The sequence below is a fragment of the Strix aluco genome, chromosome 17, assembly GCF_031877795.1.
Source record: "Strix aluco isolate bStrAlu1 chromosome 17, bStrAlu1.hap1, whole genome shotgun sequence".
NCBI lineage: Eukaryota > Metazoa > Chordata > Aves > Strigiformes > Strigidae > Strix > Strix aluco.
Genome location: NC_133947.1, coordinates 17,126,227 through 17,393,500, shown reverse-complemented (window position 1 = coordinate 17,393,500; position 267,274 = coordinate 17,126,227). Strand labels below are relative to the sequence as shown.

At 45.6% G+C, this 267,274-nt stretch overlaps 5 protein-coding genes, 1 long non-coding RNA gene and 1 other non-coding gene across 34 annotated transcripts; 3 read left to right on the top strand and 4 right to left on the bottom strand.

The window, feature by feature from the left end:
* Positions 1 to 1,738: 1,738 nt before the first annotated feature.
* Positions 1,739 to 33,773, bottom strand: RBM39 (RNA binding motif protein 39). 11 transcript variants are annotated; one of them, XM_074842829.1, is made up of 17 exons: positions 33,473 to 33,773; positions 30,159 to 30,221; positions 28,257 to 28,310; positions 24,460 to 24,651; positions 18,997 to 19,062; positions 18,835 to 18,888; positions 17,298 to 17,415; positions 16,528 to 16,680; positions 15,835 to 15,972; positions 14,190 to 14,255; positions 13,160 to 13,364; positions 12,914 to 12,991; positions 7,197 to 7,229; positions 5,965 to 6,040; positions 5,696 to 5,801; positions 2,839 to 2,917; positions 1,739 to 2,739 (listed from the first exon to the last, which is right to left on the bottom strand). In XM_074842829.1, the coding sequence occupies exons 3-17, from the start codon at positions 28,283 to 28,285 to the stop codon at positions 2,639 to 2,641; spliced, it is 1,494 nt and encodes a 497-aa protein (XP_074698930.1). In that variant the 5' UTR covers positions 28,286 to 28,310; positions 30,159 to 30,221; positions 33,473 to 33,773; the 3' UTR covers positions 1,739 to 2,638. The 11 variants fall into 11 exon arrangements, 9 of the variants coding, with proteins under 9 accessions (XP_074698930.1, XP_074698923.1, XP_074698924.1 ...); XM_074842822.1 differs by having other exon boundaries at positions 24,460 to 24,654; positions 28,261 to 28,310; XM_074842823.1 differs by having other exon boundaries at positions 18,835 to 18,885; positions 24,460 to 24,654; positions 28,261 to 28,310.
* Positions 33,774 to 33,971: 198 nt separating this feature from the next.
* Positions 33,972 to 35,559, top strand: LOC141931192 (uncharacterized). The gene is made up of 2 exons (XR_012625522.1): positions 33,972 to 34,324; positions 35,093 to 35,559. It is a non-coding gene; the product is annotated as an uncharacterized LOC141931192 (long non-coding RNA).
* Positions 35,560 to 37,795: 2,236 nt separating this feature from the next.
* On the bottom strand, positions 37,796 to 37,867 carry TRNAE-UUC (transfer RNA glutamic acid (anticodon UUC)). The gene has a single exon. It is a non-coding gene; the product is annotated as a tRNA-Glu (tRNA).
* A 10,000-nt stretch (positions 37,868 to 47,867) lies between these two features.
* On the top strand, positions 47,868 to 104,372 carry LOC141931150 (rho GTPase-activating protein 39-like). 2 transcript variants are annotated; one of them, XM_074842962.1, is made up of 10 exons: positions 47,868 to 48,021; positions 74,787 to 75,182; positions 84,242 to 85,550; positions 89,458 to 90,004; positions 91,336 to 91,425; positions 97,756 to 97,829; positions 99,304 to 99,503; positions 100,339 to 100,430; positions 100,989 to 101,158; positions 101,588 to 104,372. In XM_074842962.1, the coding sequence occupies exons 1-10, from the start codon at positions 48,011 to 48,013 to the stop codon at positions 101,780 to 101,782; spliced, it is 3,084 nt and encodes a 1,027-aa protein (XP_074699063.1). In that variant the 5' UTR covers positions 47,868 to 48,010; the 3' UTR covers positions 101,783 to 104,372. The 2 variants fall into 2 exon arrangements, with proteins under 2 accessions (XP_074699063.1, XP_074699062.1); XM_074842961.1 differs by lacking the exon at positions 47,868 to 48,021 and adding an exon at positions 61,838 to 62,033.
* A 6,528-nt stretch (positions 104,373 to 110,900) lies between these two features.
* On the top strand, positions 110,901 to 185,660 carry PHF20 (PHD finger protein 20). Of its 14 annotated transcripts, XM_074843231.1 has the most exons (24): positions 110,901 to 111,019; positions 113,406 to 113,452; positions 114,849 to 114,893; positions 117,821 to 117,875; positions 119,497 to 119,625; positions 123,936 to 124,002; positions 125,192 to 125,306; positions 132,033 to 132,204; positions 132,419 to 132,503; positions 133,239 to 133,318; positions 137,135 to 137,522; positions 137,903 to 138,010; positions 138,989 to 139,165; positions 140,470 to 140,643; positions 150,136 to 150,414; positions 159,391 to 159,570; positions 162,869 to 162,967; positions 164,849 to 165,010; positions 167,199 to 167,395; positions 172,807 to 172,906; positions 176,190 to 176,385; positions 179,244 to 179,643; positions 181,053 to 181,236; positions 182,879 to 185,660. In XM_074843231.1, exons 7-24 carry the CDS (start codon positions 125,224 to 125,226, stop codon positions 183,019 to 183,021), a joined length of 3,207 nt encoding a protein of 1,068 aa, XP_074699332.1. In that variant the 5' UTR covers positions 110,901 to 111,019; positions 113,406 to 113,452; positions 114,849 to 114,893; positions 117,821 to 117,875; positions 119,497 to 119,625; positions 123,936 to 124,002; positions 125,192 to 125,223; the 3' UTR covers positions 183,022 to 185,660. The 14 variants fall into 14 exon arrangements, with proteins under 14 accessions (XP_074699332.1, XP_074699333.1, XP_074699339.1 ...); XM_074843232.1 differs by lacking the exon at positions 123,936 to 124,002 and having other exon boundaries at positions 119,497 to 119,616; XM_074843238.1 differs by lacking the exon at positions 123,936 to 124,002 and having other exon boundaries at positions 167,226 to 167,395.
* A 4,621-nt stretch (positions 185,661 to 190,281) lies between these two features.
* On the bottom strand, positions 190,282 to 193,979 carry SLA2 (Src like adaptor 2). The gene is made up of 7 exons (XM_074843245.1): positions 193,111 to 193,979; positions 192,504 to 192,623; positions 192,295 to 192,388; positions 192,054 to 192,140; positions 191,731 to 191,834; positions 190,674 to 191,109; positions 190,282 to 190,582 (listed from the first exon to the last, which is right to left on the bottom strand). Exons 2-7 carry the CDS (start codon positions 192,580 to 192,582, stop codon positions 190,435 to 190,437), a joined length of 948 nt encoding a protein of 315 aa, XP_074699346.1. The 5' UTR covers positions 192,583 to 192,623; positions 193,111 to 193,979; the 3' UTR covers positions 190,282 to 190,434.
* Positions 193,980 to 196,359: 2,380 nt separating this feature from the next.
* Positions 196,360 to 261,569, bottom strand: NDRG3 (NDRG family member 3). Of its 4 annotated transcripts, XM_074842887.1 has the most exons (17): positions 261,437 to 261,569; positions 231,603 to 231,708; positions 226,089 to 226,124; positions 210,207 to 210,312; positions 209,381 to 209,501; positions 208,793 to 208,855; positions 208,433 to 208,493; positions 206,583 to 206,669; positions 205,975 to 206,031; positions 204,690 to 204,793; positions 204,226 to 204,291; positions 202,542 to 202,593; positions 201,119 to 201,166; positions 200,404 to 200,439; positions 200,264 to 200,315; positions 198,405 to 198,443; positions 196,360 to 197,897 (listed from the first exon to the last, which is right to left on the bottom strand). In XM_074842887.1, the coding sequence occupies exons 2-17, from the start codon at positions 231,657 to 231,659 to the stop codon at positions 197,719 to 197,721; spliced, it is 1,164 nt and encodes a 387-aa protein (XP_074698988.1). In that variant the 5' UTR covers positions 231,660 to 231,708; positions 261,437 to 261,569; the 3' UTR covers positions 196,360 to 197,718. The 4 variants fall into 4 exon arrangements, with proteins under 4 accessions (XP_074698988.1, XP_074698990.1, XP_074698989.1 ...); XM_074842889.1 differs by lacking the exon at positions 198,405 to 198,443; XM_074842888.1 differs by lacking the exon at positions 226,089 to 226,124.
* Positions 261,570 to 267,274: the final 5,705 nt, after the last annotated feature.

Sequence of the window (267,274 nt, the reverse complement as noted above, 5' to 3'; positions counted from 1 at the left end):
CATTCCCAAGTCCAGGAGAGTTACTCTGTGGCCGCTTCAGATCACCTGTCAAATCTCTCTCCTCTTGCAAAAATGGGTGGGTTGAAGCTGGCCCCATTTCCCAGTTCCACTGAAACTGGAGATATGGGGAAACACCCTCACAGAGTTGGGGACACCAGAAGGACTTGGGTGAGTCCTTCAGCAACTGAGGGCAGACTGCAGCAGCTGAGGCACTTCCAGCCAGCCTGGCAGCACACGGGTGCAGGGAACAGCACAGCTACGGCCACGCTGCTAGAGCTGGGAATTGTTAAATTACTGGAAAAAGGAAAACCACTCCTGCCATATGACAGCTAAAGGTGTTTTGTGATGAGTCACAAGGATGACTGTGACACCAGACATGAGAAGCGTAACCTCCTCGTCAGGCCTTGAGCAATGCTGCTCCCAAAGCTCTCCCCTCAGGACTAGCTGTGCTGCAGGTTACAGCACAGAGCAGCCCAGTGTGACCGGGTCTGTCACAGCTCCCAGGGCGCAGCCCAGCACCTGGGGCATGCTGCTGTACAGCCCCGCCAGGGAAGGGAAGGGCAGGGCAGCAGCAGGGCTTGGGGCTGCAACAGGAACAGGCAGCGGCTTTTTCCATCCCCTTGGCAGGGGAAGGGGCCTCACCTGAGGAGCTGTGCTACCAGAAACTTCTAAATGGGGCTACAAGGTGCTGAACACTTCCCCGGGAGAACAGGGGATTTACTCCCTGACGTTCACCAGCCCACGGCACTGCCTACAGCTGAACTATGAAATGTTTAGTTTAGTGTTGCAAGCTCCTATTATTTGCCTTTTGAAACAAGGCTTACCTTTGCTTCTCCATTTCTGTTTAAAGATAGGACAGGTCAGCAGCAGCAGAACCTGAACCAGCACCTATACAACCTTTACCTAGTGCAAGTGCTGTTCCCGGGTTTTAAAGGAGAAACACAAATCTGCCACTCAAAGCCTGCTGTCTGCTCTCACAGAGCTTGGTAACCTCTGAGAAACTGCCAGCAACCACCTAGTCAAGCAACAGAGCTGCTCTGTAACAGCTCAGGTTTTACTCAGCACCAGTGGATTAGAACTGGCAACTAAACAAACACTTGGCTTTCTTCAGCTGTGTCACATACAGACACACACCTCTAGAACATTCCTGGCTCCTCCCCACAGCTGCCCAGCCCCTTTCCTCCCAGCTCCCCCCGGACTGCCAGCAGTCAGTCCTGCCCCTCCCTGAGCAGCAGCACTGCAGGGTCGGCCCTGGCAGCGTCCAGCGCCCGGCTGGCACACACCCTCTGCACCTCTGGCAAACAGCTTTTATTAGCCAGTGGCTACAAAGGACGGGCAGTGGGAAAGGGGTACCCAGAGAGGGCAGTCGGCTGGGGCAGGCTTCCCTACAGAAACCTACAAGCCAACATCCATCACTCCTACATCCCCACAGTTCACAGCCATTTGTGAAAGCTGGGGGTGGACACGGGCAGGGGGGAGTTCTCTCTGGAGGGAACCTGCAGCAGGCCCGAGACAGGGCAAGAGCCATCCCCTGCCTGGCCAGGGAGAGAACCCACAGGCTCCTCACCACCGCAGCTGCAGTGCAGAGGGTTCAAAACAGCAGGTACCAGCTCCTGCATTTTCTGCAGGAGGAGCAGTATTCCAAACATCTACCATTTCAAAGCAGCTATCACTCACCTCCAGTCTTCAGCACACACTGCTTAACTCAAATCGAGCAGAGAAATGAAGCTTCATGAAGGCCTTTTTAAGAGAATTTTATTTGAGTGGTTCTTACAAAGATTGTTGCAATATGAAAGTCTTTGTTTGATAGAAATATCAAGCTGTCTTGTCAAACACACTGAAGTAACCCAAAAATATATTTCAGAGCTCACAGAGCTTAAAAAGAGCAAAGATTATATGCAACCAGAACAAAACACGTTTCTGTATTTCCTACCAATTTTCAGACTTGGCTGAAATCCTTCAACTGTGCCACACTGCATACATAGAAACTTATGTGGAAATGCAGAGATCGTTTTGTTTGGAAACTTAGACACACCTCACACAGTATTTACAAAGAAACTTTTACAGATACATTAATCAAAAGTTACCATCAAGAAATAAAACCCTTCAATCCTTCTATTCTTACCAATTATTCAGCACAAAGCAAGCTGAGTGGCTGTCCAGAATCAGCTTTCAGTAGCCTTTGAATTTCCCATTTATACAAAACACTAAATATGTCCCTTCATAAAGTCTATCTCCGATATTAACCTTTAGCAGATCACCTACATTTAGTGAAATGTAAAATGTAATTGCTGCATTAAAAGAAAGGCTTGTGAAACATTAAAAATGTCATTATGTCCCATCTGCCTTTTACAGAGAACTTGTTTTCTATGAGCTACTTCTCAGTTCCTACAGATCACCTTAGTAAATGTACAAGAATTACAAGGCAGAACAAGAAGTCAACAGCTTTGTATACAGTGGAAATGCTAGTTAGGGAGAATGAACACACTGCATTTCTGCTTACTTCATTTTATTTTTAAAGGTAGCAGGAAGTGTACACAAAATGACATTAAATCCTTTCCTTTAGTTTTATCTAAATAAAAGATAACTCAATCTTCCTCCAAAAAATAACTATGTACAAAACTGACTAAATCCATCTTCATCGTCGAACAGGAACCAGTAGTTGGGTTGCAGTCATAGAATCTGGAAAAAGGCTATGGTACGTTGGAAGAGGTACATATGCTGCTGTAATCATTTTACCTAATCAGAAGATTAAAAAAACAATTTAAAAAAACCCCAGTATTTGGTCATTTCTGTAATTAACAACTAAATGTAGGTCTCTACATGAAATCCACTCACCTGCAAACCACCTCCCATGCAACGCATTTACAGCTGCAATGGCAGCAGCAATCGAAGGACATTTGACATACACATTGCCCTGTAATACACAAGTGTTACAGTCCATTAGAAGCTTGGAAAAAGTCCCACATCATCTATTTTCAAGACACTTCCTCAGTGTGGCTGTGACAGAGGCAAACCCGCCTCACTACGTTCCTACTGGTATCAACCAGTAATGCACAACAAGCATGAGAAAACAGAGTACTGACATGCATTACTGTAACTCTAACAGGTATCTTGGCATGAAACTTTTATAAATAGGATTTGAAAAACAGACCGAATGTGAGGTTGGTCTGCAATCAACTAGTAAGGGATTGCTCACTTGCTCATGACGACCCTTCAGAAAGAGTATGTAATGGCTCCTGATTACAAATCTCATGAAAAACAGAAAAGCACAAAGAGTTTGGCTAGCCATAAAGTTCTGTACATCACCACCTTTAACCAGAAATACTTAACTAGATAGGCAAGTTCAGTCTGATTTTCCAAGGGATCAAGCACTCCCCATTCCCCAGGGCAGGAAGGATGTCCAGCACTTCAAGGAAAACTGGTACTGTAAAAATTCTCCTACATGAACTTCAGCATCTGTCTGTCTTTACTCGAACAAAGACTGAGACTAAAGGAAAAAGCCCATCACAGCAGGGCAAGAGCAGCCTACGATGGTATCTGATGTGAACGACAGACTGATCTTTTAACTTTACCAGAGATAGCTGAAGTTTTCTATCTGCAGATTAAGCACTAAACCAGCCTAATCCAGAGTCCTGCAGTATCCACATTCAACAGCTGAAAGACATACAGGCGCCCACAGTAAGGTGCAATGCATTTTTCTGGCTGCCTGCTTAAAAATAGACTACTACCAGTAATTTCTGAACCAGATCAGATTCCAGCTGAAACAGATTTTACAGGAAAAGAATATATTAAGAAACAGAACCCAGCCTTCCCTCTAGCAGCCTTTGCCTGGCTGTACTAATTCTTCCCACTGTGATCTAACTCATTTCTCCTAGGGGGGGGAACTTGAGATCAGGGGCTGATGTTTAAGGCACTAAGCAATTAACAGGCACAGTTCTGTTCTCAGCCTCCCCCTGCCAGGCATCCCAGCTGCTTAAATGGTGAAACGAGATACAAGCAACATAAAGCTTTAGTTTTCCTTAACACACCACAGTGTAGACTGGTGTGGTACACGAGACCACACGTTTAGCTGGGACTGCAATCTTTTCACCCACAACAAATCACATCTTCATGGCTGATTACTGACAGCCCTTAGCGTGGGAAGTCTGGCTGTCTGGGAGAGCGCCCTAAAAAGATGGGAGATGAAAACACTTAAAAGATAACATGACCAGAATCTAAGCCTGGAAAACAGAATAGCACAGTGGAAACTTACATTCAAATACAGTTTTTTTAAATATCAGTGGGTATTTTACTTCTGAGTTATCACTGCTACTGTGACTAAATGGATTTCGCATAACAAAGCTAACTCATGTTTTTTCTTTTAAATCAACTTGCTAACGTGAAACAGATTTGCAGCTCCATGTGCTCAGAATTTATGTGAGGTACAGTTGAGGGCTGTTGCATTTTTGAGGGTGGTGTTTTTCTGGGGGTTTGTGTGTTGGGTTTTTTTTGTTGGTGGTGTTTGGGTTTTTTTTCCCCTATCTATCAAAGGACATCGTTTCCTCTAAGATAGTAATAGACTAGTGTACTGTGGGAAAGGTTTCTACCTCCCATCGGCCCAGTAGTCCAACATACCAGTGATTTCGAAGATTAAAAATATGCTAGGAAAGAGTACGTTGTTTTATGTACCAGACTGAAGCTCATCTCTAATTTAACATCTCAGTAATCCCCACAAAAGGGTTTCAGGTGGCAACAGTCTTCTGTAGAAGCAGCAAATGATAACAAAGGTTTCTGAGTGCCAAGTGCATTACCAGGGCACAACAATCCCATCTAAACAACAGTGACAGTAGTGTAGATTTCAGCCTCGCACAACAGAAGGGAACACATCAGGCCACTTCCAGGGTCTGACAGTCAGAAATAAACTTGACTGTGTGAGCATCTGAAAACTGTACTTCAGTTTGAGCTGTGAATTCTATATAAAACAGGTTCAAGAAGGCCAATCTCTTTACAGACCTTCCTCAGTTTATATTTTAAGAGCTGAAATGCAGGAGAAAAGATAAGCAGTCTGGGGATTGTGTAAACAAAGTGAACACAGAACAAAAAAATATTACTAGCCTTTTTAAGATGCAGGCTGAGAGTCCCTCAAAACAGGCATTAACCTGTAATTAAATCTGCATCAGTAGCCCTTTTTCTTCTCCTCTGTTATAAATCTAGGTGCTCCTACTGCCCACTGCAAGCCTTTAACATTACTAGTGGATGCAACTGTTTCCAAGCACGGGATTAGGCACACACTGAACTGCAAGTTCGAATCTGCCGGAGCAGGGTGTCCTTTGTGCTAAAGCCTGTACTCTCTAGAAACAGAGCAAAGTGGAAGACCCTGGCTTTTGGGATATGCACAGCCTAAGGGAAAAGCCAAATGCCAGAATTAAAGAGGTCACTACTCTTCAGCCTGTATTTCCACAGTAACTTCAGCCGTGTAAATCTAAGAGTGGACTGCAGCACCAGAAAACTCTCATACCTGCATTCAAGTTACAGACAATGACTCAAAACAGGAGGGGACCACCTACATCCTGCAAAAACTGCAAAATAACTTCAAGAAATTTAGATTCAGTTTAGGAAAAAGCCAATAGTATTTGTAATGCTCCCTCTATACACTACACAAAGCACCAAAACTCCTAAGATCTGCTCAGTCTCTCCTTGGAACCAGGCATACCTGAGCTGAGTTTTTGTCTACATAGATGTGGATAACTCCTCCATGTTTGTTACATTCCTCAATCACATCATCTTTAATTTCTGTGTCCCAGCCAGCTTCTTCTTCGCTGTAGGGGGTGGAAGAACAGGACAGAGATGGAACTGTTATCACTTGGACAGAATCCACCCCAAAACCCATCAGAAAAAAATCTGCAACATTCCAATTCCTTTCCCAGATGTTAAAGTCATCAACAAATGCTAAACAGAAACAGCCAATAATAAATCACTTACGTTTGAGGATTAAACATGTTGGAAAGCTGGAAGCACTGTGTTGCAAGTGGTTGTACAGAAGCAGCTGCAGCCAGAACTGTTGTAATGGAAAGAAACAGTAACAAGTCTAAGAACACACTCTGCATTGCTCCAATTTAAATTGAGTATCTTCTAGCTATTCTTTAAAATCCCAACCTTCAGCAATAATAGCAACAGCTCTAACTAAACAGAAAATCGAAGGCAAGAAAGCAACATTGTAACTAGACACTATCTATGATAGAGAAATTTTAAATCAACTGATACCAAAAATAACACAAAATGCACTACAGCTGAAACTGAAAAGATAACCCCATACATTGGTTTTGGCACTGGCAATTTAAACATTTAAATGCAGATACATGCATCCCCACATGCATCTAAAAATTCTGCCTGAGTTGGATGCCAGCAGCACCTTTAATTTTTTTCTCCTCAAGGAAGCCAAGCAGCAGCTCAGGATGGAGTGACACCACCCCATCTGACTTCACAGGAAGCGACAGACATCTCTGAGATTTCTCAAAATATATTTTAAGCACATTGAATTATCCTTCAAAAAAGTGTATCTGTACTTTTGTCCCTTGGAAATGCATAACGTAGGAAGTATTTGACATCTACAGTTATAAACATTTTAACTGTAGAATAGAGCTAGACTCTTTCCCAGTAACTATGAAATTACTACTTGTCATTTATTGTTGCTCATCACAGTACATCTTATTAAAAATAAGCACTGTCTTATAGGCTGTCCTTTCCATAGGCTGTAAACTGCTGTTAATTTAACTAACAGCCACCTTCTCTTTACATATGCAGACATTAAGGGCTGAGTAAGACTGTGACTAACCCAGGGACAGTAACCCCAAACTCCTGATTCTCAAATGGCCCCTCTAGTCCCTACGCCTAAGGTGGGAAAAAACCCCCACACCCAACCACACCTAAACCCACAAACAAAAACACAAGCCCACACATTTTCTAGGATTAACATATGGCTGGGGAATGTTACTAACACTGAGGAAACGCTACTAAGAAAAGGCAAAGTGTTTAAAATACACTGTGTTATTTTCAGTCAATAACCAACGGATAGTATGATTCCTACAGACATAAAAGACACTAATACAATATAATTTCTCAGGCTGTTGGCAAACTCTACACCAGAAGCATTTCACTTACAGGTATCTGCAACAAAACCTACTGGTGACAATTGATATCAAATGCTAGTTTACCTTCATTCTGCTGAGATAGTCTCGTTTGCAAATCTAAAGAAAAATATACAGAAGTTAATTAGTACGCTTGTTAGCATTATTGTACCATTACCTGCCAGCCAGGTTGTTTAGCTTGTATTTTTGTGGTTAAGAGCTTGTTCAAGTACCTCAACCCACTCTCACTGTTCCTCTCTAGTTGTGAGTAGTTTCACTAATTTCAGCTTCTCAGCTGGAATATTCCGTACCTGATAGAGATTCCACAAAGGTAAACATATTTCAAAAAGAAACAATACCTTAAAAGGAAAGACATGACCATGTCCTTTAATTCAACGTATTGTTTCCACCTTGCCTTCGCTGTGCTTCAACTCTTTGTAAGGCATTATTTTGTTCCATGAGAAAATAATTAGAGCAATTCTTACAGGAATTAGAAGTTTGGCATCTTTACTAACAGAAAGCATTTAAGCACACAGTTATCCAAATGCAACATTCTGAAAGCAGTTATCAAATTTAATTTCAAGTAGAACAACATGATATTTTACCTGTTCTCTTTTCATATAAGTGTCATAATGACACAAGTTTTTTCTTGTCTTTTCATAATGTCACTGCTATTTTTCAAATTCAAAACATTTTCAAACGTTCAGAACATTTAATTTGCCAAGAAAACACTAGTTACTTGTTTGACAACATATAGACGTCCCCATTTGAAGTAATGGGAACAGACAAATGCAGACTTTCTAAGCACTTCCAAGTATATGACTCCAATACTTGACATCTTTAAACCAACATCAGAGTGCAAGAAATGTAAACACAAGCCTCTTCACTTACGTTCAAATTTAATTCACACGAACACAAGGAGTTAGAAGACTAAAGTTAACCATCATCTTAAATCACTTGTTTAGAAAGCAGTGAAGTGATGGACCCCAAGTAAGCTTCCAAGCTTACTTGGAAATACCTGAAAGTATTAAATATCAACATACTTTTTCCCTTTCTAATAAATCTTCCTCCACAATACTGGGGGACTGACACAAGTGAATTTTTTTGCTCGAAGTATTAGGCAGTGAGAGCCCTGAAGCCAAGTCTCCCCAAGTGACTTCCATAATAGAACACATACTGGGAACTGTGTTGAAAAATAAGAGATGGAAGGAGCAAGCTCTGAAGGCTGAGCTGTAACAAGAACTGACTATGTTTAGCATGTTTTCCATCTAGATCTGGAACACAAGGAAATCCTCCACCCCATAGAGAATAACCATAATGGGGAAGGCCGATCTTAGCCTGTATTCTCTGCAGAAAATACATGGATTTGGCCAAATCTATAAATAAGTATTACCTAGTTATTTACTACACAATTTTTTTTCTAAACGAATGTGTTTAAAAAATAGTAAAACCCCAGATCTCCTAAATCTCTCTAGACAAGGACAGAGACTTCTCCCTCTGCAATTCTGACACAACTGTGCACATTCACCACGTGCGGCTGAACTCCCCAGGTGTCCGTCAGCCTGGGGCTCGAAAGCCGAATGGAATGCTCCAGGCCACCTGCACCAAATGTGGCAAATCGACACAGATCACCAGTTCAAATTCTGTCTAGGGACAAGAATCAAATCTGTTCTAAACACAGGAAGGTCAGCTAACAGTATCTTTTGGCAACAAGTTTCACAGGTTAATTATCTACCACCTCTGAAACATAATCCCCTGCCCACCAAATCTTTCATCAACTAACTGAATCTTCTTGTTGGTCATGACTGAAGAATCATCCTCTCCTCTCACTTCTAAATTCACTCAGAATTTAGAAATTGTCACTCTTCACTGTCAACTCTTATTCTTCCCTACATGCAGTTTTAAATAGTATGTGGAAACTAAAATCAATACATCTATCAAGTTATGATCAAAGTAACTTTTTCAGTATGTTCTGTACATATGATCTATGAAAGTAAAGTAGCAAGTTTAGCGTAACTAAGAAGTACATGCTTAGTACAGAGAAAGCAGAAATACAGAAATATCTATCAAAGCATTTTGTGAAACATAGCTATCTTTAAATAAACAAAAGCCTGCCAAGTATTCCCCAGTTTTCTAAGTAATGACTTACAACACAACAGCAGATCAAATCAAGGTCCTGGCTGAGAACACCTATTTGTTCCTCTACTGCAGCAGACTATCTCAATCTTTTTCATAAACAGATATTTCCTTCCCAAAAATAAAGGATGTTTTGTCCCACAAAGCATTAGAAGTATGCTCTATAGCCTCATGGTTATTTTTAGATGGAATTTACTGGAGAATAGAAAAGTACACAGCTACAACTGTTTAGCTTCTTTTTCCGGCTGGAATTTTCTCTGTGGGAATAGTGTCCAAGTTCTCAGGTCCCCCATGAAACAAATTCTTTAGCTTCCCTATTTCAGTTTGATTCAACCCATCTTGAACATGGGTGACCAGAAGTGTTCATGTGTACACGTTACATCTCTCATGCTCAAGTATGATATCTCTAGGCACACAGATGCCCTTTCAAAAAGGCATCACACTGACAGTTCATATTCACTCACTGATAAACCGGAGTTCTTAAGTATTTTCCTCCTCCTTGGCCATCTTTACTGCTGAGCTCCCAGGCTATACAACTAGAATTTGTTTCAATCATGAACAGGTGAACAATGTACAACACCCCAAGAATCCATTGACAGCACCTCTACACGTATTTGCTCACCTCACTCCTACTCTTGTTCACCACTGTTATTCATGTAAATATTAAGATCAGCCCAACACCTGAACTTTGGCTTCAACAACGGCCTCTAGCTTTCCCAGCTTTCACCAAAATAACCCCTCTTTCTTTGAGCCAGCTTCTTTACACACCTTGTACTTCCTGTACTACTCACTCCTCTAAACTTCCAACTGACACAACTCAGAAGTTCAGAGCGTTCTACTACTGCTTCTCTGTCTAGGAAGGTCAGTCTTAATCGAAGACTGTTAAGTCTTTAAATGTAGTTCCTCTGAAAGTATGTCACACTAATAATATTCTCCAGTTTACCCATCTTTAGTATGACTTTTGAAGGAGAGAAGTGAAGTCAGGGTAACATGACTGGAAACCAGCCAGATTATGTTCTTCAAGTGTAGGTAATTTAGAATTACATACTCCAGATATATATATATATATATATATATATATATATATATATATATGACAGACTTAAAATATTTATTGATAACACCAGATATCAGACATTGTATTTCATGTATCTACTCCCTTACTAATCTGATGTGTTTTCTTACTACTCTGAACTAAGTCCATTCAGCTCTTGGCTTTGCTTCTACCTTGTGAATAATTTTCTTTTTTAAATCCATATTCCTAGCTTATCCTCCTCAAATTCCAAACTTTATGATCAGTGTTCCCACTACAAACTGAGATAATGAGATTATTTTGAAACATCTTGGGAGTAATTTTTCATTCAACCTCAGCCCCGCTTCCTTTTTTTTTTCCTTCTTCAAGAGTTGGTAAATCTTCATGTGTGCTTTTACAAGGTCTAACTCAATCTGACTGTTAGCAGGTAATTCTCATTTTATCTATTTCCCAAACTAAAAATACTGGTTTATTATCAGTTCTTTTTCCTATTCTTCACAGGCTCTGTGCTTATTTGTTCTTTCTTTTGAGGTAATTAGTCACCCAGGCTGGTGTGGAGCCCATTTCTAACAGGACTGTTTCTTCTTTCTGTGGAATACAGATCCAATATAGCATTAGCAATTTGGAACTGAAGAAACTTTTTACATCCTGCCTGTGCAAACATCCAAGTTGTTTAGACCAGATGACTTTATTGCCTTGTTTCTTCAACCACTGCTTTTGAAATCAGAAGCCTTCGTTACAGACCTGCTTTGTTTATCCTTCCATTTAAACTTGAGCAACTAATGATCCCTCAAGTCAATGGTCATTTCTATTCTCACCCATAACATCTTCATTACTTACCAAATTGAGTTTAAAATAGCATCCCCTCTTCATGAGTCAGTGAGTGTTTGATGAAGAAATTTGTCGGATATCACATCCAGGAATATCTGGGCCCCACCATTATTACTAGCAATTCTTCTCCAATCTGTATCAGGGAAGTTAAAGTCTCCCATAATGACATAATTCCTGGTAGTAATTTTCTCTAACAAGAGTAAAGAGATCTTTAATCCATAACCAAATCTCACTTTGGGGATAGCTCATGACTCTACGGTAGTAAAAAGCTTTATCTTTTTCCAAAGTTACTTCTGCATTATTCCTTTTGTACAATACAAGTGGAATAAACAATGCTACTCCTACCACTTTTATTTCTACAGTTATTCAACATGCACATTGTTCAAAAACCTGTATTCAGCCTTATTATTTATTCCTCCACAGCCATGTTGTCTCATACCAATTCTATGCTTCCCAACAGTTCAGCTGTGTCAGGCATTTTCAGCCATGTTCCCCATTTGGGAAGTTTGGATTTCTTTGGTTGGTTTGTTTCAAATATGGGGGTGGGGAAAGACTTGGTATTTTTTAAAAAAATATTTCTCTCATTTCTCATTGACTACACCCATTTTCAAGCAAGACTGTCATACCACTTTATCACCTACATTAAAGGTGATCTAATTTCAGTGTTTAACTATCCTTCTCTTTCTGGACTAGATATGCTTTTTCCTTGCCACTGTGTCGTTGTCCTTCTCTTCTCAAATAGGAAAAGACCTAATTCCTCAACCCGCATTGTAATTTCACTAGCCAGTTCCTTTTCCTTCCAAGGGTATATCTATAGAAGGCCCTATTACACTCTTTTAGCAACTGTCCACAGTTTCACATGTATGCTCTTGAAACTAAGTTTCAGTAACATGATTCAGGTGTATCTTAAGTCTGAATCACTTCTGTCACAAAGTCTGCTGGAAGACAAACAAAACAATGCCACCTACTCTTTGTTGATTTCCTGACACTTCTCACACATTCCAGCATCTAGTCATTTGTGACATTCAAGCCTTTTCTACTGCCATGACAATTAAGTCCCTTGTTCTTGTATTAATAAAAAATAACAAGAAGAAATTCCACTCTGTAAATCGCTCATCTCCTGCAGGAGGTTACTCATTGCTCTAGTTCTGAAGCCCTCTTGGACAGTGTGTTATTTAGGCCAGCTATGAACTAGCAGCAGCAATCATATCCTCAGCCTCATTCCCTCTTGCAACAGAATAAAGTCTCAGTAACACTTCAACATACCCACTTGCAGAACACACAAGCTATAGACAATTCCAAGCAACACACACATTCCCTGACAGTGTCCTTCCTCATCAGGACATACACTGTGTAAAACCTAACACTACTGTAGTCTTAGCTGTCATATTCCCCATAAAGTCCTAATAATCTTCTTGGCCCTGGTACAGCTCTGTTTTTTCAGAAGGGTCAATCCCCTTCCAATTATAAGCCTGCCATTTTAAACAGTCAACATTTACACTGCATTAGAACATAAAAGTCCCCATTAGCACAGGGAATAGTAAAGATAAAGAGATGAAGACTTGGGATGAATTAAACAAACTACAACAGATTTGCCAAAAATAATGCAAAATTAATCACACCCAAAGCTGTTATATACTGTCACTGTGTATCTGCTCATGGATTTGCCATGTTTTACAGTTTGTAAAACATGCTGTAATACCTATGTTCTCATTTTAAGACCACAAAATGTAGTTAAGTACCTTGTCTCAAAATTATAAAGTATGAAGTATTTTGGAAGAATAAATAGGTCATCATTTCTTACCTGCCACAGCTCCAAATGCCAAAGACCCGCTCATCTGCAGAGCCTGCTGTGCAGCCGGGGGAATCTGCAAACCAGTACCTAGAGCAGAATATGAACATACCCTGTAGCAAGCACTTTTCACTCAGTTAGGGATGCAGTCTTACTGCTGTCAAAAGCTTAAAAATACCATTCCATACGTTTAGCATGATATTCTGTGAGGCGTATTAACTCAAATTCTGTATTTTCGCACATAATCATCACACATACCTTCTGCAAGTCTTGCCATCAACTGAAGGCGACCAGTTGTTCCCAAGTCAATTCCGGTCCGTTCCAACTCATCACTGTCCAAAAACGAACTAGCACTGGAAGCATCAGTGCGCTCAGTTACATGTCCAACTTTCATTGGCCTACCAGCCAGCTCAAATCCATTGAGTTGTTCCAAGGCCTTTTTGGCACACTCAGAATCTGAGAACTGTAGATTGGAAAAATATAAATTCAGTAATGCTGCCTACAGGATTCAATACCACTTCTATTGTTATGTAATATCCACAGTTTTAACTAGATTTAAACACTAGATTTAAGGTAACAGTAGCTACAAGCTAACCTGAATGTGCTCTGTATTTTCCATTTAAACTGAATGGAAAAAGATTGGATATTTACTTTCCCATAGTTAGAAAATAATGTATTTAAATATAAATTACTGACAAAGCTAGAGCATCTACATATTGCAATCAGCAGAAGTCATGGCCGCGGTTCTCTTTCAACACCTTCCAAGAACGACAGTCACCGCCTTTGTAACCTTGTAACTGCCATGCAGTTACTAGCTATTCCTAACAGATGTTCTGCTTTACATCAAATTAAATACACAAACACTCTGTCAGTGTTCAAACCATCAAACATTAAGCATATAGTTAGCTTGGTTACACTTGTCACCAAGTGCCAGAGGTCCCAGCTGAGACTTTTTTTCCCCCATGACAAATTGCCAGGTCAGTCAAGAAACCCAAGTTCACAAAACTGTGTGTCCACGGGTAATGAGGAAAGATGTTTTCAACTGAAAGTTGTAACCTCTGAAACTTTTATTTCCCCTAATTATTTCCCCTAAAAAGCTCAAATTCAATCATTTTCACAGGACCCACAATACCCACAGAGAACTGGCACAAAGAAAAAGGCCGCTGTTGCATGTCCTGCAACATGACATTTCTAAGACGAGACTTAACAGACTGCCGAGTAACCTATACTACTACATGGGAAGGTTACACTCAGAAATGTCTAACAAGTCTGGCAACTCCAGTCATACCGTAATAAATCCATATCCTTTTGAGCGTCCAGTTTCACTATCCATCATCAGCTGAATGCTTTCAATCTAAAAATAAGAATAAAGCTGTTTATTATTAGACATTTTGGAATAAACCACAAGATAGCACAACAAAACCTGAATACAACCCTGCCAAATATACATACAGGAATTTTTTTTAAAATCAGTTTCTCATTCCTTCAAGTCAAAATTAGTGTACAGGCAGCTAGGTAAGCATTTTGATACTAAACTAGAAGCAGGTAAACATAAAGGTGATGTATAATTTATCCTTTGAGTCCAGCTACAGGCAGAGGCTTGGTCCTGACAAAAATTCCAGCAGACAAAGAGCATGCAGACATCATCAAATCCTAACTGAAACACTGGAGTCACAGAATCTCATATACTGAGAATCTCCATTTTACAAGGTAAGAAAAGCAGTTTGCATGACTTTGACAAGGGACTTAAGAAAAAGGTGCATATTTTAAATAATTCTTGGCATATGGGAACTCCTAGAAGTTTAGTTACTTAATTTAAAGCATATCAGTAAGTCATCCATGAGCCATAAATATAGTGTTGGGAAGAGAGAGCAACACAGAAGAGGACGAACTGAGTTTAAGATGGGAGTATATGGAATCAGAAGGAAAAACCTTCACAGCGCTACATGTAAGCCTCCTAAACTACGTTAATCCTACTGCCAGACCTCAAGAGAAAACAAACCAAGAACAGCCATGTGCATTAAAATTTAATAAACTGATGCAATTTTCCAGGCTTTTGCACAACAGAATTAAAGGGATACACATATTGAATCTGAAAAAAGCCTCGCAAGAGCATTGTTACAGTATGTATGAGGCAGGATTAATAACCAAAGGTAGTATGAAAAAACAGCAACGGACTTGATAATTTTTACTTTTTTCTATTAACAGCGTATTAAGTATACTACTTTTTCCCCCTATCTAATAATGATATACCCAAGTTACCTTAATTAGGACAGTAGGGCTAGTATTTATTGTAACTTCACCATAAACTTCAGATTCAATCTGCTCACTTCTGTAACTCTCTCTACAAAACCACATCACCATGTTGCAAACCAGAGCCCAATGATCAGGAGGAAAAAGGGGCCTGTGTCAGACCTGTACAGGACATACCACTAGTTCAAGGTAGCAACATGAGCTAAAACTTAAAAAAAATCCTTAAAAACAGATGAAACTACTACAGTCACAGTGAACAGAACTCTGACCCAGTTCAGCGCTTTGTGCTTTAACCTATGAAATAGGGCTCACAATCACAGGGAGATGGGGAGAGATGTCTACAAGCTGCAGAAGTAGGATAGAACATACGGATTTTGGGGGTTTATTTGGTCTGTGTTTGTTTTGTAATTTTAGGTACTCATTGAATTCTCAGCTTTCCTTCATAAGACCTGCCATTTAAAATCACTGGGCCACATCCCAAGTCAAGGTTCTGGTTTGTTCTGAAATACTAACTATGGAACTGAAGCCTCGTGGATGTACAGGAACAGAAGAGTGAGAAAAAGAAACCAATGTTTTACAGGTGTGAAGCTGAATTATTTCCAGAAGCTGCAAGCGCTCTACAACCAATCTAAGTTTTTCAAATAAACTACTGCAACACAACAAGCCAAATTAAAATTTACCCTGCCAAACGGCTCAAAAATTCCTCGAAGCATATCTTCAGTTATGTTGAAGTGTAGTGATCCCACATAGAGCCTCATAGGACCAGCACTGCCCTTCTGCAAGTTATTTGCCATTGCTGCTGCTCTGTTTTTCTCTGCCTAAGGGAAAAAGAAAAACTCACCTTCTGTAAGAATTGAATAAAAATCCTAACACAAGCACTATAAATGTATCAGATTAAAATTAGCAGATTCAGTAAAAAATAGAAGCTGTTTTATAATCTGCACACTATCCATCAGATTTAACTTAAAATCTACAAAATCCAAGACCACAATCAAGTATACAAAGCTTCCAAAAGCCCTCAAATTAAACAACTTCATGCAGAATTGTGGCTTGTATCTAGTAAATGAACGCTTCATTTTTACATATGCTGGAAAGCATACATAATATATACTACAATTCTGTTACACTATTTCAGTGTCATTATTACTACTTTCTTAACATCTCTATTTTCAAAATGCATTTATATCACTTTGATTTGCTTTAATTTGCCTGTCAACTATGGGAAACAAAGGTCCCTTTATAATTAGCTTAAATTATCAGTCTTGTTAAGGTTTTCCAAATGTTCAATGGTAACCAAATTTTCAAACAGTCTTCCAGCAAGATAAAAGAGGCACTACTCAACATGAACAAAAATGAGATTTACAACTCCTTACCTGTGATGCTTGTACTATGATTGGTACACCCAAGACTCTCTGTCCAGTTAGTCCTATTGCCAGAGGCACTGAACTAACATCAACAAATTCTACATAAGCAATTCCCTTTGAGCGCCTGGAATTTCTATCCGAAATCATTCGAACGTCACGAACCTGAAAGGCAAGTATAGAAATGCTGTTAGAGATAACAGAAAAAACTAACGCAGTCCATATCTCAGAAAGGTATTAAGAGCCAGACAATTATTTGCCAAGCCAACGGCTTTGTAATTATGCTACAAAACTAGAGTAGCACAAAGCTATCTTAGCAAACATATCCCAGAGGCAAGCTCGCACTAAAAGCTGCCATTCAAAGTCAAATGTAGTATGCTACAGAACAGGGGCAACAATACTTGCAGCACTGTAATGCTTTAAGCCAGAACCTTACAGCTGATGGAACAAAAAGGTTTTCAAAATTAAAAGTTAAATGAATTTTTAAATTACACTACAACTGCAGACCTATCCGCAAAAGACAAACTTCTGAGAAATGAAGTTGTTTGAATCAGAACTGCATTGCTATGTTTTGCATCACATCACATGCTTACCAATGAATTCCTGACAAATTATGTTTTCATGCTCAGAGCCTTTAAGAATTAGCTGGTCATTCATTCCCCCCTTTCACCTGTACAGGAAGCTCCAGAAAGCCACTTGCTTACAATTCTACAGAGTATCAATCCTGTACTAGGACAGCTTGAGCAAGTATTCAAAATCATTTTAACCTCACTATTAATTACCTTCCCTACTGTAGAGAAAAATTCTTCCAGGTCTCTTGGTCGAATTCTTGCAGCCAGCTGCATGCAAAATACTGTTCGAGCATCCCTCTCTTCAGGGGTAAGATTATCAATAGGTTCTCTGAAAAGAGGAAAGTTCACTTAGAAAAATAATCCAAAATAAGGTAACTCACCTCTGAACCATGCATGGACTTAAAAATATCAGTACTTCAAAGTCTGGTGGGGAAAGAAAACCATCCACCATATTAAAAATGGCAGGGTTAAGAACTGAATACCTAGTATTATTATGATAATAATATAATTTACTACTTTAACATGACTAAACATCCTGTTTCAACTATAAGCATTAAATATGACTGAAAAATTGTATTTTAAGTACAGAAGCCCCAATCAAACAGGGATGCCATTTGCTACTGTCCAGAACAGGTAACAGTACCACTATGGAGCCTGGAGTCAAAAAGATGAAATGAAAGGACAGGAAAACAAAGGAAAATGGGATTAATTAGCAAAGGCTAGCTGTCTGAACTCTCAGACAAGTAATATAGATGTTTTTTTGTAAGATTTTAGTTTGCAAAGCAATATCTACCCAGTCACTTTGGAGTCACGACAGCCACTGCATAAACAATACTAACATCTACACAAACAGAATTCCCAGTCCTCATTTTAGATTCAGCTTGTTAAGCCATAAAAAAGTATGAATAGTGAATAATTACTCTCATCCTTGACACCAGAAGCACTGGATTAATTTTATTTCAATACCAATCATTAGCTGAAATTAGATGCACCACTTTTAAGGTGTTAAAGCTTCAAGTCAAAAAAAAAAATCTGACTTGTACTTAAGCACAGGACAGAATTAGCTTGCCTGAGCCTGGACTGAATTTCCAGTCATCTAATATGTATTTACACTTTTATAAGTATTTTTTAAATATCACTGAGAATACACAAAAAATTTAAACTAAATTGTCTCAGTGAGAGTTTTCTAATAATTAAAAAAACAAAGCAAGACTGGTTAAATTTAACTGCATTAATTTGGAGAATAAGCTCATTAGCAGCTATCTAAATCCAATTCTCTTAAATGAGAAGCCTAAGAATGGATAAGCACCTCCTGGATTTCAGTGGTACTTGGCTTCTCTACAAATAACATCAATACACACTGAATAGGAAAAAGAAGCACTCATGCAGTACTTTTCCATTCTGTATTTAACATTATTAAGATTCAGCAGAAAAGCTAGCCAACTTAAATCACAATTACCAGGAGAAAGATTTGAGAATCAGAAACACAAAAAGCAAAGCAAGACATGCTTTGCAAACTGACATTATTTAAAACTGTACACTACTGGAGGCGGTGGGGAAGAGACAGTTTATGACATGGAGAGAAAGCAACATGTTTTCAATGCTCTCCTCTTGTGGGCTTTCTGAATGAATTCCAGCTTTACTTGTGAGTATAAACTGGAGAGCCAGTAGTCATGCATTATTCCACCATTACTTTTCCAACTCCAACTGCACAAAAACCCACCCAAATGTGTGTGAAAATTCCTACCTAACAGGGCTCTTGTCTTTTCTGAAGGGACTTTTGCTTCTGGAGCGTCGTCTGCTATAAAGAGAGATTACAGAGATTGTAAGAAAACCTTCAAATACACCAGTCTCACTTTAATCAAAACCTATTAATGATGTAATAAAAAGTAGAAAAAAACTCAGAAACCTTAATTTGATGCTGTGAGGCAGACCAATCTTCCCTCTGATGGCACTGTTGAATTTTGGACCAGAACTACAGCAAAAGCAAAGACAGACATTACTCACCAGAGTACCTGAATTCAAGACTTCCTGTCTGTGCTCACATTACATTGCAAGTGCTCACCCACCCTTGTACCTGAACTTGTAAACACTTTCCATTAGCAGCACCCATAACATGCATAGTTACATGCAGCACCCCAAACCATAAGGCACAGAATATGCTCCCTGCTCAGTTTCATCAGCATCAAAAAATCCCAGAATATGCAGGACTCCAAGGAAGGACTGAATCATGAGCCAGCCAGACATGGCACATTTGTATGTGCAAAATATTGTGAGATAAAGTTACTGTTGTAATCTTCTTTACGTGTTTTTTTTGTCCACCTGCATATTCTACCTACTGATGACTGCAAAGCAGTACCCTAACGGCCTGGAACTCAGCCTCAGAGTTTTGGGCAAACTGGTGCTGGCAGGACTATTTGCTAAAGCGTAACATTTTAAAACTGAAAGTTTAGTGAAATTTAAGGTGCAACTGGAAACCACAGTAGCTTCCTGCAGACATCTGCAAGGGACATAGTCACTAATGCTGTCTCAGCTCTAGCCACTGAAGTGCTATGAATATGTAAATACAGCTTCCTTTAAGTAAAGTTCTTAATGGACATCAAAACACTGAACCATTTAAGCCAGCAGTTAGCCTTATATAAACGTGTCACCACAGAAGGAATCCAATCTCTTGGCTGAATCTAATTTTAGTTCTCCAGGCTTCACAGAGGCTGTTACAACAAATGGCAATTTGCCCATAGCTTCCATGTTAAAGAAAGTTCTCTTGCTAGTTATTGTGGCACAGGTAACAAGATTGTGACATGAACAGTAAGATTCATCCTATCATGTTCTCCCTGAACTTTATCTCCTTGTAGATACAAGGCAAAGAACAACACCTGTTAACATTCTTCCTGTATATCCACTGAATGGCAGAGGCACTGCTGCACAGACTGAATGCTAGGGGCTTTGTCGTTCCATCGGCACAGAATTAATTCTTTCTGCTGTGGCTATAAATTGATGTGAAAACACCCCGAAAGACACTGCAGTCTGAAGACATTAAGTAGTCTTTCACTAAATCCATTTAGCCAACCAATTGGTCTGATAAAAGTCTTCTGGCTACTCAGTGGAACAGTAATGCTTATAGTTAAACTCAGCATCCACAACAAGGAGGAGAATGCCTATTTTTAAAGATGTCATGACACAGGTGGAAGTAGTGGGCCAAGATCCAAAACCGTGCTGGCCAGGTTAAAGCAAGGGAAATATGGCCCTGTATGACACTGGAAAAAAATAAAGAAAAAAAGCCATTTAGAAACTACTTATTAAGAGAAAATAAGACATTAAAAATAGGCACATGTTGAGATGAGATCACTATTGATCAAAACCAGACTTTTTTTGCTTAAGATAAATTACTCCACTTCCTACTCAAGTTCAGAGAAATGACTGCTGGGAGCATCCATTCAGGTTCTCCAGTGCCTATGACACATACTGCCAAAAGCTGCACCTGGAGATGTTGGTACTAATTCCAGCAGCTGGCTTCTTATCAGAGATGGGATTGTCTTGCATCTTCACACACTTCCTGATGGAAAACACAGTGCTCTCCGCTTCAATTCAAATGCAGCAAGACAAACTAATTACAGTTACTCCAGAATACTAACATGCAGACCAACTAAATGATGGTTAATAATCAAGACCATGAGTTTTTAAGGAAACAGTGAAAGAAATGTTTTAAGTGTTTGTCTAAATCTAATGAAAAAAAACCTGAGAAGATACACAATAACAGTTTTCAAATAGACACAACTCCCGAGGAAAAAAAAATCATCCCCCCACAACTCCAAAAATCTCTTTTCCATTTTCACACGACAAATAAGGAGTATCTTATTTATATGGCTACATGGGAGAAACATTAAAAAACCCCAGCAAACTAAAGCTGTAACAGACCACTGGAATGGACTGAGCAAAAAGCTGCCTGGGGCAAGATGATGATGCAAGTTACCTTCTGAGGATCCTTTTTCAACAGTATTCTGCAGGATGTATTTCTTTGGGTTTTCCTAAGGAGATTTGCTTGTAAAGCTGTAGATCTCGGGAATTTTCTTCTTTCCTCCTACTGCCTAAGAACTCTCTGCAATTGTTGCCCAGTTCCTGCTATCATGTATGGAAGTACCAAGTCACAAGCAATTTATCTTTATGTCCAGGGGTTACCTTCCCCATCAGCCAAACGCACTGGAGTCCTGTGTACAGCCAAAGCACAGCTAGGTACATGTTCTCCTAAACCTATGTGATGCCACATGTCCAAGAACAACAGTCAGGTCAGAAGACAGACAGTAAAATATCAGCTTTCACCTGCTCAGTCATACAAGACTCCAACAGAAGTCTCAGACAAGGCAAGCTTTGGCTAACGAAGTCCAGGAGAATCATGATGCACTTTCAGTCCTCATGTAATAACCCTGTTTTCCCAGCAGCTTTGCCCAAATTCTTCATTCCAGAATAGCAACAGAACAGTCTAAGTGACTTCTACTGTATGTTAGCAATAGCTGGGATTTGTCAGACAGATGTCTAAGCAAGAAGTTCTTTCTCCTGACCTAATAATATATCTGCAGAACACTTAAGGGACAAGACAGATGAGAAGAATAACACTTTAAAACCCTGTGAACACTGAGCAATGCAACCCAGTCACCCAATTTTAGAAAATTAAAACATTTAATCGTTATCTCATGCTTAAAGTTGACAAATTCAAAGTCCTCAGTTTCTGTCACACTCTTCCTTCAGAATTACCTATACTAGACTTTCTCTTCTCACTACTGCAGAGATGCTTCCACATCACGCCTGGCAGCAAAAACATCTTGGTTTACAAATAGTAGCTTGAAAAGGGGCCTTTATAAAGCAAGTAAGAAAGATCACAAGGAGGAGGAAGAGTAAAAAATAAAACTTTAAAAAAAATACAGCCACAAAGCATTTTGAACTTGATGTTGCAGCCAGCTACAACACTGCCTGCAGTAACACCAACTCAGAACTGTCTGAACAGCCCCACAGGTGAGATTCCAGATTCAAATGCTCCAGTCAGTGAGAGCATTCTGGCAGTTACTTTTGAAACACTGAGCTGATGGAACTGCTACAGAGACAGTTTCTTCATATGGAAGCACCCTTTTTGGTAGATTCAAGGATATCTGATCCAAAGGAGTCTGATGGTGCGAGAGGCTTCATCTCCAGAACTTGTGTCTCCCTGAAAGTCAGCATCTGTTATACAGCTTTTAGAGGTGAGCGTCTGCCTCGAAGAGTCCTAAACAAGAAATGAAGAATTCTTCCCCCTCCTATCTTCTCAGGTCCTTCTCCTTCACAACTTCTAGGCAAAAACTACAATTCCGGAATCACTTTAGCATGTGAATCACTTCAACTGCATCATCCACGACCTGCAAGTGAACAACAACCAACTGCTGGCTACGCAACAGTCAGTACCAATGCCTCGGGGATGCACGTAGTTGCCCTACACCAGTGCTCCGCTAAACTATTTTAAATGCTAAAATTCTACTTGGTTAAATGAAAGCAACAATTCAACAACTGAAGCAAAGAACACAACACTGCCAAACCAATAAGCACAACCTCGTATTCTGAGGGGATACTTGATTATCTCACTTTTTTGTTCATTTTCTCTCAATACCAGACAAATTGCCCAGAACAGCTATGGAACAGTACCAGAACAATTGAAAAGACCTCTTGCAATCATGTACCTTCCTGGTGCAACCTATCAATGTGTTAGGACAGACATGGGTTACTGTAGTAACATCCATACTTTCAACCTCTACTTGAGGAAATTATTTTGGAGGACCAGAGCACTGAAACTCCCAAATTTCTCCAAGTGAAGAACCTTCTCACCCAGTGCCAATGGGAGAAACAAACAATAAAACCCTCCAATGCAGCAGCTCCCAACCAAGAGGTAAGATGGAGGACGTTCTCTGAACACGACATTACGTTGGAGGTGAGAAGACTGGCAGGCTCCACATACAGAAGGCTGAAGATCTTGATGAAGGTCCTCAGTTTGACTCAGCCTGGAGCCACAACGGTGGCACTGGCACAACCCAACTAGCTACTGTAGTCTTACAGGTGCCCAGAGCAGCTTTACAGAGGCTCTGAAAGGCTTGATACTTGAGACAAAGTAAAAATCAGGGCTCTTATGCTCTATGATCCCCAAGTACACAGGACTGATGAAAGCACAGGATGCCACTGCATCTCAGCAGATCCAGGAGCTGCAGCATGTTTTCAATATGAAGATGTCAACATCCAGGTGACTTAGTGCAAAATGAGATCCTGAGACCTCAGGCATTTTTCATCTGTATTCCAAGAGCACCAAAAGGAATGTGTTCCCTGGATTGGGACCCAGTCACCTAGAAAAACATTCATATGCAGAAAACTGTACAAGCCTGCAATTTATCAGAGGTAAATACTGTCTTCTCAAACATCTTGAGAGAGATTTCTCCATCACGGATGACATTACATGCCATGATTAAAAAAAAAATATATCCTTTTCAAATGCCTGCCCCGACATGATCTTGCATTCTGAGATTTGACAACAGTTGAGGTGAGACCCAGACAAAAGCAGACACAAACAGCAGCCTCAGGTAATCAATGAAAGCCAAGCATACAGCCCAGTTGCACTGTTTTTCTGCTTCTTTGAAGGCAAAAAGAGGTGATGGAGAGCAAAGGGGAGGGCAGAAATACAAAACAGCAGAAACACAGAATAAATAATGTTGGAAAAATGGTTATTGAGAAAGGATTTACAACTGTTGGGAACTAGCTATAGCAGAAGTTCTATCAAGCCAAAGGTCTGAGAAGAACTGAAGAATTAGCCTCTAAACAAGTCTGAGAAACAGCAAATATGCAACGCATGGGCATTACTAAGACAAAACACTTCCATCCAGTTTGGATGCCTAAACACAGGAAGTGTTTATGCATAACCGTTTAAGAGCAGCAACCCTGTAAAAACCTTTTACTTTTTTTTTTAATGAGTTACACGTTTTATGAGTCTGTAACAAAGTCACAGACTACTATTCATTTTTTGACAGATGAATCGCCAGGTTCATATACTGGATAGTTAGGACATGTAGAACACTTGCTCGTTATTTTAATTTTGTGATAAACTTTGTCTTCCAGTCAGTGGTACACATTCACTTGCTTTTACATCTTTCTGCATTTGGGTAAGAATGAAAACTAGCAGGAGAAACTGAGTATGTTACTGTCCTCCTCTTTTTTACTCCATATTTATTGACACTGTTCAACCTCAACCTCTCACCTTCTTTTTTTGAGATGATTAGTGACTGATTTAGAAAGAGAGTGAAACTTTAAGCTTTCACATCATACAATGAAGCAGCACACATGCAACTCTACATAAATAACCTACTAGGGACTTCTATAGCGGCCTCTGAATCTGCGATCTCTACTTCTAGAACGGCTGCGTCTGCGCTCTTTGCTTCTGCTCCGTTTCCTTTCCCGGCTTCTGCTCTTCTTCCTTTCCCGATCTCGGCTCCGTTTGCGTTCCTTACTTCTGCTCCTCTTCCTGTCATGGCTTCGACTTCGGCTCTTGCTCTTTTTTCTCCTGAGAGAGAAAAATACAGCTTTGGTTACACATGTAGCTCAGTGTTATTATTTACCTCACATTCCACAGTTCCTCTAACCTGATGTCACAGACATCGATAGGAAGAAGTTTCTAACTGTTGCTATTTATACAAGTTTCTTTTGTTAAATGGGCAGTTAAGCATGTCAGCAATCTTTTAAAATTTATCATGCTCCAAAGCACTTTAAGTTTTGTAATCACGTTTCCAAGAACAGTAGGACTGAAAAAATATTTCCTGCATTAAATCTAATACATACTAAATGCAGTTCTTCATGTGCCTTTCAAACATACTTTAAATACACCATCAAGATGCTAAGATGAAATTATATGATACAGAAAAATAAAACACAACAAAACTAGAAAGGAAGAGACAAGTCTGAGGGAAAGTTGTTTTCCCTTGATACTCCCTGCCATCAGTCTCAACACACCGCACTGCCTAAGAGTTTTACTTCCTACTTGCTACTCCCACTCATAACCCACTTGTTTTTCTAAGTCTGCTGCTCTTACAGGTTTGGGGCAAACTGCAGATCTTCATAATTTTAACTATTTACTAAGAAAATTTAAACTTTTATAATCCGTAAGTCAATTATACCTCATATTTGAAAACCAGTGAACCACTGTTCCATTCTTGGCAGACTAGTGCGTTATTTGCAAATTTTTTTTTCTATCTCGGTCTCAGACCATAAAAACTTGAGTCTCCTTAGTTTTTGAAATATATAGGTATGTATACATAAAACACACGTTGAACAGGTGCTCAAGCAATTATTTAAGACAGTAATTTACTTCAAAATACATTTTGGGAATAACCAACTTAGCTGCTAAACTTCTGAAATTCAAAACATCCTTCATTGCTGAATTCTTCCTCTCCTCCTTTTGGGTGCTTTGATTACATACACCATCTTTTTTCAAAGTGATCACTCACACGCTTAGATCTTTGTATGCTGCCACCCCCCCTAAAAAGTTCAGCCCTGTTAGTTTATACACGGCCATAGAAAGTAAGACTTCTAGTTAGTTTTAATTACTAAAGTAAAAATCTCTCGGCTACTACATCTAACTGAGCCTAACCATCACTAGCAGCTTTTTTTCTCCTATCTCCACCCCTGACAACCCATTAAAACTATCTTAGTATTTATCTCTCAAGAGAAACATTTTGTGATTTGGTTTTAAGAACTGGAATATTTCTTTTAATTGATTACTTATCTAAAATACCCCATCAGTTTCTCTAATTTTTTTTGTACGGAGGCAGAAGCTGCTGCATCAAAACCAGATATTCAGAAGCTTCATTATCTCTGATGAGGTGACACCACCCAGAAATCCAGAATGATCCGCATGAACGTCACTTAACCACACATCCTACTGTAATGCAGTTTGTCACAGTTAGGCAGGCACAGTCTCCCTCCAAGGATCCACCACTTACCAATATCTCCATAAATTAAAACCCTCATAATAGCTCTGAAAAATACTACCTGCAGCTCTGTATACTGGCCAGTACCAGTAACTAATAACTGCAGCTAGTCATCAGCAAAGATAGCAACCATTCACTATCCAACTGTGAGCTGAACCCTTTTTGCATGCAAAGACTCCTAACAGTCAAGATCCATGTTCTGCCTTTCAATCACATTATTAAACTGGACACACAGTATAAGCATGTGGTAAAATTGCAGATTCTTAACTTTCTAAAACAGAAATTTAGTATGATTGGACAATTTTTGAAAGCTGCACACTGAATCCAATGTTATTTTTCAGCTGTTGATATTTGCTGTGGATTATGGTTGTCCTGACAGTTTCAATCTTCTTTCAGTAATGTCCAACTGAAGTAGATCAAGAATATCCTCTAGATACTGACACCCCAACGCAATTTAACTGATAAGCAAAGCAGGAAGTCTTGTAAAGCCGATATACACCTTACTCTTCAGCAACAGGGTACACTATCGCAAGTCTCAGACAAAATGGTGTAGTTTGTTCTTTAAAGATTTCGGGGAACAACAGCTGTATCAAATCAAAATTCTGGGGCAAAAAGCTTCATACTATCACAGAACTGCAGTACAAGAATAACTAATCTTCTAGCAATTGCTGAGTTGAAAATTGAAATGGGAACATACCACAAGAGCAACATTTCTGAACAGACACAAGGGGTACAACTAGGAAAGCAGAAAAGAGGTGAAGCTCCACACAAGTAACACTGCCAGACTAACAGCAGCAAAACAACTTGACTTTCTCCTATTTTACAGTAGTTAAACTTGAATTTACTGTTTTTTCTGAGTATAAACACAAACTTAGAGGATACAAGTCCAACCTGAAAATGGGACCATGGGCAGAAAGATAAGAAGTGTCATTACTTTAGTCGTGAAGTTACAACAACTAAAGAAAATTAACTGAAGTATGTTCTAGTATTCTCATCATTATACCATGAACCAAGGTCAGAATCAATTCTAAAATTTAAAAGCCACTGCTTTTCTTTCAGATCCCAGTTTGTATTTTGAGACTAGCCATCCAAATAAAAGCAGTGTTTTACATGCCATGTGTATATACTTTAAAGCAACAGAAATTCAGAACTTGAAAATACTGGGAGAAGCTGCTTTTGATGGGGTTTTAGTGGTCTCGGTATTTAGCATGATAACGATGTTCACAGTATTGTTTAGAATGCAGATATAAGGTATAATCAATTTTAGATTATTCAATTCCAACATAAGTCTGATGTTGAAATTGGACTTTTCATGTCCCAAATATATATACACCTAGGAAGAAACATTCTTTGGATCCATACAGCATTTCAGCTGTACTACTTCAGAAGATGACAAGAGCATACATGCTTACTTAAGTTAGGTGTATATTACACAAATGCACTGGTTACTGTTTACTTGAATATCAAATCAATATTATTCTTCCTACAGCAACTAACAAGCATCATTTGGTGATGAGGAAGGTAAAGAATTTATTTAACAGACTTAAAAGCCTTCCATTTCAGAGACTCTTCTATGCAAGGCATTTTTCTTCAAATTTCTGATTTGATTCCAGGGTGTTTGGGTCATCAGCAGGTGTTCAGACCCTGGAATTATGCTTCCTGAAGAAGGTGGGCTTGTACTCTGGTTCTTTAAAGAGGTTACAGTATCATTTTATGAATTTTAGACTAGTAACAAAAAAACTTAGAAAATTTTCAAATTGGGGGGGGGGGGCAAGGGAGGAACAGAGGGAGGGGATCCAACACTCTAAACCTTTTCAGGAAGGCATTCCTATCTTTAAATGCTTTGAACTCTTCCAAATCACATAAAATCCTACACCAAACATTTTTTAAAATGAAAAATCCATTGTACTGCTAAAGCAACAAAAATAAATTAAATATGCTGCACCTACCAAGTCTGTACTTTTATCTAATGCTAATATTAAATGTTTTCACAACTTTGATGACAGTGACCAGGGTGTAACTACGTTTGTAACCAGAACAAAATTTCGTAATTGCTGACATTTGCAATTGCTGCAACTGCAATTTTTTCCATTTTATTTCCCTAAACACTACTGACACGCATTCCCAAGTTTACAAAAATCAGTAGCCTCCCCCCAAATGTAGAGAACTGAGAAAATACTTACTTCTTGCTGCGTTCTTCGTGGCCATTGGCACTGCTCAATTTGTTCTCATCCTAAGCAGGGTTGATAGAAGAACATCGTGAGGACGAAGCGGAAACATTTCAAGTGGTCAAAGGGTAATGGGAATAGGAATAAGAAAATACAAAACAAAAATTTTAATACTAAATTACTTGTTTACAGATTAATGTGGAAAGCTTTAGAAAATTTAGGTAGGCATGTTTAACCACTTTGCTGCTTAAATTTAAGTCATACAATTACAAAATATAAGACTTACATCATTTAAAAGTGTATATTAAATTGTAGATACTTCCTTACATGGTTTAGAGAGCAAGTTATCCTGTAGAATTCAGCACTCAAGTGGTTAAATGTTATTTCTATAAAACGTAAGAGGAAGTTTCAGGTTTGTGTTTGTGTGCCCCTCTGATCAGTACCAAGGCTATATCTCTGCCTAAGCCCCAGTGGCTATGCTAGCAGCCAGCCACTATGGATTTCCTGTGACCGATGTCATTCCCGAGATCTTCGCTCATTTTCGCTGAAGGGTTGTAAGAGCTTGATGTCACCTCTGTCACACATCTCGCCCTGAAGCAAACAGGGATTCACACTGCTTTAGTAACGTCGACTCCCAAGAAAGTCATCAATAATCCACCAGTCCAGCCTAAACATTCCCTATTTCCATACCTGTTTACATGGAAAATATCCATGTTAAACCAGGACACAAGAATTTTAACATAACAATTTACAAATTTCTCTTCAAGATTTTAACGTAACTGCTACATATTACATAAACTAAATATACCACTTAAAACTTACAAATGCTCATCCAAAATTCATGACATGGTTGTAATAAACACTGCAGAATAGACTAACAATAGCTGCTATATAATTTATATACTTGCTTTACAGTTTAATCACATCAGTTACATCCAAAGTACAATTCCTAAGCGACTTAAACTTAATATACATTTTTTGCGAAACCAGTGCTAAAGCATGCATAATGTTAACACTTCACCACCATTTGGTGAAAAACAAAAAAAGACAGTATTCATTTGCTGCTGGTTTAGGTAAAAGACATCACTACGGTAATTGATAAAAATTTTGCATAAAAATTGACATTTCCTAATTAAACAACTAGGATAGAAGAATACAAGAGTTTATTTTAGAATGTCACCGCAGATTGTGATACTGTCTTTTACTTGCTAAGAACATTCTATTCAGGGATCCAAGAATTTCCGTAAATTCGTTCACTCAGCAATAGATTTCCATCTGCCCTGTTAAAAGATTAACTGCCACCAGTCTTCTGCATTAAAAGCAAGTCTCACTCTTCTTGCACTGAGCAGACTGTTCAAATATTTACTTGCCATGGGACTGGTGAAAAGGTTATTCTTGGAACCCTGCTGTTTTCCCAAACCACTGCATTCACCTTGTTGCTATACCAAACTGGACCTGGCAATTTTAGGAGAGGTTTTCAGTTTCTTGGTTTTGGGGGGGGGGTTTTGTTTTGGTTTTTGTTTTTGGTTGATTTTGGGTGGGGTTTTTGTGTTTTGTTTTTTTTTTTTTTTTAAACCTAGGGGACCACGGTACAGCGATACGTCACTCAATTACTACCTTATGATTGACAGTTCACACTGGAATCAAAGGTGAATTCATGGGAGTAGAGGTGAGATATCGTTAGGCAAGTCTACAAAGAGAGATAGATGGGCATTTATTCATCACGCTGAAGTGAAACTACTGCACAATATAATTACATTAACAGTATATATTTACTTGTAAGTTACATGTAATGCATCTCCAATAAGATAAATCATGAGGGCTCCAGGGATGTTAGTTTACAGTTCAGCAGTAGTTTCATGAATAATGCTAAATTAAAGGTAAACAGGACCTCACTGCCACGTTTTTCTCACCTTCTTGTAAGGAGCTTCAAGCATTGCTTCAATATCAATATCATCAGCCATTTTTCAGGACACCTGAAAGAAGAAACAAAATCCACCTGAGACAGAAAACACCCTTGTGGCTTTATATTCCAAAGGCTTTTGCTTAAGAGGCCATCACTGCATTGGCTCAAATTCACAGAGCAGTGTCTCAGAAGACATTTCCAACAAGAACTAGAATGAAGCTCTGCCCAGTGAGATGATAAAAGAATGTGACACAAAGCAATTATAGCTGTGAACAACAAAATGCTACTGAACACAATTAGCCAGTGGAAACCCCAGAGATATTCCACCTATTTCTTCCAAAACAAAGAGCACAGAACATATATGATAGAGAAACAGAGATCTGGTGGCCATCTTGAGAAGTACTAGAGCTTGACCCAAGAGAGACACGTAAAGAACAAAGAACAAACATTCAGGCAAACCTGTTTGCAGCTTCCTGGGATTTACTACCATCATATTTACTAAGCTGAAGACTTAAGGTGAACACTATGGTCCTTTAAGAAATGCAGCCTCCTGCATCATGGGGGCCACAGAAGAAACGGTTATGATTGAAGCAGCAACAGCTACTAAAGCATACACAGGAGTCACCCAGTCTGGAACTTCAGGTTTCAAACAAAAAAGATCCACCATGTCATGTAACACTAGTCACCACAAACTTTTTTTTTAAATTGTTCCTCTAATTTTTCAACTTCAATTCATTACACCCTGAATCCCTCTGACATTCGATTTTCTTTCCCTATACAGGTACACTATTAAGAACCTCTCCAGAGTCTCTGCATTAAAGTATGGAGACTCAACTTCCTCAAATCTCTTCAATATAACAGTTTCTCCATTTTCTTTCTTAAGCTCAAAAATGGCCAGGCCTCTAGATCCAAGTCAGACAGCCCAAGAGTAAAGATTTTCCTGCATGTGTGCCATAAAATGTATTTTTATTCATATAGGTTAATTCTTATGCCTTGGTTACAGGCATTGCTGCAGGAACTGCGCTGTCCAGAGACTTGGCCAGCATAATGAAATCGCTCCAACATTTCAAGATCCCTTAAACTCTTTGCTCATAACCTCATAACTGAGAATATTATACCAGAGCTGCACCACATATAAGAATTAAGTCACTTCCCCACCCACATCTGACCATCATCCATTAATACAATCAAGAATAAAACATAATCCTTTAGCAATATCTGAGCACTGGAAGTTCATACTCAATTACTTAACCAAGGCACGCTGACCTCATTTTCAAGTTATTACCTCTTGGGCTATAGTGCTATCACTTACAAATATGATCATCCTTAGTTTATATGTAACGGTTACTAGAGTATTTACATTCAGCTTTGAGTCATCTACATACATACATATGATTTAATTCACCCCGTGTTTGGTATGAACAAGTACATCAGTATGATTAAGGACCACGAAAAAGCACTGTGCCAAACCTGGGTTCTACATGAAAATTCCCACCCACAATTATATTTTCATGTATGTAATTTCACCAACACATCCAGCTACATCTGGGTTGGATTCTTCACCCTGAAGGGGGGGGGGGCGGAATGGAGGCGACAATAGGGACCATCAAATCATGAGCAGCATGGAGAAGTGAATAGGGAATGACATTCACCCAAATAATAAGAGTGAATGAACTATCATCCGGTGGGTTCAAAACAAAGGTCCTTATTCACACAGCATTTAGCCACGGAATGCACTGTTACAGAGCACTGTGGATGCTCCAACAAAGAAAAACACACATGCAGTGTTCAAAAAAACCCAAAACAAAAAAGCACAAAAGTTTACAGAAAAAGCTTTTCATTAAACAAAGCCATGCCTTGTGACCCTGAACCGCAACTAGCTGACGACTAAGAGCACAGCAAGAAGCATCGTTGTATGCTTGTCCTGTATTTCTGTTCTTTCTTAGTCATTTACTGTTGGCCAACACCACAGACAAGATCCCGAGTTACATGGACCTTCAGTCCCACCCCATCCTATCTGTGCCCTTTGTACTCTGTACAAAACACTTTCATTGGTATAACACCATGTTTTTATCAGAATACCTTCTGTTCAAGTAACACAGACATACTATCGACTTTGCAATTCATAGGTAATGCACGCACTCCTTATAAAGTTACTCTTTTTAAAAAATATCACAAGAGTCCTTATTAAAAGAGTAGAAAAATCATGACAGATTTTTAAGTATCTTTCATTAAACACTGAAGAAGCTCAAAATAATTTTCATAAAAGCCTTTCAGCTTGCTCAAAAAGCTGCATATGCCCAACATCTCTGTAGAAGAAAAAAAAACAAACAGAAAAACCAACAACACGAAAAACCCCAAAACATCAAAACAAACAAGAAATGAACGATACTTGAAACTTTGCAGATCTACAGAAAACCTAAACGGACATGAACTTTATTGCTACTAATCTAGCAAGTATTTTGAAAGCAGATTCCACCTATTTTGCTGTATTATATTACATAAAAGGAGGTTAAAAAGGTCCTCTCCTCAAAATTACTTGCTTTTTTGTTTTGAAATTCCAAGAATGACAATCCCACTCTCGCTTTGCAAGGAGCCTCCTGGAAAAACACCAGGAAAATCCAGGGAGAAAGAACGATACTTCGGAAGCTCAGCTGAGCTCTCAGCAGCACACGCACCTCTGCCCAGCAGCTTCCCACCCGCAATCCTCCGCACGCTCCCTGGGCGATCACAACTTATCGACTCTGGGATCTCCAACCCGTCCCGACCTGCTCCGAGCACCGCACCGCCCGCGGCCTCCGGTCCCTGCGCGCCACTGCCGAGAGCCGCCCGCCCGCGACGGCCCGGCGCTCCGCCGCCTCCCGTCACTCCCCGCCCCACCATGTAAACAGCTCCGCGGCCGCTCCCCGCCGCTCCGCCCGGGCGCTGTCAACTCCGGCTGCGAAAGCGGCAGCAGGGCCGGACCCCGCGGCCGAGGCCGGTCACTCCGCACAGCGCCATCGTGGGGGGGAGCCGGGGAGGGACAGCGCCGCGGCGGGGACAGCCGGATCCGCCCGCTACGTGGCCATAGGAACAACCCAAACTCACACGGCCGGGCCGCGGCCTCGAGGCGGGGGCAGCCCCGCCGGGCGCTTCGGCCTCACAAAGGGGCGCGACGGACACCGGCGGGGAGGCCGGCGGCGGCCTCTGAGGGCGAGGCGACCATGGCGGCGGGAGGGGCGCAGGCCTCCCGGGCCGCCCCGCAGGCCAGGGCCACAGCGCTCCGCGGGTCGAGCCCGCGGCTCGCCCAGCGGCGGGGCCCGGTCCCCCGCCCGGCAGTACCTGCGCCACGGGCGGGTGCTGTCCTCGTTCGGGCGCCCGCGGTCCGGCGGCGGCGGCAGCAGCGGCTCCCGGTTCCGGCGCTGGCTGCGCTGTCGGTGGGGGATGGGCCCAAGGGCTCCGGAGCCCCTCTCCAGGCGGCTAAACCTCAGCTGAACGGCGCCGCTCGGCCAGCCCCGGGGCGGCAGGCGGCGAGGGGCGGCGCGACCGTGGCGGGCGGTGCCCGGACCCGCGCTGGGCGCCGGCTCTGGCACAGACGGCTGCTCCCCGAAATGGCGCCCGGCGCGGCTCGCGGCTCGCAGGCTCGGCGCACGGCACGGGGGCGCCCAGCGCGCGGCGCAGGGGCTCTCGCGAGACGCAGGGGCCAGACAAGGCCCCGCGCGCCCGCACCCGTCGGCTCTCGCGAGACATCGCGCCCGGAAGCGGCGGCTCCAGCGCTCGCGAGGCCCGGGCGGGGCCGTCACGCGCCTTTGCGCTCTCGCGAGAGCGCTCGCGCCCGGTCGCGGCGCCGCCGAAGGTCAAAGGTGACCCGGGGCCGACCCCGCCCCGGCCGAGGGTCCGTCGCTGCTGCCCCCGGAGCTCTGCAGGGCCCCGGGCGCCGTCCCGCAGCCGGTGCATCCCGTGTCCGAGCGGCCCTGCGCGGCTGTCGAGCAGCGCGCTCGGGGTTCCCTTGGGGACAGCCGGGACCCCTCCGGGTGCCTGGGGGCTGGAGCCCGAGTGCCGAGCCCCACACCGGGGCAGCCCCGTCACGGCCTCTTGCCTTGCGGCAAGCCTGCTGCCACTCCTCCTCTCCCCGGGTTTTGTTCTGGTGTGTGCCGCAGCCTCTGCCCTGGTGTACACGGGGGTCTTGTCCAGGTCAGGTGTATTTGCTAAGGAAAGTGTTATTTTTTCCCCTTTCATGCGCACCGTGTAACCGTAAGTGGGTTTAGTCTCTTAGCTCCAAAAGCTGTGTTAGCTCTTTAAATGCTTATTGCACTATCACAGAATCATTCAGGTTGGAAAAGACCTTCGGGATCATCGAGTCCAACCATCAGCCCGACTCTACAAAGTTCTCCCCTACCCCACATCCCCCCACAGCTCATCCAAACGACCCTTAAACACCCCCAGGGATGGGGACTCCACCCCCTCCCTGGGCAGCCTATTCCACTCTCTGACCACTCTTGCTGGGAAACATTTTTTCCTCATGTCCAGTCTGAACCTCCCCTGTTGCAGTCTAAATGTTTAGAGGGTCTGTAAGATCTTTGAGCACTCAGAAATATGTTTTAGGAGTTGAGACTAAATTTGAGAAGACGATGAGATTAAAAAAGCTGGAAAGTTATCCTAAATTTTTGGGAAAGTAAATGTTAAAACTTGTTTCATGAAGACCCAAACTTGTAAGCCTTCCATATTTAGTGTCCTGTTTTCTCTCAATACAACATTTTCAAGTATAATTCAGACAAGCCAATTTATAAAATTGCCCCCAAAAGAACAAAGAGCACTGCTGGAATAACAAGAGTGTATCCTGTGTAGACAGGCCATTTAATGTCGGTGTCTAAATTTCTACTGAAAGGGCTCAAACCAATGAATTTCTGATTAAGTCTAAACTGTGATGTGTGAAAGTTTTGCTTGTGTTTGCTTCCCAAGGAATCCTCAACTGTTTTCCCTCGGCCTCTTCGTCTGTCTAGGCAAAAGTAAAACGCTCCCTGTATGACTCACTGATAACCAGACTCAAAGCCCTCAGTGGGCACCTGGGCAAACTAAGATAAGGGGGAACTTGTACAGAAGGACCCAGAGATACCATCCAGGGAGGATGATCTCGCCGATTTAGGAAGAAGACACCTGGACTTTACCTCACAGCGCAAGCGGACACTGCGAAGAAGACCACGTACTTCCCCCGACCACCAAAGACCCTCAGCCTGTTTTTACTATGCATGCCCGGACTATGTAAATGAATTCCGGGAACTCATTACCACAAGACACCCCTTTCCAGGAAATCTAACAAATATATATGATTTGTGTGTGTGTAAACTGATGTCCCTTGCTAGTGGAGAATCCCCAGGGCAACCCCAGCGCTGCCAATAAAAGAATACCTGCTGAGCAGTTATATTGGATTCTGACTGTTGAGAGAATTTCTTCGTTTCTCTACCCACTTCTGTTGCATCAAATAACTTTGTGCTTGCTGTAAAAGAAAACTAACACCCTTCCTGAGGTCCCAGTTGACCCTTACGTTAACATTTCCAGCGTAAGCATGACATCTTGGGTGGCAGCGCCAAGTGAGAGTTGTGTTGGGGATCTCATGCCCATTGCCTTTTTGACAGGCGGAAATAACTGAACGCGTGTGACAAATGCACCATGTCTGTAAGTCGTGTCTGGGCCAGGAAGTCCCGGAGCTCCTGATGCTGGTGCCTGAAAGCACAGGAGGAAACATCATACGTGCTTACCTTGCCGAAATACTTTTATCTTGTCTTGGGATGATGGTCTGGAGTAGTGTTAAAGATTTGCTGTTTCAAGATTGTTATTTATTGTAGGACAGAGGGATAGAGCAGATCAGGTCATAGATTGGGCAGGGAGGTAAAATTGTTTGTGTTCCTTCACAACTGGTTCTTCTGATGTGATTTAGCAGCGCCTGTGGTCTGACCTTCCTCCCTCTGGTTGAGGTCTCGACAGAATTCATTAAGTTTATTAAGAGTAACACCATCTGAAGGTGTTACAGCTGTACCCGTCTGTCAGAAACTACACCCCCCTTAATGGGCCACCACTGTCTGACAGCTTTTTAGCCACTTTAGTCCAAAGTGTAACTTAAATTGTCACTGACCTGGCATTCTAGTGCAGCTTTCAGCCCAAGCCCCTGCAGACTGTTGGAGCCTTGAAGCCGTATGATTTAACTCAGAAAGTAAGTAGTGTTGTGTGAAACAAACCCCACTTGCCTCATTAACAGTGCTTTCTTTCCCCTGGGAGCCCACAAAATTGCTCATTTGTATTTAAATTTAATAATACGCAGTAAGTTTTGGCCAATTGTTCAACATAGTGTAGATAACATTGAGTGGGTTTCCTGCTGAAGTCAGCACAAGATAAGAATAACGGCTGGGAGTTTTAGGTTATTTCCTTTTTGTCCTACAAATCTGAAACAATGTAAAGAGAAGTTCTAAACAAACTTTGCCTCCTGAAATGATAATTTTGCTATTGCATATAGAGATACTTAAACCAACTGAGGCACAAGAACTCAGGCCCAGAGATTTCCAAATGAAAACCTGTTTTCATGAAACTGCCAGGCTATTGTATCATTTAATGTCATTTCTAACAAAGTTCCTGAAATGTTAATAGCCTAAAAAGATCCTGAAGCTCTTGCACAGAGTGTCCAAATCTTTCTAAACTGAACTGGTCAACTTAATTGAGTTTGGGACATTTAGGAAAAATGAGCTGTTTAAAAATTAAAAAAACCCATTGGCTATAATAGGTCTATTCCAACCTAATAATTTGTGTACAGGTTGGTTGTAAACAAAATTAATAATTTTCTCACAGACAAGATGAGGTTTATTGTGGTTGTTCCCATAGCACCGTGCTGGCCGCATGTCCCTCACCCCACTGCCACCGCTTACCACTCGTTACTGCTGCTCCTAGTCAGCCACAGCCACCGAAAGGTCAGGTCAGGTCTAACCAGACCCGTGTTCTTTGTTCCCCCATCACTGCGACTTAAGTATGTGCTTGGGCTCGTGCTGAATTTCTCTGAGGGTTTTCTCTCCCACTGTCTCCCTACAGAGCCAGGCTCTGGAAGGAGGCTGGACATGTCTTTTTTTTTGCCCAGTTGGTGTGGGAGGAAGGATGAGCCCAACACACCTCGGGCTGGCTACTTACAGCCTGGGTGGGGGTAGCTAATGAGGGACCTTGACTGGCAAGCAGCCACACAAGCTCTGTGTCCAGCCGCGGTGCTGGCCCTGCTGTGCCGAGGTGCTGCCCTGGCTGGCAGTGGATCGGCCACGTGTGTCCAGGTCTGCAGGGCCGTGGCTGCCATTGCTACGTGCTTGGCTGAATTCACCGCTGGAGCTGACGGGAAGGCCGGGGGAAGCTCTCAGTAACACATTTCCTAAGAAGTTTTCCAAGTTGTGGGATGACTTGATCTGTAGGAGACACATGGGGGCAACGCCAACCATTGCTGGTGTTTCTTCATCGTCCCTGACTGCGACGAGCACCAGGGTGTTTGCTTAATGGGCGTCCCTGGGGAGACACAGAGGGTTTGGGGTGGGAGTCGTTCGTCTTACCCCGCGCTGCGGGTGGTGGAAGCGATCTCGCAGAATTAACACAAAAAAGAATTTAAAAAAATAGATGGGAAGTAAAAACACATGTGCTTTCCCACACCGGGAGTCGAACCCGGGCCGCCTGGGTGAAAACCAGGAATCCTAACCGCTAGACCATGTGGGACCGCATGCTTCTGCTTCCTGCCACGCCGCCTGCTGCCTGCACTGCCTGTACTGCCTGTACTGCCTGACCGCGCCGCCTGCTGCCTGCACTGCCTGCACTGCCTGTACTGCCTGACCGCGCCGCCTGCTGCCTGCACTGCCTGTACTGCCTGACCGCGCCGCCTGCTGCCTGCACTGCCTGCACTGCCTGACCGCGCCGCCTGCTGCCTCCACTGCCCGCTGCCTGCACTGCCTGCACTGCTTGACCAGGCCGCCTGCTACCTGCACTGCCCGCTGCCTGCACTGCCTGACCGCACCGCCTTGCCCGCTGCCTGCACTGCCTGAGCACGCCGCCTGCTGCCTGCACTGCCTGCGCCGCCGGCGGGGGGCGGAGGGGTGCGGGATGGGGGCGCGCACGGGGGGCGCCCGCACTCCCCCCCCCCCGCAAAGGCTCCGCAGCCGCGCCGGGAAGTGGCGCCCGGGGGCTGCATCGGGGCCGTTTGGCCGCGTTTCCCCGGGCAGACGTGCCCGAAAGAAGGAGGTAACCCTCGGGATCGGGGGGTGCCGGGATCGGGGGGTGCCGGCAGGGTCTCCCGGGTCGTGGGAGTGCGGGCACGGGCTGCGAGCGAAGGAGTCGGGCTGCCAACACTTCATCAAGTTACATTGCACTAAATGAAGAAGGCTGATGTGCAAAACCCCCCCAAATTTAGGGTCATCCTTCCCTAAGTCATTAAAATTCTCTCGATTAAAAGATGGGGATGGAGGTTGACAAAACTGCAGAAGGAAATGACAAGTGGGAGGATAAACAAATGAAGTCCAGCCTAAAACGGTACAGAAACTGTGTAACAGCCAGAAATGTGCTTCTGTACAAATTCTAGCAATAAAAAAATAAGGCGGAACAAGTGGACTACCCAGTTTTGACTGAGAACGACCTTACCAGAAATTGGTGCACGGCAGATGATCAGTCGGACACTGCAATAGCAGACTGCAGGTTATACAGGAAGAACCAACGAAATTGTGTTTGTGGAGGAGTGATGCTGGATGCCAAAGAAACTTCGGAGTCAATGTGCCTAAACAATTTTAATCTTCCACATGTAACACCGAACCCCTATAAATAGAAAATTCACACCTAAATAGGCAAAGGGGAATATTAGGACTACTGTAGTGAACAGTCTTCCAAACCAGTGGTGGTGACAGGGATATATTTAGGAGATCAGAGAGGCTGCCAAAAGCAGAAAACATCATCACAATGAAGAGTCTCCAATTACCCCCACATTGAGTGAGTAAATGTCACATCAGCATGCCACGTGGCTGCTACATTTCAGATACCACAAAGGCTTGATTTTTTGAGCAGTTGGTTGGAGAACATAAAAGAAGCAACTGGGTTTAGTGCTGAGATGTGTGAAGGGCTGCATTCAGAACCATGCTATTAAAAAAGCTACGCATAAGAGTCAGTATAATGTATTTGATCTGGTATCATCAAAAGAGCAACAGCAACAAAGAAACTCCTCCCAGAAGAGCTTATTAAAAAATGAATAAGCCAAAACGATAACATGCTTGTAAGAAACATGGAGATTGCTAAAATGGCTCAGAACAGTTTATATCACCAGGAGGAAAAAGACTGAAAATAGGCTGGTATGGCTGCAAAGCATGGTAAAGAAAGCTATTGAAATATTAAATTAAAAATAAAATACCCTTCAAATTGTGAAGCTGGTACAGACCATGTCCGTATGGCAGTGAGGAGATCCTGAATAGGTTCCAAGGCATCAAAGGGATCTCGTGGTAACTGCATAAGGTGGATCTGAGCAGGTCCCATTTCCTCGTGTAGATCCCAGCTGCAGCCCACTGGCTTGTGCAAAGTTGCTGTGGTTTGTGCTAAGGACACGGGGAGGAACTGGCTGCCAGTCAGAGGTCCCTGCTTTTTTTGGCAGGAGATGATTGTAATCCATCTCTGTGAGATGAGGGGCAATTTGCTCCCCAAGGACTGAGGATCTGAGTTTCTCCCATGCATCAGTCTTCCTGTCCTCAGCTTCTCTTCTAGTCTCAGTGCTTGATGCTGCTGCTTCTGCTCCCAGAAGCTCTGAGGAGGTGTCAAAAGAAGGAGCAGCAGTGCCAGCACCTACACCCCTCCACCTCTGCTTGCCCAGGAATTGTGTATGAGGGAAGGTCTCCCTTTACTGACCACTCCTGGAGATCAGGACACGGGGAGAGGCAGACCATTGGCTTCATTTAGACTGACCATGCTCATGCTGTTATTGTACCTGCCAGTGAAACTGTGAGCAGGGCCCCAAGGGCGCCAACGAGCCCTGACAGCTCTGACGAGCCTCACCTGGGGCTTGCACCCCAGGAGCCCCAATTCAGATCAGCCCTGGGCCCTCAGTCTCCACCTGAGCTGTGTTGGAGGTGTACTTGTCTCCAGTGCCCTCACCAACGTGGCTGTGCCCAGCCCTGGGTCTCTGTAACCCTGACCTCCAGACTGACTGCCTGGCCTGGGTCTGCCTTTCCTACAAACCTGCATGGCTGTCACTGGACTGTGTCTGACCCTGGTCACCATCACTGGCAGGATCCTGACCCCGACCTGCAGACGGGCTTCCCAGACCTGCCTCATCCCCACAAGCTGCCTGACAGCCTGGGCTCGGGGCTGCCCTGTGGGACCACTCCAGCACGGTGGGGCTGACCACGGCCTCCTACAGACACGCTGCCATGGGGGATTACTCAGGGTTTGCATCGGGTGGTCCCCTGAGACGCTGCTCAGGTGTGAGCTCAAGCGTTTCCTCTCAGCCACGGAGGTACTTGGACGGAGAGGTATGCGTTCGGATTGTCAGCACCCAGCCTGTGTGCAGCGCTCAAAATACAAGAACCTGTTCATTGAGTTGGTCTGCTTAGTAGATATTTAGTAGATACTTAGTAGATGTTTAAAAAACTAGCAAAGAACAGCTTTCAAAGTGGTTTCCCTAAAGCTGAATACCTGGATGCTGGGAGGAACTGAGCTTGCCTGACAGGGCAGGGATTTGGCATTTTGGCATTGCAACACTGGCAACCACAGGTTCAGAAACCTAACTTCTCCCTGCAGTTATGTGGTAGAGCAGAGAACTTGCTGCTGTTCCCACTGACTTCAGCAGGAGCACGGTCCTCAAAGCCTTGACTGTATGAGAAAGGATAAAAGATAAAGAATAATAATAATAAACCACTTCTTGCACTCATTATGGGACTTTTTGTTATCAATGTGTATTAGTAAGCACGTGGTGTGCAGGCAGAACTCAAGACACTATCTGAGGGCAAAAGGGATTAAGTTTAAGTTTTAAAAAATCAAATCTGTATTATTTCACTGAAAGGATATGGTGAGAAATAATAACCTGCAGATATTTCAGTTGGGGACATCTATAAACAACAAAATGGAGCAAATGGTTTTTGTGATAGTTAAGAAGAACAGGAATAATGGGATGAAGCTGAGAAAACTTAGAAAGATTATAATGCAAAACACCCTGATAGGATCACAGATAGATGTCTGAAATGATTGCCCCAGGAGACAAGACGACCAGCAAGAAATATCCCCAGACCTCTGCACTGGTGAGAAATGGTGTAGGTGACCTCGCGGATCCCCGTCTTTCTTTAACTCTGGAGTCCTGACTGTGGGACTTTCCTTCCAGGTTTCTCACAGAAATGGGGATTCAATTAATTTGTCAAGGCCTGTAGGAAAAAGCCATCAGACTGCAGGATTAGTTTGAGGAATTACAGGTTTCGTCTGTGGCTAAAAAGTAAACTCAGTTCTTGGCAAGTAGCTACAACATTACATTGTCCAGCACAAACATCAGCCACAGCAAAGCCAGACAGGTCAGGCAGCTCGTGCAGCCGGGCGGGAGAGGGAGCAGGGAGCTGCGGTGAGACTGGACAGCTGTGTCACCACCGCTCACGTTGCTGTGTGGCGGCACGTGGCAGTGCCAGCTCAGTCTTACGTCAGCGGCCTTGGCCACCTGCCTCTCAGCAAGTGTCCTCTGCTCTAGGCAGCTGTCCCCCGGCTCAAGGCAGCTGATGGTGGGACTCATGCAGCCAACCCCACACACAGTTTCATGTTTTCCAGTGTATAATGTCTCCTGCCGGGGAGAGAGCATCATTGCCGAGCTCACGCATTTGGACTGATGGGTAAATCCTTAGAGGACGTAGATTGAAAGCAGCAGAGCTCTTACCAGACACAAAGAGGTGTGAGAGGCTGTGACAGAGTAGAAGTCCCGTGGGAACCTGTGACTGATGTGGTAGCAGGGACATACGCACCTTATTTTGGGGAGGTTTTGTCTCACAGGAATTTTGAAGCAAGGTGGACAAACATCTGCTGTGGACATTTTCCTGACCGTCATTGCCAGCAGCCTCAGAGTTCGGCTCACAGAAAGTGACCTGGCAGCACAGACTTCCCTTCGCGTGTCTGCCGAGCTTTGGGACAAGGATTACCCAGGACAGCAGAGTCAGTCTCTGTTCACAAGGGACATTCCCACCTTCATCTTCCTGCCCCGTTCTTCTCTCCTCCCTGCCCATTCTGGTGGTGCAAAACACCACTCACTTCTGTTTTGTGCCAGTTTTATGAACTGAAGCGGTTCACCCAGGCTCAGATGAACACCAGAACCAAGACTCAGCGCAGCAGGAGGAGCAGCACTTGATGCATGGGGAGCCCTCAGCTCAGCTCAGCCATCTCACCCACGGCACCCTTCTTTCCCCTCTAAGGGCCTGTAAACATTGTGACTGATGACCTTCCCCTCTTTGCAGCTGCCCTCTAAAAAGGCAGAGCTCTCCTGTGGGGAGCGGCAACCCCTGCTACAGCTCATTCTGTAGCTTTGTCAGCAGCCAGGGAGCCACAGTAGCAGGGAAGATGGCAGAAACCTCTCATGTATGTTTTTAGTCACAATCTGTTTTAGAAAGCAGGAGAGGAAACAAAGAGCATTTGCTGCTCCATCTGTTTCCGCGTCCCATGCTGCTAAGGTTGGGTTACAGCCAGCTGCTGCCATTGCCAATTGGTAATGCGATAGCATGACTGCTTACTTTGCAAGGGAGCTAAAGATGGTAAGATGGAAAAAATTGGGACAGGATGATTTTAAAAAAGCCCCATTGCAGAACATCTGGCTTGTTATATAAATTTACATCATGCCCACCATAAAAAAACTGCTGATTGTTGCTTAAAACATGTATTTTTACAAATGGCCAAGTAGCTCTTTCCAAAGGACAGTCCTGGGCTATTCGATATCTTCAGTCAGCTTCAAAACACAGACAGGGTTAATTAACAACAGAGATGTTTTTTTCTTTGCCTCATATATGCCAAGACCATTTGTTAGAGAGGACTCTCACAGTGCACGATTCAGAGAGCCTCAGCCAGCACCTCCCACATGCAGGTCAGCTGAGTCCCATTCAATAAGGTATTTGAGACATTTAATACAAGATGTCTGTGCTCTGAAATTACGGACAATTCACCACAGCTGCCTGCCCAGCTCGAACCTCAAGCCCCCTGACACAGAATTAGTTGTGTTGGTCGGAAGGGACCTTTGGAGGGCGTTAGCCCAAACTCTTGCTTCAAGTGAGACCATCACCAACACTAGATCAGGTTGGCCATGGCTTTGCACAGCCAGACCTTGAAAATCTCCAAGGATGGAGATCCCATTACCCATGCGGGTGAACTGTACCTTCTGGTCAACCTAGCACTTAATCTTGTTTCCTGATGCAACAAAGAGCTGCTCATGGTGAGAAATCTTGCCCATGTGTAGGCACTCACAGTAGTAGCTTGGTAGTAGTTTGACCTATTTAACATACAGCTTTCACAGTACAGAATGTTTTCTGGTGTTATTGGCTCCTTCAGTACAAGAGTGCACAGAGCTGCTCCTGTTCCCATTCCCAGCCATGGGGGCTCGTGGTGCTGAGGGCAGTAGGAGGTGACAGGTGAGCTGGAGACGATGTGACAGCAGGGCTATGCCATACCCACCATGCAAGAGGAGCAGAGCAGGTTTGGTGATGGTAACCAGGATCAGTCACACTCGAGTGACTGCTGACCCAGCTGGTGGGTCAGGGTCAGCGAGCTGCCAGGCCTGGCAGAAGCCTCACTGGAACATAGCTCAGACCGGGCTGAGGGTGAGGACCCTGAGCTGAAATGCAGCTCCCGAGTGGAGCAGGGAGCCACTGATAAAGCATCTCCCAATTCACCCTCCCACCATCGCTGGTGCCCTGGAAGGCTGATCCAAGGTTGCAGCCGCACCAGGTCAGTGCTGGCCATAAGCCCAGACACCCAAACCCTGCCAAGCATTGTAGGCATCTACTCCCAGTATTACCACTCTCTCCTCAATACAGGGTTTGTTCACACCTGACTGGAGCTGTTAGTCATCCCTTACTGTATATGGAGGCACTTACTGTGGGACTGGCACTGGGCTGGGTTGGTTCCAGGCTGTGCAGTCCAGTTTGTTAACGGAGGCAGAACAAGGGCAGTGCCCACTGGCCCAAACCTCCAGGACAACATACTGGCTGCACTCACAGCTGTAGCACATCTGCCTGAGCACTGCCCCATCTCCCCAGCCCAGGGAGGGCAGCAGCAGTGCAGTATTGAGCTTTCCTTACCTTTAGCATCACCAGTTCTTCCATACCCACAGATGAAGAAGACCCCTCATGCAAGGTCCTCCACGTGCCATTTCCTGACGTGGAGTGTGTGCACAAGTACAAACGTCCACCAGCTGAGCAGCTTCATGAATGGGGGGTGGGTGTATGACTCCAGATATGGTTTCCTCCACCTGGGCTCAGCATCTGAAGAAACGATTCAAGCATGATCTCAGGGTGCTGGCTCCTTTTGCAGTTCTTTAGTGACAGTTGTAGGAAATATCCCTCAGCCAAGAACAGGCAGCAGGGGGATACCTTGGCCTGGAAACATTGATCATACATATCTTAATTCATCTCACAGTGATCTAGTGTTCACAGCCTCACAATTCATCAAGGCTGTTTCTTCTTGTAGGCAGTGTGGTTTTGTTATTAGCAAAAGAGCCAGGGTTTATAACCCTCTGTTCTCAGAGACGCTGTGATGTCTTTGCCATGTTCTCAAAGACTGTTCAGACACTTCCTGTTCACCTCCTGCTGCCATCTCTGGTGTACTGATGGCAGGCAATATGACTGGTGGACTTGATCTTCCATGTACGTGTCACAGAGTGACCCACCTGTATCTCCTTGTGTTATTGTACCAGGTACCACCAGTAGAAGTTTTCCTCAGCCCATGACTGCCTGAGCTATGAAAGCCTCTGAAAAAGTCACTGCAGAGGTCCCACAAAAGAAGCTTTTCCCTTGGCTGTTTAATTTTTCCTCTCTGGGAATTCTCTCCCTGTCCCTGAGTCACTGGTGTCGACACAGCTCATGTCCACCAGCACCCCCTGGCTCTCCCGAAGAGGTGGACCCTAGTCTGGCAGCTTTGCACCTGTGTGCCAGTCACAGCCTCACAACCATTTATTGTTCCTGGCAATTTAATCCCCTTTCACCCATCTTTCCTCTTCCAGCAGTGGGGATCTCTGCTCCCAAGAGTGTCCTTGGTGCCAGCGGGTATGTGACCATCCTCTGGTGGGAAGGTTCTGCCTTCATGGTGGTTTCCTTGCTCTTTATTTTGATGCCTTGCTGCTGCGTGACTTTCTGCAAGACAGCACAGGGCTGCTAGCTCATGAGTAGGACTGATCTGAGATGTCATCTCAGCACGTACTCTGCGTCCTTGAGTGCCTCCAGCTTGCTCGCTTTGGCCTCAAGAGAGAGGGGATATCTTGCATGCTATGTGCAGAATCACGTCCCAAGAATTTTAGCTGCAGCAGCTAAACAATGAAGTTCCAGGTTCTCCAGCAAGCCTGCCAGAGGTGTAAGCTGAAAACAGCCTACACATTATCATCAAACCCTGAAATAATCAAAATAAAACGAGAATGTTGCAGAAAAAATGAATTCTTGTCTGGTCCCTCCTGCAGCCAACTGCCCATGTACCGTGTCAGGTCACTCATTTTGGGGGGCCCCTGAAGCAACCTCCCATCTCCCGAGCTTCTATTTTCAGTCTGTCCAAAGGTTCTTGCTAGCACAGCAATGTCAGTCAGGTGGTTAAAGTTTTTATACACCAAGTCTGTATCTACAAGAGCCCTTGAACAGTGACTGCCAGGCTGCTATAAGCTTTTTCCCAGTATCGCTGTTTCCCTCCGAGGACAGGTATAGCCTTTCTTGGCAAAGGTGAGTAATATCTGCATCTCCACAATGAAAGCTGCCAATTTAACCACGTTAGAGCTACAACAGCAAACTTGTTTCCAGCGCAGACCTGGTTTAACTCTTCCTTTCTCCTTCCCTGCTAGCCTGTGCCTCAGTCCCTGAGCTTTGCAGCCCTACAAAACTCAGCCTCCCCTTTCTGCTCTCCTGCAGCCCCATGGGCATCTCCAGCAGCTTCGCAGCCCCTGCGGGGGCCCCGCTCTCCTCCAGCCCCCACTGCACGGAGCCCCCGGTAAGCACAATGCAGCTGCGCGTCCAGCCAGTGAGCAGAGCGGCCATGATCTCACTGTCTCTCTATTTGTTATTTAAAAGTGCAGTGGGACTTTCACGTGAATGTCTTCAGATTAAGTTACTCTTAAGTTCTTCAGTAGTGCCAAAACACCGTCTGCAAGAGAGCACCACCAGTGTGGTATTGCTCTGTGCAGGGACCCCATCCACTGGCTCGCCTGGGGTGATTAATAAGCTGAACAGACTCATTTCTGACCGTAGCAGAAATTTGCTGCATGGTGTGATAAGGCCAAAAAACACTCTGCTAGTGGCAAAATCCACTGAGTGTCTGGCCAAGTATTGCACCCCCAGTTAGAGGGGTCTGAGGCATTGAGGCACCTCAACCCCCAGCATCTGCCTGTGCATGGGGTTGTTCCTATTCTGGAATAACAGGACCCCGTACAAAATTTGTTGGGATCAGTGCCACACCGCAGCAGTCACTGAGATAACAGGGGCTCTGTCGTGCCACCATGCCAAGTGACATAATCCAAACCAGTGGCTGACAAAGCTGATGTAGCGGGGCTGACCTTTAGTGCACAGCTTGTTTATTCAGGCTGCTCACGGTGGTCGAGGAGCAGGGCTCTACCTTTTCCTAAGGCCTCTGAACTGCTGTCCACACACTGAGGGTTGTTCTGTGCACGCGTGGGGGACTCGCTCTTCCTGCACAGCCTTGACCATGGTACTATGTTCTCAGACGAACACAGAAAGTCCCCAAAATCTGCCCAAACAAAATTGCTGGGGAAAAAAAGAGGGCATGTCTGGGCAAACCCAGATGTGTGGCGGCGTTATGCGAAGGGCCGACCCAAGGCTTGCCATCCCGCCGTGTGACCTCTCAGGGACAGCCCAGCATCCAGCATAGACGAAGACATTTTCCTCTCTCGATGCTCCAGACTGGTTCAAGTCCCACCTAAGTCCCACTCTCCATCCCCACTCCTGGAGGATGTCAGGGTGACAGAGGGCGGAGCAGAGCCGTTAAAGCTCTGTGCACCGCGGGTGGCACCTGCCTCTTTGGACCCCCGCCAACCCCGGGCGCAAGTGTTGGGGACACCCATCACGGGGACAAACGATTTACCGGGGCAGCTGCGGTCCAGGAGCACACACAGGCCGCATCTGAGCCCCGCTCCAGCCCCGGCCTCCAGGCGGTCTGGAGCCCCCGAGGCGGGGCGGGTGTGTGACCCCCCGCGCCCGGAGAGCCCCACGCCGCCCCGGACGGCTCCTGCCGCTGGCCTCGATTTGCCTCCCAACCGTGGTGACACCGCTGACCGTCGCCATTGACCCGTAGCTCAAATAATGCTTCAGCTTCTCCAAAGCCGAGGGCCCGGCGCCGCTCCTCCCCTCCTCGTTCCCGCTCCTCGGGCCGGGCCGGGGCTCCGCGGCGCCAGGGTGCTCGGCGGGCTCGGGAGGGCCCCGGAGCGGCCGCCGCCGCCAGGGGCTGCCCTCGGCCCGCGGGCCCCGCCGCTGCCGCCGGCCCCGGGCGCCGCTGCCCGCCCCGCCCCGTCCCGGCACGGCGCGGCGCCCCCCAGCAGAGGGACCCGGGGAGCGGCCGGGGGTCCCGGCGCCCGGGCCGGGCCGCGCCGCCCCCCGGGCGGGGCCGGGATCGGGTTTCACATCCTGCCCCGCTCCGGGCAGAGCGGGCGGCGCGGCTGAGCGGGCCATGGCGGAGAGGTGAGTGCGGCCGCCGCGCACCTGTTGAGGCGGCGGGGGAGCCGCCGCCCGCTCGGGGCCTGCCGGGCCGGCGCGGGGAGCGGGCCGGGGCCGGGCGGCGGCCGGGGCAGGGCCGGGCGAGCCGCGGGCCCCGGCGGGCAGGTGAGCGGTGGCCGGCGCCGGGCCCTGTGGCGGCGGCAGGGCCGGGCCGAGCCGGGCGGCCAACTTGTGCGAGGAGCCGCTCTCCCGCGCCGCTCCCGGGCCGCCTCCCGCCGCCCTCCCGCCTGTGGGGGCCTGGCCGCGGGGGGAAGCTCCCGCACCCGCTCGGCTCCGCCACATCGGCTCGCGCCGGGCCCGGCCCCCCGGGGACCCGCCGGCCGCTGCCGGGACCGGGCTGTTCGCGGGTGGCCCCGGGTCTCGCTGAGCTGAGCTGGCCTGACCCTGCGCCGGAGCCCCCCGGCCTGCCTGGGCTGGGGGGGGGGCTGGCGGGGCGGCGGCATCACCCGCCCCGGGGCGGGTGGCGTGTGGAGGTTGCTTTCGGTCACTTAAAAAATCCAACCCAGTTACAAAATGACACTGTTTTCCTGGTCAAGCGTAGGAGCGGCTGTTGCGCTTGGCTCGCTGGGGAGCGGTGACCGGGGGGATTCGTTCTTCCCCTGGGAGCGGGTGGCAGCCAGGGTCACCTGTTGGCAGTGACAGCGGAGGGCCGGGGAGCCAGGCCACTTTCCCGGGCTGTGTCCTGCTTCCGACCAACGCGGGGGGGGTTTATGGCTCCTCCGAGTAACCTCGTTCCGGGAGAATTCCTTCTGGTCGCGCTGTGCTTCGCCCTGTCGGCCAGAAGTGGTTGAATTAAGTTTGGCTCTGCGGGGAGGAAGGTGCAGAGCCTGGCTAAAAGCACTGTCCTCCCCACGGCTGATGCCAGTTGCTGTTGTGCTGTTTTGCCAGCGGTTTTTTTCGTCCTAGATGAAAAGCTCGGAACAATTTAACATTCCTGCGAGCGTGGCTCTCCCCAGGGGCACCAGATTTCAGCTGGCTTCTCACGTTCTCTTTGTCTGGGGGAGAGGAGGGAGGGCTGTGCTGGCGTTTTGCCCAGTACCTGGGTGGTGGTGCAAGGTGTTTGGAATAATTTTTTATTTTTCTTGTGTTTGAAGTTGTTTGTTTTTTCTTTTTATTCTGTCTCTTCTGCATCTTCTCCAGCAGAACATGGTTTGAGTCAGTCTGTAAGAAGGAGCGTCTTGGGGATAGCAAATCCCCTTGAGTGCGGATGCAGAATACCAGAATTCACGCAGAGCAAAATGATTAGCACAGCAGCATGCTCTCCGGCTGCTAGCAGCAGCAACTCATAGCAGCTGCTTCTGCCTTCCTGCTTGTGACAGCCAAGGGCACTCGGTGCTCAGGGATAGAGATTGCATGTTGCTCACTTCAGGAGGTAAACTGGAAAACCTGCCAATGCTGCATAGATTGGGGGCTATCCTTCCATAGCCAGTGCAGCAGAGTACAGGGCTTCTTGTACTGGATTTCAGTATATTTTTTTCTAGCGTATCCCCAATGACTATTTCTTTGGTGCTTTTTGAGTTTGGTGTTTGCTGGGTTGATGAGACAGCTCTTTCCTATCAGCTGGATGGAGGCTATTTGGAGTGATGCTGAAATCACAGCGGATTATAGGAATGCAGATTTTGAAGCCAGGTTTTTGGTCGGATAGTTCACATGCCTTCTGTATTCACAACAGGTTTGCTTAGCTGAAACAGATGTCCTGGCCTTAGCGGGGAGCACATAAGCTACAGGGAAATCTGAGTATACCGGCCTGGTGCATTTTCTAACCAAGATCATTTTATGGTAGTCCTTGTGATGCAAAAGGCTGGTTTCGGTCTGAAGCTGAAAACCTCCTGAGAAACTTGCACGTTTAATGTGCGAACAAGACATGCAGAATCTGGTTCACTGAACGCTGCCCTGCTTTAGGGGCACAAAAGACAAATGTCTCCTATTCAACTGATTTACTTGATCTCTAGAAAAATGTAATGTGCTGTGGTGCAAAGATGAAAGGAGGAGAGACTGAGATTCCTGTAGTGAGCTGCCTAATGGGTAAGAAAATCTTGAAGATTCTGATGTATTCGGGTCTGAGCTTTGAGGCTTTTTTTTTTTTTTTTTTTTTTTTTTTTAAAATCAATCCTGCCATTCTTTTGGGGTTGTCTTCATAGGACTGGGGCAACTGCCAGCTGACAACCAGGTAGAGTTTTGTAAATGAGGGAACAGGTTTGTTTTTTTCACATTGAGCCATGGAGGAAGCACTGTTAGCTTCATTGAGGGACTGTGGGAAGGACTGTAAGATCCAAATCACCTTTAATGGAATTGTTTCTGTAATTAAAGGTAACAAAGCATAAACTGATATTGGGTTTTGGCTTTTTGGCCCATGAGGGTGGGTTGGTTTTTTTTTTTTTTTTCCCCTTGACAGTGAAGTTTAATAAATATTCATATTCATGAACCCTTTCTTTGAAGTAACAAAAGGATGTGTTATATCTATATTTATTGATAGGTAAATGCATTAGTAAGACTACTATTTGGTTGCCATTTTACCTATGGAGAAGAAAGTTTTTCAGTTTGGACTTGCTGTTTGAATTAAACAGCCTTGGGACGTGAGTGGAGGGAGATCTTCCAGCCTGAGCCAGAAGTACTGGGGATTGCTGAAGTCCTGTTAGCTGAGTGAGTAGGACTGGGGATGGTACTGAGTGTACTTGTTCACTGGGAAACCTGCTGATCTGGCTGGCCATTTTAATTTCATTAATACAAAATATAAAGGATTCACATGCTTTATGTTCTAATTGTGGTGAATACTTTTAACTTTGTTACTGAGTCTCAGTATCTTGAATATGAGTTATTTCAGATTAATTCAGTCCTTAATTTGTCTTTGCCTGAATACTAGTTTCTGTGTTTTTTCAGAAGCTTTAATTTAGGAACAAGTGAAAACTTCCACACTTCAGCCTGCCCTGGAGCTGCTAATGGACTCCTGGTGTCTGAACTCAGCCCTGGCTTTGCAGCAAAGGGGTCTTCTGATTTTGGCAGGGCATCTGAACCTCCCGCTGTTATTCATCGCAGAGCCCCCCACATCCTCTGGACTGGGTCCGTGTGCCCTGTTCTGGTTTACCTTCTTCTTAAGTGGCTTAAATAAAGCCACAAGTAGATGTCCTCTCTGTAGTTAGTTGCGACTGCCAGACATGCTTCTGTTCCCAGCAGGTTGTCCCACTCTCGTCTGCTGGGTGAGCCTATTCCTGGACGAGCATTGTGGTAACTCGCTTCACAGTAAATGAGCTGGGGTAGTGAAGGTCTGTGTTTGCTCTCTGACATCAGTGGAGATAAGTGCAGGTGGGCGAGGTTATCGGCAGCCCGACCTCTGTCATGCAGTCCTGGTGTCATCCCTGATCCTCTCAACGTGCTGCTGGAGCTATTGGTGAGCTTGCCAGGGCAGTTTCCTTGGGATGAAATGGTTTAGGGATGAACGACTGACTGGGTTTAAGTGGAATGAGGAGTGTGTTTTTGCTCCAGTAGCTCTGCTGGCAGAGGCAGAAGAGGGGTGACAAGCTGTGGAGGACGAGGTAGTTGTCTTGTCCAGCATCACTGCTGTATCCTTTTTTAAGCTGCTCCCATCAGCAGGCCCAGCATGGCCTGGAGCTAGCTCCTGAGGTGGAGTTGTGCCTTCAGTTACAGTGTTTGACTCTGTGCAGGCTAAGCCTGGTCCTTGGGAAACGCCTTCAGACACACAAGAGGCTTCAGATGGAAACTAATCAGAAGTTCAAAGGAAAGAAGCAGCGTTTCCTCCTTCCCTGTGATCTCCTTTCCCAGTGTTTCCATTCCTGTCCTACTACCCCAATGGCTTTCTCAGTGGATGATGCAATTAGGAGGAGATTCTTGCAAGCTTTCAGCAAGTAAATACGTCAGAATTTGAAATGCTCCATTTAGGCTCCATCAGTCCTTCCCAGGTTGAGCGCAATTATTTGTGCCTTGTTGTGACATGTATATGCTTGTGTTTCTTTAAAAAGCCCTCTGGGCAGATTCAGATAGTTAGTGAAGTGTCTCTTATTTGTTATAAATTCCAGAGCAGACACGTGGATTTGGTTTTAGCTGGGTTCATAGGGGGTTTCTCAGCTCTGCTGTTGTTACTTACGCATTTGATGTTAATTCTGCCTTTGTCAAGGTGCGCAGAAAGGCAGTTCTCTTGTAGGAAAGATGGCTTTAATGATCAAGCAATTTCTTGCATTTTTTAGTAGCTCAGTCATGAGTGTCCACTGAAGCAAGCTGTCTGTTTTTATACTTTTCATGGGGAAGAGAAGTCTTCTGCTCTAGGCAATTTCTTAAAGCAGTCAGTTTTTGAGTGGCAGAAAAGTATTAACTAAAGCAGCAGATGTGAGGTCCATCTGGCTCGTACATCTGGAATGAGATACTGCAGGTCAAGAGAAAATTTTTTTGCACTTGGTCTTTGTCTCGTGGGAGAATGGGAAAAAATACCATTATTTGGGATATATTCTCTCATCCTAATTAATGTTCCAAGCATTTGAGGTTACTGATGTAAGGAATAAGTGTTTTATATTTCCAGTTGACCAGTGAATTCCAGTGTAGCTGGTGTCAACCATCCTCTATCTACTCTCCCAAGCATTTTTGTTTGTGTGTTATCAGCTGCCATTTTTTGGTTATGCAATGCACAGAGTCAAAAGAGGTTTGGGAAGCTTATAATGAAGATGCTGAAGATCCAGATTGCTTGTTTGCAACAAAGCATGGGAGATTGGAAAGGCCTCCATGATCCCCAGGGGAGTGTTGGTATGGCTTGTGTAGCAGCTTGAGGAGTTGGGTTGTGTCTGGCCTCCTGCAGTTACATGCTTTAGGTGAAAAGAAGGGGCTTGGGTTGGACAATATCAACTTTAGAAAATTCCCCCTCAAAAAAACAAGCTGAAAGACCAAAGTACTGGAGATGCTAATTTTTTTTTTTTCAGACTCCTTTGTGTTTTTTGGACTTATGGACTTGTATGAAATTCCACTGAGGGTTGCAGAGCTCTGGGGAACTTCTGAAATAGAGAGGTCTGAATAAAATTATTCATTGGCATCTTTATCAGCCAGCAGAGGCAAACAGAAGGCTGGGTCTATATAGAGGATGTATTTTCTTATCCCTCGTGTATTCTGCTTGTGTCCAGCTCCCTGAGCCAAGCTCTCACTGCACTTTGCCTTTCTCGATGGAAATTGCTCTGACCTGGGATGAAATGAAGATGACAGCGAGTGCCCCGTGCTCCCTGGACTTGTTGTGGCGTTCCTGTTTCAGCTTGGAGCAGAGGACACCTGGGCCCCTCTAAACAGACCTTTTTCTTAGCCACAGGGTTTATGATCTACCAAAACCAAACAATCCAAGTGGGGCAGGGAAAAAAAACAACAAACCTGTGCTGGGCTCATTTGTATGTGTAACTTGGCAGATGTGGGACACTGCCATAAGGCACTTTGCTTTGGCAGATGGGGCTGTTTCCTACCTGGGCAAACAAGGTTGCTGCTTTCTGGCTGGAAACTTGTTACAGAGGCAGTAAAGACTCAGTGTAGTGTGATTTTTGTGTCATCTTGGACATCATGAACCGGTGGCCCAGGGCCAGGTGCACTGTAGCAGGAATAACTTCTTTGTCATTCTTCTGGGAAAAAAATAAACACAAGCAAAACCAAACAGAAAAAAACAGATCTACAGAACAAAGAGGCTTACTGTCTCCATCACCAGTGATACCAAGAAATGCCCTGCACAATGCTGCCTGACGAGTTGGGACTGAGCTCAGCAAATCTCCTTTAACCACATGGAGTTCAGCTGTCTTGGTTTTTTTGACTCTGAGGCAGTGCAGTGTCTTGCATGTGGATTTTCATGCGTAGCAGCAGCCAGAGCTCACTTTAGAAGGGAAAAATTGGTGTAAAATATTTTCAGTAGCAAAGTGACATGGTGCTTAGGGATACGGTGTAGTTGGGAGCTGTCAGTGTTAGGTTGATGGTTGGACTAGATGATCTTCAAGGTCTTTTCCAACCTTGATGACTCTGATTCTGTGAAGTCAGAGAAGTTATCATAGGAGGTTCTATTGCTGAATAATTAAATACAGACCCAGAGGATGCAGTGGGTGAGCAGTGCTGTGTAGTATTGCCTGGAAAGATGCCCCTCCAGAGGCTGTGGCCAGACCAGGCAGTGGATGTTGGCTGCAGTTTTTGGTGCATCTGCACTGGCAGCTGGGCTATCGGGGTGGCTGGCTTGGTTTTGCTGTCGGGACCCTGACGTGCTCCAGCCAAGTGGTCCTGGCCACCCCAGCTGTTCCAGTGCCTGGTCCTCACTCCCCAGCTGATCTGCTTGCACCCGCGTACTCCCGCATGCACCCTTATCTGCTCTGGGCTTGTCCCCCGTGTGCTTTTGGTGCTGCGTGGGAAATAGCAAGTGCGGGGTTGTTTCCAGACACAGGGTAAGCTGCAGGTGGTCACACTGTAATCCAGATCTGAGTCTCCCTTATATGTGTTTGAACAGTAACTGAAGGTCCAGCTGTTCGTTTCAACATGTTCAGTTTGTCATAAAACTGTAAATGCCATATTTGATCCTCTTTCGGTTTGGCGACTGTTTCCTCCTCATGTCTGTTGTAGTTCTTTGGTAGTCCTTTGATAGCTGCAGATAGCCAGCTGAGTATCAGCCACACTGGCTAGCTCTTCGTTGCTCCCTAGCTACAGTAATTAGGTTTGGGACTTTTTATTAGGCCTTCCAAGCACTGCTCTAAGCTGTGGTGAGAGGAGAGAAGCTCCAAGTGTTTTAGAAATTCTTGGTGATGAATCAACATCAAGTGAAGCAAAGAGAGATGGCGAGAGGGCTGTGAGCTGAGGCGCAGAGCCTGGTGTGTGGCCGGCATGAGGAGGGCTTAGTGTGTGCCTAAGGACGAATGCTAAGCACCTTGTGATATGGAGGTACATCTTCTTAGCAATTTGTACCGTTGTAATACAATGGATAGTCTGGCTGGGGTACAGCCGAGTTGCATTTAGTCAGTCTAGTAAATGAGTGTGAAGCAAGGGGCATTGGGGCTTGGAGGGCAGCCTTGTGCTTGGGTCGATGCTGCCCTTGGTTCTCCCCTGCAGTCCTGCATTAGAGCACAAATGGCAGAAGAGTTGCAGTTTTGACTTGGAAACTTGTTAGAAAGCTTGCCCTTGAAATAAGCTGCTTCAATTTTCATGAAATTAGTTTTAAAATCACTGAAAATGAGGGTGAAAAGCAAGTGCCATGGCCCTTTCTGTACTGTGGGTTTAGAAGCTGCTAAAGAAATGCCTGGTGAGTAGGTGGCAGTCTGACAGCTCAGCCTAAATTTGCTGAAGCTGTAACTTGAAATTAGTCTAAAACGCAGGTTTGAGGTTCTGGAGACTGAAGGCTTTTCCGAAGCAAAAGTCTGTTTTGGGGTGGCAATAAGCATAAAAGATAGGAAAGACAGTGATGATCTGGGGGTGAAGCTGTGCACTGCTGGGCCTGGGTCCCATCACCAGGGTGGTTGAGCTCACTAAAGCAAGAGAAAACTGGCTGCTGTTTAGTTAGCAAGCTGAGTTAGCTCTGTGTGGGATTTGAGGAGCTCCAGTGTCCTTGTGTGATGAGTGCTGGGGGTGCACCACGGGGAAGGAGCGTGGGGGGGACGCAGAGGGGCCCCACTCCTTCCAGCAGGAGCAAGTCATTGGATCTGCTCAGCGTACCATGATGTTATCACCCAGCCTGTCCATGGGTCGTCAGGCCAGCTTTGCACACTGTGCTGCGGGGGTGACTTTGGGTATGTTGTTGAGACTTTGGTCTTGAATGCTGAAACCCAGCTGTGACAGAGGGAGGCTGACAGCCGCTGTGGGGAAGAGTTCCCTTTGGTAGTGTACACTTTCTCAGGTTGCTCTTGTTCTTGAAACAAGGATGTCTGTATGAGCCTGGCAAAGGGGAAGATGTCGGTGAATTCAGCTTCTCTGGCTCCCCATAACTCTTGCTCAGCAAAGTGGCCTCTTGGGGTGCGGTGGCAGTCCCCCATCAGCCCCCCAGCACTGCCTCTAATAGCTGAGCACTTGTGTGCTTAAACTTTATTTGATTTTTGGAGGGGAAAAAATCACTTGCTTTTGTCTCTGTTTGGATAAGGAAAGCTGTTGCTGAGCTGCGAGAGCTGTATGTGCACGGGGGAGAAGTTTTTCAGTAACCCGGCATTTTTGGTGCAGGGTGTGCTTGCTGCCAGGCTAGAGGAAAACTTCATCTTGGGCTACTTGCTCTGTTGGCCTTGCTGTCTCTGGAGCATGAAGCAAAGACTGCAGGTGGAAAAGGGTGGACAGCATGGTGATCACCAAGTAGCTCAGTGAAACACCCCAGAGTTCGGCTCAAAATGTAACAATGGGCAACTTTCAGTGGTTGATGTGCTCATTCCTGCCTGGCCTGGATGACTCGGGCAGTGAGCTGTGCTTGGGGCATGTTGATTTTGGGCTGCGTCCTCCACCAGAGGCTCTTTGGGGAAGAGCACAGTTTCCTATTTGAGAGTGTCTCCTGATACCACCTACATGTTGTACTCTGGGTGCTGAAATAAAATAGCCCTTGCAGCTGGCTCTGGCAGCTCTGTTACTGCAGTCCTGGCAGTAAGTGCAGCGCCTGACCGAAGTGGAGTTTGGCCCCCAGGAACGGCACGCTGTGGGCCCTTGGCATGGGCAGGGGAGGGCATGTGTTTAATTCCTCTTACCCTGCTCAAATCTCTACTATTTGCAGCAGCAGCCATATCTTCAAGTGAATGTGTGGAGATGGTCAGAGAACAGGCAAGTTTCTTGTGGGGCTGCCTGCGGTGCTGCTTGCTTGCTCTCCACATCCCAGCCAGACCTGGGTTAAACCTGGAGTCTCTGTGGACTGCAGAGAGGATTTGAGGGGTTTTACATGAATTAACAGTATTCCCCTGAAATTACCATTTTGGGCCTGTTACTTGCGGTAGGAACTTGTGCTGCTTTGCCTATAGAACTGTAGCTGTAAACCCTCCTAATGGTGTGGCTGTTTCCCCTGGGAAAGGCAAATGACATCCATGAGCATAAACAGCTTTAATGGCGAGATGTGTCTGTACTAGAGCTTGGACTGCTCTGTTGGTCCTCAGGGAAGTGCAGCCTTTCATTAGGATAAGCAGTATGAGGGCTCATGGACAAAGAGCAATGTCAGTGTAGCTGGCTGTGAAAACTGGGTGCTGCTGGGGGGCATTCAGCCAGCCCCTTTCTGGGGTGCAGCCCTGTCATGGCAGAGCTTTCCGTGCTGCTCAAGATGCAGAAGAGTATCAGGCTTCATCTCTTTCAACTTTGCACATAAGCTGTGACAGAAGACATCAAGAAGGGTAATCAACAACTGGGAGATGCAAACCCTCTTTTTTTCTTGTGCTTCAGGTAAAAATTGATAGGTGAATTTTTTATTTTTTAAATTTAAACCTTTTGCTGATTTAAACAAACTGCAGAACAGGTTAGCAATTGGGCCCTGCCTCTTGTCTTGGCAGGAGCTGTGCAGGCCTTGACCACAGCTGTGTGCTCAGTGATGCTGAAAACAAGGGAGAAGGTCCAGGCTGTGGCTGCTCCCTAGAAGTGAGATGCTGCCACAGGCTGCTGCTCTCTGGGATCTTGGCTGCCCTTTGCTGTGGTCCTGTAGTCCCCCAGGAAGGAGGAGCCTTGACCCCTCTGCCTCTCATCTGGTGGGTGCCTTAGGAGGTACTTTGGTCACATAATGTGTTTCCAGCTGGGAACACATCTCAGTTTGGGCATCTGGAAGGTGGGAATATGCAGTTACCTGTGAAAACTTAGTGCGTGTGTGCCCAGGAACAGTCACGGTAGCTACGAGCCTGTGGTTATGATGGGCTCTTTGACTGGCAGCCTTGTACGGCTCTGTCCCTTTGCTAAAGAGTGGCTGATAGGACCAGAGGTGGTATGGAAGTTATTTGGTGATAACATTGATGGCTCAGGAGGAATGGATACCTCCACCAAGAAAAGATCAAAGACTTTTTTTTTTTTTCTTTTAAAGAAATACAGAAACAAAAGGAAATGTGCAGAGGAAAGAAGGCTGGTGGAGTGAGAAGGATGTTGGTCAAAAAGGGGAAGCTGTGTCCATAAGAAGACCAAAAAAAGTATCCATTTCAGCAGATCATCTGTTAAATCAAAATAAGGCAGGCCAGAATAAGACTTTGGACGAGTAAATTTGCCAAATACGATTAATTTTAAAATGCATCAGAAACCTTTTGGAGGCAGGTAGCAGAAGAGATCAAGGTGTGAGAGGTATGGAAGATAAAGCTATCACAGAAAAATCTAAACCATTTTTTAGCTGTCTTGACTCCCGTGGAGGAGCTTTGTAGCTTTGCAAACTACAAACTCGCTACAAAAGAGCTGTCTGAGAAGTTGTCTCGCATTGCATGTCAGTAGAAATAGCTTTAGAGCAAACAGAAGAACTGATAAGAAACTGTAAGAAATGGCGTTTACTCAAGAGCACTGTAGAATCTTAAATCTGAAATTGCTGAGATACTTTTGTGTGTATCCTGTTGCTTAAGTGCTCTTGGTATTGCAGAAATTGATGGTGGCAAATGCGATGGCTTTTCTGAAGAGGGGGGATCTTGGGGAAATGAGGGAGGTAACACATCAGGTGGCTCAATATCTGTGCCAGGTGCACTGCTGGAGAGGACCCACCAGACTGGTGGGTCTCATCTCTGTGTCTGGGCCTCTGCAGTGAAGAACAAGATCACTGAAGGCATGGCCAAGCACAGCTGCTTGGAAAACAGTTAACAGGGCTAACATAAAGGCAAGCCCTGCCTCATGGACCTGCTGGAGCTTGGTGTGCACGTGGGTAGCAGGATTTCATATGTCTGGGTTTTCAAGCAGCTTTTGATAAGCTTCTCCACCAGAGGATTTTAAGAAACTGAGTCATCGGGGGCATGGAGGAAAGGGCTTGTTATGGTCTGAGAGCTGGTGAAAGTATAAGATGCAAAGGGTAGGGCTTAACAGTTGTTTTTCAGCATGGGTAAGAATCAGAATCAGCAGTGAGGTCCTAGAGACTGGTCCTGGGACTGGTTTTCATCATAGAATGGTTTGAGTTGAAAGGGACCTTAAAGATCATCTAGTTCCACCCCCCCAGCCACAGCAGTGACACCTTCCACTAAGACCAGGTTGCTCAAAGCCCCGTCCAACCTGGCCTTGAACCCTTCCAGGGAGGGGGCAGCCACAGCTTCTCTGGGCAACCTGTGCCAGTGTCTCACCACTGTGAGGTCATCCTATGGGTGAGCAGAGACATGGAGGGGTGTAACGAAATCCCCAGGTTTGCAGAGGATACTCAATTCCTTCAGGTGATTGGATACCTCACTGAAGGTGAGGAAATCCAGAAGGACCTCACAGAACTGAGCAAGTGGACAAATAAGTGGCAGATGAACTTCAGTGTAGGAAAATGTGGGGTATCCATAGGGGGAAATTATCTATACCAAGCCTGCATGATGCTGAACCTGGAACTAGTGGTTACAGCACAGGAAGATGCTTGGGGTCATCATCGGCAGTTCTCTGAAATCGTCAGCTCGGTGTGCAATGTTAGCCAAAAAAGCCAATAAATTTTGGTCACCGTCAGCAAGGGAGATAATAACAAAGCAGAGGGCATAATTTTGACCCTCTATGACATCTTGGTGTATATCTTGGGGGCTGCGTGCAGTTCTGGTTTCTGCATCTTGAGGACATTGGTGTTGGAGAGGCTGTAGAGAGGACAATTAAAATGACTCAGGGACAGAGCTGAGGGCAGCTGCCTTATGAGAAGAGAGAAAAATTTGGGACTCTTTGGTTTGAAATAGAAGTCTGGTGTAGCATATGATCAAAGTATACAAAATCATAAAGGCACTGATTAAGTTGAATTTTGTCTACTAAGTCTTGTGGCACTAGAATCAGGGGCACTTGATGAAACATGTAGGAGATTGGTTTAAAGCAGGTAGAGGAAGTACTTTTACTTTATACAACATGTGATGAACTTCTGAATTCATTGTCCTGGGGGGTTGTGCTTACAAAAATCATTTGGGTAAACTTATAGACAGGCAGTCTGAAACAGATACTAGCAAGAATAGCCAGGGATGTGCCTTTAGCATCTGTAATACAAGTGTGGATTCTGGGGGAGTAAGGAAGAAGATGGAGAGAGGGTGTGATCAGGCTCATGTGCTCTGCCTAACAAACCTCTCCTGTTGTCCCGGCTGTGGACAGGGTGGAGGGACAGCTGGTTTCGTGTATCTTGTATTCTTGAAAGTTTCCAGAAACTAACATTAAGTAGGAACATAGATAGATATGACATGTTGTGGAAGAGCCAGCATGGCTTTTGTAGACTGAAATTGAGCCATTGGTGACTTCATTGGTACTTGGAAGGTGTTTGCCTGTGGTCTAGTGGACCTCTCTGAAAGGTTTCAGCACAGGGTATCCAAGAAAAGTCCATCACGGGATGCATGGGTGAATAAATGGTTAAAAGATAGGCTCTGAAGATGAGGAGTAGACTGTCAGACTGCACAGTGGAGGGCAGTCCCTCAGGGAGCCAGGCTGGGATCTCTGCCGCTCGCAGCATTCCTACGTGACCTAGGAAAAGGGATGAAAGCAATGGCTGGGGACGGGCATGCTGCGGTCCATGCGCACAGTGATGGGCTCTGAGGAAACAAGGCAAAAAATCTTGAGCACTGAAATTCAGAAATGAGGTTGGAGTAAGAGGTGTTTCTGCAAAAGTATCGGCTGGTGTTCACACCACCACTGTGGTCTGCTGTCACATTGAATATTGAGTGTCAGGTCATCCCATCTCACAAAAGACCTTGCTTCTAACTCGGGAAGTAGGATGAGTCCCTCTGTGGTTTTTTGCTGTTATTTTTTTTATGAGTGGCAAATACTATGTACTGGAAGCAGATGAGGACTATCTAGGTGGACATCAAATATAAGGGGAAGTTGAATGTGGTCCAGGTCTTTGCACCAATCCATCGGCAGTGCTGTAAAAGAAGGACAGAGAGCACTGCCCACTTGGACAGTTTTCTGAATTTGCCCCTTTTTGCTGCCTTCCTTGCCTCTTCTGAAAGTGAAAAGCTCAGTTTTGGGCTGAACACAAGCTAATAAATGCTTGGGTTTTTGGTGAGAGAAAGCAAAAGGAACTTGTTTTGGGCACCAAATCAAAAAGTAAATTGTTCTCACACCACTGTTCGCTGTTACCATGTATAGCAATTACTGCCATGGCAACAGATATTTTCAAGACCCAGCCAAGATCTTCCAGGGCTGCAACATAACTTCTGATACTTGCTCATTGTGGTGCTATTAATAACTGTGTTTTTCCCCCCCTCGTAGCCAGGAAGTTTCTTCTTCCTCATGTACCAAGTGCGAGGGATAAGCTCATTTTAAATCCATTGTGGGGAGAAGTGACACTGGGGATTTCCTGCATTTTTTATTTTTTTTTTTGTTCTGGAGATCCTGTCTAGTGCTGCCAGCTCTGCAGCCACCTCCTGAGCTGAGCTGTCTCTCTCTTGTGCTACTTGTAAGAAAGCCCAGTCTGAATCTTTTTATTTCTTTTCTTTTTTTTTTTTTTTTCTTTTCCCCCTTAAACCAGGACAAACAGATGACACATATTTACTGTTCCAGCTATGCTTCAGTGTTTATTTCAGGCTGACTTGGTCAAGGGGAGGAGCTGCTGCCAATTAAACATGATCTGGGCCAGGCTCTGGTCGGAACAACTCCTTCACTTATCTCCCAGTCATTAAACAAGATAAATCCTGTGTATTCAAATTTGTGTTTTGACTGTTCTTGGCAGTAGTTGAATTTAGCTGTGTTTAAAACCCCCAAGTGCACATTCACCTTTTCCCAGCCACACTAGCATGCTCATATGAATCTCCTTTGAGTTGGAAGCGTGTCAGAAATGCCATCGCCGGGTCTTTTGGCACCTGCTGAGGAGTTGTGGGAAAGGTGGGACTTGGGCCTTTGTTCATGCCGCAATCCTACCAACCTCTCTGGAGAAGTGGAAGAAATGAGCATGTGCCCTGCAAAAGGTTGGTCCAAGGCAGGAACTAATTCAGTCGTGTCCACAGGGAGTGACTGCGTCCGTCTTCTGTTGCTACTTTACCTGTTTCTGAGGAGGGTCCATTGTATGCAGTGTCACTGGAGGTGCTGCTAAGGGCTGTGGCTCCCTGGGGAGGCAGCGCATGTGATGCAGGAGTTGAGCAGAGTGAGCCTGGATGGGATGGTTCCAGCTCACAGAGCCCAGCTGGTTTTTCTCCTGGACATCTCCAAGAAACAACTGAGACCCTTTTTGAGAGCTTCTGGTGACGGACACAGTTATTCTCCAGTAACTGGCTTCTTGCAAAGCCAGGCAGATTCTGGGCTTTAACTAATTGCGCTTTGTTCTGACATGTGAGATTGCAGAGATGTTCAGTTTTAAAAAGGCTGTGACTGTTTTAAGGCAAGGTTGAGCGACTGTTGTTGTTTCTCATTAAATCAAGCCGGATCTTGTTAATGACAAAGCACCAGGACTGTACATAAGTAGTATTTTTGTTTATTTCGAGTTTGAAGGTGTTACTGTAGTCACTGATATCTTACAGATGCAAGTGTGTAGGACACAAAGCAGAGGTTAAAATCCATACGGGATGTGATTCCTACCCACGCCATAACATTTTGGAGACAATCGGGAAAAGAATGTCAGTTCAGGGCAACGGTTAAACACGCCTTTCCTTTTGGAGGAAGCTTTTTTCATGGTTTATTACATCAGAATCAAAAACAATGGGAAAAAATCAAGCACAGGCTGTGTTTTTCATCTCTGACTGGTAATTCACTCATCGATATGTGAGATTTTCAGAGATAGAGGTGTGCTTGGAGCTGGGAACAGTGTGCTGCTCGGTGGGGCAAGTGTGTGGGAGGGGGAACCTGCGGGAGGGGACTGGTGCTGTGAGGTCCAGTTCGTTGACTTCACAGCATCCTTACTGTCGTGTGCGATGTGCTTTTTGTTCAGTGATTCCTGTAGGCAAAACAAATGTAAGAAATTAATTTCTCATGGAAAAGAGGTTTTTTTGTTTATTGTTTTATGAAGGGTTTATGGACTCTGTGGCTTAGGTTTTTGGTTATTTATTTACTGCTTCTCTTCCCTTGCTAGAGGAAATTAGTGTGCTTTGGGCTGGGGAAAATGATGACTCTGAAGTAGCTCCTGTGCACAGAGTCCTGTCAGGATGAGTTTCCTGATGGCAGCACGGGGTTCAGGGGAGGGTTATTTGTTAGCTGTGTTTCCTATTGCCTTTGACTCGCTGCCAAATTCCTCTGCCACCCGGCATCGTAGCGGTTAACTTGAGTCACGCTTAACAAGCTTGGACAGCTAAGACTTTCAAGAGCTGCTGTGCATTTGTTCATGCTTAGTTTTTTCAACAGAGTCGACAGAGACAGCTGCAGCCAGAGAGCTTTGCCGAAGAATGAAATGGCCTAAAAAAGTTGTGATGAAACACTGTTATCTTTGTTTTATACTTTGAGCCACCAGTGTCTTGTGGGCTCTGCTAGCTGAGAAATAACCCGGGCCCTTGCAAACCGCGTCTGTGTTGTGCATGAGTTTTCAAGAGACTCTGTGTTTCAGCTAATAAATGACTGGCAGCCCTTTAAATGAAGAGAGACAGAGGGCCATTATTTTGCTAATGCCACGCATTTAGGAATGTCCTGCCTCAGATATGTAGCTTTGCAGATGGGTGGTTGAAAGCCTTATGCTCTGCCATCCTGCTGTTTGTAGGCTGTCAACAGCTGGCGCCCTCGGTGATGCTGGCATCTTCCATGACACGGGGCCGTTTGTGTATGGCCTGGCCTTGCAGGTGCTCCACCCTGTAATTACAACCTTGGTCTGCTCCTGCACCTCATTTAGAAAAGCTGAAGTTGTGGTGGGTTTTTTGGGGTATGGTGGAGTTATTTTAGACTTGAGGTGAGTGTCCCAAGGGATCCTTTCAGTCCCTGCCCCTGCATGCTCTTGCTAAGGTGGCTGCTGGGTCTTGAGGCACCAGCTGATGGGTTTCCCTTTTCTGGTTTTGTAGATTTTTTTTTTTTTTTTTTTTCTGCTTGTCTTCCCAGTCTTCACTCAGGGACGTAATTCAGAAAACGTTTTCTCCTTGTTGCTTAGTGTTCCCTTGTGTAGTAAGCAAACATCTCTGTGTCTGGTGTAAACGAGCCTCTGGCACTTGGCTGTTTGCTTGGCTCCATCGTGGCTGCTACAGGCTCTTTCTTCCTTTCAATTAAGATGGTAGAAAAATTGTTCTTCTTTTCCTCTCCTGTATGGGGAAACTATATGCCCAGTAGCACTGCAGCATGTTTGTGGCTGTGCAACACCTTGCATGGTTTCACTAACCCCAGGATGATCTGTCCGTGCACAGAAATTATGAAAATCAGTTGGGTGCAGAGTTAATGCTGCAGAATCATGTTCCTTGCAGTGTGAATGATGTGGGCTGCTGCCGGGGTGGTGAAACAGTTGCAGGGTTTATGTGGTGGGGCAGATTTTCTGGAACAGCTTCTGATTGTGGAGCCTCCTGTTCCTGGGCTGCTCTCCTTGAGATCAGCCAGCCGAGGCAGCAGCTGCAGGGTCCCCAGCTGCAAGGGCTTTGTGGCAATGCCGAAGAGGAATCCCTGAAATCGGTAGCAGTGATATAGAGGCTGTGAAGAGTGAATCTGTCCTGAGGCAGCTGGGCAGCAAGCTAGATAAATCAGGACGTTTGTCAGTAACTCCTGGAATGACAGAGGGGGCAGCGGGTGCTGCTGTGTCCTTGAAATAGCAGGGATGTCATCTGGGTGACATTACTTGCTTTGGCATAGGGAGAGCACTTGGCGTGTGCTGCTTCTCCAGGGCTCTGGGCTTTTGCCCTTCATCCTTTTGGCAGGTGCATCTTCTCCACCTCGTTCCTGCAGCCATATCAGCATGGCATTCTTTGCCCAGGGCACAGCCTTGTCAGCGCTGGGAAATGTTGCCCTGCTTAGGTCTGATTTACTTCTGTTTGGTGCTTGCGAGAGGTGCGGGGGACTTAGAGGTTTGTGGAAACAGGAACAAGCCATGTTCAGCTTTCTGCTCTCTGACCAGGGTTTCAGTCAGCGGATAGCCCTGTGGTGCTGGGGCTCCTTGGGTCCAGGAGGCTTGTGCATGGGTTCCAGCACTGTCCCTTCCTTTTGCTGTGTGTCCATCCCCCTGATAAAAACAGAAATGGCCCAGGCCTGATTTTAGGGTTACATTCATGCTGGGAGGCTGTTAGGTGCTTTGGGTCCCATCTTGGGCAGATCTTGTATGACTCAGTGCCAGCACATGCTCCCAGAGGTGGATAAAGCCCAACTCTGCTCTGGCTGGAAGCATCTGTCTTAGCTTGGCATGTACCAAGAAGACAGGAGGAGAAAGCCCATGTGTGACCTTGGGTACCTCACTGTGGAGATCTGCAGCCTGAAAGGGTCCAGCTGGTGCAGCCGGCGATGGCTTCACGTGGAGTACTGGCTGTCCGCTTTGGTGGGGCCGTGTACAGGTGGGATGACCACAGTGACACTCACTGAGCTGTGCTTACAGCATACGTGCCTGTACAAATCCTCCTTGAAACCGGGGTCATCAACTCTGGGGGCAAGGGGAAGGCATCAGGCTGCTGCCCTGGGCCTGAGCTCGGGATGCCTCGGTGGGGCAGCACCGGGGGATGGCGGGAGGGCAGGATACGCCCCAGCTGTCATGCTCGGTTGTTGCTGAACTCTCAGGTTGTCCTGTAATGTCTTCACCTAAGCAGCTGTGAAGTATTTCTTCTCTAGGATATTGCTAAAATTGGGGTTTTTCCATGCAAATCCTGTTTGTTGGGGACACAGTCTGGTTACAGGTGTGATGAGGCGGGTTGCAGTCACAACGGACCTGACCACGTGTCCTGGGATTGATGCGGCCCCTGGCTGGGTAGGTGGGAGGACAGCACTGAGCTGTGCCAGGCCTCAGCTCCCCTCCAGGGCACCCCGTGCCCTCTGGGCAGGGACTGGCTGGCTGGCACTGAGCCTCTCCCACAGCTGCCTCCCCTCCAGCAGCTAGGATTTGGATGGGGCTATGGATCCATGCAGTACATTTTGGAAGGAAAGAGAGGGGATGAAAACTGCCAATACTTTTTTTTTTCTTCCTTCTGAAACTTGTTCTCAAATGCTCAGCCCTTAAAAGGAAAAACGACTCTGCTTTTAAGCCTTCACTGAGCTTAGGAGGTGCCGCTGCGTCTGGGGCAAAGCAGAGCTTTAGGGAGGCTGTTTAAGGATTGGGAGTTTGGGCCTGGCTCTGACATACAAAATGAAAACTCCAGCCGTGGTGGCAGGAGAGATTCAGGGGATGCCCTGGCAGCAGCTCGAGGGCTGGATGGGTTGTGTGGGCAGATCCTGTACCCCAAGGAAACTGGCTTGCTGCTCCGTTGTGGCCTGGGGCTCATGCTCCACAAGAGATTTTGTTCCCCAGTCATGTAAAAAAAAAAAACCCTGGGTCAGCTGGGACAGACGCCCGGGAGAGGCTGTCCAGCTGGATCTGTGTCCCTGGCCAGCTTGGGCACCCTTACAAAGAGCAGAGGGAAGCTCCTGTAACCTTTTTGATGCTTTATGCTTTTTGACATCTTATGTCTTTCACCTTCTGCCCAGGCTGCAGCGGCCACAGCTGGTCTCTAGCCATACTGCAGTCAGAGGTGCTCGTCCTCGCTGACAATTTGGGGACAGAGAAGTGAGCGAGTCCCTTGGTCTTCAAGGGAGCAGGAGGTCCTTTCCTCGGGCACAGCAGCCAGCCCCATTCTGTGCCTCTGACAGAGGAGCTGCAGCAGGAGGCTGTGCTTACCCTGGCTTTGCAGGCACAGGCAGGGCTATGCCCAGTCCCATTTTTTTAATGGGAGTGCATTTTATTTCTCCTTCTGCCCTCAGGTGCCATTTCCTTTAGCACTGGTCTGTGCAGTCCCCTGGTGACTGTGACCACACCTCTGGTACCTGAACTCCTCCTGCTCTGTTAGTGCCCATGCAGCAGGTGCTTTGTGCTCTGTCCTGAAGCCATGAAAACAGGGATGTTTCCAGCCCGTTGCTCTTCCCTCTGTCACAGAACCCCTGTCCTGTGGAGGAGGGATGGAGGATGAGTTGGAGGAGAGCAGCAGCACTTCAGGTTCCTCTGCCTTCCTCTCCCCGTGGGGTGCTCTCTACGTGACTCTGGGGCTTGCCTGGGAGTGATTTCAGGCTCCAGATCAGTACACGGCTGGTGCTGCCAGTGGGGCTGTGCAAGTCCTGGTGGGTGGTGCTCAATGCAGAGTGGATGATGGTGAGCGCGAAGGTTGGTGTAGTGGAAGTTTCTGTGCTGCCCTCCCTTCTCCCTGCTGAGATACAGTGCTCCGAGGTGCCTGTGCATCCATCCCACCCAAGGTTCAGGTGCTGGGGCTGTTCTGGGCTTTATTTTGATTATCTTTTTAGGGCAACTCGGCATGTTGTCTGTCCTCCCTTGGGGAAGATTCCCCTCTACCCCCACAGGTCCATTTGTGCAGATCCCAGGAAATCTCAGCCGTGTCCTGAAAGTTCTTGTTTCTTACTTCTTTCTCTCCAAGACAGGATCTTGGAGGAATCTGCTGTTAATTTTGGTGCTGCCCTGACCCACTCCTGTGGGATGAGCAGCCCCGTTGCCATCAGTTCTGCTCTGTGAATCAGGACACTCACAGCAGCAAGACGGGAGCCACCAGTGCTGGCACGAAAGCTGGAGGAAAGTTTGGGAATGGTGGGGGGAGAAGCAAGAACTGGCAGAATCTGAGCAACCGAAAGGCCACCAAATTTCTCATGTGACGTCTGTATCTTTGAAAATACCACTTAGCAGAAGGCTTGGGGCTTTGGTTGTGTTTGTTTTAATTAAAAACACCAAAGTAATGAGATGTTTTGCATGATAGGACTTTTTCAGGCTCTCTTCTACCTCTAACCCACCCAAGTCATGGTGCTGTGCTGCGTTCTCCTGTCTGTAAGGTGTTGCCAGGCTGGGCTCTGCATTCCGAGGGCTGCCCCCGTTCTGCTCTTGCTGGAGCTGAGCATATGTGCTCAGGCTTTGAGTAATTGCAACAATTTGTTCTATATTTTCACAGTCTGGTCTGTCTCCTGCAAAGCAGAGGTTGGTTTGTTTGCATAATGCTTATTTTTGGAAGCAGGAGAGCTTTAGGAACAGGCTGACATATTTATTTTAGTTCCTCTATAATTTTTGTTAGGAGAATTCATGTGTATTCAAAAGAAGTTCATATATATATATATATATATATATATATATGGGGAGGGAGGAGAGAGGGTTGTTTTGCGTACCTTATTTTTTTCCCTAAGATCTAAATTACAGCTTTTCTGGACTTGGCTGAGAGAAGGCATGAATAAAGCCTAAACTGACTGAGTCAGCTGGTGGAGCATCACTGCAAGGAGCTGGGGCTAGAGACCTTGGAGACCCTCTGCAGCTCCAGCATAAAGATGAGTTTTACAGCCTTGTCCTGGCTTTGATGTGCAAATCTGAGCGACTTGGAGCCACCTGGGGATTGCACTTCATTGCTTAGTGTGTGCACTGAGGAAACTTTTTTCTAAGGGGAATCTGTTTGGGGTGCTCTACTGGAATGGCTTTGCCCGTCGTGCAGAAGGTGAAGGGGCAAGCATGATCCTCTTAAAATAAGCTCTTCTGATGTGTGCTTGAGCACAGTTCAGGCTGCTCTTCAGCCAGCTGGGAGCCTGGACCTGCAGAGGAACAGCGATGGCAGCAGCTTTGGTGCCTCTGGGATGGTACCTGCTCCCCATTCCTTAACTGGTTTGCCTTGGTCTGATGCTGGGGCCAGCCTTTGGAGCACTTGGGGTTGTAAACGTGGCTTCATTCTGTATAAGGCTGCTTCTGCTCCCTCATGGGCCCCTCATCGTATGCTCCATTAGCAGCAAACGAAGGAGGCGCTGAACTCCCTGTCTGTGTAAGACAGATAACTTCAGATACTGGTCCCTGTCACCCCAGCCACTTGCTGCCTCGAGGAGCCCTGGACTGCCCCCCACATGTCCATGCCTCCAGCCAGTGTCACAGCATGACTGGTCTCTGAGAGTTGTACTTCAGTCTCGGTGTGTCTGATGGCCAAACTCTTCACTCCTTGTCCTCAAGGAGGACCCTTAATAGGCACTTAGTCTTGGCATTGACAGATCCTCAGTTAGATGACCTCTGATGATGGGATCTGCGTGGTCCTGAAGCCCCACTATCCCCTGGAGCTTTGCAGATGCTTCAGCAGCCCTGGCTTGGAGCCATAGGTGAAGAACTGCAGCTCTTGGTGCAAGGACACGGGAAGGTGGCTGCTCTGCACAGGGTGTAGTAGCAACACCTTGTCTATACAGGGTGTGGAGATGATGTAAAGGGAAGCATTGGCATTCATGAAAGGTCATGTCAGCCTGTGGTGCCTCAAGTTCTTCAGTCTCCTGATGTCCAGGAGTGTCCCCTGTCCTCTTGAGTGCAGCCATCCTTCTGTGATACTAAATATGAAATCATACGCTGGCTGTGTTCAGACTCCTGTTTCCTGGAGGAAGAGCTTCATTTCCCAGTTGCTTTTCTCTGTGTTGGGGCCACCTTTGAGCATGCTGCAGGCTCCCTTTGAGGGCATTAGTCTTCAAAAATCCCACTTTGTATGGAGTCATGCTTGGCCAAGAAGGATTTGGTACTGCCCCAGCTCTCTGCAATGCTCATCCCAAAGAAGGGAGGTGGTGGAAGGAGATGGAGCACAGAAGTCAAAAAATTACACAACTTGGAAGTGAAGTGAGGGATCAAGCTGTAAGAGCTTTCCTTGTAGCCACACAGCGGGGGTTGCTCACAGCCTGGTGTGAAGCTTCCTGAGGCAGGGGTTTCCTGTGGCTTTCCTTGGGATGCTCTTGCCCTTGGCAGGTGAATGCCTCCTTGGGTTGGTGCTGAGCAGCGTGCGCAGGTGATGAGTGGAGAGAAGGCTTCGTGCAGAGGGCTGGGTGGTCACATTGCCCTGGTCTCAAGCTGACAGCTCCAGCTGAGAAAACATCTCTCCACTATTCTTATCTTTGGACAGCCTTGCGAAGAACTTGTGTCCAGGGACTGTGCCTGGCTGCCTGTGCTGTGGTGTCACTTGAGTGATGGTGACAAGAAAACCAGCTCTCCTGGAGTAGTGGCTCTTTGACTACTTGGGATTTCTGCAAGTGACTCTTCCTTTCTCCTGTACTGGTCCCTTCCATTTCTAGTCCTGCTCGCTTCTCTTTAGTTAAAACAATTTTATTCTTTGCTGGATCTTGTGCTAACATTTATAGTCTTTGTGAGAAGATTAATCGGGGGATGCTAGCAGGATGCTCTTTCAGGCAGAAATACCCTTTTTATTTTTAATTCCCAGGCTTTGCTAAGCAGGAGTGGCAGCCAGGAGGGACCCAGGCTGGTTTTGAAGGAGCAAAGTTTGCGAATGTCCATCACCTCTGTCCCAGAGGCTGGCAGGACAAGAGCACAGCAGCTTGGCCTCTTACCTGCTCTGTCTATACAACACTTCATAAAAAAGCAAGCTGCTTGCCTGTGAGGGCTGAGCCTTCAGGTGGGACCAAACCTGTCTGCCCATGTGAGATGCAGTTGTGGACAAAAAGCCCTATGCTTTCTCCTGCTTTTTGTGTGCCTGGTGTGCTGTCTGCCCACATGGCACCTCACTGCCTGGGGACGGAGCCACCCCTCAAAAAAATCAGCGTGCCCAAGGCAAGTGCCTTCACAGTCGGGTGGGGCTCAGGCTGCTCCAGGCAAGTGGTTGGAGCTGTGGCCTGTTTACAAGGTATGAGGCATGGAAGGTATTTGTGTATTTGCTCAGGATGCAGAGGAAACTCCTGAAATCTCTCTGACAATACAGGAGGATGCACACTGGGAATGTGGGTTTGTTTTTGGAAGCAAGTGTGGATTTTGTTGAAATTCCTCTGTGTTGTGGGCTCTGGTGACCGGGTTAGTTCCCCGGTGGTGCCGGTGGGCTGCATGTCCCCACACTCAGCCTGTGGTGAGGGTTCAGTCTCAATTTGCAAACTGGGCCTTCAGGGAAGCCCCGTGCCTGGGATCGCTGATCCCAAAAGATGAGGCAGACTGAAACCACTGCAGTGATTCTGCCAGTGTGACCGTGACCAGGCGCCACCATGCCGGCGGGAGCGGGCACATGTTCTGTGAGTGCTGCATCACCCAGTGCTGGGAGCTGAGAGGACGGGAAAAAGTGTTATTCAAACCATTCCCAGGAAACTTCTTCTTTAACCCCATGAAGGGGAGTTGGAATTAATTTTTTTTTATGTCCAAGTTATGGCCTTATCTCTCTGCAGTCCTGGGTTTATCACGTCTTTCCAGAGTTCCTGATGTTATGTTCGAGGCTTGTGTGGCAGCCCAGGGCTGGCCCTGTTCCAGGAATGTGCTCCTTGCTTTTCCTTTTCTTTCTTTATATATGAATGTGATTGTACCAAACTCTTTGGTATTTCAGTGTGTTCTGTGCAGATTTTTTCACTCTTTAAACTCTACCTTATCCCCTCAACCTCATCCTGGTTAAACTCATCCTCAGCCCCTCAGCTTTAAGGGGAGCAAAGAGGTCACCAACCCAAGTCATCCACTTATGTGTCTTTGCACACAAAGATAAATGTAAGCTTGTTAAAACGGAAGACTATAGTTAGCAACACATGCTCGGTCATGGCCAAGTGCCATGAGAAGAATTCGTTATTTTCAATAGCTTGCACTTAACAGAAAATAGCTGACCTCTCTCCTGAGGAGCAACAGTGCTGGTAGATTGGTTGGTGTTTCAGAGCTTTACTAATCCAGTTGCTAGTAAAACAGAGCAAGACCAGTGTACTCCTGAACCTTAAAAAGGTTGATCACTCAATGGCATCTTGATCACTCAGCTGGGTCTTGCAGGGTTTTTGTGAGTGTTTTTCTTCCTTGCCAAGTGAATACTCCATACCTACCTCCTGTTTCTCTCCCAAACTCATCCATGTGTGCATTTCTCTGTTGCTTTTTTTGTGGGGGGGGTGTGTGTCCTGCCATGCCTGCTTTCCTTTTCCAGCCCTTTCAGCGCCTGCTCTCTTTCTCCCCAGCCCTTCCTCTCCCGAGGGCAGCGTGCCATGCTTCCCACCTTTGGGTGAAGCTTCCTACGTTCCAGCACCAGTGGCAGACTTTCCCGCACCCCTGAAGCTGCCAGTGTGCCACCTGGGTCTAAGTCCCCTTTTCAGTCCACAGTGCCCCTTTTCCTATTGCCTGCCTGTCCTCCTTGTGAAGCGTTACAGTGCTGTTGGGAGTTCACTGCTGCTCTTGTGTCCCATCTGAGCTGTCCCTCTTTGTTTCCTTGTCCTACCTGCACTTCTTTGCTGCTGTCTCTGTGGACATGCTCATCTTGCTCTCCTCCAAGCACTGCTGGGCTCTGCTGCTGCCCTTGTTTTCCCCTTTTATGCCCTGTTTATGACACCTCTTTGTAGTTGACAATACCCTTGATAACGGCAGTAACTTGCTGATTTGTTCCTGTGTCTGATTCCCACCCTGGGATGCTGGTACGGCTGTTTGTGTTGCACCTTAAATCAAATAGGGAAACTGATGTAGTTTTGGCCAAAAAGTACCGATCAACAAACCAGATATTTTCTGGACACAGGGTTTTCCAAGGGGGATCCTCTTGCAAGCACACTCTTGGCAGAGCCCTGCCCTGCTCTGGCAATGGTGGGAGCCCAGCAGGAGTAGGTGCAATGGGGAAAGGTGGTGTGTTCTGCTCCCAGCTGCTTGTTGGGCCAGTGTGAGCAGTCGTGGTGGTGATAGCCTGGACTGGGTGAGCTGATGTGGCTGAAAATGAATCTATGCCGCAAAAAAAGTGGCTTTCACCCGGATCAGCTTCCCAGCCAGCCTGTCTGTGGTAGCCTGTGAGGCTGTGTGGAGGTCAGCATTGCACAGTAGATGTTGTGGTGGAGAGAATTGAACCTTTTCATAGGCAGTTCAGGCTTATTTTGTGTTGAACTGACATCGTGCCTATCAATTTTGCATCCACAAAGAGTTGAGGAGCAGCCTGCTTTTTAGCGATGCATGACAGACTGCTCACCATTAAATACACCCACAGTTTTCCTAGTGGGGAGGTGTGATGTGCAATTAAACCCCCTCCCAGACTTGCCTGGTGGGAGGGCACACACTGACCTTCCCCAGAAAGCTGGATCAGAGCCAAGGACTGCACTGCCCTGCCAGCAAACACCACCTCTCCCACAGCTGTGCCAGCAGGGCTGAGCACCAGGAGCCCAGGCTGCCATTTGGGACACTGCAGTGCTGCCACTGTCAACCCAGACCCCTCCAAGGAACCACAGGCTGGCAGTGGGGTGGGGGGGGGAGAGAGGGATGCAATGGGATCTCCCTTCTTCTGCCACCTGTCTGGGAACGGACGGCTCTTGCTGCTTCGCCTTGCTAGGGAGCAGCTGGAGGTTGTGCTGCGGCAAGCTCCCAAGGCACCAGGCAGGAGCAGGTTTCAAGGGTGGCCACGGACCCGTCCTCTTCATACGGCTTTTATTAATAACAAAAATAACTTGGGTTAAATAGTGGACACTGCAGGAAGGAGGCCCTGATGCAGGGTGAAGGAAGAGGGTGGAGGGCCAGGACTTGGTGAGTGCAAGGAGAAACTGGGGGGCACGTATAGGTTTTATCTCTGTTTCCAGCTGCAGGCTGGAGCCTGCTGCCGGGGACAGGATCACTTTAGTGGTAGCATCTCTCCCATGTGGGAAGAGACCTTGCTGGGGTTTGCACCCCCTTCTTCTGTTTACCTGGGCTTGCCAAAATGGCTTTGGTTACTGCACTGTGGAGGTGTTGGCTTTGCTGAGCATCTCTGCTCTCATTCAGGCCAGCTTTTTGGCGTGGGTGGGTCAGTGTTAAAGGCTGCCACGTATGAGAGCTGTGTAGCCCAACACCTCTGCTGCCACAAACCCATCACTCTCATCTGCCTGAAAACCAGCCCCACAGCACTGCCTGTATTGCTGTCTCACCAAGCCCTCGGCTGGGCCAACGTGGGTGCTGGTGAGGGAGCCAGGGGCTGGAGAGGCTCCTCGGGGCAGCAGAAGGGTTATGCATCAGTGGCAGGCCGAGCCTGTCCTTTGGGTCACCTCACACCCAAAGGGCTACTGAGGGCTTTGTCCCATCAGCTAAGGAAGGAGGGAAAGAACTTGCAATGGGGTTGGTCTCATCCATCAGTCACTCCCTGCATTTATCTTTCAATCAAGCAAATGTGGGCTTCAGCCAGGGCCCGGGTGACCCAGAGGTCCCCTCCAGCCCCACAGCATGTGAGCCCTGCATGGACAGGCTGCCCCCATTGTTGGGAGCCAGAGGTTTGGTCTCCCGAGGTGGCATTAACAACAGGGTGCAGCCTCCAAAAGGAGCAGATCCTGCTTTGCAGATCCTCCCCGCTCTCGAGGGCAAGTTCCGCTGCGGATCTCGCCAGGCGCCGGCGCTCCTGCAATCGCACCAGCCCTTGATCTGAGTTATCAGAGCATCAGCAGACGATGCTCGCCCGCCCCATGCTGCTTGTCCTGGGCTGGTGAGTGGTGTGAGCTGACGTCAGGGCTGGGCTGGGGGGGTGACCTCCCCTTCCCTGTGCTGGGGAGCTGCTGATTTGGCTCGACCCCATCTCAAACCCTGTCCCTCGTCTTCCCCTGAGCTCCTTAGACTGCTGAATGGCCCCAAGCAATGCTTTGATCTGCAGCGTGGCTGCCTGGCCCAGAGGCAGCAGCTCTGTAGGACTCCCAGACAACCCATTTGGCTTGAGCCTCTGGCCCAGACTGATGCAGCTCTCATGTCCCTGCAGCTCGGACTGGGTGGAGATCATTGAGCCTCGCTCCCAGGAGCGGATGTACGTCAACCTGACCACCGGTGAGTGCGGCTGGGAGCCCCCTCCCAACCTGAAGGTACGCCAGTCGGACCAGAAGCAGTGGTGGGAGCTCTTCGACCAGAACAACAACCGCTTCTATTACTACAATGCTATCACACGGCAGACGGTGTGGCACCGGCCCCAGGGCTGCGACATTGTGCCCTTGGCGCAGCTCCAGGCTATGAAGCGCAGCTCCCAGCCCGACTGCCAGGGCCGGCAGCACCGGGGCAGCGCCGGCAGCGATGGCAGAAGCACCCCCATCCAAATGACCCTTCTGCAGGAGATGAAGGGCAAGGGGGACTGCGCTGCAGAGAAGAGGAAAGACCCTGGCAGGTAGGGAGAGCTTTAGCCTTCTCTTTTTATATCTAATGGATGGCTTCAGTTGCCAGGCAGGCACTGGCTGTGTGGCTAACTGGCTGGGAAGCTGTGCTGCCCTGAGAGGGTGCAAGCACTGGGGCAAGGGTGCTGCTAGGCCAGTGATCACCTCTGCGTGCCCTCCTCTTGCCCCGGTACGGCTGTCTGCCTTCACCACTGCAGCTCTGCTTGCATGTCCCTGGTCTGGGCCAGGCCTCGTTTGTGTGAGGCACTGTAAAAACACATATCAAAAGACAATCATTGCTCTAGAGCCCTCTGTGCTGAACAGAAGGAGAGGGAACGGGCAGGAGTGTCACGCAGGGACGAGAGCTCTGTCGCACTCTCATGGTGGGGTTTGCAGGGATAGCTGAGCTCCTGTGCAGGGGCTTAGGCTACTGCAGGGTGCATGTTAGCCTGCCTGCTCTGGCTCTTTCCCTCCCCACTCGCTCGGCTGCTTGCATGTGCTTGCAGCTTCAGCCAGGGCGGGAGGTGGGGCTGCGGGGACAGAGCTCCCGGACACAGTTACTTGATCACATCAAGCCCAAAATGAAAGAATGATAACGGGATGCTATTTTGTTTGGATAAGAGATTTTCTTACACTCAAACCAGTCTGACAACAATCGGCGGGTTTTTTGTATTGAAACTTTGCCAGCTTCAGCTGCACAAAAGCATCCGCTCCTCAGTCTCTGCAGGGACAGCCCATCTGCCTGGGTCACTGCTTGGCACTGTCCTGCCTCCCTCCTGCCCTGTCTGGGCATCATCCTGCCCTGAAGAATGTGGTACCAACAGCGGGGGAGGCCGTGCAGTGAGCGGTGTTGAATCATGCTGACAAGTGACTCACCCAAGGGCTAGAGCAAAGCTCAAGTGAGCCTGGCACTCCTGCCATCCATGCCAGTGCTCCTTGTCCCCACTTCTGGGAAATGCAGCAAACCAGGATCCTTTAATAGCTTGGTTTCTGGTTTGAGGTTGCTTCTCTCTGTGCCTGGTGCTGGCAAGGAGAAAAGAAAAAAGCCAAGATAATGAAAACCATGTATGATGGCGATTCTGGAAAATATATGTCTGAAGCACCCTAAACTGTGGTTTATCACTTGTCTGCTGCCCCCTGTGAGATGCTCCTGTATTCACTTCAGATCTGCATGACTGGGAGACACTGGTGATGCACATAAAGAGCCCAGAGCTTTACTAGTGCCTCCTGCCCCATGAGCAGCCCCTCTGAGCTTCAGACCCATCCAGAGGATGATTCTTGCCCTGCCAGGAGAAACTCAAACAGTGAGAAATGCCTTAAGCTGAACCCCAGTAGCTCCCAGTTCCCTCTGGTCCCCCCCGCCAGTGACCACAGGTGTGCCACAGGCACGTGGGATTTGTCATGAGCTGACCAGCTTCCCCTCCTTGTCCCTCTGCAGCCTGGCACTGTGGGGGAGCTGGGACAGGTACTGACAAACTGTCTCCAGGGGAGCGAGTGCAAGAGCCTTGCACAGGGCATAAAATATCCTGAGCTCCATGGGACCAAAGTATTTCTGACTCGGGCTCTCAGGAGGGGAACGTGGCCTCCTCTGCCTCAGTCTGGGAAATGGCTGTGCCTCAAGGGATAAGCGACACCAGCCCTTGGCCCTCTCGACATGGGCCCCATGGAGGCCCCCTCGTATAGGAGGAAGGGGAGCGATGTGGCATGGGCAGGGGTTTGCTTTACCTTTCCTTGCCAGCCAGGCTGGTGCCAGGCAGCACCTCAGGCATCACCGCTGGTTCTCCTGCAAGGAAGGGGAGGGGGAAGGGGTCCTCGCTTGCTCCATCCCAAGCCCGTGTTTTTTGTAGCAACCCTGGGGCACTTTGAGCCTGCGACAAACTCCACTGAAGGGCAAGCACTGGGAAAGGTGTGAGTGGCAGCTTGTTTGGGAGCTAACAGGCTGCTTGGACCTGTGAGGCTCTTCCAGACCCTCACACCAGTAAGCTGACAGCATTTGCCTGTGGAAGCTGCGTTGTTGGAAGCAGGAGACTGAGCACTGTTTCCTTGCTCATCCAGTATGTGTTGTCGCTGCTATTTGTGAGCGGGGGTTGCATGTCCGGTTATGGTGTGGAGAACAATTTCCTTACCCAAATCTGACACCCAAGGAGAGATTTCTTGTCTCTTGCTAGCTCGTAAAATGTTGAGCAGAGAGCTGAGCCCAAAGCCAGTGTTCCCAGGTGGGACCTAATGCTCTTGCTGGGATGTCTGATCTAGTAACGGCAAAAGAACACAAAGCTTGCCAGCTCTGTTGTCTGTGGTGTTCTCCAAAGACAAATAGAAGCGTGTCCTCTTCCTTCCCTCGGCAGGGATACAGCTGCATAAACAAAGGGCAAATACGTTGAGTGCTGTTGGTAGCATTTGACATCTTTATAGGCACCTGTGCCCAAGACGGGTTTGCCTTTCTTTCTAATGGCAGCACAAAAGATTTGTTGTTCTTACCTTCATGTTTGTCATCCCATAATAGATGAAGAGGCCAGAAGAGACATGGTCCCCAAGAGGGGCCTCCTGCAAGCACATGCCACAGAGAGCTGGGGGAAGGGATTGCATCCTTTTTTTTCAGTAATACTTTGTGGTTGAGGTTGTTTTTTTTCTTTTAGCAGACTGTTTTTTCCCACCCTTCCTCTCTTGTGCCTTCTGTCAGCACTGCTAAACCTGCTGTGCTCACTGTCCTGTCTCGGTGCTGCTGCGCCAGCCTCAAGCAGAGTGGAAACTCTCCCTGGACAGGCGGGCACTGCACCGCCACTCCTTGCTGCCTGTTCCCTCCGTCTACGTGCCAATCCCACCCTCTCCCTCCCTGCCCCACTGCTCACTGCTGCTCTTCTAGCTCTCTAAAGTGCACCAGCTTGGAGCAGCCTTCTCTAGATACTGTCCTTGGCTTCCCTGGGTGACACAGGGAGGTCAGTTCCCCTGGGGAAATGGTAGCTGTTTGTGGAGGGGGGAGATGCTGCTGTGATCCCTGGAGCCTCCTGGGGATGCTCTTCTGCCTGAGCACGTGCTTTTGCTCCCGTGTTGGTTTTTGGCTGCACTTCCTGGGGCTGCCCAGCTCAGCGCCGGCTCTGCTGCTCCTTCACCCGAGCAAGGACAGCAGGTGACTCCTGCCTTACAGCTCCAGACCCCTCCTGAGCACTTGGGATCCTGGTAGGAAGGAAGACAGACTCTCTCTGGGGAAGATGGGGACCAAATGATCCTTTCACGTGCTGGAAGGCTCTGCAAAGGATGGATGTGTTCCCTTGGGGACCGTGAGACCAGCCTAGGGCTGAAAGCAGCCGGTAGCATTTTGGAAGTGTCTTGTGAGCTGCTGCAGCTGCACTGGAGTTTGCTGGAGCTCCTTGGGCCTCGTGGGTGAGAAAGGGCTGGGCACGGCAGAGGACTGAAGAGGACAGTAGAGCTGGGAGCGGAGCTTGTGTGCTGCATTCGGACACGCCATCAGTCAGGGCCAGGAGTGGGCTCTGCCATCCCCAGCCCCACTGTCCGTGCAGACTGGCTCTTTTCCTCTTCTTCCTGTGGTTCTCCCAGCATCAGGGACTTGTTTCAGGGTGGGGTTTCCAAGGTTCCCCTTGTGATAACAACGCATCTCAAATCCTCCATGTAGAAATCCACCATCCCTGGGAACATCCCATCCCCCAGAACAGGAGAGGTGTGGGTCCCTTCTGCATGGGCAGTAGGTTGTGCTGCCCGTCCCCTCCTTGCTCACCTTCCCTAGGGCTCAGCATCCTGGGCTGGGAGGGAGAAGTGGCTTGGTGTTACCGTGCTGGGAAGGTGTGCTGAAAGGGGAGTTAGGGGGGACCTGTGACGTGAAGCCTGTGAAGTTGGCTATGAGGGTACCTCTGCTCTTCCCAGTCTAGTTTGCCTCATTATGGGCTTACATTTCTCAAGGCCCAGCGTAAGTGATGCCAATGTTAAGTTCTTTACAATTAGGCCAGAGACACCATAAGGATTCCTAATACAGGCTTGTTTCCTTCTTGTGCTGCTGGCCTTGGGGCTGGGCGCTTAAACACCCCGTGCTTTGCACGTGTTCACAGAGCTCTCCTCGGGGCCGTGTGGACCTGGGTTCGGGTGGGTCACCTCCACGGGGTCTTCATCCCTGCCTCTGGTGTGGGCACTGGAGGCAGCAGTTGCCGCTGAAATACAAACATCCCTGTTCATTCACCTTTGTCAGAGCACCAGGAAAATGACTGCTGGAGAGGGCAGAGCTGAGGTGCAGGGCTTTTTCTCCAGGCATCGGGGAGGGAAGAGCAAACAATGGAGCTCTGGAGCCTGGGAAGAGCTGCCGGATATGCTGGGCCTGCTGGCGCTGGGTGCGGGCTGGGAAAGCCAGCGCTGGGTTGCAGTGTTTATATTGGAGCTACTTGAAAGCATTCCTCGAAGGAGCTGTCTCAGGGGACTCGGCAGGGTCTCTGCTGCTGGTGGCTGAGGAGCACGGCTGCAAGGCTCTGTTGGGATGTTTCTACACCACTGGCTTTGCTTTCTATCAGGGCTTTCACTGCTCAGAAGGACAAGGCTGAATCTTTTTCCATGCTGGGAAGTCAGGGAGACCCCATTCTCCTCTGCTTAGTCTTTTAGCAGCCTGGGGATGGGGTTGAGGGAAGCTGTATCCAGACATGGCCCCAGGAGATCATTCATGGCTCTGAAAATGGTTCTTTCAAAAAAACCTCTTTCCTCTGATCTCTGGTGGCTGTGGAGGCCAGAGGTGGCATTTTGTGTCCAACATGAGACTGACAGGCCAAGTGGGATATGGCACAGCTTTAGAGAACTTTTCCATCACATTCACTTACAAACTTCCTGGTCAGGGGGAGCATGGTGGCTGTGGTCAGGCTGGAGCTTGGCTCCCTCTGGCCTCAGTGACACCAGAGTGGCACAGCTCCCCTGTCTCCTCCAGCCCTGTGAGACCCCCCTGGATATCCTGGTGGAACCATGCAAATTCTTGGGTACCTGGACCAGTCCTTGCATCCCGAATTGCACCTGGGGAGGAGCGGTGGCACAGTGGCCTTGCTCGTCTCCTGCCTCTGCACCTTTGCAGCCCACCCTGCTTGGCCGCTCTGCGTGGCTGTCATGCCAAAGATCCCAGTGCCATCGTCCCCTGAGAGCTGCCTGAGCGCCACTGGGCTCTGCCACCCCCGGGGGTTCGCAGCACTTGGTCTGAAATGGGCTGGGCTGGATCCCAACGCCAGCTTTACCCCTCAGCCTGAAGGAGGGAATATGAGTCTGCAGAGGCAGTGGAGCCTGTTTCTCCAGCCGTGTTGCCTGTCGGGGCGCAGACCGCAAAGGCCAAAAACCTGCTGTGGGGAGGCTTGCTGCCTGTGGCAGAGCCCCTTGCCTCGTTGCCATGGCTGTCTGTCTAACCCGTCCTGCTGTCCTGCCAACTGGGCTCACGGCATCTGCGGAGCAGGCGCAGGGAGAGCCCCGCGCTGGCACGGAGCTCCTGCTGCTCCCCACCACATCCCGCCTGTGCCGAGGCCCCACCCTGTCGTCCCGTCCCAGGCAGGGGAAGGTGTGGGATGCCTTTCTCCCGCCCTGGTGAGGTGACTCGAGGCAGCAAGGAGCCATCATGCTTCAAGGTGCCTGCTGCCCTCCACCTGGTGCTGGGTTGCAGGTAGGCAGCTTGTCTTCTGGGGGAGGCTGTGAGCACAGCACCCTCCTCCTTTTCTGTATCAAATCCCTCATTGCTCATCTGAGGGCCAAAATCTGTGCTTTGCTCTTTTTCCAGGATGCAGGGCGGAAGGTCATCACCAGCTGAGGTCCCACAGGACCCTAAAATCATAATGTCACACTGGGGCAGGAGCCTGTCTCTGGAGGCTGGGCTGGTGGTGCTGTTCAGGTGCCCAGCCCCGCACCCGAGCAGTGACAGATCTGGATGTGCCCAGTGCTGCCGTGTGGGTGCAAATCGGGACAATCACTGATATGACTGATTGGGCAGGAGGTGGTGCCACTGCCCGCTGTGCAGGCGGGGAGAGGCTCCTCACTGCGGCCTGGAGCTGATCGAGGAGGCAGCAGAGCTTTGGGCTGAGTTCCTGCCCCTCTAGACGGGTGGGGGTTTAGTGAGCACCGGGCACTAGTGGGCCTGCTGATCCTGGGCAGTACCAGTGCGCGCTGAGCCTGCACGGGGGGACGAGTCTGGTCGTGCCATGCCTGACGGAGGTGGGTCTGCCAAGCCTTCGCTGAGCGGGTGGTTCCGCTGCGTGCGGAGCTGGCTGGAGGTGCAGTGTTGTAGGTCAGGGAGAGGAATCATCTCAGGAGGTGGCTCATGGGATGTGGGGTCCAGCACCTTCCCACAGGGTTATTTTCCAACCCCCCCTACAGCTGGGGGTCTGTCAAGGGAGGGGGACACACCCACAGTTCGGGGACTGTGGTGCTGCAGGGCTGTGGCTCTTCTCCCCTGGGCCCCAACAGTTGGATAGTGCTGGGCCAGATGCGATGCTGCTCCAGCCATAGTGTTTAAAATTAAAATCACGCCCATGTGATCACTCCTGGCCTGCCTGCCGAGTCAGGAGCCTGTGAGTGGCTCAGTTCTGCTTGTCGTTGACATGGCTCTTTGCCAGTCTCACTTCCCTTCCGCGGAACGACCTGCTGGTACAACCAAAGCGGAGAGGTAGGTGGTGGGGTGTCAGAAATGCTCATTTAAAAGCCTACCAAATGTTGCTGCTCTGGTTCTTCCTGTTAGTCCAGGAGCTCTTCGAGGAATAACCCGGGTGTTCAGCAGCACCTCCGCTTGGGATCAGGGCTTGGCTGCATGCAGAAGGGACACAGTGGTGCGAGGCGCAGTCCCTGCAGCCCCCAGGGAGGGATGCCTGGTGGGTTGCAGGGCGGTGTGTCCTCAGGAATGCCACCCCCATCCTGCCGTTACCACTGGCTGTTCCCTGCCTGCATCCTCGCTTGGTGCGGCTGGTGGTCACCCCTCGCTCCAAGCATTGCGCCGTCGGGAAGAGGCGTGCAGAGGACAAGCCACTGATGGCAGAACAGGAGTGGGAGAGTGGGGGCTGTGCTTGGTGGCAGCTTGGACAGGTGGAGGGAGCCCAGTCCCAAATCCCTCGGTGTTTCCTAAGCAGCTGCTCTTGGGCCGGGGCTCGGGTCAGTCCTGAGCTGCGATGCTGTGAGCGGCAGGTGGCGGCTGGGCAGGGGCCTTCCTCACAGCGGTGGCAGCTCCATCTTGAAGCAGTGTCAGGAGCCCCCTTAAAATAAAACTCTTTGTGCTTCAGCGGGAGACGCTGGGGGAGGTCCCCAGAGCACGGGGGACCCCAGCATGGGAAGCAGAGGATGGCAGGCCTTTCTCAAACCCTCTCTGGTCACCTGGATAGTTGCACGAGGCAGAGTCGCGTGTCTGTCATGGGGAAGGAGCAGAGGCAGTGGCGCAGCACGGTGCGGCGGGGGCCTTTGGACCCTGGCTGGGAGCCAGCTGCTGCGCCCGCGGTGGGGCAGCGCCGGCCTCACCCGTGCTTCTCCTGGTGCCGCTGTGCTGAGGTGGGATTCACAGAGACGCAGTGCTGTCGGAGAGGATGTTTTGCCAAAAATATGGTAAGTGGTGGATGGGAATGGAGCACACCACCTCCTTAGGAGTGGACTGATTGGGAGCAGACATGGGATATTGGGTGTCGGGTAGGTAACTGGGGAGGGAGCAGGTGAAATAGGGCACCCATGGTGACATGGGGCTGCTGCTGTGGGCAGACGTGTGCTGTTGGCGTGGTGTGTGGGGAGAGCAGGGTGTGAGCAGATGCACCCTTGCTGCTGGGAGAGCCATGGGGGGAGGACAGCCAGAGCACCCCCACAGAACCCGTGTGAAGGACACTGGGATCCAGAGGGTGAAGGGTCTCTGGAGAGCAGGAGCAGTGTGCAGGAGGGTTGGGGTGTCTGGATATCTTGGGGCTTGGCGGGGCAGCATCACTAAGAGGCAGCTCTGGGCATGTGGTGGAGATGAGTCCGTCTGGCAGTGCAGGGGCCGTGCAGGACGGGTCAGCAGCATGGGATGGGGAACAAGTGTAAAGGTTCAAATAGAGCAAAACAGCTGTGAAGGTGTTGTGGGAACATCTCCTGTTGCAGACGGGGCACTCGCAGCGTACCCTCAGGTCTTACCCAGTGACAGCTGCTAGTGGATACGGAGAGGGAGGGTGCAAAATGGGGCCAGGTTCAAGGGGGCCTTCCTGGGCACAGTGGTGCCTTTGAAGACCTGGAAACTCGGGCTGGTTTAACAGCCTTTCCATTCTCTTTTCTTCAGAGCTTACAAATACAGGCCAGCTACAGCCGCAGCCTTGACAGCAGGAGGTTATTACACTGCAGAGTACACCTTTGCACTGGGATGTTGCAGTGGGCATGTTGGGTTGTGATGGATCCTGAGTACCACCATGGGTCAGAGGCTACTCCCAGCAGAGAATTTCACAGCCTTGTAAGCTGGGCAGGGCCAGTAGGTTTGGCCAAAGGAGCCAGATCTGAGGGCCTAGACTGGGAGGATGCTCTATGCAGAGGCTTGGTGGGTTGTGTGGGAGTGTAACACGCATCCCGTGAGCCGAGGACGTCCGGCCCCGTACACCTCCCATAGACCTTATAGGTTTCCTGCAAAATAAACATGCATTTGGAAACTTAGATCAAAAAAAAAAGTCTGGAAGGACTGTCATCATAGTTTGACAATCCAAAGGCAGACGCTTGGCATTATTTTCCAACTCTCTGCTTGAGTGATCCAGTATAGCTTACTGGTCTTCAGCTGGTTGTTCTGGGTGCTGTGCTAGCTAATGAGCCTTGGAAAGCGTAGGTTGTTTCCTAACTCAGTGCTGCTGATACCAGACAGGTTATAGTATGATGAACTTGTTTCATCTCGTTGTTCTGCTGTTCATGTCTTAGAAATTTATCATGTGTGTAACAGTGATGCATTTCTGATTTGGGAAGGGTGATCTCCAAGAAAAAACAATGAGGAACGGATAAAACTGGTTGGGAAATCTCCAGGCACTTTGAGACTAACAGCCTGGTATTTGGGTAGAAATAAGAGGATACTTCAGTTAATACAGTTCTTAAATAATTCCCTGTGTTTGTATCTTTCTTCCTTCAGGGAGACTCCTACCCACTGGCAGCCTCTGCCAGGCACAAAAGCAGCCATGTTGGTCAAAGTGAACAGTCTGAGGCAGATACAGAGCTCTTCAAACAGTTCGCTTCAGCTGCAGAGTGCTCCAGAGGCCAACAGCCAGAGATCTCTTCCAAAACCAGCCATATATGCTCAGCCTCAATCCACGTCCCAGAGCCCTGGAGCAACAAAGCAAATGCCTACAGGAGAAACAAAGCAGTCTATGCAGATCAAGAAGACAGAGAATGGTGGGTTTTGCCTAGTGCTGATGAACGGTCCAACTTCTCAAACACCTCCAAGGAGCCAGACAGGAACCCCCCAGCCTGCATCTCCCAAGTATGCCTCCCCTGCACCTATATACGATGAGCCATCTTTGGAGTCTCCAATTTATGATGAGCCACCAGTAGATATGGACACTGAAAGTGTCAGTATGAGTGGGATGTCACCACCAAGGTCGCCAAGCAATAGCTTAAAAAAGCAGCTGCAGCCAACAAAATTATTACAGCATCCAGGTATGCAGCAGCAGCAAACTGGAAAGAAGCATGCAAGAAATCCCTCTTCCACTGAATACAGCCCAGCTGGCAGAGAATATATAAAACACATGGTCAATGTTGATCAGTCTTCCAAACTCTCCCACTCTTCTGCTGCAACAGCTGATGCCTCTACTAAACTGCCTGGTCAGCTTACTTCAAAGGACAGCTTCAAGCAGTCCTGGAGGATCTTGGAAGCCAACGTCCTCAAGAACATGGAAGCCCACCACAGTCGGCAGAACAGCCTGCAAACGCAAGAGTACCCAACTGGTATAAGCCATCAGGATTCTGGTTATTCAACTGGCCCTTCTCCAAGCTTGAGAAAAAGGAAAGGAAGGAGGCAAGGAACAGCTCAAGGAAGACCTGGCTCTGTGGGCAGCAGCAGCGAGCTCACGGCTTTGAATGATAAGCTGATCGCTGAGATGCGTGCTGTGGTGGGCAGGTCAGCAGCCTGCAGGGGAAGCAAAGCCAGCCTTGATGCTGAAAGTCTGGAGAGTGGCATCCCAGCAGAGAGCAGCAAAGTCAGGTTTCAGTCCGACCACTTGAAAAAATGCATCAGCCGGAGCTCAAGGGACGACGTCTCAGCTAGTAATAGGTCTCTGTATAGACAGGGCCTGGAGAGCAGGGGCAGCTTTCTCAATGATGTGGCTGCTCCACAGGACACAGTGAGGCAGAAGAGGACTTTTGAGAAAATAGATTCTCTAGAAAAGAATGTGACCAGCCAGACAAGTTTGGCTTTGTCAGATGCTGCGCGCCACTCCTCCCAGGTAACTCCCCATCTACACCAGGTTGAGTCGCACGCCTTTGCTGGACTGCTGTGGCGCAGAGCCGAGTACCTGGTCTGCTCCCGGGTGGGTTTAGTGGTTGTGCTGCAGGCGGAACACGTCTGTGCCTGCAGAACAGCAAATGGGGTCATAAAGCTTCACAACTTTGCAGCTGAAGATGCTATTTCAGGCCACTGATGTGAGGGGAGGGGGAATTGTGGAGGGGCTCGTGTCCAGCAAGGCCTCAGCACTGCTGGGAGCTCTGCTGTGTTGTTTGTGTAAATCTGCTGCCTGATCATTTTACTGGCACTCGTGTCTTCTTTGGCAGCCCTTGCCCCTCACATGTCTTTTCTGGGATAGCCAGAGTTGGTGGGGTACAGGATGCAGGTGTCAGGATTTGCATGGCCACATGGCAGTGTTTTCTCTTTCTTCCTCTCCTTTTTCTAACAGTTCCTCGTGTTCTGTTCTCTCTTCCGACTGTTCCTGAGCATTGAATGGAAATACTCAGAAAACCTGTGGCAGTGACTCTAGCATCTAACATTTGGAAATAGCTGTTTTAAAGCCTGTTAGTGTGCCTGCACAAGTGGAGTAGTTTTTCTCTATAACAGCACCTCTGCAGAAATTAGTTTGCTATCTTTTCTCCTGTTTGGATTTGAAGGAACCTCCTGCTTCATGGTTTTAGTTCAGATTTCAGTCCTACATAGGTGATTTTATATCCTGTGAAGGTTTTGTCCTTTTTCTCTTTGCTCACTCTTCCAGTTATTTCACTCCTGCTGAACAGCCTGAGTCTCTGCATCTCTTCTGTGAGGCACAGCTGATGACAATCCTCTAGCATAAAAACTGACTATTTTAACACTTAGCTCTGTCTTCTCTCCTGTTCGCTAGTCCACGACCTTTCATGGAGAAACTTGGCAAAGCTCCTTGACCATTTCAGATTATTCTAGTAGACCTGTGACATACAACTTTTCCCTAAAAACCAGGCTGACACCTCCCCACTGTATCAGATTTATGTGTGTGTGTGTTCTCCTCTTTTTTGTAATTTCTGATCGATAGAGCCTTGCTTTCACCTGAAACCCTTTTTAAAACTGAGGTCACGTTCCGGTGTTTTTCATTTTTCAGGCACAGGGCCAGTTTGAGTTTACATGACTTGTGTGTTACAGTTAATAGTTCAGCAGTTTCATTTCACAGCCTCTTTAGACTTGTCGGAAGGCCGCTATCCGGTCTGCAGAATGTGTTACACCTCATTGCATTGGCGGAGAGAGCTGAGACTTGATGTCTTGATTATGCACAAGAGATGGTGGATTGGCTGTGAATGGCCTTGAAAATTAAGAAAAATTCATGTAGGATGGAGAAGGAGAATACAGTAGAAGATACAAGGAGATGGATGTTGTGGTAAAGGCAATCAGTCAATAAGTAAATACTCTATTTACAGAAATACTGTGAGATGTAAGAGTCCAAGTAAGGAGGGGAGGAGGTTGCAGAGAGTACGGCAGCAAAACCGCTGCCTTGGCTGAAAATGGCACAGCTTGAGTCACCAGCAATGTCCTGTGCTGGACCTGTGCGATGGAGAGGAGAATTGGAAGACGAGGAGTTTCATTATCTGAAGAGGGTGGGCAGAAGTTCTGGGACAGGCTGAGCAGAGGTGGATGTGTACTGTCAGCACAGAGATAATAGCTGGGTAGTTGTGTGAACGAGACTTGAGAGATAAACTCTAGAGAGAGAAGAGGAAAGAACCAAGAGCTTGTTGAACCTCTAGAGAGTATGAAAAGGTGGATCCTCAGAAGTAACATGCTGAAAGAGCAATTAGGGTGGTAGGAGGGAAACCAGCCCCTGGTGTGGAAGGTGGATTGAAGGAGACTGAGGATGGAGATGGCAGAGAAGATCTGCAGGCAGGGATTTTAGGCAACATGTTGAGTGAATTCAGAGAGAGTGAAGAGGGATAAAAAACCAAAATGAAGTAGAAAAGCAGGAGAAATGATTGTGCCCCAGGCTGGCAATAAGAGATGGAGTGTGATATGTGCTAATCCCATCATGCGCATGTAGGTACATGTTGGGTGTATGATAGGGAGGGGTTGGACTGCACAAGCCTCTGCCGTCAGTTCAGTAGTTCCTCCTTGCTGAGAAGAAAACACTGACTTGCTCTAAATGTTTGAGAACTAATGTGATTTTGGGTTTGACTGTAGGCCAGGACCAGAATAGTGTGGCATGCAAGTTAAAGGTGATCTGCAAAGAAGGAAAATGCATGTCTTATTTCACTTTTTCCACTTCAGAACCAAAATTTACAGGATTTCTGTTTCTTTGTCCTCCTTTAAAAACCAAGAACCTCAAGATTATCTTGTTTGGCTTTTCCCTATTTGCTGGAGATCTCCTTGGAGAATGTAGACCAAAGCATGGGCTGTTTAGCTCTTAGTTGCTATACGTGGGAATTTCAAGTCCAACAAAAAAGTCTCTTTCCTAAAACAGCTTGTTGGGTGTTGGAGTTCAGTATGAGTCCCAGGCTGACATTTCTATCCAAAACAGAGAAGTCTGGATGGGCAAAATAAGTGTCTTATTTTCACAAGCAGTTATTACACATCATTTTCTTGGGATCAGTACTACCAAAGCTCTAATTATCTAGTTGTCTGTAGCGATCACTGGGGAGGAAGGATGGACAAGGCTCCATGTAAAAACTGCATACAAAGTCTGAAAGGAGGGAAGGTCTTTGTCTCTGCTGCTTATCTCTGTGAACTTGTGATCACTGGACTTGTCCCTGGAGCAAATGAGTTTGATCACTGCAGGCTGCAGGTGGGGCGTGGCTGTCCCTAGTTCACTGAGAAGAAAAACCAACCCAGTACCTGTGAACAATTCTGATTTCATTTGGGGAAGGTTATGCCTGTCTTGGGTAGGAAAACATGGTAGGGAGCCCATTGCAGAGGTGTCCCTGAGTCTTGTGCAGTGGTGCTCACTGAGGCGCTGGGTCTGTGGCCACAGCCTGTATCTCCCCTGCGGGTGCTGAGGACCAGGCCCTGTTTGGCAGGAGGTCGTGGTGTGTCCGTAGGGTGCTGGGAGAGCTGGCTCTGCTAGTGGTGGAAGTTGACTGATGCAAATATCAGGGTCTCATTCACTTCAACTCAAACATGATTTATCCTACTTGGGTGACAGCCTTGCCTATCAAAATAGCTGTGCCTGTGCTCCACTGTGCCTCTCTTAGCTTCTCTTGTCCTGTGTGTGTGTCTGGCCAGCATTTCCATTGGGAAGGTCAGAGTGGAATTGAGATACATGTTTTCAGTGCCTCAGTGCAGAGGCTGTTCAGGCACAGGCTGCCCAAAGCTCAGCAGCTCCTGCTAGTTGCTAGCCATGTTGATTTGGTTTTGTCTTTTTTTTAATTGCTAGAACTTGGAAAAATAGTAAAGGCAGGAACCAGCTGGGATTGTAGGAGCCACAAAGGGTAAAGGTAACAAAGGGAGAAGGAAACAGTGCTATTACTGCTGCGGCTGTCTAGTCTCTGCCACCTCCTCATGTTCTCCACCCACCTGCTGGGCTCCTGTGGCTCTGCAGGAACCAAGAGGTGAACAGTGGGGAGAAACTTGGCTCCTTGGCATGTGCTTGGTGCCACAGAGCTGTAGTGCTGCTCTGGGAGTCAGCCCAGCTCCTGCTTGGGCTGTCCCCTGGAGCTCTGGGACAACTTGGACAATCAGCCCTGGTGCTCCATGTCCCAATGCTTCCTTTGGGGACAGTATCAGTGTGCAGCTGTGCCAGCCAGGCTCTTGCAGAACTACAGATGTCAGCCACTGATTCTGCACAAAATCATGTTTTGTACAGATTCACCATTTTGCAGTTGCTGGTAGCTTCATGACTCACTGTTGATAATTTTCTTAGCAGGGTAGGGAGTCACCTAAGCTGCTCTTAACACATCTGTTCTCCATTGCAGCCCGGGACAATAGAGCTGGACCCCAAGCAGGAGAGCAGTGGCCAGTCTGGCGGCTGTGTAGGGTATCACTTCCCTTACAATACTCTACGGAAGCCCATCTCTCAGAGCAGCATGGCAGACTGGGCTTCTAAAAACCTGAACATGCACACGCAGGGCATCTTCCGCCGAAGGATCTCCATCTCCAACATGCTGTCCTGGAACGGCGGCTCTATCAAAAAGCCAATGCTCATCACTAGCAACCGCACCATCAAAAAAGAGGCGTGTGAGATGTTCAAACTGGTGCAGAGCTACATGGGAGATCGTCAGACTCGCATGGACCAGAACCACGTGGCGCTGGTCACGGTCACCAAGTGCTGGAGCATGCAAGGTTTACGGGATGAGCTCTATATACAGCTGATTCGGCAGACCACAGATAATACATGCTACAGAAGTCTGGCATGGGGCTGGGAACTGATGGCCATCAGTCTGGCCTTTTTCTCCCCATCACCCAAATTTCAGTCTTATCTGGAAGGTTACATTTATCGCCACCTTGACAGCGATGAAAACAGTAAGTGCCTCATGCATACCCCCTCTGTCCCCAGCAGCATTCTGGTGGGTTGTGACACTTATTCAGGGTTGTCTGGTTTTCAAAAACACAGGTAGTCACCAGCCAGCGCTGTGGTTTATGTCAGTGAACCCAGCACCATGTGCTGGGCAAGTTCATCCTTCCTTGGCAGGGTGAAGTTGCCACCAGCTCATCTCCCTGCAGTTCTCACTTGTGTCTGGCAAAGAAATGCCAGCCCTAGACTGTGCTCATCTCACCGATCAGCATGGCAAGGTCAGCACTGAAAAGAGCTGATTTGGACCTGCCAAGGGCAGAATTTCTTTGGGTTCTCTGAAGACATGATTTGCTTCAAAGCTCCTTCAAGCAGGCAAAAGAAAAGATGAATGTTAATACAGAATTTTTTGAGGGAGCCATTGTAAACATTATGAACTGGCCTTAGCTTGGGAGATCGTTGGGGCTCTTGAAGGCTGCTGGCTTTTGTTGTGAAGAGATGTGATTTATCTGTCTTTCAGAAGCCTTGAGGACCATCCCAGCATATATTCAGTTATTATCCCAATTTTAAATTGCTACAGCATCCTGTGCAAAAAATAAAAAACCAAAACACCAAAAAAACCAGGTGCCAGCCTGGAGAGTATTTATTGGCTGATTTGTCACTATTTCAGCAGTGCTGCTGTGTCTTCTCCAGTCTCAGGCAAGAAACCAGAGCACCTGTTTCCACTTGGGGCTTCAAATGCAGGTTAAAGCCCCCACAGATCTCCAGGGCAGGTGCAGAAGTTCTGCCCCTGCTAGCGAGTGCAGTGCTGGAGCTGGCTCCTAGGGGCAGCAGTGGTGCAGTGCCAACCTTTGCCTTCTGGCTTCGTGCTTGTAGCCTTAACGTGGGGTTCCTTCAGTGAACTACTGGATGTGCAGTGCTGGTTCGGGTTTTCATGAGCATCGTAAACCCTTGTCTTGTTGCTTCTCCCAAAAACCATTCCCTCCAGCTACGCTTGGCCCAGGAGTGAAAAATCACCCTGCCAGCACTGGTGTCCAGGCAGCAAGGAGGAGTAGTCTGAACTATTTGAGTGGGTTGTTCCTTCTGCTGGTATTTAGACAGTAAGTTTATTTAGGTATAAACTTGCTGCCTGGAACCCTTCTCAACTATTTGGCCATTTGGAGAAGCTGAGTGATGTTCTGGGTCCCTCGTTCAGACACGTTTGTAGCTGGCTGTGGTAGAGGACCTTTCCCCAGGCAGACCTCCTCAGCTGGAGTTAGGCTGGCTACTATGTCTAAGGGCATTTCTGGGCTTTGGTGTGTATCATTCCACAGTATTAATCCAGAGGCTTTTGAATTTTCAGTTGCCCAGCGCATCAAGGAGCTTGTGGATCTGAAAAACAAGAAGAACTCAAAATCCAGGAAAAAGAGGAAACAAAACACCGAGGATGAAGGTAAAGGGAGGCACAGCATGCAGGGAGGCAAGAGGGAGGACTGCACTGACCTCAGACAGGCAGGGATGCTGAGCTTTGCTGAAAATCAGACCATTTCTTTAAGTGCATCGACTGAGATTCAGGAAACTTTACTGCAGGTGGCCAGTGTGAGAGGTTTGACCAGAGCACGGTCAGCAGTGTGGGTGGCAGCTGGGCAGTATGTGGGACAGGTAGCATTGTGGCAGCAGTGGGGGACCCCTTTCACTTACAGTTGTGTGAGCAAAAATATTTCAATTTGGTTGCAGACCTGGGGCTGTAATTCAACTGGTCTGTGTATGCCACGGAGTCTCCTATAGCACATTCCAGTGCTAAAAGCCATACAAGCAAAGGAACCTGTCTCAGTTGTAGTAACGAATTTTGTAAACCACCACCCAACCTGAGGATCTTCAGGGAGGACACTGATATGTGGCAAAGAGCACTTCTCTTCAGTTTTGGCTTCCCCTTGTCCATGCTTCCTGGACTCTGCAGCCCAGGGCTTGCAGTAGCATCTGTACGGGATGAACAAGAGCTCGTGTATTCCTCCAGCCTCAGGTTTTAACTGCTGACTGCAGGAAAATACTTCATCTGGCTGAAGTCTTGTTACACAAAGTCCATTCAATTTTTTTTTCTATTGCTTTCAGGAAACTTGAGCCAGCCCTGTGAATTCATATCAGGCAGCAGTTTATATCATGTGGCCTCGGTGTTTTTAGTCCGGGAGAGCTGGAGTCCAGCTTCCTACACTGATGAGTCCTACCTGACGCCTGCAGGCGGGCGTGTGAAACGCCGACACCGCAGCTGCACTCTCCTGCTGTGGCGTTTCTGTGTCACTGCTCCCCCAAGGCACCTGCAAGCCTGGGGAGGTCGCTGAGGAGGCCTCTTGGTCACAGCCCCTGCAGTAAGAGTGTCTATGGCTTCTCTGTCTCCGGTGGGATTCAGAGCAGAGACCTGAAATTGCACAGAGGGATTATATTTCTTGTAGGGATATATGTCTTTTTTCTTTCCTGTTCAGGCTCAGGAGAATTCAGCTCATTCTGAATCTTAGAAAAGTCATTTTGCTTGTGCTCAGAGGGACTTTGATACCTTTATGGGGCAACTCCCCGGAGATTGCTCTGCGCAGGGCGTGCTCTGTCTGTGGGCTGAGCGGGCTCTTCTGTGCAATTGCTTGTCTCTATTGCCTGTGCTGGAGTTGTGCTTAGGGAGATAGAGGTAGTTTTTACCTAAAAATTTTTGAAAATTTCAAAAATGTATATTTTTTTTATATATATATATAAAATGTTATGAAAAAGGCATGCCAGGATAGCTTTATAAAGTTTCCAGAATGAAGCACTTGAAAGTCAGAAGTGCCTTTGTGGCCTCAGCTGGGGCTCTGGTGACAGGTCACACGCTGTTCCCTTCACTGGACCCTCTCTGCTTTCTGGCACACAGAAGACCTGCTCTGGCAGTGAACCGGGGCTTAAGAACAAATGAGCTGGTCTGCAGGCTCCTGGCAGCTTCTGCAAAGATGGCGAGGGGCACAGCAAAGGAGGCAGGAGGGCCAGCAGGTCACTTGAACCAGCTTTTTCACAAGTGATTGATAACACTGAGGATTTTTTCTGGGGCCTGACCTCAGAGCTGCACCTGAAGTAAAGGGAGATCCTGCAGGAACACACCAGGTTCTATCTGCTGCTGGGCTGGAAAGGTCAGGCTTTTCCTTGGAACGCCTACATCTGCTCCACCAGCCCTGCTTGCTGGACATGGGAGGGGTGGGTAGGATGCACCTCCCTGAAGTTGCAAGACTCTTGTGAGAAGTTTGTTAGAAGCTCTGAAATACTTAGATGCTTATGGATGCTGTAGCAGCAGTTTAGCAGAGAAATCTATAAGGAAATTAAATGCACTGTCTTCAGACAGAACTGAATAGTAGATATGTAGGCAGGTATATAAATCTTTCAGTGAAAAATGGAGTTAAAGCGGTGATTTCACACACACACACTTCCTTCAGTGCAGAGGCTTGTAAGTGAACACTTGGGTGAGTAAATGTTTATCATCTGACATGCACCCAAAGAAATTATTTTGAAGTTTCCCACGCTCACCTCTGCAATCTTCATTTTCTAGCATTATTCTCTGTGAGTAAATGAAATATAAAGGTGGTGCAAGATCTTCCCGTGTATCAATAACCCATTGAAAGGCAGAAGAATAACAGGTAGAAATAAATGATGTGTTTTCAGAAGGAGGATTGTCTGCTGATCCTGCAGGAATGTAAGCTGGGCTTTGGGTCTATACAAGGAGGCAAATAATGAGCTGGCAGCTCAATGTTGGTACAAAATTATTCAGGACTAAAAACTAAAGGTGCAGAGGGATCTAGGAAGGGTAACTGAGTGATCAGGCAGCAGAGAAAATTGTGTCAACAAAAGCAGAGCGTATGGGAGATGTCCCTACTTGCACGTGCAGCGGTAGGCTCTTATGTAGCTGTTTCAAGGAGGGAAAGACATTTTTCAGCCTGTATCTGAATTTCCAGAAATGTATACACGGTGCTGGGAAACAGACAGAAGCCAAGCAGAGGATTGGGAGCTTGTAGAAAAGGGACAGAGCGCAAACCAGCGCTTGGCTGTAGTCATGCTGTGCCTGCTCTGCGTGTCCTGCTTGTGGTCCCTCCTGGGCTGATGAGTGTGGCAGGGGAAGCCCCACAGGAGCTGAACCTGGAGGAGAGAAGAGAGGAGGAGGTCAGTGGGCTGAAGGAAACTGCAGGTTGCCTGGGAAGAGCGAGAGGAAGAATATTTCTCATTGTCTGTTGTAGCAGAAGAATTGGAAACCACCTGGTTTTGTCGTGGGGCAGCAGGCTGAAGAGCACGCTGTCTTGAAGCACAAAATTAAATCATTAAGAGTCGGCAAAGTAGAGTTTTGTGCAGGTTAGGAGCATAAAGGGGTTTAGTAAGAAGTGGGACAGATTCAAAGAAGGGAAGTCTGTCAGTTGATGGTTAATGATTCAGGTGCAGCACTACCTCAGGGTGTCTCCCACCTGCTGTTAGCCGGGAGATTTTTGTAGGGAAATACTAATTTTTCGGGCATCCTGTATCTGTTCCTTATCCTCCTGGTGGCAGATGCAGGTGCTGACTCATAGGGCCCTTTGGGCTGACAAAGCATGGCATTTGCCACGTAGGGAATGGTGATGGAGCAGCATTGCTGGGATACAGAGGGACACGCTGGGGCTGAAACACTGCCACAAAGTGGGGTGGCCTGGGCAGATCTAAGCTGGGAGAGTGGCACTGGTGCAAAGCCCAGGTGAGCTGTTCAGGAGGCACCTACCCCTGTGCTGAAGAGCACAGCAGGATGGGGCCCCGCTCTGAGACCCTGCTCTGACTGTGCCAGGCTGAGGTCCCCAAGAGCCCGCGGTTGATCGGAGAAATACCCAGACAACAGCTTCTGCTAAAATACGTGTCCCGTGGCCAGGTCCTGAATCCACATTGTTTGCTGCATTTTTTTTTAAGATGTTTTTTGGCAGGAGAGCATTCAGGTCTGTTCCAGAAGGTACGTTCCTGCATGTGCCTTGCCTGGATTTTAACTTGTTATAAAAGGATAGGTTCTTTAAGAAGCTCTTCACATGTGTTTCTAGGCCAGCACATGGAAAAATATTTTCCTTTGCAAACTATTTTTCACTGTGTGGGTTGTTAGTAGTTTTCTATTTCCGAGCTCCTGGGGCTACTGTGGTACCACAGGAAATAACAGATCAACTTGGATTTCACAGATTCATGATGTGCTCAGAGAAGTGGAATTGCCTCCAGTATTAGCCCTTTCCAGCCCGTCCCTGCGCCGAGGGGTGTGAGCTGGGGAGTGGGGGGAGCACCAGGCTGCTTGCTAGAGCTGACCGTGCGTGGTGAGCTGCTGCCAGCAGCCTGCCTCGAAGCTGAGCATTTTAAAAGCAGCCAGATGGTCAAGTCAAGCCACTGGTTTGGAAAAGCGAAGACTAAAGCTAAATTCTGCTCATCTCCCTCCTGTTTCCCTCTGCACTCACTGCTTGCCTCCCAGCCTCTCTGCATCTCTTTGCCGATCTGCCTCGCTCTGCACGTGCCCCGGGAGCGCTCATGTCGGGCCGGTGGCTGCAGCTGCGTAGCAGGGAGGCTGCGCGCTGAGGGGGTGAGGCTCTGCAGAGCCGGGTGTTCTCTGCCCGCTGCAGCAGAGTGCCAGTCACCCTGTTCCTCGGGCCTCCCTCTGCTTTTTTGGCAATTCAGGTCCATGGGCAGTAACGGGTCCAGTCCCTTGTGCGTGGGGCAAGTTTAGTTTTCAGTTTATTTGCTTGAAATTTGGTCAGCTCCATGCGTGACCCTGTCAGTCCCCTCTGGGTCAGAGGCTGCAGCTTGGTCTTGTTGGGAGCAGAATGTCTCACTGCAGAAAGTGCAGGATGTAGGTTTTAGGCCTTTCCCAGGATTGGGGAGCTTTCTGGGAAAGTACAAAACAGGCTTCAAGCAAATGTGTCTGGCTGCTGCCCACGCATCAGCCATGCAGGCTCTTCAAGGCAACCAGCTCCTTTGCAAACCTTGTTAAACTCTTAGGGTGATTATGGGTTTCATGGTCTAATTACAGTGTGAAAAAACATTTCCTATTATTAGTTTTGAATATGCTGCCTCCCGCGTAACTGTTGTGATGCAGAGACACGGTCCAGTTTTTTTCCCATTCCCTCCTTCGTGAAGCAGATGACACTTTGCATCGGGGTGTGTCTGCACATTTTAACAACAGAAGCCATAACCTGGAATAGTGAAGCATCACAAAGCAGCTCATTGGTTTTGTTTTCTTTAATCTTTAGACATTTCTAGTATAAATCATGCCTGGGATTAGCAGGATTTTTGCATATGGGAAATATTTTCCTTTAGATATTCCCGAGAGAGAAATTCCTAAAACTGACTTTTCTTCCCCTTGCCTGTGGGAGAGGGGAATGCTCTTGTACCTCCTTTGGCATTGCTCCAGTGTTACAGAGAGGCTCCGCTCCAGCTGTCAAGCAGATTGATTGAGGCAGGGGGTGCTTGTTTGATTGTGAGGAGCCAAGGACTGGGGTTTGTCTGCTGGCTGGGAGGAGAATGGGGGAAAGCGCATCTCTCACCTTTGTGAATTCTTGTTCTGCTTGGGAAGAGCTTGTCCTTCCTCTGCACTGAGAGGATTTGAGGTACTCCAGGCTCTTGACCAGCTTACCTAAGCCATAGGGTGTGTGAAAGGCTGATCTGAAATACGCAGCATCTGACCAGAATGTAGATTTTTAAAGCCACAAGTATTTTGAACTCTGCTGCAAGCTTTGAGCCTGGCAGGGAATCAAATAGGGCAGATCTATTCACTGCTTTCAGCAAGCAATTTGGGTTTGACTCGAAAAAGAACAAAAGGCCAACAGTTTTGGAAAAACTCTCCCAGCAATCAGTGCTCTGTCAGTGCAAACATTTCTCTTGGTGTCACGGGGGGATTAGCTTTGTGAATCCTGGCTCCACTCGCCCTCACAGTTCGCTGAACCAAGCGCAAGCAGAGCAGCTGTTCTTGCGGAGGGCTGCACTTCCCAAGCTCTGGCGTGTCCGATTTTCCTCGTATCACAGAGCACGCCTGGGCCTCATGGTACAAGGTTGGGTTGGAGGATGCTGCAGGCAGCAGAGTGAGGAACCCTTCTGCAGGGCTTTGGGAAGATGAGAGACCCTGCCACCTTCCTGCACCCCTCCTTGGATCCTGAGCTCACTCTCGGTGCTGGTGTTGCCTCTCCAGCCCCACACACCTTTCTCTGCTGCTGCCTCTCTCGCTAGCCCAGGACTGCAGTTCTTGAATTGTAAACAATTTGTTTAAAACACTTTGAAGTCTTTCCTTGCAGAAGGCTGGCTCTGCCTGCTCTTTGGCTGAGCTATGCCAATACGTAAATATTCAGCTCTGTGTCTGTGAGACACATAACTCCAGCCACGCCGCCGGGAGCGAGGACTCACACTTGCATGTGTGCCTGGGCTCTGAGTGCCAAACGGGCACCTTGTGTTGAGTCAGGACAGGGTCAGGCTGCCTGTGCAAGAGGTGGAGATCTGTAGGAGTGGGGCTGAGAGGTGCAGAGCTATGAGTCGACTCAGAAGATGAATCCTTCCAAGCCCAAGCACCGAATTGCACTGATGCTGCCTGCCACGGGGCTGCAGGGCCAGGAGGCTCTGGGGTGCTGGGTGTGAGGTTTCGGCAGCCTCTCTGCCCTGCCCGCACAACAGGCTGTGCGGAAGGAGGGCGGCTGTTTGTGCTGGTGTGAACTGCTGCACTGGTGCTCTCTGAAGGGCTCTGGTGTGGCGGGTGCACGGCGCTGTGGGCTGACAGCTTGTTTTTCCTTTCCGCCAGGTCTGCCCATCAGCACCTACGCCAAATACTGCTACCGGAAACTCCAGAAAGTAGCTGTCACCGGAGGCAAAAAGGTGAGTGGCTGCCCTGGCTCCAGGGCCTGTAGGCCTGCTTCCCAGGTCCCAGAGCAGCTGGTCCCGTGACTCTCGGAGGTCACCACTGACTCAGTGCTAGGAAATGGAGACAGAGCGAGCAGGTGAGGCTTGTGCAGGGCTTGTCTCCCCATGAACATGCAGGAGGATGCTGCCCAGGTCCCGCCATCCTCCTGGCAGACAGCAGTGCCTGCCGTGCTGGCAGCCGTGTGGCTGGTGCTCCCTGGCCTTAGGGGTGTGGAGGACAAACCTGATGTTTCCCTGTCTCTAGGGTAAGAGGAGCTGTGTGCAGGGGATGCCCAATATTTGGTTTCTTCAAGTGAGGGAAGAGTCTCCCTTTGCCACTGAGAGCTTGCATGGGCCAGGTCTTGCAGCTGGATTAGTGCAGGGTTGTTCATTCCCAGTTCAAAAAAATCACACAGTGGAGATGGCTGGCGCGGGGGGGAGCCTCTGTGCTCTGTGTTATCTGGAAATCCTCCCTCCTCCCTTTCCTCTGCATGGTTCTGTGTGAGGCTGTGAAAGCTGGCAGGGGGCCTTAGCCTGTCTGTCCTAGGTCTCCAAGCCAGATCCGGTCGTCTTTTATTTCTGCAAATCCCTCTGGGGCCTCCCTGCCATCTGGACTCCATGTACAGCGAGCAAATAGCTGAAATACCTCGGGAGGGGTGAAGGCTCCCGGCATCCCTGCGGAGGCAGGACAGGAAACGTCCTGACGCGCATCGCACGCAGCCCTGCTGGCTGCCACCCTCCGAGGGGCTGGTGGGAGCTTCCCCTCATTGTGCCTCTCGCTTGGCCGTGGGGTTGCTGGGCAGCCTGTCACCCCTGTGACACCCCTGTGACAGCACTCTGTGTTTCTGCAAATCGCTGCCGGGGGAGATTCAAAGCCCCTTTCAAGTGTCAGTGTCTTTCAGAAGCAACAGGTCCTGGTGCTTGCTTTTCAGAGGGCTTTAGCACCTCTGAGAGCAAAGCTTTCCCTGGCGTTGGACATATCTGGAATTCCCTCTCCAGAGGGCTGTTTGTCAGCTGTCCCGTGGCCAAGCACTCGCCTGGTGCTGGGCCAGTGTACGTGTGCCCTCCGCTGACCTCACCATGGCCAGGGACAGGCTGGGCTCCATCCTTCCTCCCACCACACCAGCAGGTAGAGCTACAGCTGGAGCAGAGCCCCTGACATGCAAAACACAGCAACAGAATCCCTGCAAAACCAGCCTGAACTCTCCAAACCAGACTCCTGCCAACAGGCAGCAGCTTCTCTGCTTCTGTTTGGCCTGATGACTTGAACCCCCCCTGATTCTAGGAGGTGGAGGCTGCGGAGTGAGAGCTGTGCTGCCAGGAGGCCAGCGAGGTGTCCGTGTGTGTGGGCAGCCCTCTCCATCCTGGCTGCTCACCACCACCGTCCCCAGATCGCTGTTTCTCTGGGCTGGCTGTGCCACAGCTGCTCTGAGCTCTTCTCTGTCCTCAGGGCCTCCGTAAACCAACAGTGGAAGAGATAACACATGCCAGGAATGCCATCGTGACGCCATCGCTCTTCGGCAGCTCTCTGGAAGAAATCATGCTGCGGCAGCAGGACATGTACCCAGGTAACAAGCTGCCCTGGGTGCAGACGCAGCTATCGCAGCAGGTCCTGGCTCTGGGAGGAGAACAGACCGAGGGGATTTTCAGGTGAGCTTTTGGGGTACTGTGTCACCTTCGAGCCACCCACGTGTCAGTCCTCAAAGCTGAGAAGTCAAGATTGACCTCCACGTGCTTCCCCTTCCCTGAGAATAGTATTCTGCCACATATCAGAGAAAACCCAACCTTTCCCAGGTTCAGGAATCACCTCTTAAAGTAGCATTAGTCCATTTGCATGCATTAGCACAGAGGGGACAGCATAGATGTGACTTGAACTATTTAGGACAGCACGTACCCAGGCAAGGCATTGAACTTCCATCAACAGTAGTAGCTGGCCAATGCGGGGAAGGGACAAACTCTTGGGTCCCTGTCAGAGCAGTTCATCAAATGCAGCACATCAGCACTGATGATGCACAAAACATGAGTCAAGAGAGACAAAAGAATCTGTATGGTGAACATCAGGGATTCTGGGTTGGGTTTGGGTTTTTTTGTTTTATTTAAGATTTATGCTAGTTTTTCAGTAGCTAAGCTTGATTTAAGGTACCTAGCAAAAGATTCAACTTTGCCTTGTAAAGGTTTCTAGTATCTTGGTGTATTTAGCCAGAGATGCTTCTGATCTTTGGACTGAACATGGTGCAGAGAGGCCTAGTTGATAGTTGATGTCTGAGCTGGTGGGAAGGAGACAAGTGTTTCTTCTACCCCCACTCTAAAGCTGTGTCTAAAAACAGGCAACCTGTCCTCTCTGAGGAACTGCTTCTGGTACATGCTACCTTCTCCCTGGGGCCCCAGAAGGAGCTTCAGAGCCGCAGTTTGCCAGCCAGCTGCCACAGCAGGCACATTGCCCTGCTCACTCTCTAAAGCAGCTTTGCTGTGTCTCTGTTTGCAGGATACCTGGTGACATTGATGAAGTCAATGCATTGAAGTTGCAGGTGGATCAGTGGAGAATCCCAAGCAGCCTCAGTGACCCCAACATCCCAGGTACGGGAACGCGGCAGACGTGTGCTGCAGCCTCAGCCGTGGTCAGTGCGGAGAGGAAGGTACAGGAGCAGCCCAGGAGATGTGCTGCTGCTTGGGGACGTGTACACAGGCTGTCTTCACCAACTGGGTTTTCATTCTGTGCCTTTCCACTGCCTTTCCAAATGCTGCCCATATTAAAAGCGCTGAGGACAGTAGGGGAAGCCCTGCCTCCAGCTGGCTCCGGTGCAGTGAGGCTGTGCACGCTGGGCAGCACACGGAGTGGCTGGGAGTCATTTGGGAGCAGTACTCTAGCTCCAAGGTCTCACTGTCCTCTCATTTAGGTGGCCCCAGAGCCACTTCTGGAGGAGCAGGTAGGTAAGAGTCAGTGTTTCCCTCTAACTGGCCAGTTTGGCTGCCTGAGAATTTCAGAGCCAAGACTGAAATAAGGTGAAAGAGCACAAGTGCAGAATCCCTTCTCTGCCCTCTGTTTCCTGAGGCATTGTCTCGCTGCCAAGTTTGCCTCTGAAGGTGGTGGGGAGGTAACCAGAGCTGTTCTCATGCACCCTGCTTTCTGCCCAGCCTCTCTTCTCAAGCTCTGGTATCGGGAGCTGGAGGAGCCTGTGATCCCCCAGCAGTTCTACAAGGAGTGTATCAGCAACTATGAGAACCCTGACGCTGCCGTGGCCGTGGTGCAGCTTTTGCCGGAGCTCAACAGACTGGTGCTGTGTTACCTCATACACTTCCTGCAGGTAGGCAGCCCTGCAGTCCTGCGCCCACGCTGCCAGCCAGGAGCTGGGAGCCCACGGGGCACGGAGAGTGGCACAGCAGTAGTGGCCATCGGCAGGGTTGTAGGACCTCTCACCTGTATTGAAGGTGGGATTGATGGAGCGGGGGTCGGCTGGCCTTGTCCCTTGTGGGAGCAATAAACCATGTTCCTGATCTTGTAGAGCGCAGGGCTGGTCCCAAAGGTTAAGATCTGCAAGATATTTCCTGTCTGCTGAGGCTCCCATGCTGTTAGCTGTTAGCACAGTGGTCTTCCCCCATGAATGTGTGGCTGTTGGGGCACTGTCCTTCAGGGAGGCCACAGCTCTGCTCTTCTCACACGTCTTCTTAGGCCACGTGTTTGGAGTCTCTTGCCCTTTTCCACTGCTCCAGCTGAATGTCTTTATTATCTGCAGATCTTTGCTCAGCCGTCAAATGTGGGCAGGACGAAGATGGATGTGAACAACTTGGCTATGGTGATGGCCCCCAACTGCCTGCGCTGCCAGTCTGATGACCCTCGCATTATCTTTGAGAACACGCGCAAAGAAATGTCCTTTCTTCGCATGCTGATAGTGCACTTGGACACAAGCTTCATCAAAGGGCTGGTTTGAGCCGCTGGGGTCCAAAACATTGCTCTGAGGAGTCGCTGGGTGCCTGAAGTCTTCTTCCCTCCACTTAGATTTCTTCCATTGTCCTTGCTGTTGTCACACCCTGGGTTAGCCCCGAGCATCTCCTGGCATATGACCTCGAGGACAAGAACACTTGACAAGACACTCCTGGAAGGCTCTGGCTGTTCAGCACCAGGAAGTCCTTGACATGCCAGGCCAGATTCCAGTGTGTCTCAGAGGTGGGCAGGCCTCCTCCTTGGAGCCGCAGGACTGGTTGCTCATTGAAAGGCCTGTGACATCTGTGAGAAATTGCTGCCTGGGGCAGTGAGACTCCGTCTCCCTTCTGGAGGCAGAGCTGGCTTCAGGTAGGATGACATCACTCCTGTGCTGTGGCACGAGCTGGTCCTGGGGGAGATGCTGCCTCATTGGGGATAATCCCACTGCTGTGGAGCCAGTCTGGTTCACCTCTGCAGGCTGTTGGCTGGGGGCGTGAGCATTGTTCTGACACCCCACGATGCTGTTGGTAGAGGATGTAAAGGTGCAGGGGGTTCACTGAGGCAGAGCGTTCCTTGGACTGCCTTGGTCAGTGGAAGCACATTGCAGCCCAGGGAGAGGAGGTGTTTGAGCCTCTGCTGCTGGTGGCTGGAGAGTCTGACAGCCCACAGCCGGGGGCCCTGGCAGGCCAGATCCACACAGCATCCACCTCACCTCCTTTAGGCAGCTGCAGAGCTGCACAGTAGCAAGTGGCCAGCATGTGGGACCAGCCCTGTGCTGAGCTAAACCAGCATCCACCCGTGGGGGCTGGGGACAGAGGAAGGCCACACACCTGACAACAAACAGATAAACAACCTCTTTGGCATCCTCCTAACGAGGGCCATATCCTCTGGAGGGGTAACCCCAGCGGCCTTGCCGCCCCTTTCTGCTACGGGCAGTGAGCCAACACCAGCTTTCATGAAGAGCATCTGAGACTGTGCTGAGCAGTCTCCACGGCTCCAGCCTGGTACCACATCCTTCCCAGACCACTCTGCTAAGGACCCAGTACCTGTTTTACCCACCCTCCTAGTTCAGCCCAGGTCTAAAGAAAGCTGGGAAGGCCCCCAACAGTAAGTGCTCCTGTGCTCAGATGTGCCCTTCCAGGCAGAGCAGCAGCATTGCTTTGTACTTGTGGAATGCTGATACTGTCTGGAGTCAACAGTGGCACCTATGCTCTGCCCACCAAATTGCCATGGGAGTTGCAGAGGGGAAGGGAAGAGAAGGGAAGAGGCAGGTCTGAGCGGCTGAGGTGTGGTGGAGCCCGTGCAGGGGTGGTGTCAGGCAGGCAGCTCAGCATTCTTGCTTCTGCTATTAAACCCCTGTGGTTTTCTGTGTGCCACTAGAAGTGAGGCACAGCAAGGACAGTGTCTTTCAGAGGCAGCACATGGATTTCCGCCCCCCCAGCTCCCCCGCAGCTTCCAGATGCTGTTGCATGTTCCTTAGTAAGTAGCAGTTTCTAATTCTGTGGCATCCTGGTGTTACTCTTCCCCTCCTTTGAAGTGTTTTCCCTGCTGGAGGCAGGTCTGCTGCAGAAAGCTGTGTGTTGGGATTACTCATGCAATGCTGTCTGCCAATAGCATCCAAGGTTGCATTTGCATTTCTGCATCCTCCTCCCTTTCAAGTGGGGACCTGGGATCATCCTCTCCTGATTGCAGTGGGGAGCTGAGCCCTGCCAGCAGTGAGGTTTAAAGCTGATGTCTGAATCTGTACCAAAAGTTGGGGCATAAGATGCCACATGCGGAGTGCCCCGAGCCTGCTGGCTGCTTGGATCTCTTGATGTGTGTGAATGGGGTTCCCAGGGCACTCGTCTGCTCGGATGAACTCCACAGCGGGAGTTCAGTTTGTGCCCAGCTGAACATGGGTTGTGGTTCCTCTCCTTGTACCAGATGGGCCAGTGGGCCAGGAAATCTTGCTCCCATGTCAGGATTAGCTCTGTCGAACATACCCCAAAAAATGTGCCAGGATCTGTTTCACACTCCCATCCCTGTCCCCATCCCTGTCCCCATCCCTGTCCCCATCCCTGTCCCCATCCCTGTCCCCATCCCATCCCATCCCATCCCATCCCATCCCATCCCATCCCATCCCAGTGCTTCGAAGCCATTCAGCTCAGTTTGGCCTTCTGAAGTGCTGAACAACTTGCACTTTAGATGTGGGGCCACTTTCCCAGAAGTGTAGAGACAGGTGGGGGGTTACTGGCTCTGCCATACTGTACTGAAATTTGAATGGTTGAACAGGCTCGGGGTGCCACATCCTGCCCCTGTTGTGGGCTGGAGCAGCCGTGTGATGCCTGCTCTTGGGGCTGCAGGTGCATGTGCCTGTGTCAGGCTTTGGCTGCAGCCGGCCACCACGTAGCTGATCCGTGTTATTCCTTGCACTTAGCTGTAGCAGTCAATCAAACCATAGGTGTCTGCTGCTATTACAGATGAATGCTTCTTGCCAGGGCTGTAAGATAGGCTAATCAATGACACTGGATATTATTTTCTTTGCCAACAAATTTGTAAATATGAATCAGTAAAGCAGCCTCTCCTCTGTTATAATAATAAATACAATCTCCATGGTTGTCTCTTGTCTTTTCTGTGAATTTCTGAAGCATGATCATGTCTGCCTGAAGCTGCAGGTTTCAGCCTTGACGTCAGTGCTCATGAATAACGTTTGGGAATCAGCATGCTGTGAGTACTTGGAAACCAAGCTGTGGGCTGGTTCTGTTGTTCTTAACTCTCAGGCAGCTACTAAGGGACACTCAATGAAACTTGGAAGAGAATGGGTTAAACCAGATAAAGGACAATACTTTACAGAGGAGCTTCTGCAGCCTTTCAGGGTCAAAAAAGGGTTAGAGAAGTTTATGGGCAATATCTCCACAAATGGGCAGTCAGAGGATAAGAGAGGGATGTACTGCAGGAGGTGGCCACCTCTGCTTCCCCTACATGGTCTCTGCTGTTGGAGATGTGGTTAGATCAGCTGTTGGGCTGACCCACCTGCAACAGTTTTATGTTCAGGGTGGAGGATTCTCTCATTTTTCCTCTGTCCCTGCTCCAAGGAGCAGCTGGGAGCTTTCTGCATCGGTGCTCCAGACTTCGGCATGTTGCACAGAGTGGTGGGGCTGCAGCCCCTTCAGCCACATGGTGACGAGTGACTGCCCTGGGACTTGCCAGTGCTGCTGGTGCTCTAGGGGTGGTCACTATGCTGGCAACGCTGGGGAAAGATGGTGCACTTCAGGCAAAGCGGGTAAGGGCTGCTTGGTTATCCAGCAGATCAACATCACCTGTGCTGGCCAAATCACTGGGGCTTCATGCCAGCCTTGCTGGCAGGAGGGTGGTAGGTGGCTTGTAGCCTTCAGGAGAGGGGCAATAACAAACGAGAGCAGAAAGAAGACCAATAACCTCCTGCAGCCCTTTCCCAGGTGGCTGGCTGCAGCCTGCTAAGTGTTCCCCAAGGCTTTGCTGTGAAATGAGCTGATTTTGGCCAAATCCAAAAAGCCCCCAAACCCCAAAGTGAGACTTGGGCTCACTACTGCAGTCACCTTGGCCTGATACCCAGATTGCTTAAAAAGTCAAGGTCATAACGAGCTTGTGGTTTGTTCTCTGCTTCACCAGCAGCGCGGTAAGACCCTGTGCCAGCGGGCTGCTTGGGACACAGCTCACTCGTCTTTGGCTTCTTGTAGAGAGGAGGCACCTGCAGCTTGTCCGAGACCTGCCACTGGTCGTGGAAGTGTAACGTGTCCCGATGGGGCCAGCGCCCTTGTGGTGCTGGGTGCTTTTGCTGGTGCTGTTGAATTTCTGGCCAGTTTAAGTCTCCTTTTCACAGAGCCTGGCGTGAGGTTTTTGCTGTCTGCAATCGTGTCCTGGGAATCTGCGAACAAAAATGGTAAAAGCAATTCTCCCAGATACAGATTGCAGCTGATAGACACCATGCCCTCAGGTCTGCTGTCCACGTTCCACCCCAGCTCCTGAAGAGGTTGGGCAGCTCTTGGGGGATCACTGGTGGGTTTTGGACTTCTCTGTTAGTTCAGCTTGAGATGGAGGAAGGTAGGGCTCAGCTTTGGCAACTGCCTGGTGTTTTATAGGATGTGGCAACCATGAGGCCACCCGTCCTGCTCATCTGCCACCCCCCGGTAGAGAAGCTTCCTGCAGTCTCCCCTCTCCTTGCAATTGTGAGGGGTCTCCCTCTTCCTGGCCCACCAGATACTCTATTCTCCTTCAAACCAGAGGTGCCCAAAGGTTGTACAACATCCCCAGAAATCCAGAGCAGTGGGAGGCCAGTTTTTAGCCTAAACCTCACGTCGAGCTTTGCACTGAATCAGCCTTGTGGAAAGAGGGAGACCAGAGGAAGAGGCGAGCCTGCGGCAGGAGGCCTGCAGCACTGGAGGGAGGCAGAGGTGGGAGGGTCCCTGTCCTGATGCTGCCCAAGTGCAGGTTTGATGTGGGTGCAGCAAAGTGCTGGCAGATTTGGCAGAACTGTCTCGTGGAGATGGCACTGAGCTGGGGCTCTGCAGAGCAGGGCTCAGGCTCGGGCACACCCATAGACTGTCAGTGGTACAACCACCAGCAGTAAGATGGTGAAAGCTGATTTAGCTGCTGAGCATTGCTGGCTTTTAGAGCCCCTGTTGTCCTATAGCATTTGTCAACCACGGTTAATGGTGGAGAGAACTGGGTGTGGGTGCAGGCAGCTGGGGAACCATCTCAGGCATCAAGAGGGGACGGGGAAAAGCTGAGGCCTTCAGAGTGCGGTGGACCACATATGAACCCTGCCGGGGTTGAGTGCTTCCAGGTGGCCACGCATGAAAATTTTTGGGACACACTGAGTCACTCATCAGCTGGACTTTTCCTGTTGAAGCACCAGCTGGGGGCACCAGCTGAAGACTCTGCTCAGCCTGCGAAGGTTTGAACCTGCATCTCCCAGGGGCTCCTCCTGGTCCGGCCTCCACCTGGAGCTTCCTCCATCTCACCATCAAAGCCACCCCGCTTTGTCTGAAGTGTTTAGTGTTTACTGGGACTGTAAAGGGAGCTCAGGACTGAGGACTTGATGACTGTGTGACCTCGGCTGTCAGGGATCGTCAGGGATGGCAGGGTTCAGGCCCCAAATCCGTGAAGGTATTCAGAAGCCCAAGACCAAGGCTGGTCTTAGAAGCTATTACTTCTCCCAAAGGAGAACCTAGTGGCTTATCTCAGCTTGTCTCCACTTGCAGCCCCATTTCCTCCATCCCGTCTGTGCCAGGTCTGGTGCTTCATTCAGATCACAAGCAACAGGGGACACCAGGTGGGTCATGGTGGAGGATGGAGGGGGAACAGGGCCATCTCTTTTGAGGGCAGTGAGCTATTGGATTGCTTCAGCTGTGAGGTACAGCTTCCCCTGAAGTGACCTGGCCTTGGTGCCTGCCGGGGAAGACAAAGGTGCTGCAGTTGCAAACGGTACCCAAATAGTGGGCTGGGGTGCCCCTGCGGTGTGAGCCACCTCCCCACTCGCAGGGCAGGATAACCATTCAGAAGAGCATGGGACAGCCAGGCCCTATAGCCCGAGGGCCACGGAAGGGCCTATAGAGCAGGGTCTCTATCGCCTGCAGGCAGACAGCTCTGAAGAGGATGAGAAGATGAAATGGGCTACAGCCTCCCCCATACTCCCAGTTGAATCAGTCCGGGTACCCTGATGCAGAAGTGCCCGCTTGTTTGCACATCCCTCCCACGCCACTCCACGATGGGGCTGTGCCTGCCCTGGCCAAGGGCGCAGGCTGAGGGTGGACATCCATCCCCGGAGATCTGCAGCCTGTTCCCAGCCTCTCTGGATGCTCCGGCCAACAAAGAAAGGGTGAGAGACTGTCCTGAGGTAGAAATTGCCCAGATGTGGACTGCTGTTGTGATGGAGGCACACTGGCTTGCTGAGTCCCTCATCTCCCATCCTTATGTGCACCTTGGGACCAGCCTGGAAGTCAGCCAGACCTGGGGGGACCTCCAGCAAAGCTCTGACAAGGTACAAGCAGGGTGAGGCATGGTGGGGAGAGCGGGACACAGAAGCTCATCCCTGGACTGCTGCACACACTTGGGTGTGGAGGGCAGGGACTATGTCCAGACGAGTCTGTAAACCCCCCTGAGCCATACTGGCCCCCACCTAATGCCCACCAGGGCCGATGACCTGCACCACACGGCATCTCCGGCAGCAGAGCCGGCAGCTGCTGCGGTGGCGTGGGCTGCAGTGACCCCGCGTGGGCTGTGCAGGGGCAGCCGGGGGCTCCTCGCCGCTGGCTGGCAGAGGCCCTTGTGCAGGTGAAGAGAAACCCCCGCGGGCACAGAGCCACCCCTCGCCAACTGCCACGTCGGCCACCTGGGTGGCCAGTCAGGGAGGAGGGGAGAGTCTCCTACAGGGGATTGCTCCAGCCAAGTGCAGCGCCTGGCCTCGCAGACTGCGCGCTAGAGCTGGTTTGGCCTCCTTTTATAGTCAATGCAAGAGGCATTTTCCGAGCGCAGTTCCTCTGGTGCCAGAGTAGAGGCAGAAGGCTGGCCGGGTGCATTGCCCTTGCCACGTGCCTGATTCTCCCGTTGAGATGCGGGGAGGCCAGCCAGCAAGCTCGGCCCTCCAGCAGGCAAGGGAAGTGCCTGCAGCGTGCCGGCCTGCGCTCAAGGCCAGCTCTTCGACAGCACAGCTGCAGAGCTGCCCTTGAAGGGAAAGAGCTGGGGGACGCTGCACTGGGAGCTTCCTCCCTCTTCTTCGGGATTGTCACCTAATCACGGGCTCCTGCCCCTGGGTCTCTGCCTGAGCCAGGTCAGCCATTCCTGTGCTGGTCTGGACTCTGCCCCCAACCCAAGGACTGACAACCTCAGCCCTGCCTCAGCGCTGTGGACTTGCACGCTCATCTGGTCACTCAGTCACTGGACCTGTTTTGCTCCCATTTACCGCTGGCCTGCACCGTGCTGGGTAAGGCAGTGCCTGCCTGTCCCGCTGCCAGCTCAGCTCTGGCTCGTCTGTCCCAGCACAACATCCCACTCCTGCCACCCCCCAACAACGAGCCATGTGGGGTTCATGACACTGCTCATGCTTTGCAGGTGAGACCACAAACTGCTTTCCAGAGAGGGCAGACAGACCCTTCCCAGGCTGCAAAGCTTAATTTGTTCACATTTATTGGTTTCCTTGATGTGTGGGGAAACACTGGATCCCAACTGATCCAGCTGAGCCGAGCAGAAACTCTTGGAGGGGCCGGGATCTGTCTGAGCCATGGCGGAGAACAGGCAGAGGCAGCACGGGAGAGCACCGCTCCCTGCGAAGGGCTGCCTGCCGCTCCGTGCCCCGCCAAAGCAGGCAGGTGTGCAAACCTCTGCGGGGCTCCAATAACGTGAACCAGGGGTGCTGACATCGGATACTGACCCGGAGTCCTGAACGGCACAGACATCCTGAACATCACAAATTGACATGGACACATCCCCGGACTGCCAAGTGCTCTCAGTGGGAACAGCAGCAAAAAGGATTATTTCCCACATCTCAAAACCGGTGGGATCTAGAAAGACCCATTTCTGTGGAGAAGGAAGTGGTTTCTGACATGGGTCTTCTCATGGCAGATGTGCTAAGATTCTGTGGGTTTTTTTAAATGATGAAAAAGCCTAAATGACATACAGTGCGCTCAAAATACACAAACACTATGCTGACATTTTGGTTCAAGAAAAAAAATCTATTTCCCTCAGAACTTTGGAGGGGTTTTTTTAGCTGCTTTCTATTTTAATTCTTTCTCCATTTTTTTCTCTTGCTTCTAGAAACCTGCAACATTAAAACCCCATGTGAGATTTCCAGGTCAAAAAATAAATCCAAACTGATAACTACATTTTCTGCCACATTTTTTTCCTGTTACGGTATTTTTAGCAAGCCACTCTGCTTCCACAAATTCCCAGCACACAGCTCACAGCCTCTGTCAGAGAAGCATTAACATGCACATTGCTGTAGAGCAATGGGGACCACTCTGCTTTAAACCATCCTTTGCGCTCTCTGGGTCCTGTGCTGCTCGTGGCACTGGGCTGAGTCTCACGTCGTGGGAGCAGCCAGATTTGTGCAGTGACAGCAGTTCCTGTGGCTGTTTGGGAGGAGGAAGACAGGAGGAGAGAAAAGCACTTGGACTCAGGGATGTGCTGTGCCCTCCTCTGGAGCCTGGTTGCACCTGCAGCCCTAGTCCTGCTTCTGCAGACACCTTGGTCACAGCAGTTACTCTTTTTATCCCAAAACCTGTCAGGCAACAACCATCCACTTGTCTGTGGCCTTTAAGCATAAAATGATGGATTATCCCAGGAAAACCATCTGAACCAGAAGTTTATTCACCCACAGTGACAAACACTGTAATATTTGACATAAGAACTTCAGCCTGCAAAGATTTTTACTCTTCTGTGTCAGTCTGGTTTTGGTTTTAACCTATAGCATAGAACTATTTTTTGTAGTAAACATTATTTCTCCCTGTCCAATTCTCAATTCCGTATTCACAGAACACCCAGTTCTCTGGCTGTACCGGGGGTGACCAGCCAGCTGAAGGATGTGAACCCCTCTCCAGTGGCACTGGTAAGGCCTCACCTGGGGTGCTCTGTGCAAGTCTGGGCTCCCCAGGAGAAGGGACATCAGAGGGGACAAAGTCCAGCAGACGGCTGCTGAGATGGTCCGAGGGCTGTGTGCGGGGGGACACCCCGGCCTGGCCACCCAGGTTCACGGAGGTCCCGAAGTGTCACCCTGCTTGGTTTTGGCCTGTACTTCCCGCTGCCGCCCTGGATCGCCTCACGCTCCTGCCCTCAGAGCGCTCCAGGCGGGTTTTTTGCAGACCTGTGGCCCAGCTCTGGGCAGCAGGACCCTTCCGGCCCCGGGGCTGCTCTCCCCGAGAGCTGCACTGCGGCACCGCGGTGCCGGTGGGGCCCGGCGGGAGAAGCTGCAGCCGCGGGAGGGGCGCGGGCCCTTCCCTGCGAGGCCGCAGGGGCCGGGCGGGCTGCGCGGGGCGCGGCGACCGCTCCAGGGGGTGCCGGGAGCGCCCCGCCCGCTACGGTGGGCCCCGCCCCCCCCGCGCGCCCGGCCGACAGGGGGCGGGGCTACACGGCCCCGCCCCTTCGCCGCGCCCCCGCCCCCTCCCTGGTGGCGCCGCATCGAGGCGGCCATTTTGTGTCGCTGCGCGGTCGGTGGCGCTGGGCTCGGCGCGGAGCGGGGCCCGCGGCGGTTCGGCTCCGTTCTAACCCTTTTTCCCGTACAGATCCCTCGGTAAGAGCGCGGCGGCGCCCGGGTGGGCCGGGCTGCCTGCCCTGCCCCGCGCTGCTGGCCCGAGGCGAGGGGAGGGAGGCCGGGCGCGGCGGGGCTGGCACGCGTCCCCGCGCACAAAGGGCCGGGCCGGGCCGGGCCGGGCCGGGCGGCGCCTCCTGCGCTGCGGGCCCGGGGCGCCGAGTGGGGGCCGCTCCCGCCTCGCCGCGGCCTGGCGCGCTGAGGCCGGGGGCCCCAGGCCGCGGGCCGGCGCTCGCTCGCCCGCTCCCTCCCTCCCTCCGGCCGCGCCTCCGCCCGTGCCCGGCGGCCCGCGGAGCTGCGCGGCCGGCGCGGGCAGGTGAGTATGTGCGGGCCGAGCGCAGGCGCCGAGGGCTCGGCCGGCGGGGGCGGCCGAGTGACCTTGCGGCGGCGCCGGGGCCGGAGCCTGAGGCGGGGCCGTGGCCGGAGCGCGGGGGCTCTGCCAGCGGCGGCCGGGGCTGGGCGGGCGGCCGGGAGCGGCTCCTGGCGGGCCCCGAGCTGCGGGGGAGCGGCGGTGCCGGCGGGAGGTGCGGGCGCGGCGGCGCGGTGTCGCCCTGTCGGCGCGGGAGGAGGCGGCTTGGGGCCGGTGCCGGCGGGGCTCGTCCCGGGGAGGCTCGGCGGGGCCCGGCGGCTGCTCCTTGCCCGGCCCCCGGGGGACGAAGCGGGGAGGAACCTCGCGTGGGGCAGGTACCTGCCCGGCATGGTGTTCCTCACGGCCGGGGTTGGTTTCCGTGGGCAGTACCGTCAGCTGGAAGCTTCTGGCCTTTTTGTGTCCCGGGCAGTCTTGACCCCATCTCCATCCTGCTGCATTTTGTCCCTTTGACGTGTCTTTATGGAACAGAAATAACGGTGGATCCTTACACCAACCTGAAAGCTGCTGTGTGTCACACCTGTTTAACGCACAGAATTGGGAGGCACCATATTCTTTTTCCTGACAGGCCTAGGTTCAAATATGGCTTATTGCCACCAAAATGGGTTACTGTACTCGTTGGCTTGGCATGGATGTGCACACTAGCCATAGCAGGGCTTGGTTAATTGGAGCAGGTTGTCAGTACAGTTTTGAGAAACAGTGAAAATCTTTGTGGTACCAGAGGTGTTTCTGTGATCCCAGACTCTTGTTTCTAGCCTAAATGCTTGAAAGTAGATCAGGAGGGATATTTGAATGTTGAGTCCAAGCTGAATAAAATAACTGTCTTCTTTCTGGGTGCAGAATTTGGTGTTGTATGCAGTAAGAAAATAAAACCAAATGTTAAAAATGATACTAATGACTTCAAGTAACCTTTTGTAGGTGTCTGTATAGAAGCTTGTAACTGAGCATCTCTATAGCAAATGCTTTTGACCTGGGTTCATGTAACTTTCTACAATTTCACATGACCAGTTTCCAAAAAAAGCCAAGTCAGAAGACCTGCAATGAAGATCACTCATAGTGTAATTCTTCATTTAATTTTTGTGTGACTTTTTTAATAGTTCTGGAGTTGAAGGTGGCTTAGATGAATACTCAACTGACCGAAGTCAGTTTGTGGAAGAGTTCAGTTTGCGTTCTTGCTGACAAGTTCGTTGTTGTCTCCTGAATGGAAATAAAATGTTTACTTGAGCAGTCTGAGAGTAAAATCTGCTTGCCTGTAATCCAGAGTAATTAATTAAGGTCACGTTGGGAATGAGGCTGGAATAGTAATTGCTCATAACAGTGCTGCCTTGACTGAAATGCAGGAAGCATGTCATTAATTCTTACCTTTAATTGGACAAGTTCTCTGAAGCGCTTTCTTTTGCTCTTGCTAAGGTTATCTTGCTGGATAACCTAGGCAATGATATTGACCTAAATTATCCCCTTTGGTCAGGAGAGGAAGGTGCAATTCCTAATTTAATTGTAGGGGATGACAAATTCTCCATAACTGCCTATTTTATTTTAACTGCGTCTCTAGAAGCTAGGTATTGTCTGTAGCTGTAATTTGTCAGACCTTGACAGGAGCTGACACTGCTGCTGTAGGAAAGCTGTCCTGCCACTTGTCTCCTCTTTTCTGCCCATATGGCACTGTCCTGTGCAGATGTGAGCACTTGTGCAACAGTGCTGTGAGCTGAGCTAAAGAATGTACACGGAGGGGGGGGGAGGATTTACTGTTCAGCCCTACAAGTGGTTGTCATCAGTATTTAAACTGCATTCTTGATGGTTGCTTAATGGCGTGGGTGCAGTGGTTTTTCTTAAAATTTAAGAAGAAAGAAAAGTTGCGTATACTTTGGATTTAATGGTGCATCATACTGAGAAGTCTTGTGAAGTGCTTGTTCATTCAACAGTTAAACAAGTTACTCATTTCTCTTTTGCTTCAATTTATTCTGTATCATTTTCATACTTCTGTTTCTTGCTTACCTACAGGTTTATTTTGACTACTTGTGCTTCCTGTAGGAAAAGACTTTTTTCAGGTAAGAAATAATGACTTGGAGCTCTTGGTTTATCTTTGCTGTCAAAATGCCAATAGCTACATGGACTATATATTTCAAAAAGCCTTTTGGAACTGGTGGCTTTTCAGTTTTTCTGTGGATAGAAGCACCAGACTTAAGTCCATGTATGTGGATGTTTAATGTGTCTGTGCTGACTGACTGCAGATGTGTGTGGCAGAAAATAATGCATGTTGGAATATAATTGCTTCTTTTTGAGGCTTGTTAGTTTGTTGACATGCTTTTGTGTGGTTTTGCTGGACTTGAGAACTTTCAGCTGGCCTTGTTTCAGTATAGCCAGCTGCAGTCTGCCTTATTTTTTTAAGAGCTCCGTTTCAGGTAGGTTCCTGAAATTGCTTAAAAATATATAACTGTCTCCATCTGTGTCTTTAGCTAGATAGCCTGTATTAAAAGAAAGAGGGGAAGCACTACTGCTTAGTGTGGGGTAGGGTATATTTTCAGTGTGAAGTTGGCACCTGATTTTGTTGCTGATGTTAAAATACTAGTCTCAAAATGGGCTGCTTCTTCTGCTGCTTATACTCATCACTTTTTTCCCAAGGAAATTGAGAATATCGTCTTGTTCGGGAAACTATCCTGAAGACCTCTAGTGCTCCAGATATAGACCTGAGCATCCTTAGCCTGTGCATCAGTGACACAAAGACAGTGTCATTGATAGGGTTTGATGTTAGGGTTTTTAGTTAGTCTTAAAAGTGAGGGCTTAAAGCCTAAAGGCTTCTGTTAGCTTAGCAGAGGTTGCAAGTATACCACTTACTGCTTCTTCAGTATAATGCAAGTTGCTAACTGCTTTTTTGTTGTGTGATCTCCTGTTTTTATATTAGCCCTTTGCCTAGATTGCAGCTCTGTCTTCCCAGTATTGCTGTCATCAGTCTTGCAAAAAGATGTGCTGATACTTCTTTGTTTGTCTTTGTTTTTCCTGCTCTCCTTTCATCTCTGAGCTGGAGGACAGGTCTACAAGCAGCAGTGCACCCCTTTCCTTCCTTCTTGTAATAACATGGGGGAGTCACATCTTTCTTGCAGTGTGGCACATGCACAGATGATTTGTCTGCTTAATGCCTTATCTTAAATGAAGACGTAGTTTTTCATCAAAGCTCATGGCAGTGTAACTTGCAAGATTTACCTTTATTTGACTGTCATGAAAATACTCTCCTCTTTATCAGCAAGTAGGGTAGATTTGGTCCTGTCCAGTCAGGAAGGAGTTGAATTGTGAAACTGAGAATGTGATGTCTAAGTGTCAGAACACTGCTGACTGGCTGGAAACCGTGCCCTGTGGGAAAATCATTTTAGTGAACAATACTGCAGGTGCTATAAATTATCTGTGGAAAATGTTTCTCAATTTTTGTTTTTACGGACGTTTTTACAGGTAGACTTCTAAAAGTCAGAAGTTCAAGTCCAGTTACTGCTGCAGGTACTGTTACCAGATCACTTTGTGTTTTCCTACTGGCTCCTTCTATTTTTGGTCATAATATTTTTCTCTGATAGCTAAAATATGTGTTGATGCTCACTGGTAAGAAAAACCTTAGGCTCAACAATCTGCTGTAAGTGTACAGTGTGCTGCTGGAACACCCAGAGCAACCTCAAAGCCGGGGGCAGGGTGTATGGTCAAAACTGAGCAATTAATTGGTCAGCTTAATGACCAACACATAGCCTTAAGTATTAAATTTCTATCTCAGATGTGGTCTTTGCTAGAATACCAAGGTATTGCTTTCAGCAGGAATGTAGGTGTTAATATTTCAGATCCACTTAATACTTCAGTGTTGTACTGACTTTAAAACATTGGCGTCAAGTGCAAAATGGCGTTAAGACTCTGCAATCTAGGTGATGTAGCCAAGCAGGCAATGTGTAGGCAAGTGGAAGTCATGTTCTTGGACCTTACCCATTTCTTAAAGGTATGTTGTTTTAAGAAGAAACATGTTGTCTTTGCAAAATCATGAAATTGTCATGAGTTTTTGAGCCCACGTGTTGTCCCTTTCCTCACCTGTTGTGCAAGGCCACTCTCTGACAGTTAATACCTTGTCCAGGGTGGTTTAGTATGTTCAACCGTAGGCTGCTGGAAGACCATCCTAAACCAAATGTTTAAATATAGTCCCGCTGTCAGTAAGTTTGTCGAAGGAGTTCTGTGGGATTTGGGGGATTTTTGCTTCTGGGGAAGTATAGAATGGCAATGAGAATCAGTCCACTTTTTTCCTTTTCCCTGTTTTGTTTTTATTTGACAAAGGCACCGTGAACCCATAGGTACCCACTGGGCAGGTTTTTGAGGACCGTTTCACTCGGTGCATTCAGCATTGTGAAGTGGTTTCATACAGCTTCAATTCAGGTAGAAAAACAGGAGAGATTGCATTGGGGTGCCCAATCTGCGGGCTAAATTAGGCTTCTCGGAACAATTCCAATGGCTGTAGCTTGTTTCTGCTACTCCTCCTGCAGTCTGGAGAAGCCTTGCATGTGTTGACATGAATTGGATTTGTGGATGAAGAAACTGTTCTCAAGAAACTCCTTTGGTTTATTTCTCGTATGACCAAAATGTATCCCTCTGTCATGTGATGAATGTTTATCCAACTGAGGATGTCTTTGTGGACAGGAGAGGACTGTGTTTGGTCATTTTGGCTCATGTTTGTTCACATGGCTAGACATACATGGGTTGATGTGGTGAATGCTTGTGATTTGGAGACTGTGCTTTCATAAGAAACAATGCAGCTTGCTTGAGCTGTCTGCAGGTCTTTTTAGTTGTTAAACATTTGAATTCTTATTATCCTTGAAAGAATTCTTGCTGAGATATTCATTTGCACCTTAAAATATCCTTCATGCTACATTTATTATTTCTTAACTAAGAAGATCTAAAACCTTAGAAATGTTTAGAGTCTTAAGTTGCTAGAAGCTTTTACAATGGAAGAAGTGTTTCTTACAAGTTCTTTCTCTGATTTGTTAGGCTGCTGCTTTTGTGGTAGTTAGAATTATTTCTAAATGCAGGAAGGGTTTTTTCTGTCTCTGGATATTTTTAAATATTCCAAAAGCACCAGTCTTAATCATGATACATCTTGAAAAGCCATGCTTGTTAAATAAGAGTATATCTGTAATTTGAGCTTGCTGAAGGCTTGTATCTGACCTAGGCTTTTGGTTGGTTTTTTAAAATAACCTGTACTGGAAGATGACTTACTAAATTTTGTTAACCACCATGGTATTGCAGCAGAAATCCACCAGTATGAGTAGGAATTGTATATTAGTTGCATCAGAACTGATGACTTCAGTTGTGTGAATCTCAGTCTGCTGTAATTGTTTTGCAAAAGAATTTTGATGTACTTCCAAATCTAGAACACTCAGGCATTTTGACCCTTTGACTCAGGTTTGGCAGTTTTGTTTATGGGTTGCTTTTTGTGCTTGATATTTCAGAAATGAAGCCTTCTCTTTTTTAGCTACTGTCTTCAGAGTTAAAGACTGTTTGGGTGATAGGAGTATAATTGATGCGGTGATATGTGTGGGGGTTTCTCACTAGTAGTTCTCATTAAACTCCTGGGAGGAAAGGAGGGTGTTAGATTTGGGGCAGATTGGTTGCATTTAAGTATCTTCAGATAAATTTGCTTCAAAGTCTTATCTGCCAGATAGCGGTTAGATAGAAAAGTGGGGAGAGCAGTTAAGAATTTCTGCAGCTTGGAATAACTGAGAAAGGGAAAGCAAAAAAAAAAAAAAAAAAGGAAAATGAGATAAAGGGGGGTGGGGACACTCAACAGTAGGAACTTTTTTCCTATTTAGCAATCCATTGGAAGAGATGGTGAACTCATGATAATCTGTGCTGGATCTTCAGCCTGTCATTTCACCTAAAATCATACATTCTTAATGTACAAGATAAAATTGACTGTAGGCTGTAATTTCCTGTAAGTGCAACTTGGTCCATATGGTGGATTTAACATGTCAGTGATACATTCTTTAAATGTCTGCAGGCAGTACCTTGAATTTGGAGTTACTTGCATATACAAGGTTTGATAGTTACACTGTCCACTTGTCTAGTTAATGGGTTTGTTCTGAAATACCTGGTACACCAAAGTAGGAGTAATGATAAAGTTACTAGTGGCTTCTGTTTGGCAAAGGATAAATAAACTATGGAGAAATTTGATGTAGATATGCAGAGGGAGTGTCAGCGTGTCTGTCAGGATCTCTAAGTTTCTCTCTATTTAGTAGCCTGCTGACCCTCTGTATGGAAATATTCTCAGATTAAATTGATGTTCTAGAGGTGCTGTTGTATGATCTGGATATTGTTGGCTGTAGAGGAAATATGTTTTTGAACCCTAAACTACTTTTAGTCTCAGAATTCACATGACTTATGTTTTTCCTTTCCTATAGTTATACAGCAGTGTTTGGAATGTTTGCAGCCATATAAGCAACGAGTTTCTTCTTGGTGAGTATAAGTACGGATCCTTGGTTTTGTTAATTGTAGCTTTTTTTAAGCTTTTGAAGTTTTGCTTTAAAACTTGGGGTTTTCTTAATTCTTACAGAAGCACTGTGTATAATATTTCTCTAAATTAAATCCTTATATTCTTAAAGACTGTACATTTTCAGTTGAAGGAAAAAATGGCAGTTTCATTGAAGTAGATTTTTTTGAATGTTATTTAGGAAAAACCTGCTTTATTTCATGTGGCTTAAATCCTTTTCCCAAATCTTTTTGCTTGTTCAGTGTCATAAGAGTGTCTTTCACCTTTAGTGTGTCTCAGGAAAAAAAGAGGGGAAACCAGAACAGGTAAATGAGAGATGATCAAATGATTGTAAAGAATTCTTTTCAGTAATGAGTATTTATTTCTTTAATTGCACTTGGTAATTCAAATAGGGTTTATTATAGAAAAAATTTTTTCTGTTCTGTTGAACTGCCCATGTTTATAACTACTGCTCCCATGTTGGTCTGTCCCAGTCTCACCACCAACTTGAATTGACAACACTGTTACATGGGATGAGGATGAAAATGACATTCTCTTGTGTCCTGTAATCTTAGGGAGAGTGTGAGGATCTTGATCTGGGGAGAGTAACTTACGTTTACTGACACCTTTACACTTTTGTCACTGGGTACTTTGAGTAGGTCTTGGTTTCCACCTGAAGAGGAGAGCAAATACAGATTTTTACTGGTGTCAGTTTTGTTAGTCTACTTGTATTAACTAGAGGAAAAATGGGAGTCTGAAATAAAATACGGAGTCTTATGCTTTGAGGGGATGTTTCAGTGTTGAGGAATTAGCTGTACAGTATCCTTGTGGAAATCATAAGTATCAGTTCAGGATCCAATTTCAGTGTTGTGGTGCTCAATCAGTTGGCCTGTGTAGTTGTTGATTGAATCTGGGAAACTTTTGAAGGAAGAAGTCAGTGCTGCTTAAGATCTAGTTGAGGATCCTACATGCAAATAAGAACTGCATGTAGTCCAGTGTCTTGTTTGAAATGTGTCTTTTGGCTAGCAAAAGGTATGTGATGCAGTATTCCTTGGAATTGTTGCAGTGTCTAATGGTCTTCATGTCCAGTTCAAATCTTTCCTGTTTCTGCTCCTGTTGCATTAAAAAAACTAGACTGAAGATCTGAGTCATTGTGTTTTGAAATACCAGTGCTAAGGACATCTTCTGAAACTTACGGTTATGTTCTAAAACTTACTCATCTTGCTATGAAGTGGTATGTATAAACAAAACATAGGGCAGGAGTGTAGGGATCCTGAGATAAATAGCTAGTACACAACCATTTCTGGGTTAATACTTTAATAGGTGTGGGGTTTTATTTCATTTACTTTATATGTAGGGTAAAATACAGTGAGACATACTTCATGGTAGCAATGCTGCTGAGGCAGAATTTTTTTTCTGCAGGCAGTAAAAGTCTGTTGTAATCAGCTGCCCAAGTCAGCACCAAAACAATTTTTAAAAGTGGTGTTTAAATGTTTGTGATAGTTGTACTTAGTCCTCATAAGATGCCATTAGGATTGTATAATATAAATGGTGTCTGTAAATACTGTTTTGCAGTCTGATACAGCCATTACCTTTTCTCATCTGCAGGTGTGTGGTTTCAGCACAGCATGGCTGTGGTCATCCACTTGCAAGGTCTTCTGATTGTGGTGGGGACCATGGACTTCTCTGGATTGACCATTCCTGATGGGGGCGTGCATATTGTAGGGGGTGAGCTGGGTGAGGCTTTCATTGTTTTACCACTGATGAAGGTGCAAGGCTTGGTATCATGTATGCAGATGGTATCAGTAAAAGGTCAAAGCTAACTACTGCAGAGCAGTAAAAACCTTATGTGCAAAATGTGCTTGGACTTCAAAATGGGCACATAGATACACTTAGCAGTTTTGGAACGCTGTGGTGCTGGGGTGAATGGCAGAGTGAGCTTAGGCTTTGTGGAATCAACTATAAACCTGTTTTGGCATAGAAACTGTTTATACTGCTATACACAGAGGAAACAAAACAAGTTTGTGTCTTGTTGCTTGTATAGGAACTGCAAGTCAAATCTTGGGGCTGCCTTCAGTGTCCCAGTTCAGTTACACCTGTGCTGCATGTCCACTGAACACAGGACAGTCTCTTGCTAGTTGCTTTTACTCCCTGGTTTTGCCAGTGCTTTTTATTAACTCCCCACCTGTCCCACCCTGTAGTCCTGCTGAATCACCAGTGATGTGGAATGACTCGTAGGAATCGGACGGCAAGCCTACCATCCAGAATAAAACCAGAATAAAACAGTACTTTACATTGAAAATTTGTATTTATGCAAACTGTCAGTTTGCTGTGCTCCTTTATCAAGGCAGAGATCTATGGTTTTTCATCGAGTTTCTCTTTTTTTCTCTATTGTGCTCTGATGGGGGTGGGGAATCCCTGGGTTTGTGACAGATACACTGAATGAAGGAGATAAGAGGTTGAATTGTGGGAGTGAATTGCCTTTCTTCTGAGCTGCTTACGAAGTACTGAATTGAGACAGCACTAAGTTTGGTAGTGTGACTGATTTAAAGGCAGAGGTTTTGATGTGATAGTACTTAAGGAATGGTTTAATCATACTTACTAGTGGTTTGGAAAAGTGTTTGCAAAGGTAGGTAAGGCTTTGAAAAAGGCTGCAGTGATTCTGCAGTTTCCAGAGAGAAAACAATAGAGGCTGTTATTAGTGAAAGAGAAAGTTTTCCATAACTGCTTGGTTTTGATCTGTATGGTAATATGAAAGATTTCTGCAGTTTGCAGAGGAACCTCTTCTGTTGGAACTTAGTGATGTTCCAGGTTTGGGGCTCAGAACTGACAGAGCTTAAAACTGAAGAGAATAAGAATGGCTACATGTGCGAGTATACAGGACCTGCACTGTTAGCAGAGCAGAAAAATCATGATCCCTGAAGTGATCAGTATTAATGTAAGTGTATTTTTCTCTGCATTGCCCTGATACAAAGTGCCTTCCTGACTGGTACCTGTAAGTATTTGATTAGTTGAGTAGTCTTTAAAAGCTAAGTTACTTCATGGTGACTTCTCAGGGGAAGAAGAGGCTCTCCCATTTAAACAGCAGAAATGTGTACTTTCAGTGATGTAGATTTAGAAATACTTTCTGTTGGAAGTAGTGATGTCTAAATCCTGCAGTATGTGTTCCTGAAACATGTCTAATCCTCATAGTAAAACAAGAAGTTTTGGACAAAAGCCTTACAGCTTTGGGGGTAGGCCTAGTAACTACTCCTTGTTTTAAACGTGGTCTTGTGCGCTTGAGAAAAATGGATTCTCAGAGTTACCAAAGTGAAAAGCCTGCTTGTGTCTTGGTTTAGTTACCAAGTTAGTACAAATTCATTTTCTGCTGAAGAAAATTTTAGGAGATGTGTTCTGGTGAAGTGTTCTTATTTCCAATTCGTAGCTCTGACTGTGTCTGGCTAGTCTGGAGTTGTTTGTTAACAGTCTTGTTTTGATGTAGTTCAAGGTTTTTAAGTAATCCTTGCAGGAAAGGACAGATGCTGAAACATAAAATCTCAAAGCAGAGGCAAGCCCCTGTGCTCAGTGTTTTCTGAGAAACTAAGTTCTCCATGTGGTCAAGGTCATGCTGGTGAAGTGTTGATGGGCTTTAGTGTTGCCTGTTGGCCTTGTTTGTGGAGTTTGTGATGGCTTCCAGTGAAGGTCGTATGGTATGGTTTCAGTCTTGCTCTAAGGCTCTGTTTCAGCTAAGATCCTCTACTGAGTAATTTATCTCATGTAACCTTCTACCAAGTATGTATCTGCTTGAGGAAGTTGATTCTGGAATTAGCTGCAAATGTAAAAGACAGCCTGCTTTGTGAGGCATGCTGAGCGTAGGGACTGCTGGATCAAGTTCAATCCAGTCGCAGGGTGTAAGAGAGAACCAACTCAAAGCAGCCCAGGTTTCATAATCTGGAAGGGGAGAGGAAGGCAGGTGTTGAGGGAGGGGACAGTGGTATGAGATTTTTGCCCATACAGTTTCTCCTCTTTCAACTTTCTGAGCAGCTGCCTTCTAACAAGCTTGGCCGAGTTAGTGAAGTGCAGTGCGTGTCTGCTGGTGTCTAGCTGACTCTGGCTGTAAAGTGGACGGAGTTCAGATTTTTCACAGAATCCACAGTCTCTGTAAACATGGTTAAATGGCTCCTGTTGTTTTTTCAGGCTTCCCTTTAGTTGTGATACTCATAGTTTATTTTTTTTAATATTTGACTGAAACTACAGTAAGACCTTCCTCAACAAAATTGATCTTTATTTATAGAAGCCCTATTGCATGAGATACTGTTACTGAAGTCAGGAGATGTGTTGTTCCTCTTCAGCCTTGTGTAGGTGAGCCGAAATGACTCTCATTCTTCAGGATTGCAGCTGTTACTGAAGGAGACCACTGCACAGAGCTTCAGTAATGTACTTCCAGTACTTTTAGGAGTACGTTGTCTTTGCGTGTCCCTACTTAGTGAAAAGTGTCGTGGTTTGAGCCCAGAGGGTAACTGAGCACCATGCAGCCGCTTGCTCACTGCTTCCTCCTCAGGAATGGGAAGGAGAAAATAAAGCAAAGGCTCTGGAATTGAGGTAAGGACAGAGAGGGATGACTCACCCGTTATGGTCATGAGCAAAAGACAGACTGCTTAGGGGAAGAAAAAGAACATCAGTTTAATTCAAACACTAACAACAACAACATTTAACAGAGTAGGACAGTGCAAAGCATTACCACATCTTAAAAAAACGTTCCCCCAACCTCTCCCTTCTTCCTGGGCTCAGCTTTGCTCCCGATTTCTCTACCTCCTCACCCAGTAGCACAGGGGACAGAGAATGCGAGGGCAGGTTCAGTCCCGGTGCTCCTCCCTCCTCAGGGGGAGTGCTTATCACACTTCCCCTGCTCCAGCGTAGTGTCCCTCTCATGGGAGACAGAACTCCATGAACTTTCTCCAACGTGAGTCCTTCCTGTGGTCTGCAAACTCTTGCTGAGTTGCTCTGGTGTGGGTCCATCCCACATGTTGCAGTCCTCCCAGCGCCAAACGACAGCAGCAAGGCCATCTTCCCACAGAGTCCCGGCCTTCTTTGGGCGCAGCCGCCTGCTCTGGCATGGGGTCCTCCACGGGCTGCAAGTTGGCCTCTGCTCCACTGGTGACCTCCATGGGCCACAGGGGCACAGCCTGCCTCTCACCACGGGCTGCAGGGGAGTCTCTGCACTGGCAAACCTGCCCCCTTTCCTCCTCCTTTCTACTGACCTTGGTGTTCGAGTAGGTGTCCTTCTCGCAACTCCTCCTCCCAGGTTCCCCTTCCTAAATATGTTATTGCAGAGGTGCAGCCACCATTGATATTTGGTTTGGCCTTGGCCAGAGGCAGGTCTGACTTGGAGCTGGGGCAGGGAACCTTCAGGAAGCTTCTCACAGGGGGCCACTGCTGTAGCCCCTCCCCTGCTGCCAGAAACCCCTGCCACACACACAGACCCAACACAAAAAAGAGAAGTAAATTTACTAGGACATCTTGGAGCTGTAATTTCTCCTACAAGTGTTAGGCAAAATGTGTGTCTGTTCCATAGTTGGAGGCATGAAATTCTATTGCTAGTATGAGAAAGTAGTATTTTAATGATGTAAATCTGCAGAGAAAATAGTGGATGTTTGAGGTGTGGGTGGATAAACTGTTTAAAAAAGAAATGTAGCTTTGCACTTGCTGCTTGGATTTCCAGATTATTTTTTCTTTTAATTCTTACTGTTTATTTTTAATCAGAATGTAAAACCTCAACCATCCGAACTTTTCCTTAAATTTCTTCCCCTTCTCCTTTCCCTATTAAAAGTCATGGAGGTGGTAGGTAAATCGTCCCCTGCCCCAACCTCTGGCCATATTAGAAGACATTCCTGGACCAATTAAGATCCATGCTGGGTGAACTCAGTTTGTTATCAGAAACTCTAGAAAAGGAACTTGCAATATTTCTCAGTTCCTAGGTGGCTAAAATATTTTTTCTTTTGGTGTGAACCACTGTGTTGTGAATTGAGCTTACAGACAATAGCATTTTTTTTCCTGTATCATTGCAGGCTGCTTTAACAGTAGTGAAGATGTCTAAAAGCAGTGCTTTAGAGGAAGACAGCAGATCATCTTCTGGTAGAGAAGTTTCTTTGCAATGTGCTTATGATACTTGAGGTGGTGGGAGTGCCTCCATGGCCAGCCCTTTGCAAGTGGCCTGGTTTAAAAAGTGTGTTGATGGAGTAGCTTTTCCCTGCAGTAGAAGCTTTATGACTTCTCTAAAGATCTTTGATTTCTGAACTACACTTGAACTTAGAGTAGTTCTTCATAAAATAACATTAATACTTTGAGATGCAGCTCAGTTGATATCATTGCTGTTTATGCATTGTGTGAGCCAAAATGCTGCTGTTTATTTCTCTTGCCAGTGCATATCTCCTTATTCTTGTAGTGTAAGACTAGAAGGTTTTTTAATTTCACTTGCATCAGTTTTATAGATCTTGAATTGAATAAGATACAGCCTTACTTTAAGGAAGACAGTCTTGAATAAAAGTTACTCGTATCTTTTGATCTTGTGAGCTTGAAGACTCACAGGAGTGAATCATAATTTGAATCTTGTGGGAAATGGCTGACAAAAATTTGGGAAAAATAGCTCCTGATCAGGCTTTCCACGAAACGTACCTTTAGAGAAACTACTTTGGCAAGATTTCTAAAACCTTTGTATTATCTGTTGGAAACATGTCTTAATGAAGACTATTTTTATTTTTTGGTTAAAATGGTGAAGTGGGAACAAAGCAATGCAAATATGCAAAGCAGTATAGACAGTCTTCTAAAATTGGTTAAAGAAACGACATATTTCTAACATCTTTGAACTCTACTGCATTTGTAGTGATGAGGTGACATAGTGTTCTTGAGTGTTTCACATGGTAGCTATTGAAAGATTGTTATTGTGTTTGTTTTTGCTGACTTCCTGTTTACTGGATTCCTTGTTTCATCAAAACCGGGAGGGGGGAGAGAATATTATGAAACTTCTATCTCAGTTGTGAATAAATTGGGTTGCAGAGTTCTTAATTGACCTGGAACTTGGACCGATGGACAAAGGTTGAGCTTCAATCTTTCATGGTCCAGTAGCTACCATTTTGAACACATTTTTGGAATGATTCTGCACACTGTCACTTGAGAAGCCTTGTTTAAGAGATAATTGTCCCCATTACTTTCTGCAAACCAAAAATACAGAGGTCCCTTAACATTTAGCTTTTGGGGATTATGGTGCATAAGCTTATTTTGTGTATGTCTTGATTAGTGATTGATATTTAATTGCATTTTTCAGGGGAATAAAATCAGCAGTGTTGATATTACAAAATGACAAAACATCCTCCGAATAGAAGAGGGATCAACTTTGAGGTGGGAGCCCAGTTGGAAGCCCGTGACAGATTAAAAAACTGGTATTTTTTTAAAACCATTCATATTATCTTAACTCTAAGTCTTTAATATCTTAAACATTTTGTATTGGTACAATATTTAGTGTCCTGGTCATTGGTTTGTAGGAAAGAAGTTAATTTATAAATTTATATACCAGTGGTTGAAATGGGCGATAGATGCTGATGTGTTGTGCTGGCCCTTAAAAAGAAGTGTACTGGTGCTATCTGTGTCTGGGAAATAGGACTACTCCTAAATCTAGTGGCACTTCAGACTTTGGTACTCCTGAATTCACACTTTAAGTTCTGTGCTATACATAGATTGCAGAGCAGGAATTATGGAGGGATAAATCCTTTGCAGTACAGAATACCCAAGGTAGTTCCTCACTACTTCCTTTCTCACTGCTGTTGTGAATTCATAGGCTTTAAAGTCTGATTGAAATTGTTATGGCCTGTGCTCATTTGAGGGTGGTCAGCTTTAGCATTAAAGAACTGGGTGGAGAAACATATTCCACACCAAGAAGTTTGCTCTGGAGCCTGGCTTGCAGACTTCAGTTGTGAGGAAGAACACTATTCTTGACTATCCACTGCAGTAGGAAGGGGAAAAAGGGGCTAGAAGTTACTTGGGTTAACTTTGAGCCTTCTAACTCTGTTCATTTTAGGAAGTCAGCTCAAAAATTAGCATTTAATAATGCTCAGTGGATGAGTCGTACAACAAAAAGTCAAAGACTTCTTAAATACAGGAATTAATTTGGGTTTTTTAGCTCCTTAAGATATTTTTTTTCTCTCCTGAAATCAGCTATAGTTGACTTTTATCTAAGAGTCTATGTGGGTTAGACATGATTGTACCTTAGGCTCTGAAACCTGCCAGCAGGTTAAGTGTGCGGAAGTCAGTGTGGAAAACCATCTGGACGTCCCAGAAGGATGGAGCACTGCCTTAGACACAGGGGACTTGTACCAAAACATCTTGGTTGCATGCAGAGTATTTCTCTGCTTTTCAGGTACAAGGGGATTGGAATTGTGAAAATGAGTAAACATAGCTCTTTACGGAAAGAACATGAAGTACGAACGTTAAATCATACTTGCATGTTATGTTGGCTTTCCTGTGTAACCAAGAGTTGCATAGGTAGGGCTTTGATCTGCATCTGCATGCATCTTTTTTGTATTCTTGAGCTTTGTTTATACAACAAAAGTCATGCCTACATGTCTGTAATGTAGGCTTATTAAAGATGCAGTTCAGCATAGATCGAGTTTGAGCAAGGCATGACTTACTCTTCTGACACGTTTGGACAACAACAGTATCTCAAAGTATGGGTGCACATAGCTCTTACATGGGAAAACTTTGGGGGGTGGAATTCAACACCTGCTATACTTGCCACATATCTCTTGGCTTAAATTTGAATTTTGGATATGCTGCATGTCCAAATCCAAGCCATGTTGTTTGGTTTTTAAAAACACTTGTTCTTAAATGACCTGTCCTGTGCACAGTGTTTTGCAACTCTTTGATCTCACACCGTTGTTATTAACTCTCCAGTTCTGAAAGTTTTCTTTTGCTTACTAAGCTTTTGAAACCTGGTTCAGAAAGTCCATGTTACCTTGACTGGTGATCTGTGTTATTTCTGTTTTCAGCGTTTGAACCAAAATTTGTGAGAGCTGGGGGCTTATTTTCTCTTAGTAAGGCTTATACACCTCTGTGGGTGTGGATTTGTGGAGGACAGCCAACTTCTCTTTTCCCCTGCTACTTTCACCTGCTGCTGTGTGAACAGGACCACTCCATGGTGTGGTTACAGTGCAGTCCTTTTATGTGTATGTAAAACTTTCCATTTGCTGATACTTGCTTTTCCCAGTACTAGACCTTCAGAGGTCCAAGCTTTTCTTGTATGTACTTTTGTTGCTGTGTTGGCACTTAAACACAGGCAGAAGTCTCTTGTTTGATCAGAGGGCTGGCTTTGATTTCTGTGCTCAGTACAAAACACACCAGTCAATTCATGGGCCTGCATTGCTTCTCAAATGGCAGTAGTGCTTTGGAAGGTATTTAATCTCGGAGCCCCATTTACCTGCCTTTCATGGCAATGGCGTGTGCGCTGAAATGCTACTTCAGGACTTTCAGGCTGTTGGGATGTGATGCCAATCCTATTGAAGAGGAAAAAAAAATTCTGCCAGCAGAGTAGTCAGTGCAGAGTCTGCTTCTTGCCAAAGTACAAAGTGAGTTTTGCTTCTTTAGAGCTCTTACCGAAGGTTGCTTTGTTGTATCTGGACATGTATTGGAAGTGCACTTCAATTCCTGGTGCAGTTGTCTGTCACCTCCTAGACTCAAACTCCGGGGAGTACAGTGAGTACTTTTGGTGCTTGACTTAGTTCTTAGGGCTTGGTTGTGTGTCAGAGCTGTCATGAAAGGCTTGTGACAGTGTCTGTGGACCTCAGAGCAGTAAAGGGGGAGAGCTCTGGCCATCAGGCAGTGCCTCTGTGCATACTGAAAGGTCTCTTGCTACATGGTGCTGGAGTTGAGGGGATGGAGTGGGACTGCTCCAGTAGTGCAGTCCTAAATGGAGAGATCCCAGAGAGGCTAGCTGTAGTGACATAGATGCACACACTGTCCCAGCTGAATTGAGGTCTTGAAACTTTCTGTATTGGAGCTTTTAAACTGTGCAGTGCTGGCTAGCTGCAGACATCATCTCTTACTGGGAAGAGGTCATATGACTCTGCACTGGACGCCTGTAGTGGGCAAATGATGACACCTCTTGTCTCATTATTATAATGACACCTCTTCAAGTTCTTCCATCTGTTGTGTGAGTAAAATGGGTATGAAGAGACTTTTGATTCTGGTTGAGGCTCTTGAGTATTGAAAACAAGTATCGTTACAGTATTGTGCTACCCTGTTAAGGTTTAGATTGTCAGTTCCATGAGCTTAATTGCTCGTGCTGTCAGGACTTTGTCTCAGTACTGAAAAGATGAAACCTCATAGCGGTTGTCCTACATAGTACTGGTTCTCCTAGATGCTTCCTTTCAGCATTGCTTTGACTGCAGTACGTTTGTCCCTTCCTATCTCCAAGAGAGAGGGGGTTTACAGCAATTCCATTTTGGTATCTAGGAAAGGAGAAGGGACACAAACTAGTCCAGGACTGAGAAATAGGAACTCCTTCAGTCAGCACTCTGATTCTGAATTTCCATATATTTACCTCTTCCCAGAAGAGGATGGTTTTACACTTGTGTCTACAAGAAACCCATTTTCATATTGTTAGCTGTGCTCTGACTGCAGTAGTCTGAAGTTGCCAGTCATTGCTAACCCCTGTCTGAGAGTTTTGCTGTTTGAGCTTTTGACTGTTACTTGGGTTCATATCAAAACTAATGCCAGCAGTCTGGGCATCCTGGAGGTTTTCCCTTACTGTTTAGACAGTGTGTTGTGGCCTTGAAAGGCACGAGGTCATTATTCCTTTTGAATTGAGCTGGAAAACTTGTTTTGGCCTCCCAAGGTGTTGCAAGAAGTTGTGTCTGATTTCAGCTTGTTTTTCACAGTGTGTTAGATAAATCAGTACCAGTTGGGGATTTCTTACCCAGGATCAGTTAGCTGTCTTGAAAACCCATGGAGTCGGTTAAATGCTTCCTCTGTGGTTTGGGGGAGGATGTGTTGGATCATCCTTGAACACTGGTGTTTGTATTCTTTCTCAGGCCTTACCCAGGCTTCAGCTGTTGGACTTTCACTTTGTATATCCTCCCATAGTATTTTTTCTTGATAATCAAGTCTGAATTTCTTTTAAGTTACCTCTACCTTTTGGCATGTTCATAGGCTTTTTGGTGCATGTGTATGGATATGCTGTATTACTCCTCTTACGTATAGATCTGTGAGGACTTGTGCCTCCTGATGTGGCATGGTTGCTCAGTGCGTTGAAGGCTAGGGTACTGTCCTGGTTTCAGCTGGGATAGAGTTAATTTGCTTCCTAGTAGCTGGTATAGTGTTGCATTTTGAATTTAGTATGAGAATAGTCTTGATAACACACAGATGGTTTTAGTTGTTGCTAAGTAGTGTTTATACTAAGTCAAGGATTTTTCAGCTTCTCATGCATGTCCTGCCAGCAAGGAAGGGCATGAGAAGTTGGGAGGGGACACAGCCAGGACAGCTGACCCAAACTGGCCAAAGGGATATTCCATACAATATGACATTATGTCCAGTATATAAACTGGGGAGGGGGGGCTGGCCAGGAGGAGTGGATTGCTGCTCAGGGACTGGCTGAGCATTGGTCAGTGGGTGGTGGGCAGGTGCACTGTGTGTCATTTGTCTGTCTTGGGTTTTATTTCACTCTTTATTATTTTTCTTTTCATCATCATTATTATTTTATTTCAATTATTAAACTGTTCTTATCTCAACCCATGAGTTCTACTTTTGTTTTCCTTTTCAATTCTCCTCCCCATCCCACTGGGGGTGGGGAGAGGAGTGAGCGATTGGCTTTGTGACGCTTAGTTGCCAGTTGGGTTTAAACCACAACAGGTACAAATGTCGGAGGAAGGAAGCTTCCACTGTCAATGTGTGCTACTCTGAACTGTTGAGAACCTATGAACCTTTCTTCTTTGTTTTGAAATGGCCGGTGCTGTGTTTTGTATCTGAAAGGAAGGTGGTATCAGGGAGGGGGCTGTCAGAGTTTGTGGGTAGATGTAGCACAGCTTCCAGTAGGTTTATTGTTACAGTTAAGAGCACTGAATATATATTTGCTGATGTTGGTTGCTTCAGAAAGAGATTTGTTCAGATTTTGCATCATGTTATCCAGGAGCTGGCTGAGGGCTCCAGTTCACCCACACTGGCTCTCAACCAGGCAGAAATTTGGTCTCATTGTCAGGTATGTTTTTCTTGATGATAAATCAGCATCTCTCACCATCAGTGAGCCTTTAGAAGGTGAGGTGGGATAGGTGCAGATGCTACTGGTGCATGGTTCTGGGATGATGGTTCTGGTGGAGAAGGTTCCTGCTTTTACTGGGTATGAAACAGGGAACAGTCTTGCATCACTGAGTTGGCTCTTGTCCCTTGGGCTGGTCTCCCCAGTGGGAGAAAGTGGATTGAGTATGTGTACCAGAGGTGGTTATCTGCATGGACTGGATTTTTAGTTTAATGTTGAGTCAGTACTCTGTCATTCTGTCAGCTTTCTTCCTGATCAGTGAGAATCTGGACAAGCCCTAGGCCCATTGCAGTCCTGATGGCAGAAGTGTCCTTCTGGCTAGTCTCTTGTTGAGAGGACCTGGGAATTCCTACCCCTGTTTTTTCTGTGCTCTGTAGGGAACTGGATACTGATTTTTGTCATCACCTGTACTTAGGGATAGCCAGTTGCTGAGATACCAAAGAAGAAACTACGTTGAATAGAACTATGTTGTTACATGTGGAAAGGCTCTGTACCTAAACTTGAAATATGTTGACTGTCACACAAAGGAAGTTACTTCCTTCCTAGGAAGCTGGTAACCAGATGTCTCTGCCATAAGTATCTCCCGTTTGTCTTCCTCTCTTCCACAGCCTTTGCTGTGTGTGCTTTGAGAATGTGTTGGGATGAACTAGCTTGAGGCGTGTGGCATTGAGTGTTAGGTAAGGCCTTAGTCTGTGGTTGCAGTGTAAGTCTCTAGCATGGCCTATTTGTAGCTCTTTTTGAACAAGTCATAATTGGTTGTGTCTCAGATCTGCTGGAGAATTTCAGTTGTAGGTAGCTTTTCTTCTTTGTAGGATTGTAGAATGATGGTGTTGCATTTAACTCTTAATTCTGACATGTCTGGTATTTATTTTTAGCATTAGGCTTGATTCTTTCGAGATACCATTTCTTTCTACCACTTTTTTTATCTTTTAAATTGTGATTTATCAGGTAAAGAATACTTGTGGATTTGGGTTTTTTCTTCAGCCCTTTGTTCAGGAATTCAGTGGGGCCTTGCCTTTCTTCTACAAATAACTGAAAACACCAACAAGTGAAGATTTTTCTCCTGGTGCTATTATTGTGGAGAGAAAAACAATAGTTGGGATAGTGGAAAATGCTGTGATTCTGAAATACTTACTGAGGTTACAGATTACCAATGCAATTAAAGAAATGCATAGTTCATATGGTCTTCCTGATTAGAAACAACTGAATTTGACTCATCTCAGATTCTTGTCCTTCTAATATACTGAGAGATTTTTATTTGAAAGTCCCAGGACTTTGCAGATGAAATTTAACTTAGAGAATCTAAAACTTAAATTAGGTTTAGTGTGCCTGCTAGGCTTTTGCTGTTACACTGGGAAGATGATTCATGATGCCTGTTGATGGATATCTCGGAGAGAAGTGAGTGTATTGACCTCCAGGTGTTACTCTTGATGAGAGAGAGCTGAAGCTATTAGTTTTGTGAATATGTAACATTTCTAGGTGTAGGGAAGGTTTCCCTGACTTCTTGATCTCTAGTTATATTTTTTCTACCCCAGACTAAGAACTCCTTAGTTGTCTCCTGTTCTGCAGCCAGTGTTTGCCTTTGCTGTTCAGTTTTGGGATTCATCCTGTGCTGAGCTCTTAGTAATTCTGTAGCATCTTTATTGCTTGTACAACTGATACATCAAATAAGATTGCAGAAACTAAAGGTTGTTAGGTGTAGTTACTTGGCTCCCCATCACACTTGATCAAGCAGATCTTCAGATATTTTGCTTTTTATCATGCAGAAGGTTCCATTTGTGTAATGTTTTGTACTGTAGTTAAGCATCTGAGACAGCTTACCTTATTCTCAATTGAAATATTTTAATCTACCTTTTGACCCCAGGTATCCAGCTCACATTGAAGAAATCGATTATGAAGAAGGAAAAGTACTTATCCATTTCAAACGCTGGAACCATAGATATGATGAATGGTTTTGTTGGGACAGTCCTTATTTGCGTCCCTTAGAGAAAATACAGTTAAGAAAAGAAGGATTACATGAGGACGAAGGTTGTGCAGTAAGTAGAAAACAGAGGACATTTGAGTATGTAACAATTTAATGTGCAGTTGTATAAATTATGACCATTAAAATGCTTCGCTGTTGCTGTGTTGCTCGCTGTATAAGTTTTATGATTTATTTTAAATACGGGAAAACTAGTCATTTTGATGTTATAATGAAGTTTATGTTTCAGTAATTCTCAGATGAAAACACTTTTAACTACTGTCTTGTAGGGATTTCATATAAACGATCAGGTATTGGCTTGCTGGTCTGATTGTCGCTTCTATCCAGCCAAAGTTACTTCTGTTAACAAAGATGGTAAGGAGTCACTTTTGGTTTTGTCATGTTAGTAATGCATTTCTAACTGTTTTCTAACCTTTTTGCTTAGGCAGAGAGATGGTATGACAGACAGAAGACAACTGTGGAAAGTTTTATTTTCGATCATATGTTTTAGTCTGCCATCAACTTTAATCTAACCTCTTACCCTTTTCGTGAGATAAAAGAACTTTCTGCAGGGATATTCAGTCAGTAATTGCTTTAAGTATATGTTTGGGAAAAGTTGTTTCTTCTTAGGTTTATTGTCAAGAGATGCATGTAACCGCAATAAAACTAGTGTCAGAACTGCAAAAACCCTTTATAAATAGGAGGAAAAAAAAAAAGCACAGCCATGCTTCTGCTTTTTGTATATTGGTAAGGAACCATGAAGGACTTATTCTTGTGCTGTGCTTTCTTTAGATGGGCTATATTGTAAGATCAATGAAAAAAAGTCTAATTATCTACTGGAGTATTCCACCAAAAATATTTTGGGGTTTTGTGACAGAAGTATATCTAAGGAGCTAAGCTTAGACATGCGCCTTTATGCTTACCATAATTAGTTACTTCACTGTTTCTCTCTTACCTGGCCTGTGATAATACCTCTGCTGTTGAAGTTTCGAACATAAGGCAGCTTTTATCCAGAGCTAAATATACAGCTAGAGTATTGGAGCTGTTAGCAAGCACTCTGTTAAATAACTTCTGATCTTTAAACTCTTACACTTTATTTTCAAATTTTAGGTACATACACTGTGAAATTTTATGATGGTGTAGTTCAGACTGTCAAAAACATTCATGTCAAAGCTTTTTCCAAAGATCACGTAAGTACTACGTTTGTGCTACTAGTGTATTCTAAAATTGACAGTTCACCTAGCTAGATTTGGTGAATTATAAAACGTGAAATGAATGAAACCTCTCTATTGCTAATGTACATCTGAAATAAAATCCATTAAAATGAAGAGGTTATGCAAATCTTCATGGTATGATTTGCAAAGCTTTTGGGCTCATGTTCTCACGAATGCACCTCTTGAACTAAAGAAGGCATAGGCTTATAAATAAAACAGTTTTCTAAAAGTCATTGGAAGATTCAGAATGTACATACTAAAGCTAGTGGTAGGTTATTGAAACACACTTCGGTTGTTTCACCTGTTTGAGATTAGTTTAAATACATGCAGCTTAAAAATTAAGGGGTGCGAACTGTGGTGTGGACATAAGTTTGATTGTCTCAAGACTTTTAAGGAAGCTGTCGAGTAATCTTTCACCTCACAACTTTGAAAACGTGGTTTGGCTGTTCTACCAACCCTTCACCTCCTCAGAGCTGTGGGTTCAACCCTGAGCTTGTGATGGAAAGTAGTAGTGAGCCATTCTGAGGAGAATTTTTGTCCTGCTCATGGTGAGGAGGAAGAAGTGCTGCTTTGTAGCAAAGGCTGACAAGTTCTAGTGTAGTAGGTACTTCTTAAGTATCTGCTTCAGAATAATTTTCATTACAGGAATGGTTTTAAGTTTGAGATCTTGCCACACGTTCCTGTTCAGTAGCTCTAAGCCTGTGTTTAGTCATGCCTTCTGCTTTTAGTTTTCTGGATAAAGTTTGAGCAAAGAAATTGAATCCCTCCCCCCAACACAACTGCAGGAATGGGTACAATTTAGATCTGTCACTGTTGTGAAGAGGCATGCCATTCCTTGGGGGTCTCCAGATTTGTATATCTGCCAGGCAGGGAGGGAAAACTATTTCGGATTTGTCACAAAGTGCTCTTAATAGCTTTCAAACGGTAATAATTACGCCTGGTTGAGGGTTGACTAATACTCACAAGGGAACTACACAAAGAATCTTCATTGCCATGAGAAATATTTCTATCATATTTAACCTTAAATACATGAAGTTGAACAATCTTAAGAAATATTCTGCATAAGAAAGGTAAAATATTTTGTCACTACTCTGTCCTTTAGGGAGTTTCATGTTTCTGCATAGCTTTGGGTGGGTTTTGAAAGGAGTTTAATCTTCTTCATTTAACCACTGGCCAGGAAGATTTCTTTCTCTTAAGAGATAAATTACACTAGAACATTTTGTTCTGTCCTTCAGCATAAAAAAGGGTAAAGGGAGAATTTCCTAGTGAGCTCTGTTTACACAATCAGAAATAAAATTAAAAAAAAAATACTTGAGCCACTGCAAGAGATCAGGATTCAGTTGTGAATGTAAAGTGTGGATTCAGGTACAGCACTAATGTAGCAGCATGCTGGCAGATGAGGCGGTGTCTTGTTCCTGTTCATCAGTAGGAGAGGCTGTAGCCACAAGGATATCATGGCTGATATCTTAGCTGTTCTTAAAAAAAAAAACCAACAACCAAAAACAAAAACAAAAAAACCCCAAGCCAAAACAACCCAAGCCAAAACAACACCTGATTTCTGAAGGGAGCAATGTAAGCTGGTCGGCTTTTCTTTAATGACAGTGTTACTCTGTGGAGGGCATAACATGCTATATTGAACAGTGATGGTAAAATGCTAATGACCTGCATAGTGTGAATGTGCTTATACAGGGACATAGCTTTCAAGAGTTCAGTAACATCAAGAGGAATTAATTTATACTGTATTTATGGTTCAGTTTCGTGAGAATAATTTGATTAAGATGATTCATGTGTGTTCTAGTACCACATACTTGATTCAAATCTGATGGTTGTATGAGCAGCACAACTGATGAAACCTAATGTCTGAGGGTTGCTTTTTGAGGTTCTTTTACTAATGTTTGAGTTTCCACTGAAGCTGCTCCCATAGCTGTCGCATTTTAGTAATTGATAGAAGACAGATTTTTGTGATGCCGGGTAAAAGTGGTGCTCAGACACCTAAGAAGGTGAAAGGCTTTCTTCCACTTTGCCTAGCTGTTTTCATGAAATATACAGCAATTTGATGTCAGTGAAGTGATTTATTTTTTTTGTCACCTCTGTGCCAAGTGTGGTTGAAATAATATCATAGAGGGTAGAGCAGACTGCATGTTCACCATTTTATTGCATCAAGATTATGTCTTAAGACTGGTGAAAATGGAATCTTAAAAGGTATCAGTTCATGTAAGTCACATGTAGATAGGAAGATTGGGGTGGGGAGAGGCACGAAGTAGTGTGGTACAAGGAGATAGTCTTAAGTGTATTCTCAGAATTTTGTATAACTCAAATCAGCTGTTCAGATTTCTTTCACTGAAGAGGTATCAAGAGGTATTTAGCCTTTCTTGTCCTCTGATCCTTGTTCAGAGTTTAAGCTTGTTGTGCCTTGCAGAACTATGGCTGGAAGGGAGTATGGTTGCTCTTCAGTGCTTCAAGTTATTAAGCAACAGGAAGAGGGAAGTTAGTTCAAGTAAAGGCAGTGTTGACGCATGACCAAATGTAAATTATTAATCCAGGTGCAAAGTTAGAAGGCTTTTGTTCATCAGAGCTGAGAAGTTCTGAGGCAGCCTGTAGCAGGATCGGTGGAAGGAGAAAAAAAATCAGAATACCCCCCAGGTGGTGTTAGTACAAACCTGATCACAAAATGGAAGGGATATTGAGTAGCAGTGACCTGCTGATATAGGAGTGTTCTTTGTGGCTTGGTGTTATCATATAAGAACTGTGGGGAAATGAGGTTACAGTTGAATATTGTATCAGAAGCTTGCTGGCCAGGGACTGTTAAGGATTTTCATGTCCTCTCATGCTGAACACAGATTACAGAAAGAGTTTTAAAAGTTTTGGTTTTAAATTTAAATGTGTAAATTTTAACATCATGTGGTTCCTGATGAAGTTGGTGATTGCAGTTGCTTTAATGACTCTTTCTTTACTTAGCAAATTTCAGTAGCAGTGATAATTGCAAGCTAAATACTGGTCTATTTTGAATGAGACACTTTTGTGAAAGGGAAACAGTTTTTTGCATCCAAGTGATTGAGCTGTTTGCCCTTTTCTGTGTTCTTGACTCCCACCCTTTCTTCAGTGTCCCAAGTAGGCTTTAAGTAGTACTGCACAAGCTAATATGGACCTAACCTGCACATGAGAATGAAGAAATAGCAAATCATAGAATGGTTTGGGATGGAAGGAACCCTAAAGACCATCTAGTTCCCACCCCCCTGCCACAGGCAGGGACACCTTCCACTAGCCCAGGTTGCCCAAAGCCCCGTCCAACCTGGCCTTGAACCCTTCCAGGGAGGGGGCAGCCACAGCTTCTCTGGGCAACCTGTGCCAGTGTCTCACCACCCTCACAGTGAAGAATGTCTTTCTTATGTCTAATCTAAATCTACTCTCTTTCAGTTTAAAACCATTACCCCTCATCCTATCACTACCCTCCATGGTAGAGTCCCTCCCCATCTTTCCTGTAGCCCCCTTTAAGAACTGAAAGGCCACTATAAGGTCTCTCTGGAGCTTTCTCTTCTCCAGGCTGAACAATCCCCATCTCTTATCCCACTGAGTTGTGGAAGGAGTGAACCTGTTGCACTGTCCTGTTGAACTGTTCAAGGACCCATGCAGCAAGTGCCTCTAAGTTTTTTAATCTGTGGGTTGCCATAGAGTATATGCTTTTATCCTTTGAAAAATTGGACAAGGATGCAAGTCTGCTAAATACAAAGCTGGGGGGAGGACTTTCAGATTGCAATAAATTAATTTTTTTATGTTATTCTCTTATTCTAGAATACTGTGGGTAATGCTAGTCCTAAGGAAAGAGGTAATGAAATTCCGTCATCTCCTGAAAAGCGGGAGAAATTTAAAGAACAGAGGAAAGCAACAGGTAATGCAAAGAAAGACAAGGATGAAAAGACATTAAAGACTGAAAAGAGAGTTAAGCAACCTGATAAAGAAGGAAAATTGATAGTCATCTCAGAAAAAGGCAAGGTTTCAGAAAAGAATATATCTAAGAATGGAAAAGAAGATAAAGAGAATATATCAGAGAATGATATGGAATATTCAGTAGATACACAAATTGAGAAGAAGCCTGAGAATGACAATGTAAAGAGTCCACAGGAAAACTCAAAAGAAACTAAACGAAAACGTGGAAGACCACCAATAACACCTCCAACAGGTATGTAGCTAAACTTAAATGTTTAGGCCATGTATCAGAACCCTTCTAAACTTCCCTACAGGAGTTAAAAGTACCTTGTTCTTTCACAGCCTAAGTCTCTAGGAGCTTTCTTCAGGCTTGGTTAGGACAGCTGGGAGCATACTTCTTGGTCAAGTTTGGAGCTTCAGTGGTTTGATCAAAGATTAGATTTAGACAAGTAATCTTTGCATATTACAAAACATGTCTGCAGTAGGATTAGATGCTAATATGTAGATTTTGGAAAGACAGGTAAAACTATCTATGCAGGTCCAGTATTTTAAGTTGTGAGGCTTGGGAATTTGTTTTAAATAGTTTTGCAGCTTCATATCCAGTCAATTTTTGTTCTCTATCTCAATATGTAGAGCCAGGTTCTCAGACGCTGCAGCCCATAACTTTGGAGTTAAGACGTCGGAAAATACCTAAAGGAGGTGAAATTCCATCAAAGCGTCCCAGGATTGAAAAAAACTTGTGTGAGTGTTTTTTGGTATTCAATTAACAGTGTTTGTACTTAAAAGTTCTTGAAGCTTAAGTGGAGGGGAAGACAAGTCTGTAATACTAACTTTGAACTGTGAAACATGAGATGGCTGAAATGCAGCACTTGGTGTTTTTTTTTTTAAATTGGCCATTAATACATGGCATCATCATGCTGAAATTCCCTCTGAAATCTTGGAAGCTGGGTTTGGATAAAGGAGCCACAAGCTGTGGGTCTTGATGCAGAAGTTCATAGACATAGGGGAGGCAATGATTATTGCCTCCAATACACAGAAGGTTATAAAAGCCTTTTTCTAGCTATAGAAACTCTTTAGTTACTACGTGGAGGATCTACCACACTGCTTAGCAAAGAAACTTTTTAATATTAGATAAATATTCATGTCACTGCAGTCTAGTAGCTTCTACTTTATCTCGATATACTGTGTAGCGATGTTGAACTTGAGTGTGTTGTTGAGGAAAGAAAATTCTCTTCTCTGTAGTAGTATGAATGAGGAGGTGAAGACCTGAAGAAGGCTATCTTTCCCTTCCTTAGGATCACAGAGTCTTAAAACTTCAGTGCGCATGTGTTATACAGCTTAGGGTCCAAGTTGTTTGTGTTTCTGAATTGTCTCATCTAACTTCTGGTATTACTTGTATCTGTGGAATGGTTGCTGATTAAAGCAATGTTTTACCAGTAAGATATTGATCTGTATTCCTAGTTCAAACCTGTTACTAAAAGAAAAAGCTGAGACATTTATAAGATACGCATTTGCTCTTTTTTTGTGCTTATTTGTAATTAAGACTGTAGCTTTTACAGAGAGGTCTAACCACCAGGATTGTTTAGCTTTTGTTATTAACCTCAGTCCTTAAAAACACACTTTCAGACTGTCACTGGGGAGGGGAGATCGTTCAAGTTTGCTTGTGAGCTATTTATTAATCCTGTAACTGCATGGTACCATTAAATTTGTCTATTCCAGCTCAGGAAAAATTGAAGAACTCTTCAGACAACCCTGAAAGAGACCAGATCAGGAGACGATCATCAAGGCTCTCATCTAGTATTAGTCATGAGATTTTAAATACAGATCATGTCACAACTTCAACGGAAATTCAGCCTTTGAAAGATGCAGTATCTAACCAAAAGGAATCTGAGAAGGGTAAGCAGCTTCCTGGTATACTCTGAATTTCTAGTGGCATGGCAGTCATCTAGTTGTTGCAAGCATTGTATTTTCACTTGCATAATGTGCAGGCTCTATATCTGCAATTAAAACCTCATTTCATCAGAAGTGCAGAGAAAACTCAGGGCAGCTGAGAAAGATAAAAACTTTCCTTGATTGCCTTTTGCTTTTGATCCCCTCTCCATCAGTAACATTGCCCTTGCATGGTGGGAGCTTTTCCAGTAGAGGGATAACTGGCTTGGGTAACTGGCCTTGCAAAAGGAGTGCTCCATAGGTTGTGAAGTAACTTAAAGAAAATGTTGTGGCTGGGTGGTTTTTGTTTTTTGGTTGTGGTGGTTTTTTTTTTAAGGAATGCAGGTTATGCTTGTGAAAATGAGTTTTAACACTTTCCAATTGAAGAAGTAACCCAAATGCTAAACTTACAGTTTAATTCTCTTGTTGAAAACTAAAAACATCAACCAGGATGCTTTTATACTTAGGCTGGGTGGAGATAATGCTCCCTTTTTCTGCCAGGTGTTTTAGTGACTTTCTCTTTCAGGGGGATCTCTGATAATGGTTTGAGGAGACCTGTCCCATTTTAGGCTTTTATAAAGAGTTATCAGCCTGTGTGTTTTCAAGCAGCTCTAGAGGGTTGCTACAGGTAGCTGTGTTTGCAAAAACTTAATTTTGTGTTAATACAACAGCAAGCAGTCTAAGCATAGATGGATATTTGTCTCCACTTTGTAACGTGATGAACACATGCTATACAAAAAAGATGTAGACAGGCCGGAGAGGGTCCAGAGAAGGGCCACAAAGATGATCGAGGGACTGGGCAACCTGCCATGTGAGGAAAGGCTGAAAGAACTGGATTTATTCAGCCTTGAGAAAAGAAGGCTTAGGGCAGACCTGATCACCGTGTTCCAGTATTTAAAGGGTGGCTATAAAGGTGATGGAGACTCCCCTTTTACAAGGAGTCACATGGAAAAGAGGAGAGGTGATGGATACAAGTTACTCCTGGGGAGATTCTGACTGGACACAAGAAGAAAATTTTTCACTATGACAGCAGTCAGTCATTGGAATAATCTCCCAGGGAACTGGTGAATTTCCCAACATTGGACACTTTTAAGATTCAGCTGGACAGGGTGCTGGGCCATCTTGTCTAGGTTGTGCTTTTGCCAAGAAAGGTTGGACCAGATGATCCTTGAGGTCCCTTCCAACCTGGTATCCAGTGATTCTGTGATCAGTGTTCTGGAATATGCTTTTGTGTTCATCTTACTCAGTGAAAATTTTTGCCTCCATTCTAGTCCAGTTAGAAATTCCTGTTGAATCTGACCAAAGTTTCACTGAACAAGGATCTCCTGGAAACACATCACACAGCACAGCACTTAATACGGATGCCAGTTTACAGGAAGAAAAAGTTGAAGAGACTGAGTCTTCCTCTGATACTGTCAGAACTCAAGAACCTTCTGCTGCTACAGGTTCAAATTTTGATTTCATATTTAATATTGATGCATTTCTTAAGGCAACTGATGCCAGGTGTTTTGTGCTTGTACAAGTGTCACTAGCAAAAATTGTGTGTTCTTGCATTGCTAACTACAGGGGAAAATGCATATTTTTTTATTCCTCACTGACTCAGTTTTGATCTTATGCTTTGGAGGTTGACAGCAATCTTCCAAAAAGTGGAAATCTTAATTTTTAAATGACTGGGTGTGATATCTTTAGGATGTGCATGGTGAAATTAACAAATGCTTGTTTTCAGGTTATAATTTAATGTTTGTAATTCTGGGTTAAGCAGGACTAACATCTTAAAAGATCAGGTTCTTTTGTCATTTCTGTGCTGCAGGTATGTGGTAGCATTGATGTTTGGGAATCCTGATTATGCATTTCTATATCCTTATGTTTTGGTTCCTGTTATACTTAAGGCCTAGACTATTTAGAAGTTTTAGTGCAAATCTATGAAATAGTTCAAACATTTCAGTGTCTTAATAATGCGTATGGTCTATTTTCTCTTAGCTGAGGACTGTACTTACCTTGCTTTTTCAAATTAAAATTTCCTATACAGATAGTAGACTATGCCAAAACAGTGCTGTCCTGTGATTATTTCGCATAACTTTAATAGTCCTATCTGCAGCTAAATGGGGAAACTTGAATTACAAATTCCCTAGTTCATACTCTATCAAAGAAGCTTAAAATTAAGTGGAACAGAACATTTAGAGGATTTGCAGTTGCTCGGCTTTGCTAGAGTAATATGTATGTGCTAGCTTTCATCTTGTTTGTTGGTTATTCCAAATCTGCCCTTCTGCTTGCACCCACTCTTGTGTAACTGTACAAATGTCCTCTCCCTTTTCCACTGATATGCCCCTTCAGTGCAGGAAGGCGTTTACCTCTTTTCCTTTGCTTAGGTTTGATCTGTAAATGGTCTTCTACTATTTAAAACATTAGATCTTGCTCTCCTTCCTAACCAGGCTGATGATATATACCCCTGTATTCTAAGCATGGCATATCCAGAGTCCTTTCAGTTGATGTGTGTTGGGGCCATGCTTTTCCTTCCCTACATCCCGGCAGTGAGTTCAGAAGATACGGAGTGGCTGCAGATTCTTTTTGCTCGTCAGGCTCCTGTGTCCTTTTCAGTCTGTAAAGTACTCCTGGGGGGTTTTTTTGTGGGTTTTTTTGTTTGTTTGTTTTTTGGTTTTGTTTTTTTTTAAACTGATGGGTTGTAGCTTGTTTTGGCTCATGAAGGCAAAACCAGTTTGGTTGTACCTCAACAGAACGTTAATCTCTCCAATACCAAGGAAGTGCCATTGCTCTCTGTATTAGCTCTGTATACATGAGCTATTGACAGCCTGCCTGCAAATCTCTGAAGCAAAGGAAGGATGTAAAAAGTGTTGCTCCTTCCACTGGCTATGAATTTGTTCCTCCCCCTCTTACAGCAGGTAAAACCACTTTAAAGTTTAAGTTGAATACTTCCTCTGAATAATTGCAGTGTAACATCACTAGTTGTCTTAAGTTCATGTGCTGACAGCTGGTGAAGTTCCTCAAAAGCGCTTGTCAGGTACAGCTGTAGTAGTCTGTTGTCTGGGTTAGCTGAACTGGTACCCTGTCTGTTACAAGTTTGTAGTGCTGGCAGTGTTAACAGCTAGTGCTGTGCTTTATAGTGCTTTCCTTTGGAATTTGAAGTTCCTCTGCTCCAAGGTGTCCTTGAAACTGAACAGGTATCCTTGAATGTACTTTTGTTAACATGAACAGCCACGACCTGTTTGCAAATTTTCACCCTGGAGTAGCTTTTGTGGATGGCAGGAGGGGCTGTCTGCTGGAGCAGCAAAGAAGCCTTTATTTTTTTTCCTCCTTCATTGGATCTCTGGAAGATGTCCCTAGAGTTCTTAACAGAAAGAGTGCAGACACTTGGGAGGAGGTGCACAGGTACACTGAACTGAATTGCTCCGAGGTGACGTGTGCAGGACTTGCACCTTGGAGACAGCTCGCTAAGAGATACAGCAGATCACAGCAGTTTTGAAAATGGAAATAATTTTGAGTATGTCTGAAAATACTTCTCAGCCTTTGGAAAACTATTCAATAGAAGAGAATGTATGGCAAATCTTTGTACTACAGTGGTCACAGTCACCTTTTGGACATGCTTTATGTAGGAAAACAGTATGTTAAAATGGTTCTTAACTTTAGTGATCTTGTTTTTCTCAAAGTGTGTATTCTAGCTGACAACTGTTTAGCCTTTTATTTTGTAAATTCCTGCAAATTTTCAGTTTGAAGGAAGGCTAGCATTTTTAAGATGACACTTATCTTTTGTATAATATTTTGGAGGTACTCAGTTGAACTACAGATTGACAAAACTACAACTTTGTTTTATAAGGTCTGAGAATTTGGGGAATGGTTAATCTTGGCTTTTTGAAAGAACACACTGTATTAACAGAATGGAAAAGCTGTGTTAATGGTTACATATGTTCTTCCAAACAGTTAATGCAGTATTAAGAAGACATCTGCTGCCATTGACTTTGTAAAATAATCCAGAAGCAGTCACAGAATATTCTCAAAAATAAAGAATATTTTACTTGATACCGTGACGTGTAATCACAACACTTTGGGGGTTAGTGGCCAAATACTAATAAAAAAATGCCTCCCGCAAGGGCATCTCTTTTCTTACTTAAGTACTCATTTAGAATGCAAAGTATTTCTGGGTGTTTCACAATGTCTTTGTTTCAAGTAACTGTGAAATCAAAGGTGTGTTAAAAATTCTTACTGATGTGTGTGAACGGGAGTGTTGTAGCTGTATTGTCTTCTTCAGAGAAGGCTTCTTTTAAAAAAAAAAAAAAAAGTTTGGGGGTCTGAGTTCAGGGCTATAATGTAATCAGAGCTAGTAGGTACTCAGCAGTATGTGTAGGTGTTACAGCAAACAAATCATTTCTGCTGACTATGAAAGAACAAATGGGCAAAACAGCCTTGGTTGTGTAAAAACATTACTTCTCTGTGTATTTGTTGCTGATGGGGAAATCTTTTCTTCCATGAAAAAACTTTAGAGAAATGATTGACAGATTTAAGGATTTAAGTTAAAACTAAAATACCAGCAGATTTTTTTTCCTCTACTTGCATATTTACATTCTGCTCGAGATTGCAGATGCAGTTTACAATTGCCTTGTTTTAACCCCTTGAACTTGTGTAATACCTGTTGGGGTGAGATGCTGTGTTTTGTAAGGGAGGAAGTAGGGAGAGGAATGCACTTGTACATTTGAAATTTATAAGGTAGTATTTCTCAGTTCTGTTTTTTTGGCATTTGGGGAGCATAACGGTGGTGGCAGGTAGATGGGGCAGGACACCAGTATAATGCTGGTGTGTGACTGAACCATCAGGAGTTCAAAAAGCCTGTGATCCCTTTGGATACCTTTTGCCATTGTTACTGCTTCCCTCTGACTTCCTAATGTATTTATTGCTGAGCACTTGCAAATTGGGTTTAAACTGGGGAGAACTCCAGCTGAATGTGTAATACCTGCGTGTGTGGTGTCAGTCAGCTGATGGGATGTGCGGGATGTGGCCTTCTCCTGAGTTTCCTTAATTGGATACAAGCAGTAAAGCTGTGGGAATGTGACTTGGTCACTTGCCTACCCAGAGCCTCTGGTGTAGCTTGTGCACTCCTGACACTGGCACTTCTGTCAGTACTCGAGTGAGCTGGATTAAAGTGAATTCAGGAATACACTTGGATTGAATTCTGACCTGAAGTTCAGCACTGTGGTGGTTTCTGAAAATCCACATCTCGTTTAACGTTAGAAGTGCACTTAACCAACATTAAAAATTCTATTAACGAGTGGTTTGTTGATACAAGAGTTTTAAAATCCATAGATCCTATCATGGATAAATCTTCTGTAGTTAAAGTTGGATCTGTGTTTTCCTGTATGTGCTTCTGTCTTGCTTGTGAGATTGTGCCTGTACACTGCGGAGCTGATGAGCCGCCTGATGGGGCAACAGTAGGGCTTGGGCTTCCCCCTGGGAGCAGCATGTGTGTGCAGCACCGTGGCAGGCCCTGCATTGTGGCATCTGAAAACATCTCAGAAAGCCACCAGTGGCTTCTAGCTCTTGGGGGGCTGTTGAAGAGTCTGAGCATGCTGTTCTAAAAATAACTGGTGTTGGAGGCTCAGAGGTGGCTTAACTTATTTTGTGGTTAATTATCAAGCGAACTGATAGACATCTCTCCAAATACTAATAACTGTATGTTGAGCAGTAAAGTTGTCAGACTACCATGTGTATTAAGGCATCTGGGGTTTGGAAAGGGGAGAGGTATATTGTCAGAGTAGGTGGTGTGTGTGGAAAAAAGGGGTATTTCTTCTGTATGAGATTCCCACAAAATAAATCATGGAAGCTAAGGTCAAAGTTAACTTCTCATACTTGGAATAAGTGCAACGTTGTAACCCAGTACTAACTTTTTTATTTGTCTGTAGGCTTTAATTCTGGTCACTTGATGCAGATTAATTACCTTCCCGTAGGAAAACACTACAAAACATAATAAAACTAATAACCTTCATTTTTTTCAGTGTGTGTTGTGTTAGTGTTGTTTTGGCATGGGTGAGTTTTAACTTGCATGATGTATAGGAAGAATGTGTTTTTTATAGCATTTGAACATCAGGAATTTTTAAGGACAAAACGGCTCTTTTTGAAGAGTGTTTTTCCAGTCACTGGTGGGTAGATGATTCAAGATTTATAGTAGTTGCAGACATTTGTAACAGCAAATACCATTTGGAGTGTTTATATGCTTGTTATGTTTTAAAATGTGTATGTCTGTAATGTGTTCTTAAAGGGCAATATAGCATTGTCCACACTTAAGTTCCTTTTTTAAAATTTTCAACAAAATTCTGATTAATTACATGTACTAGAGGGTAAAAGTCCTATTCTGCTGGTTTCTGGCTCCTCTAAGGTTTAGGGATCAGAATTGGTGATTAAGATTTATCTAAATCAAGTTGTCTTTCAAAAAAGCAGGTGACAGTCTGGCACATTTTTGTAGCCAGTTAAAGCTCTGTTTCATATATCTGAAAACAGACTTAGAAGCACTCTACAGCTGTTCATGTGGCTTTACTCTTACAAACTGATTTGCCTTTAAAGGTGAGGTGCCTTTGCACAGATCTGCTGTTGTGTTTGTAGTTTTAATTCCCAGAACTCTTAATACTACTCTTTTTATTTGCATATACATGCATCAGGGATTCCATTTGCCTTATACTTGCCATGTGTTTTTCTAATTTTGTCACTTAGCTTTGGGTTTCAGTTAAGGAGAAGTATAGTATCTTTGCATCCAGTTTGAGAGAACAGCTGTTTATGCTGCAACTTAGGTAGGTAGGCTTTGATTCCTTCAAGGTAGCGTAAAAGTTGTCATTTTAAGCCTAACAATACAGTTTGTTTAAAAAAAAAAAAAAAAATCCATCCTGCCATGCTCCCTTAGTTCTCCTTTACATCCACCCAGCTGCTAACCCCCTCTAAAGGTGTGTTGAGGCTTGCACAGAAATGCACTGCATGCTTACAAGCTTTTTGTGTAGTACAGACTTCCCTGTTTTTATTGTCACAACTTTAGTTTCAGCACACGGAGAAAATGGTGAGTGGAGGATCATATGAAATACTGTCTTGAGTAGTTCTTGCAATGTCAAGGAATGTTTCAGGCTCAAAAATCACAACTTTGTAAACATGTAATGATCTGTGATTATTGATGCCGTATGTATTTATTACAGCAGGCATCTACTGGAGTGAATTCTGGATGCACTGGAAATGCTTGGATGCTGTCCTTACCTAAAGTAGTTTGAGAAGAGCAATTAGGCAAAATATTCTTTGTTTCACAACTGAGATCTTGGAAGACATAGGTTTTTGAAAATAAAAGAAGAAACATAGTTTGAATGCTAAAATGATGAACAGGAACACTTTTGGTGAGCTCAAGAAAAACACCACAAGATTTCAGAAGAAGTAAGACCAAAGAAATAAGGAATTAATGAGGAAGCTAGCCCAACGGTGTGATCTAAAGTACAGTATAAAAAGCATCAGCTCAGGAAAGGTGATGGTAACAAACAAATAATCTTGAAAATAATACACACGTGGAAGCACCAGAGAACATAGGTTTTAGAGAGACTGTATTGAGTTTAACAGCAGGTGAAGGAATAATTTGATCTTCACTTAGTGTTTCTGTGGAGACCCGGAAATAGAGACTAGAAGTCTCATCAGTTTAACAGGCAATGGTGTGTGAAGATCTAATGGCTAGAAACTGCAGCAAGGCCAACTTTAATTGGGGGAAAATGCCAAGGGTTATGTGCACTGCTGGGTTTCTGGGATAGCTTACCGCTGCGTTGCGGAAGATGCCTCAGGATGGCAGACCTTCAGTCAAGATACTGTGCTGCTGCCAAGCATTCCTGTCCCAGCAGGAGTCAGTTCAAACACAGAATTGGTGGTGGGGGAAGAAATCTCTTGTGGATCCAAGCTTCACACGGTGACATTTTACTGTAAACTTACTGATGAATGTGGCCATAGCTTGAACCTTGGATAATGCAGCACAAGGAGAAGTGAGAGGGGTTGCTGACTTGAATGCTGAAGGTTATTTTTTTTTTCTCTGTAGTGAAAGTTAAAGGAGACACTGTTGTTTGCCCTTGAGTCCCTGTGCTTAATACTGTAATAGCTAATTGAATGTGGGGTGAGGAGTTTTAATTTTGTTTATAAACATGGAAGAAATGACAAGTAGTAGGTCTATCATTAACTTTCCTCTCTACTCAGAGAAAATACCCACCAAGCTCCTCTGAAAAGGCAAGTGTCTGAAAATCTGAAGCTAATACAACAAAACTTGCTTTCCATAGAAACCAGTTTTAGTACCATGCATTGTGGGTAAAAATTGTATATATGTGTAAGGATTGAAGTTTTCCCTTTAGATGTTGTTGTAATGAGTTGGCTTGGGAGCGTTTGGCTGGGAGCACAGGCTCTTCAGAGGCTCTCCTGGGTGGTGGAACTGGGCATCAGCTTCCTACTGTGCCCTGGCAGCAGGGTGTTCTATTGTGTTATTTGTAAAGAAAGAAAATGACCCCAATTTGGTGGTGGTGGTGATGGTAGTAATTTAAGCTTTGTTTCAAACTGTGGGATTGTCTGTGTGTTTATTGCTCTGAATAGATTTTTTCTGCATGTTGCAGTAAGTTTTTGTCTGCTTCCCTTCCCCTTCCGCTGTCTTTGTTACCTCTGTTTCTAAACTTCAGCTCACGTGATCCTGTGCTCCTCTGCTAATTTGCAGCTGATCAGTTAGAAGCTGTTCCCTGTATCTTTTCCAGAATTTGTCCATCTCAGTGGAGTGAAATTGCTCTGAGCTTGGATACAGGGCCTCATCATGACAGTTTTGTCATGGTATAATAGTTTCACTTGTCTTTGGACCCCATTACCCTCTTCTGCTGCAGTTAAGTTTTCCCATCTTCATGTTAATTATTAAATAGAAACAAGTTCTCTTTCATTCTCCTGAATGCCCATTTTTAGCTTTACAGTCGAGAGAACCTTTCTACACTTGCTTTCACTAAACCCCCAGGCCATTGCACTGATGGTTCCTGAAATAATTTTTCGTTCTTTATGAATGCAACTTTTGATGGTGTACAGTCTATTTTGATTTTGGCATTGGCAAACTATCATTCTGCAAGTGTGATCCAATTGTCTGGCTGTTGCAGTCTTATTACCATAATTGTTTGAAGCAGCATCCCCGTCGACATGTTCTTAGTATGGCTATGCCAAAATGTCTTTCACCTTGTTATCTTTGTGAAACACCCAAAAGCAGTCTTCGTTTTTACTATTTTCTTCTCAAAATTAACTGAATATTTTTTAACCAGTCCGTGTGTATGACTTCTTAAATCCTTCCCCGTACTGCAGCCTCCATAGTACCGTTACTTTTTTCCCCCTCTATGAATTGACCTCAAATTTTGTTTTTGTCATAACATGATACTTAAAAACTGAGTGTGCTTCAGATACAGTTACCTAGGATGCTTGTCTTCACTATGACATAACCTTTAAGCATGCAGCTCAGTAACACCACTTTTGTTGCCACATGCTAAAATTTTCTGAACAAATTGTCCTGCGTTCTTACACCAAGATCACATTGACGCTACCTCTAACGCTCCAATTCAGTGTGTTCCTGCATATGTGCACTTGTGGAAAGTCTTATTCTTTCTGTGCTTACTCTTGTTTGTGATGTTTCTGGGCCCTTTTGTGTTCCTTGTTTTCAACTACTTCTAATATAATGTCCTAATGTTCATTCATGTGCTGCATACCTTCAGTTTTGCATCACTGTTGCTAGGTCTGGGTCTTAGCTTTAAACACTTCTTTCTTAATCCTCCAAGTTTGAAAATACTTGTGAATATGGAAATAATATCTTAGTATTGGCAAAACAAATGGAAAAAATGTATTTGGAAGCTGTTTTGTAAAAATGACACCTCCTCTCCCTTGTCCTCTAGTTGGTGAGGGATTTTTTTGATGCTGTGTGCTGTGGTGGATAATTGCCTGGATCTCTTTATATCTGTGTGTTTCCAAATTTCTTTCTCTCCTTTGTTGTATTGGGTGCAGATACTGGTGACAGTAATCTGATTTACTCTTAGTTCCAAATGTTTCTTTTGTGTATATTTTAGCAAAAAACATGAACTAAAAGTCTCTGAAATGCTGGAAGAACTGGTAATTTACCAGGTTAAGTTAAGGTATAGCCCTAGGTTGCACAGCAGTGCTCTAAAACAGATGCCTTAAAACATTCTTCCATATGAGTCTGAAGACTTTCCTTGCTTTTTTTGAGAAACTAACTATAGCTCATACGGGACATTTTTTAACAGATGCAAGCAATTTTCCTTTTGCTTAGTTTCATTCTTTCATTGCTGCTTGAAAATTGAAATAAAATTCAATTTTACTTGAAAAAGGTATCTCGAAGGTACTGCTTCCATTGTTCTTGGAAATAACCAGTGTCTGGTGGTAAGACAAGGCATCAGAAAGCAGGTAGCAAAATAGTAGCTATAAGCAGAGTAGCAGAACTCTTTTCCTTGGAAGTGCCTTCACTGTGGACAGTTGTAAAAAAATTAAATAAAATGAAATAAATACTTGATAGGACATAATTTTCAGTGTTCTGACTAAAATACACAATCTCTGTAATTCAGTCTCATCTCTATGGTAGCACTATATACAGTGATATTAGCTGTTGGGCAAAGGGACTCATGGAAGCAAAATGTTGTTTTCTGACAATAATTCATTCATAAAAACACTGTTGTCATGACAACCAATTTTTAAGAGCTCAGTAGAGCAGAGTATTCCCTTAAAAGCTATTGATCTTAAAGGCAGATAACAGCATTAAAATTAATATATTTTTCTTTTTAGCATTTCATAGCTATTGTTTGCATGCATGCCCATTTCTTAACTTTTTTGTTTTAAGTTTAGGAAACCTTTTGATAAATATAGCAAATGCATGGGGGAATTTATCTGTTTTGTTCTTACAGTAACAAAACCTTGTAGGAGAGCAGATTTTCTTACATCAAAAAAAGATGCAACTGTTGATCAAGATCACAAGTTTAGATGCAAGTTCTTGGACTGTTCAAAATCCTTCCGCAAAGCCAAGTTATTGCATTATCACATGAAATACTTTCATGGAGTGGAGAAGGCTGCAGAATCACAGCAAAACCCTGTAAAAAGAAATATTCAAACCAGAGCTTCTTTGGCTTCTGAAAAAGCTAATCAAGAAAGGTCAAAAAGAGGACGGACCACAGCTGGTTCATTGTGTAAGTATGTTGCTGATCTCTTCCTTTTTTTTTTTTTTTAAACAGCAGCAGGCAGGACAAGCAGGAAAGAGCAGAAATAGATGTTCTGGGCTGAAAGAGTCTCTTTAGGACTCCATCTTAGCATATTTCTTTTTGGAGAAGAGGCATAATATGTGTGAACGTTATGTTTTAGCGAAGATAAAACTGAAGAAATTTCCTCATCTAGAAATACATATCATGTTCTGTAATGAACAGACTATGCAGCTTCTCTGAATTCTTTGTAACAACTCAGTTGAGTATTAAACCTCTGTGCTTTTTTCAAAACTACCATTCCCTGAGTTTCTGACTTTATTTTTCCTCTGGCTTGACAAATATCTAAACAGTATTATTCAAAGACTTTTGTCCTTTTCTGTATTAAGGAAACAGTCTGGGTAATTCCAGTTCTCTCCTGTTTCTTGCTTAGTCTTTGCATTTCATGATCTGACTTCAAGACTACTTGGCTAGAAATCCAGTACCCGTTTCTGCAGTATTTACTGTTCTCATTGCTGGACCTGTGGGGAAGAAAAGTCTTAGCAATTGCATTTGTTAAATACTACAGCTGTATGTGAAAAAGATCCTCACACAACTCATGGGTAGTAGAAAGGGATAAAAACTTAATGGTTAGGAAAAAAAACAGTGCTTAATTATAACTGCGTTGCAGTCTTCAGAATCACATTAACTTCTGCTTCACTGTCTCATTTTCTGAAGCGCTTTCTTCCTAGTGTCTTGCATAACATCAGCGTGGCAGTCTAGGTGTAGTTGTGAACTGCAGTGTTGTTAGTAACCTATCCAGACTTCATTCTTGTGGACTGACTTCTCTTTGTACTGCAGGTCCATAAAAATTGTCATCTCTCTTGTCTTCTGATGGAGCCTGTATTTTAAAATCCAGCCTTCTCTTTGCTGAATTCCCTGGTGTTTGCCTTTGCATTTGATCTTTCATTAATATTCTGTTTAGGAATTTCAAAGTCTTGCAAGTTGTTCACTGACCAACAGCAGAATATATCTAGCCTCACTTTGCTTTGTGTCTGCTTTTCCTCATGTGCCCAGCAAACTTTTTTTTTCATTTGATGTGCTACTGCCTGTTCCTAACAAGATAAGTGTAACTTAACATGCTGCTACTGCATGTAACCTTCTGTACCCCAAACACTTCTGTAACTTTATGCAAAGGCATAGAACTTGGTTAGGTAGAGGAAGATTTTTTTTCCTTAAATGCATTAGGAAGTGCCAGTTTGTGTGTATTATACGTTGCATGCAGCTTAAATGAAACTGCAGTATTGCCTTGACCTGCACAACTGAGACAAGTGCTTTATGAAGAGTGGCTGCCAACAACTGCACAGTGATCAGAATAGGCTTCTGGCATGTCACGTGCTTTTCCATAAACTGACTTTTGTTCTGCTTTTTGTAACTGGATAATTATTTCAGTTTGAAAAGTTGTTTTCCTGTAATTGCCTTGAATGAACTGACTACTGACTCAAGATCTTGATCCTTTCATTTATCCTTTCCCCCAAGTGCACACTGTTGGTTTGATGTCATCATCTTGGCTGCACCGGCAGGTAATTCATTATGGTGTTGAGTTGTAACCCTATTTGCTTATTTTAAGCCCGCCCCCCATTTCATTCCCCAGTTGTGGATGGATTGTATCAAAGATGTGCTTCATAGCATATCCCTGCACGTAGCCCCAGGTTGTGCTGAAAGCTGTTGAGCAGTGCATCAAGGTGGAAGGCAGACAGTCAAGTGTTTGGGTTTTTTTTGGTCAAAGTCTGCTATTGTGGAGCTACAGTAAGGTTTTTATTGATGAGGAAAAGTAATATCATTATATATCAGTTACATCATGTGCCTGATATTTAGTGCCATTTGGTTTTTAACTCAATGTGTTCTTAATTCTTCTCATTTTTGTTGTGAGCGTACCACACATTCTGAAGTAGAGTTAATGGGGTTTATGAGCTCATACTGTTGCATTTTGTGTTCTGTTCTTTTTGCAAGCATCTCTTCTGTTCTTAATGATGTATATGTAGGAAGACAGCCTGCTAAGCAAGACTTTCTCCATGTCTGCTGAACACTTTTACGCCAACTTTTAAAAAGGCTTTTCAGGATGTGCTGCTTAGTGAGAACAAAGGCTTTTGAATATATAATGAAGTATGGTACATGGTGGATTTGTTTCACATCTTTACAATCCTTTTGTGAGCAAAAATTCTCCTGTTCAGAGTGAATGTATTTAAATCATTTTACCTTTTGGTACAAATGTCATTTTCTTCATTATATCAGATAGGTTTTAGTGCTTAAGAAGAGGTGACAATTTCTAAGAGGTAAGACTTTAGAAATCATGAGTCCTGTTATTCCATAAGCTTGGAGATACTCTTGCTTCAGAAGCTTTATCACACCTAAGTCCTTATCTCACAAGTTTGATTTTGGGGTTCTGGGACTCCTTACTGTTTCTGCTACGCATTAAATGAAAATAAATAAATAAATGCTGGGGGTGGACTGCTGGCTAGATTTAAAGTGAAAATACTTTTTGTTCCTGAAGTTCTAGGAAACTATACAGTATTCAGAACAGTTACAAAACCTTGTCCTCGTAGTACTCAAAATTAGAATTTTGACACATAGGAAAGATGGACGTAAGTGGTTTTCAGTGACCATGTTGTGGGATGCAGGAAGGAATAGTTTAAGTAGAATTCCTTTGCACTGCAGTGGAGACTGAAATTTCAACATCTAAAATGTAAATTGTGGCGCTTGGCGTTGACTTCAAAACTTGAGTGAGCTGGAAAGGTTAACGTGGAACTGATTTGTCCTGTTGCTCCCTTTTCCCTAGCATTGCAGTGGCAAATTTGGCAGACATCTCTAAATTCTGTAGTGGCCCCTCACTGAACAGAGGGGAAGGAGTTACCATTGCCTACCTTGTATTTTAGCTATGCCTCACTAGTCTGAACGGAATGACAGACTTAAATAGCTACTGGATGCATTCAGGCAATACCTCTTTAATTTATTAGGAAATATTACAAGATCATTATGATGAAACAGCTCTTTCCCCAGTCCCATGTTATAATACTTATCTCCATGCTGCTAGTTGGCCTTTACTGAAAGGACTGTCCTTACAGAGAACAAAGCAGTTGATTTTCTGTCCCCTGGGATATAGGAGGTGCAGGCATTTCTGCCCTCAGCTCTTAGATTGTACTGCACCTTTGCAGGTGCGTTATAGAGCCACGTGCAGTTCTTCTGTTAAAGAGGAGAATCAAGACCTGCAGAAGTCTATGTGGATGCATAATCTTAAAACAAGCTTTTTGAGCATAGGTTGCAGATGGCTTCTCAAAGTCTGTCTTGCAGAAAAGAGTTGCTTAAGTTTTTGACAGTTCAAATCAAGATGTTCTATCAAATTTATCACTTGGAAATTGAATGTGGTGTAATAGCTGTTAAAATTTTTGGCAGTTAGTTACTTGCTGATTGCTGTAATAAAAAAGGAGTAGAACCACATGCCATGTTCATATGCATTAACCTTAAGATAGGCTTTTTTGTGGCCCCTTCTCTTTCTCTGCACAAGCACTTAGTTTACTGTTGAAGTATGTCATCACATACTGTGACTTGTGCCCTACAAACACTGCAAACAGCTTCCTCTGAAGGTGCCAGCAAAAGCTTGTTGTTTTCTGATGTAGACCACTCCAAGGCCGTGAGGCATGGAATAGCTTCATTTAATTCTTTATACCTGCAGCTCATAATTTCAGTATCTGATCATCTTGACTTTGAGTCTTTGTGAATTGCTGGCTTTCACTTTTTAGCAAAATCTTTTCATTTGGAGGTTCAACAAAATTTAGTTTATGCCCTTGTGTTGAACAGTTTTCCTGAAATCTGAAATTCAACTTGTGCCCGACTTTAGAGCTTGCACAGCTGATGCACCTCACATCAGACCTTGGGGAGGCTCTATAATTGATAGGTACTGAAGATTTGTCAGGAAATTCTAATGTTGGTAGATATGAACATGTAGGAGAGTTGATGGCATTTCCTTGCACACACATATCAAAACATTTACGAAGGTGGTTGGTGTACTCTTAATGCTATTAATAACCACTTAGTAGTGCTGACAGACTTGATACTGCCCTCAGCACAACTGTTGTACGGGCAGGGACTTCATCAGTTGATACCCTTACACTGCTAGGACATACTTCAGTTCCCCTGAGGAGTTTTGCTCTAATGGAAGTTAAACCTGGTTTTGAGACTAAAAATTCTGTGCAGTGTTAGGCTGCAGTTTTGGTATGTGGATATATAATGGCAGCCTCAGTCTGACAAGTTGCTGCCAGTCTTGGCTCTGCTGTTCTCCCTGCCATGAGGAAAAAAAAGCAACAGACCTGCAATCTGTAGTTCAGAGACTGTAGAAAATCTGTCCCTACTGAGGAGTCCATACTTAAAAGTCATTATTCAAAGAAAAAACGTGCATTTTGTCAGTATGTTTAAATTTTTCTACATGACCTTGCTGTTAGAAAATTCTGCCTACTTATAGTTATAGTACGTCATGTTAATGCATAAGTGTCTTAATGCCAGGAGTACATGTAAAGAAAAAAGGGGTCTTGTCTTTACTCATGTTACTGATGTGATCCTAGCTGTGCATGTGTAGGAGACAGATTGGCAGACTTGCTTGGACATCGAAGGCATCCAGTTGTCAAGTGATAGCTGCTAACACGTGAACCTTTGGCATGTGGCTTAGTGGTTCTCAGGGTGATCCTTTGGGGGGTTTCCTGTTTCCTCTGAGTATTGGCTGATGGATGCCTCTTTGCTAGGCAGTAGGTGACCTACAAACACAGGGTTTCTCATTGGAGTAGGTGAAGATTGCATTGACACCCTCCGTGTTTTGCAGAATTGCTGATTGTCTTTGTGGCTTATCTTGAGAATACTGCAGTTAGTTTGTGGAGGATGGCTGTGTGAAATACTTCAGCTGTAAGTCAAGATGATACGTGGTCTTTCAGTTCTTGAAAATAGCAGTGGATATTCTCAGCAAATGATCTCACAGCTGTGGATGGTGAATATTGTCTAATTCACAACACTTGGGAAATCAGTCTCTTTGCTTCCTCTGAGGGCTGAATTATCTTAACTGGGGTCTGACATCTTTTGTGTTCCATTGGACAGAAAACTGTCTCCTTGTCTGTCACTGAGTCTTGCCATGCTTAGGTATAAATTCTCTTAAGGCTCTGTCCTTGTGGTTTCTGCATAGTTGAGGTGGTTTTGTATCTCAGGTTTGTATCTGTTAGTTTCTAAGATCCTTCACTGCTTCTGGATCAGCTCTTTATGTGGCAGAGGATACTTCTCCCAGGTTTAGAGGAGAGGCCTGAAAGAACTCTATGGAAGAAGGCTGGGGACAGTTAATCAGCAAGCTTCTTTAAGTTTTTTATGAACATATCTCCTGCTTCTATTAGTGCTATTTAGCGTCATCTGACCTAGAAATTAATCTGTTGTTGTTTAATTACATCATCACTGTTCAAGAACAGTGAAACTGTTCACTGCTCTGGATGTCAGGAGGGCTTTTGTGGTCAAGAATTTATCAAGAATCATGTAATTCTAATGATGATTAACAGTACTCTGGATCATAGAGGTATTAAAGGGTATTATCTGTTTTGATTTTTGAGTTGGTCACCATCAGGAATGTGTGGAAGTTGTAGCTGAGATGCCACCTCAGGATATCTCTTAAGTCAAGTGCAGGTGTCTTCATGGGACCTGCATAGCCAGATTAAGGAACTGCACAGCGGTCTCCTGTGCACTTCCTAATAGGAGTCTCCATCAGCATAGTCCTGCTGTTCGCTACAGGCTCATGGTACAGTCATCCTGTTGTCTGGTAGCCTCAGTAGAGTGCTTATACGGACAAGTGACTTGCAGGAAAAGTTAGTTATAGCACTAACAACAGTTGAAGGTGTAGTCCATGTAAATATGGTGTATTGTGCACTCTGTGTTGGCCTTTCTTGAAACTGCAAGTCAGGAGTTCCTGTGATTGGGAGGAGGCAGAGGAGTAGGAAGCCTTCTGGAGAGTGAATGTTGGCTCAGGGAGTCGTGAGGATGAAAGCACATGGCACACTCTGCAGCTGGTGCTAAGTCTGAACCTGGGAAACATGCAAGTTTTAAAAGTATATACCTAAATACAGGTTCTTGGTTGTGGTTGTTATGGTAAGTAATTGCTCTTTGTTCTTTTGGGGGAATTTTATAAATTGGCTTGTCTGAATTATACTTGAAAATGTTCTATTGAGAGAAAACAGGACACTAAATATGGAAGGCTTACAAGTTTGGGTCTTCATGAAACAAGTTTTAACATTTACTTTCCCCCAAATTTAAGATAACTTTCCAGCTTTTTTAATCTCATCATCTTCTCAAATTTAGTCTCAACTCCTAAAACATATTTCTGAGTGCTCAGAGATCTTACAGACCCTCTAAATATTTAGACTGCAACAGGGGAGGTTCAGACTGGACATGAGGAAAAAATGTTTCCCAGAAAGAGTGGTCAGAGAGTGGAATAGGCTGCCCAGGGAGGGGGTGGAGTCCCCATCCCTGGGTGTGTTTAAGGGTCGTTTGGATGAGCTGTGGGGGGATGTGGGGTAGGGGAGAACTTTGTAGAGTCGGGCTGAGGGTTGGACTCGATGATCCCGAGGGTCTTGTCCAACATGAAGGATTCTGTGATTTCTATCAGTTGAACAAAAGGTGCTTCAAAACTTATTTGTTGACAACTATTTTTTTTTTGTCAGTTACTGAAGAAAAATACATCTGATGAGCTCCCCCAGGATAGTGTTTACTGGTGGCTAAAAAGTCTTACAGAAATATATTAACGTTTATGTGTCTTCAAGCAAAACTCCTTAAACTTAAGTCTTGCAAAGCTAAAAACACCAACAGACACAAAATATGGTTTTCTTCCACCGAGAGTCTGTGTGAGCACATCTCATTCCACATGAAGCTCAGATGCCCTGTGCTCTCTGAAAGACTGGTGGGATTAAAGTGACCATGGGGTTCTTCAAATGTTAATTCATGAAATTGAATTTAGAATGTTGTGAGAGGGGAAGGTTAGGAGGCCTAAATGAAGGTTGTCTGGTTTCTATAGATTTTTATATTGTGATTTTGGGGTTCCCTGAGGTGGTGTTCTGTAAAGGTTTTTGAAATTTAATGCAGATAGGTAGAGAATCAGGAAAGCTCAAGAAAGGCTTGTTGACATGACTTCTCACCCTGTACTGCTACAAACAGTTTGCATTTCAGAAAGTTTGTTAGGACACTGGTGTTCCCAGACAGGCTATGAAGTACCTTAATCTTATTTCTCAGCTACCATGGGCCATGGGAGAAAGTTTGTCTCTCTGAACTGATGAGGTCTTGTTCAACCCAGTAATCATGAAAGTCCATATGAACAAATTCTGTTAGTAGTAAGTCCTACAAAAATAGATCTGTATTCAAAAAACAAAACCAAAACACCCCCTCTGTGTACTTCTTCCTGCAAGAGAAGTTAGTCCTGTTGAAAATGATAGGCCATACACATACTGCAGTATCCTGTCAAGGAATATCTTCTGGTTTTGATAATTCTTCATGGACAAAACTTGCTCCTTTCTAGTGTCTTGCAGCTCTTGAGGTAAATAAGCACCCAGGGAAGGGCAACAGTGAGTTGCCTGACTGGACAAAAGGTACCTTTATGAGACAGTCTTGTGTGGAAATTTGGGGTTGGGTCTAATTTCTGTCTTCTGTTGTGGCTGCTGTAAAGCACTATGGCAGGTGACTAGAAGATAACAATTTGGTTACACAAATCATTATGCACTAATTCTTTTTTTTTCTTTAAGTTCTAATGCAACTTCAGAGTGAGAGGACCAGGGGAAAAGTCATCTGATGGCCTTCAGATTTCTGGATCTTGGAGTTTCTTTTACGTGAAGAGATCCACTTGGTTCTGAAGCTCCGTAATAACATGGCTTAATGTGCCTTGTTACAGCTTCAACTTGAAATGTTGGTCAGAGCAGAGTATTTGATACCATTTTTTCTCCTAAGTATGCGCTCTTGGACTCTTTCTTCTGTTTTCAGTCATTTTCAGGTACTGCTCACAATTACTTACTTAGAGGTGTCCAAGTGAAAATCTGGCTGGTATGTAAGTCTTGAGACAAGAAGGAAGTTGCCTTTTATATCCACTGAACTTTTGAGATGCTTATGATGATAGAATTGGACGGTCCTGATGGAAGTCAGCAAGGTGTCACATACTGGGTCTCATTAACCAAGTTACTTGATGTTGTACTCCAAAATGGCAATGTACTTGTCTCGTTTAGTTACATGTCATGCAGTTGTAGCTTTTATCAGCTTCACTTCCTTGTTCCATGTCCAGGAGTCTTCCAGTAGGATTTGCTAGCAGTAGTTAGGAAGATGGGAACTATTTGTCTTGACCTAATTAGTAAATAGAATCTCAGATGAAGCTGTGTCTGTATCTCATGATTTTCATGAGTTTTAGGTAGTGATCTTGAATTCTTGCATCTCACTCAAAACACTGTGGTATGTATTCAAAAACTGCCCTTCCTTAGATGTACAGAGCTTCTCTATGCTGCTTCTGTTTGCCTCATTACAAAGCACGCTTTTGAGAACAGGCTGTGGTTTCTCTAAATCAACAGGGCTTCTTTTCTTTTAAACAAATAATAAAAATTACCTGACCCATATCTCTGCCAAACTGAACTGTTTCTCTTTCCATCTCTCTTCAAAGCCCCAGTGTTTCTGGAAGTGTAGAGCTTTGGGCAATGCATTTGCATCCACTGTTCTTTTTGAAGAAAAAAAAATCCAAATCAACCAACAAAAGCATTACAGGTTTTATCCTTTAATTCAGCTTCTGTTCAAAAGCTTTTCTGTGGTCAGGTTGCTAGGACTGAGTTGAGCAGTGTGTCTGACCAGAAACGTGGACTACCAGAACTGCTGCTAGTGAAGTAGACTTACATTTTGAAAGTATTTAAAGCTTGGACTTCATCTTTATTCTCTTTGTAGATGCTCCTCTACACATAGCCCTAAGGAGTACCCCATATAGAGATGAAAAAATAGAAAAGAGAAGAACTTCATCTCCTGTAAGTGCATTAAATAGTCACCGACATTCTGTTAGAGCACAAACCAAGAACCACATAGCGAGATCACTGCGGAAACCTCAAGAAAAAGAAAGAGTTGAAAATGGTACGCCTTTTTAGTTTGACATGAAAAAGTTAAACTTGGAAAACTTGGAAATGTTTTAAGCATTGTAAGGAACTGATAATATTGATAGAAAGTATTCTGTATACCTTTTAGAGAGTTTAATTTTTCATGAATGCACAGTGTAAAATGTAAGTGGTGTTTTTTCACTTGTTCTTTGTGATAGTTTCAAATGAAGAATCAATATAGGGTATTTTGTAAGTTTTCTTGCTATATGCATTGGGGTTTATTCTTCCCAGTCAGTGTGTAATGTTTTTAAGACATAGAAAGTAGTGAAGTATTTAAGGGCATTAAAAGATTCTTGCTTATTTTTGCTTGTTTGACACGTGTCTTAATTCTGTTAAACTCTTGGTTGTCCAAAGCATTAAGTATTTTAAGTAACCCAGAACTTGTTGAGATACCTAAACTTAATAAAGCAAAAAAAAAAAAGGGGGGGGGGGAAAGGGCAACCTAGTTTTTTCTTTTGTTGTTTTTTTAATAGCCTTTCACTACTTCTGGTAGTCAACACTTCTTGCTACTAAACATCTCTGAGTAACTTTACTTCATGACTTTGTTCAGTGGTATAGTGTAAACCCTGTTTATTCTGGAATCTACTATAGTATGGGTGGGTAGCAGCCATGCAGGGGGTGGAGTGTCTGTATCTATACATACACATATATATAAAAATAATACATATATTTAAATATTTTAATATACATATAAAAATATATATAAATAATTCCCAGCATACTTCCATATTTACTACATCACCACTTTCCTTCAGATAATGTGGTGAGAATTTTGAGTCATGGTGATGAGGAAACCAACAAAATCTGTGCTTAGACTATTCTACTTGCAACAGGTGGTCTTTGTTCTGGAGATAGCCTTGAGAAGATCACCTTACTTGCTTGTCACTGTATTGTTCTGTAGGTCATATTACTTACCACCTCTGTTTATTCTTGGGTATCCTTTGCTGCCTTCCCTTGCAGGAAGATCTGAATGAGATCTCTTCATTGGGCTGACTCAGTGGGACGTTTCGTATTTGAGAGTATGGCATATGGAGATTAGATGAATTTTCAGTGGTGGTGGAAGATGTGACTGGGTACTCATCCTGGTCCTCACTAGTGTCTCTGCCATTCAGGGAAATTGAGAGGGCTTAGGTCATTTTATGTTTTGCCAGAAAACCCTTTTTAAGTATGCAGTTGTGTTGTAATGAATTTTTAGGATTATATAAGGCAGTTTACCTTTCTTTTTGATCATGTGAATCTGAGGATGCTCCTAATCTAGGTAACCTCCGTGTCTGGTCTATTTTCAGTGAGAATTCATTAGACTTCAGAGTGCTTACAAGGAACAACTTGAGACAAAAGGATTCTTCAGTACAGTATTTTTGGAAGGTTCCTTTTATAATACTCATTCTTTGCAGATTTTTTTCTTAGGAAAACTTGCGTTAACTGTGTTGTGCAGTTAAGATAGCTATACACAGAAATTCGCAAGTACTTGGATTTTTTTAAGATTTTTAAAGGACATACAGGCAAGCTCAAGGGGAAAAAGTGTAGAACAAAGTGACAATTTTTTGTCATATTTATCACAGTTGACAGTGACTGAAGTAGCATACTCTGTGCTCTCAGAGATCTTACAACAAATTGGATGATCTGACCATGCAAATTTCAATTCTCAAATGAAAAGATGTGAAATTTTCTTACCTATGTTGACCTCAGTTATTCTCTTTGCTCTTCTGGAAGAATAAAATGGCAGAATTTACTTGCATCCGTATGAGCAGGAGAAGGAAATGATACCTAGAGGATCCTGACCACTGGATGAGGCCAAAGGAAAGTAAGAAGGAAGCTGGAAGCTCTGTGCTGAGGCTTCAGTATCAACCTCCTTTTCCTTTCTGTTTTTTTTTTTTTATCCCCCTCAACAAATGGTAACGGAGGGGGGATGTGCTGCCAGTCATGCTGCCTTTGAAGAGGACATGTAATTGGTATGGCAGGCTGCCATTAGTGTCAGCAGTTAATGTGGCTGCTGGCAACGCACAATTTTAGCAGCCATCACTAATGGCATGCGAGAGAGGAACGTAAGTGGCAAAGTAGCAGGAGATGCTCAAGGACTAAGAGGATGTGGAGATACAGTGCTGAAGACTCATGAGGAGGAGCCAATAAGCATGTCTCATGCGTGCTCATCACAGCTGGTAAAATGTGACTGAGATTTCCAGTTTCTCAGTGAGCTGTGTACTGTAAATATGTAGCCTTAGCTTGTGAATTGGGGAGTTTACTATTAGCATGTACGAAAGAGGTTAACATAATGCACTGGTATTGCTGGTTTGCTTCATGAGTGATTACAGACCAGCTAGGGTTCTTAAATGTTTTGTGCAGGAGAAGATTTCTTATGGTAGAGAGTGTCTTTAGGTGCTTATTCTGATATTGATAATCAGAAATTGAAAGAGGTTTCTAAATGGGATGGTGAGTGGCTCAGTCAGCTAAGGACTCTGAGAGCAGAGTCCTTTTCAGCTGCAAGGCATCCTTCCATAATAGATTTTATGATTGTACCTGTAGTCTCGGCTGAGTCAGAATAATTTATTTAAGGAGCTGTGTAAGTATCTAGAAATTCTGCTGCGGGGACCTAAATCTGGAAGACAGGCGATGTAAACAAACACTAGGATATGGAAGGCAAGGGTTTGTGCACACTACCTTGCAGTGGGACTATACTTCATGGCAAGTGCTCTGGAAACATGCTTTGTGGTGGACTTGATTGAAGGATATCACCCAATCATTCAAAAATTACGGTGTTTTTTATTTCCCATGAAAATACGATGGAGAACAGATGGTGAGACAATAGCAATTAAAGCCAACTGAACCAGTTGTTACTCCAGTTTCAATAAAAACAAAATATTTGACTGAGGAACTGTACTAGAGTTGGGGGGGGCTGCAGTTTTGTTCCTGTCAGGCTTCTGTCGCAATGCTACTGAAATGTTCAGCTACGGTAATTCAGAAAATGGATATAACAAATCCCCCAGTATTTTCTTTTTTAGTAATCTCTGAAACATGTAAGTAGTAAATGGGCATTGGTGTACAGTTGATTTCTCCCACATGCTATTGTAATTTTTTGTGGGACAATCAAATTAGGACTTAAAACAGACCATTCCGATTATGAGAGCTGGGAATTCTTACAAGTAATTTTTCTTGTTTTTTTGCAGTGAGCTTGCCCTGATTAACCAAAGAAACGGTGGAGGTCCTTAAGAAAATTAATAAGTAGGATAAGTGTGTATATATCTTAAAAATTAAGTTGGAATGTTGTCTAATTTCAGCTGTTAAAGAACATGAGAAGAACAAAGAAAGAAAATCCAAAGACTATGGAAGGTCCAAGTCAAAGAAAAAGAAAAAAAAGAAAAAGAGAACTAAGCCTGGTAAAACTCTTTTTTTCTTCTGTAGAGGAAAACAACTTCATTATTTTGTTTTGCCTGTTACCCAGTTCCATGCTCTTAAAAACAGACAGTGCAGATAAGACTGCTTTCTTCATTAATCTGTTAGTTCTTATTTTGAGCAGTTAAAATTATCTTGCCAATCACAATTTAATATATTTTCTGGTTGAGGTGCATCATTAATGCTAGAAGGTGGCTTATAGAGGTGCTTGTAAGGGCAGAGAATAAATCTAACTCCAAAAAGGGTATGTCACTCTTTTAAGGCTGGGTTTTCATTAGCAAGTGTACTTGTATGCAAGTTTTACCCAGTTCAAGAGGGTGCAGATCCCCTTGATTTGTTACCAAGTACCCCACATACCAGATGTTCTCAGTTATATGAGTTAGTTTTGGGGCTTCTGTAGGAATGATGGAGTTTGGAAATGCTGATGAGTCCTCTTTTTCTGCTGTTAATCTTGTTGCTTCTTACATCTTCATTTAGTATGAGGTTTCAGAGGCTGTGACAGTGAGCTCTATTAAACCTATCACATCCTAAATGTTTTTCCTAAAGGATAAATGTCTCTTTTCCTGGAGAGATGAAGTAAAAGCCTGATTTAAAGTCTGTACTCATGCTGTGCCCCTCTGTTGTGTGTCATAATATGCTGTTCCACCTACATTAATAGGGTTGTAAATAGGAACATGTCTTCTCTGTTGATTTCATCTACAGAGGCTTGGGAATGCTTTCCTTGGGCCATTTTACACTTTCAACTTCATATGTAGGCCCAGGTGTTATTGGTGATTGGATTTGTTCCCTTCTGAAAATTGCAATTCATTCTGAAAGATTTTTCTAGTGAAATGTTTACAGATCAGGCATGACAACTTTCTCTGCCATTGATGGATGTCTAGGATCATTAGTGCAGCATATTTCAATCTGGCATGCATAATTTGTTAAATCAGAGCTCCTTGTGCAGGAGTTTCTGAGATGGGAAAGAAAATATCTTACCTTTTTGATTACTGCCATGAAGAAATAGGGCAAGCTGTCATGAGAGAGTAGAGGAGAAGAAAGAACACAGGCAGACTGACTCAGAATTGTACTGAAACATTTTAGGGAGTTTCTGATTATATGGTGCCCTCCAATATGCAAAGTATAATTTGTAAATTTATGTAATAGTTGCATAAATAGTACCCACAAACTACTTGTCCATCTACCCTTGAGTTTTAAAATGTTGCTTGCCTTTTATTGATGTTGCCCTTGTGGTTCTTCAGTCTGGGAACTTTGGAGGTTTTCTCCAGCTAACTGATTGGAGGGTACTGCTTATAACTGTGGACAGCCTCAGTACAGTCCAGGAACTGTTCTAGGTGTTTTCTCCACATGTTCCTAGTTGGGGCTTTTCATTTCCACCCAAGTATCCTGTTCCATACATATCCTAGGAAAATAAGAGAAGAGATGCTTTCTGTCCACTTCGTAGTCTGTGAGATTAGGGGATGTGTGTAGCCCATGTGAAGAATAGTGGGACGTGAGGGAGAGGTGTTCAGCTAACAGTGCTTGTGTAGAAGTGCCTGTAATGCAAAAGCATTTGTAGATGTATTCGCCCTGAAGAATAGTTAGGTTTAAGTAACCAGTCTTTTCAGCCTTTCTCACATCAGCAGTGAAGGATGACTGAGCTGCATATGATTTTTCTGGTTCAGATAATAACTTTCTTGCCTCTAGAAAGCTTGCAAATCTTTCAGCAGCATAGTGAAGTCCTAGAGTCCTAGCATATGGAAGTGAAAATGGTCTCCGTGAATTAATTACACATGCCTGCTATGGGCCTGCACAGTGCTGGTTTTTTCTCTGTCAACTTTCTTGACCACAGATTTCTAATAGTAACACTCCTTACAATTTTTCAGAATACTCTGGCAGTGAAGAAAACACAGATATTTCGCAGGAGCTTTCTCCTGAAAAATCAATTGTCACAAAATGTATTTCTTCAAATAAATCATCTGCCCACGCAAGCACACTGCTGCACTGCTCTGATTCTGGACAGCACAGAGGAAAAACAAAAACAAATGGTAAGATGACTCTACTCTGGTTTGCTGCTTCTGTCTTTCATTACCTGTAAATGTGTGAGCTGCAGTAATATACACAAAAGCTGCTACTCGTGATGTAAATCTCATAGTAAATTCATAGGCAGGACTCTGTGTTTCCTTTTCCCTGCCTGAAGAAGTTGAACTCAGTTCACTTTCCAGAGCTTAATGTTGCTGCTTTTTGCTTTGACTTTACCTTCACAGAGGCTTTAAAACTGTTGCCCTTATTTCCCAACTTAAACTCATTTTGCACCTTTTTGCAGCACCTTATTAACTCTATAATAACAATGTTCAGACTTCAGTAGTTAAATTTTTTTGTATTTCCAAAGGTTTCTAAAAAGTAATAACTCATCCAGAGTTAAAGATAGAGGTAATGCAACTGTAATACAGTATGTGTGCTGTGTTTGAGACACCACTGGATGTGGTTATGTGTAGTTGTATAGGTACAGTAAGATACATGGTTATAATGACCTTCTGAGCTTCATAATGATGAGAAACTCTTGAGTAGCTATTTTTTAGTGTTTTCATAGTACTTCTTAAGAGCTCATAAAAATGTGGCTGCTATGTTCCAGCTTTCATGATTTTTCATATCTTGGTCCATCTTGCTGTTTACTGTCACAAGTCTACAATAAAAAGGAGATAAACGTTTTGTTCTTTCTGTTATTCTTAAAGCTCACAGATTTGAAGGGAATGAGAGCTGTATGACAGCTTGATTATGTACAGGAACCTTAAATTCCTTATTGTACAGATACACTGTTGATGACTATTTGATTTAGGTTTTTTGACACAACAGTTTTATTGTTTGGGTTAGGCAAAATACAAAATTAACATAATTCCATTATATAGGGGAAGGAAGAAACATTAAAGATGCACTGAAGTGCAGATGGTGATAATGTCTTAAAACATGTTATGTAAGTGATGAGTCGATGAAGCTTATCGGCCATAGAACTTCCTTGCAGTTTAGTTTAGTAACTTGGCCATCAGTTGCTCAGAATTCTTTTGATCAGTTCATAGACATTGAAGGAGGTGAGAAGTACTGGAAATTCTTTTATCCTTTTCATAATTGCTTTGCTGCTTTATGCAACTTCAGAACTTGCACTAACAATAAAAGCAGTGCCTAGATAAACTAGATCTGTTGTAAGGAATAGGATAGCTCTTGTGTACAATGAAAGTGCGGTGTGCTTAGTACTTCAGGAAAGAGTGTCCCATCTCAGAGGTGGAATAAAACTTTTAAACATGAAACTTAACTAATGCATTGGCTTCTCAGCCCCTTAAATTTGAGAACAGATGTTTCTCCAAAAGATCTAGTTTATACCAGATTGGTGGGTTGTATTTCCACAGTTTTGTTTCAGGGTCTAAGTGATCAAAATAGTTCTACCCAATAGAGGTGAGAGACCACAGTCTGCATAAGAGTGACTAAGATTTTTGCTTTCCACTCTCTTCCACCTCATTAGAGTATTTTCCAAATAATTAAAATCCTTGTCTTCTCCCTCTGACCCTCCCATTCTGTCTCCAAGGAAGGTGTAGACATTGCATTAATATTATCAAGGTAAGCATCTCAATTTAGCATGTTGTTCAATAAAGATTTTCTTTTATTCAGTCCACATAGATGCATTTATGCTTTAAGGAGTGTGGGAGCATTGTTAAAGAACACCTTGTGCAGTGCACTACCCCTGAATTGATAAATGTGTCCTCAACAGAACACGAAATGAAAATTATCATTGCTGAAGCAGGAATAAATTCTGTGTTGGACTCCAAATGTTTCTGTAATAGAGACATTACTTTGTGAGATCAAATGGTTCGTAAGACAGAACCCTCTTACCTCTGCACTTAAAGTACCAAGTCTAAATTTCAGAAACTAGTGTGAATCCTATTTGAATTTATAAATCTGGTTTTGTTTATTATACTTACTTGTCTAAAGAGACTTTGTGCCTTTGGTTTGAGGCACTGTATGCTGAGAGTACAATTCTAATGACAGAAGCTGTTAAGTTGGAATATTTTCAAGGAGCTATTAATGAGAATATAAAACTTCATTATGTAGTAACCTTCAATGAACAGTGTAGTAACATTGTGATGTTCCTTAAATTACACAGTACACTTATGCTTTTAGAAATGTATGTCAGCATACTGGGGATGAAATCTTGAGTTATTTGACCTTTTTGTAATTACTCAGGATATTGTCTAACTACTTCTTGTGCAGAGGATGACAGCCTGAGTGAGTCATCTATGGATAGCTTGCTTTGGAGTGATGATGACTGCAGTCAGGATGTTGATGTAACCACGAACCCTGACGAAGAAGCTGAAGAAAGTGATTCTGAAATTGTTCGGTGTGTTTGTGAAGTAAAAGAAGAAAATGACTTCATGATTCAGGTATGAAGTGGAGGGTGAATGCACATTTCAGTGAATACAGTGGAAGGTGTCAGTGGAAAAGCTGTTGTAGAAATATGCACAGGTATGTTCTGTATGTGAAAAACTATTGTTGTTCTCTAAAATCAAAGTGTTTTAAGGTAAACTGACAGGGTAAGCAGCTGCTATAATAGAAAACTGCTTTTTGATACAGTTTGGTTTTGTTAATCAAAGGAAAGTGGGGGAAGAGGGGCAGTTCTAGGCAAGCCATTAATGATTGGTTTGCCACTTGTAGATTTGCATTTTCGTAGAAATTAGACCACTTCCTAGGTTTAGAGAATCATATTTAAAAACAGTGGCTTTTTAGCTGGTTTTTTTGATTCCCTTTAGTTCTGAGCATGTTCAGAACATGGCCATGAGATGGTGGTACCTTTCCACTTCTTTGCCCTGGCAAGAAGCTTGACTTAAACATACAATCCTCTAGATAGGATGGAAAAAAAAAAAAATCATGACTTAAGTCTTTTGTTTTGAAGCAGAGCTGCATTCGTCTATTCTGCAGTTTCTTCTGTAGTTTGTAAATTCTAAGTTCCTAATCCGTGTAAGGCCATCTGGCTGTTCTCCATATATGTACTCTTTTTAAACCAACTTTACAGAAAACTATTTCCAGCCAGAGCAGTGTCTATTTTCTCTCCTGCTTCAAACTGTTGATAAAAGCCTCTGTGGAACTGCCCTGGCTGTTTACTTTTTAAGATGATTGTAAATTATCAGGAAACCATTCCCCACATAGCTGCTCTGAGCCATTCCACCCGGTTCCTATTCATTTCAAATAGTGAAGTCAAATGTATCAAATAAAAAACTTCTTCAGCATTCTTTTGCTCTAGTTCATTCTGCCACTGCTGCTTACATGAGCTGCCTGGTCCCTTTTGGTAGTTGCCCCTAAATCTTAGAAGAAGCATATGCAGGGGCTGAAGTGTGTGGTGCTCGTGAACCAAGATCATGAGCTTTTCGAGTTTCCCTTCTGAATAAATGAGGGGGGTGTTTTCTTTATTTTTTAGGAGGCTCCCACCCTTTCTGTCTAGATAACTTTTTGCTTGTTGTGGGACCTCAGTTCAAAGTGACAGTAGTATAGCTTGGCAGCTTCGCTCATTGCAAATTTTAGGGTAATTAGTCCATTCTTCTGAGGAGGTTGTTTTGTTTGTGAGAGGATATGGCATGACACTGACTTCAGAAACATTTTCCTGGCACATGAAGTTCACCCCCATCTGCAGCTTTTGAATTCACTTTCCCAGGCATTCTGTTGCTAATTTTTGTGTGGTTTGAATCCCACTTAATGGGACCTCTTACTGGGATAGTTCCTGGCATGTTACTGTGAACTGCATTTCTCTTTTGCTGTTTGGAACTAGGAGGAAAGACAGAGGCTGATTTATACCTACCTCAGTTGCTGCTGATTTTTTGGTGGACTTTATTGCTTGAATGGAGGCAGAAACCTGTTAAGGAGAAGAGGGGGTGCACAGTTTAAGTTGCAGTGTGAAGAATTCTTGGCTTCTGCAGCAGAACAGTAGAAACACCTTTTTTGCTCTGAACATCAGCAACCTAACTTGAAAATTTTTTAATAGGGCTAGCTAACACAGCTAAGTTTGATTTTTTTTTTTTTTTTTTTTTTTTTTTTTCTTGTCCTCAATGGTCAAGTCTAACACCTAACTTGACTGGGTAGTTTTCTGTGGCCTTCCATACTATTTTAATGGAGATTTGCCCTGGAAAGTATGACACTTTTTCTCTTAGTACTGATTCATTTTGATGCAAACCTTTGGATTAGTATTGGATCCTGACACTGCAGGGCAAAAGATCCCTTGTTCATTCGTAGGAAACGGTGCAGTGATGGGCGGTGGTCAAAATTAGATAAATAGGGCTGTCTACCCTCTGAAGAGATGGCTCAATGAAAAACACTAAGATACAGTCAGGAGTATAATTTCCTGGGAAAAGTAGGTTCAACACTAGTCTATGATTGCAGAACGCAGAGAACAGTCAGCTAGCTCAGGACATAGTCTATGGATAGCTTTCATGTAAGGTTTTGTGGGCTGCTTCTGAGATTGGTTTTCTAGGTTGAACTGGTTTGGGTTTTTTTTGAGTGTATTGCAAAGTTTTAAACACTAGCTGTGTTTTAAAAGAATTGTGTAGGAGAGCAGATTATTCTCTCTGCAAAAGAGATGCAGATCAACAGTGTGGTGAGCACCTGCATTCATTGTGGGGATTGAAGCAATAGGAATTGGGGAGCAAGGAACTAGTAACAAGATTTTGGGGGGGTTGGTTAGGCAGATGGTTTGCTTAAGGTACCAGATGCTGTGCTCCCCACCCCTTTCTGTCTGTAAGTTTTGTGGAAATGTTTTAAACAGTCTGGTCTTGTTGATGTAGAAATGTCTGAGTTAGCTCTTCACAGAGCATTAATACAAAGCAAAGATGCTGCGTTATACAGCTGTGGAATTACGACAAGGGGAACCTTTCCAGAGGTGTAGTCCTGAGATTGATGCTTCCCTTTGACTTTATAGGGTGAGAATCCTGTGTAGTTCTTATAACTTTATAAGAAGGAATTATTTCTTCTCTGTTTCCTACTCAGGCTTGAGTTTGGAAGCGTCTACCCTAAAGAACTTGCATTCTAGACTTGTCCTCTCTTCCTGAAGAGATGTAATTTTGCTCAGTGTATGGGGTTTTTAGTATACTGTCATTCTTTGCCCTTGTCTCCATTGGGGTGTTTATTCTGCCCCTGCTTATTACTTTGATGAGATATGACTGAAATATGCGGACAGTTGGAGTACTTGCTTGAGCATGTACCTGTGTGCCAATCTGCCTTGACTTGGTATCAAAATTAGGAGCCAGGGCAGTTTCTCCAGGCGCGTGACTGGAGGTTCATTCCTCCCAGAATACACGTATGGTGCCCTCTTACAGGATGGAGAATGGTAAGTCATTTTCTCTTTGAACCGTGCTCATTTCAGTGAATGTGACAAATTTAGAAATAATGAGGAAAAAATGTTAATTTTAAACACAAGCAGCACCTTTATTTTCCCTGAAAGATTGGGAACTGTTAACATTTAATGAAACTTAGTTAAACTGAGAGTTTGTTCCATTTAGGTCTTCAATAATAAAACTGCAAAAAGATTCAGCTTAGAGATTTTGCAAAAAACTCTCCCTCTATCTTGAACTTGCCTTAAATTGTCTCAAGCAATTTGTGCATAAAGAATACCATTACACTGGGATACAGAGATACGGTTTTGCATTTAATGTAAGTACCTGCCTCAGTAGAAGTTAGAACTGGAAAAAAGTATAAAAAATAATGTATCATTGGTATCAGTGCTGTTTCATTTCAGTCTCTGTAACTTTGCAGGGGGGTTACTAGGTTCCACTTATGGAGCCTGCATAAAGTAGTAGGTTAGCACAAGGCAAATGTTACTTCTGAGGGCACAGCACTCCCTTTTTAGGCTAAGGCTTGAGCCCAGAAAAGTCCAGACAAAATGTTCGTCCTTTTGGTTTTTATACCTAAAAGTTGGTGAATTGTAAAATTGTAGAAGTGTGTGATGTAAAGAATTCTGCATCTGGATTTGGTGGCCTTGGAGGTGATGGATGTAAATGGACTTGGGATATTTTTGTTCTGGTAGATGAAAAGCTGCCTTAAATACATGTCCAATGGGTTCACTTATTTTTTTGCACTTGAACTTCGATTTAAATAGTAATGCATAACTCTGCATGTTTTTCCTCTTCTATTTGGCTTGCTTTGAATCTCCCTACGACTGCCTGGACAGGGAGTAGCTCCTGTGTAGCATGGGTCAGAGCAGTAGCCTGGTAGCCAAGCTGTGAGCTAGAACATGCAGGTAAAAGGAAGGACCTGTGCCCTGATGGGATGGATACTTAAATATCAGTTGAGTAAAATAAAAAACATTGGGACGCTTCATTAGAGTTCTAGGCAAGTTTGCCTGGAAAATCACTGAGTGTAGCTCTGTGCCATATGGCATGATTTATAGGATGCAAGTGTAACTAGGTCCAGGAGCTCCCTTCTTATTTTTAGCACATAGTCTATTTTTATTAATCAGTTTTCTTCATTTTAGGACACCTTTTTCTGGCTCCTACTAATCAGCTTTGTGAAGGGGGAGTGGTGTCTCAGCCTTTTTTGAAAACATCTCCTTATTGATTTAGGACCCATTTTGTAAGGCGAAACATTGTTAGTCCCATCTTTCAGAAACCTGTTTCTAACCTTTTTACGTTCTCCATTCCCAGTGTTTCTGTTTGCTACACACCTAGACCACTTCAATACAATGATGTATTCAAAAACTGGTGGTCCCTTTCTGTCTCTCCTAGGTTGAGGAAAGGCAGCAGATAAGAGCATTAATAAAAGAGGTATAAGTGGTGTTCAACACAGATGAGATGTTTATCAAGCTGGCATCTTTGTAGGTCAGTGAAGAGCAGCGTCTAAGATTGCTTGCAGTTACTGTTTGTGTTTGGTTTCACTCACTTTGAAAACCTTTGCCGATATTGATGAGATGTCTGTATTAAGCTTTTGGCTTGTGCTCTGAGAAATGGAAGATTGTGATCTATTGTATCAATGCTTGTGAAAATAGTAATTCTGAAGTGAGCCACAGTTTCAATTTGTCAATCAATTTGTCCCATGTTTCAGTGGTCTTTAGGCTACAGTTGAAGTTGTCTGCTTGTTGGAGGGTGGGGGGGAGTGACTGAAACAGAACATGTGAATATAGTTTTTTACTGTTATAAAACTGTATGGCTTCAAGTACAGTGCTTTTTAAATAGCATAACTGCGCTAAAAAAGTAGGGCCAGATTATATTCCGTCTTTGCCAATGTGATTGCTCACACTGTGTGAAGGATGTCAGAATCTTTTAAAGCTAGTACAGATGCATCTGCACTTTAGTTTTATATTAGTAGAGCTACCTTTGAAATAGATAAAATGGTTGAGATACAAGTATCAGTAAAGCATAATAGGACTACTATGTGACATAAATATCCCTTGGATTTTATAATTGAATGTGATGTACTGTTTGAGAGGGAAACCTTTTAATTTAGAAAACTTGATATATTTTGCTAAAGAAAGCTTGATTGCCTGCTGTTTTACTGTTCTGATGATGTGTGCATGTATCTTGCGAAAGATTTCCATCTCCAAAGGCAATGTTTTTGCACCTTTCAGGATCTCTGCTTCTACTTTGTAATTGTTTGTCATTCTCCAGAAATCCATGTGAAAAATGTGTGGGAAGGGTTCAGATTTTATTGTAGTGTGATTCTTTAATGTATTTGCTTGTAGCTGGAAGAGGGGGATGGCTATTAACACACCTTTTTGTCTTAAAATATGTAGCTGATGTGTCTCTTAATTGAGGTAATCTTATTGAGATCCTTTAGGTTTCGTTTCTGTTGATGTGCACTTCTTGACTTTAAACAGTGTGAAGAGTGTCTGTGCTGGCAGCATGGCGTCTGTATGGGTTTACTGGAAGATAATGTACCTGAGAAATATACCTGCTATATTTGCCAAGATCCTCCAGGTACAGAAATTTAAGGTTACAGAACCTTCTTATATATGTAGTAACTTTATTAGTTTATATATATATTGCAAAGATTAAACTTTTTTTTTCTTCGCTGGCTATGTCTGTCATAGATAATTGAGTTCAGTTATAGATACAGAAAATTTAATTTGTGTGAAAGTGTATGAGTCAATATTGTGGAATTACAACTGGACAGAAATGGAAATGAATGTTTTAACTGTGGTGACCATCTGTCACACACATTTTGCCAGTAATAAGGATTGTACTGTCTGGCTATGGAAAACAAATTTAGAAGCACTCAGGAAACTTAAGCAAAGACTCCCCATGGGCACATCTTATGGATGTGACTGCAGCTTTCCCCCAACAAGACCAGGCTTACACATTCTTTAAAATAAGTCAGCAAGAGGCTTACTGGTTCTCAACAGCCGTGGATCTTACCCATCTGACTGCATTACCGAAGATAACTTATATTTGTTTTTATCTTGGGTAATGCATTCAGAGTTGATTAAGCAATGTGTTCTCTACTCCTAACTATATATTTTAAAATGTCTTAGTCCATCTTATGCAGCGGGTAAAATTACTTACGTGGATCTTTTTTGACTTCCTAGTCTCTGAACTGTAAAGCCTCGCTGAGTGGGGAAACCGACAAGGTTGGGGCTTAAGTCCGTGTTCATAAATTATGAGAAAATGGGATCTGTTTGCCTCATCATGAGACTTTTTTTGGTTTATAGACATATTTGGATTGTTATCTCTGGGGTTTTTTTTGGCTGTTTATAACTACCAACTTTTTTGTAGCTTAACTCATTGATTTGTGTAGTTCATATACTAATGTTGGTTGTACTCATAGCAAGGAGACATGCTATGCTTACATTTGGCTATGTAAGTAGTAAATAGTTTAACTTTTTGTAGTAAAATAGTTCAACTTTTTTTTACAGTATCTTGCTTCCAGGATTTTAACCCTTTATTTTCAAGCTATTTTGCTTTGATTTGTGTTAATTTGAGTTAGTTGAGCTCTTGTAAGTTTAAATGCAAACTGAAGTTGTGTCATCACACTTGAACTATTTGTATTTGGTAAGAAACTTCATCAGAATACTTTTAGGTAAAAACTTATTACAACTAACTCTTTGCTTAATTAGTTTAATTGCTTCTTAACCATTGCTTTGAAGATCCTGAAACTTACATTTTATTTTTTTTTAACTTGGGCTTAATTTTTGCCTCTGTCTTTGAAAGGGAAAAATGTCCAATTTTTTGACTGCAAAAGTGACTTCTCAATTTCAGTGAATCTGCTGTTGGCTTGAAAGGAGCTAAATAGGTTTTCTGAATCTGCAAAGAAGTTGCTTTTAAAACCAGGCATAGCCGTTCAGCAAATTCTTATCTAGGAGCTTTCCACAGTTCAGTGTGGGGACTTGTAACAGCATGAAACATATTATTGGAAATAAAAGCAAGTTTAGTTTAATTATGCCTAAAAAAGTGTACCAACTGTCATTTTAGACAGTTTTTTGAGTCAAGTGGGATTTCTGAGAGATTTGTTAACATTTACCCTTGCTTAAACATTATCAGGATGCTTAGGATGTGACAGATTCATTCAAGCCACAGAAAGTGTACATTGTTGGATATTTTCTTGTGTCTTCTCCTAAGCTTACACACCTAGAAAGGGAGCACCTTTTGTCTCCGAGTACACAGCTAAGTAGACAATGCCATGGAGGGGCTGCAGTTGGATAATCTCAGTGTTGTTCAGATGACCATAGAATTCTAAAATTCATTATTTTATTCTTGGGGACTGAACTTCATTTTCTGTCACAGATGGTAGCTTCCCTAACACAAAAATAAATGCAGGTATGTCAGGAATGTCTCCAAAGTGGTTCTGGCCATACCTAGAAGATCTCTTGCTTGATACAGCATATCCGCCCGAAAAGCTCAGCTGTTACAGCCTTGAAAATGCATTCTTCCTTGTGTTGGTTTTTGTTTGAGAGTTTTTGGAGGTTTTACATCAAAACACGGATTATTGTCCTATATAGCCTGGTAGCTGTGGGTGCTTACAGGTGCACTCATTTGCTTGTACTCTTTTACCCAGACAGAGCATTAGTATTGAATTTAAGTTTGAAAGTGCCCTTTATATCCACGGATATTCTTGTAGGGCATGATATAGAAACCATTTTGCTGCCATTCGATAACTACCATCCAAAAGCATAGAAATGAACAATCTGTTCTGCTCATTTCTCTCTATGGCTTCCAAAGTTTGCTTGCTTTGTTTCATTGTGCCAAAGCCAGTAGCATGGGCAGCGATGCTACCTAATGTGTGTGTAGTGAAATCCCTTGTTCTTACTTGGCTGCCTAGGAACTTTTTTCTTTAGCTGCTTCTGAACTGCTGAAACTTCTAGTCAGTATTAACCTGCTTATATTGGAGACTTCTCTGTAAATGTTCTGTGTTCCAATATTATCTCTGATTTTGTAGGTTCACTGGCTGGACTGTATATAGGCCAGTGAATCATGCGGTGTTTCTCAGGGTGCTGAGCTGTCTTCTGAGAACATCTGTTGTAACAACACATTTTGCAGGATGTGTGTGGGCTTTTGTTGGGTTTTTGGCTTGGATTTTTTTTGTTGTATTTTTGTTATTTAACAAGCATCTCGAGTTCCACTCTTTCCTGCTAATACCATATTGTTTGGCTGCTTAAGTTACTTTTACTGATGTATTTATCACATTTAACGTAATTTCATTTCAGCTGTTCTGTCCTCTTAAGCTAGAATTAGCATTATTAATAGCCTGACTTAGGCAAGTTCTCCATCAGAACCTTATAATTGATTCTTTAAAATTTACTTTTCACTGACTGTGCTAATACATGTATAATGCTTAAAAATGAGACCTCTGGAGAAGGGAAGTTCACAGCCTTTTGCTGCATTTTTCTGTCTGCAGAGAGCTATATTCAACCTACAGCTTTAGTTATAACCATGGTTACTAGACAGTGTGATACCCTGCTAAAAATACACTTTGCTCTGTGCCTCAGCTGCAGTTACTTTTTGTGGATGTCCTTTGGTGGAATTTGGGGTCTGAATGCTTTTACAGTGGGGCAGAGGTTTTTGACTGAGGTTATCAATGTGCTTCCCACTTTACAGGTTCTTCATGTCTTCAGGGTTTTGTCTGCTGTTATAGAATCTTTATTGGTACTATTGATAAGAACAAATAAGCTGTTGCAAGACTTTGAGATAATCAGAATTACTACCAGTAATGTTGACATACCGTAGTTAATGCTTCATTTTAACATACTCATTACTGTTGCTTTAGGTCAGAGGTCCAGCTTAAAGTACTGGTATGAGAAGGAGTGGTTAAGTAATGGTCACATGCATGGCTTAGCATTTTTGGAAGAAAATTATTCCCACCAGAATGCCAAGAAGATAGTAGCCACTCACCAACTTCTTGGCGATGTACAGAGAGTGATAGAAGTACTGCATGGACTGCAGCTGAAGATGAGCATATTACAGTAAGCAGTATTTAAGTATCAGTTGGCATGTTTTCCATGTGAATTAGATTTCAAATAGTAGAAAAATAACCAGAATTTCAGACTTATTTTTTGCTGCTTTGTGGATATATAACAACATAGTTTGAATTGCTAATGTGATCTTGGGAAAGGACTTGGCTGCTTAAAAACTATTTAATTGTGTTGAGGAGTGTGACTTGACTATGTGTCTGGAAGGGTTGGGAAAGTGTGGAGGAAACAGGGAGAAAACGAGTAACAATAGCTTCTCCTAAAGCACCTAAATAGATTTAAGCAACAAGAGGAGGACAGGCAATATAACCTATGGCAGCATTCTTTTAACACTTGCTTTCTCCATTCCAGTAATTCTAAATCATTGCTTTTCCAGCAGAAAGCAAATCTTTGTTCAGCATAGTGTGTTGCTCTGTTGTACTGGGACCAGTTGCACCTTCAGCAACCTGTAGCAATTAATTTCTATGCAAAAATTATTATAGATATATGTGGAAAAAAATAACATATTCTGTAATCACTGTACAAATTTTTTTGCATCTTTTCCTGTTTAAAGTCATCCTTGGGTTCTGATGATTGAAAAAATCTTTCTAACTCAAATCCAGCAGTTCTAAATTGATTGAATTCCATGTTTATATTTTATTAGTTAATAAATATCACAGCAGCAGCTATTTGGAAAGCAAAGCTTTTAGTGTTTCTGGTGTTCTTTAGAACTTTTTCCCTAAATTTAATCAGTGGTGATGCAGTAGGGCCACTGGCAGTACTTGAAATGCTTTGACAGGGGAATAATGCTTAAAGCAAAAGAGTAGCAATTTTAACATAAGGTTTTACTTCTCCATTATTGTATCCTTTAGTCAGATCTGTAAGTAATCTCTCTCCTCTTTGGAGAGGGTAGAACATAAATATTGTGAGACCACTCCTTAGGCCTTTTCTTAAATAGCAAGACTCTAGATTGTAACTTTCCAATTATAAATTGAGACTTGCATAGTACTAAGGTGTGGAGCAGTGGGCAAGTATGTGATGCTTGTTACAGACTTTGTTCCTTTTCTCTCCCGTCTTGAAGTTGGTGTGATGACCTGCTTTAATTAAAGATGAGGTGTGGTCCTGTTAGGACCATCTTGTTAAAAGCTATAGCCCCTGTTTTCTTTATCACTACATAAACCAGAAAGTATTTTTTAAAATGCTGAATTAAAAGAATTATTATATTGTTGATGCAGATCTACCACCTAGGGGAGAGGAGATGATTTCACAGCTGCCTGAAATTATTAGAAGAGGGTTGCTGAGTATTTCAAGGAGGTAGCAAAGGATCAGAGGTGACATTGACAACTTCGGTGCAATGGCAGGGAGAGCCAGCCTTCAGAAGGCAATAGGTAAAAGGTTGCTCAAGTATTAAGCGTTCAATCTTTCATCCTTATGTAGCTGGTGCATCATCTCTCAATTTACTGTCTCCTGTAAAGTTATCCCTTGCTTTTTGCTGAGCAAAATAGTGCCTTTAGGTGTAGCGTTATCAGTGGAGCTGGAGTAGAAAGCTTTGGTAAATGAACACTTGGCTTTCACTTTCTAGGCATGCCTTTGGGATGGCTCACCAAGGGTATCCTAGGCGTGTAGGTAGAGGCGCTTGTATAAAGCGGTCTGAGCAAGTCCTTGGCCGTTGTACTAACTCTAGTTTTCTCACCGAAGAAACCTTAGCTACTGTAGAATGGATTAGAAAGCAGTTACTCTAGAAATAAAATGGTCATGTTTTGTTGAGTGGTTTGGTTAACAGCTGGAAAAGCTGGATCACCTTAATGGAGTAAGTCCATCTGCCTTTGTTTGCAGGGAAGCACAGAGTGGGGTTTTGGGGCAGACACCCTCCTTTCTGTGCAGCTGAATACAGGTGCTTTAGGGTCAGGATTTGTTCTGGCTGAATTGTTGCAGCCTGTAGCATATAAGCTGCCTACTCTTGAAAATAAGCAGAGTGATTCTGCTTTGCTCTCCTTTTTACTGCTGTTGTAATGTCTGACAGACATGTGGAAGAACAGTATCAGTAACAATGCTCACTATAAATTTTTTGTTTGTTATATCCATGTAAGAATCTGATACCTATAGTTGTCCCTGCTGCTGGAATAAATAATGTATTAGTCAATTTGAAAACAGTTAAAACAATCATTTTTATAAGAATCAGGTGAGGGACTACAGCGTGTTGGTGTACCAGGCAGTAGAGTTTGCCCAGCATCTTGGGATATAAAGGAAAGTTAGTTTTAAAGGCAATAATAAGTTCTACATCGCCACCCCCCCAAGTCCCTGATTGTTGTCATTATAAAAGGGTTATAAAAGATCAATGGATTTAATTTTTGAAGGTTTTTTTGGGAACTACAGGCTAAAGTTTGACACTGAGTGGTTTGAGGGGGTCTTTTTGTTTTATGGGTGTTTAAAATTGTTAAAATCTTAGTTTAGCTTCAGTGTACTTGACTTACCTTACTAAAAATATCCCAGTGAAAATGAGTTTATGCTGTTAATAAATTGAAAATATTGAAGCAAAATGCTCGATCCTTCAAGGGCAACATTGGCAAAAGGTTGTATTTACCTATTTGAAACTTACTCTTCAATTTTTTTCTTAATGCCAACACTTGGCTTATAGACCGTGTTATAGAAATGAAAATAGTGAACCTAACAGAACATTGTAGGAAGATACACAACTGAGGTCAGTGAAATGATATTATTTCAGAATATTTGGGTATTTTTTTACTGGTTACGATGACTAAAGCATGTAGTAGTTCAAATATTCTTACTTAATTTCTTTATGTAATAGGATAGTTTGCTCAGTCACTTTGACATTTAAATTCGGGTGTTTTACTTTTTTTATGTTTGAACAGAAATAAAGAACATCCTGACCTAAAGCTTTGGTGCCATCCATGGAAGCACATTACGGTTGATGAAAAAATTCATACAAAACACATCATTCACATTGAGGAAAACTGTTGCAAAGGGGAGACAACAAGTTATAGAACTTGGAATGGGACAGTTGAGAAACCCTCAGCCATTCCTTCTGTGGAGGAATCTTACATTACGAGTGAACACTGTTACCAGAAGCCTCGGGCCTACTACCCTGCAATAGAGCAGAGACTGGTTGTGGAAACAAGAGGTTCAGCCATGGATGATGGAGTGAATAGAATAAGGGAAAATGGGGACGATGCTCTGTCAGAGAGATTTGGCTGGAATCTGGACCGAGAAATATGCAAGATGGAAAATGAATCCAAACACAATTACTCTAAGGTATTTGTGTTAAATAATACTCTAAGGTATTTGTATTAAAATAACTTTCTCTGCATAAAGGTTTTGCCTGACAAAGTGCAAAACTCAACTCTCTTTTTTAATAGTATTTAGTTTATTTGTGTTTAGTTTTTTCCTATACTGTTAAATTTAATTTGCCCATATGTATTAAAATGATAGGCATGATCAACTCCTCCATTTCAAATAATAATTTTAAAGTTTGAAGAGGGCTTTGGGAATCAAATCATCTGCACAGTCTGGAACATGCATTATGGTCTACTGGCAGTTCATTGCTGCTTACCTTTGTGTGTTAAATGTAAAAATAAACACCAGCAATGGGATAGAGAGAGAACAGGGCAAGCATGTCTGACACTACCAAATACACTGGTACTCCAGCTTTTAGCTATTTCCATCTTGTTCCCATGTTTCTTTTTAATAGTTACACTAGCTAAATTAATTCCAGGTTCTTCAGGAGCATTTCACGGTGGGAAAAAGAAGTATCAGCTTGAACTGATGTTTAAGAATGATCACTGACTAGTCCTGTATCTTCTTTCTACTGGAGCGCTCTAGTTTTATCTTTTCAACTCTTGGTTCTCATTTTCAGGTCTATGAGGCCTGCCTTTCTACATCCCAGTGCAAAAATTTTGCTTCAGTTAGTTCCAAGTCATATGAAATAAGGTCTGACAGATGTTAGAAAGCCTCTGGGAAATACTGACCTCCCTTTTTTACATTAAAAGGTTGTTTAGCTTTTATTTCATGCATATGTAAGCTGTAACTTATGTTTTTTAACTTCTCTAACAAATTGATTGAGATTGCTGTATGTTCCCAGAAATGCATATATTTCAGTTCTCTGATCTTTTAGGAGCCTTTTTCTGAATCCTGTCATATTTCAGCAAAATGATGAAAAAAGTAGGGGAGTAGAACCAACACTGCTGACAGTGAAGTCAAGTTTTATAAGTGGTGGTGATGTGTTTTTCTAGATGCTTTGATGAAAGTTTTAGTAGAATTGAAATCAGATTCCTTCAGGAAAAAATCCCTTCTCACTGCAAAATCATTTGCTCTGTAGTTGATTACTGTCATGTTAAAAATAGCTTTAGTGTTCCCTAGGATGTACAGATTAAGTGCAGTATATTCCCCCCAGAATGTGTATATATGTTATCTTTCCATAACCAGAGGCTTGTGAAGTGCAAAGAATAGGTTTTAGCAAATCACCAACAAAAGTATGTCTATATTTAGATTGTCTTGCCGAAACTGCCTTAATATCTGTGTATGGCCCCTTCTCTGTGGGTCTCTATCCTCCACTAGTGTAAGATTCGTTGAGCATTTCGCTTGGGTAACTGTAAGGACCCAGGCAGTCTGGCTCACCAGTTCTGTTTCACTGTAACAAATACTGATGTGTGTGTTTCTGCTAGGTAAGAGAGTCTGTCTCCAAGAAAGTCTCTCCAGAGGAAGCTATTGAAATGAAATTGCTGGAAAAAGACAAGGAAGGAGTTGTGAACTCACAGCTGCAGTGGCAGCTTAATCTTTTAGCTCACGTGGAATCTCTGCAAGATGAAGTCATACATAGAATGGATTTCATTGAGAAGGAGCTAGATGGTAGGTAATATTTCTCCATTTCAAAAAACTGTATTTAACTGAACTACCGGTTCAAAACATGTTAACTTGGATTTCACTTCTGCAGACCTACAAAGAGATCAGTATTGCTTTGTCAGATACACTGCATTTACTAATAGAAAATAGACATGCTGCTGATGTGGGGGGCAGATACTAAAACAGAGATCAAATGAAAACTGAGCAGAATTTTATAGAAAAAGTTCGTTAGATCACCTTTCAATACTTGCATCAGATGATGTAGTGGAATATCTTCCATGTCTTTTGCTTTCAGGTTTTTGTCGTTTTCCATACCTCTGTGTATTTGAACTTCCCAGTTCCTCAGGGCCTTGTGGGCTGTTTTAACCTGTTCTAGGTGGCCTCTTTGCACAAGACTCTCATCTTTTCCTGTCTCTTCCAAATTCTTTACTTAAATGTCTCTTGAAATTTGTTTTCCTAGTAATGGAAAACTTCTAAACCCTTCATGTGTTGCATTAAACAATCCAGGATAGCTCGTTTTCTTAACATCTTTAAGTCTGACCATTGGCTGTACAGTGGTTACAACAGAAGCTTTTCTTGCAAGGGTGTTGGGAATCTAACCTTTGCCAAAGTAAGATCCTCTCTTTATCGTGCAGTAAGGTACTGAAAAGTTGAAGAACTGAAAGAGTATTTCAGGTAATGAAGATCAATCAGGTCTGTAATCATAATGCCTGTTTCATAAATGAAGAAACTGGTTCATTAAAGTCAGGCTTTTTGTATCTGCTACTGAGCTGGAGGCTGCTCAGAGCATTGCTACTCTGATCAGGACTTCTCTTATTTCCAGTCTGGATGTGTCAGTGGTTGGGTGATGCCCACCAGTTGTCCAGCAGATACTGCCCTTAGGTTAAACTGGCCTATTGATCAGTCAGTGGCAGTGGCTCTGCTGCTTCTCTTGGCAGGTGTAGTGTATCTGCAAGGCTTCAGTCTCCTTCTGTGATACTGTCCTGACCCGGAACTCATTGTAGTTCAGTCTGACACCTTTCTTGTGGTCGTATTGCATTGTCACCCCAGTTGTTGTCTTTTGGTCAATAGTACTTCTGGTTCTTGTTTCCTGCTGAGAAGTTTAGAGCAGGAGTTCATTTTCGTTGTGCAGTGGTCTGCTGGTGGTGCTGTTAGACTTCATCCCTGTTTTCTGTTACCCAGTTCTTTGTCTTGGCCAGTTGTATTCTGTATTGACAACAAACTTCTTTCGTTAGCATAGTCCCATCCTTTTAGGATTTTCAACTGCATCTAGTGCTGATCTTAAAGATATTCTGACGGTATAAACTTCCTGTACTGCAGTGTCCTTGCTCTGGAATTGATACAGATAGAGGAAGCTTAGCACCAGGTTTCACAATATCTAGTCCTGAGTTTTCCTTCCCTGCTTTCTCTTAGGAACATTTGCTTTTCTTCTCTCCTTCCCCCTGCCAATTATTTTGTCGTGTTTCAAAAGCTATCTGCAAAGATTGGTGTGAGGAGCCTGGTTTTCTGATTTCTCAAATACCATGTGTTAAAAATACTGCCCACCGCGCTCTCAAGATTCACAAAAGACTTAAAGATTTCCTGTTTTGAAACTTAGGTGATCTGTTTGCTCAGAACTGGATGGTGACAGCTTTGTTTTTCTTCACAGTTTTGGAGAGTTGGCTGGATTATACAGGAGAGCTGGAACCACCAGAACCCCTAGCTCGACTCCCACAACTCAAACATTGTATAAAGCAGCTTATAACGGACCTAGGCAAAGTGCAACAGATTGCACTGTGCTGCTCAACGTGAGACTAGAAGATGTTGGAGACTGTTATTGAGTGCAAAGTTGGAGCATCTGATGTGAACAGCTCTGTATATTTAAATGAAATTAGCATGCTGGTTGCATGTGATGCAGATTGACTTCAGGGATTTGTGAAGAAGCACTGTTCAAAGAACAGCAAAAAGGTTATTTTATCATCATAATTTCGGGTTTATTAGACAATTATAACAATATGGAAGGGGTCATACTGTTGTCTTCAGAGGTTGGGTGTTGATTGATAAATTACAGTTAAATTTTCACTCCATACAACTTGCTCATTGAAATGGTAGACTTTTTCATAATTAAATTGACTAAAAATTGTGCCACTGAAGAACAGAGTTCTAAGAGCCAAAAATGTTTAGTTGACAGAGGTTGTAAATAAGTTTGTATAGTTTAAGTGACTTGTGTCATGTTTTATTCCTTCTGGTTTATGCATAATAGCACACAGTATTTAATCATTAGGAAATGTTATAACAGTTTTCAGAATTAGTAAGTATGAATGTCCAGCTCTTAACTATAAAGTGTTATGTGGAGGTTTGCAAGTAACAGTGGCCTAAACCCCACTTCTATTATGTTAAATAATGTAGCAGAAGGTCACAGGTGGATTGCACTTATTTTCAGAATAAATGATTGTTTTCCATATTTATCCTGTCACTATCACATGACTTGGTACTGGGGAAACCCATTAACGTTGTGTTTATGTGCATTCTTGAGCTCTTAAAAATGGCCATAGTGTGCCTCCTGAAGCAGTGCTAGTGGGACACCCTTGTTGTGGCAGTAGGAGATACCGCCATGAGCAGACGGGGGATGCGCTCGGAGTTCCAGACTTCAGCAAGGTCTGTAACGGACGTTACGTAGTTTTCTACCCATTTGTTAATAATTGTCATTCCGGTTATATTTTGAAATGCAGACTTTTTTCAATACTATGAACATGTTCATTGTAAAGACTTACTCTATGAATGTGTGGTTTTGGGAATCAGTTTATTTTATATTTGTGTAAATAAAGCCTCAAGATCTATGCATGAGGTGCTGTCCTTGCGGACGGTGAGTGGGTTATTATCTTAAATGGTGTATGTTCACAGAGTCCCTTTTTATACCTTAAGTTTTAATTTTCCGGTTTGTATTACTTCGTGAGGGAGAGGTGAAAATGCTGCTTGTGTTCAAGTCACATTATACAGTACCTTTTGAAACATTGGTGTATTGTAAGCATTTGAGACATTAAAAGTCTTTCAGCTGCAGATCATAACTCCATAAATAACGGTTGTGACTTTAGTTTTCCTTCCCAAATATTGCTGAGTTCACTGTGGAAAATGGTGTTTTTTGCAGTGAGAGGGTGTCCTTGAAAAGTGAGATTGGTTACCTTGATTTTATTGGGGGTGATGGTGCCACCAAAGGGTAAAATTCAAGCACAGTTGTAACTGAAAGGCCCATAGCTGTACAAATTATTAATTTTGGATATGAATCTGTAATGTTTGTATACTGCAAAGAATAATGCAAGCTTGAAATATCCAATATTATTGCAGGAGTTAACGGTATCTACACAGTGAATGTTCTGTTTCCTTCAGAAAACAAACTAATTAGGCTACTCTAGGTAGTAACTAAGGCTTTTGTGCCAAGACTCATTTCAGGGAATGATTCGTCTCACAGTTTTGTAGTACAAGTTGGTGAATGCAACATATGTACAGCAGAAAAATAAACTTATTTTTCTGTAACACACTTGGAATAAAGCTTACGTGATATTTAAGAATCACTTTGCTCTCTGAAGATGAGGGCAGTGCTTACACCTTGTCTCATCCTGTTAATGACAGCTGAATTCAGGTGTAGCTCCAGGACAGGGCGCAGTAACCAGACAACCAGAACAGCATCAGAAGGAGCGTGCCAGACAACTGTGAAGGTTTTGGGGTTTTTTCAGGTGAGATGGACCAGAAAGGTGTTTCCTGGTTGAAATCTGTACAGCAAGCACTCTGACCGGGCGTCTTGAGAAGAACATAGCTGCGTGTTAACAAGTCAGCTGCGCTTACTGTTTGAAAGCAGTTCAATCCCTGAGCAGACTTTTCACTCCAGAGTTCAAATTCTCCTTCCCAAGCAATTGCTTTTTGTGTGTTCATTGTACGTTTTTACTTTGCCAGTTTATTTTTGCTCAGGACAGTACTTAAGAATTGGAAGAAAAGGTGATTCTGATGGGTAAATCAAATGGCAAATACATGTTTTCCTTTAGTAAAGCTAGAGAAGCCCTTGCAGATAAAGACTGAAAATATTTATTTGAAATAGAGTAGCATTTCTCATGTTCATGAAAGATTCTTTATTGTGCTCTGCCTGGATTCATTTTTGTCCCTGTTTTTGCAAGTTTCCACATTGTTATTTCGTAGTCTGGACCAACTGTTCAGTCTGGAAGGTCACTTTTTTATTTCTTTAAATCACTGGTAAGTGAATGCAACACGGAGCCTTGATGAAATGAGCAAACATTGCACTGTGGATACATAAGTATATTTGTCTTTGTTTATGCACTATTAGATCTGAGGGCGCTGTATATAGAATTTTGCTTTGGAGCAATATTTGCAAAACTTGAAAACTTCTGTATCTTGGTGTTTGGAATAAATAAATAAATAAATAGGTTTTTGTTGGTTAAGTCTTAGTAAAGTCTTTGTTTCGATTGATCATTATTCAATAAAATAATTTTGGACTTTTTTTTCAGATAGCATTAAAATGCAGGTACCATAGTTTGACAGGAATATGGATCTTAACTGTTCCTAAAGTATGGAAACTATTGTTTTCCAGATCTGTCTCATATAAATATTTTTAATAGATAAACTGTTATGTGTTGGTTTATGTTGGATATTGTTTTAGTGAGGAGCTTGTACGCTTTATTCCCAAATCCTAATATATTAGGACCTAGTATATGTAATCTGACCCTTATTTTTGTTCCTGTTTTGATGAACAGCCTACCAGGGCGGCTGCTGCTGAGCACGGGGCAGTGTTGATGAGAGAGGGGCAGCTGGCTCATCCCTCTGATGATTCATTTCACAAAAGATGAGCGTTGCGAGTAGGAAGCTGCTCTAACCAGAAGAGCTGGGAAACCAGTGTGAAGCCAGGGTGCTCGTTCCAGGAGTGCTGAGACCTGAAGGTGTAGCAGCTTCCCTGAACGGTTCCTAAGACCAGGTGAATTAGGACAAGTGCTGTCAGCTGTACAGTGCAAACCGTGTGGAGAAAAATACCTAACTTCTGTACAGTTATCAGGTGGAAATGTGTTTTGTCTGTGTAGCAGTGGGCTAGCGGATGAGTTTCAGGCAGGTTGGGGGAGGGTTGTGCTGGAAGGGAACACCAGCATGGGTGCTGCGCCTGTGACATTCTCCTGAAAGCTGTTGTCATGCTTCTGGGCAGCAGCAGCAAGCTTGGTGTAGAAGCTGCATGTTTACTGTGTGAAGGGAGTACTGCTTTAGCCTTCATGCAAAGGAGGGAGCTTTTAATGTATTTGAACAATCCTTAAAGAGAAAATGCATAGGCATGGGAAGCGGAGAAGCTGGGAAGTGCTGGAGGGGAAAGTACCTGGCACAGGGTGTGCCTGAAGGCAGGGGCAGGCATCAGTGTGCCTTCACATGCATTTCTGGTTCCATCTCCTCACAATTGCCCCAGTAGGAGGAAAACCAGTTTATTCCTTTTTCCTAACAAATTTGCCTTCCTGATTTCATCCTCAAAACAAGATTCCTGTAAAACTCTGGATTTTAAGGCCAGATGGTGCATCACTCTGCTAGAGCTTGGCTTGTGAGGCCTGGAGAAAATTCTGCCACTGATAGCAGATCCAGGCACGTGTTTCATGGTTCAGTCAAATCATGTAGGCTTTGCTGATCGCTTAAATGGCAAAATCAGGTTTTGAAGATGTGGTCTGAATTTGAAATAACTTACTGAAATGTGTGCTGTGACTAACCATGTCTCTGGAAATGTGTGCCCTCTGATCTGAGCTTGTCCAAGTTCCTGTTTTGCTTGCTTGATCTTAAGATTTTTGTAGAGGCAGACTCTCACATCAGGTGGCAGTTGCTAAGTCATCTGTCAGCCTTCATCGGGGTACATTCACCTTGAAGTTCCTCAGCCTAAGGAATCTGACACAACTGTTTTAATGTTCTTACTGTTATTTGACCAAAATACCATCTCTAATTACACGATCTACTGTTGATCATTGTCCAGGCCGTGGATCTCGGTCGTGCTCAGTTTGATGCTAGAGCAGCATCCGTGCTGCTGCAGCATCAGATTGCGAAAGCGTTCGTGACTGGTACTTGGTCTGGTTTTTCCAATGGCGTTGTTGAGCACATCAAGCTATTACAGTTGTTTTAGAAGAGTATTTCATATCCTCATACTAATCCTTCAGTATTTGCATAGCAACTCTCTTGTGAAGGGGAAAACCTGCATACAGCTCTTGTCTGGTTAATACCTGCCAGAGCTAACCAGAAAAGGCCCATGTTCAAATAGGTACATAGTTAAAAACAGAAAATACCACACTTTTTTCCTATTGGAACATACATGCAGACAGCAAAACTGAGAACAAAACAACAGAAAAGCTGTAATTCCTCATGTTTTGCCTGCAGGGTGTTTGTTACTGCTGGTGGTGCTCGTGGGCCATCAGGGTGTTTTGTCAGTAAAGGCTGAATGATGCCACAGAGTCGAGTTGGTTAACACTCCACACCAAGTTTTTAAGGACAGTGTGCCCTGTTTCCCATTGTTTAGGGATGTTGGGGTGCATTGGGCTCAGGAGGAGTTGTGTGTACCTCCTGAGCTCTCAGGCTGGTGGTTTTAAGTTATGCAGATGGAGTACATACACTGTTGCAAGGGACGCAGAGGGAGGGACCTACTGGTGAAGTGGTGGGTTCCGTACCCTGCTGTGTCAGTTGGAGTGTGGTTTGCTGAACACCACACTGGATCTAGACTCCCAAAATGGCGGTGTGCTCCAAATCGAGGTCCAAAGCTACTGGAGATACTTGGGCTATTTCAAATACTTTCAGAAGTGCCTTTGATCCCGGCACATGCTTGGTAGCTGCTCTTGTGAAGGAGATGCTCAAACAGTTTGGTTTCAGGTGGGTGAGGGGGCAGAGCTTGTAGGGCAAGGTTGCACATCTGGAAGTCACCAAGTACTTGCCACTTCCTCTGCAGTCGGTGACAGAGCTCTCAGAGGACGTCAGTGCTGGCTGCAGTGTGGCTGACCTGGCCCGGGTGGCCACAGCTCTGCAAGCTCAGTGTGCCCCCAGCCAAGAAGCTCCTCTTCTCGTGAGTGTCCTGGGCACTTGGAGCACCCCTGGTGAGGACAGGCAGCAGCTCCTGTCCCTGCCGGCTCTCCATGGCTGCCCACCCCTGGCTGGCAGAGGCAGCAGGCAGGTCCCGTTCTGCTCTGGCAGCCGTGGGCCTCCTCAGGGCTTGTTCTGTCCCTTCACAGGCCTGCGCTGCCTGGGGCAGCAGCTCTGCAGCCCCTGCCTCTCCCCTCTGCCCTCCCCTCTCTGGGGTGAGAGCCGCTGCTGGGAGGAGGTGGCAGGACCTGCTCTCTGCTTCTGCCAGCTGTTAAAATCCTGGTTTGGCATCTGGCTTTGTGCCTGTGACGTTAACTGGGGCTGCAGTGTTTGTAACAGTGGGAGGCAGGCAGCGGGGGTGACAGCACCCCAGGCCCCTGGGCTCCCCCTGCAGCAGCCTCTCCTCTGGGGAAGATGTTTCCCAGCATCAGTGAAGTGTGCCCAGAAAAAAGGAGCTGTTGGGGCTGGGAAGGAGAAGGGCTCGGAGGCTGCTGGCCTCAGGGAAGGATTGAAATAGGCTTTCCAACCAGGCATTTTCCATCTTGCCAGTCACTAGGAGGAGCAGTTTCTTGACTGTGACTGCCCTCCAGTCTGAGGTAGAACCATCACTGGTGTGAAAGCATTGAACACCCCGGATCCAGGTTGGAGGTGGAGGAAGGAGGCCCAAGAGCTGGCTTTTGTTCACATAGTGTGGGTTAATGGCAAAAATAAAGCAAGCAAAACCGTCTGAGCTGTCTTGGTGGCCCCAGGGGTGACAGCAGTGGTGTAAGCTGACTGCAGGGCAAGGTCAAGGCTGAGGGATAAACCCAGACCTGTGTCTTGTGCTGAGAGGACACCTGGGCTCGATGCTGATGGCTGAGCAAGTGTGTAAAGCTCCGGGCTGCTGTGTGAAAGGAAATGAGAAAGTGACGGTGGGTTTGCAAGAGCAAGCTTGTCAGACATGAAAATGAAGAGATCTGAGCTTATCAGAGGCAGGAAACCTGCAGATAAGGGGGGTCCTGCTGCACCAGCCTCTGGGCACAGAGGGAAGGAAGGAAGAGATGTCACCATGCAGCAAAATTGCTTCTGCACCAGTCCTCACTGCAGAGAAGAGCTTTGGGTGCTTTCCCCAGGCCCTGCTTTGCTGAGGGAGGGCTGTTGACAGCAAAGGCTCAGTCATGTTGCTGCTCTGAGGCATTTCTGCTGCCTTTAAGGCCCCCTTTAGCCCAGAGATGTGGCTTCGATCAGTTGGACAGGAATATTGCTGTTCTGCATTTTTAGATCATCTTGTCCTGGCAGGGACCAATTTCTTTCCTTGTTGCTCCTAGAATTGCAGTTGTGATGTTAAACATGTTTGAACCTCTAAGGCTCATTAATTTGCCCCAAGTGAGTTGGCTGAGGACCAGAACTGATCTGTTGGCTCATCCCACGTTGGGGAAAGCTGGCGGCAGGGCTGGGGTGCTGGAGGAGGAGCAAAACTCCCCAGGCTGTGGTGAGTGGAATCCTGCCCCGCGGTTGCAGCTGGCAGTTCATGATTCATTCACAAACCCTTGGCGCTGAACAAGATGCCCTTTAATTAATATATTGTACATGGTTATTCTGCGTGTCCAGTAGGATCCTGGTTTATGGACCTTAAACTCAGTACGTATGTTAAAAGGCTTAAAAATCAGCTACTGTGGCTGTGGGCTGTGGCTGCTGCTCACAGGCACTGTCCTGCACCGACATCCCACTGCAAAAAAGTTTTTGAATGAAGTTGCTGGGTCTGAGGGGGTTGGGCTGTTCCCCCACCCGGGCCAGGCTCGTTGGGTATTTGCATCCCTTTCCGTGCTGCCGTGGGAGCGCAGATGGGGCAGGGCCCTGCTGCAGCCTCGGAGGCAGGGGGGGCTGCTCTGCCCAGCCTCTGCTTCTCCTCCCACGGGTGCTGGGTGATGCTCGGGGTGCTCCAACATCCCCTCCGCACGCCCTGGGCTTTGGGCAGCCTCTTCCTCGGGCGTTGGCGCCAGCCCCTCGCTCTCAGCTGTCCCGTGTCCAGGCCAACAGCCCCAAGGCACCCACCTCCCCCAGCACCAACAATCGGAGCTGAAACCACGCGAACGCTGTCCCGAGGGCCGGGTGTCTGCCCCGGGGCTGTGGCCAAGGGGGGCCCTGCGCTCAGCTGCTCTTTGCCCCCTTCCTCGTGGGGCGCTGCTCGGGGGTGGCCGCCTCTGTCAGCAGGAGGTAGGAGCTGACGGCTTCCCGCAGGCCCGGGCTGATGGGAGAGTCTTCTGCTGCGGATGTGGCCTCCGAGAGCAGGAGGGAGCTGTGCGAGGGTGGACGGAGCAGTCAGGGGGCAGCCCCCAACCCCCCCAGTGTCTGGTGGGGGCAGCCCTCCCCTTCCCCGCTGTCACTACCTGTCGATCTTGTCCCAGTTGAGTGATGGCTTATTCATGGCAACGGGCAGGGCAGGGACCGGGGCCCCCCTTCCCCCTTGTGTGGAGCAGGGCTCCCTGAGGAGGCAGCACAGCCCCTCTCCAAACTCTGGGCAGGGAGGAGGCAGCGTTGGCAGGGTCCCCCCCACCTGCACCCCAGCCCTGGGGGCACCTGGGCAGGTGGGGGACTGGCTGCCACCTTCCCCCCTCCCTCCCTGCAGGGTGCAGGGCCTCCCCCACAGAGCTTGGGGGGCTGGCGTGGCATTACCAGAGTAGTGGTCCACCAGGTCGTGCAGGCTGGGGAAGGTGAGGCGGGGGGAGATGTAGAGCCAGCCGTTCTCCAGGCGGTGGATGCGGTAGTGTGTCACCGAGTCCCAGGAGCCGCGCTCGCTGCGCCGCACCGACAGCGAGTAGCAGCCTGCCGGGGCGAGGGGCACGCGGCGAGGCTGCCGTGGGCACCCAGCCCCCTGCCCTGCCTTCTCCTGCACTGGGGTGGGCAGCAGCACCCTCCCCCCCCATGGGGCATCCTTGTGCCAGCCCCAGGCCCTGAGCCCTTTCAAGGGGGGAGGGCTGGGACAGGGGCCAACCTGGGGTAGCTGCCTGCCGTGTCCCTCAGCAGCAGCTGCTGCGCCTCATTCCCACATCTGCCCTTGCAGGGGTTGTGCAGGGACGGGCCCCCCACAGCCCCCTCCGTGCCCTGGCAGCTGTGGGACAGTGATGGGCTGTGCCAGTGCATCAGCTGCGTGCGCTGGGGCACCCAGCAGGGTCCCCGGGTACCTCGTGAGGGGCCCCATTTCACTTCTGAGCCTTTTCACTTCTCTGCTTAACCAAAAGCTGCAGGAAGCCTGCTTGTGGTTTTTTGAGGCCCCATGGCAGAGGCTCAGCACGAAGCGGGGAGCAGCAGCACCAGGTAACTGCTCTGCGGGGCAGGTAGTTGCCACCAGGTGAGAGCGATGGAGCATCAGCCCCGCTGGGACCCCACTTGGGCCCTCGCCACCCCTGTGGGAAGAGCTGGGAGGGAGTACAGGAGGGCTCTCACCTCGCCTGGTCTGGCTCTCCCGTATCAGGAAGGACCCGCTGTGGTTGCCCGGCCGGAGCAGCAGCTCCTCTGCCTTCTGCCTGCTGACGCCCTCGTAGAGCCACCTGCGCAGGCAGCAGCAGAGCCTTACGCCGCTGCGCCCGGACACCCACCACCCCAGGGCCCGTCCTGCCCCAGCAGTGCTGGTCCTGGGGCTGCCCTGGCATGCCATGGCGCCTCCCTGAGCCCGGGGAGAGAAACGGGGCACGGTGTCCCAGCATGGGGGCACGGTTGGGCCGTGTGCCCCGGGGCCCGCTCTGGGACAGACCCTTCCTGGCATTTACCTGTGCCTGACCTTGGCCACGCAGCTGCTGGGGACGTGGCACTCCTTGCCAGACACCTCGGACGCCACCAGCCACCACTCCCCGTCCCTGCGGGGAATGGGGACGAGCCACCCTGAGGGGCTGAGGCTGCTGGGGACAGGGAGGGGACCCCCAGGATGGGACCCCCAGGATGGGTGCCACCACCACCCAACCCTGCGGGCTGCACCCTGGTTGGGAGCCCCTGCTCGGTGCAGGGACTTACTCAGAGAGGACGCGGAGCTGCTCCCCCATCGTCAGGACAGTGGCTGCCCCTGTGCCAGAGGGGAAGTCGCAGAGGGCCAGGAAGCCGCTGGGGGCTGCGGGGAAGGTGAGGGGCCTCAGAACTGGCCTGGCACCACCCAGCCCCAGCTGGGGTGGGAGGACGGTGCACACCGGGGGCGCTGACCAGGCTGGCAGCTGCCAGGTGCTTACCTGCCTGCGGGGGCTGCGGGGTGCCAGCAACCCCTGGCGGGACGCGAAGCGGCTTCTGGCGGCTGGGCAGGCTCCCCATCGCTCGGGGTCAGCGCACGCCCTGGCCCTTGGCTGCTGCCGCTGGGAGGGGAGGAGAGGGGTCGGCGCCCTGCGGAGCCACGAGCCCTGCGGCACGGCTGCGTGGGGATGGGATGCCAGCACGGTGCTCCCCAGAGGGAGCTGGGCTGGGGCTGAGCCTGACGGGCAGCTCCCCTGGGAGCCCTTCAAGGAAACCACCTCTCCTGCCCTGGAGGGTGTCCGGGGACCCGTGGGCACAGCTGGGGTGAGCTGGGGGCCCTCCCAGGACAGGGCAGCCACAGCCCCAGGGTGGGCAGCACCCTCTGAGTGCTGCTGTCCTGCCCCAGCCCAGTGTCCCCTGGTGTGGGGGGCTCCCTGTGCCAACCCGCCAGTCCCCGTGGGGAGCGCAGGGGCTGTGGGGACACCCCTCCACGTGTTTTGGTTCCTCAGCCATGGAGAGGCGCAGCCAAAGCTGTGTGTCACCCAGCCTCCCCCCCCCACCCCTGCCCTGCTGCTGCCCTCAGCAGGGAGCACCCCCCCAGCCCCTTACCTGCCTCTCGCTGCTCTCTTCATCACGCCGGAGCCATCGGGGCTGGACTCTGCCCCGTGGGGGAGACGGTGGGTCCTCAGGGCACCCAGGTTGCAGAGGGGCTCCGTGGCACAGTGCTGGGCAACCCGTGCCCTTGCAAGACCCCTTTAGTTTGGCCTCGTCCCGCTGCTCTAGGGTGGGTATTTTCGGGTGCTGGAGCCAGGGCTGCTCCTGGCAGTGCTGCCGGCGAGGGCTGTGAGGCACCAGGGCTGCTGCTGCTGTTTCCTGTGACGTGCGCCTGTACCCGAGCGGGGTTTCTCGTTGTCACTCAGCCAACAGGTTGCTCAGCTGTGCCCTGCAGGGGCTCTCGGAATGGGGCACAAGGGCTAAGAAAAAAATCCCTGAGGTCACTCTGGGCACCGCAGGGGACCTGGGTGTGTGTGTGAGAGGGCGGGATGGGCACACGGGAGCGGGAGCAGCACTGACGCCAGGCCTTGGGGTTGAGGCTGGCCCCAGCCACGCTGCCCCACGCTGGGGCTCCCAGGGCGCCTCCTCGGCTCCACAGCTCCTGCTGCCCAGAGCTGCTCACACCAGGGCCACGTGCTGCCCTTGGGTGCGCTGGGTGGGATCTCCACGGCCCCGGCGCCGGGACTTGGCCCTGCAGCAGCACCGCCAACCCCTGCAGTGTGTGAGCGCAGCCCCAGCTCCAGCTTCATCTCTGTGCCATCCTCATCCTCAGTCCCAGCCCCATCCAGCCGCGGGGGTCAGGACACGGATGTGCCGGGGGGCAGGTCCTTGGGCTTTGCTGTTGGCATCTCCGGTGCTGCCACCCCGGGCCAGCCCTGCCCTGTGGGTGCTGCTCCGGCCACGCAGCCCCGTCCCCCCGCGCTTCCTGCTGTGACCCTGCCGCAGGGCTCCGGCTCAACATCCTGCTGCTATTTATGCGCTGCCCTTTAACGTTTCTGGTCAGTCACAAACCACCGCGACGGTGTGAAATGCACACGGAAAAGAGCTTGTACATAAGCAGCTGCCTCTGGGGCCTTGCTTGCCACCCACCCCACCCCCCCCCCCCCAGGCCTGCACTGAGCTCAGACACTGCTGGCTTCAAGGGGTTGATGGTGTTTGGGAAAAGATTCATTCGCTCCTGGAACTGGTGGTGAAGCCCCGCTGGGTCCCCGGGGATGTGGTGGACAACCTTGGGGTGCCACGACCTGTCCCAGATGCAGCTCAGCTCCCCCGAGCCCAGCTCTGGGCTGCCCAGCACCTTCTTGGTTTAGTGCTGCTGAAAAAAAATGGGTCCCTCTGCCAAGCTGGGCAGTGGGGTGGAGCAAAGGGGCTTTATCTTACCCCGGGGTGGGAACGCGGGCACCCGAGGCTGCCAAACATGTACCCATGGGTTTCTCTGGCCACAGACTGCACCCAGGAGCCTTCAGCAGAGCTGAGCTTAGTGAGACTCACCCCCTGCTGCTGAGGAAAAGGGTGCACACTTTTACTAGTACAAAGACTGGGGATCTTGGGCTGGGGATGCTGCTGAATGAGCTCGTTCCAAGATTTTGAGCAATTGGGAATTCAGTCCTAAGGGTGTGGGAGCGCTGGAAAGCACCAGCTCCATCTGCCTGCCCACCCCTGGCTGAGCCAGAAGAACGAGGTCCGGGATGGTATTTTACAGGGACCGGCTCTAAGCGCAGTGCTGCCCCTCCAGGGGTGGACACACACAACCGTGTACCCCCCAGCCCCCCCGGGCAGCCAGCGGGACCAGTGTGGTGCAGGATCCCAGGCCAGGGAAGCCCAGCCCAAGCTCAAGCTCTACTCCTGGATGTGGTTGGCATTGCTCAAGCCACCCAAAGAAACATTTTGTCCTTTATTAAACTCATTTCTCAACTTGTATTTAGTTTTGATTTTTGGATTTTTACAGGGAAAAGCACTTGCTTATGTGAAAATAAGTTTACATTTTCCAGTTATCCATGGGGTAATAAAATACCTGACAACCCTCACTACAAATCTCGCCTTGCCTATGCCCATGAACCACCATGGCAACAAATCTCTTAACCACCCCCCCTTCCAAATTGCGAAAATTTCATCTATTCACTCTCCTGGGTTCCTTGTCCACAGGCAGCCTGTAGCTCTGAGCTCTCTTGCTCTACATCATCATAAACAGTACTCGGCGAGCTCGCACCAACCCCTGCTGTGGTATTATTTCCTCTAACTCATTTCACTGTTATTTTAATATTGTGTTTGCCTTTCCTTTGGTCTGTTGCTGTATTTTCATAAGGGAACTCAAGGAAGAATAATTTCTCAGTGTCATTAGCTGGAATTAAATCACAGTGCTGCATGTACATCAGCTCTTCTCTTGCATACGTTTGCTTTGCATCCAGCACTTGCATGTACCAGCAATGAACTTCATGGGGTAGCTGGTAGCCTGGTCTCCTCTCTTCTACAGACTCAAACTTACCATTCATCACTTCACTACTCACCCATTAATACAACTGGCCAATTTCTCCCATTTCTCACCTTTTGTTCAGTTTGCAATCCATGAAAACACTTTGTCTCACTTCCTGCAGCCACCTCCCCCAAGGTCTTCAGAGAGTCGAAGCAGGGGGCTGCGGGAGCCCACCCACGGGCATGGCAGCAAGACTGGGACTAATCTGTGACCAAGAGTTTAACCCCCCTGCAGGCCCAGCAAGCTTTCGGTGTGAGTTAAGATGACAGACATCTGAAACTTGAGAGCAAAACCTGTATCTGAAAAGCAGAAGATGAGGAACCAGTTGTGTTAACGACCGGCTGCTGTGTGTTGCTCTGCCTGCACTGGGCCACAGCGCAGGGGGCAGACGCAGGGACAGACCTCACGCTGCCTCCCAAACCGCCCCCCGCCTCCTCCGGTCACCACAACCGCCTCAACGGGGTGTCACACCTGTAAAACCCGCTGGTGCAGAGCACTGTTCGCCGGGGAAGGCAGCTCCCAGCGCTCACCTCTGTTTGGAGGCAGTTCTTGGCAGCGTGCCTGTTTCGCAGCAAACCATCATTTAGTCTCCACTCTGTCAGAGTCAGAAGTTTCTTTCTGCATTCTGGCGGAAGCCAGCTCTCCAGCGCCTTCAGACAGCCGCCTCCAGGGGCCACGGGGCCACCCAACTGCACGGCCACCTCTCGCAGGAGCTGGCCACTGCCGGCCCTCCCACAGGAAAGAGTTTGCCTCCCGCAGTAGGAGGCACCAAAACTGACAAAACCAGCCTGGGTGTTGCATCATGCCAAGAGAAACACGAGCACACAGGGTAACAATGAACCTCAGTTATAGCTTTATTTAATAACTGGTACAAAGTGCCCCTCAGGCAGAGTCTCCCAGTCCCATTCCCTACCTGAAATGGAGCAGAACATGAGTGTGACCCTCAGAGGAGCTGGCTCCCAGCGAGTCAGGGCTGCTCAACAGTTAAGAAAGGATGTTTTGCTCATCTATCAAGACCTGTAGTAGCCTGACCACTCATCCCTTTTCTCCCATTAACAGCTAGACCCTGGCATGCAGCAGGCATTTGCCTCCCGCCCTCTGTGACCCAGCCAGATGTAAAAAGGCAGCAGAATTGTGAATTCCACAGACAGTAAACAGCACCTGCACAGAGGCATTCACTGCTCACACTTGTGACCTGACTCACACGACGTGCACGGGCTGGCCACCGTGTACCTTCACTGGTGTTTGCTGAGCCTCAGTTAATACCCTGTGCAGACACCCTGCCTGGGGCGGGCAGCAGTGGGAGGCAGAGCTGGCAGTGCAGGAGATTCCTGGGTCTCCACCTGGCAAGGGCATTGCTGCCTGTTTTACAACCTGATGTGAAAGATCCACCTGTGCCAGGGTAGAATAGTGACTAGGTGTAACTGCATCTGGCCCTTCTGCAGCAGAGGCAGAGGGTCAGCAGAGGTGGGCTGGAAGCCAGGGCTGCTGTAGTTTAATCCCTTGTACTCGGTTAATAGTGCACCTCGGTTAGTTAAGTTTACTTGTTAATTGCTTTGCCCCTTCAGGAGGCTCAGGTAAGAAATCTGCTCCTTCTTAACACACATACAGAGATGAGACCAAGACAGTATTTCTGTTTGTCTTCCCCATGGCTGCCTGGCATGCCAAGAGAACACAAAGACCTTCTGGTGGGTTCTGTGCTCCAGACACAGACCTGCCCTAGAGTACTGCCTGCTCCAGCGCCTGGACTTTCACATCATCACGGTCTTGCTTTCCCACATCCCACAGATGCCATACCAACTGCACCACAAGGGTCCTTTAGCAGAAGCACAACTAGAAAGCAATTCTAAACCTCACAAAGCCACAGAAATTATATTTAAATGAACAGGGGAGACAACGGCTGTCATCTGGATTGATATACAGCACAGACAGGAGATGGTATCAGCATGTACAGTAACGTGACTTACTAAGACCGCGGAATGTTAACGAGTTTAAAGAGGCTCTGATGCCAGGGGCATACAGAAAGGACCAAAGTAATGCCAAGTACAGACTACCAAGGAGGTGGCAGCTCAGATGGGCATGCACAAGTTAGAGAGAACAGTTAATGCCATGTTGGATGAAATGCTAAATTCTGAGTGGGTTCAGTGGGGGCAAGTGGAGTTTTCTGAATCCAGAAGAGGGGCTCCTGCCTAACAGGATACTTCCATGGTTTGAGGTGCATCCTGGAGGTCAATTCCTTCTGGGGTTCCAGCACTTCCTTCACCATAGTTGCTAGTATGAGACCGGCTGCGGACGCTCTCGCCAGAGCCCACGCTAGAGGAGGAGTGAGTACGGGAGCGCATCAGCCTGGTCATACTAGCTGCTGGCACTGCAAGAAAGAACAAGCGTGGGACTTAGAAAAAGGAAGAAGTTCCTAGAGCAAGTACCACAGTCACTCAGATATGTGTCACTGGGTAAGCACAAAAAGAGCTATACCCTCAGGAAGAAAACTCACTCTTCACTGCCAAAATTAAGTCTTTGCACGTCTAAAGCACAATGTTTAAGGCCCAATTTCAAAAGGTCCAAGGTGAGCAAATGTGTAACTGATCATTTGCAAGTGCAGTCATGGTGAGTGTCTGTGCAAACCAAGGCAGCTGTTGTACCGATGACCTTTTGAAAGTCAGTCTTGTCACTCTAGAAAACCACAGAGCTGAAGTCATGCAACAATCAACAAAATACAAATGAAAGGTGAAAAACCATAGCATACACATTGTACAATGGATCAGCCCAGCCCGCAGCAGGCCAGCAGGACATGCCGAGACAGAGCAATGCACCCGAAGAATCATTCAACTCCGTACACAGACTTGGGCCGAGGCAGATGCACAGTTGAAGGTACCTGACTCAGTGCTTAGGTGGCTGAGCTGCACATAAGGGACTGGAAACAACATCAGACAAGGAAAGGGATGAATACAGGAAAGAGCCAATTAGTTGCGGTGTGTGACTATAGCAGCTGCACTGCTCCTGGGATCCCCAGCCATTCTCCCTTCCACTCCCAGCTCACACACTGCGCTGAAAGCTCCCAATGTTTGTGAAAACAGGTGCTAATGAGCATCTCAGGGAGATGCCAAGCTGATTCAAAACTCCATCAGGGCCAGATCTCTTCAATGCCTTTAGCTGGAAATTGCAATGTACCTGGTGACCCTACCTCCCCCCTGCACACACCACAGCTGCTCAACGGAGATGCCATTTTCCTATGGCGGGGAAACTGGGGTATACTCTGTAACTCCAGACACAGAACAGAGATTGGTCTTTCCTTGAGTCGACAGCATCAGATTTCCGCTACAAGCCTCCTGCAAGGCATCACCTTCCACAGGCAGCCCCAGCTGTTTTAGCCAACATGCAGAAGGCACAAGAAGAGCTGTTGCATGTCTACAAATGGCAAGCTACTGATTTGTTTCTCTCTTGTTCTCCCCGAGAGAGAACTGGCCGAGCTCAGCAGTGCCAACACAGTCTTGCCCACCAAAAATGGGAAAACCATTCTGGGACTATCTACTAATTCCAGAAGTAGAAAATTACCCCTTGTCCTCCCCAGTACTGCGCATCCTATTTGCAAGAGATTTCACCCCCAAAGTGCTGCTGAAGTCCTTGCTCTGATGACAACACTTGCTGACTTTACTAACACCAGGAACACAAGAGATGTGAATGTTGAAATGCTCGCAGGCTGTGAGGTTGAGGGAGCCTTCTCACACGGCACCCTCCTCTGGGGAACCAGGATCTTCTGGCCAGCCTTGGAGAACACAATTGTCCTACTACGTTCACATCAACTACACACAGCTCTAAGGAAAAGGACAGCTTCTTCTGAGCCCTGACACCCATGAGTTGGCAAAGAACTTCTGGCCGTGTGGAGACCATTGGGAGTGTCACAGCTGCCACAGTGGCCGTGCTCAGTCATTAATCAGCCACATGAACCAACCCCTCCCATAATTCTAGCTTTTGAAGGTTCATCATCCACAGAAGGGAACTCCTAGCCCTGGCCCCTGGCAGGCAACAGAGCTGTGCCAAGGTGTTTGCAATGGAGACAGAGTTGCTTTAGTGCACTGAGAAGCCCTGCTCCTGAAGTCCCCCAGTCTCTGGAGTACTGAGGGTGAGGAGCTGAACAGCTGTCAGCTTGACACACTCAGGAGACAATGTCTTCTGTCTCCAAGCACAAGGAGGAAGCCACAGGGCCAGCACTGGATCAAAGCACAACTGAGCTCCCTGGGTGTCTCAGAAGTTACCCAGCTCTCTGGGTTTCATTCTGAGATAATCACTTATCCCTGGTGAGACTCTGAAATAAATAGGTATGTCTGAAGAGAAAAGAAAGAGCTCTCGTGCACCCATCACAGCCGTGAGGCTGTACTGCTAACTCCTACCCCCCAGGAGAAGGTACACACAAAAGATTTCAGATTTACTGTTCTCAGGAGCACGCTTTTCTGGACTGGCACAAAGACGGACTTACAAGGTTTTACCAACACCAGCAACCAAAAGGGGTCACCACTCCAGCTGCAGTACAGATTAAACACATGTCAGGGAACAACATCGGTCTGCTAAGGCTTGTCAGCACGCCAGTTGATTTACAGTGTGGATGGATCTCCTGGCAACCACACTAACTCATGGGTGGGGACACAGATGCCAATGGGCTCAGATGGACCAGAAAGGCTGAGTTCCCTTCACAACAACCCCGCTCCAAACCACAAAATGATGTTTGTCACTTACTGTAGCCCATTCCCTGCACAAAGTACTTGAAGGCTTCAGTCAGCTTGCCAGGCTGTGGAAACAAAGTTCAGCTTTAGTGGGAGCAGAGCAAGGGGCTCTGTCCAACCCAAATGCCGTGGGAGAGCTGAGGCATTTCTCACCTGAACCACCTGGGGCAGGCCCCCGCAGTCAGCCATCTGCAACAGGAAACAAGAGGGAGGTTGAACCGTCCTTCCCACCCCAGGAGGACCCCAGAACCAGGCCAGCACTGCCCCCCCTCCCCGGGCTGGCGGCGCCAGGCTGCACTGCTGCGTGAGGCACGCTTCTACCCTCTCGCCTCTAAGGCCGAAGCAAGGCCTTGGCGACACGTCTTCCAGGGGCCTGTTGCTGAAGGAACCCAGCACCTTGGAGGCTGCATTGCCAAGCGATCTCAGGCCACTGAGAGGCTCTAGAAGCCCAGGAGTAACCCCCCACCATCCCGGCTCCTCCTGCCCCTCTTCCCAAACCTGGCACTTCACACTTCTACACAGCAGCCTTCTGGCACGCTGCAGAGCCACACGTGAGGATGGGAAGGACGGGTATAAAGCTAGAAAAAGTGATCTTGTTGCTGGCAGAGAGCAGGGAGGAGGCAGGGCACCTCTGCTAACTTTCAGCATGTCTTCCTTGCCAGTTGAAGATAACAGAGAAGTGGCAATGACGCATGGATTTGGGGACCCCCTGACAAACTCTTCTCTCCCAAGTCTGGCTCCACGCAGCAGAGAACACAGACCTGAGTAACTGTCCACAAACTTCTTAAAGCTAAATGTATGGAAGGCAAAAAGCTAAGTGGAACTGGCCTCAGCAACAAATAATGTCTTTGTGCAGGCTGGCACTCACCTTCAGAAGGGTAGTTTTGGTTGGGTCAAGACGTGAATTGCATTCAACCTAAAATAAAAGGAGAAAAGTGGGACATGAAAACGTGAACAGTCAGATGTAAAATGTGGGGCAGCTGCACCAGAGGCAGTGGCTGTCTTCAGCAATGGGAACTTCTCTGGGGCCAAGAAGGACTGAGCAAGAAAGCAGAGAGTGTGTAGGAAGAGAACAATGAATGAAGGATGGGGGCATGAAAGGCAGGTGTTCTCATCCAAGGGGACCTTGTGGTGACAGAATGTCCCTGTTCCAAGATGCGACCATGACTTCAAGGGAAGTCATCCCCTGGTTTTAGGGATGCACCATGAAACCCTGGAGCACCTTTTGGGCTCTGACAGCAAGACTGGAGGGAAGGAGATCACTCAATCCCCAGGCCAGACAAGGAGGCCACAGCCACCTCTCCTCTGTAAGGATGCTGCAAAAAGGAAACAGGTGGGTGCCCTATAGGAAAAGCAACATCAACAGGGGAGTAAGGTGGGAACCTGGGCAGCCAGATAGGCAAGCCAAGATCCAGAAGACCCTACCCTGTCCCCCAGCTGTGGCTAGGGAGCAATGAGAATCCTCAGGGATAGTATCTAGCAAAGTTGAAACTTGCAGAATGTCTCAGACTTCCAGACCAGACTGATGAAAAGGCAACAGGCCATGACCAGACAAAGCTCTGCAGCAGTTCTCCAGGCACAGCTTCTGGGTCCAAGCTACTGCTTTAGGAGACTCCTACACTCTTCCAGGTTTCTTAAGACAACTTAACACAAACCCCTGGTCTACTGACAGCCACTGGCTGAAGGGGAGGAGCAACATCCACCACAACCACACTGCACTGTGTCATGCCCCACTTACAACTGTGCTGGGAGGGAAGTGGGTTATAGGTGTCTGCAGAGAACAACAGGAAGGAGATGGTTCTAAGTGCTGACTTCCCTATGATGCAGTGCTTTTGCAGAGCTCTGTGTGACTCCCCTCCACGGGAACTGGAGTCACACTGCTTATTTTTAAACCCCAGGCAGCCTCAGTACAACAGCAAGAGAACAGTAAATCATGACTTGAACTGAACTCCAGGGCAGCAGCCTGGGCGAGTCTGCGGAAAGATGCAAGTTCTGAAAGGGGTCCTCTGCAGCACCTGTCGAGCAGGATGCTCGGGCACAAGGACTCTTATTCGGATCCTGCCATCCTCACCTCAGAGCTGCCCTGCAGGGCCATTAAGTCTCCCAGCCCTTGGCTCTCCCACTAGTGGCTGACAGGTCTCAATAGCTGGGGGACTAGAAAAGAGCTTGGGACAAAGAGCCACTTTCTGTGACCGGTTCTGGGGAAGGTGAAAGCACTGCTGGGTGAGGCAGGTTTGCTAAGTGATTTGTGGGGCTAATGTCACGAGAAAAAAGAGTTCATGTATACGTACCACTGCTTCCACGGCAGGTGAGTTGTCACCAACCACTAGCAAGGCAGGGCACCTGGTCAAAACCCGAAACAGAGATGTTACTCACAGTGTATCTAACGGACTTCTGAGAAGGTTGAGCTCTGTGAACCAACAGCCTCATGAAAGGTTAATAATGCTCAGCAAAATCCCTACCTGCCACCACACCCTGGCATTTTGTTGCACCAAAACATCCTCCAGGGCTTGCACATGCACCCATACTGTCCCCACCATGCACACCAACTGCCACTACTGTTGCACACATGTTAAAAGATGTGCCTAGGGCTGGGAGAAACACCATCCCAGGCTGCAAAAGGGAGCACGCTCTCTGAAATGAACATCTGCTACAAATTTAAGAATAACCACATCCAACAGAGTTTTATGCATCTGAGACTGGCTACTGCTCAGTACTGTACTTTGGTTTGGACTTTAGAAAGAAACACAAAAGATGCTGGGGAATATATTGAAAAATGTCACGATATCAAAGCCTTTGTTGGCAAATCTGTGCCTTCATATCCATTTTTATAGGTATTGTAATTCTAGAAGAACAATTAGCATTCAATGTGTAAAACATACATGGGAGGTCACTGACCAAATGGCTGTGAATTTACACTATTCATTTACAGATCAAGATAAGAAAGGGGTGGCTAGTAGCACCACTTTTATATGTTGACTAGGTGACAAAAATTAGACTAGAGAGGCTGTGAGCCACAGACCTCAGAGCCAGTGGAGTACCACCTCTAAGGAGACAGAGGATCTACCTGCAAGTCTACTGGCACAGAGATCCACACTTCCACAAGATATATTTTAAGGGTCTGCAGATCCCTGTGAGTCACTTGAATGGACAGACAGTGCTCTGTGCCTTACAGCTACCTGCATGACAGAGAGCAGCACGACTGGCTTTGCCTGGAGACCAAGCAAGGAAATCCACATCTTTTAGGTTAGCCAGGATCTAGAGAGTTTGGCTGCAGAAGCCTAAAGCATTCCTGGGACTGGCAGGAGCAGAATTCCACATAATTTTCAAGGAGCAAAGAGCAGAGCCCAGGCAGCAGTCTCTAGCCCAGTCCAGGCATCCTGCCTCAGCACTGCAATTCAGAGTCTTCCTGGGCACTACAGGTTGGAGATAATTTTCCCCTTTTACTTTTTTGCTTGGAATCTGAAAATTTACTTCTACTTCCCCTGTGCTGATTATCACTGGTTCTCCAGGGTCTGTCCCTTCTCAGCTGTACCCTGTACAGACTATCCCCTCCCAGAATTTTTTTGTGTCAGTCACTGCCAAGGTGGGAAAACACCACTGCATTCAAAACCCACTGCTGTCTCTGGGAGAACTGTGAAGGTAACTTTCTTCGGCAAGGTGGGAGAAGGCAGTCAGTGGCAACAAACAAAAATCTGCTTCCCTAATTTTTCATGCAAAACAACCAAACTAAACAGCTCAGCAAGTAGAGTGACTGCTGGGTGGATGCACTTACTCCTCTGACCCTGCCTTCTGGAGAATCTCAGTTCTGAATGGAAGGGCTTCCAGCCACCTCTGCCCCATTCCAGCTGACAGCACTGCACCATGACCTGGGACTGTCTTGAACTGCCTTCTCAGCTTGGGCTTGCTGAGAAGCAGCTTTTCTGCTGAAGGGACTGCACAGTAACTGAGATAGGCTGATTTAGAGCAACTTACTTGAGTGTTTTTGCAGTATTTTCATTGATGCCAAGAACTGGTCTCTCAATTTCCAGGTCTCTACGACTGAAAGACAAAACAGAACAATTCTCCATCAAATCAGCAGGGTAAACTCGTTATTGTGGCAGCATACAAACTCCAACGAGGAGTGCTGGCTCCAGCACCCAGGCAACAGGTTACAACTCCCTGTGTCATGCCATGAGCAGGAGGCCCAGCAGTCACTGCTATAAGGGAGGATCGCTGCTCTCAGGGCAAGCCTGCTGTGTGCCTAGAGAGATGATCTACTGAGGTGTGAAAGGGTCATTCAGGCATGAGGTACTGAGCTTGGCTCAGGATAATGGCTGAAGACTAAGCTTAGGACAAAGGTTCATATGACGTAATAGCCAGTAGAGGCTATATGGCAGCAAATCTACTGAGCAGGGAAGCTATGGGAGCAATCTAGCAGACAAAAAGGTATCCTGTACCTGTTGTATGAGGTGAGGAACAGCTGAAGGTTATCTTGGTTAATGTCCTGTGCAATATGAAGCCTGTATGTTTGGATCAAATCTAGATTTGCCTGCAGTTCCTCCTGTACAAAAGCAGAAAAATTGAAAGACAGGGAACTTCATTTTTTCACAAGCAAAGAAATGATACTCATAAAAATACTGAAGCATTAAACTGTCTCCATACACATCATTCCCCTGTGAACAGTAACAGAGAGGGCAGCGACTCCAGACTGCATTAGTACCTAGGCTACATGGAGTGTTTCTGTGACATGGCTGTCAACATGCCATACTTTGGTAGTGTGACTACACCTTCACAAATGGCAGCGCACGTGCTGCAGCAGGAGTCCAAAGGTATCTTGAGATGGGATAAGTTAGCTCCCGAGCCTCAGTAATGCTTACACAGATACAAATCACTCTGGTTTAGGAAAGTCTTCTGCTTATCCTTCATATTAAAGAAGCAAAGCTTTATGGGTAAGCCCCAAGACTGGGACCAAAGGAAACTTTAATCCTAACACTCAATCTATGAAGAAGCTGCATTCCAATGAGAGCTAGAGAGACACGGAGAGAAAAGGGAAAGCAAGGAAGCACTACATAGAATGAAGGGGCCTGAAAGTGGGGAGAGAACAGCACATGCTCTAAGCAGGAGGAAGCTACGTGACCCCTTCCAGTGCTGATGTGTGCTGTGGCAGGAGGGCTTCAGGTCAGGGACTGATCTGCTGCATGGCATATACAGTGTGCATGAGGCACGGACCCTTCCAGCTGCCCAGTAAGCTTGCTGGTTGGGAGCCAGCAAATCCCAGACAGAAGGCATTGCTGTATCCAAAGTTTTCAGGAGGGGCTGGTTTGCATGTGCTGAAACTGAAGGGAAAGACGAAGAGCAGAATGCAGCAGTTCAACAGCTGGACACATGCAATATCCCACTGCCAACTCCCAGCTGATCTGTGTTCTACCCACAGCCCAAGTGCCTCCATGCTGGCTGCCACTTGCAGACAGTTCCCTGGACACCACAAAGACAGGAGTTCTAGCACTAGTGTGTGGGACACTACTTCCTTAACACGTCTGGAGACAGTCTGGGCAAGCGTGAGGATGGACATGCTCCCTGCAGTGTGCAAAGCCCTGATGCGAGTCTGACACACAGAGAAGACAGTACTGTCTGTGGCAACCCTTATTTGATGGATCAGAGCTATTTCAGAGCGGGTGCATTCAGAAGTTATAGCTCCATGTACACTTGCATGGGCAACGTTAATACCTGCTGGGTACTTACATGACCAAAATGATGCGCCAAGACAATATCCACTATGTTGGTCGTCCAGCCTGAAAACTGAAGAGTGACCATGAATGAGGAGGGAGAGTAACTGGAAAACGCAGTTTCATTACAAATTTCAAAGCAGCTCCTCAAGAGTAAAAAAAATAACAAAGAAACTATTCAAGCAATATAAGAAACAAACACCCGAAGCTTGGAATGGGCATGCAAGGCTCCAGAGAAGCCTGTGCACACCCAACACACAGCTCTCCTGAAACTTGGAACCCTGAGTAACAGCAAGTGGCCGGAATAACAGAATAATTAAAAGATCCATTCAACCTCAGCCAAATGAAGCCTGCAAGCATGAGTACCAAACCAGGGGAAAGCTGAGTGTTCAACAGCCACCCATCTCCAAGCAGTTTACCAGGATTTCTCATTCACATATGATCACACCCACCCCTGGTCCTATGGTGGAGGCTGTACTACACCCAGACTGAGAACACAGTAGGGACAGAAATGAGGTTGTACAGTTTTTGCCATAAAGTGACAAATTCCCTTTTTATTCTTACTCTACACACTGTTCGTTAAGCACTGTGGAGAGGAGATGTGCAGGGGAAGGAGAATCTCACCTTGGATGCTGCCCAGTCAATCCAGCCCTTTGCACATGGATCAACATTAATAAGAACGAGTCCCTCCACCAGGTCTGGGTGGCTGAGCTGTGGGGAGAGAGCACAGGCACACTCAGAAGGATGATTCAGCCCACACGTTGGTCACAGAATCATCTAGGTTGGAAAAGACCTTGAAGATCATCTAGTCCAACCATTAACCTCACACGGACCGTTAAAGGGCAGGCACAGCAGCTGGAAAGCTTCTTGCAACAGGAATAGACAGTAAAATGAAGACTAAGTGGGGAGCTCCTTCTGTGTGGAGCAGCCAGTGGCCTTGGCTCCCAGCCAGACCTTCCTTGTTCAGTTGTCGGCACTGAGGGCTTTGACTGCTCACACAGCACCTGCAGCCTGGGCAGACCTCAGCAATGTCTTCTGATGAGCCACACATCTGGTGCAGCCACAGATCCTGCTCAGGCTCCTGTGTACTACAGGGCTGTGAGCAGTGACTCTGCTCCAGTCTGACACCTCCAGGAAGGACCTGGACAAACTCCTGTGCCTGGAGAGCACCTCCTTCCACTCCTCAAGGAAGAGGCAGTCTCCTCCCCTCAAGGAAGGGGCAAATGGCAAGATTTGGCAACTGGCACAGGAGTTGGTGCTGAGGCCCCACAAACACCTGCAGCCTGAGCAGAGGCCTGGGACGTCCCAGCCTCAGGGACACCCGGCTCACACATCATGGCACCCCACACTGCCCCCCGCACACAGACACCCCTTCCCCTGCTCCAGCCTGGCATCACCAGCACCCTGCAGTTTACCTTGTGGGGGGGGGCGTGGGGAGCACGGGTACAAAATACTTTGAGAACTGCTTGCAAACACAAACCCAGCGATCTAACACAACCAGAGAACTTTGATCTCTAGGCTCGCTCCAAGGCTGAAATTTTACTCCAGCTCTTCTGCTCCACTGTATAGATTAGCACCGGTTAAGCAGAAGGAAACAACTCTGTCCTCAGCAGGAAACTGTCTGCAATCCAGGTAGCACCGCAAGGGCTTTCTGGGACTTCACTGAGCTGAGATCAAAGGCTTATTTGTGTGATCTTCTCTTTAGCAAGACTGCAAACTATGCAAGGCAAGGAACAGAGCAATCACCAGTGCCCCACGCTGCCCCAGGCTCAACCCTGACTGGAGGAAATGGGAAGCAGAGAACGTTTTATAGGAGGGGCAACTGCACGGTGAAGTGGCTTTAAGAAGCAATAATGGCCTAAATCATCAGCAACTCTCTGCACTCAACAACATGAAGCAAACTTTACCGAGAATGTCAGATTTCTGTGTTTTTTTAACACTATCTCCGAAAGACTCAGGCAAATTTCTGGGCTGCTAAACTTTGTCCACTGATTTCACATGCTTATAAACGCTCCACTAGAGAGAAATGTAGAAGTACATACCAAGATTAAGCTAGTACTCTCTTGTCAAACCACAGAGTGCAAAATCTACTTCCTTCCAGTGAAAAAGCACATTCTTCATGAGTGGTTCACCGCACATCACCAAATCAATTATTTGGTGTCACAAACACTGGAAACAGCATACAGTAATGCAGCCAGTCTTTGTGAAGACACAAGGCTGGATATTCCTAGCAGCCAGGATGGGCTCTGCTAGCTCAAAGATATCACATTACAATCTTTCCACGTCTGGCATGGCTTCAGAGTAACCTTGGCTGCTCCAATTTAACCATCCGGATGCAAAGTAGCTCTCACAAGGCCCCCTGCAGGCCTACTGTAATTACTGACTGCTACTTTGCTCGTGCCCCACAAATGGTCTGTTTGATCAGTGGAAGACCACAGCTCGTATAAGTCCCAAGGAAATGAAGAGATACTTACTGCACACCTGCTGAGGACATAAGCACCAGCTCCCAGTCCAATCCCAATGAAGCTTTTCAGGCTGAAACACAGGCATTTCACAATCAGCAAGGCTAACTTAAGCTCACAGTCAAAGCACCCCTAGAGGCAAAGCCTTTCCCCTCTCTGCATCCGGCTATTCACTTATGGTTCATTTTCAAAACATTCCAACAACACAGCAGCCATAATGATACAGAACCAGACAGTGCTAGGTAGGATAGGAGATGCTCAGGCCTCTTGGGACAACTCAGTGAGCATATCAGATGTTGCAAGCAGAGAGAGGGGTAGGTGCTGGAATGGCTGTACCCAGCTGGCTCACCCCATTTCCTGTCAGAGACTTACTTCAGGTGCGTCAGAACAGCAGGCAGCATTTCAGACAGTTCATCCATACTGGGATACTGGTACCTGAAAACCAAGAGAGACTGAAATCAAAGCACCTCCAAATACAGCTCAACAGAGGTTACCTTCCAGTTCTACCCAAGGCAGGAGAGACAAGGAACATCTGACAGGCATGTGCATAGGTGATTATTTTGCAATGATACTGTATATTGCAGCCAACTGCATGGATCTCATCCCTCAGAGCAAGACTAACACAAAGCTGTGTTTTTTTGGGCAGTCAGACTTCAGTGGGAGGATGGACAGATGAAGTAAGGAATGCCAGCTAGACTGCAGTGTGCTGGGCTTATGCTCAAGTCAGAAAGCTGGTACCAGCACCCACCACTAGCGAGGGCTTTACCCATGCCTCAGTAATAACAGAGTTCCCTGAATGCTCCCTGGGAAGCCTCCTCATCTTCCCATTTCCTCCGCTCCTAAAAGCTGCCTCCCACTACACTCAGCCTGGCAGTCCCAGCTGGCTTAAACTGGGTGCCACCCCAGTCTAGACTGCAGTTCAGACCATGTCTGGAACAAGGGTCTCTGCAGAGCTCTTACCCAGATGGGAATGGGGGGGCTCCTTCCTGCTGGCCTGGTGCATCCACATGGCACACAGCAAAATGCTGAGTGATCTCCTGCATGTCTTCGAAGTTAAAGAATGTGTTAAAACAGGATTTGTCTACAACAACAACAACAAAAAAAAGAAATGAGACATTTCCTGAAGTTTTATTGTGATCCACCCTCCAAACACCACGGCACACACCTGCATGAGCCCAACCCCCCTGCTGAGTCTGAGGGGCAGTGGGTGCTGGGTGACACACGCTGCTGTGCCCCGCTGACTGCAACGCCACAGCGAGTCCTAGCAAAGCAACTGCCACGACTGGAGGGCAGGCAGACAAGTGACACCCCAGCACGTGTGCCCAGGAAAATAGGGCCTTGCAGCACTTAGGTACTCACAGTACATACTGAGGAGCACCTGTGTGAACATTAACAGTACATGTTGGGTAGGAAGACATGTGGAAAGAGCATCTGAGCCCGCTAGAAACACTACACTACTTCTGCAGCCTTGTAGAAGGAATCTGCTCACCTGCCCAGCATCCGGGGAACAGATGCCTTGAGGCAGCTCTATCACACAGTGCAAGAAGTCAGTCAGAGCACTCTAGTGTGGTGGGTGGACCTATTTCCACCTTGGCACTACCTTTCAAGGGCTGTTGGAATGGACAGGGGCGTGCCGCATGTTTTCTCTCCTGCAGACCTTTTTATCTTTTTACCCTGGAATGGCCTGTCTCATCTCAGCTCCAGGCCAGTCCTGCTGGTCCCCACACTCAAAAGCAAATACCACGAACAACCACTTTTTCAGGGTCCTGGGAATGCAAGGGCTTACGGTTGAGGCCAATGTCATGGTATGTGAGGATGACAGGTCTGTTCCCCTTGGGTGTGCCCCGCATGGTGACATGGACCACTCCAAAAGCTGTCTCAATGTCATGTTCCTGCAGAGAGAGAAGAAGGAGCCTCAGCGTTACATGCGCTGCCTGCACTCCAGGGAACCCTAACCGAGGGAGAGCAGCAAGGGCCTCATCCACACTTGAACATCGCTCTCCTATCCACAGTTGGTGGCTCAGTACAGCTCTTGCAACCTTGTCAAATCTCTCTCCAACCACTGCCAAAAGCAGGTTGCTTTTGTACAGGTGTGTGAAGGGTTTGGGACTGTGTCTTCCTGTGACCAAGATCTCACTACAATGGCCTTTAGTGATGTTGCTGCACAGCAACAGAAGCTGGGTGTCATGTGTCCATCTGTCTCTGGGGGTTCGTAGCATCATGAATGCAGCTCCACGCCCACAGCCAAGCCCTCGCTCCCCAGCTGGTACCCTTCTCCCTCTGAGAGGGGTGGCTGAGCACTGGGCCTTAACCGAACGCTTTTTTTTCCCTGCTACCAGCTTTGCTAACGTGACAGTAAAACACCCTCAGACTCTTCCAACAGCTGTCACAGATACAGGAGGTTATGCTGGTTTCCAGCTAGGTATCAGGTAGAGCAGTTTCATGACCTGTTTCATGGATTATTTGCCAGCAAATCTATGTGCCTTTTCCCAAGCAAAATATTGAGGGCTTTTTGCACTGCGCTTTGCATAAGAGAACAAGAGAACCACGAGGCCTCTGGGTACTGCTCCAATACTTGTCCAGTGCAGAAACAGAATCCACAACCCCACATGACAAACACAGAAGTGCCCATGAAGTTGTCTGAGTGTAACTAAAATAGCTGATCTGGGATAACTATGGACTTTGGAAAAGCTGTGGAGACGGCAGTGAGGCTGGGTACACAATGTCATCTGTAAGTCCTTTTTCTTATCTACAGAAATCAAAGAGAGACATGCTCTGACTTAGAGACACTGTAAAAAGCACCAATTATTTTCTCGATATTAAAATATCTTCTTAGGGAATAGCTTCATGGTTCAGCCTAAAGACAGGACATTACAACCTCAAAAATCTTTTTTACTAGTTTACCCAAAGTATGTGATTTTTTTTTTTAAACAGTAATTTCCAATAACCTGAAAGTGATAAGAACAAATACAGGACAGGTGAGAGTACATGGCTTGCAGCACATCAGAAGTTCACCTTGGCCCTCCCTTCTGGGCACTCCCAAGGGCTGGCTGTGAGCCAGACTGATTTAGGTCTTGCAGTGAAAGATCCCCCTCCCCGTACCTGTACTTCTTTTCGGGGGGGCTCCAAAGGCTCTCCCCCTCCCCCCGAAGTGTGGCAAAAGGAGCAAGCTGTCACAGCCAAATCACCCAAGGTAGCCTGAGGCCTTCTCTAACTTGGCTTTCAAGGATAAAAACACACACCTCTGACTGCCCTCGACCTCAGAAAGGGGCTGGGTTTTACTTGCACGCAGCTGTTGCATTGTGCACGAGGAGAAGCTGGAGCACCTACAAAGCAGCAGTGACCTGCCTGCCCTAGAGGCAGCAAGAGAATAAGGCAGTGAGTGAGGTTGTCGAGCCTGATGCTCCCTTTTCCTTAGGAGGGGGCTGGGGGCCAAGGTAGGAAATGACTAGTCCCTGTGTGCAAAGCGAGTCTGAGTCCGCACAGCAGGACTGCCTGCCCTTACAGCAAGGGTGCACAAGGAAGCCCGGGACATAGCCTCCGTCTCCTGAACCTCCAGAAAACCACCAGGCTCTGCCCCTTGCCCATCTTCTTGGCTCTCTGGACTGCTCCAAGCTGGGCAGTCCTGTTTGGTACTCCAGAGGGACATGGTGTGCAGCCATAGCAGTGGCCCTCACTTCAGTGTTCTCCAAGTTCGCAGGTGTTAGTTAAGGAGTCCTTTAACAAAAGTGGCAACTTCTGGATGATGCCAAGGGTGGCCACTGGCAGTGCAGGTGGCTGAAACAGCAAAGTGCAGCACACTCACGGAAGAGCCCAGTGAGTGCCAAAGCAGCCGGAGCTTGCAAACCCTGGCTGTAATTCCCTGTGCATCTGAGCTAATGAAACAGTTCACTGCCATTAAAAGCAGGTGCCTCTGCCAGCTCTGGCAGTTACTGGTCTCTTCCATAAGCAGCTTTAACTCACTGACCTGGCAGGACCAAAACCAGCTGCCTTTTTTTTTTTTTTTTTTTTTAATCTTACTTCATTAGATTTCTGCCAGGTCAGTGAGTTAAAAGACTCACAGAGAGGTCTCACAAATGCTGATTCTGGCTCAGAGCCTGAGGGGAGTGCATGGGGTGGTACAAGAAATAACCCTGCCCTGAGCACAAGGCCAGTTAAAGTGACTCATGTCTCATGCACCTCTGGAGAACTACGGGGGGGTTTATAAGCAGCAGCAAAAGGTCGACTATCATACAGAAGCACAAAACCCAAACTGAGCCAACAGTGAGAAAAGCACAGAAATTAACAAAAGAGCTGATGATATTTTAAAAAGTCAGCAATAGTGTCTTTACTGGAATTACATTCAAACCTACTGCTAAGGTCACATATGCTTCCACTAGGTAGAATACTGGACAGGGTTCTAGAAACAGAAACACCCACCTCTCCTCAGAGCTTCTGTTCAAGCACCTCAATGTGCTTCATATTGCAACACCCTGCATTTTTGTTTTCTGAAGTTGACCTTGGGTCTTAGCTCTCTAGTGGGGAAGGAAAAGCGTTTCCTTGAGCTAAAAATCAATCCTTGCCCTCCTACTTACTTTGACTTTGCAGATTGTGTAAATTGCGATTTGGGGAAATGAGTTTGTCAAGAAGAAGTTTTTCATGGCACCAGCCTAATTTCAAGGGTACTCACCTCGCTACTCCTTCAATCATATTAGTGATTCAAACACAGGGAACATCCACTGAAGATAGAATCAACTTGAGAAATCCCATCTTTAACAAATCTCAGTGAGCAGCACTTTAAAAAATTTAAGATGCTAAATCTGCAAACTTCTTACTCTGCCCTGTACAGTGATAAAGCCTTAGACTGGGAGTGCTTAAGGTTATTTCTTTTTTCTCTCGATAGTTCCCAGGAAAGGTGTAAATCCTCCTTCTGGGAAACAGCTTCCTCCTTCTGCTTCCTCTGGTTAAAGCCTTTCACGTTTTTAAGGCTTTTTCCAAGCTCTACAAAGCAAGTAGCAATCGCTACATTTGAAATAAGGGGTTTCTACATTCCCTTCACTTTTCAAGCTACACATTGCAACATCATGCTGATCTCCTTTTCAAGATTACCTGGAGAGATAAGACTTTTGCCCCTAGCTTCCCTACAGGTAATTCTATCTCCATTTTTCCAGTGAACTTTACTTTCTCTGAAACTTTGCCCTGCAGCTTTAGGGCTTTAATCTTAACCTATGATTGCAAAGAACATTTTCAGGCATCACACAATTACAGCACACATGAACCTCCCTGTCACCTGCTTTCCTCCAAAGCAGCGGTCGCCCACATACCAAAGCCAAAGGACAAGCATGAGGCAGGTGCTTAATGCAGAGCTTAGGTATCATGCTTAAGATGGCAGTGATGGTCTCTACACTTATAAGATACAACTGCTACCTTGAATTGGCCAAAAAAAGGTTATTATTTCATTACATCATTACTGGTTTATTATTCTTCCAAACATGGAGCAGAATAACCCAGTTACGATGGGTACCAGCGTACTCAGTGGGAGGACAGCAGCTTCGCAGGCTGTAGCCTCTGCCTTTGCCAAACATGCTTTCTTCACGTCCTTCTCGTAGATGCACCTTCCCTGCCAGCCACCCAGTGAGATGTCCTGCCCATGTCACGCTGTCTCCATAACTGCAATTCTGCATATTCCCTCCTAGTATTTGCCCACTGCTATGTAGAAATGCAGTGTTGGAAAGTATCAGACACTCATCATCTTTACTTCTCAGACACTGGCACACTTTGTTTCTTGTCTCTGTTCAGGCCAGCTTTGACACACTGCAGCAGCGTAGCTTGAACGGAGATTCAAGGATCGTTACCTTGCAGCTAACTCCAGCTATGGTCTGAACACTGATCTGGTCCCTAGTGCAGGGAAGCAATGATAGGAGAAGGCAGGTGGTAAAGACGTGGCCAGGAGACAGCCAGAGTTTAACAGATGGGTGGTCTGCAAAATAAGGGAGATGAATGCAAGAGAAGATGATGATCTGCAGTTGTGTTTTGAAAAGCTTGATAAAATTTAATTTTCACTTAGGGACTGGAAACTTTATCAGAGGTTTCTCTGAAAAGATTTTATCTACTGCCTTATTTGTACAGTAGCTAAAAAAATAAACAGCAGCTGCAGACAACCTGCTGTAAAGGGGAACCCAACAGCAGAGGCAGCCCCGCTCTCGGCAGCCTGCTCTCGCTGGCCACAGGCACAAAGCTTGTGACACGCACATGCTGAACAGCAGCGTGCTGCTGGGGAGACAGAGCAGAGAGACGAGCCCTGTGCAGGCAGCTACTCTGATCAACTCAAATAAGCTGGGAACCATCGCTTCAAAAACCAGCAGTTCCCTCAGGGCATGGATGAGAAGAGCAGTGATGGAGGAGGATCAGAAGGTATGGGGAGCAGTTGTAGCTGGTCAGACCAAAGGTCAGGCTAGCCTCCTAGTCTGACTTCAAGAGCATGTGCTTGTGGAAAAATAAAATAGAGCAAGCGCATAGTGATAGTTCCTCAAACACCTGCATCTTGTAACAGTTTCCCTTAATTTTCCCAACCTCCAACAATCTGTAGGTCAAAAGAGACTTTCTGAACTGGAGGTATGTGACTTTGACTTTCTCTTCTGAGAACTGGGCAGTCATCCCCTGCGATCTATGCCTTTGGCTTCTGTCTCACCCTTTGAGCAGAAAAGCCAAAGCTTAACAATGTGCAGGGTCAAGAACCACTTCACTTCCCACCTTGTATCTGCTGGTTTTGCATGAGATCCCTCAGTTTGGAAGATGGAGAACAACTGATCCCACCTCCACAACCCCCAGCAGTGATGACCTAACAGCCGGTTGCGATTCCCCTCCGCGTGCCCCTTTCTTGGCTGATGTGCTCTGGACTATCTGGCCAGTCCTGGTACAGCAGCTTTTTTCTGAACATATTGTTGCTCTCCAAAACAGCCCCATCGTGCTCTGTCCTTTCTGAGACAAGGGGGCTGGCAGTACATCAAACACATGTGGGCTTGCTGTGGATTTATACAGTAGCACAATGAGGTTGCTTTGTTCTCTGTTCCTGATAAACAAGAACTGATTTGCTTTGTTGAAAGGCATGCGCCCCGTGCTGACATTTTCACTCATCTTTTGCAATGCTAAGGTCTTATGCCTCTGGGTTATCACCAGCCCTGAGCCTGCCCTTCTATATTCCACTGTAGGATGGTTTTACTTGATGTGCATCACACTTTGTTTGCCCAAAGGCAGATAAAGTTTGCCATTGCACCTTCCATCCCCTTTTCCAGATCATTTAAGAAGCACAGGTTCCAACACAGATGTCTAAGGTGCTCCTCTAGTGATCTCAAAGAAACGGTGAAAATAATTGCTGGGGTTTTAACCAGTATTTCATCCATGAAAGGACCTTTCCTCTGACCGTATGGCCACCTAAGTCCCTTAAGACTTAGGGGTCTTGGGCCGCCTTTGGTAAGGGGTCTTGACTTTCACAAATCCAAGTAGGCTGCATCCACTGAATTGCCTTTATTTATACGGTTACTGACTCCTTCAAAGAATTTCAACAGCTCTGCAGAGCAGGACCTCCTCCCTTTACAAAACCTGCACTGACACTGTCCCAATATTGATCCATGTAATCCATCCACTGTACTCCTTGCTAGCTTTATCGGTCTGTCTGGCACAGCTGGCCAGTGAACTCCCAGCACTCCTCTGGGAGCTGTTTGAAAACTGTTACAGGTGAAGCACTGCAGTCCTTGGGCACCACAGGAGCTTCAACAGAGGAGCATAACCTCTCACTGAACAACTCAACTATTGAAGGACTAAACTCATTTCAGTCTCCTAGGTTGATACATCCAGTCCTGGCAACTTCCTCTAAAAGCATGTATTTTATCTTTTTTACAGCCTCTGCACAGGCACTGTGGTTGAAGGCAGGGTCTCTGCTGGCTCCCCACAAAGAGCATTGCAACACTGTTGTAACCTCTCTGAGCTACATTGTGGCAAGTTTGCGTGCAGAAAAAATTAAAATTAGTTTTCTGCTATGGCTAGATCTTCCCTGAGTCCTCCTTTCAGAGCCTGAGAAGTCAGTAGCACTCTCCAAATTCTCTCACATGGTTCCATTTCTGATAGGTCTGAAAGAGGACTGTTACTTTTTTCCCTTTGCAAGTCTTTGTTCCAAATCCCCTTTGGCCTGCTTTGTTCTGTTCATATATTTAATCTGCTACAGTTTGTAACCATTTTCTCCAGCTGTTTGAAAAATGCTTTATTTCAATAGCCTCCATGCCCTTCTGCTTAGTCACGCTGGCTTCCCTGCACCATTTCTCATGTCTGCTGTGATAGATGGTGGGCATTTGCTCTCTCTTTAGCTTATTTTCAATAAACTTCTCCATTTCTGTCCAGTTCTTGTACTGAACTTTGAGTGCAAAACCAGTGAAGTTTTCTATGGTTTGGTGTTTTCTTCCTTTTCCCCCAAGGATGTTGATCAGGAGCACATTATAGTTCCCATCACAGAGCAGCTCTTTGAAGACACTGTTCTGAACACATTTCTCTGTCTTTCTCAGAATCACGTCAATGATGGCTTCTCCTCCCTGGGGCTCCATAACCTGTTGCTCCATGGAAGTTTACAGCTAAAATGGAGGATTGGTGTCATGTCCCACAGCCACATCTGAAGCTTTCTACCCCTGTCCTGACTCCTAGCCTTGTAGCTTCTCTGATCACCATCTTAGGCACTCACTCACACAATTACAGACAAAATGTAAGTTTCTTATTTAGGCCTGGGATTTCAGTCTAAGGGGAATCTAAGGTATTCACTGACATCAGTTAGAACCAAATCAGATCAACAAGTTTCCTTTACCACCCACCTGCATCTACCCTCTCCTTCCTGTACACTGTATCCAAGTATTAGTGTTCCACTGTCAGTGTCCACCAAGAGGGACCTCAACTCTCTTCTGTGATCTCACACAAGAATACAATAACCCTTGGCAGAAACAAAACAAAACTGAGATTTTGGGTGCAACTTCTTGTTACAGATTGGCCGACATGAAGTGCTATCAAAAAGAGTCCCTCTGCCCTGCCCCATGTCCAGTGAGCTGATGGTCTCATGGAACCCTGCAAGCGGGAGCGCAGGGCTGGGTTTGCTGTCCCACTACATCCAGACACCACAGCGACTGACCCTGCAGCCATAGGATCTCTCATTCGGATGGAAGGTAAGCACTGTGAGTGTACACACGGTGGCAGAGGCACTGACTTGCCTTAGCTATACTATACTTAGCTATATGTTAAGATATACTTTCAGGTAGGGGTTGGGCAGAAGAACAGATAGTGGCCAGGGAAAGGCCACCAATGCTACCGACCATCACTGAAACCCTGTGATTTTTGCTACATGCTTTATGGTCCCAGCTCCTGAGAACCACTGCCCTTAGTCAAAGAGCCCTACACTCTAGAAAATGAAATGTGGGTGAACCATAAAGGCTCAGACACCAGAAGGTGATGACAGAACCCAACATCAGCTTTAAAACATTTGAGATTAAACACAAGCAGGAACTGCTGGCAGGTATTCCTTGCTGGGGATTTGCAGAAGGTCAGACTAGACTGAGACATCATCCTATTTGGCCTTAACATCTTTGAATGATTCTTAAACTGAGGAGGAACACACACCCCCAACTATGACTGCCAAAGTCTAAATTTACTGTGAGACTGATTATGGGAAGTAGTGGGTGCATGCCCAGGTGTCAGAAGGTTCAAATGGGGGATTCACCTCTGACTGCCACCCTCTGCCTTTGGCCAGAAAGGGAAGCAATGACAGTGCCACTGACAGGTGCCACAGAAAATGTATTAAGAATAAACATTTCTGAGTGAAGGAACAAGGCGTCCAGCAGCAGCTCCAGGGGTGCTAAAGCCTTGAGCACCAGAGACTCCCAGGCAGCAAACAGAGGTACCCGAGTGCCAGACTCCAGCAGTGCAAATTCCAGCCACGCTCCATCAGCTTCAGGTCACAGTGTGATCCAGAGCTTAAGTTTTAAGTTATTAAAGTCTTAAGTTTCACAGTGGGAATGATTAGTGATGAGAATTCATATTACCAGTGCTTTTCACGACTAATTTATTAAGATTTTTTTTGGCATTACCAGAAGGAGTTTTACTCCCTACATGAAGCTGCTCAAAGCTAAAAATTAATTCCCTGGAAAAAACTGAGAATTGATTTAATTTGGAGACCGACAACAAAGAACACATCTGTGAAATGCCTTCAATTTATTTTTTTTAATATTCAAATCTGGCAGAACACAGAGCAACAAGGTGTCTGTTGCTCACATTCTGCTCAAGCTCGTTCAATGTCTGTACTAGTAGACAGGTAGAAACATCCCAAAAAACCTTCCAGCATAAGGACACTCAGATCCTGGTTCACCTAAGTCAAAGAAAACTGCCACTGCTGCTTTGCTGTGATGTGGAGAAGACGCAGATTACTCAGGTCAGGTCTTCCTCTTTTTCAGTGATACTGTAGCTACAGCTATTACTTACTTTATGTTGTCTTTGCCAGACTCGGCAAAGGTGGAAAACAACTGCAGCATGCTCCTTGGGCAACCTCACAGCTATTAACCACGAAGAAATTAGAGATTCCATTGTCTTGCTTTTTCAACAGCTGCCCTCAAATTTCTACACGTTACTAAAACAACAACACAAACCATGCCTATAAGCTAAGAAAAAAATATTGTAAGACTGTAAAACATCACCATCTGGTAACTCTTATCATTACATTACCACCGACCTTAATGCAGTTGGTAGGTAAGTGCTTACCACCTCCTCTCTCTGCAAAATTATTTTGGAAATAGTAGAGCTGAAGGAGACGGCTGCGTGGGAAGCAAGCCTAAATCAGATTTAAAGCAACATCTTGAACTAAATTATTCATTTCCATACAGAGCAGAAATGTATTAATAGAAAACACAATATCATCTATGCGAGCAGGCAATGGTTTCTACTGCTTTGTGTAATTGGATTAAGTCTTAAATTAGAGAAATGCTGGGTGAGAATCAAGAGCAGCAGAAGAATGGGGTACGTAATCTGGTTACACAAACGCAAAAGCATCAGGAGACAAAGGTGCTGCTGGGCTATCCCCAGCCTACTGCTCTATATACAAACACGGGTACCTGTTCCAAAGGCACACGATGCTGAAGGACAGGCCCAGTGCCTGTCTATAAGCCCTTCTCACGCTGTGTCAGCCAGAGAGAAATGGCAAGTCACCTCCAAAACAGAGATTCTGCCAGAGAACAGATACTGGCTCTGCAGTCAGATGAAGTCAAGTACTTCTACAGAAGTAGAGCTGACAGGTTGGGTTTGTGCTCCCAAATCAGAGACCCCAAACTCTTACAACCACACAATATTGAGACCAATAAGCAATCAGTGATCACACCTGCATGTCGGAGATGGAGCAAGATGTACTTCATCTCCTGCTCTGCCCTGTGTTATAAGAAGCAGCTAAAGCCACAACTTTCTCGCGCTCCAGTCAAGTGTCCAATGTCATAAGCAAGGCACCCAGCCACAGGTCTAGGAATACATGGTGCTTCTTACTCCTGCTCGGAGGGTGAATCCCTCCCTTTCCCAGCTAATGCAGGAAACTGGACTGGCCTAGATCTGTAGTAGTTCAGGGTGAATTAAACCCCTTGCAGATCAGTTCTCATCTGCCCAAGTCTGTCAGTGGGTTGGTTTTTTCCAGCACTCTGCACCACTACTTTGAGTATCAGGTTGTAGGCTTCCCCATGGGCTGCAAATATAACAGGTTGATGGCTCTAACATTCTTCCATCCCCTGGACAGTAGGCTCAAGGTGCCACAACCTGCAGACAGACAGCCCTTGTAAACCTGAACACTACACAAGGAAGATCCGAATGTGCTAATACACAGGCAAGTCTAAAAATATTTTGCATGACTCCTAGATGCCAGATCATCTTAACCCCTAAAGGCAACCTGTAAGATAAGCCAGGGGCCATGTTTCCAGTCAAGGACAGTCCACCTGCTGGCATGATGTGCCGCACTACATTTCAGTATCTTGCTGAAGCCCATGGGCATCTTAAAATCTTCTGCAGAAGAGAAAGCAGGGCCATGTTCTGCATCTCCAAACCTTCAGTGTCCCTGGGAACTAGAACTGAGTCTAACTGCACTGAGTTATAACTCATATTGCAATTACTCATTAGCTGCTCTGAAATACCATTAATGGGTGTTGCATAACGGATGGAAACAGATCAGCCACTGTTAGTGGAAAGGCACCATTCATTTTTCTGAAGGCAGGAAGAAGGCAAATCCCTTTCCCAACCTGAAGTGCATACATTTGCTGTGCTATAAGAACTCTCTGACAAGAACAAAAAAAGCACAGGAATTTCAAATACCACATCTGCATAATCAGCCTCTTCAGCACACTGTTGTTACAAGCATACAGAAAGCAAAAATAATGTTTAAGTAAATCCCATGGAAGGATTATGCTCATACATTTAAAAATAAAAATCATGTTTCAGTCCAAGTCCAGATAGCAAAAGCTTTCCAGAACTCAACACTGCAGTTTTACAGAAAACAAGAGTTTTTAGCTGGAAAGCCAGTGATGGGAAGAATCAGAGGAAAAGCTTCCCAAGAAATAAGAATAATTAAAAATACATTCCAAAATAAAATTCCATTTTAATAATTTTTAGCTTTACAGTATTTGTTGCTGTGATGTCAGCAGAAGTCAAAACCAATACTTTAGTGGTGACACTAGTTTTAATAAGATTAGGGACAGCTCCTAATTTAGCAGGCATTAAAAAAACTTGCTTCCTAGATCAAAACATCTTCTGTGTTGTAACTAATTTCACTCTAGCACCTTGAACAAGATAACAAAAGAACTCATTGTACAAATCAGAAGAACAATGGTCCTCAATATCCTAGACAAAACATTTCAATGCTGGTGAGAACAGCTCCGCTATTACTCATGCAGAGAAAGCAAACCCTTCCTCAAAGTGCTAACGTTTCATGTTATTTCATTACAAAGATGCTTTAAAACATCTTGTATTCAATGCCACTGTGTAGCAACCGCAAACCAGCTTTAATGATTTAATTAAACAATAAACACAATTTTGATTCGACGTCTGTGACATCCTGACACATGATGGGATATTTCAATAACCTCTCAATAGCAGAATACCATCTCCTACTGCACAGCAAGCAAAAATAAAGCAAAGAGATTGGGCAAGAATGAGCAAACTTAAAAATTCAGATTAAAAAGTTTCAAACAAATGTGTTTGTGGAAGAACTTCTCCAAAATTGAATCAGTAAAAACATGGGCTTATTGAAGAGTTATACTTTCAGTGAAAAAGGCGCCAAAACATTCCTCATGGAAGTCTGTTGTTAACTCTTCAAACATTTTGCTGTGCTTTACTCTTGGACACAGGTAACACTGAGTAACTCTATATTTTCAATTAATTCCAGCAAAGCACAGCAAGTTGTTGTAGGGGAAGCTTTAACTTCTTTCCTCCATGGGTTTACGCATGTCTTGTCTTTTCTGTTTCAGCTGAACTCTGCATGTCCTGAACTTCCTTCTTCCCACCTCTTCCATACCTTGTGAGCCTTCTGCAAATAGTCTGCCAAATCCCAGACCCATCTCCACACCCCATGTCCTCTCCTGCACGGTGTGTGCTGGCGAGCAGAACACTCCTCTCCCTTCACATGGGTAGGAGGCAGCAAAGAGGAAGTACTAGCTACAGATCAGATCAAATGCTAGTTTATGTCAGACTGAAACATAATGCAGATTTATTTGGATAGTTTTACAAATGCATCAGTATATTCCTTCATTGGTATTTAAAGCAAATCACCTGGAAGAAGGGGAGAGATTTAGGCTAACACAGAACACCTACTTCTCAAAGCAGCTGAAGAGAGTCTACAGATAATAATAAAAGCCCAAGCACAGCTCTATTAACTGTGCAGGTCACCACACCATCTGCCCAGCAGGAACCCAGACCATTTAATCCACCATCTGCCTGCAAACATTAGAAGCCACCAAGCCTGGATTTCATTAGGGTTCACAGAGCTTTCAAGTAAAATGTAGGTCTCAGATTTAGGTTAATACATTTTATTTCTGAGAATAACCTAGATTCATATTGATAAAGACCCCTAAGCCAGCACGCGAGCTCTCCTCTTTATGTCTATTGCAAGCAATTATCAGATTACATGGGGGTTGCTTCAACTGATGTCCAGGCAATCTGTTATTTGTCAGGGTTAACTGTGGTTGCTTGTAGATAAACAGTTTAAGAAAACTAGGGCACCTGTATATGAAAGTCAGCTGTATCAGAAAAGCTAAAAGCTTCTTCACACCACATTAACCCAGAGTAACAAATTTCAGAAGCAAGAGGATGCTTGCTCGATTGACTTTGCCCAGATCTGATCCTGGCAAGTTATTCAAAACTAAAACCAAACACACCGGGAAATTAATACAAATTCACAATGGCATCGCTCATTTCTTCCAAAAGAAAGATCGATCTTACAAACCTTAAATATACATATTACCTTGAAAAGTAACACATGCCAAGCTTTACAGAAAACAGCATGCCTAACCTGTGTGCCTGGCACTACACAACTCACAGAGTCAATGACAGTGCTAATGACATGCTCATGAGCTAGGATTAAACTAAACACTTCTCCCAGTCACAAGCAACTGCAGAAAATATTTTGAAACTCCAGCTTCCAGCCAGAAGGAAGTCTAGCGGCACCGCAGGATGAGCAAACGCTGAGGCCAGCATTATCCAAGGCAGAGCTCTGCAGGGGCATCGGTCAGTCCTGGAAGGAGCTGGAATGGATTTAGAGCAAATCACCTCATGGCCGAGGGCACAGAACAACACAGGTTGAAATAATGCAGGACTCACTCCAGTATGTCAATGTCTTGTACTGGGGAGCTCAAACTGGACCTGCACTGTCAACAGGGTTGCCACGAGTGCTGACGGAGGTCACCCCGCTTCCCTCGCCCTGCTGGCTGCAGCCTTGCAAGCACAGCCCAGGATGCAGTCGGCTCCATGCAAAGCCACAGCTTTATCTCCATATAAAACAGCTTTTTGTGTGCTATTAGAAAAATAAAAAGGTCTGAAATGCAGGTCCTGCATCACTGATGCCATGGTCTCACTGCAAACACTACACTGTATAATATAATCCACCCCACAAACCCCCTAAATTTTGTCTTAAAAACCCACCAGGACCCTTGCAGATGTTACTGCTACTGGAAGCTGATCGAGAACTTCACTGCACTGGAAACCATCTTGTTCTTCACAAATTCATAGCCAGTTTGTGCCTGTTCTTGTAAAATTGAGATCCTCCCCAAGGCTCTTCCTCCCTGTGAAATTCTGGACAAATTAAATCCCCACCTCAGCCTAAGTGCTTTTAAGTGTCTCTTTACACAACAGGATCTCCCTTCCTCTGAAAGCCCTAGCAAACTTCTTCACTTTGAATTCCCCCTTCACAAACACTGGTAAGTAAAGTCACACCAGTTCCGCACAGGCCTGAATGTGGCAGCTGGACATGCTTTGCCAGATTAAAAAGCAGCAGTAATTTTTCACAGGAAACACAAAAGCTCAGCCTCAAGTTTCAAGTACCATTCCTGGTATTAGCAACTGAGGCAGAAAATCCAAGGACCCAGTGCACCATCTATCCTCTCTGACAGATTTCAGAGACTGAATCCAACCCTTGGAGATACTTTCCAGGTAGGACAGCAGGCCAAGCCAGGTGTGCCCTGATGAAACCACAGCCTGTAGGGAGACACCGGAGAAAGGTGAGGCTGGGACATTTACACAAGAGACACTATGTTAACTTCTTGCTAAAAAAAATATTCTAAATGAATTACCAAGAAGGCTCCCGGAAGGAACATCTTGTCTCCTGCCCAACTGTTGCCATGGCCACCAGCTCACTGCTGATCTAAATCAAAGCACAGAGAAGCAACAAGCACGTCCTTCCCTGGCCCAGCGCTCCTGACAGCCCCTCTCCCTGGCTGCTGGGCAGCGAGTGCCACAGCTCAGCCCCGGGGCAGACAGCGAGCCCAGACGTCAGCAGGGCATGCTGAGTGCACAGGAGGTGGTGGTTGCAGCACCATGTTTCTTTGGGGCTCACACAGCCTCAGATTTGGGGCATTTTTTAAAAAGAAGGGTGCAAAGAGGCTTTGCTTGTTGAGGGAAAGTGTTAGAGCGAAGAGGCAGTAGTGATGCACAGCTCTGTTAGAGGGACTCCTTCCTACCTTCCCACTCTGCTCTGGCTCCCAAGACCATACTGCTCACAGACAGGCAGGGCGTGGGCAAACCAAGAGCTCTGCTGGGTCATTAGAGAATGTGCAGTGGAGGCCAATACACTGAGACACTCAGGCACTGTATATTCTTTCCAGTCATGGCAGACAGGTCACAGTAGTCAGTGTCTGTACTACCTAATACTCTTACTCAAAAGCACTGCACCTATTTTCACCCATTACCCATCTGACATGGGAGCACACTGTACCTCTAGAAGAGATGGAGAAGATGCAGAAAGACAGATGGAGACAAGACAGTACAGGGAAGTGTTTTAAACCCATTATCTACCTTTATTAAAACAGAAAAATCATTGCCTAACACTGTTGCCACTTCTTAGACTAGTCACTAAAATTACAACATGCTTAGTAATTTTTATACTTACAGGCTTTAAGATAATACTAAAACTCACAACAAATCAAGCTAAAGCAGTAGTGACATGTGCCTGCCCAGATGGGGAGTACTTTCAGTCTCAGATATCAAGAGATAGAAAAAATACAAACTATCTTCTTAGACTGTATTTATTATATTCCTGTTCTGCACAGGCTTGCATAAGGTTTTCTGGAATCATCTACATCAACAGACTTTTAATAAAAGCTATGGTGTGTTGTTGACAGCTCTACCCCCTAGCCGCACAACTGGTGTAATACAGCAATAAAAGCCTGTCCTGCGCTAAGCAGAGCGCTACAGACACAGCAGCCTCCTACAGCTGAAGGGAAAGAAAAGCCACTGGCTGCATACCAACATGCTGAGTGGGAAGTCAGCAAGGTAATCTGGCATGGTAAATGAGCCTGTGCTCTACAAAACGCACCCTGCAACCACAGTGCTGTGCTCCGCCAAACAAAGCACGTGTCCTCTCTGTCTTGGATGTTGTGGTGCAACCGCTCCTCTACAAGGATTATTCCTATAGCAACCACAGCAACCAGGCTCATCTCCACACTGCTCTGGCAGGTGAACAGCCTCCCAGAAAATGACCACGGCTTTGTCATGACCCAGGCCCAGCAAAGCAGGGGTGCTGTATCTGGGGCAGCTTGGTGACTTCAGTCTCCTCTCAACACAAATAGACAGAGCGTGCAAGCTCCTCCTTTCCTAGCCAGTGAACCAGATGGGATGTGACAGAGCTGCAGCTGTTCAGCATATTGCATGTTTCCAAGAAACTGCTTTTCAGGAGACCAGCCATCCTGTGAGATGTCGTGGAGCCTCGGCAAAGGAGTCCAGGTCTCCTCAGAGCTCAGAACAATGTGCTCTGCGTGAAAGGGTGAAGGGCAATTTCTGCCAACTGGACATACTCAAATTCTTATGGATTAAACCTTAACAAGAGCAAAAATTAAGATACAAAGCTTTTTCATCTCTCTCTCAGCATTACTGGCAGGCCATGGGGAGTCTGCCCACAGATTCTTGTCTCCTGCACGTGTCTTACCTGACAGTCGAAGTCCTGGAAGTTGCGAGCCGCATTCTGTTAACAAAAACCAGAAAGAAAAAATAAAAATATAAAAAAAAAAAAGAGTTCAGCATAGTACCCAAAAACATCCCCAGCAACATCGTGAAAGTTCCCCTCAGAGACCCTTGCTTCAGCAGTCTACCCTGACTACAGTCAGGACAGCAGCAAAACGTGAGACCCATACAAGAAAACTCCATGCAAGTTCTGCCTGTCACTAGTCGGCAAGGCTGCCAGGGGCTGTCCCAAGGCTGTCAGCTAAGGGGTGCACCTGTGAACACAGCTGAGAGTTGAGAGCATTTGAGCAGGGACAGATGCACATGGGAAGGACCCTGACAAAGTCAGGCTGGTTATGAGGTTGGGTTTTGTCTGGTCCTGGTGCCCATTACCAATTTGAAGGCATGACTCTTGAAAGGACTACCACTAGGATCTCATGTAATGAGTGCAAGAAAACAAGCCATGCAGTCAGTTACTCTGCAGTAACTGCAGCGTTCCACAGCAGATGCAGTGACCTGTAAGCTACTGAAACCAGAGCGTGTGGTCACTGGGCTCAGCAATTCACAACGGACTTTTCCCAGAGGGTGACACCACGCACACAGGCAAGCACAGCACACATTTGTGTACCGCAAGTTCGAAGGTCTGCAGTAACTTGTCTGTATGCCCACGTGCTTTGTAAGGCTCTGTCTCTGCCCACAGAGTAGGTTATGTTACTGAGTGCTGTCAAATGCTGCAAAAGGCTGAGCAAATCATCTGAGACAGCATTCTAGCTTGTGTGTTTTAGGCATAGCACCTTAGTGCTAAAATTACAACTAGGACCACACATGCACAACAGAAACACCCTGAACATTTCTTCTGGCTGAGCACCCTAACTCCTCTCCATGTGTAAACAAATGGCCCTGTTCTCCTCCCCCCAGAGCTTTGCCACATTAGTAAGAACACAGGTTACTACCTATGTTCTTCAGTCCGAGGCATCTGAGATATCTGCAAATCTGTTTTAAAAATGTCCCTGATTTTAAGTATTGAACTGTGTCTATGTTCTGAACATCATGTGGCACAAAGCACCAAATCCTCAGGACAGAGGAAAAGAAAATAAAAAGCAGCCCCCTCTTATTTCAGTTTGAGTTAGTTGAGATTCCTGACAACTCTGTCTATGCCTCTTTCCCTGCTCTGTTAAATGCAGACAGTGGAGCCTTCTCATCTACCAGGTCGTAAAGAAGGTCAGTTCAGTCATCCAATGCCACAGTGATTAAGGACTACAACAAAGCCTATGAAGAAATGAGAAACTTCTGTATCCAACAATGGACTCAGATGGAGCATGCTAAGTAAAGAAAAGGCTGATCTGAATTTGTACCAAAAATAGCACAAGATTCCCTGAGCAGGGAATAGGGAGGAAATGACACAACACAAGAATGGTCTGCAATTGTGTTGCTTGTTGTCAGGGTATAGCATGATGCACAAGTAGCATTAGTGCTGACATGCCCTGCTCTTGGATACTTGATTTTAACACACCAAAATCTGACCTTAAACCATTAATTTATTAATTGTCTTAAGAAAGTTTAAGATTAAGGCAAGTTTTTCAGGCTTCTGAAGGTGTGATGGCTGCACCTCAAAGACAAATGACCCAAGGCAGAAAGGACGATCCAGGAAACTATAGACCTGTCAGTCTGACCTCGGTGCCAGGGAAGGTCATGGAGCAGGTCATCTCGAGTGCCACTGAAAGTCATAAAATGGACAACCAGGGGATCAGGCCTAATCAGCATGGGTTTATGAAAGGCAGGTCCTGCCTGACAAACCTGATCTCCTTCTACGACAGGGTGACCTGCTCATTGGATGACAGAAAGGCTGTGGATGTTGTCTACCCTGACTTCAGTAAGGCCTTTGACACCGTTTCCCACAGCATTCTCCTGGCAAAACTGGCTGCTCGCAGCTTGGATGGGCACACGCTTTGCTGGGTAAAAAACTGGCTGATGGCCGGGCCCAAAGAGTTGTGGGGAACGGAGTTAAATCCAGTTGGCAGCCGGTCACGAGTGCTGTCCCCCAGGGCTCGGGTTTGGGGCCACTCCTGTTCAACATCTTTATTGATGATCTAGACGAGGGGATCGAGTGCACCCTCACTCAGTTTGCAGATGACACCAAGTTGGGTGGGAGTGTTGATCTGCTCGAGGGTAGGGAGGCTCTGCAGAGAGACCTGGACAGGCTGGAGCGATGGGCTGAGGGCAACTGTATGAGCTTCACTAAGGGCAAATGCCGGGTGCTGCCCTTGGGCCACAACAACCCCCAGCAGCGCTACAGGCTTGGGGAGGAGTGGCTGGAGAGCTGCCAGTCAGAGAGGGACCTGGGGGGGTTGACTGACAGCCAGCTGAACAGGAGCCAGCAGTGTGCCCAGGTGGCCAAGAAGGTCAATGGCATCCTGGCTTGTATCAGCCATAGCGTGGCCAGCAGGGACAGGGAAGGGATCTTACCCCAGTGCTCAGCACTGGTGAGGCCGCCCCTCGATGAGTGGGTTCAGTTTTGGGCCCCTCACTCCAAAAAGGCCATTGAATGACTCGAGCGTGTCCAGAGAAGGGCAACGGAGCTGGTGCGGGGTCTGGAGCACAGGTCTGATGGGGAGCGGCTGAGGGAACTGGGGGGGTTTAGTCTGGAGAAGAGGAGGCTGAGGGGAGACCTCATGGCCCTCTACAGCTACCTGAAAGGAGGGTGCAGAGAGGGGGGATGAGTCTCTTGAACCAAGGGACCAGCGCCAGGACAAGAGGGAATGGCCTCAAGCTGCGCCAGGGCAGGGTCAGACTGGCTCTTAGGAAGGATTTCTTTGCAGAAGGGGCTGTTGGGCGTTGGAATGGGCTGCCCAGGGCAGGGGGGGAGTCCCCATCCCTGGAGGGGTTTAAGAGTCGGGTTGACCCAGCGCTGAGGGATCTGGTGGAGTTGGGAACGGTCAATGTTAGGTTAATGGTTGGACTGGAGGAGCTTCAAGGTCTTTTCCAACCTAGACGATTCTGTGATTCTGTGACCCAATCCAGCCTAAGGGCTGCCCACTCAATCTCCAGAATTAAGCTGTCACATTTCAATAACTTTTCACTGAGGCTACATTAATAGGAGTCAAAGGTGCCAGAATATGAACCAGACAGAATAATAAAGTCTCACTGACTTAAGTTTTCTGGTCAGGTTTTTCTCTCTCCTTCAACTAAATGGGAACACTTGAAGTTGTTTTTCTTTCCCAGTATAAAGTCACTGCATTTTAGTGAGCCTGAACATATATTATCTAATGTATTTTACTTCTCTACACTTTCTATTAGGCTTAGCATAAAAGTGTTTGTATTCTTTAAAAGTCAGGCTTGCCATTTTTTGCTGACTTAGATTTGAGACAAAACAAAGCCAGGACTCAGTGGTCCCCAGCACCCTACAGTTCAGCCAAGTGAATGAGGTATGACCCATTTTCATTTCCCAGACAATTCCACCAGTTTTAGAGTTTAAGACACCAGAGCTCCTTCTCTCCGTACAGTAGCCTTTGTATCTGAAGAGTTCTTGAGCACTCACCCATTAGCACCTTAAGAGTTTTACTGTACTATTTCTGGCCCTTAATCCATGCTGGCTCAAACTCCTACATCTAAAGTGGGTTGGTCAGTAAAAATCTTAGTGAACTGCCTGCTCAATACTTTTTGGACTCTGACTTTGCACAGAACAGCACATTATGGCACCACACCCATATGCTCCATACACTAGGTCTAAAGAGCACATGTGTATTATTTCAAGCTTGAAAGCATTAATAAGGACCAGACCTCAGAGATGGTAGCACCCTGAGGCATTTCTTTTTGTTTAACAAAGTGTAAAAAGGAGAACCACAGCACACTTCTCTTCCCATGCTATGCTGAGGACGGTTCTGGAGCCACTCTTCATATTTTTTCCTACTAAGATAGAACATACTTCCTGTAACTTCAAAACTGAGTCAAGGAAACCAAAGATCACTTTGTATGTGCCCTTCTGTATGCTGGTTAGCACCACTGCGCTGTTCAGGTGAGCACTCTGCATTTAAACCAGAACTGTCCCAGCTATAAGGTAAGAGAAGTGGCTGTGTAGATGACACCATGGCAAGGACCTGATGGGACTGATCAGGCAATACTTGACAGAGAGCCTGAAAACTTATCAAGTTAAAAACACCTCATTTTGGCATGCTTCAATACCTCCTACTTAAGTCAGCTCACTGAAGCAAGGGAAATCTACTCTCTTGAATCCAAACAGAGAAAATCCTAGGAGAATCATAAGCAAGATCTGGGGCACTGCATTTAGGAAGTTTGCCTTCTGTAAACGTTTATCTCTCATTTTGAAATCATAAACTGTTTTCAAGGCCTTTCTGTATTTTTATCTGCTGGTCTACACCGATTTTGTTCTTCCAAGGCTCACCCTCCCTGGAAACATTTTAAAAATTACGTTTAAGCTATGGTGGAAGCCTAGTAGTCAGCATTAGACTGTAAGAACAGGCAGCTGGTCTGCAGATTTCAACTGAATTTTTAGATTTCACAGATACTAAACAGATATGCTAGCACACTAAAGAAAAGAGCAAAAACTAAGCAGCACAGATTAGAACATAGCAGAATTTCAGAGATTTCATCCAGTTAGTGTGGGAGTCTGCACTAGACAGCGCAGTCTTCCGCAAACACACAGTGAGTGGACAAAGTACCATCTCTCTTTGGCAACACAAGCTAGTTCTTGATGTCAGCTATTCAACAGCAAAGCACTGGGAACTGCTTCACACACCAAACTTGGCTGTGAAGTATGGAAAGTGAGCAAACTGCATCATTCATAATGACAATTTGCAGATGCAAGATTCTAGATCTTGTTGGGATGGTCCATAATGACTTAGGCACTCAGAGCAACAGTTTGTGGCAGAATCCAGTGAGGCTAGGGCTTTCCTAAAGCCCAGATGGCTCTCCTCCAGCCCACAGAAGACAAGAGTGAAAGCCTTAAACAGCTGCTGCAATACAATGACTTTCCAAAGTTTCAGTATTGCATGAATCTGGACTTCTCTAGCTAGGCTCTATAGATATTAAAAGGAAATGGTTCTCCATTACTAAATCAGGGAGACAGGGTTGTTTTGAGGGTCAAAACACAAAAGGATAATTTAAGACAAAAGATTTTAAACAGAAAAGTAAAAAAAAGAAAATGGAATACAATCCAACATTTCTCTAACAAGCAGGAACTTATTAGAGGTTCTACAGCTCTACCAGGTCAAGAATAGTATCACCTTTCCAATTCCTGCCCTGCCTTTGTACAGGCACGACAAACTGTTTGGCTGGGACTCCCAACTTACCTGAACTGTGGTGGTCTGCCTTTCCCTGAGACTTTGTAAGAGTATGCGGTGGTGGATTATCAGAGTGGGGAAGCATTTATAGTACTTAAGTTTACTTCAAGCTGTAAACAGATTGTGGCAATCATGGCTCCTTGCCAGACACAAAGTCAGCCAGCGTACACCTGTGAGAGCGAAGGAGCAGCTAGCATTACCTTATCATTCAGGAGTGGTTTGATCTCTGTCAACTGAACATCCTGCAGTTCGTCCATGGTGCTGTAAGTGGAGCCAATTAATCCTCAGAGCAGCAAATAGGTGATTCTGAAACAAAGGCATATTGTTAGAAACAGTATTACAAGAGATGCTAGCCAAAGAAAGCTTCAAGGTCTTTCATTAGACTTGCATATGCTTAAACTGAAGCCTGAAACAAGCTGGTTCTCGGTGCAACACAAAGCACCTGTAACCACAGAAGGCAAACCCCATGCTTGCACTGTGTCCCTACCTGCACGTGGCCTTGCCCACTGAAAGCTGTCCCTGAAAGCTCAGGCCCTTCTATTGAGAAAGTCTGGATTCACTTCCATGCATTGCTGGTACTTCAGGCATATTCTGCCTGGAAATGGACTGGAAATGACTGGATCAGCAGAGTGAAAAACTGTGTTCAATCTGCAGGAATACTGACATCTCATCGCCGTGCCTGACACCCTCACCACAGCATCCAGCCAGTAAAGACAAAGCTGTGCCTGTAATCCACGAGACATGCAGCCAACACTGCATTTGCACATGGGAGACAGAAGTGTGGAGATCCAAGTACCTTGCTGGCAGAACATAAGACAGTCTGGAACCCAAGACAGCCCTTGTTTTATGAGGTGGGATATAAAAATAGCCGCCAGATAGTCCCGTTCCAGCTGAACATGTGCAGGGTAACACTGTTAACTGTGCAGCCCAAACAATCATTCTCCATCAGGTGGTGCAGAGTCATCAAAGGAAAGAAAAAAATGTAATCAACGGTACGTGAGGGTGCCATATGTCTATGGGAAATCATTGCTGCCACAGAGTCAGAGAAGAAAACTTCTACTATAAATACAGCAACGAGGATGAAGATAAAATAAGACAGAGTTTACCATTAACTTATTTTAGAGCCAGAGGCTCTACCTGTGTTTCCAGACAGGAGAATTTCTAGAGCAGGCAGTTGCAGCAAGATGAAGACAGCTCTGGCAATAGGAGATGATCATGCCTGATGGTGCAGATTATTTGGTTGTTCAGGAAAACTATACATATTACTGTAGATGAAATAAAAGAAGTCATGGACATAAGTAGGGACAGGAATAGGCATGTGGTGGGCTTCCTGGGCGTTAGCTGAGCATGCTAGAAAAAGATTCTCAAATACTGTCACAAATCAAATTCTTTGTCCAAGATAATATATTGCTGCTAACCACGGAAGAAAAAAAAAGTAGAAAAATAATACTGCAACTGTGCTTCTCCAGCCACCTTAATTCCACACAAACATGCACTGCCCCTGGAAGGAGGGGTTCCCCTCACCCCAAATGCTGTGCAAAGCTGTGCATTCTCATCACCCCTCTACACCAGCACTAACATTGGCATGGCTGAAGCCAGCCTGGCACAAAACAAATCACAATGTCTTTTCCCTCTGAAAATCAGCCATAGCAACTCCTTCTCTTTTAGCTCCTTTGCTTTGGGAAACTTGAAATTTTTTTTATTTTTTTTTTTTTCCAGATTTTCTTGCTGTAAAACACGTCAGTTGTGAGAGTTCCAAGGAACCAGTTAATTTGCAGGTAACATCCTCCTTACCCCACGATGAATTTTTATTCAGTAAAGGTCATTATATAATGCACTGTAAGCCCCAGAGGAAGAGCTAGTTACTTGTCACCCAAGAGACCAAGAAGTTGTCCACTCTACTCAAAGGGATTAAAAAAACTGTGCACACACTGGCCACCTTTCTCTGTCAGTTTTTATACACAAGGGAGTGGTAAGTTACACTTGTTTTGTGGTTCATGAGTCTTAGGCTCACGCCTAGCACTTTTGCCTATAAACCAGTCTACAGTGAAGCAGGGCATCTAATAATCACTCTCTATCAAACTTCGACTGACCAAAGAACAACTCAAGAGTACCAATTGCTCTGCATTAGATTGCTCAAAGATATTTTTGCTAAAGCTTTGCAGACACTCCTCCTAGTTAACCCTGAGCTATATGAAGATCAATAACTTCCAGAAAGCCCTGGGATGCATCCTGCATAAACCTGCCCCAGGACATTGTTTGCTGCTGATATAAGCATGCCAGGCAGTGAAGCGTGGAAAGTCTAGAGAGAGGGAGACATTTTGTAAATCCCATGCACTACTTTGTTAATCATTTGTTATACGAAAATAATAAAAAACTAAGTAGGTGTTCAAAGCAAGGATTATCAAATGCTTTTATCTCATCAACCTCGATTTCATACTTTGTCTCTAGATCCAACTACAGTGCACACAATAAACAACGTCACTCTAAAATTAATCTGGTACTTATCTTCCTGGTCCACTATTCTCCAAATACTGTTTAGGGGAAGGAGGGTCTCTAGGAGCTAAGGCATCCATCTGCTATATTATATCTGCACTGCGTGTTCCTTTTTTATAGCAAGCTGGGCAGCCACAAGAAAAGCTGCTGTTTTGGCTGCTGGACTCAGAATTAGGTGAAACTTCCTTGAAAGAGAAGAAACCACCTTCCTTAACACCAACTGGGCTCACGTAGCTGGGAACACCTCTGTAGGAGAGCACGCAGGAGTAGGAGACATGCTCTGCATGCAGTCTGCAGCACAGTCAGCCTGGGAGACGCTGGCTCGGAGCAGGCCCTCACCCAGGCTGCAGGAGCAACAGCAGGACCTCTGGAGGGGCCAAAGGGGACCGAATGCTGAGATGAGCCAGGAAGCCACTGAAAATTACTGAACTGAGAGCAAAATCAGACAGAAAGATTAAACCTGTACAGCCACAAATGGCCAGATGGTGGATTTCTTTTCTAAACATTTTGATTCTAATCTGCTCATGCAGCAAATCTGATTTTTTTTTCTGCTTTCTTAGAAACTCAAAGCTTTTCAAAGGTTTTTCGAAGGAAAAGGTACAGGGGGTCCCCATCACTGCTTGCGAGCAGCTGTTTTTAGACTGCTGAACCAGCTCTTCTCAATCCACTCACTTGTGAACTCTCCAGAAAATGGCTCACAGCCTCGGGACTTCATTTCAATCCATTCAGAGGATATTCTGTAGGCAGATGCACACACTTTTCTCTTCTCAAGGTCTTAGCAAGCTGAATGTGATTGCCCTGGACCAAATCTGGGTAACTTGTTATTACAGCAGGAGGTCTGACTCCCTCTACTCACCACAACTTCACCCGAGCACCCTGCTACGCTAACAGCAACACAGCTTTCAGCTTGAAACATAGCAAAGGGACACATTTGCCAAAAAAGGCCACAAAAATTTCTCAAAAGAGAATGCTTTGTAGCAGACAGACCTGGTAAAGTACATCTCCAAACACAGAGGCAAAGGGAAGGGTGGGGTATTGGTGAGCTGGGCTAGCCTCTGCTCCAACCATGTTCAAGACTCCTTGTAAAAAGATCTGCAGACATGTCTGCCCAGGAAACAATCAATTCTCTCCCTCCACTCTTCCTGTTATTTAAAAGACTAATATGTCATTTCATAAGCTGAAAACAAGTTTAAAATACCACAACAAAGCAGCATAAATATTCACAGCACAGAGAAGAGCTCTGTAGAAGACAGGCTACAGGCAAAGCAAAAGGTTTGCCTGGAATGATCCCTGCATAAATTATATATTTTTCTATAAATGTCCCAGTACCACCTGCTTTGCAAGTATTCCTCTTGCCTCCATTTGTATGACTATAAATACACGCAAATACCCCAATTTAAAGCATCCATCCCTTTCCAAGGGCTTCCCGAAGATGGAATAGACTCTATGCTCTTTGAAAACCAGTAAGAATCGAGGAAAAACATTTGGTGAATCATTAGCACGAAGACTAGAACTCAGGGTAGGGCACAGAGGGCTGCAAAAAAACAAGGCAGTTGAGCCTCAGAAAGAAACCATTTACCTATAAGATCTGAAATATGTGCTTGCTTTCTTACTTCAAGATAAGGGTGCTCTCAATTCACCTAATTTCAATATACAGAAAAAGAAGTTGTGTTAAGGTAAATTCAGTAAGCCAAGAGCGTGAGTGCTACAGACCTGCACCCACAGAGCCGCAAGCTTCAAGAGCTGGACCCTGAATCCAACCCTCTGGGCACTTCCTTGAATATTGTGTTTTGCTATGGAGGTGCAACCTCTCCATGCCATTTAGGAACTCAGTGCAACAAAATCTTGTATTCAGAGGCTGAAAATTCTTCTTCATTCATCTCTACACGACTACAGCTTCTAATTTGTTAACTCTGTAGCCCGTTATACTCCTGCTTTGTATGTTAACTGCATTGAGGCAAAATTACACAAGACAGTTATCAAGCTATGTTACAAAATATGGCATTAAATATACTTAAAAATATGGTCCCTGGTTTGGAAGCCAGCAGAGGCCAGCTGAAGAAGCCTCCTCCCTCGGAACTGACTCCAATTACAGCCATGACAATCTGGGTTAGGTTTCCAAGAACTGCTCTCTGACACAGCTATCTGCTTCTTACAAGATGGAAAGAAGAAATGCTGCTCCAGGGTGTGCAAAGGAAGATGGGAACAAACCCAGAATTTGCAGCCAGTGCAAGAACAAGCACACCATCCACAGTCCTCAGGTTTGCAGCTCAGACATTTATTCAGCCGCCTGTGTTGTGTAGCTTTACACCACAGCTTTTTCCTCTCTACAGAAGGGGATTCCTGCTTCCTGTACCTCCTTTGCTTCTCTCTCGCACACACGCTGGAAGACAAGCTGCCTAACAAGGTTCCTCAGCCTGGCTGGGCAGACCACAGTTAAAATAAGATCTATATGCCAGGACTAAGTTTCATTTATGGCCTTTGAGACCCTTGGGCACTCCTGTTACGTTGCTCCTCAGTGCTTTGTAAGCCTCTTGATAGCACTGTGCTTCCAAACCACCTGCATCAGCTACTCTGTTTTCTATACTGAAACGCTGGCTAACACAGTAAACTTCCAGCAAAACAGGCAAAGGGTCCAAATTCACTTTCAAAATATTTTCCTAGGTTACTCGCTTTGCGTTCCAGCTCATATATTTTTGGGAATGCACCACATGGCGCTCCACCTCCAAGACAAACTGCGAGCCTGCAGAGAGAAATTACGTTCTGCTTAACCAGCACAGTGCCAGCTACTGCACACGAGCGACAGCAGCTTCCTAACACAGCATGCTTTTACCTCCTCAAAATCTGGGTTACACCCGGGACAGAAATGCCAGCTGCTAAATATACTTTCTAAGGAGTTTAAACAAGACCTACATTTAACAATGGTTTTGTAAGGAAAAGGTCCATGCCCAGCTTTCCATTAATTTTGGAGAAGGAATCCAATTCTAATTACAAGGAGCGTCACACTGCCATGTGTGTAACTGAGCTCAGCCAGCAGGACACCATCCTTAGTCCCCATGTGAATTAACAGGCATCAACTATAGGGCTGATTAAGCAAGAATAATGTAAAAGTCTTCAAATTGTTTTGGGTTACCCAGACCAATGCCCATGAAAACACTGAACGATGCAGAACTCCCCTGTACCGTACAGCCCAAGAAGTTTTAGAGTGGGGGTATCCAGGATAAAAACTGGAATGGGAAATTTCCCCCATTAAAACAACACAAATTATTGTCTCCAAAAGAGCCTTTTCTGGTCACAGTATCTCTTTCAAATAGCTTTGCAGCACTTCCATTAATAAGCTGTTCTCCCCACTGCAAATGAAATAAGCAGTGGCTATTATTACTGATCATGTTATTCACCTGATTTTTCCATGTCCCCTTCTTGCCCAGTGGCACCACTCTAAAGCAGTACCTGCATCATCCAGCGTCAGCAACTCACACAGCTCCAACTAAACCACAGGGCCATTTTTACCAGTTTTATGGTGAAGGACATGTGGAAATGGATCTGTTCGAAGACGCCTGCCCCTCTGCTGAGCCACCTGCTTCCACAACCCCTGTAGTTCAGAAGGTCCCACCCAGGCATGAGTGAGGGCTCTTGAAGGCTTCAGTTGGACATTTGCCCCAACCAAAACATTCATCGCTCTTCATCAGCACTGTCTACCATCACTGCACCCACCACAGCTTCTCCCCGTGCCATCTCCTCCATCCACCCCGTGACAACACCTTCAAGCTCTCACCCACACACATGCAATATGTGCAGCTGAACACAACTGCTCTGCAAGCACACATCCTTGGTCTGACACAAGCCAAATGGGGAAACTGGTCTCCTCGACAGCAACTTACTTGTAACCAGCTTATGATTAAATCCGAATGCTTTCCACCAGATCCTTCGGTTCCCTCTGCAGTTTGATTTTCAAGCTTGTTTCTGCTTTAACTATGCTTGCTACTAATTGACTGGGTGTTTTTACATTTTAAGTAAAAAAAGTTAATCAAATAAAAACATGTATCCCATTGAGCAAAATAAAGTGTTCCAGAGCAAGATGGATTGGAAATCTGTTTAAACGAGATTTTAACAACGATTTTTATCGTCAAGCTGCACATTTCAATTTACTGAAATTTAACGCTGATTTTGCATTTTATCTTATTGAAAAAGTTGCATTTTCACTGGCTACCAAACTTTACATTGCATTGATAAATATAACCTTTACACCCAACTGAGCCTTCTTGCTGTGTGGGAGGAATTGACTTTTAAGCATGGTATAGCTAAACAAACATTTAGTCAGACATCAGTTTTCATAGTTTGTAATGCAATTGTGATTGATCTTTTCTAACTCATTTGTGTGAAGTGCTATTGGGATGGAAGAAAAATATTCAGATCAGATGTACAAGACAAGTGTGTAGAGTCACTTTCATTTTAAAAATAAAGCTACGTTAAACTTCTTGTGTTCACTCATACAAATTGTACAACCTAAACCTGATGTAGTAACATACAATCAGTGGTGAAGGAATTGCACCAAGTATTTTTGTTCATATTTTTTTGCATGTGCAGTTTAACATAGTGTAGCCTGGATAAACCTAGCTTAATGTGGGTACAGAAATCATCACAGACATGTCCAAAGCTCAGGAAGAACAAATATATTCTGCTCCTCAGCAACTAAGACAACACAACTGCTTCTAGTATCAGCTCATTCAGGTTACTAACACCCTTTCATTGTGCTGTGTATGTATACAGAATCACAGAATTATCTCGGTTGGAAAGGATCTTGAAGATCATCTAGTCCAACTGTTAACCTAGCACTGACAGATCCCAACTACACCAGATCCCCAAGCGCCATGTCAACCCGCCTCTTGAACACCTCCAGGGATGGGGACTCCACCACCTCCCTGGGCAGCCCATTCCAACGCCCAACAACCCCTTCTGCAAAGAAATCCTTCCTAAGAGCCAGTCTAAACCTTCCCTGGTGCAGCTTGAGGCCATTACCTCTTGTCCTATCACTTCTTACTTGGTTAAAGAGACTCATCCCCCCTCTCTGCACCCTCCTTTCAGGTAGCTGTAGAGGGCCATGAGGTCTCCCCTCAGCCTCCTCTTCTCCAGACTAAACCCCCCCAGTTCCCTCAGCCGCTCCCCATCAGACCTGTGCTCCAGACCCCGCACCAGCTCCGTTGCCCTTCTCTGGACACGCTCGAGTCATTCAATGGCCTTTTTGGAGTGAGGGGCCCAAAACTGAACCCAGAAATTGGAGTGTGGCCTCTCCAGTGCCGTGCACAGGGGTCAGATCCCTTCCCTGTCCCTGCTGGCCACGCTATGGCTGATACAAACCAGGATGCCACTGGCCTTCTTGGCCACCTGGGCACACTGCTGGCTCCTGTTCAGCCAGCTGTCAATCAACACCCCCAGGTCCCTCTCTGACTGGCAGCTCTCCAGCCACCCCTCCCCAAGCCTGTAGCGCTGCTGGGGGTTGTTGTGGCCCAAGGGCAGCACCCGGCATTTGCCCTTAGTGAAGCTCATACAGTTGGCCTCAGCCCATCGCTCCAGCCTGTCCAGGTCTCTCTGCAGAGCCTCCCTACCCTCGAGCAGATCAACACTCCCACCCAACTTGGTGTCATCTGCAAACTGAGTGAGGGTGCACTCGATCCCCTCGTCTAGATCATCAATAAAGATGTTAAACAGGAGTGGCCCCAAACCCGAGCCCTGGGGGACAGCACTCGTGACCGGCTGCCAACTGGATTTAACTCCGTTCCCCACAACTCTTTGGGCCCGGCCATCAAATATATGTGTATATATGCACATCTAAACCACTTCTACTAACGTCTTCGTAGAGCAAAACCAAACTTTTCTTTTTACTGCATTCAAGCTTGAATAAATGGATTTTGGCCATCAGAAAATAGTATACTTGCAGGCAAAAGCTGATCAAACATTTCAACATCTCCATTTCCAAGTTATCCACCAGACACAGGAGAGACCTTTTAAACTTTATCACAGCAAATACATATTGTTTACTATTAAACAATTTCATCTATTGAATATAAGATTACAGATGTACACAGAAGACAGATTTAACTCTCAGGATGCAGTTTCACTATTTTAATTTGCTCTAACTGCAGACCGCTTGCAAAAGCACCATTCACAGGACTGATGTAAATTGTAAGAACACATGTATACTGTATGAAAATCAAATTGCTAAAATTAGATTTTCCTTATATGCTTTTGTCCCCCTTCTTCCTCATTAATTAACTGCATCTTTCCCTTACCCATGTAACACTGTCCCTTGGAGCTTCCCAGAACAAGCTCTTTTAGTTTGGCTTATTGCCCATCCTGCATCATCTGAAGGACAATCTCTTCTCAAGTATCAGTGTCATTACTTTAGAACCATCACAACTGCTGTACTGCTGTCCCTTCCACCATTTCCAGCCTGTGAATTAAAACATCCTTGTGTGTTGTCAGGCTGAATTTTATGCCTCTTCTCGGGCAGCTGGCCAGCACAGGAGAGGCATCTCAACACAGCTAAAACCAGCAACAGATATAGGGCAACTCAGAATCATTTCAGGATGTAATTTCATTATTCATTTAATATAATTGTGGGTTGCTGCCAAAAGGGATGCCCCCTATGCCAGCCAGAAATTCTTTCTTCTTCCCTTACACCAGGTTGATGATTATGCTGTAACGTGGCAAGTCAGATCTGCTTACTGCCTCCTCAATTGTTTTTTCCAGGACTAGTTTTCACTTGGATCAGTGAACTGACTGGTGAAAAGGCTCCTTCAGCTCCTGTGTACCACCTTTTTCCCAAATCTGTTTAGTATAAAGACCTTGCTTTGAGATTTGACTTAAGAAACTGGGGTTTTTGGCAGTGTTAGCTCTTCATTTGAATCACTGAGCAGATAAAGTATGTGCTCACAACACTGCCAGATGATACACAGGGGCCTGCACTTAGCTTCAAGATATGCTAAGTCTAATCAATTTAGATAAAGTGTATACAGAATATAAGACAGATCTCAGTTTGCTTGTCTGCATTGCCTTGTTGTAGGGTATTATTTCAGGATACAGAGGAACTAAAGTTTCACCTCAGCCTCCGAAAAGGAACATCAGACCTTCCAGTTCTCTTCTCTGCTCCTCCATCCCCTTGCAGCCGTGACCCAAACCTTGCCTTAGGCAGTGTCTGGCATGCTTGACTGCAACGTGAGCAGATTTAATGCTGACTTTTTGCCAGGCTAGCTTTCTGCTGTTTTAGTGAACTGAATGAGCCTATCAGACAATCACATGAACATCTTGACTGGCTCATGTAATCAGGACTGGACACATAATGAGAACTGGAGTCAGCTCCAAATCCTGCAGTCTAAGTTGACATGCACGTACAACATACAGAGTAGGCAAATACACCAATAAAGTAATTAACTCACTAGTCTTCATGGTGCTCCCTCCATACAAGCAACCAGGGCTATAAATTAACATCTAGCAAACATCAGCATGGGCATTCATGTTATAAGTTTCTGAAATAGATAGAAGCCTTTTGATAAAATAGGTAATAATGTCTTATTTGAGAGAGGGTGGAAACACAGATATGGAATGCAGCAATTGACCACGTCTTCTTCCAGCCATTGTGATCATCCTCCCTTATGAGTTATGGGAGCAGTTTGTAAATGCCTCCATGAATGCAACAGAGACATAGGATGGAAAATGCCAACTGCTTCAGCAGTAAATCAAGACTGCTCAGTGTGCCTGAAGCTATCAGCTCCCTGCAGGGTACATCTGCCCAGGTTCTGAGATGTTAACTCCACCGAGTTCACTGGGCTGTACTCGTGTCAGACCCCATCTCTTCCCTTAAGTGACACTGGGCACACAAGTGCTCCAAGTGACCTGTTTCTCAGAAGAAAACTGAAGCAGGGCCCTTTACAATTGCTCTTTTAGGAAGCATTATCCTGTAGTGTGACAGAAAGCCACCAAATCTGACTCATAAACACTCAATTTCAAGAAAAAGAACTATATAAAAAAATGAGGCAACTTGTCAAAACAGAATAAACAGAAATAGAAAAAGCAACAAAAAGAAGGAATCCTACAAGGATCCTGGAGAATGTTAAAAATGCTGTATGGGAAGCCCAGGTAATCTGTATGCCACTATGCAAGCATAAAGACAGAGCCACTTTATATACAAAGCTTGCATGACTCAATAGGATGTTTAAGGAGGCTATCCTGGGAACAGCTGGAATTTAAAAGGAGTGAGAACTTTTTCCAGATGAGCAAAACAGGAAATCCCATAAAGCATGGCAAGCCAAATGCAAATGGGAAACTAAGAGTACTAAAAGAAAGAAAGAATTTGAATAGTCCCTTGGCAAACGATGCTCAAACTGATAGTTTGTGTTACTTGTTTAACTTGCTAACTGTGTTACTGAAACATGTCACAACCGAGAAAGCCAGCTACAGAGTGGATGAGATCACCCGACCACCCGATGTACAAGTGGCACTGCAGAGTGGCAGAGCCATCGCAGGCACCCAGTGAATACTTGGCATCAGCCATCACTTCCAAAGCTGCCAGGGAAATCCCACACCAGCATGTTTCACAGTGCAGACAGAGCACAGGAGTTAGAGCAGCCACAAAAACATGGTGGTTCAGTACATGTGAAAATGCCTGAAAGTTAAAACTCATTGAAGAGATTAATTTAAAAACTACATTTTTATTCCTGCTGTATTTGTAAAACTTGGGTGTGGGGGATGTTTTTCCTAAGGCACAGGTCTGCTTTCTGCTGTTTTAGTGAGTTGAAGTAGCTCACCCTGTGATCACAGGAGCAATGGAGCCAGTGCGATGGTGGGAGTGAGGAGAAAGGAGAGGGGGATACAACCCACCATTCAAGAGAACCTGGCTTTGGAGGTAAATAATTTCATGAGATTCAAAAAAAGATGGTTTGATAAATTCAGGAGAACAGGCCCATAAACAGACACTAGACAGGGAAAAAATAGTAAAATGGATATATCCTCCAGTATCCATAGCCCAACCTTTGTGGATCCTGGGAGAGCAATGGGGAAGAGCAGCAGAAAGCTGCCCAGCTCACAGCTTCTCCCTAAACATGTTCCCTCCACTGCCACTGGTGGAGAACTGGATGACCAGATGCACTGCTGGGCAGGCCAAACAGCGTCTCTCTTATGCCTGTCCTTATCTAACAAACTCTACATGAAGCCCTTACCATGCACTTCTCCACACGATGAAACAAGCAAGTAGCAGAGAAGCTCCTTGGCACAGCCCAGGGTGCTCAGCCTGCAAGGAAACTACAGAATTACCTGCCTACCAGCCCAAATTGGTTTTGACTGGGCATGGATTTGGCCAGTTACTCTTCAATTGTGAAACAGCGTCTCCTGAGCAGGGAGCCACTGCCCTGTAACCCCCACAACCATATACAGCAAGATGGCAGGTTTTGCACCGCTGAGTCCCTCTCTACCACCAGATTAAGTCACCTTGTGGTGAAAGGCAGAGGTGAGAGAGATGAATTCCACCATCAGCTGTATCAAGAGGAGGCCAAGAGCCCCAAAACAGACGCCTGTCCTCCTTTACTTGCCAGTAAAACCCACCCATCAATGACACAAATGATTTAAACACTCCGTCCACGAGCAGAATCATGCCTGGGATATCATGAGGTATGTTGATCTTTGGCTAAATTCTGCAAGTTTGATGATAAACAGGATGCTTAAATCTAGATGGCAGCTGCCTAGAAATAATGCATTTGTGTGGGTTTCCTCAGTGTTGGTCAGACAATCAGACAAGAAAGAACAAAGAAAGAAAAATTATTTTCCCCCAAAATGCCTTAACTATTTCAGGAAGGACATCAGTGGCTCCTGAGGTTTCAGTAGCAGAACGGGCTCAGAGTCTCTCTCAGATACAGCTGCACAGCTCTGAGCAGCCTGGGTCCCCGAGGAGTGTCGGAGGGGGCACAGGGGAGCCAACGGCTGCTCTTCCATAAGCTCTCATGACCAAGTGGCACTTTACCCAAAATAAAAAAAAAAAGGAGCTCTTTCTGATGATAGGCCCGAGCTCTCTTGATCATTGCCACTCATGGCTGCTCAAGTAATTTGTCGCCCTTGACAGGCTCATGAAGCAGCGTTTAACAATCTCAGCACAGCCTCAGGGAAATCTCTAGGGTCTGATTCCTGGTCATAAGTAACTTATTTCAAATCACTATTCATAAGAATGACTTCTGTTTGAAGTTAATTCTAAAACTACATATAAAGTAGATACCTAAAATATCTTCGGAAGGAAAGCGATGTTTTCTGTCAATTTAGGAATGCCTTTCTGAAAGCAGCTGGAGGCCAAAGGAGAATGGCACTCCGTACCAAATATGCCTTCTCAAATTTTAAGTTTGTCAGAAAAGACCTAAGGAGGAATCTCTCACCTAATTACCAGGTGCCACCCAAACCCAGTTTGCTCTCCACAGATTCCAGTGGCCGCTCTTGCTGTTGGATGCTCACGAGTTTAGATCTTCCTTCAGCCCTGGCCATTGGTGCCTGCAATCAGCCAAAGTCTGACAAGACACATCCTCTTGAAGGTGCTTCCTGCCCTGGTGAGATCTTGTCCCTCCAAATCACGTTGCCATTTCAGACAAGAAAGAACTTTTGCTTCTCTTTTTCTCCATCCTTTTTCCCCTCCCTTTCCTCATTCAGCCCCACACTGATTCACATTAAAATCTGTGTGGTCGAAGTTAGAAGCTGAAGCTATCCAGTGAGTGAACTGGACTGGGTAAACAACTTATACCAAGAAGAGAACAGTTTTTACAAAGGTAGGTTGGATCTGCATAGTTCTTGATGCATTATCTCTCGTAAAAGTAATCTTTTCTTTTATTCCTCACCCAAACTTCTCCAAAACCAAAGTACATGGTGTAGACCAACTCAGAGTTTAGTTTCCATTAAGAAACAACAGTGTAAGTTAAGTGATTCCTATAAGTGAAATTCAGTTTCGTATACTTGGGATACAGCAAAAACATTCACAAGCTTAAGAGAACTTCACATCATGTACCTTACAGTGGAAATCCATGAAATCACAGACACTTCAACTAGGACACGCAGTTATTGTAAACAAAGCCCTGAAGATGTTAAAGCACAAAGATTTTACTTCTTTCAAAAGTAGCTAAAGATCTCAACACAAGCAATTTAGTTTCAATACTCTAGTTCTGAATGAAGCTCAACCATCACATGGGTTTCACATTTCACCCCTTCACATTCAGAAAGACTTGGTTACAACAGATTAACTCTTGATTTCATTCCCTAGAAACCAGCATGAGACAAGGAGGACATACCACACCAAGGCAACAGTGAAGGATAAAGCTGACCACATCAAAGTCTAAAACTAATTCCTTGAGTAAGAAGTACTAAGAGGAAGTTTTTCAGAAGTCTGTTCACAGCCTCTTTTGCAGGTGAAGATGGCACGAGGAGACACTGCAAGGTTTCCATTTGCAGGATCTGAATGCAATCACAGAACAAAGTAGGCTGGAAGGGATCTCTGGAGGTCATCTAGCACAACCTCCTACTCCAAGCAGGAGTAATTGCAAAGCTGGATCCAGCTGCTCAGGGCCCTACAGATTTGAAAATCTCTGAGTACATAGATTCCAGCATTACACACCACCCCCACTGCAAAAATTGTTTGCTTTTATCCGGTAGGATTTCCCTTGCTGCAAGTGGAAGATAGATGTATAAACAATGAGATTTTAAACCTGACCATATCAGACCAGAATAAAAAGAAAAATGAAAATCCAGAAGTAGTGACTGTTACAGCCACACATCAGCACTATTTAAAAATTCCCTTTCTAAAACTGTTGAATAATGAATAAGGAATCAAGTCAGATACATCACATTAGTGGCATAGATGGAGCAGAAATTCATCTCCTGGTAGATTTTTCAGGGCAGATGTTAATATGTCAAAATAACAGGTTTAATACTAAATTGATCCCCATCCCTGAAAAATATTCAATACTTTCCAGAATAAGAACACGTGAAGAACTGCACAGGCTCTGTGTATTGTGAGATCCAGTCTGATACTGTTCAAGAGCCTAGGAAACAGCAAAAGAAAGAGCAAAAAGAATGAGCAAAAAACTTTGCTTGTACATCCACTTTAGACAAGTGTCAGTCTCTCTCAGGTCCTGTAGAAGCTTCTTCCCCAGCGCACTGAACGCTGCCGTTCTTTCCGAACACAGAGGTTGTTTATTCTCAGACTCTGTGCTGCAGAAAAACTGGTAAGGCAGCCTTACCCATGAAACCTAGTTAGGTGCCTCTCTCCTTCCTTGGTAGTCACAAAAATTATTAACATCTTTACCTATTATACACAGAATACTCTCTCATCCCAACATGACAAAACAAAACTATTCAATATGAAGTAACCCCATCTGGAGGCTAAATCAAAGACAGCCCATTTCAACAGCTCTGAGCAGCCACAACTTTCCAGACGTCAGCATGTGCTGTCCAGAGAAGGACCTTCCCAATGCAATGCCCTTACAAACAGCAGCGTTAGAACACCACCCCGACCCTACAAGCCTGTTGATAATACCTTCTCTAAAGACAGGCTGGCTTGCCAACACTCACTGGAGAGATATTATCAAATATTTTACCTGGCTTTAGTATTTCCTTCCTGTAACATTACATGCACATTTCTCCTGTATTAACCTTTAAGCAGATTTAGTTTAAAGACACTGCTGATGCAGCCATCTCAGAAATAAAATGAGAGTCCTAGTTAGTTCTGGATTGATTTTATTCACCCCAGTATCACTTTTTTCCTCTCCCTCTCCAAGCTTCATTGTCTTATCCTTTTGGAAAAGGATATATTTACCTACCTCATGTCCAATATTGCAATGTTACAGTCGTGAATTCTGAAGAAATCTTCAGAAGAGATTTCAAATGTTCTGAAGAAGGGTAGTCGTACCATAAGATGTAGTTAAGACAGTATTAGTCAGGTGAACTATGGTACTAACAGGTGTCAAACCCAATTGTAAAGAATATCACATTAGTTTAAGCCACCATCATGGAACCAAAGCTTAGATTCTCTTTTGAGCCTCCACCACAGCAATTTAAGCTAATGAGTTTTAGCTGACTGGTGGAGAGGTCTAAGAGCACTCACAGAGCATAACGCAATCAGTCATCTGTTAAACCCCAGTAATCCAATTACTCTGGATCTTACATAATACTTTAAAAGTAAAATGAGAATAACCCACCTTACCACAGAATATTCCCTCACCATCTCAAGAGCTTGGTTCAGTCTTGGCACAGCCGTGCCCTGCTCAGAAGCGGGGTGTCCCCGCGCAGACATCAGCCTCTCCCGGGGAGCGAGGTCCCCGAGGCCACGTGCCCACATCGCAGCTCAGCACAGTGCCTGCAATGGAGGGGTTATCTAGGCAACACCAACAGACCCCACCGCTCCTCTCCCTACTCTTTCAACCTCCAAATGTCTCAAAGATTTGCAGATTGAGGTAATATCTTTACTTAACTACCCAGAAATAATGACAAGCTTTTGTGACCAGAAGCTCTTCTCCAGGTCAGAGGCAGGTTAAACTGAAACACAACTCAAAGCACAATTCACCTGAGCAGCCTACGAGTTTAAGTAAGCAATATCTGTCTTTACAATTAAGTAAAGAAATGTTCAGCAAGGCGCTCTTAATCGGCCTAAAACGGCAAGAAATTGATTTTGTCAATGAATATGTGAACACAACAAACCACGGGTAATAAATCACAAATAAATAGCACTTGTGCATTGGAACCACGTCCAGTGTCCATGAAGCCAAAACCTTCTCCTTCAGTCTGTCCTCTTCTACATCCTATGGAGTAATCCCAAAATAACACTACTGCCACTGGCTGGTATTTCATGTTGTATTATTTCTGTAGCAGCTGAAGCTGGAACTACCTAGCACAACTCTAAGAATATGCCACCATCCCAACGCGCTGTCAAAGATGACACATTAGCTCTTGCTGTCACAGAAATTTTAATACTCCAGAACACCAGCCACAAGGCTAGGCTGCACACTGGGATCTGTACCAACTGTATTTGAATTTACCAGGTGCTTCCACCACACACCTTGCTGAGAAGTTGCATGACCAGAGGGGTTGTTTCACCTATCCCTACTCCAACATTTGAAAGGATTTCTCTTATGAACAGAGCTCTAGAGCTAAGCTTTCAAAGCCCTGTGAACAACGTTCTGATGAAGTGTTAACTGCAGAATAAATCAGCCTAAATCCAGGGAATTGTTCCAACAGATTAAAACCTCTGAAGAGAAAGGAGGTCCTGCTCCCACTTTATAAAATAACTCACTTTGTTTTGAGCCTGCCACCCACTACTTTCATTTGGTGGTGTTAGTCCTTTTATCGGAGAATAATGGGTTCATATATGCTCCATGCTGCTAAGACTTCATATGCTTCCACCATATCCTCTTCAAAGATAGCTTTTTGAGACCAAAAAGTTTTTATCTATTTATCAGTCTTTACAAGGAACTCATTTCACACCTTGGATCATTTTTGTTGACCTTTTCAGGATCTCTCCCAGTTTCACTGGGTCTTTAAAAGCAAGGAGACCAGCACGCATGCAGCATTCACAACACAGGTGCACTATGGGTTTACACCGCAGTATGTTTCCTAGTTTGATCACTTATTTTTTCACGAGCATCTAACTTTCAATTTGCTTTTCCAAACATGACTGTAAAGCCAATTCAGAGCTCATCGCTGTACACATACAGTGTGGGCTGTTCTCCAGGTGTGTTACTTCACTACACTGAATTTTAAATGCTATTTTATCACTCAGTGCCATAGGATTTTTCCATGTTTCCTCAAAGTTAAATTTATCACAGTAAATAGAAGAGTTATTTTTTAATCAAACAAACATTGTCACCCCTCTTCCAGTTACTTTTCTAACTTTGACCTCTCCGTAGTTTTGGCCTCTACATCTTTCGCTGGCAATGGCTAACACTGTGAAAACACTGTATAAAATAAATCTTCCTTCTGTCCACTTTACACTAAATTTTTACTGGATGTCCCAACAGTCCTCACACTCTCAGAAATGCCAGTTATTCTTTACTCACCTTCTGTGCCAGTCATGCTTTCATAAAGCTTTAATACTTTCTTTTGTCCTCCAAGTGGTTCCTTTCCAAGGTACAAAGTCCTAAACTGTTTACTGTCTCATCTTTCTTCCCATTCCAGCCTTTTCTCTCTCTTGTCACCTTTCTCTCTCTTTTCTAGTTCTTTTATACTCGAAGAATTTGCCAGAATAATTATGCTGATAATGAGCTCCAGTGTAGATTATGTCTAAGATTTTACTGCTCTATAGGAACATTTTTCACACTTCCTCAGGGAGATGTATCAGAGATTCTCTTTAGAAACGTGCCATAATACTGCCACATACCTTCATAAATGTGCACGCAACATTTTACATAATGCCCTGTTTCCCCCACCACCCCCAGAACTGGGAATTTTGTTAAAAACAGTTTTTTATGACATCATTTTAAATCTAAGCTGCTCATATTCTTCCCCCTTGACCTCAAGTTGACCTCAATTTAATTTATTTTTTTTTAATTAGCCCTTTTATGTACTTTCTCTGCATTTGTGTATAAGGTACACTAGATTAGTAGCTGCAAAGAGAAAAATATCCATCCACTACAGCAGTGGGTAAGTCCTATACTCCTCTACTTGTTCAAGAGCTTCAATCAGCAGGACGACACAGTGGGAATCATCACAGGCTCAGGCATTCATTTCTTTTCAAAACAACGTGTCGATCCAGTTTAGTTTCAGTAGTTCATCCTAACCTATTTTTTGGCTGTATTCTTGGTTTTCTTGGACCCTTCAGGCAATGCTTCCTATGTTGGTATTATTCAACACAGTAAAGTCAGAAGAGATCAGTTTCATTCATCTGTCTGACCCTCCTGTCTAGCACAGGATAATGAATTTCTCTATGCAATTACTTCACCAAGCCACTCACGCTGGGATTGCGTGCTGCTGTTTCTCTTGGGATCTTTTGAGTCAGCACTGAATAACTTTCAGTTTAATGAAGGGACCAACTCTTTCCATTGCAGTCAGACACACTGGCACCTGACATGCTCCTCCTGTTAAATATTCATCTCAGGTAGAGTTTAAATGTCTTGGTTTTCCTTCAAATGAACCTGTAATCAGGAGAGAATCAGGGAAAGAGGCAAGAGCTCCAATGCTACCTCCCCTGCAATGATTCTGAATCCAATCTGGAGTAAAACAGAGACTCTCCCCTCACCACTGCTGCCCTGCAGACAGATTGAAAACTGTTTTCTACCTTTTATTACCCAATCACCAGTAATAAAACTCGCTGCTCTTCATCTAGCCACTGCACAAAAGAGAACGAGCACAGCATTGCTCAACCGAGCTCCTTAACAGGCCAGTGGTGATGGCGATCACCAAATTGTGTCAAACTGCTCAGAGGAAGAGGCAGCAGCTGTCACTTTTGAGATGAGACTGCTCATCCCTTAAAAATGATGAGTATACAGGTGTGCCAGTAAAAAAGGGATGAAATTTTTTAAGAGCTGCACAGAAATCACTGCAGTCCTTGTCTGGCCAGATAAGGCAGAGATCCCCCTCCTGCTGCAACTGCACTCAGGGGCTCAGAGGCACCAGAGCTCCCGCCCAGCCCCTGGGAACGCCGCACCTCCGCTCCCCACACGCTGGCTTTCCCTGTACCTTTATTCACACAGATGCTTGAACCATGCTGCAGGGATGCAGAGGTCAAGGGTGATGAACAAGTCCCTTGATTTATGGAAAGGTGAGTGCCAGTCTTGAAAGCTAAGGCTCCAGACTGTGAAAAGCAATTTGGAGTCACTGCTGCTGGGAAGACCTGGGGTTCTCTAAAAATGCAAAAGAAAATTTGAGTCTGGTGATTTATGATAGGATAAAAATACTTCAGACTTCACTAAAGAAAATGATTCAAGATCAGGATTTAAACTCTGTGAGCCTTTCCTTATTGAAAGCTTTGGCAATACTAAGACTGTATTTGCTTAAATCATTTTTAGGCCAGCAAGGTGACTGATGATGGCTTCTACATAAGCAGTTCATTTTAATGAGGAGACATGATAAAAATAGCAGCATAAGTGCCATGTTCATAATCAGTCCAAAGCCCAGAATGATGTTTGAAGGCTAGAGATCTGAGAAAACATTAATACATCAAAGAAATCAAACCACAGAAAAGCAAGATACCTGCACTGTAACACTTCTCAGTTCAGGCAATTAATGTTTAGGTCACAAATTAGGCTTTCTGGTGCATATGTTTCAAGCCATTTCAATCTTTTTCCCCAACAACTGTTACCTACCAATCACAAAAAGTACAGAGATTTATATTCTGGAGACCTCCCTAAAAGGCTGAATAATATTTCTACCTAAACAGTTCTTATTTTATGAAGTACTGACAGTATTTCTCCTGCCTTTATGTAAAGTCTTAAATTCATATTCCTATTCTACTATGTATTTCTTCAAAGGTTATTATAACACACAAAGAACTATATTCTATTTCTTAATTTTTCCTTTTTTCTTTTTTTTTTGAGCAAGAGAGCACAAGCTTCCCTGGCTGTCTTATTGCATTCATTGTTAAGAAACTGCTATCTTTATTAAAGAATGAAACAATTAAAGTCAAGGGGAGAAAAAGCAGTTATCTTTTGAAAGGCCAAAGGAAAAACCACCACTATCCTTCTACCACCACCACAAAAAAAAAAAATCTACTGCTCAGTAAATGCCTCCTTGATGTTTGAGAAATCCAGTGCAACACAATTTTAAAAGCTGGCGTTTGAAGGCTGTCTTATGCTTGTTTTGCGACCTCAATAAAACATTTTTTAAATGAGGGAAAAAAAAAGATGATTTTTTTTCCAGACCAAAACAGCTTCTCAGGATAGAGGAGAAGAGCAGCTCAGCCTCTGTGCTGCAGCATCACCGCGCACACCGTTTCTGCTGGAAGCACGGCAGAATGGCACTGGCAGCAGAGCTGAGGATGTGTTTGCAGCTCAGCCACAAGCAACACGAGCACACAGCTACTGTCCCTTCCAAAGGCATCTTCTGCTCCGCCTCGCAGCATTACAGATACCCAGCCATTCTTCACTATCAAGGTTTAAGCGTCCTCCAGGAATTCTGCTCTGTTTGGGATATCACAGTTAATAAAAAAAAGCAGGATGACAGACTTCTAAGCCTTTAGGGGTCACTGCACTGCCAAGAAAAACTGTGATCAGTGAGAAAATACCATTTTCTAACACCTAAAAACACTGCCAAAAATGGAATGCATTCATGTGGAACAGGCACAAGACCCCCCCCTCCTGAGAAACCAACTGGTGAGCTCTGCAAATTGTTTTAAAGACATTTTCATGCTGGTGAGAGTGGCGGCATACATATTATAGCAGCCTAGAATTACCCTTGAAAACACTTCATTTAGGCAACTACTACCAGGCATAACAATAAAAGCCATTTCTCACAGCTGAATCACTGTCAGAAGGGCTTGCTGGTCTCATTACACTAGTGAAGCTTCTGTAGTACACACATGACCAGTCAGCCCTGGCACTGAAGCGGTTGCTTTCCAGATTTCAAAGGACTGCTGAAATACCCAGGTACAGGAGTTCTTACAAAGCCAATAATCCTCTATAACAGCAACTGTCAGGCTAGTTGAAGTTTGAGCATCATTGTCAACATTCCTATGCATTTGCAAAGAATTCAGGAAGACAACGTGGCAGTACATACACACCACACAAAATGTATCAATTCATATTCAACATGCATGAAACAAAAGAGAAAGAAATCAAAACAGTAAAAAACATTTGGTAAGAAGGGTGCAAGAAGTCTCCATCGCTGTCTTGGTATGACTGACTCAGGATGAGAGGGGCCAGAAAGGCTGCGTGCATCCACACCCAGTCAGGCGATATTTATTGAAGAACAAATCTTCCATTCACCACCCAAAGTATAGTTATTGCAGAAGTAAGGTGGGGTTTTTTTGGGGGGGTGGGGGGTGGAATGATGTTTCTTATCCCACACCACCACCACCACCTATGCTCTCCAGCACACCACCCCAGAAGTTCTAAAGAACCAGGATACTCTCCAGGAAACCACATCAGCAATGGTCTCTGACCTCCTTGCAGGTTTGGGGTGGAAATCTGGAAAGCGGCTGAGTGACAGGGAGTGCTGCGTCAATACATAATTCTAGCATTTACAAAACACAAGGGCATCAGTAGCAAAATTTGTGAATTTCCAGTTACGTATTTTTGAAGTATTTATGATGCAGTTGTTCCTAATAAAACAGAATAAAGTCCATATACAGGATAAAAAGTAGCTACTTAAGGCAAGTAACACCTCTGAGCAAGAATCCCACGTCCGAGACGGCTCCTTCCATTAGAGCATGTCCACAGAAAACTTAGTCAGCAGTTACTCGCACAAAGCAGTATGGTCACATATCCTCTCATCACAAGCAATACATCCAGACAACCGTATATTCAAATACAATGAATAACCTGAGCTAAAGAACAAAATCAACCTGACTTTAAGTCCCAGTAGCTCCTTTTTTAAGGAGCATTCTCCAACTGCAAGCATCACACTCAGCAATTGCACACAAATAACCCTTTTGGGTGTAGAAATTAGAAGAAATGCCAACGCTTTGTACTTTCTAAGATTTGGAATGCTGCTGAAGAGGTCAGAGAGAGCTTTTGTGAGCAAGAGAGATCACACATGCACTGGGTGTTTCCTGAAGCTTGATGGGCAGCAGGACTTAGACTTTGTCTTGTTTGTGGCATTTTAGTGGAAGTTTGGAAAAACTGTGATTCCTTGGAATCAGAGTCAAGTTGCCTCAGCTCCTGCTTCTTCATGCGGTCAGCCCATGACCGAGACCAGGAGCCAAACAGCCATGAGCTCCAAGACCACATAAAACCAGTTACAAATACACAAATTAACTGTCCAAAAGCTAACACACATCTGGGTACCGCCCAGCTGGTTCTGCTCAGTGTGGGTCAGAAGAATTTTTAAATCTTCACTCTCTTACGGCAAGACCCCACATACTGCAAAGTTCCTGCAAAGTCAGTACAACTGAGTCACTACAGCTCCACTCCTCCCTGGGGACAGAGGTTTGGTTTTTTGTTTTTGGGTTTTTTTTTTTGTTTTTTTTTTTTTTGTTGTTTTGTTTTTTGTTTTTTTTTTGTTTGTTTGGGGTTTTTTGGGTTTTTGTTTTGTTTTTTTTTTTTTTTTTTTTAATATGCCACTGGGGGAAAAAAAATTACATTAAGTTCTCAAAAACCCCAAATTACTTTAACTTTTTATTGGAGGCAGAGACAATCTGAACTTCTTCATTAACTCATTAGTACAGACAAAGCTACACCCTCCTCTGTGCTTTTGTATTCACTCTGCTGGAAAATTCCAGCCCTTTTTGCAATTTAGACATTTGTATAGAAATCTTCATGATGATGAGCCAGTAACTGAAAAATTGTAGCTGACAGTCCTAGATGACTGTCAACTGTGCTGACTCCTCAGTCATCATCATTCAATTATATGACAGAGAAGTATGAATGAGCATGGCACCAAACACCACAAAGTGACAAATGCAGCAGGGCCAGGGAGATGACGTTACAACCCGACGTTCGCAGACTGACACAGGTGAGCGCAAGGTCTCACCAAGGAGACGTCTTGACAGACAATCTTCTAAATAACTCCTCCTTCCTTCTGCTTCTTCCAACACCGTAACAGCAGCTATAGCACTGGCTTTATATTACACTGTGTAAAATGCTGAAGAATAATATACCTCCTTTTGAAGCAATGTCCTTGCTGCAAACCAGAAGCCAGCAGACCTGCGGCCCCACAGTTCAGATCCCAACTCCAAGGTATTCCCAGACTGCCCATGCACCGACATCTCCCAGCACCACGACTGTGTTCCCCTTTGCAGGGCTGGAACCGAGAGGCCACTCGCTGCCAGCTGACCTGCAAATTGTTTGATTTATTAGCCAAACATGAATTGGATGGAATACCTGCTGGGTGTTCCATCCATCTACTGCTTGAAGTAACCAAAAACATACATACAAGCTGTCTTACTGACTTTTATTTAAAATCGTGAATGTTTCCAATTAACTATTGATCTTAAAAATATCAGGAAGGTATAATTTTTTTTCTGTGGCTGAGCTAATCCATGTGCAGATTCTCACCAAGTCCTGTGCCTTTCTCTCTGTCAGCTCATGGATAAAGCTCCATTGCACTGTAAAATGCCTGGATTTCCTGAGGACCATAAGAAATATATTTAGTAACTTTTTCATCCAAGCTGAAGGAAAAAAGAAGCTGAATTTGTAACAAGGACCATTTTTTTGATGAAAACCATGTCCAAATGAACTACATGAGCAAAACAGCAAAGACAGAGTACTATTCAATGGTTAAAAACACCTCTTTATCAACTGCTGAGCGTGTGCTTGCTCGACACTCCCAACACTGTTGTATTAATTCTCTAGCCACGGCAGAGACAAACCACGCAGCACCTGAACTGGCAGCATAGAAAAGCAAACATAAACCACTCCCCAAGCCCCCACCTTCTACCATCTGGAAAACAAACCACATACAAGCCTTCCTCTTCTGGAAGGAAGTACAGCAATTCAAGTCATATAACCCTATACTTACGTAAATCAAGTTTTTCTTTCTGCCTATACGAAGGTAGACACACCTATACGAACTGAAAAAAAACCCCCATGCCTAATTGGCCAAGCCATCCATTTCAAACCTACCACAGCCAAAAGAAACCATTAAAAACAGACGCATCTAACTTCAGTTCTCCACACCAGGACAACCTAGAAAACCCCTCAGCAGAAAACTGTTATTATGTATGACAACAGAACTGGTGAATCTGGATATGAATTTTGAAGAACACACCTGAAAACCCAATTTAGTGAGCAGAAATTTAAAGACCTATATCCTTTATATTTAGGAAATGTAAACGTACACAAATCCCAAATAATTCTAGCATTTACAAAACACAAGGGCATCAGTAGCAAAATTTGTGAATTTCCAGTTCATATTTTTGAAATATTTATGGTGCAGTTGTTTGTAACAAAATAGAATGAAGTCCATATATAGGATAAAAAGTAATACTAGATCCATATCAATTTACATAAGTGCACTAAAAACCCCTCCTTATTCACGTCTTTGTTTAAGGTATTCCAGATACTAACCCACAGTCAGGTTGCTTTTCTGCATCAGCACAGTGAAAGCACCCAAGAGGCAGTCACAAATTGATCGAATTAGTATCTAGGTGCAATTCATACACCAAGTCATACTAATCTAACTACAGCATCAAATTCATGCCAATTTGAAATAAAAAGTGCAAGTCTGTGCACAGACACTTACACTGCCTTCAGTCTAGACTACAGTTGAGCCTGTAAGGTCACAATTTCAATCAGCAGCAGCAATAGAAATATGCACTTAGCTAACTGAATAGATTCTAATTAAATCCACACATTTGTATACTATCAGTACAGCAACACTAAATCAGCATTAATTTATAATTTGTTGGGTTTCTTTCCAGTCAGATCTGTTTCCAGACTGGATTGACTGCACAGCAGCAGGAGTGCTGGAGCATCAGGCAGGGCTGTGCGGACGGGCAGAGCATCTCCGCTAGCGGGGGCATTCACGGGTGTGCGTTTCTAGCAGAGGCAACACTGCAATACAAGGTAACAGTCAGATAGCTACAGAACTTCGGCAGCTCTGCAGCTAGAGGATAAATGGGAAAGCCCTCGCCTGGACAGAAAACAGCTGAAAGCAGACAACAGAGAGTAGGCATAAATGGTCAATTTTCACAGGAAGGGAGACTGCCCAGGAGCTTTTGCAGTGCTCTGCCATACACTCTATTCATAAACAATTGGCAAAAGGGGCAAGGAGTGGAGTGAAAGTCTCCTGAGGATATAAGCCAGTCTGGTAGTAAAGAGAAGGGCTGACTGAAGACCTGCAGAAAAACGCTAGGAGACTGAATAATCGGGAATTAAAATAACTGATGAAATTCAAGGCAAATAAAGTAGCAGTCTGAAGAAAAATGATCCTAATTTCACATATAGTGCTCCAAAATGGTCATTAACATTCAGAAAGTCTTGCTGGACTCATGACAGACTGATAAAAGCATCAGCTCACAGCCATTCAACATATAAAAATATAAACCTAATGTTAGGAAATTATTAGTAATTAAACCACCATATAAAGCTATAGAATGCAGCTTAAATCCTGAATGCAGTGCCTGTTCCTTCGTTTCAAGAGGACATAATGGAAGGGGGAAATATTTTTTAAAAGGAAACAAGGTTTGAAAAGATGAATGATGAGGAATAATCAATTAGGCTAGGGTTCTTCTGCCTGGAAACAGAGATTACTGCAGTGACATATGACAGAAGCCCATAAAATCATCAGTTGCATGGAGAAGGTAAATAGAGATCAATTGTTCACTGTTTCCAAACAATACAAAAGCTAAGAGATATGGAAAAAAAGCTAGCAGCTGTCAAGCTCAAAAGAAAACAAGCAGAGGTAGTTAGCACCTACAACATCATTTTGTGCTCTGGAAGCTCTCCCCTGGGATATGTCAGCGCTATACGTTTAAATGGACTGGAGACAGAAGCAAGTTCACAGAAGAAAGATACATTAACCATTAACAAAATAAATGCAAACAACATCTACCTCTTGACATCCTACAGCTGACAAGAGGGCTATCAGACAAAGGTTTATAAAATTTGCCCTGACCTTACGCTCTTCTCTTTTTGGTCACAGTGGACTAGACGGTTCCACGTGATTCTATGACTGTTCTTACAGCGCAAAAATCAATTACCTGTCTGGTACTCCTCAGCCCTTCTTTGAACTCACTCAGCTTGCTTACCTGGCAAAAGCTGATCTTCTGGGGAGATGGGAACAGAGGGGCTGGATTAGTGCCCCGCTTATTTAGCGAACTGAACTCGTTCAGGAAAACATCCAGTAAATGCTAGAGGTGGTACAAGACAGCGCAAGAACAGGACCAGCCCTTTTGCATACCAACCAGTCATTAGATCAGTTTAAGATATAACACACAGCTTCATCACCAAAATACAGATGAAAAAGAAGCAGCAGATTGCCTATGTCTTCTGTTCGAACACAGAGAGAAAAGCCACAATTCCATCTCTTGTGGGGGGGAAAAAAAGGGCCAGTTTCACATTTTTAATCCATCTGGTAATTATGAAGAGAGTCTGGTTTATACATGACTGAATAGTAAAGGTTACCTTAATATGAAACACTGCATTTATAACCTCTACTGTATTTATACTATGTAATAAGGAACACCCCCTCCGGCAAACTAAAACTCGTTGTAAATACAGAAATGCATCCAAGTCTGGTAAGGACAATAGCCAAATGAAAACAAAGCTATTCCTTCCTGTGCTTCCCACAGCATCAGTCTGATTACTACGTTAAATGGTGCTACATCAGTTACAGAAGCGAGGGGGATACGACCAGATAGAAAAAGGTAAATGTTCAATAAGAACATACTATTAAAAATCCAGCAAGTCCCATTTACAATTCAGAATTTACGAGGACAGAACTGAAGACCAAGTGAGATTATTAAAATCTCATCAACTCTGATTTGCACAGCAGAAGGCACAGTCACCCAGTCTCTCATGTCAGGACCATATCACCACTGTTTTGCTTAATAACTGACCTGATCTGGCCAGAATACTGAGAATTTCCAGGGAAAAGCAATACAGAATTTTATTTCTCCTCCCAAACCACGTTCATATGAAAATGAGACCCTTGAGATGCATCAAGACACACATCAGGAACATTTTCTTCAACATTACACAGAGAAACAGTAACAAAACACTCCTCTGTCCTTTAACTATGACGGATTAAACCAGGCTGTAATAATTACGGACGCAAATAGTCTTAACCAGCACTGCACAACTGTCCAACACTAGGCTTAAGAGTCATAAGCAGCAGAGGTGTATTTACTTATATCCAAGACACAGCTGACAAATGATGAGCACAAGATAAACCCTCATAATGGAGGGTTACGGTGTCAGCACTGCCTACAGAAATAGAACTCACCGAGTGTTTGGCTTTACCTTTTTCCAGGAAGCAACAGTGGCAGCAATCTAGCTGAGCTATTATTTGTGAGAATGACAATTAAATAACTAAAAATTAAAATTCCTATTCTGTTACACATGAAAACCAAGCCCCCCCCCCCCCCCAATTTTAAACCTCATTTGCTTTCTCCTATTTACATTTTAGTTTTGTGCTTAGACTATGGTATGACCATAATTTTTTGAGCTTCTTACTGAAAATACCATAGCTATATATATTACTATTTTGCTATAACATTTACCTTGAGCATGCAGCAGAGGAATGTTTAAGAAAACTGTCCTAGAAGAATCTTTAAGAAAATTTCCTAGTATATCTTTAAGGAACCAAAATATATGTTGTACAAAATAAAGCCTCTGAAATCTAAACGTACCACTACACTTATGCTTTCCAATGAAAAATGCTAAAGATCCTGTCGTGTATAACCAATGGGAAATATAAGCTGCAAACAGAAGTACTGGAGGATTTCTGAAGGTGATCTGAGATAAGAAAGATGCAAACTAAACAGGTTTGTTAATTTCAATTAGTTTTTAACCTTAGATACAAAATGAGTAGCTACGAATATAATGACAGACTCCAACAATGTTGCTTCCAGCAGTTAATTTTCATTTTATAACATTTCCAGCTTCTACATTTGCACACATCTCAATACAAACCAAGTACAGCCCACACTAAGTTTCTGCCCTTAGGACGAGTTTCAATGCCTTGGTGTGCCACACCAAGCCAAGCTTCAAAATCCCAAAGAAACAAATGAAATTGGAACAGCCACTGCCAGTCCTGAGCCCTCTCCACAATCCCAGTCCAATGGCCAATAACCCAAATGAATCCCAGTGATTGCCTTGCTTCTTCAGGAGTCTACCCCCAACTCAGCGAGACACATTTGATAAGCTCTGCTCCCCTTGTCCAAGTGAATTATTGTGCTAGAAAAGCTCCACGCTGATATGAAACTCAGCTCTTAGGCTTTATATTACCTTTCTACTCTTCACCATAGACTGATACACTGGTGCTAAACACAGTCTGACAAGCTTCAGAATTTGGAAGACTGTTGTTCTCTTGTTTCTAGAGAAAAGGAAAGGCAGATGCTGAAGTAACGAGCCCTCAAGTCCGCCCTCAAGTCCACCCATCTGACACGGGAGACTCGGGACTGTGCCTGACACAGGAAGCAGAAGCAGATTGTTCTCTGCCCCCATCTTCTCATCGCCTCAGTATTCAAGCACAAAAACTCTTCTGGGCTTCCCAGACGCAACCCCCCGACACTCTACCAGACCTTTCCTATTCTCCAGAGCAAACACGCGCGTGACTGAGTTGCTCCGGTTCTGCTACGAACTTTGACTGTGGTTCCCGTACTGTGACCGCGCTGTATCACAACTTGATCACGCACCAGTTCGACTCCTTGGACTTGAGAGGAATCCAAAGCAGGTCAGAGCCCAGGCTCTCAATCGGCGATGCAGCCCCGCAAGGCGCTACCCGAGCAGCTGAGGGTGCTCCCAACACCTCCTGGGGAGCCAGGGCTACACCCACCACTTGGTTTGTCACACCGCATGTTCTGCACCAGACATCATAATGAAGATTTTTAAGACAGTAGAAGCATCTGACTTTGCTACAATGTTTTGAATTACTCCCTGTGGCTTACATTAAATATAAAAAAAGAAACGGACATTGACCTAAAGTGATGATGCAAGTCAACAAAAAAAATTTTACAGGCTATTCCCTTCCCATTCACATACTGACAAGAATGTAACAAATTAAAGAAAAATACCCTGTTTTCGTTGTCCAAAGTAAATAACGCAACGGAGAATTTTGAGATCTGCATACCAGAAAGAAAAGCTACAGATGAGCAAGCCAAGAGCACTCCAGTCCGTTATTTACATGAAAAAAAAAAAAAACATCTCCGCAATAAAACCTGGGGCAGTTTCGAGGCGTTTCTCTTTCTCCCCAACGAAGCCCGGTATGACGAGGGATTATTTCCTCAACTCAGCTCCGGGAGGGAGCGGGACTTTCCTCCGGCGTCTCGTAACGCAGAGGAGAGGGGCAGAGTCTTCCCTCCGCGGCGGACGCCGGCGGCAGAGACCGCCCGGGCCCCTGCGGGCTGCGGCCGCCTCAGCGAGCCCCGCCCGGGGAACCCCTCCGGCCCCGCTCCGGGAACCCTCCCGGCGGAGCCACTCACCGGCGGCGCCTCGAGGCCGGGCAGCGGCGGCCGCGCCCGGGAGCGGGGCTCGGCGCCACAGACGGTGCTCCCGGGCGCGGCCGCCGCTGTCGCTGACCCCGGCCCGCCCGTCCTCCCGCCCGCCGCACCGGCTCCCGCGGAGCCACCGTGCGGCACCTGCTGCCGCGCCGCAGCTAAGCACCTCGGGGCCGCTGCGGCGGCGCCCGGTAGCCGCGGGGGACGCGCGGGGCCGGCCGTGGGGTGTCCCGGGCCGCGGGCGGGCCCGCGGGCGGCGGCGGAGCTCACCTGGGCGGCAGGTACCTCCGCAGCTCCGGCCGCCGCGGCATGTGGGGCGCTCTGCGCCTGCGCGCTGCGCCGCCCCAGCGCCCATGCGCGGGGCGCGCGGGGTCGGGACTACAAACGGGGCGGCGGGGAGTGCCGCCATCTTGGGGGCAGGTCCTCGCGCGCAGGGATGGGCCCGCCCGGGCGGGAGATGGCGCCGCTTCCCCCGCCCACCGCCGCACCGGCCCCTCGGCGGCGCCGGCGTCCCCCCGGCTGCGCGACCCGGGCGGGCCCGGTTCTTCCCCGCCGCCTCACAGGCGTCCCTCGAACGCGCGGAGCAGGAGGCGGCTCCTCGGCCGGCTCGGCGCTGCTAGGCCAGGGCGGCGGCTCCCCCAGGGAGCGGGGACTCGGGGCTTCCCGAGGCCGGAGACGGGCAAAGCGCACGCTAAGGGACCTGCCTGCAGCGATCCTTGGAGCTGCGCCAACGCCTGAATCACCGCTTGGGTTTTGGTTTGGTTTTTTCCTCCAGAAGTAAGACTAAATTCTTGGTAGGCCAAATAAATTTGCTCGTTCCTTCCCCCGCTGGCGGTTCTGGCGGTGTGTGAATGTTGGGGGAGCCCTCCCCGAGGTCAGGGTTATCCCTCTGTCCCTGTACCCGCTGCCTGACCCCAGGCCACGCTCCTTCCCTGAGGGTAGCCATCCCAAACGCACAAAGCTCTGGGCAACACCTGGCATTTCCAGCCCCATGTGCTATCCTCGACCTCCTGCTCCCCTTTTTCCCCTCTTCGGGAGCGTCTCCAAGTGGGAATACTTGGTTCCCAGGATAGCGTGGCATCCCCACCGCCTCTCACCTTACCCTTGGTAGGGCCCTGCCCCAAACATTGAAAAACAAGGTATTGCCCAAACTTAAACCATATTCTGGTTTCTGGTGCCACCCTGTGGTTCTACGCGCTGCTGTTAATGGCGGAGAGGAGGCAGCGCTGAGACATCGGCAGGTAAACCGTTCCCAGTAGAAAAGGAAGAGCACTGGGCCGTACTGCCACTGGGGTCACACCAGCCCCACACAGCATCGCCGAGTGCCCAGTGCTCCCCTCTCCTTATCTCTCAGCCCTTCCTCCCATCACCCCCCTGAACTGCCCGTGAAATCCTGCCACCTCCCTCGGCACCAGCTGCTATTTATCACCCTTCCCCACTTACCTGTTGTCTCTAGCAATTTGCCAGTAGATTCCCCCACCCCGTCCAGCTAGCTTAACGTCAGGCCAGGGCCTTCTCATTTGCCAGCAGCTCCCCACTTTAAGGGGACATCAGAAGAAGGTGCCTTACTGGGGAAACCCCCACTCATGCAGCCGCGAGTAGCTGCAGTCTGACCTCCCACCACTGAGACCTGGGCAGGACAATATAGGGAACACGGAGGCATTTTAGGTGAATAACACCCCTGTAAGCTGGCAGAAAGTCCAGCTCTTTGGCCTTGTTAGCCACATGATGCTTCCCAGGTGTTGGTAGCAAGGTGGAGTATGTTGGTTGTCTCTCAGGCTCCTGGTGCTGGAGTGAGTCCAATTCTTGCCCAAGTCTCAGGTCTCCAGAGACCACCCTGCAGATCTGGGTGACCCATGTCAATGGGCCTCTTCACTGTAGGTTACAGTATTGAATGCCAAGTCTGCTTCCTGAGAGTCAGATTCAGTCCAGCACCCCAGAGTTAAGCAGTGTTACACGCTCACTCAAGCCTGGAGGCAAGCAGTGCTCCGTTTTACCACCCCTCCCAGCACACCCATTCATTTATAGTGCACGATTGCCTGGCTTTACCAGGGTTATATACCGAAATTCAGGGAGCTGTGGTGACCATCTCTCCTATACGTTTCCTAGTTCAACCAAGACACCTTCCTCTTCTTTTAAAGAGCTGCCAACAAGAAAATGGGATCCAAGGTGAGTGTGTACCTACCAGAGAACAGCGAGGGCTGGTTGCTCCCTGAGGGATGGGGGAGCTGGCCAAGGCAGGGGTCTTGCCAGCCAGAGCACCATCCCATCACATCATACCCAAGCAAGTTGCACAGAGCAGACCTAGAGATGGCAGCCGGGTTCAGTTGAGAGTCCAGATCATCAGGCAAGATCATGGTGATAAGACAGGTCCAAGTCAATCTGCAGGTTGAGCTCAGGTCTGGTGAGGCTAACCAGGATCAGATGTGGCCCAGTGATTGCTGGGCAAGTACAGGATCAAGCTGGGAAGTCAGTCTGTGGATCAGGATCAGTTTGAGCCAGGTATAGCCAAGATAAAGCCAGAGAATGGTTCTCTTATAACAGCTCAGACAGAAACTAAACACCCAGATCTGAGCTTAAATGGGACTCCTGGGCCCATGGGTAGGATGTGTGTGGGTAGAAGCCCCAGGTGAGGCTGGTCAGTCTTTAAGGCCTATTAGTGCACTGAGGTCACTGGCAGCATCTCCCAAAAATCTGTATATGGGATTACCCAGTGCACTGTGCATGGGTCTGATATCCACTCCCTGCTCCTCACACCCAGATCTGGCAGATTCCCCTCTTGCAGCTCTCGCCTGGGGAGCTCAGGTGCCCTCCAGCAAGTCTTGGAGCACTTCAGTTAGACAATACCAGCTGCACCCACTGTACCTTGCCTACAGGACGGTGATTTTCTTTCCGATCCTTCTTAAGATGTGAGAAATGTGCAGTGAGTGATCACTGGGCACTAGCCAGCCCCACCAGCTGGCTCAGATGGCCCTGTGGCGGGCCTGAGTGCAGCAACAGAGGCCTTGATCAGCCTCACCCAGGACCCCACCCACACCCCAACCATGGGTCCAGTTCAGCCCTGGGCCTGCCCTCCCTGCCTCTGAGCTATGGTGTGGGGTGTACCTGCCTCCAGCTGTGTCTCTCACCTTGGCCGTTAAGTAGCTCGTCTCTTGGGCAGACCCCTTCAACGTACATTATAGCCCACCAACCTTACCTTGAATCATTCTTTTTCTTTTTTACTTTTGTTTCATATAGATACTTTTTCATTTCAAAGCATTTAAAGAGTAACATGTCTAGTGCTGTCTGCCTCTTCTTGCACAGGCTCAGGCATAACTGCAGCATTCCATGATAGCTTTGTGCTTGCCTGGGCTACCAAGAACAAGGGGGGGAGAAAGAGGAGTAAGTGTGGACCTGTGCAGGCACTATAGGCAGAAACAGTCAGTACCACTGCATACATTTTTAGGTATTGTGTAAACCAGATCGGCTGTTGAACAGAGGGGAATTTCCTGCCACAAGACTGTACAATCATTGCAAGGGTCCTCCAGCCCAGGAAGTTGTTTTTAGGCTCTCTGGTGCGGCTGGTCCCCATGCTGTGCTTGCTGTTGCCAACATGGATTATTCCATCTGTGCACGTGCTGCAGCATAATAGCCCAGGACCCTGCAAAAGACAGCAGCATTTGCCCTAACTAGGCTAACACCACCTCTTCACCATGTGTTTCTGGCTGACCTATGTCTTTTTTTCTGCAATCCTCACAGAAGAGAGTGTTACTTCCTTTTTTTTCTCAGAGAAGACACTAATAAAAAGAACTCCTGCTGGAAATTACAGAACCGTATGCTGTTATGTTGAGGATCCAATGTAGTAATAACCCTGTGGTGGGCATAAGTGAGGGCTGGGAAGCAGGGGGCTGTCTGGCTGTAGAGGCAGTCAGGGTTGGGGTTCCTCGATGCTTTTGTAGTCATTCAGCCACATGTCAGCGTGGATGCCCTGTGCCCTGGCACAGCGTGTTCTGGGCTAAGGCTCCAAGGGGTTGGGGCTGCTGAGGCAGCTGTCAAACGAGCCCTGATGGGCCAGCTGACTTCACACCAGGAGAACATGGGGTGTTGTTTATTTCTGAACAAGCAGGGTATAACTGCACGCTTTCCCACATCAGCCTAAATCCTTCACAAAGTTTTGGCTGAATGTTCATTCTTGCCAAAAGCTACAGCTTACACGTGTTGATCTAGGAGATCAGCAGCAGTGAAGCAACTGCTCTACCCATCCAGGTCTGTAGTTCAGAATACTAAGACAGTATTGAAATTATATTGTATTTTAATTCAATTAATTATTTTTCAATCTTTATGGAAAAATGAATTGTTCACTACAAAGTGATAAAACTGTCTTAAGCCAACTTAACCCTCATCTATCACTTGTACAACGTACACATTTAGTGCAGCTAAATGCTTGGAGTGTTTGCATTCAGAGGAAAGCTGTATTTGGAAAATAACAGCTAGAATTCAGTCTACCTCTGTCAACCTCTCTTTTGCCTAATCCAAGTCAGATTTTTCTCGATACTGTTGGTTTTTGTTGCAGTCAGAGATGTTAGAGCATCTTCTCTGCATATTTACATTCAGCTCTCTCCAAGGAGAGTGTGTCTGCCAGAGATACAAGCTTTGACAAAACAGACTCCTGATCAAACCATCTAATTGAGCTAGGAAGCTGCTGTGAGTGGTCTGATTCTGCAAGTAGTTCAAAATCTAACATTTCTCCCTCTGACAGCTTTTGTGACAGCACAGAGAGAAGCATGGAGCGTATGCAGCTGCAGTGCAAGGTAAAGGGAGCCTATTTCATTATTTTTCCTGCAGGAGACTCATCTGAATCATTGAGGGCTGTCCCAGGTGATGGATGGCTTGTTTCCACCAAACACCAGGAAGGGACTGCAGTGATCCGGTAACAGCCTGGGAAGAGCCTGGGGTTGGCCCTCAGCAGGCACCTCTGTCTTCTGTTACAGTAGGCAGGGGAACAGTGGGGTACAAAGATAACTATGCTTCATACGTACAGATGCTTCATGGGGTTCATTCAAATCTACTGGGCCAGTGTGATTTCCCGTGCCTTTCCGATTTTATGTAGAATGCAAATCTCTCTGGATCCAGAGGGCAGAGCTGTCCCAGCAGCAGCAGCTAGAGCCTGCGGCTCTGCCTCACCGCGATGGGGCTCTCCTGCTGGCTGGACTTCCCACGCAGCTTCCCAGGTTACAGGGGTCATGATTGCTCACCTCCAGTCACAGATGGGAAATGAAGAAGGATGCTACGCTGTGAGGCCAGAGATACATGGAGAACAGCAAGTCCCTAAGGTAAGTTGTGCAAAAGGACCTGATGTGAGGGCATGTGTTTCCAACGCAGTGAACTGCTCGAGCCAGGTAAGCTCACTGTGTGGTGCGTCAGCAGCAAAAGGCACTCTTGGCTCAGGCCAGCTGCTCAAAGAACTCCTGCAAAGGGCTGCTCCTTCCCTGTAAGACAGAGCAGTAACGCAATGCTCTGAGGGCAGGGCAGCAAAGCTGCTCTCCACAAACCTTGGTTCTTTGTATCACAGCCAATGATTCACTTGTGTCTTTCTGGGGCTTTCATGAAACAGAAGAGTTGAAAGGAGCACTCTTATTTCATTGGCATGCTGAAAAACACTTTCCACATCATCACTGCACCACTGTATTGACCATTTACTGAGAAGTCAAAGTGGGGCAGCACCGCTTACGGTGCAAAAAAGGGTGACACTGAGGTTGGCTGCTCTGTTTTCTCAAGGCAGAAAGCTGCCTTGTGTAGGCTCCATGGTTTATGGTTGAGGGGCACAGACCAGGTGTGAAGGGCCATACACCAGCTCAGCAGCTCCACTGACTGGGAAAGACTCTGCTCACTTTCAGCACAAACCCCTGTTTCTGCCCAAGCTGTGCCCTGCACCAGGCACAGCAGCAGGGAGTGCTGGCTCTTTGAGGGCAAGTAAGGGTGGCTCCATCTCCTCCAGCCTAGAAAATAGACCACATCAAATTCCTTTTTCTTTTATAAAACCATGTCTTTTCTTCAGTAAATGTTTACTTGCTTAGTATTTACTTTCTCTGTGTTCACTTCTTAGTAAGTATTAATGGAAACTAAAGC

Bases quoted from the DNA above. Each gene is read 5' to 3' on its own strand.
- PHF20 (XM_074843235.1), top strand. From the start codon at position 125,224: ATGACAAAACATCCTCCGAATAGAAGAGGGATCAACTTTGAGGTGGGA. The intron at 159,571-162,868 runs GTACGCCTTTTT...GTCTAATTTCAG, and splicing joins AAAAGAAAGAGTTGAAAATG to CTGTTAAAGAACATGAGAAG. The intron at 167,396-172,806 runs GTATGAAGTGGA...GACTTTAAACAG, and splicing joins AAAATGACTTCATGATTCAG to TGTGAAGAGTGTCTGTGCTG.
- LOC141931150 (XM_074842961.1), top strand. From the start codon at position 61,972: ATGCCGCAATCCTACCAACCTCTCTGGAGAAGTGGAAGAAATGAGCAT. The intron at 85,551-89,457 runs GTAACTCCCCAT...TCTCCATTGCAG, and splicing joins CTGCGCGCCACTCCTCCCAG to CCCGGGACAATAGAGCTGGA. The intron at 100,431-100,988 runs GTACGGGAACGC...CTTTCTGCCCAG, and splicing joins CAGTGACCCCAACATCCCAG to CCTCTCTTCTCAAGCTCTGG.
- NDRG3 (XM_074842887.1), bottom strand. From the start codon at position 231,659: ATGGACGAACTGCAGGATGTTCAGTTGACAGAGATCAAACCACTCCTG. The intron at 210,313-226,088 runs GTAAGACACGTG...CTCTCTCTGCAG, and splicing joins TCCAGGACTTCGACTGTCAG to GAACATGACATTGAGACAGC. The intron at 206,670-208,432 runs GTAAGTATCTCT...CTCTCCCCACAG, and splicing joins ATGTCCTCAGCAGGTGTGCA to CTCAGCCACCCAGACCTGGT.
- RBM39 (XM_074842822.1), bottom strand. From the start codon at position 30,209: ATGGCTGATGATATTGATATTGAAGCAATGCTTGAAGCTCCTTACAAG. The intron at 15,973-16,527 runs GTAAGGAGTTGT...TTTTTCCCTTAG, and splicing joins TCATAGTACAAGCATCACAG to GCAGAGAAAAACAGAGCAGC. The intron at 12,992-13,159 runs GTATGTGTGATG...ATTCTGCTCTAG, and splicing joins GATGGCAAGACTTGCAGAAG to GTACTGGTTTGCAGATTCCC.
- SLA2 (XM_074843245.1), bottom strand. From the start codon at position 192,582: ATGGGGAGCCTGCCCAGCCGCCAGAAGCCGCTTCGCGTCCCGCCAGGG. The intron at 192,389-192,503 runs GTAAGCACCTGG...CCTTCCCCGCAG, and splicing joins CCCGCAGCCCCCGCAGGCAG to CCCCCAGCGGCTTCCTGGCC. The intron at 191,835-192,053 runs GTAAATGCCAGG...CTGCCTGCGCAG, and splicing joins GTGGCCAAGGTCAGGCACAG to GTGGCTCTACGAGGGCGTCA.